Genomic DNA, 253,868 nt, shown 5'->3' with positions numbered 1-253,868 from the left:
GGGTCAGTTCAGCCGCTCTACAACATCATCACAGACAGATGCGCATCCAGCAGAGAGCAAGGGAATTTCTTTCCATGTGTTTATTTTTAAATAGTGAGGCAAACTTTTCTAGAATGAGTCCCTTCTCCCTTGTAGGTATCCCTTTAGGTCCCAAAGACCAAATCAGTCCCTGGTGAGTGAATTAAAAATCGCCTAATTAAATGTCATAATGCACCCCCAGAGTTTTAGAATGGCCCAGCCTGCCTTAAGCCGGTAGTCTCAGGATCCCAGAACCAAATTAGGGTTCTGTGAGCAAGGAGGAAGGAAGAATGGCAATTGGGAAACAATCAACTGGGTCTCTCACAGAACTAGATTCTTGGGATTAAAAAAAAATTGCGGGCCAGGCATGGTGGCTCATGCCTGTAATCCCAGCACTTTGGGAGGCTGAGGTGGGTGGTCAGGTCAGGAGTTTGAGACCAGCCTGGTCAACGTGGTGAAACCCCGTCTCTACTAAAAATACAAAAATTAGCTAGGCGTGATGGCACGTGCCTGTAATTCCAGCTATCTGGGAGGCTGAGGCAGGAGAATTACTTGAACCTAGGAGGCAGAAGTTGCTGTAAGCCCAGCTCACGCCACTGCACTCCAGCCTGGGTGACAGAGCGAGACTCTGTAACAACAACAACAAAAAATTCTGAAGAAGGCTGTGTGCTGAGCTTCTTGAATTTCCATTTGTTTATTTCCTATAAAGAACACTAGAGAATTGGTCAGTACCATTTCCCTAAAAGAAAACCTATTGATTTTCACCTAAATAGATTATATTTTGCTTTAGTCTTCAAAACCACAACTATTATTTCTATGAGGTTACATTTTTTAAAGTATTCTATTTTTGCCTACTCTGTTGTTTTAAACTTTACCACATTGCATATCTAGTATAAAAATGTTCATGCTAAAATGACTTTTTTTTGAGACAGGGTCTAGTTCTGTCACCCACACTGGAGTGCAATGACACGATCACAGCCCACTGCAGCTTCAACATCCTGGGCCCAAGCAATCCTCCCACCTCAGCCTCTCAACTAGGTGAGACCACAGGTATGCACCACCACACCTGGCGAATTTTTTTTTTCTTTTTGGAGAAATGGTGTCTCACTGCATTGTCCAGGCAGAAGATCCTCCCACCTCAGCCTCCCTAAATGCCAGAATTACAGGTGTGAGCCACCATGCCTGGCCCCAAAATGATTTTTTTAAGCCACCATTTTTTGTTCATTTTGAACCATCAAACAATGTCTAGTTTTGAATTTTGCATTGTGAAAATAATAAAAATTGTTTTCAAAAATATTCTAGCATTGAATAAGAGTTTAAGACTATACATGTCACTTCCTGCTTTCCCTTGTCACCTCCATGGGTATTTTGATGTACCTCCCAAGTGGTAATACCCACCTATGTCTCCTTATTTGAAAAATCACTGAGGAGGCCAGGCGTGGTGGCTCGCAGCTGTAATTCTAGCACTTTGGGAGGCTGAGACGGGAGGACTGCTTGAGCCTAAGAGTTTAAGACTAGCCTGGGCAAGAAGGCAAGATCCTGTCTCTATAAAATAAAAATAAAAATTAGCTGGGCATGGTGGTGCATACCTATGGTCCCAGCCTCTCAGGGGGCTGAAGTGGGAGGATCACTTGAGCCCAGGAGGTCAAGGCAGCAGTTAGCCGTATTTGTGCCACTGCACTCCAGCCTGGGTGACAGAGCAAGACCCTGTCTCAAGAAAGAAAAAGAAAAATCACAGAGGGAGATCTTGTAACAATATCAATTCCACTCTCAACTGTGCTAATCCTTCTGAGAGCCCTGATCCTCCAGGAGCCCGGGCTGAAATTTGACCTTTGCAATTTTCTGGGGAGAACATCTGGCACAGTGGAAGATGCTTCTGCCCAGGACAGAGAGGCCAGGCTTCTGTTCTTGGCTCTGCCTCTTACGAGGTATGTTACGTTGGGCAAGTCACTTAACCTCTCTAAGCTCTAGCTTTGATATCTATAAAGCAAGAATTTGAACTATGTGGCTATAAGGTCCCTATTGGAACTAATGGTTTTTTCTTTACCGTGTAATCCAAAATATTGACCTTTCCTTTCCGATATTAACCTGATTTCTGCTGTCATTGTTGCTTGGTGAAGCCTACAAATTCAGTCACAGTGCTATACATGACTTATTACATGGTAGTGTTATATAATAAAAGTGATGTCTAATAAGATAATGTGTTATAGCAGAAGCTCTCTCTTTTGCCACAGCACTGTCAGATGACCCATAATATCCTAGTGTGAGACAATCCCATGTCACTAAGCCACATCCCTCCCCCATTCAAGGAAGCAAATCAGAAGACAAATAAGCAAGGTGACACTACAAAGAAGATAACTTTGGACAGCTTTATTATTATTTTTTAACTAAAATGTTTGCGAATATCTACACTTTCATTGCTAATATTGTAATATATTTCACCGTTATTTACAACACAACTATCCCCTGCAGTTCTAGAGATGTCTTTTACTCCTTCTAGAACTCTCTGTATCTTGGAGCATTCATACAGAAGTGAAACAAACCATGAAACCCTGAAAAACTGGTGTGGGAAGAAAAGTTCTATTTGGTGGCAAAAGTAGTTACCTTTGGCTGGTCCAGAGTTTTTTTTCTTGCCCTTCAGAGCCTGTTCCTGTGCTCATTAGTAATTGTTTGTTTTTTTTTTCAACTCACATAGAACTTTCCTTTTTTTCTCAGGAGTGTTATACATTTTAGGAGAGTGCAGTCATCTTTAGAAGAACCTGGGAAACTTTCCCCTAAGGAATGTGAAGATAGGTTAACCAGATTGGCATTTGCCAAGCTTTGCCCTCAGCCTGAAGTGCCCCATTGTCAGAGGTTGGCCAATGAATAGCAGCTTCTTGGATCTAGGGGCCCTTCTCCCTCTTCTCATGGGTGCTGTATTAAAGGTGGAGAGCTGTGTTTTGTATGATTCCCAAGAGCAGTTTATTTTTGCTCTTCCAGTCCAGGTGAGCCCTTTTCATACTGAAGGACTGCATCCCTGGGCCTCCTCCCCAGGAGGATTTCTGGTGGCCTCTTCGTAGGAGGGCGGTAAACACTGGGAGGGGAAAGTGGCCTCCGGGGGCAGTGGGGAGTAGGGGAAGTCCTCACTGCTCCAGGCCAGGCCGGGCAGGAGGTCTGTCACCTCTCCTGCAGGTGGGTGATCTGGTAGGTCAATGCTGAACACCTGCCCCTGGGGCGGCGGGGACTTGCAGCGGCGGTACAGGAACAACAGCAGAAATGCCAGGAAGAGCAGGATGGTGGCCGGCAGAAGGATGCACAGGAAGGGCTCCACATCCTCCTGGGTGGAGCTCACCCCCTGGGTGTCCTGGAATTAGGGAAGGAAGCCTAGTTAGCAAATGTGGAAAGAAGGCGCATTTCTTTTCTTTCTTTCTTTCTTTCTTTCTTTCTTTCTTTTTTTTTTTTTTTTTTTTTTTTGAGACACAGTCTTGCTCTGTCACCCAGGCTGGAGGCAATGGCACAATCTGGGCTCACTGCAACCTCCGTCCCCAGAGTTCAAGCAATTCTCCTGCCTCAGCCTCCCGAGTAGCTGGCATTACAGGCATGCGCCACCATGCCCGGCTAATTTTTGTATTTTTAGTAGAGACAGGGTTTCATCATGTTGGCCAGACTGGTCTCAAACTCCTGACCTCAAGTGATCCGCCTCCCTTGGCCTCCCAAAGTGCTGGGATTACAGGCGTGAGCCACAGCACCCGGCCAAGGCCTCGCATTTCTAAGGCCCTGAAGTTCCCTCTCATCTTTCATTCTTTTTTCCATTATTACTCATTCTAAAAAATCACTATCATTTACTTATGCCAGTGAGCTTAAGCCTATATGAAATAATATTAATTTACACAATAAAGTGTGAATTCAGAATGTCAAAAAGTATATGTTGATGAGATCTTACAAAATTTCCACGAAGTAAAAATATTGAAATAAATTTTAGTTAGTAGGTCCGCTGTTCATTTTCTTGAAAGAAAATTCTTACTATTTATGTACTTATTTTATTTAGAATGAGACCAATTATGATTTATTGCCACTAACGGATCATGTGGGACTCACTTAAGTTCTTTAATTCTGGAACAAAATCTCATTATGTGTTCATAGCACATGTAAATATTACATGCATGTCAAATGTAAATAACTGAATTTGGATTTGATGGTGCTTATGATGAATGAGATTTTAAAAATTCTTTAAATTTGTTTTTGTAAAACTTGTAGGATAAATATGAAAACATTTTACCTTTTTACAGACAAAGAATTACAGATAAATTCTTGGGCAACCTAAAAGGTATCGATTTTATAATATTAGCTCACAGAAATGATAATGGCTCCTGATGGCATAAATAATGCAATAGGCATGAAATGATGCTTAAACAGCAAAGTAGAAAAGCAACGTTAAAAAAAAATACTGTTCCTAATTGCACAGAGACTGCCTTTAATAAGGCTACTAAGAAATAATGAAGTATTAAAAAGTTTCTCTCTTTTATAAAGCATATAGTAACAAGTGTAAATGTTAGTATCTACTATAGAGGAAAATAAAATATTTTAAAGCCTTGTAATTATGTTTAAAATAAGCAAACAGAATATTAAGCTCCTTGCTTATTTAAAAGAAAACCTAGGCCAGGCTCAGTGGCTCATGCCTGTAATCCCAGGACTTCGGGAGGCTGAGGTGGGAGGATCACTTGAGGTCAGGAGTTTGAAACCAGCCTGGCCAACATGGTAAAACCCCGTCTCTACTAAAAGTACAAAAAAAATTAGCAGGGCGTGGTGGTGGGCACCTGTAATCCTAGCTACTGGGGAGGCTGAGGCAAGAGAATCATTTGAACCCAGGAGGCAGAGCTTGCAGTGAGCCGAGATTGTGCCACTTCACTCCAGCCTGGACAAAAAAGTGAGACTCCGTCTCAAAAAAAAACATACACACACAAAAAAAACCCTCATAAACTATGAGAGATGAGGTTCACTCCTTGATTTTGGTGGAAAGGACACATGTTTTGCAGGTCATGACCTCTTAGGAGACTGGTTTATCTAGCCTGCATTTTATTTATTTATTTATTTATTTATTTAGAGACGGGGTCTCGCTCTGTCGCCCAGACTGGAGTGCAATGGTGCGATCTCGGCTCACTGCAAGCTCTGCTTCCCAGGTTCACGCCATTCTCCTGCCTCAGCCTCCCAAGTAGCTGGGACTACAGGCACCCGCCACCACGCCCGGCTAATTTTTTGTATTTTTAGTACAGACGGGGTTTCACCGTGTTAGCCAGGATGGTCTCGATCTCCTGACCTCATGATCCGCCCACCTCGGCCTCCCAAAGTGCTGGGATTACAGGCATGAGCCACTGCGCCCGGCCCTAGCCAGTGTTTTATAATGCTAGATGTTTGTATAATCTTTTGTTATTCCCTAAAGACTTTATAACTATGTGTGTGGTTTTGACTTGAAATTAGATGGTTTATTTAATATTTATATTTCCAGATATTTTGTCCTTGGTAGGATATGAATTAAGATATTTTAGCTTAAAGAACATAAAAATAGTGTTCTTGAGAAGCAGAGCATCATCTTTGGGGGTTGACAGCTCTGTGTTTGAATTCCTATAATGTTCTAACACCTGTGTGACTATGGACTGTTCACTTGCCTTCTCTGGGCCTAGGCTTTCTCTTCTATAAAATGGAATTAATAACATCTGTTTTCAAGGGTTAGCATGAGAAGTAAATGAATTAAAGTGCATAAAGCACTTGGTGATAGTACTTATATATTTATATTTCAGTGACTCGAGCAGTCAAGTTTACTAAACCTAAAATACTAAAGATAGTCAGAGAAATCTAGAAATTTATTGGTGAGGCTAGAAAATAAAATCTGGCATAACTAAATTTATATTTTAATAAATACATATTTTCAGAAAAAGTCTCTTACGTTTTATGTATGTGATTGTTAAATTTCTAAACTATAAATTCCTTCTGTTTTCTTACATAAAATCTAATTTGATATCAGAATTATTAACTTAAAATCTGTTGTGACATAATAAGGACTTTGATTACAAAAACTGTAAGAGTAGATGAACCCATAAATTTGCTATAATTATTAAGAAATCAAGTTGGAGTAAGAACATTTTAACTATAATTTGCTTTTTCTTTCTAGATGAATCACCAAAAAATGTTTTAACATTTTTAATGATTAAATAATAGCTTAATAGCTTATACTAGCTTAATAATTCAATAATAGCTTTGGCTATTATCTCTTTTAATACTTAAACCCTGATAAGCATGGACCATTTCTCATAATCTATTTTTATTTCATTCTCTATCAATAATATGGATGATAACAGTTTCTGATCAGTTGTGGCCATAAATTTTAAATTCTCTATTATATCATAGAAAGTCAGTATGCATAGAATATACAGATACTTAATGTTCTATTTAAAAGGTTTTATGTAATAGACCCTTTGTTTATATTTATGCTACTTAAGGTATTCTCAATACTAGTTGCAAAAATTTGGGAAAGGAGAAATACCACAGTCCCTGCTGTAATCAGTTATTCCATTGGCTGAGTTAAATTTGTCCACATAGCAAGTGGCATTAGAAGACTTTTATACAGCAAACTAGTACAATTTCTTGAGACAAAGGACTTTTCCAGTTAAGAGAGGCCCAGTGCTATCAGACAAATTCATTACAGTATCCTTAATTTGCTTATTTAATTATTTATATTACTTAGAATTGTTGGATTTTTTTTTTAATGTGGAAAGGATGTCTTTTTTAGTCAAATATCCTAATTTGCTTACCCGCCTCAAAGTTATTTTTTAACTTTTAATGTTTTTCTGATGTTTATATTGGCTAAAGGCATTTGTTGTTCAGGGGATGTTTTAAAGAAATGTCCAATTAAAGGTGTAACTGCTAAAGGATATCTCAATATCCACATCAATATATATTTATGTATTTTTTTCTGTAAAATGTGGTTTTGGAGAACTTAAATACTAATCTCACCAGTTGGTTTTCCAGAAAGCAAGAAAATAGTTTGATTTCCTTCTTTCTTGTGTTGTCGGCGGTGTCACTCATTTCTCCTCTGATTATAAAATTAATTCTTAGGTTTTAGGTTTGTACAAATATTTGTCCTTAGTGCTGCTTCCTACAGAGACTGCACTGGTGATTCGCCAGACAAAGCAAAAGCGGCTGCTGCATTTCTTAGTGAGAGACAAAATCTCTTTAACCCCCTGCTGTCTTACCTGAAGTAAGATGCATGGTTTCTGCTAACACTTAAAAACAGTGGTTAATACACAGCCAGGACCAAAGAGAGGCTCTAATTTTTGTATATGTAGACATTGCTTATTGAGCAAAGAGCAAAGTTATAACACTGAGGCATTTCTGTTGTAACACCTCTGTTGACTGCTGCTTTCAGGTGTTCTTCAACATATTTCAGATATCAAGTGTTCCTAGGATATAGTTGTGCCAAGTGTTACTTGAATGTATCCTTGTCCAAAAAATGCAACTTTCAATTTATCCCCTTTAGACCATGCCAATCAGTGAATTCCTATTTTTGTTATAGCTGTAAGACAAAATGCTGCCACTACATTTTATGATCCTAAAACCATAGATATTATGGATTTTAAAACTGATGAAGATGCTTTGGGGAAGAAAAGACTTAAGTCATAAGTACAGACCTGCAGCTGGGTCTCCAGGAGAGGCAGGCTGGGCTCGCTGGTTAACCACTCATATGTCCCCCGGCCAGCATGTCCAAACTTCTTCCAGCTGCTGCCCAGCAGTCCCCGCATGTTTTCATCCAGCTGATGCCCTGGCCACCCTTCCACCTTGCTGTCCAGATTTCAACAATGCTGCTTGCTCTTGGCCTGGATCCAGTTTGGATGTGCTTGGCTGATGGCTGTTGGTAAACTCGTCCTCTGATGAATGGCAACAGGGGAAAGAAACCAACCAGAGAGACCTCTCAGGAGACTGTTTAGATTTGGTGCCTCTGGATTTGTGTCTGTGGCCTTTATCACTATAGGGGTTGGCATCAGATATCAGATATGGAATAGATTTCAGACAAGAGAGTTTTCTGCACCAGCATTACTACAGTGCAAAGAATGGCCTCAGTGAATAAAGAGCTGTTTATATTTAGGATGTAAATAAGACCCTTTCCCTTTGCTTACCACACCTCTCTCTAGAGACCTATCTGACCAAGGAAAACTACTCAAGCTGAATTTCCCACTAATTATTTCTGGATTCTGTTTTACAGAGAGAAGGAATATTTGGTAGAAAAGCAAAGACTCATTATTAATATTTTACTGAATTATTCAGATGAAAGATGCCTAGTGATAAAGTTGTACAGAAGACAGACCATAGCTTAGATTGTTTGGATGGAATGTTTGCCAATTTCAATTTTTTAAAAAATCGAATTACCAGTACCTAAATAGTCTTCCTTCTGATTATCTTGTGAACTTCATAATGTTATTGATATCAAGCTTAAAACAAGGAGTTTTCAATCTGAATGTTCACTGAGTTGATTTTGGGATACTTGATTCTACATATTATTTAAGATATGGTGGTTGAATTCTCTTTTAGTGGAATAAACTTCAGCTTCAAAGATTGCACAATTGTTATAGAGAATAGTCTGAGCAATTTAAAAAGAAAAAAAAACAAAGATCTATGCAAAATGTTATAACTCAATGTTACAATCACCCATATCCTTATCTAAGCATCATTTCTGTACAAGTGATTATCATGCTGAAATAATATTTCTTAACCAGGATTCTTTTTTTAATCTTGATTGAGATTCTTAATGACTGGCCTGTGGTGGTTCATGCATAGGTTTCAGGAGGTTGTAGACTCTCCAAACTTTGTAGATATGTGCAATTTTCTTGGGAGAAGCCGTAGTTTTCATTACTTTCTCAGATGAGATCCAGCACGTTCAGGGTGGTATGGCCATAGACTTCTTAACTTTTCAAAGACAGCTGCCCTCCCAAACAGAATTTAGTACTTTGTCAACTTTTTTATGGTGAAAGTTTTCATTAAGTGTCCCAGTACCTCAGTCAGTATCCTCGTGTGGAACTCTTTTCATTTCATTTCATCTTCTTCTTTCTTATTGTGGAGTAAGCTGATTTTGTGCTTTCCATTAAAATATTGCCTTGTTCCATTTATGTGTTCCTATTTTAAATAGATCCTGTATCCCACCCTTGACACATCAGAAACACCTGGCATCCAGCGCACCATTTTGCTTTCTTGCATTTCAGTGGCTTTGTCAATACTGTGGCCTCAACATGAGCCATCCTTCTCCACCTTGTCTACTTATTTAAACACTGTACCTTCATTTCTTTAGAAGCAAATTGAGGTCTGCATTAAAAGCATTAAATATGTATCTGTAACATTGACTCTCTTCCAGTATTGAACAAATTAGAGAAAAATTCCTGCACTTATGAATACATTTTGGGGTCAAAAAAATAACAAATGCACAAATAAAAAAAAGTATCAGAAGAAGAGATATATTATGGGAAAAAAGCAGAAAATGGACAGTAAGCATAGAAGGGAGGAGGCCCTTTGAAAAGAGCACATCACTTAGAACCTCAGAGGTAAAGTGGTATTTGAGCAAAGACCTGAAGGCAGCAAGGGACCGAGCTATGGAGATATTGGATGAAAAAACATTGCAGACCCAGGGAACAGCCAGTGCAAAGGCCCTGAAGCAGGCACATGCATGGTTCCTTCACCAAATGGCTAGTAGGTCTGGGTGGGCTGGAGCAGTGAACTAGGAGAAAAAAAGTAGAGGATGAAATCAGAGAGGATCTGTTGGGGGTCAGAAGGTGACATTGAGTTCAGGGTTTATAGAGCATTGGGAGAATTTTGGCTTTTACTCTAGGCGAAATGGAGGAGCTATACAGAGTTTTGAGCAGAGGAGTGGTAAGATCTGACTTCTTTTTTTTTTTTTTTTTTTTTTGAGACAGAGTCTTGCTCTGTCATCCAGGCTGGAGTGCAGTGGCACAATCTCGGCTCACTGCAAGCTCCGCCTCCCAGGTTCACGCCATTCTCTTGCCTCAGCCTCTTGAGTAGCAGGGACTACAGGCACCTGCCACTATGCCTGGCTAATTTTTTTGTATTTTTAGTAGAGATGGGGTTTCACCGTGTTAGCCAGGATGGTCTCGATCTCCTGACTTCGTGATCTGTCCACCTCAGCCTCCCAAAGTGCTGGGATTACAGGCATGAGCCACCACATCCGGCCCTGACTTCCATTTTAAAAGGATCACTCAGGCCTCTGTGTTGTAACTAGATAAAGGGATTAAGGGCAAATGCAGGGAGACTAGTTAGGGGCTCTTAATAATTCAGGAAAGGAATACTAGACCAGAGTAGGAGCAGTAAAAGTGATGGAGACAGGAGGCAGAGAAACTAGGCAGACAGGGGTAGGTCCCTCGTAAAGCCCCAGCTTCAAGCCCAAAAACCTGAAACCCGTGGCTCAAAGTGAGAACTTCTCTCCCTGTTTGCCTGCTCTCTCCTGATTGGTTCTTTCTGAAGAATGTCTTTTTACCAATCGAATGTTGCCTTTTCCAAAACTACCTGTGGTCTGCTCCCCCTGATCCTGTGCCTATAAAGACCCGAGACTCAACTGGTAGAGAGGAGAAACAGCTGGACATTGAGAGGTCACTTGACTTCAGAGACAATGGCTGGATGTTAAGAGAGGCAACTTGACTTCAGGGGAGAGTGACCTGCCCTTCCCATTGCCTTTCCAGCTCCCCTCTTTACTAAGAACCACTTTCACTGCTCAATAAAATTCTTCACTTTCCCCATCCTTCATTTGGTCTGCATGACCTCATTCTTCTTGGGCACCGGACAAGAATTCGGGACCCACCAAGTGAAGGTACCCAAAAAGACTGTCACACTGGCCCTTTGCCCTTGCTGGTGAAAGGCAGCCACCCCATGTGACAAGGCAAAGGGGCCCACTGAGCTGATAACACACTGCTGTCTGCAGATGGTGGAGCTAAGAGAGCATTGTAACACGCCCTCTGGGGCCTTGAGGTTTGGTACTGCTGGCACTAAAACGGCTGGCCAGTTCCTGCACTTGCTTGCCTACATGCTCCCTCCCACGAGGGACCAAATGGGATGGTCTGAGTAAATGGGCACCCCTGTCATGAGTCCCGCAAAGGGGTCAAAAATCCTGCATCAAAAGTGGTGAGAGTCTAGATTCTAAATATGTTTTAGGGATAGAGACAATAAGATTTCTTGAAAAACTGAAGGTGGTGTAAGATAAAGAATGATTTAGAATAATTCTAAGGTCTTAGGCTTGAGCAGCTGCAGGGATGGCCATTGTTATTTACAGAGAAGGGAAAGATTGGGGTGGGGTTTTGTTTTTTAAAGCAGGAGGAATAAAGATCAGGAGTTGTTAAAAGATACAGTAAGTTTTCGTGTGTACGAGTTTGGATATTTGTGTTTTAGTTTAAGGGTGAGGACTAGACAAGAGACACTAGTTGGAACTTATAGGCAAGGAGATGGTTTTTAAAGCTAGGAGACTTAATGAGATCACCCAGATAATGTGGGTCAATAGGATGAGGAGGCAGAGTGAGTGTCCAGTGAGCTGAAAGGGAAACCAAGAGTGTGTGGTGTCCTGGAATCCAAGTGAGAAAATGTATCTGGAAGAGGAAAATGATCATCTATCTCAAAAGTTACTGTCTGATCAAGTAAGATGATGAATGAGATTTCATATTGGATTTGACACAATGTGAGTATGTGTATATATGTGGGGGGGGGGCATGATGGTTGGTTATTTGGACAAGAGGAGTTTTGATGGAGTGGCTGGGGGGAAAGCCTGATTAGAATGGTTTTAAGAGAGAAAGGAGAAGAATTGGAGATTCTTTAAACACCTAGGGTTATTCTGCTTGAAAATGGAACAGAGAAATGGTGCAGTAGCTGGACAGTGACATGTCATGAAGAAGGTGATATAGTCGGAACAAGTTAATAGATTTTAGAGAAAAGAGAACATTGGTAACTCTGGTGTCAGCCCTCAGCAAATCCACTTCTAGGGATTCCTCCTAAAAGATAATCTGATAGGCCGGGTGCGGTGGCTCACGTCTGTAATCCCAGCACTTTGGGAGGCTGAGGTGGGCGGACCATGAGGTCAGGAGTTCGAGACCAGCCTGGCCAACATGATGAAACCCCATCTCTACTAAAAATACAAAAATTAGCCAGGCACGCCTGTAGTCCCAGCTACTTGGGAGGCTGAGACAGGAGAATAGCTTGAACTTGGGAGGCAGAGGTTGCAGTGAGCCAAGATCACGCCACTGCACTCCAGCCTGGGCTACAGAGCAAGACTGTGTCTCAAATAAAATTAAAATAAAATAATAATAATCTGAATATTCAAAGATGTAATCTAAGTATTCAAAGATATATATTGTTGAAAGACATTTTAACACATCTTACATGTCTATACCAACAAACAACTGGAAAGAAAATGTCTACAAAATGAGATCTGGCTAATTTAAGATATAAACATATAAGGATATATTATCACCTGAAGGAAAGATGCAAACATGTTCACAACATATTATAAGAAATGTGTCAGGAAACTGCATATTTAGGCCAGGTGTGTTGCCTGGGCAATATAGTGAGATCCCATCTCTCTCTCTCTACATGCACACACACACACACAGAGAAAACTGCATGTTTATTATAAATTTGCATATCTGCATATAGAAGCACTTTTTTTCTAAGTAGTGAAATTAGGGTTTTCCATAGGACTATGGATTTTATTTCTGAGGATCCACATTTTGTAATTTTTCTATGCATATGTGTTGCATAAGCAAGACAATAGTTGTCAGATTTGCCTATCTTTGAAGAACTGCATAAAAGCCACCCTGTGGTAATATTCTGTAATTTCCTGCCCTCCACCTGAATTAGAATGAATCACTATTTCCTCTGAATTCCCACAGCACATTGGTTAATCCAATATTACAGAGTTATTTGAATCAGCTTTGTGTTATTTCAAAAGTAAATTAGGAGATTGTTAGCTGACTTACAAAAGGACTCACTGAGGAGTGGCATGAAATAGTGGTCTCTGCTGTGACTTACAGCTGATGAAGACATGCTTAGCCTATACAGCCAATAGTCTTTACCTGCTATAATGGCTTACAGAAATGCTGTCATATTTCAACTCTAGAAAGCTGTTGTATTTCAATTCTAAAATCTGTAGATTTTTAAGGATCACAGTCTTTTTTAAGATCTCCACAGCGTATGCTCATTTGTTTTTCACGAATTATTTATTTTTCACACTAAAAGACAGAACACTTCCTTTTATTTCCATGAGTTTTTAACCATCTCATATTCTCCTGTTCAGAACTTTTATAGACTGATGTTAATTACAAACACTGACTACAATTTCTGAAGATCAGATTAGTTATCTATAAAACTTCTTTAGGTATTTCAGAGCTGAGAATAGAATAGTATTTATATTTTCTACTTTATTCTTTTACTTCTTTCTTTTTTGAAAATGAATTGAGGTTTTCATCCATTTGGCTGCTCTGTTTTGTTATTTTTTTCTTCCTTAATTTCCTTGAACTTGACACAGTTGATTTGCTATTATGTTTTCAAGAACTACTGACACTTCTACATTTTTTGGTCTTATTGGTTGTGGGTTTGTTGGCTGTAGGGAAGTTTGTTGTTGTGTTATACGTTTCACCCTCTGGGCCAATAATAGAGAAAAATCCCCAGAAAACTAATGGTCAGAGATGATTCAAGTAAACCAGATGACTACAAAAAAGGTAGCTTTTCCCCCCTACATTCAATTTCCAGATTAGCAAATGCATTTGAATTTTAGTAAACTGGTCATTATACTATCTCAAGATGCTGTTATAAGAATTAAATAAGCTTATATTTGATTAGGGTAACAGAAAAACTAATCAGTAGACTGCAAGCAGTACTGTGACTAATCACCCTGCCTGGATCAGACTTCCACGGAGACCCAGGGTTCATCTAAGGGTCACAGATCTGGTCTTTGTTTTTCTTAAACTTTGGCCATGATAATCTAGAAGGAAAGCAACAAAGAGTTTGAGTAAATCCATTGGCAATATGGACGGAAAGAGGAAGATAAACGAGTGATTTTTTAAAAACCAACCAAGAATGATGATGAAAAAAGAAAAATGATTGATATAAAATTTACTTTGGAAAAGTATAGGCATCTATGAAATTGGAAGTTTGAACAGAAAATTTAAAAATATTTTTGTCTGTGGAGGAATAAATAATTAACCTAAAATACAAGGCAAAGATCTTCTGCCTTAATTTTTTTTTTTTTTTTTTAATGAGACAGCGTCTCCCTCTGTCACCCAGGCTGGAGTGCAGTGACAAAATCACAGCTCACTGCAGCCTTGACCTCCTGGGCTTAACCCATCCTCCCACTTCAGCGTCCCGAGTAGCTGGGACTGCAGGCATGTGCCACCGCATCTGGCTAATTTTCGTATTTTTTGAAGAGACAGAGTTTTGTCATGCTGCCCAGGCTGCTCTCAAATTTCTGGACTCACCAGTCCTCTCACCTTGGCCCCAAAAGTTCTGAGATTACAGGCATGAGCCATGGTGCCTGGCCAGAAGTTTTATATATGCAAAAAATAAAGGGGAATCACTTTGTCTCTATTTCCGCATCAGTGTTTCTAAAAATGTTATCAGGACTATACTATATAGACAGATTCAAGCAACCTGAGGATTTTCTTTTGGCACTAAGTTACTCACATGTCAAGCTAACCAGAGAGGAGAAGTTTCTACATATGTAGACAAGTGATAACCAAGTTCTACGGAGCACAGCACAATTGTGGGTAGAATAAGGTGATACAAGAGATTGGAGGAAAAAAACAATAAAGAAAAGATAGTCCCTAACCTCAAGGCATTTACCTCTTTTTTGTTTTATTGTATTCTATCACAATTAGTTTCCATCCATCGTTTATAATCAAAACAGAAGCACAAACAATGCACTGAGAACTCCCTTCTCAATCAAAACCTAAACATGGGGAAACATTCAAAATAGTGCTGTGTCACTGGACTCTCTTTACTACTGGAATTGGGTATAAATGACACCTCGCCTGTCATCTGTGCATGGCCATTCCCCCAGAGGCCTCACAAGGCTACAACGTACCAGGAGAGCCTATGCATGGCCCACGTTACATTTCTCTTCCTGATCCTGCCCTCATTTTTGAGGTTTTAACCAGGAGGCAAAATAAAAGCTTAAAGAAACAACAATGAAAAAATTATTCAAAATCTGCTTTGAATCAGTTTTTGTGTAGCAAATGAAAACTAGTTTTCTTTCTGGATATTTATGAGAAATTGTATGGGGGAAGTTTAAAAAAGATCTGTAATACCACATTATTATTTTTCACAGCGTTGGCTGTACGTGCAAACTATCGGCAATAACCCGAATGCACATGTATAGGAGGGTGGTCGAATAAGCCGTGATGCATCCACATAGATGGCCGTGCTATGCAGCTGGAGAAAAGAATAAAGAATGTCTCTGTGAACCGGTATGGAATAATTTCCAGGATATATGAAATTTAAAAAGCAAAGGATAAAAGAGCATCTAGAATACTGGTTAGCTAACTTTTTTCTGGAAAGGGCCAGGTGGCAAATATTTTAGATTTTGTAGATCACATGTTCTTGGTGGAGACTACCCAACTGCAGTTGTAGTGTGAAAGCCATCACAGCCCATACTACTGGGAAGGGTACTGAGACTGGGTTACAATCATACTTGGTTTACAAAACAGGCAGCAGGTTAGATACAGCCCTCAGGCTTTCATTTGCTGATCCCTAATTTGTTGATTCATGTAAGAAAGGGCTATAAGAAAACACAGGAAGGAAAAAAACAATGAGATTGATTAGCTACAGGGAGTAGAAGGGAATGAGGTAGAAAGAGTGGAGGAGTGGGGATATAGTCATAGGAATGAACGGGGAGCAATACTTTTTTGAGTAACTTTTTATGGAGCTCTGACTTTTGGAACCATGGTAATGTTCCCATATATCCAAAAAATTATACTTTTCTGGAAACTGGTCAGTTTTATATTTTCAAATTTATTGGTATCATTGGTATGGTCTTTTACTCTCATATGAATCTATGGCTATGCCCCTTTTTTCTTTCCCAATTTTATTTGTGCTTTTTAATCTTTTTCTTCTTTGAGCAATAGTATATAGGCTTATCAATTTTATATATATATCGTATAGATACATTTGTACATTGTGTATATATGTATATATGTATGTGCGTATATATGTATATGTATACACACACACATTCTAAGAACCATATTTGGCTTTTTAATTTTGTCTTTGCTTTCTATTTTATTACTTTTTATTCTTATTTTTATCTTTTCTACTTTCTTTGACTTTATTATTCTGATCTAAATTTCTTGAGGTGAATGTTTACCTCAGGAAACTTTAGTCTTTTCTTTTTTACTAATATGAATATATAGTGCTATAAGCTGCATCTCCAAATTTTTGTATGTAAAACTTTCATTATTCTGAATATCTTAACATTTTAATTTTATTTTGACTCAAGGCTCATTTCCACCTGTAAGAGGATTTTTTCATTTACATTTGTTTTTGATTTATTAATAAGTTCCATTGTTTTCAGATAACATATTGTTATGACATCAGCTCTTTAAATATTTTTTTCAAATTATACTTTAAGTTCTAGGGTACATGTGTACAATGTGCAGGTTAGTTACATAGGTATACATGTGCCATGTTGGTTTGCTGCACCCATTAACTCGTCATTTACACTAGGTATATCTCCTAATGCTATCCCTCCCCCGCCCCCACCCCAAGACAGGCCCCCATGCGTGATGTTCCCCGCCCTGTGTCCAAGTGTTCTCATTGATCAATTCCCACCTATGAGTGAGAACACGCCGTGTTTGGTTTTCTGTCCTTGTGATAGTTTGCTCAGAATGATGGTTTCCAGCTTCATCCACGTCCCTAGAAAAGACATGAACTCATCATTTTTTATGGCTGCATAGTATTCCGTGGTGTATATGTGCCACATTTTCTTAATCCAGTCTATCATTGACGGACAGTTGGGTTGGTTCCAAGTTTTTGCTATTGTGAATAGTGCCACAATAAACATACACGTGCATGTGTCTTTATAGTAGCATAATTTATAATCCTGTGTGTATACCCAGTAATGGGATCACTGGGTCAAATGGTATTTCTAGTTCTAAATCCTTGAGGAATCGCCACACTGTCTTCCACAATGGTTGAACTAATTTACACTCCCACCAACAGTGTAAAAGTGTTCCTATTTCTCCACCTCCTCTCTAGCATCTGTTGTTTCCTGACTTTTTAAAGATCGCCATTCTAACTGTTGTGAGATGGTATCTCATTGTGGTTTTGATTTGCATTTCTCTGATGGCCAGTGATGATGAGCATTTTTTCGTGTGTCTGTTGGCTGCATAAATGTCTTCTTTTGAGAAGTGTCTGTTCATATCCTTTGCCCACTTTTTGATAGGGTTGTTTGATTTTTTCTTGTAAATTTAAGTTTTTTGTAGATTCTGGATATTAGCCCTTTGTCAGATGGGTAGCTTGCAAAAATTTTCTCCCATTCTGTAGGTTGCCTGTTCACTCTGATGGTAGTTTCTTTTGCTGTGCAGAAGCTCTTTAGTTTAATTAGATCCCCTTTGTCAATTTTGGCTTTTGTTGCCATTGCTTTTGGTGTTTTAGTCATAAAGTCCTTGCCCATGCCTATTTCCTGAATTTATTGCCTAGGTTTTCTTCTAGGGTTTTTATGGTTTTAGGTCTAACATGTAAGTCTTTAATCCATCTTGAATTAATTTTTATATAAGGTGTAAGGAAAGGATCCAGTTTCAGCTTTCTACATATGGCTAGCCAGTTTTCCCAGCACCATTTATTAAATAGGGAATCATTTCCCCATTTCTTGTTTTTGTCAGATTTGTCAAAGATCAGATGGTTGTAGATGTGTGGTGTTATTTCTGAGGCCTCTGTTCTGTTCCATTGCTCTATCTCTCTGTTTTGTTGCCGGTACCATGCTGTTTTGGTTACTGTAGCCTTGTAGTATAGTTTGAAGTCAGGTAGTATGATGCCTCCAGCTTTGTTCTTTTTGCTTAAGATTGTCTTGGCTGTGTGGGCTCTTTTTTGGTTCCATATGAACTTTAAAGTAGTTTTTTCCAATTCTGTGAAGAAAGTCATTGGTAGCTCGATGGGAATGGCATTGAGTCTATAAATTACCTTGGGCAGTATGGCCATTTTCATGATATTGATTCTTCCTACCCATGAGCATGGAATGTTCTTCCATTTGTTTGTATCCTCTTTTATGTCATTGAGCAGTGGTTTGTAGTTCTCCTTGAAGCGTCCTTCACATCCCTTGTAAGTTGGATTCCTAGGTATTTTATTTTCTTTGTAGCAATAGTGAATGGGAGTTCACTCATGATTTGGCTGTTTGTCTGTTATTGGTGTATAGGAATGCTTGTGATTTTTGCACATTGATTTTGTATCCTGAGACTTTGCTGAAGTTGTTTATCAGCTTAAGGAGATTTTGGGCTGAGATGATGGGGTTTTCTAAATATACAATCATGTCATCTGCAAATAGGGACAATTTGACTTCCTCTTTTTCTAATTGAATACCCTTTATTTCTTTCTCTTGCCTGATTGTCCTGCACAGAACTTCCAACACCATGTTGAATAAGAGTGGTGAGAGAGGTGTTGGACCTCTGAGCCCAAGCTAAGCCATCATGTCCCCTGTGACCTGCATGTATACATCCAGATGGCCTGAAGTAACTGAAGAATCACAAAAGAAGTGAAAATGGCCTTTTCCTGCCTTAACTGATGACATTACCTTGTGAAATTCCTTCTCCTGGCTCATCCTGGCTCAAAAACTCCCACTGAACACCTTGTGACCCCCCAACCCCTGCCAGCCAGAGAACAACCCCCTTTGTAATTTTCCACTACCTACCCACATCCTATAAAACAGCCCCACCCCATTTCCCTTCCCTGACTCTCTTTTCGGACTCAGCCCACCTGCACCCAGGTGATTAAAAAGCTTTTTGCTCACACAAAGCCTGTTTGGTGGTCTCTTCACACAGACGTGCATGAAAAGAGGGCATCCCTGTCTTGTGCCAGTTTTCAAAGGGAATGCTTCCAGTTTTTGCCCATTCAGTATGATATTGGCTGTGGGTTTGTCTTAAATAGCTCTTATTATTTTGAGATACATTCCATCAATACCTAGTTTGAGAGTTTTTAGCATGAAGGGCTGTTGAATTTTGTCAAAGGCCTTTTCTGCATCTATTGACATAATCATGTGGTTTTTGTTGTTGGTTCTGTTTATGTGATGGATTACGTTTATTAATTTGCGTATGTTGAACCAGCTTTGCGTCCCAGAGATGAAGCTGACTTGATTGTGCTGGATAAGCTTTTGGATGTGCTGCTGGATTCGTTTTGCCAGTATTTTATTGAGGATTTTCGCATCAATGTTTATCAGGGATATTGGTCTAAAATTCTCTTTTTTTGTTGTGTCTTTGCCAGGCTTTGGTATCAGGATGATGCTGGTCCATAAAATGAGTTAGGGAGGATTCCCTCTTTTTCTATTGATTGGAATAGTTTCAGAAGGAATGGTACCAGCTCCTCTTTGTACCTCTGGTAGAATTTGGCTGTGAATCCATCTGGTCCTGGACTTTTTTTGGTTGGTAGGCTATTAATTATTGTCTCAATTTCAGAGCCTGTTATTGGTCTATTCAGGGATTCAACTTCTTCCTGGTTTAGTCTTGGGAGGGTATATGTGTCGAGGAATTTATCCATTTCTTCTAGATTTTCTAGTTTGTTTGCATAGAGGTGTTTATAGTATTCTCTCATGGTAATTTGTTCTTTTGTGGGATTGGTGGTGATATCCCCTTTATCATTTTTTGTTGCGTCTCTTTGATTCTTCTCTTTTCTTCTTTATTAGTCTTGCTAGCGGTCTATCAGTTTTGTTGATCTTTTCAAAAAACCAGCTCTTGGATTCATTGATTTTTTTGAAGGGGTTTTTGTGTCTCTATCTCCTTCAGTTCTGCTCTGATCTTAGTTATTTCTTGCCTTCTGCTAGCTTTTGAATTTGTTTGCTCTTGCTTCTCTAGTTCTTTTAATTGTGATGTTAGGGTGTTGATTTTAGATCTTTCCTGCTTTCTTTTGTGGGCATTTAGTGCTATAAATTTCCCTCTACACACTGCTTTAAATGTGTCCCAGAGATTCGGGTACAGTGTGTCTTTGTTCTCATTGGTTTCAAAGAACATCTTTGTTTCTGCCTTCATTTCTTTATTTACCCAGTAGTCATTCTGGAGCAGGTTGTTCAGTTTCCATGTAGTTGTGCGGTTTTGAGTGAGTTTCTTAATCCTGAGTTCTAATTTGATTGCCCTGAGGTCTGAGAGACAGTTTGTTGTGATTTCTGTTCTTTTACATTTGCTGAGGAGTGCTTTACTACCAACTATGTGGTCAATTTTGGAATAAGTGCGATGTGGTGCTGATAAGAATGTATATTCTGTTGATTTGGGGTGGAGAGTTCTCTAGATGTCTATCAGGTCTTCTTGGGCCAGAGCTGAGTTCAAATCTTGGATATCCTTGTTAACCTTCTGTCTCGTTGATCTGTCTAATATTGACATTGGGTGTTAAAGTCTCCCATTATTCTTGTGTGGGAGTCTCAGTCTCTTTGTAGGTCTCTAAGGACTTGCTTTATGAATCTGGGTGCTCCTGTATTGGGTGCATATATATTTAGGATAGTTAGCTCTTCTTGTTGAATTGATCACTTCACCATTATGTAATGGCCTTCTTTGTCTCTTTTGATCTTTGTTGGTTTAAAGTCTGTTTTATCAGAGACTAGGATTGCAACCCCTGCTTTTTTTGCTTTCCATTTGCTTGGTAGATCTTCCTCCATCCCTTTATTTTGAGCCTATGTGTGTGTCTGCATGTGAGATGGAACTTCTGAATACAGCACACTGATAATTTTGATTCTTTATCCAATTTGCCAGTCTGTGTCTTTTAACTGGGGCATTTAGCCCAATATTAACATTTAAGGTTAATATTGTGTGTGTGAATTTTGATTCTGTCATTATGATGTTAGCTGGTTATTTTGCCTGCCAGTTGATGAAGTTTCTTCTTAGCATTGATGGTCTTTACAATTTGGCATGCTTTTGCAGTGGCTGGTACCGATTGTTCCTTTCCATGTTTAGTGCTTCCTTCAGGAGCTCTTGTAAGGGAGGCCTTCATGACTAGAACACCAAAAACAACGACAACGAAAGCCAAAATTGACAAATGGGATCTAATTAAACTAAAGAGTTTCTGCACAGTGAAAGAAACTACCATCAGAATGAACAGGCAACCTACAGAATGGGAGAAAATTTTTGCAATCTCCTCATCTGACAGAGGGCTAATATCCAGAATCTACAAAGAACTCAAACAAATTTACAAGAAAAAAACAACCCCATCAAAAAGTGGGCAAAGGATATGAACAGACACTTCTCAAAAGAAAACATTTATGCAGCCAACAGACACATGAAAAAATGCTCATCATCACTGGTCATCAGAGAAATGCAAATCAAAACCACAATGAGATACCATCTCACACCAGTTAGAATGGTGATCATTAAAAAGTCAGGAAACAACAGGTGCTGGAGAGGATGTAGAGAAATAGGAACATTTTTACACTGTTGGTGGGAGTGTAAACTAGTTCAACCATTGTGGAAGACAGTGTGGCAATTCCTCAAGGATCTAGAACTAGAAATATCTTTTGACCCAGCCATCCCATTACTGGGTATATACCCAAAGGATTATAAATCATGCTGCTATAAACACATGCACACGTATGTTTATTGCGGCACTATTCACAATAGCAAAGACTTGGAACCAACCTAAATGTTCATCAGTGATAGACTGGATTAAAAAAATGTGGCACATATACACCATGGAATACTATGCAGCCATATAAAATGATGAGTTCATGTCTTTTCTAGGGACGTGGATGAAGCTGGAAACCATCATTCTGAGCAAACTATCACAAGGACAAAAAACCAAACACCACATGTTCTCACTCATAGGTGGGAATTGAACAATGAGAACACTTGGACACAGGAAGGGGAACATCACACACCAGAGCCTGTCATGGGGTAGGGGGAGCGGGGAGCGATAGCATTAGGAGATACAGCTAATGTAAATGATGAGTTAATGGGTGCAGCACACCAACATGGCGCATGTATACATATGTAACAAAACTGCACGTTGTGCACATGTACTCTAGAACTTAAAGTATAATAATAAAAAAAAATGGATGTTGCAGATTCAACATGTCAGACACCTTCAAGCTCCGTCTTCCAATTCCATGGTGGCGGGGGCAACTCTACATTACTGCTCTCTGTTTGGTTTCAGTTTTGCCTCACCCTGTCTGGAGAGCCCTCTACTCTCTCGTGTGCTCAACAGAGTATTAAAAATATTGTTGCAATATATCCAGGATCTAGCTATGTTCTAATGGAAGGACCATTCGCTTTCTAGTTCACCATATTGTCATATGATTAATTTTCTCCCATTAATGTCTCTTTCATTTACTTGGATATTTTAGTTTCCTATTGACTCACTTATCAAAGATTACAAACAGCTTAAAATACTAGTGCTTATTTAGGTCATGGTTTCTCCAAAGGTATCTCACATGTTGCTAGTACTTTAAGATTTTAATAAAGGTAAGGGGAGACAAAGATTATGTAGTCAAATAACTAAGGGAAATCCCAGGTAATAGCCAGAAGATTTTCTTCATTGAAGGACCTGTCAGATTCTCAGGTATGAATGGTCTCTGACTTACGAGGGTTTGGCCTATAATGTTCCAACCTTGTGAAGATGCTGAAGTGATACACATATGGCAATATAAAATAATTTATTCAATACGTTACGTGAGATAGCCAATACTTTATTGTCAAATAGGCTTTGTGTTAAATGATTTTGCCCAACTGTAGGCTAATGTAAGTGTTCTGAGCATGATTAAGGTAGGCGAGGGCTAAGCTATGATGTTCACTAGGTTAGGTGGGCTGGGCGTGGTGGCTCACGCTTGTAATCCTAGCACTGTAGGAGGCTGAGGTGGGAGGATTGCTTGAGGCCAGGAGTTCAAGACCAGCCTGGTTAATACAACAAGACCTTGTCTTTACTAAAAATTAAAAAAAAAAAAAATTAGCTGGGTGTGGTGGCACATGCCTGCAGTCCCAGCTACTTGATAAGGGGAGGCAGAAGAATAGCCTGAGACTGGGAATTTGAGGCTACAGTGAGCCATGACTGTGTCACTGCACGCCAGCCTGGGTGACAGAGTAAGACTCCATCTAAAAAAAAGTAGGTGTATTAAATGCATTTTTGGCTTATGATCTGTTCAACTTATGACGGGTTTATTGGGACATAGCCCCATTGTGAGTAGAGGAGCAGCTGGATCCTGCTGTGCATTGCTATAGTGAGAGCATTGCTTCATCTTATTTCACCATGGAGACTTTTTATTTTTCCTTTTTAGGACTGATTTTTAGATCTACTTTTTCAATGAACATTCCTTGAGGAATCCTGTTCTAGTTCAACACCTTCATTTTAAAGGTGAGGAGACTGAAGCTCTGTGACCGTCACAATGAGCAGGTGTTAGAGTTACAGCAAAATCCTTTGCATTATAATTCCAGTGTGCTTTCTACCACTGAACATTTCCGTAAGTGGAGGATCCATTTCTTCCCTGGCGAAAGTGTTCCTACGTGTGATGTGTCCTGCCATTAGTCATGTGTGTTTCTAAGAATACCGACCATCTTAGGGCAGATTTATAGATTGTTGTTAAAATATGTATTGGATTTTAGAGTGAGAGCAGTGAGAGTGATATTATCAAAAGTAAAATGTATAGTTATTTTTCTTAGAGGTACAGTATATACTGTATGGGTTTCCAGTATTTAGTCGAGGTGATTTAGAAATGTATCTGTAGGCTGGGCGTGGTGGCTCATGCCTGTAATCTCAGCACTTTGGGAGGCCAAGACAGGCCGATTGCCTGAGCTCAGGAGTTCGAAACCAGCCTCAGCAACATGGTGACACCCTGTCTCTACTATAAATACAAAACATTAGCTGGGTGTGGTGGCAGGCGCCCGTAATCCCATGTACTGGGGAAGCCGAGGCAGGAGAATCACTTGGACCCAGAGGCAGAGGTTGCAGTGAGCCAAGATTGTGCCACTGCACTCCAGCCTGGGTGACAGAGAGAGACTCTGTCTCAAAAAAAAAAAAAAGAAAGAAAGAAAGAAAGAAAAGGTATTTGTATACTCTAGGGCATTGCTGTTGAAATACAGATGAGCGAGGCATTAATACTAAGTTCATGGCCCAATTTATCTGGATGAAAGCCTTTGAATTGAAATGTGCATTATTTAACAGTCCTGTTCTTTGACATGCAATTGACATACTAGTAATTTAATTTAGGGACATTGGTTTTAAAATGCCAACTTTAATCTACACTCCCATTTTAAGCCCCATTCTCTAAAACAAACAAACAAACAAAAAACCCAGTATTTATAACTCAAAATGTTGCTGAATTTATATTTCCCTTTCTTGCCTTTATTTACTTTGTTTATACTTTACAGGTGTCTTTAAGACTCCTGCTGGTAGTTCTCTGCAAGTAGATATTTGTTATTATTGTTAAGTCATGAGCAGTCAGTGGTGAATTAAAATTTGAGGACCTTTTATCCCTCATTCACTGAATTATAAAATACTGGAGTTTGGAAGTTTCTTAGATTGTGGAATAATCTAAGTTAGGGCCTCAAATTCTGAATTAACCACCAAGCAAGTGGTATAGAGCCTCTACTACTTGACAGTATTTTTCTATTGTTTATTAGGCAAACATATTTATTGGTACCAGTATATTAAGTTCTAGGCATTATGATGTGCACCTACAAAACAGTCCCTGACCAAAGAAGCTTGTAATCATGTAGGGGACAGACAAGTAAATTGATGATTAGATGTCAACATGAAGCCCATTCACAATAGCAAAGACCAGGGAATCAACATAAGTGCTCATCAATGATGGACTGGATAAAGAAAATGTGGTATATATGCACCACGGAATACTATGCAGTCATAAAAAAGAATGAGGTCATGTCCTTTGCAGCAGCATAGAGGGAGCTGGAGGCCATGATCCTAAGCAGGATTAGAAATTAGAATTAACAAAGGAACAGAAAACCAAACACTGCATGTTCTCACTTATAAGTGGTAGCTAAACATTGAGTACATATGGACACAAAGAAGGGAACAACAGACACTTGGGCCTACTTGAGGGTGGAGGGTAGGGGGAGAGTGAGGATTGAAAAATCTACCTATTGGTTCCCATGTTTATTACCTGGGTGGTGAAACAATCTGTACACCAAATCCCAGTGACATGTAATTTACCTGTGTAACAAACCAGCTCATGTACCGCTGAACCTAAAATAAAAGTTAGAAAGAAAAAAAAAGTCAACATGAGTGTTTGGGCAGTTGTATGCTCAAAGAGCCCCTGGAACCTTAAAGAGGGCATCTGAATCAAATAGGGCTGTGAGGAATGGTCTTTTGGAAGGACTTTATAATCAGTTCTCCTTTCAAACATTCACCACTCTCTTTAAATCCCCTCCCAATCTCTCTTTTCTCTTAGAATTAATTTTTCCCTATGAAACAGCTCTTAAGAGCTGTGTTCTCTGCTCACTTTTGTCAACTTTCCTCATCTTTTCTCATCCATTATTGTGGGAGTTGTACTGAGGAAGAGCTGTCCTTTTTGTCCAACGCAAATTCTGCTCATCCAGGTCCCCCCAACCTATGACCCAACCTAGTCCCCTTCCTCCTGGGATCCTGTTCCCTTTCCCCAACATGCACGTGTGTGCGTACACACACCTCCAATACTCCCACCCCAAGATCCCCATCCTTTCCCCTTCTCAAACACCACAGGATGCCACATCCATCTCCTACTCTCCTGCCCTAGGGGATAGCAACACTCTTTTTCCAATATTTTCCCCTCAGCCCATAAACTTTAGAGATTATCTCCCATCTTGAAATAAACAAAGCAGGAATTTTGACCCTTTTCCTTGGCCCTCATTCCTTCTGTGTGTTACTTTCTTGCCACCTATACCCCCACAATTTAAAAATTGTCATTATTCCTGCCTTCCCTTCTCCCAATTGCTCTTCTCTCCATGGTTTGACTTCGGCCCTCACCCTTGCCCTGAAATTGGTCTGATGAAAGTCATCACGACCTTCACATGGACTATGGACTAGTTCCAATCTTCATCTTACTCGATGTTCCTATATCATTGGTCCCTGCTGAATGTTCTCTTCTAGAAGTACTCACTTGACTTTGGTAACACCCTGATTCTATTCTCCTGCAGTCTAATTGGTAGCTGTTTCTCAGTCTCCTCTGAGAGCAACTCCTCCCCAGCCTTCTGTCTTTGCCCAGTTAATTGGACCCAATGGTAAACCATCTCCAAAAACTCAACTTTAAATATCAATATAAAAATCCAAATAGTTTAAATGAAAAAGAATGGAAAAAGTATACCATGCAATCATTAAGCAAATGATTAATATCATTAATATTAGTATCAGATAGCTGGGCGTGGTGGCTCACGCCTGTAATCCCAGAACTTTGGGAGGCCCAGGTGGGCAGATCATGAGGTCAGGAAATCGAGACCATCCTGACCAACATGGTGAAACCCTGTCTTTACTAAAAATACAAAAATTAGCTGGGTGTGGTGGCAGGTGCCTGTAATCCCAGCTACTCAGGAGGCTGAGGCAGAAGAATCGCTTGAACCAGCGAGTTGGAGGTTGCAGTGAGCTGAGATCGTGCCATAGCACTCCAGCCTGGTGATAGAGTGAGACTCTGTCTCAAAAAACAATAAAAAATATATAAGAAATCTATAAGTATCAGACAAAAAGATATCAGCCCACAAATATTAGCTGGTATTTAAAAATACATAGTAATAAAGCAGTTTGTTGAGATGACATAACAGTACTAAATATATACATAATAACAGAGCTTCAATATGTGAAGCAGAAGAAACTAAAAGAAGAAATAGACTAACTCACAATTATAGTTGGAGATTGCAAGACTTCCTCCCAGAATAATTGACCTAGTCAATATTTATAGGACACTCTGTCCAATAACAGTAGAATATTCATTCTTTCTTTTCACATATGCATGCAACATTCAACAAGATGAACTATGTTATGGGCTATAAAAAGCCTTAATAAATTTAAAAGGTTTGAAATCATGTTCTCTGGGATTTAAATGGGAATCAACAGAAAGGTATCTGGAAAATCTCCAAATACTTGGAAAATGACAACACACTCTTCAGTAACATAAAGAATTAAAGAAGAAATCACAGGAAAAATTAAAAAATATTTTGACCTGAGCGTCATTTAAGAAACTTGAAAAAGGAGTGAATTAAACAGAGTAAGCAGTATGAGGGAAATGATAAAGATAGTAGCAGAAGATAAATAAAAGACGCACAAGAAAATAAAATTGATGAAATTAAAAACTGGTTACTTGAAAGCAATCTATACAATTAACATTCAAACACACTGATCAAGAAACAGAAGACAAAAATTGCCAACTTCAGGAATGACAGAGGAGCATTACTACAGATATTTAAAGGCTAGCTATAGGCCGCTAAGTTTGACAACTTAAATGAAATAGCTAAATAACTACTAAAGCTCAGTCAAGAAGAAATATACACCACATGACTCAGCAATTCCATTCCTGGTATCTATACAAGAGAAATGAAAGCATGTATACAAATGTTTATAGCAGCAGCATTCATAATAATGAATATGAATTTGGATATGAATATGGATTTTAAAAGTTTAGAAGCTGGACTCTTCTTTGGTTCCACATGAACTTTAAAGTAGTTTTTTCCAATTCTGTGAAGCAAGTCATTGGTAGCTTGATGGGGATGGCATTGAATCTATAAATTACCTTGGGCAGTATGGCCATTTTCACGATATTGATTCTTCCTACCCATGAGCATGGAATGTTCTTCCATTTGTTTGTATCCTCTTTTATTTCATTGAGCAGTGATTTGTAGTTCTCCTTGAAGAGGTCCTTCACATCCCTTGTAAGTTGGATTCCTGGATATTTTATTCCTTTGAAGCAATTGTGGATGGGAGTTCACTCATGATTTGGCTCTCTGTTTGTCTGTTATTGGTGTATAAGAATGCTTGTGATTTTTGCACATTGTTTTTGTATCCTGAGACTTTGCTGAAGTTGCTTATCAGCTTAAGGAGATTTTGGGCTGAGACGATGGGGTTTTCTAAATATACAATCATGTCATCTGCAAACATGGACAATTTGACTTCCTCTTTTCCTAATTGAATGCCCTTTATTTCCTTCTCCTGCCTGATTGCCCTGGCCAGAACTTCCAACATTATGTTGAATAGGAGTGGTGAGAGAGGGCATCCCTGTCTTGTGCCAGTTTTCAAAGGGAATGCTTCCAGTTTTTGTCCATTCAGTATGATATTGGCTGTGGGTTTGTCATAGATAGCTCTTATTATTTTGAGATACATCCCATCAATACCTAATTTATTGAGAGTTTTTAGCATGAAAGGCTGTTGAATTTTGTCAAAGGCCTTTTCTGCATCTATTGAGATAATCATGTGGTTTTTGTCTTTGGTTCTGTTTATATGCTGGATTACATTTATTGATTTTCGTATGTTGAACCAGTCTTGCATCCCAGGGATGAAGCCCACTCGATCATGGCGGATAAGCAAAAAAAAGCCTGCATTGCCAAGTCAATCCTAAGCCAAAAGAACAAAGCTGGAGGCATCACGCTACCTGACTTCAAACTATACTACAAGACTACAGTAACCAAAACAGCATGGTACTGGTACCAAAACAGAGAGATAGACCAATGGAACAGAACAGAGCCCTCAGAAATAATGCCGCATATCTACAACTATCTGATCTTTGACAAACCTGACAAAAACAAGCAATGGGGAAAAGATTCCGTATTTAATAAGTGGTGCTGGGAAAACTGGCTAGCCATATGTAGAAAGCTGAAACTGGATCCCTTCCTTACAACTTATACAAAAATTAATTCAAGATGGATTAAAGACTTAAATGTTAGACCTAAAACCATAAAAACCCTAGAAGAAAACCTAGGCAATACCATTCAGGACATAGGCATGGGCAAGGACTTTATGACTAAAACACCAAAAGCAATGGCAACAAAAGCCAAAATTGACAAATGGGATCTAATTAAACTAAAGAGCTTCTGCACAGCAAAAGAAACTACCATCAGAGTGAACAGGCAACCTACAGAATGGGAGAAAATTTTTGCAACCTACTCATTGGACAAAGGGCTAATATCCAGAATCTACAATGAACTCAAACAAATTTACAAGAAAAAAAAAAAACCCCATCAAAAAGTGGGCAAAGGATATGAACAGACACTTCTCAAAAGAAGACATTTATGCAGCCAAAAAACACATGAAAAAATGCTCATCATCACTGGCCATCAGAGAAATGCAAATCAAAACCACAATGAGATACCATCTCACACCAGTTAGAATGGTGATCATTAAAAAGTCAGGAAACAGCAGATGCTGGAGAGGATGTGGAGAAATAGGAACACTTTTACACTGTTGGTGGGACCGTAAACTAGTTCAACCTCTGTGGAAGTCAGTGTGGCGATTCCTCACAGATCTAGAACTAGAAATACCATTTGACCCAGCCATCCCATTACTGGGTATATACCCAAAGGATTATAAATCATGCTGCTATAAAGACACATGCATGTGTATGTTTATTGCGGCACTATTCACAATAGCAAAGACTTGGAACCAACCCAAATGTCCAACAATGATAGACTGGATTAAGAAAATGTGGCACATATACACCATGGAATACTATGCAGCCATAAAAAATGAGGAGTTCATGTCCTTTGTAGGGGCATGGATGAAGCTGGAAACCATCATTCTGAGCAAACCATCGCAAGGACAAAAGACCAAACACTGCATGTTCTGACTCATAGGTGGGAATTGAACAAAGAGAACACATGGATACAGGAAGGGGAACATCACACACTGGGGCCTGTTGTGGGGAGGGGGGAGGGATAACATTAGGAGATATACCTAATGCTAAATGACGAGTTAATGGGTGCAGCACACCAACATGGCACATGTATACATATGTAACAAACCTGCACGTTGTGCACATGTACCCTAAAACTTAAAGTATAATAATAATAATATTTAAAAAAAAGTTTAGAAGTTGGAAAGCTGCAGTTTTAGGGGTGGTAAGTCGTTTCTGCTTTTTAGGATAGCGCCTCCCTTTGTTTTAGAAGATATCCTTAATTCTGGTGAAAATCCTGAAGTGCAGGAATGAACCCAAGTATGGAGATTTCAGACTGAGATGTGTGTTCTGTTTAGTAAAAATTTGATAATTGGTGGTAATGTAATTTTCCCCTTTAGACTTTAAGATATTTTTTACATACAATTAAAAAAAAAATTTAAGACAAGGTCTTGCTTTGTTGCCCAGCCTGGAGTGCAGTGGAATGATCTTGGCTCACTATAACCTCTGTCTCCCAGGCTAAAGCAATCCTCCCACCTCAGCCTCCTGAGTAGCTGGGACCACAGGTGTGAGGCACCTTGTCCAGCTGAATTTTTGTAGAGATGAAATTTCACCATGTTGCTCAGGCTGGTCTTGAATTCCTGGGCTCAAGCGATCCACCTGCCTCAGCTTCCCAAAGTGCTGGGATTACAGGTGTGAGCCACTACGCTCAGCCACACATTAAAATGTAAGCTCGTTATGCCTAACACAGCTTGGGGGCCATATTTGGGCATAGGCTTGGGCATTTGTCCATGGATTGCATTCAGGTGGAAAGATTGCCCAGCTGTGTTGTCTATCAGTCAGTGTGACTTGTACTGAACCACAATCTTGGAAGATGTTTTCTGGATTCTTCTAACTGTCTTGGACTGAATCCTGAGGATTAGAACGCAACCTAATTGCTGCTTACTTGGGGCAGAAAGTGGGATAAACATTAAATGAGGGAAGAGAAAGATGACCTCAACCTGGAGATCAAAGTGGGACAAGTTTCTAAGGAGAAGGTTGATCATGTAAAAGAGTCAGAGCAATGGTCTGGGAACATGGTGGGAGCCTGGAGACTTTCTGTATTTCTTCTGACCTGACTCCCAGAAAGTTTTAAGAAAGGTGGCATCATCAAGGAAAAACTGGTTTTCAAGCTGAGGGAGTGGAAGGAGTTATCTAGAAAATTGCCGGAGTCAGGAATTTATGGATAATAGAACACTTATAGATCACCACTTTAGAGGATAACTCAAGTCCCGTTTATTAGGTTTTGAATCTATGCATAAAATAGACTATTTAATAGAAAACTCAAATTTGCTGCTATTCTGATAAATATTTATTTATTTATTTTGAGACTGAGTCTCACCCTGTCACCCAGGCTGGAGTGCAATGGTGTGATCTCAGCTCACTGCAACCTCCACCTCCCGGGTTCAAATGATTCTCCTGCCTCAGCCTCCCAAGTAGCTAGGATTACAGGCACCCACCACCACACTCAGCTAATTTTTTTTTTTTTTTTGTATTTTTAGTAGAGATGGGGTTTCACCATGTTGGCCAGGCTGGTCTCAAACTCCTGACCTCGTGATCCGCCCACCTCAGCCTCCCAAAGTGCTGGGATAACAGGCGTGAGCCACCATGCCCGGCCTCTGATAAATATTTAGACCGTCTAGTGCCATTATGAGAATTAAATTTTTGATTAGTATGTTCTACTGAATTTTACCTATTCCCGATTAATATAAATTAAAAAAATAAACATAGAAGCTACTTGGGTACAGTTGTTTAACAAGCTTTATAGTTTTTAAGGTGATTTCATCCTGATGGGTTTATAGACAGACCTATAGGCTATTAGACAAAGGTACAGGCTCTAGAGCCAGATGGTTTGGTTTGGATTCTACTTCTGCCATCTAAATGTGAATGATTTGGGGTAAATTAGGTGATTTCTTTCAACCTGAGGTTCTCCCTCTGTAAAATAGGGATAATGCCTAGTTCAAAAGTGTTCTGAGGGTTATATGAAATAATTATTGTAAAATGTTTTATACTTACAAAGTGCTTGATGTTAACTATTAACTAGTGTGATGGTAGGAAATGCTATTGTTATTAAAGGAGAATTGGTACACTTAACGGAAATTAACTCTGGGAACTCTTGAGTCACAAGCCTCTTCTTGGTCTCAACTCTTTAGATAAGGATGTATTCTAAAGAGAGACTGGCCACCCCATATCCTTTCCTCTTCCCATGGGTGCTGAGGGACTCATATGGGATTGAGGGACACCTGCTTCAGACGCTCTGGGTCATGCCACCAATTTTTGCCTCTGAACCGTTTGGGTAGAATGGACCTGAAACCCTGGGGTATCTGGTGCGGCGCTTGTATTGTGAAGAGTATTTGTGGGCAACGTATGCTACTTACATTTCGGAGTTTGCTAAACCACATTTCTCTCGAGGGACTATTTTAATTACACGTGATTTATATGTTACTTACAAAAAGGCTTTAAGGTCATTTATAAATAAAAACAATGCAAATCTAATAACCAAATGGGTGCTACTAGGGAGTTAGGATGAAATAAATTTTTCAACATGTTTGGAAAAGTTGAATTTTGATTCAGACCTGGGCTTGAGTTCAGACCATTTCCTAGCTGGGCAGCCTTGGGAGCTATCTCAGGATGTTTTCCTTGTCATGAGAGAAAATGACTTGAAACCACCTTGTCTAATTCTTAGGAAGAGGAATATGGTGAGGTGCAGTAAGTTGCAAGGGGCATGTGTTTTATTTTTCCCTTGTTCCTAAACACTCTGCTTTACTTGAAACTAAATTTGGCTCTGAGTTTACTGGCAGCGAAGGCAAAATACAAATACAAAGGCAACAGGTTACTTCCCCCTCTCTCCCTTTTAAAGTTAGTATCTATTTACAAGATCAAATAGTTGTTATCAAAGCCCTTGGCTTTGAATTCTTGAAAAATGGTCTCATGTTTCCTTATATAAGAAATCAAGTGATGTAATGGGTATCTACTACTAATATAGATTTATGGAAGACAAATTCAGTGATTTTTTATATTGACCCTTTTTGAAAGCTGAGACATAACATTAAATTTTAATTTAGCGCAGGCATTTCTAAAGGAAGCTGAGATAATTTGGCCTGAAACCATTGCTTCTCAACAGCATAGCGTAATGCAGGAATAAAATGAGAAATTCTAAAAATTGTGACTACTCAAAATGACCTTTAAGTTTGCCTCGAATATTAATGCTCTCAAGTTATCATATGGCAAATGCTAAATTGTCAGGTTGAATATGATCATCAGTTGTCTTGTGTGTTGCTTATTCCTATAGAATATGAATTTATTTTGTGTTACCTATGGTTATGAGACCAGACTCAGTTTCTCACTGTGAGGACTAGTATAACACAATTATTTTGTGAGGACTGATTAAGAAAAAAAGGTTTGAATTTAAGTTTGTGGGTGATGTTCGATCGATTAAGGTTAGAGATGGTGCACTGGGAAAGACTCCAGCCTGGCTGTTAATTTCACTTACATCGTTACCTCAAGCTATCATGTCCTAGTGCTTAAGGTATGGCTTTGCAGTCAAGCTGAACTGGGTTTGAATTCTGGCTCTGCCAATTTCCAGCCATGTGACCATCAGTAAGTTATTTCTGTTCACTTCTCCGAGCCATTACTCTCTCCATCTGTAAAATGTGGTCTGGAAAACTTACCTTGCAGACTGTTGGTGAGAATAAAAGGACATATTTAAAATAAATTGTCCAACATAGTTCTGAGTATTGAGATAGTGAGAATGTGGAGTTGGGGGCTTGTTGTGATTTATAAACTGATGCTCCATTCAGAGAGGAAATATGAGCACAAAGTCGGTCTTTCTTTCTTTTTTTTTTTTTTGAGACGGAGTCTCACTCTGTTGCCCAGGCTGGAGTGCAGTGGTGCCATCTCGGCTCACTGCAACCTCCACCTCCTGGGTTCAGATGATTCTCCTGCCTCAGCCTCCAGAGTAGCTGGGACTACATGCACGCGCCACCACGCCCAGCTAATTTTTGTATTTTTTGTAGAGCCTGTTGGCCAGGCTGATCCAGAACTCCTGACCTCAAATGATCTGTCCGCCTTGGCCTCCCAAAGTGGTGGGATTACAGGTGTGAGCCACCACGCCCGGCCATCTTTCTATGACAGAGTAAACACTGAGTAGCAGAGACCCCTATTCCTTTTGAAAGTGGTCCTCTCAGTCTCACTTTTCTTAAGAAAATGATTGCTTCGGTGGTTAAAAAATTTATTGTTAAAATGAAGATAATGAATGAAGAAATAATTATTAGTTAATATCAGTTTACCTTTTGGTGTTATATGTAAAATTTTTCTAGATTTATTTCATAATCTGATGGCTAATAATATAAGATCATGATGATAAATGAGTTTGGCCATTTGCATATTAGAGTTATTTGGTAAAATCATTGCCAATATTAGTTATTGAATATTTTAGAATAAACATTAGCCTAGTAATTAGCAGTCAGACTGGTTCCAGACATCTAAAGGGTTGGTATATTCATTAACAGGGGCCTAAATCTGGATAGAAACTTAATGTATTTGACTTATAATTTATCCATCTCATCTTTAAATATTGTTAGGTGTATTTTTATTTTTGAGATATTCCTAATTTGAAGCAATTTTTAAAATTTACATGAAACAAATCATTTTTTAAACAAATTTTAAGAGATCAATCCTGACATTAACACACTGATTTTTTTTTTCATTTTTAAAAAATGGAGGTGAGGGGAAATTTTAGGCCATTCTATTTTTTTTTTTTTTTTTTGACAATGCTTTAAAAACCCAACCAAACTGGAATTTTAAGTGAGTGAATTGCATGAATACATACAGAACTGCCTTTTTAGTAAGCTTTACTCTATAACCGGGAGACATTTCTTCTGAGTAGGAGAAAATCTGTGCATGGTAAGCTTTACAGCCGGGAGACATTTCTTCTGAGTGGGAGAAAATCTGTGCATAGTAACTTTACTCTACAGCCAGGAGACATTTCTTTTGAGTAGGAGAAAATCTGTGTATTGCCCCTCTTTTGAATGCCTCTAAAGCAGGAGCCTTCGTGAGAGCTTAGTGGAGCCGCTTTGCCATCAGAATACTGGTCAGGGAAAGGGAAACGGTAAGTTTTAAGGGATCTTGGCAATCACTTCACCAGCCCTGTCACATGGCAGATAAGGGAATGAGACTTGAGAAGTAATTTGCTCACAAACACACTGTGTTAATCTAGGATAGGGAGTTACGGCTCCTAATTCCCAGGTGATCCTAACAGACCGTAAGGTGACATGAGAGAAAAATGTACTTGTTCCAAATATAATTTGATGAGTTTGTCCCAGATTAACAGCCATCCCTTTCCTTATGATAACTCTAGGACAGAGTTCCTTTAACTGACAATTCAGTTTCTTTAACTGAAAAGTGGACTTCTTTGCAGTCTGGGGAGGTCTATGGAATTTCTTTTCTAAATAATGTTTCTAAATGCTTAAGATAAAATACAATTTTTTATAAAGGAAGCCAATGTACTTATCAAAATCCTTAACTTGTGATAGAATAATATATATTCTTTCCCATGAATACATTAAATAACAAGATCGAGTAGTGGTTTCTAGTAACAACCACCATGTGTTCCAAGTCTGGGAATTTTTAGAGATCTGCAATAGGGAGGGACTTTTCTGGGTAACAAGCTGCAGGTCTTGCCAACATCGCTGTGGTTAGTTGCATGCATTCCAAATTAAAGGGCATGTTAAATTTCAGTTACGAGTCAGTGAAAATAGAGCTATAATTTTTCCCTTTCTTGTTTGTGGATCCCTTAATTATTCTTTCTCTTTTTTTTTTTTTTTTTTGAGATAGCGTCTCGTTCTGTCACCCAGGCTGGAGTGGCACGATTTCGGCTCACTGCAACCTCCGCCTCCTGGGTTCAATCAATCCTCCTGCCTCAGCCTCCCGAGTAGCTGGGATTACAGGCATGTGCCACCATGCTGGCCAATGTTTTTATTTTTAGTAGAGACGGGGTTTCACTATATTGGTCAGGCTGGTCTCGAACACCTGACCTCTGGTGATCCACCTGCCTTGGCCTCCCAAAGTGCTGGGATTACAGAGATCCCTTAATTCTTTGCCTACCCCAAGTTACAAACTTCGTTCTAAAGTGAAACTATCTGGGGAATAGAGTGCTTGAACAATTTCCACCTATTTCTGCATTTTGAAACCTTGCCATCATGCAGATTCCTGAGCCCTGCACCATACTAACAGATTTCCTCTCTGAATGGAGCATCAGAGTATAAGGAATCAAAACAAGCCCCCAAGTCCACATTCTCACTATCTCAATGGATCAGAAGTTCTGCAAGAACACTTGCAGGTATTCAAGGCCCGGACACCAGCAAGTTCAACATTCAACAATTTTTAATTCTTAGGGACATTAGAATTTGAGATTGTCTAAGGTGGCTGAGCTAGTTCAGGTACCTAAGTGAGCTGGGGGAGGAGGCTGTTGTCAGTGGAGGGGAAGGATGGTTTTGATACGGGTTGAGTCACTCAGTAAACTGGTTACATTGTCCTGCCATTTTCCTTAAGATTATATAGAGAAATTATTTGAATTTCTAAGGCCGAATTTGGCTGTAATTCACAGGGGGTGGGAAGTTTCTTTTGCTGATTACCTAACCATGAAATTGGGCTATTGTAGCCCCAGCAGAAGTGGACATGGGGTGTCTACTTTACCCAGAAGTAAGCAGAATGAAGGCTACAAAATTGGGTGGGGGAACACATTTGGTTTATCCGCCCCAAATGGGTCCCTGCCCAGTGGATGAAATCAAATTCTATTCTGTTAAAATGGCTCACATATTCAAGGGGAGAGAGTTTGGGACCTCAGTAGAAGATGACTGGATAAGGCAGCCTTGTTCCCAAAGAGAGCAGACAGCTAGATTTCTGAGTCCCAGAGCCACTGGCTTTGAACTTAGGAGGTCTTGTTGATTGCCAACCCTGTTGGTACTTCCTTAGGGAATAACTTTGCATTTGTAACGACAGCTGGGTGGGTTTGTTTGTTTGCCATCCTAATTGCCTCACAAAACCAGACAAGGTTTTACAGGGATTTTTAGATTATTCACTACAAAAGCAGGTATAAATCTTAGTCCACAACTTTACATATTAGGTTTTCATTTTCTTTATTTTTCTCTAACTCAACTAAAAAGTGTTCTGTACCTCTGTTCTGCCAGGATAGCACAAACTTAACATATTTGTAAAGGGCTTAGGCTTTTAGAATACTAGAGCTGGAGACTCACAGGCAATTTTTGGCATTCAGTCACATCATGTCCCTCCCCTGAAATAATGAACTCCTGAGCCAACTATTTACTTGACTAGCGAGAAAGAAATGGGGAAAAATATTGAGAGACAAAAAGTAGATTAATATCTCAAGAATACTTTTCAGCCAAGCGTACTTAATGCTTTTGAGGAAAAACTTGTATTGAAGAAAGGTGGTCTGGTAGCATTCAGCTACAATTTTTGGATCAGGGATCTGGTCCTTTAAATCCATATCTGTGCCCATTTTTGAATTTTGGCTAGTTTACAATTTTATGAAAGACACACCCAGGTTCTGATAATTGCTGAATCCTGTGCATCCTTTCAAGAGCAGCCTTTGAAACAACTCTGTTATGTCAATCTATTTCCGGTTGACGCCTAGGAGCAGCATGGGCAGGTCGCAGACAATGTATGGTGTGCTCAGCTGAGTGTTCAGGGACAGGGAGGCTACTGCTCCTGGCCAGGCAGAGCAGAGGGCTGAGAGAGAGACCTGGAGAGGAGGAGTTGTTCCTATCCCATGCCAGGCCATGCTCTAATCCCCCCCAAAATCACCAAAGGCTTACAAGGTTGGTTGGTTGTTTCCATAGCAATAAAAGCTATTAGGTTGGTGCAAAAGTAATTGTGGTTTTTGCATTAAAAGTAATGGCAAAGACTGGCCGGGTGTGGAGGTTCACGCCTGTAATCCCAGCATTTTGGGAGGCCGAGGTGGGTGGATCACCTGAGGTCAGTTTCAAGACCAGCCTGACCAACATGGTGAAACCCGGTGTCTACTAAAAGTACAAAGATTAGCCGGGTGTCATGGTAGGTGCCTGTAATCTCAGCTACTCAGGAGGCTGAGGCAGGAGAATTGCTTGAACCCGGGAGGCGGATGTTGCAGTGAGCCAAGATTGTGCCATCGTACTCCAGCCTGGGCAACAGAGAAAGACTCTGTCTCAAAAAGAAAAAAAAAAAAGTAATGGCAAAACCTCAGTTACTTTTGTACAAACCTAATAAATTTGCCAATTTAATAATCTAAAATTTAACTGTCTAAATGTATACTAATGTGTAACTGCCTGTGTCTTTAGTTTGTTGTCCTTAGAATAAAACATCAACTATGCTCAGTTAATTTTCCAAAATGTCCATTTATAAATGGTTTGACCTGAGAGGTCTATTATAATATATTCTCCTTCTGCTTGAAAAAGAAATCTATTCTAGACTTTAGAAGAATATTATTTTTGTAACCCATTGTTATATTTTAAAAGAGCTGTCAAATATTTACAGTCCACGGCCATTATTGGAGCAGATTAAAATGAACCTTGGAATATCAAACTTTTATCTGTAATACAGGCAGCATATTTTTCCTTTATAATGGGTAAATTAGCTTCAATACTCAATTTTTCAAGTTGCTATAAATGGAGCCTTCTACTTCACAACATTTAACATCTGATTCATTTTCTTGAAGGCAAATCATTCTTGGCTAGAGGCACCACTAGAGAATGTTGTTTTGAATTCTTTCTCTACTAGAGACAGTGCTAGAGAATGTTGTTTTACTTCCTTACATCATTTGTACTGGTTAGAACAATAGCTCAATGTAGTTTCCTTATATGTGGATATAAGAAGACTAGGTAACAATATCAAAGAGAATACAAGTTCAATATTTGAGTTCTCAGCTCTAAACTGTTGTGCATTTCATCTCTTCATGTTCAAATAGAAATAACCTAGCTTTTTTTTTTTTTAAAAAAAATCATTTACAATCTGCTTATAAATGTCTGTGGGATTTAACTATGCCTTTATAATCTTTGAGTTTGAATGAGATTAAACTGGATAGTTTGTTTCTCTGACAACACAACATTTTGTGCAAGCAGATTAAGTTAGCAAGGCAGACTCGGCACTAATGGCTTCATGTTGTAACTAGGAATCTATAAATAAAAACAAACAAGGAGAAGACCAAAGAGATGCTTACCATGCTCTTTCAAAGGCTTGAGATAAGAGGAATGCTGGTCAATATGTGAAAACCACAATTTTGCATTATGCTTTGATTCCATTTTCACTTGTATATTGAATCTAGCTTTAAGCTGTATGGGAAGGTGAATTTTTTCTAATGAGTGATATGAAATATACATCAAAGCTACATTATAATACACGTTTTGATCATAAGCCAAATAGTTGAAGTGTATCCTCTCTCTGTTTTAAGGAAATACATATAGATTTGTGCACATAGTATATTCATTGTTAGATATTAATAACTAAAGAATTGGCCATTGACCTAGAATTCATTTCCAAAATGTGTGATTAAAGAGCTCTGCTCCTGAGCTGCTAACTTCATACTGGATTGGTATAAAGTGTTAAGCTTTCTGTGTTGGAGAACATTCATGAATATGAATATCAAGGATATGTACATATCCTCAAATGTAAATTAACTTGCAAAACAGCATGGTATTTATAAATAGTTACTCTCCTACACATAGTACTTACTGTTGATTAGGCACTAATGTTTGCAAAACACTGCAAGATTGAGCTTTCATATTACCTTAAGACAGCCCTTTGAGGTAAGAGTGTATTTTCATTTTTCAGAGCAGGACACTTGAGCTCTAAGTAGTCAAGTGTTGTCCAGGTTTCCCACTCCCAGGAAGGGACAAAGCATGGGATGTGAACTCTGCTTTTTTAGCTGAGGCTTCACTCTCAGCTGTCTCCATCCATAAACATGGTTGGCCCCTGTATTTGTGATGTTCTTATGCAAAGTATGTTGATGCCTATCTTAGTTTTATTTCATCCTTATGATGGAAGTGATGGAGTCTTGGTGGTGTAACTGAGACTACTAGTGTGTATGCATGATAGGATCATGACTTAAGCTTATAAGCAAAAATTCAATTTCCATAGCATTTTGAATGTCTTTTACCCCAAGCTTGGCTAAACGGCAGTTTTCTATGATTTGGGCAGGGTGATACCTAGGCTGATATATTATAGACTTACAATCTTTTTTTTAAAACGTTTTCTTTTAAAATATATATATACATATATATATATATATATATATATATATATATATATATATTTTTTTTTTTTTTTTTTTTTTTTTGATGGAGTCTTGCTCTGTCGCCCAGGCTGGAGTGCAGTGGTGCAATCTTGGCTCACTGCAAGCTCCGCCTCCCGGGTTCACACCATTCTCCTGCCTCAGCCTCCCGAGTAGCTGGGACTACAGGTGCCTGCCACCACGCCCGGCTAATTTTTTGTATTTTTTTTTAGTAGAGATGAGGTTTCACTGTGTTAGCCAGGTTGGTCTCGATCTCCTGACCTTGTGATCCGCCCACCTCAGCCTCCTAAAGTGCTTGGATTACAGGTATGAGCCACCATGCAAAAAATTTTGTTTTTAATTGACATCACTAATTACATTAATTGTACATATTTATGGAGTATAGTGTGATATTTTGATATATGTGTATTTAAAACAATAATCTAGTAAGATCAGGAAGTTAAAAGTGGCTGTATTTTTTAATATTACTTTTAAATACTAATATTCTTATTAATTGAGGGATTTTTGGTTGTTTATGAACAAAAGGTAATACTTTAATTTTTTAAATGAATGGTCTACATCAATATCTACTGACAGTAGGAATTTGATATAAGTTCTTATGAGTAAAAGATAATATCATAGAATAAGCCCTTTTTTTAAACAAGGAAATGATATATTATTTCTACAAATTTGTTTTTTAGGCATATACCAAATTGTCAATAATGACTATCTCCATGTTATAGGATTTAAAATGGGCCTTTACATTTAGACTTATGAAATGCCATGAAAAGGGGCCTAATTCTTTTGACAGAATTCTGTAAACACAGGATATTTATATATATTTATTCAGTAAACACAATTGTTTCATGTACCAGATTTTTAATGCATTTGAATCTTTATTCTACAACACAAGCAACATAAATACAATATCTTTTAAAATATTTTCTCTTTAGAATTTTCATTTCCACCTCAGATAAAATGTACACAAAATACACTTGCAAGCTTGCTTACAGAGACCTGTTAAACAAAGAACAGACAGATTCTATAAAATCAGTTATATCAACATATAAAGGAGTGTGATTTTCAGTTTGTTTTTTTTAAGTAAATATGACCAAACCGACTAAATAAGAAGGCAAAACAAAAAATTATGCTTCCTTGACAAGGCCTTTGGAGTAAACAAAATGCTTCAAGGCTCCTGGTGAATGGGGTTGCAAGGATGAATTTTGCATTTTATAGGTAAAATGGTACACTGACTCAAATCATTATGGCTATAACAAGCTTCATTTATTTATAATCTTCAATGAAAATAAGTTGATTCTTTGGCATAATACTATAAGGAATAAAAGGACCCATACCACCCACTGGCTTTATCTAGAGTGGGAGAGAGTAGTAGGGGAACTGTTTATAATGTAATTTGTCTAAGTTTATTCCTCTTAGAAAAGCGGGAAAAGCATATTGAATAATAGTCTCTTAGCATGATTAGGGCAATAAACATCTTATTCTTATCTGTCCCATCCCCACAACACAAACTAAGAAACAAAAATAACTTTTCCCTCTAGGCACCTCCTCCTGCCCCATCATGCCACACCTGGATATTCTATCACATTGTTTCAACTGAAGTGAAACCCAACTTATCAAAAGCATTCATCTTTATTCAGCTTTGCCTATTTTGTGGGAAATCAATTTTTATTAGAGAGAAGCACTCCCAATAAGAACCAGATGAAAGAAATGTAGGACAAAGCAGCTTGCACATAATCCCGAGGTAGCCAGGGATGCTCACTGGGGCTGGCAGTGTCAGGGCCCGAGCCTCCCTAACTTTAAGAAAAAACATAATCTTTTACACATTGGTTCAAAAGAGTGGCTTTTGGATTCCCTCCTCTCCTTTTTGGCACTGGTTGGTAAAACAAAAATAAATTACTCTTAGAGATTGACTTTTGAAATTTAATTTTAAAATCAGTGTTACTAAAAGAACTAAATGCACACATAATTTCCAAAAATTATGGGAAACTAAAGTAAAAAAAAACAAAAAACCCTTATTTCCATCCACAGAGGCAAAAACTCTGTAGATTGTCTCCTTGATATCATCAACATTCTGATATGCTTTCTGATCTCACTAATTCTAGTAAATATAATCATTTCCTTCCATTCCTACAATAGTCTAAACTAATTTAAATGAAGTCAGCATATTTATTAAGCAGAAGTCTTTAGAGAAACCTCATTGAATCAATAAGCATTATGTGTAATTAATACAGTTTATAAATAGGTGATGATTTTTAAGTGACTTGTTTTTTTCTTAAATCATTCTCTGTATGGTCCTTAATTTTTTTTAATGGTAAAAGAATTTCCAAAACTAATTAATTCAGTAAAGAAGAGATAAACTAAGGCCCCCTCTATATGAGTTAACATGATTTCACTGAATTCCCAAAGCACACTGATTCACTTTTATATTTTTCCCATTATTTGGAAGATGAAATAATGAATATGGTCTCCACCATGTAGATATGTGCACAAACAACATATTTACTGAAAAGTCAAAACAGGCACACCTGCTGCTTAAAAGGGAATTAGTTCATTTTGCAAATTTCCGTGAAGCCTTTGGGTAGACTCTTTACAGATATATATGAAATTAAAATGTTAATTTACGCCAGACAGTTAAATGAAAGATGAAGGTACAACAAGTAGTCTCATCTCATCTCAAATGGCTAATATTTTGGTGGCCAATGAAAGATGTAAAACAACTGGCAAGCAAACAACTATTCAAAAATCTGTAAGCCAGGAGCCAAGGCCGTAAAGGAGCTGACATGGAAACGTCTCATTAAAACGATATGGATGGAAGAAATTCAAACACTACATACTTAAATTTAAAATCACCTTCAGTACAAGTCAAAGGGTCAACATGATACAAATGATCATCCATAGAATCAATGTTTCTAAATACAAAGACAAGAAGCTTAGATTTATCTCACTGTTCCATAGAACTTATACATTCATTGTCTTCTAGCTTGTAAAAACCAATTGTTGGTATAATAAAACTGGAAACTGGGAAGATTGAGCAAGACTGCTGTATAGAATCCAATCCCAAGTCATCTGCCCAAGGGTAGATTCAGTTTTTCTCTAGCGTTTGATAAGTCAGGCTGATCTTAAAGGTAGAAGTTGGAAATTTTTTCAAGGCAGTGGTTCTCAAAGCATAGTTCCCAAAACAGCAGTGTTGGCCTCACCTATAAACTTGTTAGAAATGCAAATTTCCTGATTTACTTAACTGGGAACTCTGACCATGAGCCCAGCAATCTGTGTCTTATTTTTAAAAAAGGCCCTCCAGGTGATGCTGATGTGTACTAAAGTTTGAGAACCACTGTTCTAAAGACAAAAGATACTAGACAACCACTGGTTAAACCTTCAGGATAGGAATCAACAGTACGAACAGTTCTTGGTGGTTGAAAAGGATGGAAGGACCATAATTAGATGGGATTCACCAGCAGTGGAGTGCTGTTTTGTCACTAAAGTGGTCAGCCACTCTCTCCTCCCTGGTACCCCTTTGTAGTATTGTACAAAGATACAGAGAAAAGGTTCTGTATGGTGCTAGTGGTGTGGTAGTGGCTTCTCTTCAATGATGGAGTGGTACCACAATTTATAAAGAAACCGATGATCTCAGGAGATATTTTTGGTCTGTCTTCCCTGAAATAAGAATTGTGTTTTGGAAATCTAAAGGGTGTTCTGTTCCAAAATCTTAAGTTATTAGTTATTTCCACATCAAATAGCAAACACTACAATACAGCCAGGGAAAGAGGATCTTCCAAACAAAAAAGGTATGTTTTCTAGATTGTTCCACTACTAAATGAGAACTTTTTTTTTTGAGGCATAATTATAAATCAAGTTCTTAATCAATTTTACAAATCTTTCCCAGTGACAAGCTCATATTTCCAATAAAAAGTGCTCTTTTGCTTTCCTAAGGCCACACTAAATCTCCCTGGGGTCACCTAAGTGGTGCCCAAGCATATTGAAGTTTTGTCATCTGCTTACTGCAAGACTCTGGATTTTCCTTCTGCCTGTTTCCTTGTCTGTAAAACAAGTGGAAATGTGTAGATGTTATGGTACATGGTTACTATGGATGTCGACCTGATGCCCTTAGCACCTGGCTCTTCAAGAAATCCTGTCCAACCAGCTGCTTCCTCTTCAGAGAATGTACATTTTGAAAAATGGTTATCCATTATTTTGCATATTCCCAAACTTTGTGCTACTAATTTAGTACCATGTATTTCCCAGAGAAGCAAGTAAAGAGGCACTGTTGGCTACAGGGCACTTTATTCTGAGTTGATTAAATGATATTTGAAAAAGGTTTACAAATTGTGCATGCCGTTCCAGACACACACTGCCATGTTCTTCTGTGTTAATAGCTGGCCATGAATAGTATTATTCCATCATTTCCACCTAATTCAGTGAGTTTTCTAAAGTAACACTGAATGTCTGCTTGAAGACTAAAGTTTAGATTTTGGTTTTATTTTCAAACACTTGAAATGTGTTACATGTGATTTTTTTATGTATAAACATGATTCATTTTCTTTTTTCAACTTTATTTTTAAAAACCTCCATAACATCCCAGACAGATCTGAGATGTCAAATAGTCTTATTTTCATGGCCTCATTCCTTGAAACTTTTTTTCATACTAGAGTGCTTACTCTATGGACTTAGAGCATGTTGTCAGAGAGAGAGTATGGCCCTTGAATTCAGAAACACCTCTTTTGCAACCAACTTTGCCTTTTACTTGTTATCTTGGGTAAATTTCTTAACCTCTCTGGGTCTGTGTTCTCCTCTGAAAAAATGAGGAACACAACACTTGTCTCACAAGGTTGTTGTGAGGCCTACGTGTGATAATACAGGTAAGGGTTTGCAATCACAGTGACATTCACCACTCGCCTCCTCCCTGCTATTTGTAACCTCTTGCTATTACTATCAAAGGTCTTCATTCTGTTTAGCTTGATGGGACTGATACTAATGGATTTTCCTTTCTGAGAAAACTTTCCTGTATAAGCAGTACTGTGATGAATCTGGCAAAGTCAAGGGTATCTATTATATAACTGCATTACCGTCTCACAGCGAAGGCTACTTGACTCTCAACTCACTCTGTATAAGCCTCATTTTAAAACAACAAGGACAAAAAGCCTAATGATCATTGTACAAATATGTTTCAATTTCAAGGTACTTCTGAATTATATTCACATTTTTGTCATGTTTGATTTAAAAATTTTATTTTTATTTACTTGAGACAAAGTCTCACTTTGTCACCCATGCTGGAGTACAATCTTGGCTGACTGCAATCCCCACCTCCCAGGTTCAAGCAATTCTCCTGCCTCAGCTTCCCGAGTAGCTGGGATTACAGGCAGCTGCCACCATGCCCGGCTAATTTTGTATTTTTAGTAGAGACGGGGTTTCACCACGTTGGTCAGGTTGGTCTCGAACTCCTGACCTCAAGAGATCCACCCGCCTTAGCCTCCCAAAGTGCTTGAGATTACAGGAATGAGCCACCACGCCTGATTTAAAGTATTTTAATGTGAGCTGTTAAGTATGTTAGCATCTGCCTGGGTTCTTATTGGTCAGTCATTACATAGACCCCAAATCATAAAGGTGTTCTAGTTTTATATCTATGAGGAAGGCTGGAAAATTACCACAAGGGGAGAGAGAGAATGTGGTGTAAAAAGGCAGCCTAACTAACTATTTTTAAAAGCAGATCAGGAGATACAGGAGCTAGGTGAGATGCTATGGACAGTGCATGAGGTTCAATTGTGAAAACCGATGTCCTCATTAATGACAGAGAGAACTCTGTCCCTCCATATACTTGGCTGGGCCATCATCAGTCCAGGGTCTCTTATACTTGGAGTTTTCCAGATGTTTGTTTCATGAAGCACACTTTACCAAAATTTAGGAAAAGAAGAGAAAGATCTCAACTTTAAGGTAATATACTTTTGGCTATAAATACAGGCAACTAAAAACAATGTATAAACTCTGATTCTGCTTAGGTCTGTAAATACATGCTAATAACTGTTCTTAACTTTAAAAGGCTGCCTTGAATTTTGTCTTACTGTTGCTGCAAAAGAGACTGTGAGGAGAGAAACACCTGACACTTTCAGAGACTGGGAGGGAGTGAAACAAAGTTGGTGGGGGGGTGGGCAGCTGAGTCACAGGAACAGGGCAAGAGACTGAGCTGGGCAGCCTGGGAAGGTGCCACTCCCCTCTCAGTGTTCTTCATCTCCTCCCTTTCTTTTCCACCTGCTGGGAAGAATCACCTGAAGGCCTACTCATTAGAGACTACTTTGCATCAAGCTGCAAATACCTCTGAGAAGTACTGCTGTCACTCAGTGATGGTTCTGGTTGAAATCTGATGTCAGTGTGGATGTCCGGTAACTCGAGTGCAGAGTATGTTAGGACTGAGTTACAGAGAAGACAATGGGAAGGTACCAAAACACTCTTAAAAAATTGTAGGTCAAGAGCTCTGTACACCTACTCATCCTTTTATTCTTGGGACCCATAATCAGGCTAGAACTAGAACAGTGTTTGGACACAGTACAGGGTAAACTTATGTTCAAGAATTTTGGATCCCATAATAGAGCATCGGGGAGATGCTGATTTCCAAACAACTAACATACTTTGGGATACAGTATTCACTTTTTTTTTTTTTTTAGATGGAGTTTCACTCTTGTCACCCAGTCTGGCGTGCAATGGTGCAATCTTGGCTCACTGCAACGTCCACCTCCTGGGTTCGAGCGATTCTCCTGTCTCGGCCTCCTAAGTAGCTGGGATTACAGGTGCATCCTACCACACCTGGCTAATTTTTTTATTTTTAGTAGAGACGAGGTTTCACCATGTTGTCCAGCCTGGTCTCAAACTCCTGACTGCAGGTTATCCGCCCACCTTGGCCTCCCAAAGTAAGTGCTGGGATTACAGGCGTGAGCCACCGTGCCCAGCTGGTATTCTCAAATTGAGACAGTTTCCTTTGAGTTTTTCTACTTTATAAAAAGTTGCTATGTATAAATACTGTAATTCTAGCCTCTGCTTTACTGAAGCCTTTTCCCCCAGTAAACTGTGGAGTACTCACAGGTTCACAAAGAAGAACTGAACCTCAGGTAAGCTATAAAAAGAAACAAAGCAACTGTGGTGTTACTTCTGTTGGAAAATTAAAAAAAAAGCAGTTATCCAACTTTCAATTCCATTTATAAAATGTAAAAATTCAAAAGTATACAACATAGTTCACTGATATCCCAACAATTCATTGCCTTTTAAAATCAAATAGCTGATTACCTGTTTCTAAACTTGAATTATTGTCTAGTGAGTAAAAACTGAAGGCAAACAGAGTGTTTTGTGGAACTGGGAAAAAAATGGATTCTGTGGTGATCTCTAGATGGTACACTGAATGATAAGGGTGTTTTTTTCAGATCACCTAAAGAAGTCAGAACACTGCCTTCCTCTTAACCTCTAAGGTAGTTCCATATTTCTCAAGGAGGGCAAAGTTTACAAATACCCCTTTAAATCCTTATATTTCAATACTGTAGAATTTGTGTCTTATATTTAAAGGGTGACTTATTCATTATGAATGGGGCTGGGAGATTATAATGTATGCCTTAAATAACTCTGCTCTGTAGAATGTGTGTAAGTAAGCTTGATTGAGGAGTTTTCAATCATTAGGATAATGTAAGAAATATAAAAATACTGTAAATAATAAGATAAAGCTTTCAAACGTATTTTCTAGTAATACTTAGAAATATCCACCTGAAATATTGGTCTGAATGCAAAGACATCAAACATAGGGTAACTTTACTTGGTAGATAGGAGAAATATTTTAAATCGACAAAATTTTCTAAATTTCAGTGTCTTTCTCCATTACTTTTCATTTTGAGACTAGAGCTTGTGTAACTGACACGATAATTTTGCAAGATTGTTGTATTATATTTTAAGATTGAAAATGATTTCATCATAATCCATCCCCACCCCACACTCCCTGCTCCCTTCCCTGAGTCCCTTTCCTCCAAGCGTGTTGATATACAATGAGTTGCGTTTTAATGTTTTGTTTTCTTAAAAAAACCAAATGCTATACCTTATGTTCAGACAATTGTGGGGCATAGAAATGGAAGTGCAACAAAGGACTAAGGCACCTTTTTTTCTTTCCTTTCCTTGTTTGCCTTGGGGATGGAAACAAACACCACAAGAACAGCCAAACACCACAAGAACAGCCAGGGTGGCTGGTCGGTCTTACGTCTCTTGACAATCTACGTATCAGCCACTTTCACTGGGTACTCTGTGTCACAGGCTGATAAGCCACAGACTTCAAACCCTGCTAGGAAAGAACTTTCTTCTTTTAGAAATACAGAAATAAAGGTACAACAGTACCTTACATGGGGAAATTGGTAAATACCTGAAAATCTTAATGATTTAGGAATAATTTTGAAGTGTTCTGGATTATTTTACAACAGAAGTCACCTCTTTCTTGATTATGACACCCAAGAATATGTTTTTATAGTTGTCTTCTTCCCAGCCAGACCCATAACCATAAATCTTCCTCCAATTAATAATCCCTGGTACTAGATGTCTGAGTGTTTATCAGCTTGACTTACCAGCAGATATTGCCTTAGGAATTGTATTTATTTTTTAAATGATGGATCAAATGGATCAATATAGTGTTTTCAAATGAGTAATCCTTGAAAATGACCCATTTGGGGACAACACTGTAAGCAAAAGCACTGGGAAATATACTTCAAGAGTTAGAAACATATCAAGGATATAGATTCTTCTATAATAATGTGCAAAATCAGAATATCGTTTGTGTCATCTAGATACAAACCTTAGTATGGCCCCAATGCTGATCAGTGGTTGGAAAGGCTTTTTACATTAGGAAACACTGTTCTCTGAGACAGTAGTTTAAGTGGGGCTAGTGGTGGGGAAAATGCAACAGCTGGATTGGCAGGACTCTAACCCTCACTACTGTTATTTGGTGGGAGAGTAGAACAGAAGTCGGCTACACAATGATGTCATAGACACGGCCCACCCTGCCCAGCCACTCCCTCACAGCCTGGCGAACTCTGATGTCGGTCACGTGACAGGTCAGCTGACTGATGCACGGGAACACTGCGGGCTGGAGGGCCGTGAAGGTCTGGTCTGGGAGAATCTGAATCTGATTGAGAACTGTTAGCACCATGTTGGTCCATGCCTGAGAGAAAAGATTTAAGAAAATCAGTGGCTTTCCCCCCTGGTTTTATTTGAACACTTGAGAGTGGCCCTGCCAATGTGGAAATGGTTTTTTTCCAGGCTTTAGTTGCAATAAATTAGTTTTCACTCATTTAATATGCCTATAATAAATTGTAGGCATATTAATTTATTATGCCTACGTCATAACTTCACATACATAAAGATGGGCAGAGACTCGCCTTATTTGCAGCTTTCACAAACTACTAAACTCTTACTTATTCCTTAGATTTAAAAACAACAACAACAACAAAAAACCTCCCTTGCCTTCTCACAGTGAGATCTCCTCAGGCCGTTAATCTCAAACTCATTTTTTGATGCACCATAGAATTACACTCAAAGCCTCCCTGAAGAATGAGAATTTTTATGTGCACAGGATGGGCTAGAAAAACTTGAGATGAAAACAGTTTAAAAAAAAATTCATTGGCATAACCACACAATATTTACTTTGCTTTTTTCTTTTGTATAATGCTTCATAACTACAGAATTTCTTCAGGGCCATTTTCGAATGACACACTAAGAACTCAATGCTAGTCAAAGCTTACTTGTTTTTAAAGACAGGGTCTCTCTACGTCATCCAAGCTGGAGTGCAGTGGCACCATCTCAGCTCACTGCTACTGCCTCCTGGGATCACACAATCCTCCTTGCTCAGCCTCCCAAGTAGCTGGGATTACAGGCATGTGCCACCTCTCCCAGCTAATTTTTTTTTTTTTGTAGAGATGATGGGTTTTGCCGTGTTGTCCAGACTGAAAAAGCTTACATTTTATAAGCTTTAGCCTCACCTTATTTATACAGGTAAGTTCCTAATTCTCAATAATATACATTACTATGGAGAAAAACAGTTCCTGAAATTACCTGAGAGTAAAATTCCAGCTTCATAATGACATACTGATCCTGGGAGATCCTGCACTTAGGTTCAGGCAGTCCCCTAACTTTGGAGGGAAATCGGTTCATACCCCCTACCTGTTTCTATAAATCTTAGCCTGTGTATGCCTGCTCTGCAAGGGGGGGCCCATCCAGTACTGGAAACCCAGCCTCCCGCCCACCTGCTGTGGCCACAGGGATGTACCTGGATCTGTGCTTCTGCGTCTCTCACCGAGACACTGAGGGAGCTCCCGGTGGAGCCTGAGCGGGGCCTCTTGTCCTGTCGCAGCAGCTCGGGGCCTGCGCTGAAGGAATGCCGCATTTGCCCTTGGTCCATCAAGTGCTGGGGACGCTGAAGCAGCGGGGAGTCCTGGCCCCTGGGACCCAGTGGCTCTCCTTTCTTCTCCACTTTGACCTCTTTGGGGAACGCGGACAGGTTGTGCTGCTGTTTCCTCTTTTTGTATTCGGTCATCAACTTTGAAATGGTCTTGTCGGCTGCCATGGTGTAGATTTTGTTCCCCGCATTCTCCCACCACTCCTTCTTCCGGCTGGGATCCTTCTTCTCCACTTTGGGGCTGGGGGGCAGCAGCAGGTCCCCACCACCGGCCTTCAGGCTCAGGGACTCGCCCATGTGCTCCCGGGACTGGCTTCTGTCATCCTCGGAAGGGGTTTCTTTCCCAGAGAAGCCCCCGGTGGATGGGGTGGATGATTCGGACTGGAAGGAGGGCAGGATGAAGAACGGGTCGCCCTTGAAGATGGGAGGCTCCTCCATACAGTTCTCCAGGTCCAAGTGCATCTGGATGTAGTTGTTGCACAGTTCCATGCACAGCTTGTGCAGCCTCTTGACCAGCCACACCCAATCTGCGTTGCTGACAGGCTGGACGCTGAGCAAGGGCATCCGTGCCCGCCACTGTCTCTTCTCCTTGCCTCTCGGGGGGCTGACCTGGGCGGTTTCCTCAAAGATGTCTTCATCCTCAGATGAACACTGCTGGGAAGAATCCGTGCTTCTCTCGTCGTCCTCAAAAAGGACCTTCTTCACTTGCTCGGCCGTGATGGTTTCTTGATTGGTGAGAACAGCACACACCAGGGCGTGGAAATAAATGTTAAAGCTCATCGCAGACTGGCGGTAGAGGTTGGCGGCGCCCCCGATGCCAGACACTTTCTTCAGCAGGCACTTCAGCCCGGGGCTGGTGTCAAACTCCCTGGCAGTCCTATAAGAGTCCAGCAGCAGGTCGAATATGACTGCCAAGTTCTGCATAGAGATGTATCTGAGGAAGCCAGCCAGCTTGGCTTCTGGCACTTGTATCGTCTTTTCCTCTCCAGGAGAGGGGCCTTTGACAAACTCTTCTAACAAGATGTCATATAAGTTCTGGAGTAACACCTGATGAGACAGCAGGCTCACCACAATTTCCCTGAAAGACACGCTTCAAGTGAAAAGAGAGGGCTCGATTAATGGTTTTCTGCCCTATATCAGGTGTCTCAAAGCAATATAGACGTTACCCATTTCAGAACGATCTATGCAAATTTACAAACTAAACTACCTCTACTCAAATGTCTTCCATGAAAGAAGGCATACTTTTTGGGCATTGTGTGATAACCATTTTAATCACAACTACTGGAGTTCTTGACACTTTAAAAAATTCCTGAAGCTGGGCCGAGCGCGGTGGCTCAAGCCTGTAATCCCAGCACTTTGGAAGGCCGAGGTGGGCGGATCACGAGGTCAGGAGATCGAGACCATCCTGGCTAACATGGTGAAACCCCGTCTCTACTAAAAATACAAAAAATTAGCTGGGCGTGGTGGCGGGCACCTGTAGTCCCAGCTACTAGGGAGGCTGAAGCAGGAGAATGGCATGAACCCGGGAGGTGGAGCTTGCAGTGAGCTGAAATCGCGCCACTGCACTCCAGCCTGGGCAACAGAGCAAGACTCTGTCTCAAAAAGAAAAAAAATTCCCAAAGCTATAGAATATAAGTTATTATGCCAAATTAATAGTTATCAAGATATCACAGATATCAGAGAGTTAACTGTGACATCAAAAGATATCACAGTTGAAGGGGGCTGGGAAGTCTTTTTGCCCTTGGGGACACAGAATATATTTTGGGTTTTCCTATGACCCATCACATGAGGTCAGATGTGGAATTTTCCATTTGTAGTGTCCTGTTGGCACTCAAAAAGTTGGGGTTAGGGATGCTCAACCTGTACTATGTTTGCCAAACTTTTTAATTTGCCAATGTGGTTTTGGTTTACAGTTTCATTTCTTTTCACTGCTCTTATAATTTTATGAAAATAGTTGAGGCCATTATATGGCCAATTAATGCCCCAAACTGGATAATTATAAAATTATGACAACCGTTATTAATTTCAAAGTTCTAGCCATGATGTTAATAACATTTTGCTTTATGTCTATGACTTTGAATGTAAAAATTTGTGTAAGTAGGAAAAGTGCTTTTCTAACAGAAAATGACAAATCCTGCATAAATCTCAATGTTAACTTTGCCCTTTGTGTAGTCCTCACTGAGGGAAAACACATTACTCTCAAGATGAAATGAGTAACAAAGGACCGTCATTCGAAAACAGTAACCTTTTAAAATAAATCGCTTTAACTTTTTTTGTGGTAAAATATACATAAAAGTTACTACTTTAACTTTTTGATATACACAATTCAGTGATATTAAGTATATTCATAATGTTGTGTAACCATCACTGCTATCTATTGCTAAAACTTTCTCATAATTTTTAACAGAAACTTGGTACCCATTAAACAACAACTCTCCATTTTCCCAGCCCCAGCTCCTACTTAAACTACCAGTACACCTGAATACACACTCTTCTGAAAAAGAGGACTCCAAAAGCTTATAACAACTTGGTCCAAAAGCTACCACAGGATGCATACTAAAAAGGGAAATTTTTTACTGATCAAACAAGTCTGTCCCCCTGATAGCTAGAACATCCTCAAGGGACAGGACACTACCTTATTCATCTTCTTGTCCCCAGTAACCAGGAAAATGGTGAGAGTAGCATTCAGTAAGTCTCCAAGTGGAAGAAAGAAAGCAGGCTGGCTCTGAGTGCAGGCTGCCTGAAGGAAATGCTCCCCCTGAGAAATGGTTCTGACATTTGAACCCCACTCCCCTAGGATTCTGGATCCTTGGCAGGAAGCACCACCAGAGGGGTGAGTTTAATCAGTCTGGTGAAGGCATGAAACCCTTCGCTCACAACACTGTTTTTTATTACCTTCCCTGAGAAATGGAAAGCCATTTTCCAGCCAACACCTAAAGTCAGGCCAATGCAAAGCCATGTCTGAATTGTGGAATATCTTCATCCACCGAGATCATTTTTTGGATGCTTTGAGAGCTACAGCTGTTAACTATGCATGTAAAAAAGGACAGCAAATTCCCTTTACCTTAGGTTTGGGTTAAAGGACGCAGTGACAAGAAAACAGAATGGGAGGGAAATAATACTGAAGAGATCAAAGTTTCAGAAAGATAAGTGAAACAATTTTATAGATATGCAATTCTTAATCATCTACGCTGACAGGAGACACAGATCTCAAACAAAGTCAACAAATAACTTTCTAATTCAGCATACCCAAGGGTTTCAAGCTTTTTCTGAGCACACCTTTAAGAAGTCTGCCATCCTCCTGCTGCTTAAGGGCAAAGGAAAGCCAGCCTCCAGACTGGATAATTGAGAGTTAATTGCATAACAAGTGGTTGACTTAAAACATGCTAATATATATCTTAAAATGCTAATTAAGATTATGTGGATTGAGTAAAGCTTGAGGCTATCAATGTCAAGGCTATTAAAACAAACCCAAACAAACCAACCCAGGTTTCTCTATTTAAATGCTGTAATCTGGTTTTAGGATTACATCTAAAGGATGGACCTGGCTAGCATATAATTTTCCACAGGTCTAACTCATCTTCCACTACATCCTATGCTAAACTAAGAATTGCCCCTGCAAATAAGAGTCAAATCTAAGAATGCAAAGCATACAGATTTTGGCTAAGAGCTCTTAAAGAATGTTAAGGAATGTCTTTGGCTCCGTGGGCAGTGGGATTGGTGAAAGAATTTAACATGCTTATTTTGTTTTGCTTAACTGCAGTGAGTGGGTAATTGCCTATTAAAAGTGCTAAGTAAATTTATGAGCCATGCTGGTATATTTTTAAACTGTAACCTTTTAAAACCAATAACATAAGGACATTAGGCTGTTATATGTTTTATTTATAATTTGAATGCAGCCTATTATTCCTTTTTCCTACTTTTACATCAAAAATATTTCAGCAAGAATAATTGGCTGAATGTGAATTAGAAATAGGAAAAAAGGAAGAAAAGAACTGAAATTCTGAAGTAAATCAATGCTTAAAGATGTCAAAGGATTGCACAATCTTTGGTATATAAAATAGATTAAAAATGACCAACCCTTAAAAATTAGTGACTGGTGGTTGAGGGAAACGGGCTAGAATTGGTAGAGTTCTATTCCTGAAGTTGGGTGACAGGTTCACATTTACTTTTTATTCATGCTTCATAACTTCTGAACATTCCACATTTTTTTGGTATGTACCAATAATTGACCCCAAAAATTATTACCTAGAAATTTCACCAAAATGATTGATTGTTATATTAATCAAACTGACCTGCTAACCTGGCAAACTTTTTGTTGGTTGGTTTTTTGAGATGAAATCTTGCTCTGCCATCCAGGCTGGAGTGCAGTGGCGTGATCTCGGCTCACTGCAACCTCTGCCTCCTGGGTTCAAGCGATTCTCCTGCCTCAGCCTTCTGAGTAGCTGGGATTACAGGCATGAGCCAGCACGCCTGGCCCAGCTAACTTTGGACAAATCACCCAGAGGTTGTGAAACGATACCAATTATCTTTGTTTGGGCTGCCGTTAACAAATACCATAGACTGGGTGGCTTACAAACAACAGAAATTGGATTCCTATAGTTCTAGAGGTTGGATGTCTGAGATCAGACCTGGTGAAGGCCCTCTTCCAGAATACAGATGACCATCTTCTCCATGAATCCTCACACGGCAGAAAGAGGGCAAGGGAGCTGTCTCTTAAGGGCAAGATTCCCATTCATGAGGGCTCCACCCTCATGACCAAATTTCCTCCTGAAGGTGCCACTGTCAGGCCTCTGAGCCGAAGCTAAGCCATCATGTCCCCTGTGACCTGCATGTACACATCCAGATGGCTGGTTCCTGCCTTAACTGATGACATTCCACCACAAAAGAAGTGAAAATGGCCTGTTCCTGCCTTAACTATGACATTATCTTGTGAAATTCCTTCTCCTGGCTCATCCTGGCTCAAAAGCTCCCCTACTGAGCACCTTGTGACCCCCACTCCTGCCTGCCAGAGAACAACCCCCCTTTTTCCTTTACCTACCCAAATCCTACAAAACGGCCCCACCCCTATCTCCCTTCACTGACTCTCTTTTCTGACTCAGCCCGCCTGCACCCAGGTGAAATAAACAGCCTTGTTGCTCACACAAAGCCTGTTTGGTGGTCTCTTCACACAGACGTGCATGAAAGCCACCTAACATCACATTGGGGGATAGGCGTAACCACATCAATGTGGGGGGACACATTCTGTCCACTGCAACAACTCTGTCCTTGAAATGGGAAAGGGCAGAGGCCTTATGTTCAACCAAACCCAGTTTGTTTTTTTGTTTGTTTTTTGAGACAGAGTCTCGCTCTATCACCCAGGCTGGAGTGCAGTGGCGTGATCTCAGCTCACTGCAGCCTCCGCCTTCTGGGTTCAAGCGATTCTCCTGCCTCAGTCTCCTGAGTAGCTGGGACTACAGGTGCATGCCATCATGCCTGGCTAATTTTTGTATTTTTAGCAGAGACGGGGTTTCACCATGTTGGCCAGGCTAGTCTGAAACTCCTGACCTCAGGTGATCTGTCTGCCTTGGGTCCTAAAGTGCTTGGATTATAGGCATGAGCCATTGCGCCCAGCCCAGAGCCAGTTTTGATTCTGACTCCACCTCTTTGCAGTTGTGTGTCCCTGGGCAAAGGACCCAAGCCTCTCTGTATGTGCCCTCAGGGGTGAAATGGGAGTAGGAATACCTATCCACTGTGTTTCATATACAGTGCTCAAATACTTAGTATTACTATTAACGTGTCAGAAGTTTAAAAGTGGGAAATGTTGGTCATTGCCTTCATCTTCAAGTCTAGGAACCATATTTTTAAGGGAGGATGATAGTGTTTAAAAAGGGCAAGTTTCTTGGGGCAGAGCATAGACCTTTTTGTCTCCCAATAGCCATCATTGTTCCTGGGGAGGTTTATGTGCTTCCCACTGAAACAATCAGAACCATGCCTCAATTTACTTTTTATTTTTTTAAATTAGGCAAGGTTTTGTTCTGTTGCCCAGGCTGGAGTGCAGTGGCATAATCGTGGCCCCCTACAGCCTTGGCCTCCTGGGCTCTAGTGATCCTCCCACCTCAGCTTCCTGAGTAGCTGGGACTACAGGCATACGCCATCATGCTTGGCTAAATTTTTATTTTTTTACTTTTTTGTAGAGATGGCTCTTACTATGTTACTCAGACTAGTCTCAAACTTCTGAGCTTAAGTGATCCTCCTGCGGTTCTGGGATTACAGTTGTGAACAACCATGCCTGGCCTATTTTTTTTAAGATTATAAGCGTATGACATTATGAGTTGGGCTGTGTTCCCCCAAATTCCTATGTTGAAGTCCTAACCCCTGGTACCTCAGAATGTGACCATATTTGGAGAAGAGGTCTTTTAAGAGGTAATTAAGTGAAAATGAGGTCATGAGGGTTAGTTTTAATTAAATATGACTGGTGTCTCTATAAGAGGAGGAAATTCAGACATAGACCTGTACAGAGGAAGTCCATGTTAAGACACAGGAAGAAAATGGTCATCTACAGGTCAAGGAGATAGACCTCGGAGGAAACCTTCATATCTGACTTCTAGGCACCAGAAATGTGGGATATATGGTTCTGCTGTTTGAGTCACCCAGTCTGTGGTACTTTCTGTGGCAGCCCGGATACCCTAATATGTATGAAATGTAGGTAATTTGGTTACAAGGCTAACAGTTTTATGAAAACCTTTGCTAAATGACTCCACAAATGTTTTCAGTATTTCTGGCCAAAGCTCAGATTACAATGTGTGAGAACTGGAAGTGAATGAACATTCTTATTTATAAGCACCCTATGAGTTGAGATTTAGGTACTTACCTTTTCTTGGTGTGTCCATTTGGTTTTTCATCAGGAGGCAGCTCAATAATGAGCTGGCAGGACTGAGCGTGGTCAAAGTTGTTTGGTGTCTTTGGTGAGCACTGGGTGTCCAGCATAAACACCTGTATGGGGGTGCAAAGGTACATTTCAGAACTCCAGTGTCCTCTGCTTGACCTGTCAGGGATCAGCTGGATGACCCTGGGCAAGTTGAGCCTCATCTATAAAATGAGGATAATGGTTTCCTATTTGATATGTTTGTTGAGAGAGTTAATTGATATGTGTGTATTACATATGCAAAGCATTAGAACAGAGGAGTAAATAATCAGGGTTAGCCGTTGACACTAATACCAGCAATGCTACTAGTTCTACCATGTGACAATTCATTATACCCCAAATAGCAGGTATTGACACTTAATATTAACTACAAGTAAATAAAGAGGGGCTTTGTAAAAGATTATCTCTGATTTTTGAGTCTTTGATATCATATTCAACACAGGGATGAAAAAGGAGTTGGGACTTCTGTCAGGATTACTGATGGTTACTGATAGGGCCACAGTGTTCTACTAGGCATGGCAGATGTGACTAAGAAAATAGTGAGCACTTACTGGATCTCTGACCCAAATGATTTTCTTTTACATGACTTAAAATACTTTCACTACTTTCCTCTGGAAATATTAGAATATATATATTTTTTGAGACAGGGTCTCACTCTGTTGTCCAGGCTGGAGTGCAGTGGTATGATCATGGCTCACTGCAGCCTCAACGTCCCAGGCTCGAGTGATCCTCCCACCTTAAACCCTCGAGTAGCTGGGACCACAGGTGTGCACCACTATGCCCAGCTATTTTTAAAAATTTTTTCCTTTCTTTTTCAAGTTTTAAGTTTGGGGTCCATGTGCAGGATGTACAGGTTTCTTACATAGGTAAACATGTGACATGGTGGCTTACTGCACAAGTCATCCCATCACCCAGGTATTAAGCCTAGCATCCATTAGCTATTCTTGCTGATGCTCTCATGCTCTCCCTCCCCTATTCCCCACAGGTGCCCAGTGTGTGTTGTTCTTTGCCATGTGTCCATGCATTCTCATCAATCAGCTCCCACTTATAAGTGAGAACATGCAGTGTTTGGTTTTCTGTCCCTGCGTTAGTTTGCTGAGGATAATGGCCTCCAACTCCATCCATGTTCCTGCAGAGGACATGATCTCATTCCTTTTTATGACTGCATAGTATTCCGTGCACCACATTTTCTTTATCCAGTTTATCATTTATGGGCATTTGGGTTGATTCCATGTATTTGTTATTGTAAATAGTTCTGCAGTGAACATACATGTGCATGTATCTTTATAAGAGAATGATTTATATTCATTTGGGTATATTATGCCCAGTAATGGGATTGCTGGGTCAAATGATATTTCTGCCTCTGGGTCTTTGAGGAATCACCACACTGTCTTCCACAATGGTTAAACTAATTTATACTCCCGCCAACAGTATAAAAGCGTTACTTTTTCTCTACAACCTCACCAGCACCTATTGTTTTTTGACTTTTTACTAATAGCCATTCTGAGTGAGATGGTATCTCATGGTGGTTTTGATTTGCATTTGTCTAATGCAGTGATGGTGAGCTTTTTTCATATGTTGGCCGCATGTATGTCTTCTTTTGAGAAGTGTCTGTTCAAGTCCTTTACCCACTTTTTAATGGAGTTGTTTTCTCCTTGTAAATTTAAGAGATGGAGTCTTATGGTATTGCCTAGGCTGGTCTTGCACTCCTGGGCTCAAGCAATCCTCCTGCCTTGGCTGCCCAAAGTGCTGGGATTACAGGCATGAGCCACCATGCCCGGCAAGACTAGAATACTTTAAAAATATTTTCTTTCAAAATCTTGTAAGAATTATCAGATTTTTGAATAATGAGTTATTTTAAGAGTGAATACATAAGGAAAATTTGGGATTGAGGAAGAAATAGAGAAGTATTAAGAAGTGAAAGATGGGCCAGGTGCAGTGGCTCATGCCTGTAATCCCAGCACTTTGGGAGGCTGAGGTGGGTGGATGACTTGAGGTCTGGAGTTTGAGACCAGCCTGGCCAACATGGCGAAACTCCGTCTCTGCTAAAAATGCAAAAATTAGCTGGGTGTGGTGGTGCACACCTGTAATCCCAGCTACTCAGGAGGCTGAGGCAGGAGAATCACTTGAACCTGGAGGTAGAAGTTGCTGTGAGCCGAGATCACACCCTGCACTCCAGCCTGGGTGATTGATAGAGCAAGTCTCAAAAAAGAAAAAACAAACAAACAACAACAACAACAAAAACAACAGAAAAACAGAAAAAGAAAGATTCACTAAACAGCTCTTGCTGTTCTTCTCCATTAATGATCTATTTCAGAAGATCCCATTGACTTTTTCATATTTTTGTTGTATGATTGGACAGGGTTGCAGAGACCACTGTGTGCACACATGCAAATGCTTTAGCCAGACGTAAAAACTGCATATTTACAGAAGCTATCCCTTTGGAGGGCCACTTTCTTGGTTTCTCTGTTCTCACTTCTAGCTACACCATTGCTGCAGCAGCTCCAACTGCCATGCTGCTAGAAGTGGCTCTTCATTGCAGCCTTATAACCTTTCTTCTGTCCCAACTTCTTCAGACTGGCCACGGAGGCTTCAGTGGGATGTGCTCCCTTCCTTCAGAACCAGCAGAATCATGAAGTCCCAGATGTCAGGCATGTGCTCAGCAGAGATGTGAGAAACTGAAGGTAGAAGGTTCTTGTCCCACTACCTCAGGACAGCTGGGAAAAGCCCCAAAGAAGCCAGACCTGGCTAAGAAACTTCTCAACTGACTGAGTTCTTTACATGGGTAATCAGGGGATCCTAGATTATCAGTGTGCTAATAGAAAATTTTATTAAGAATTTAAACAGATCTGGTAGAGAAAAGGGGCCTTCCCTTTTGAGTATAACCTCCAACTCATTTCTTCAAATTTAACTCAAATGTGACAGTTCAATTACATTCATAAAACTTGTTTAATATTTTAAATACATACCATGCATACACATACATAGGCATATGCAAAATAGTTTCTTCATATGAAGACCCAATTCAGGCATGTCTGTTGCTATTACATGATGGAATATTTAGCCAGTCAATGGTTATTGGAAATTTATTCCATTTCCCTTTTTCACTACTATGAACAGCATGGTTATGAATATATGTGAATTCGGGGATGGCATTTAGCAGGACTGCTGCTGAGAGTCACATCCAGGGTTTCCTAGTGGCAGACTGCCATGTCACTTAAGAGCTTAGGGTATATCTGTAGCTCATGATACTACTATATTCTTCTGATATTTCTGTGATTCAGTAACCTATTGATTCAACAAAGACATACTAAGCATCTTCTCTAGGCTTTGCTCTAAAAAATACCAAGGTAAATATACAGAATGTGTTCTCTGCTCCTTAGGAGCTGACAACCAAATTTTGTGACTTCTTACACGTGTCTCAAGAAGGAAAAGCCATTGGTATATGATGATTCCTGCATGAGTGAATACACTTGAATTTTAATGTTACATTCAACTCAAATTTATGAGGCAACTTTTAAATGTTAAGTTCTGTGTTGTGAATGAAAGATATAAGAAAAAAGCCCAAATAAGTTTGCCATTGTTAGGCACTCATAGTCTAGCAGTAACAATAATAGTTAAGCAAATACTTATAGGTAGCTCAAGCAAGTTACGTATAAAGGACAGTGGCGAGGCTGCTGAAAGGGTTCTATTTGATCTGGGCACTGGAGGATGCAACAAACGAGATGATGGACAGGAGGTAATGCTGTTGATTGGGTTCATGTCATTTCTGGCAAAGAATGGTAGTGGCAAGAGTTGGGAGCTACAAGGTGTTATGTCCCTCAGGGAATGAAAGGCAATTTGGTGATGCGAGACCTTCAAGGAAGGTCTCCCGACATGCATTTTGAGTTTCTAGAGCCCCTGAGATCAAAAGCCCCCGCCCTTACCTGCTGGGCCATGGCTCGGATGCGCCAGTACTCGGCCTCGGCACTTGGGGAGGAGGACGGGGCCGCCACTCGCACCTGGCAGCCTTCCCCGCTGAAGCTCTCCGTGCCGCTGTGGAAGCAGCCCAGCAGGTCCTGGGGAGAAACAGCAGATGCTCACTGAATGCATCCTGGTTCATGGGCCGGGCTCAGTCTTGGATCTGAGATCGTCACTGTGTCTGAGACAAAAGTACTGACCCAGCAACTTCTTTCTCACTCTCTGCAAGATCTAAAGTGAGACTGCCTGCTCAGAGGAGGCAGAACCCATGTGCCCAACATGGTAAGGGATCAGGAGCTAAAGATGGTTAGAACTGTGCCAGCGAGGGCTTCCTCCCAGTGATGTACCTTCACTGGCTTGAGTGTGGCAGAGAACGCATCTTGCAGGGCACAGCAGGCAAGCCTCCACATCTCCTCAGTGAACACAGGGCCCGCTGTCACAAGGACGTATCTGCCAAAAGAAACAAGTAAAGGAGTTTTTGTTGTTGTTGTTGTTGTTTTCAGACGGAGTTTTGCTCTTGTTGCCCAGGCTGGAGTGCACTGGCATGATCTTGGCTCACTGCAACCTCCATCTCCCGGGTTCAAGCAATTCTCCTGCCTCAGCCTCCCGAGTAGCTGGGATTACAGGCATGCGCCTCCATGCCTGGCTAATTTTGTATTTTTAGTAGAGATGGGGTTTCTCCTGTTGGTCAGGCTGGCCTCGAACTCCCAACCTCAGGTGATCTACCCACCTCGGCCTCCCAAAGTGCTGATATTATAGGTGTGGGACACTGCGCCCGGCCACAAAGGACAAAGGAGTCTTGAATTCCATTTTGTTGCCACAAAATTTAGGCCATATGGGCTTATGCATAGGTTTATTCTGCAGCTCCCTGCCAAGTCTCCTTGTCTCTCAACCATCCAGTATTCCACTGTCAAAATACTACTTCCTAAACCATTTTAATATAGAAATATCAACGGATCCCCTCTACAAATAGGCCAATCATTAAACGTAGACTTGTATGCAAGACTGCATATATTCTGCAGTGATTTTTGGATTCTAGTTCCATTTTCCATCACTCCTCTACAAGCAAAACCAAACCCCAAACTCTTATCTCAATGCTATTTTGTTCTTCTGCTTGGAAAGTCCCCACCTCCCCCATGCCTGTCCACCTTGGAGGATGTGACCAGTGTCACTGCTACAACGAGGTCCTTGCTTCACTGTCACCATTTTTCATGTGACCTGCTCTCCCATGTGCCTGGCTTATTTCACTTAGCATAATAACCTCCAGTTCCCTCTATGTTGTTGTAAATGACAGAATCCCTTTTTTTTTTTTTTTTTTTTTTCTTGTTTTGAGACTGAATCTCGCTCTGTTGCCCAGGCTGGAGTGCAGTGGTGCCATCTCGTCTTACTGCAACCTCTGCCTCCCGGGTTCAAGCAATTCTCCTGCCTCAGCCTCCTGAGTAGCTGGGACTACAGGCGCCCGCCACCACACCTGGCTAATTTTTGTATTTTTAGTAGAGACAGGGTTTCATCATATTGGCCAGGCTAGTCTCGAACTCCTGACCTTGTGATCTGCCTGCCTCGGCCTCCCAAAGTGCTGAGAATCCCATTATTTTTTATGGCTGAATAGTACTCCATTTTGTGTATGTACCACATTTCCTTTATGCATTCATCTGTTGATGGACACTGATACAGTTTGGCTGTGTCCCTACCCAAATCTCATCTTGAATTCCCATGTGTTGTGGGAGGGACCCAGTGAGAGGTAACTGAATCATCGGGCCGGGTCTTTCCCATGCTGTTATAGTGAATAAGTCTCATGAGATCTGATGGTTATAATGAGTTCTCCTTGAGCCAGTCGTATAGTTGCAGTCCAAGTCTGAAAGCCTGAGAACGGGGAGATGTAAGTACAGTTCAGGGGCAGGAGAAGATTGATGTTCCAGCTCAAACAGTCAGGCAGGCAAAGTACCCTCTTACTTGGCCTTTTTGTTCTATTCAGGTCTTCAACTGATTGGATGAGGCCCACCCACATTAGGGAGGGCCATCTGCTGTGCTATCTCCACCAATTCAAATGTTCTTCTCATCCAGAAACACCCCCAGAGACACACCCACAATAATGTTTGGCCAAATGTCTGGGTACCCTGTGGCCCTGAGCAAGCTCTCTCTTTGCCTGCCACCATCCATTAAGATGTGACTTGCTCCTCCTTGCCTTCCGCCATGATTGTGAGGCCTCCCCAGCCACGTGGAACTGTAAGTCCATTAAAGCTCTTTTTCTTCCCAGTCTTGGGTGTGTCTTTATCAGCAGCATGAAAATGGACTAATATTGATACTTACTAGGTTGCTTCCAAATTTTGACTATTGTGAACATGGGAGTACAGCTATCTCTTTGATATAATTATTTTCCTTCTTTGGAGTATATACCCAGCAATGGGATTGCTGATTGTATGATACCTCTATTTTTAGTTTGAAGAGCCTCCAAACTGTTCTCCATAGTGGTTGTACTAATTTACATTCCCACCAACAGTGTACGAGGGTTCCCTTTTCTCCACATCCTCTCCAGCATTTGTTATTACCTGTCTTTTGGATAAGCTATTTTAGCTGGGATGAGATGACATCTCATTGTACATTCAATTTGCGTTTCTCTTATGATCACTGATGCTGAGCACCTTTTCATATACCTGTTTGCCTTCTGTATGTCTTTGAGAAACTGAACCAGAATACTTTGTATAATGTCTTATACAATACACATCTGCTGACTGAACACTGAAATGAAGAATTATTAGCACATAGTCATTTTTAATTACAAAAGTCTACTTACAGAAAGCAATCCAAAAAGTCGATTCCTACCACAAAGACAATTTAATTTCTTTAGATTTTTAAATAAAAACTCCAGCTTTGTGGAGAGTCAGGAAAGCGTTTCCTCACCTAATACAGGAGCAGCCCACTCTGGAGATGGTTTCAGTGGGCTTGGCCACACAGGCGACCAGCAACTCAAAGAGATCCTTCAGCATGGTATTGATCATGCTCTCGTACCTGATATCTATGGGAAACAGCAAAATCACAGTTTCAGGCAGCTCTAGTTTAAAGGGATAGATTGAAATGGCCATCTACAGCAACAGAGGAAATTCTGAATGATAAGCAAATATCTGGGAAAAAGAAATAGAACAATGAGAAAAATGGCCATATCCTCCTCCTGCCCCCCCCAAAACCCAGTAAAACAATAATTTTCTTGGATTTTTACCCAATTTCAGCATGTTTCATCCACTTCTACAGAAATAAAAATGAAATATGCAGTTCACTTTTATGTGTTGCAGTATCACAGTCTCACACTGTGCAAAGCAATGACCCAGCCAGGAACATGTGGCTACCCTTAGGGATATGGTTACCAGTTACCACCTACATGTGGAAAAACTCACTTGTTTTCTTTCACAATTGGTGTTCTTTTTTGGCAGGGTAAATTGTCCTTGCTAAACTTAATAGAGACACAGTTTCTTTTATTAGCTTTGTTAGTCTCCCCTGGGGTCAACATCCTCCTTAGTTTCTCTGTCCTCTCCAGCAAGGGAACCTCTTCCCTTACACCATGATATGCCAGTCCTTCGAGTTATAAGCTCTGTGGGTAGCAGCAATGTTTCTTCTGCTCCCGGACACCCACATCTTCACACATGTGGCTCCACTGGGACCACAGTGAACACATCCCCTGCCTCTAGGTCCCTCTCCATCTGCTGACTTCAGCATACTGTCCCTCCCACACTTTCACAGCCTTTACAAAGTGCCATCAATATTAAGAAATTTCTCTTCATCCCTAGCCTGTTAAGCTACTTCTTGCCCACAATGGAAGCCTTTTCTAAAACCCTGCCTCCTCCATTTAGCCTCCCCAGATGAAGCAGGGTGACAGGATATACCCGCTACCCCCCCCACAGGCTATGGGGATATTGCTTCTTTTTTTTTTTTTATTATATACTTGAATTTGCCTCCCTTCTCCTAATGCACAGGTACCCCAGACCTCTTATTAGGTATTTTATTTTCTACCACACATATATTTTGAGCATTCGGTTTGAAAATTTTGTAGAAGACACATGGGTATGAATTTTCTCTTTGAAAATCTATTAGAAGGCTGGCACTGACCATGTTGTTCTATTTTAATAATTCCCAGGACAAAAACCCTGCATTCGTATTTGCATTAGGTATTTACTACACCGTTTTAGCTGACGGTGCTGTCTACCAAAGAAATACCCAGAATGAACTGCTCTGGCACTTCAGATACCTGAATGTAGAAAGCTTTGAATGTGCTCCACCACCAGCTCACAGGACAGACCAATAGCGTGCTTGAAATTGGCAGAGGCCATATCCCAGTAGGAATGGTCTTTATGGCTCCGGCGGAGCCAAACGGACATCACAGGAAGGAGGAGGTGAACCACTGCATAGATACCAAACCCTGGTCCTGAAAAAGAAAAGTCAGCGTAGCAACAACCTGTAATAAAAGGGAAGCTCTTTGCCTCCACCTGGCATTGTTGATCTCTTTGGAAGGATCCCTACATTTGCTGAGAAAGTGCAGGGAAAAATAATTTACTGCTGATGGGGGAATATATGGTCTTCAGTGGCATTTTTCCTTTTTTTTTCTGCGGGGTTTTAGTTATGTGAGCAATATGTGAATATACTCCTAAAACATTCAAATATTGCTGGTAAAGCTAAAATATCACCTGCTCAACTCCTAGGACCTAAATGTAAACACACAAATACACATGTGTGTATAAGAAAATACCCTTTGAAATCATACATTTATGAAATCTAACTACATGGGGAAATATTTTATATAAAGGAGATAATGTAAACTTCGGTCTGCATACTCTTTTTTTTTTTTAACTTAACAATAGTGCTAGAGCTGGTCACAGTAGTGTACACCTGTAATCTCACCTACTCTGCAGGCTGAGGCGTGAGGATTGCTTAATTAAGCCCAGTAGTTTAAGACTAGCTTGGGCGACATTGTGAAATCCCTTCTCAAAAAAAAAAAAAAAAAAAAAAATTAGCTGGGCATTGTGGAGTGCTGGTAGCCTCGGCAACTTGGGAGACTGAGGTGGAAGGATCGCTTGAGCCCAGGAATTTCAGACTGCAGTGAGCTATGATCACATCACTTGCTCCAGCCTGGCAAGACCTCCATTTCACAGAAAACCCCAAAAGTGTTAGAGATTATTCTTTGTCAGCAAATTTGGATATTCCTCATTTTTATTGCCACATACTAATTCTATTGTATTTACCTACAGCAGTTTACTTATCCATTTCCTTACTGATGAATATTTAAGGTGTTTCTAATTTTTTTGTTTTATAGACTATGCTATAATGAAAATCATTGTGCTTCTTTGTTCAACATTGTGGAAATGTTGATGAGTTTTTGAAGTTATGATTACAAAAGCAAAGCATCCATTTTATAATAAACATGGAAATTACATGAGAATACAAAAGAAAAAACTCATCTAGAGATAATCACATTTTGATGTATTTCCTTTTAGGACTTTTTGAATGCATGTGTGTTTGTATTTATAATTGCATAAAATTTCATATAGTTGAGATTGCACTCCATAGTATGTGCATTTTAACATAATGCTTTGTAAGTAATTATTCACGTCATTAAATATTATTCACAAATATTAATTTTAGCACCTGCAGAATATTTACATGCTTTTACCACAGTTAACTGCTTCCCATTTAGGGTGTTCATAATTTTTGGTATTCAAGATGTTTCAGCAAACATCTTATATATACAATTTTGTCTTTATTGTTGATAATTTCCTTAGATGACAGGCTCCTAGGAACAAAAGTGGATTAAATGCTCTTCACACACATTTAGTGGCAATCAATGTGAAAGCAGAAAATGGTACTGATGAGTAAAACAGATTTAGAAATAGTGGTTTGCAATTCTATAAAATACCTATTTATTCTTTGATGGAAGGCTTTTAACTTTTTAACATGTGGCAGTATCTATGGTGTTTTTAAAAAAATAATATAAACTTTGCTATAGATTTTGAAACGGTATCAATTATCAAGTCTTCATTATAATGAGTACAGACCTCCTCTTAGTAAGAAAGTGGCTTCATTTAGGGTCTGATTGTTAGTAAAATACTTAAATTTCTATTTAAAAAGTTCTTTGATCTTGAGAAATTGGGATGTATAAATGTATATACTAAAATTGATTAATTCACAACAAGAAATAAATTCCTAAAAGTCATTCTTTTCTCATACTCTCAGGGTCCTTGTACTAGGCAAGGACTAAATGTCTTTTTCCAAATCTAATCACCTATGACCCTTACACAAACGGGGTGTTGCTGCCTTAATACCGCATATAGCTGAAAGTGGTTTATATTACTGGAAGACCCAGTAAGCCCAACCAACAGCCCAAGGGCCAAGAGCATGTGACTGTGAGATCCTGCCACAAAGGCAGGCTGTGACCATGGAAACAGCAAAGCCAAATGGCTCTTGGAGACGCTGATACCATAGCCTTGGTCTCATTAATGTGGAGCTCCTACACATCCAACTAACTGGCCACCACACGATACTTATAACCAGACTTCTAGGAAGACATGTAAACAATACACAGGCCATATCTTAAGCATCACTACCATTCAACAAACATTTATTGAGCACCTCTTACGTGTGAGCTTTGTACTAAGTCTAGGAAACAGTGAAAACAGGCAGACACCTGCAGAAATACCTTCTTGAAAAGAGTTACATGTATGACCACTCCCCCAAAAGACGGACACAGAAATATTTACCTGGTGTTTTCGTCACATCTCTCAACAGCTCAAAGAGTAAATCCAAAGTTGGTGGTTGGTGCTGCCGTGGACAATTGGACACAGCCGCTGTCAGCTGCTCCAGCAGGATTATCCAGACTTCTATCAGACCTGGAAACCAAAAAGCAGACCTGAATGAAATCCAGTTAGACACAATGAATAATCATCCCAAGATCCAATTAAACATTGTATGTAAACTGCCAAGTGCTATACAGACGTGAGCCATCACCCAGCGTTGTTAGCCTTCGGTGGCCATAGACATGAACAGATGATGATTTATGTGGTCTGACAAAGTCAAGGGGAAAAATACTGCTCACATTTCCTCCTCCTTCCCCTTTAATGAAAAGGTGATAGGTTAAGGAAATTCTACCATGTTGAAATGGCTGTCAGGTTTCCTGGGAGCTGATGATACCAAATAAGCTATCCATCCAGTTCTATCACCTTCATCTATCTTTTTTTTAAAAAATGATTTTATTGTGGTAAATATATAGAACAGAAAAAGCCATTTTAGCCATTTCTACGAGTACAATTCAGAGGTATTCATGACAACAATGTTGTGTGACTATCACTACTGTTTCCAAGACGTTTTCATCTCAAACAGAAACCCTGGAGCTATTAAACAGTTACTCTCCTTACTTCCTCACTCCAGTCCCTGGTACCTCTAATGTACTATAAATTATGATTGATTTTGAGGTGTGATAGTGGTGTCATGTTTATGTTTGTTATCTTTAAAGAACACACACTGAAACATCTACAGATGAAATGCTATGTTGAGGATTTGCCTTAACCTATGGAGAAAGAGGAAGAGAGAGCAAAGATATACATGATCCAAGATTAGCCATAAATTGATAGTAGTTGAAGCTAGGTGATAAGTCTGTTATATTATTCTGTTTAGTTCTGTATATTCTACATATGTATATCTGTATATGTATATATTTTGTATATTCAAAATATACAAGTTTTGTATATGTTTGAAATTTCTATAAGAGGAAAAATGTAATTATTTTCCTTTGAAAACCAGCGGAATAATATCTGATAATGCATCAATGTTGAGGATTAATTTTTTAAAACTAAAGCTATTACTGATTTTTGTTCTGATTTACTATGTCTACATAATGATAACTTTAAAGTCCTAGTTACATTGATTATGTAGAAAACTTAGATAGGTGCTGGATGGAACTGTATCCCTTAGAAGATGGGGTTCCTAGAAAAAAAAAATCAAAGATTTGCACAAATGGGAAAGAGAATGCTCGACGTTACATACCCAACCGTTTACAACTGTTTAAAAGAATGTATTATAGATAAACAACATTAGCTTCTGCTTATAATTATCTGGGTTTGAGGTTTAAAATGCTAAGTAAAAATTGTTCTTATCTAATCATTAAACTGAAACCTCTATTAGATAATATCTAGCCAACTTTCAATACTTTAATTGTTCTCTATATTAGATATTCTTTCCTGTAATTATTCCTCACAACTAATCTGAACTTGTAAGAATTTTTTTTTTTTTTTTTTTTTTGAGATGCAATCTCGCTTTGTCACCCAGTCTAGAGTGCAGTGGCGCAATCTCTGCTCACTGCAACCTCCACCTCCCGGGTTCAAGCGATTCTCTGCTTCAGCCTCCCAAGTAGCTGGGATTACAGGCGCCCCCCCCACCACGCTTGACTAATTTTTGTATTTTTAGTAGATACTGGGTTTCACCATGTTGGCCAGGCTGGTCTTGAACTCCTGACCTCGTGATCCACCCGCCTCGGCCTCCCAAAGTGTTGGGATTACAGGCGTGAGCCACCGCGCCTGGCCTGAACTTGTGAGACTTTGTTGTTTATCATCTCCATCGAAAATTTTAAATCTCCTAGCCACCCCCACAAAATTTGTAACAGCAAAATAAAACAAAAAACCTTCCCCTCAAAAGTCCTTTTATAAAAGAGTTTGAAATAACCTATACCCAGAAGTTAGACCTATTTGAGGGTATGATATCCAATTCTAGATGTAGAACAGGACAGGGTCTTCTGAGACAGAAGACAGAAGGCGTGAGCATGAGTTAATCTATCTGAAAATGATCCACAGTTACTAGTTTGAACTCTGATTCCACAGGAGATCACATGGGACCTAATTTGAAACAAATTCTTTAAAATCATTGCTTTGATGAGCCTTCAGCTTCAACAGTCACAAATAGAGTCTCTCTTTAGTAATGGCTTAATTTCCCCAGTCTCTAACCAAATAGTCCTGTAAGAAGTAATTATATAATGATTTGTTTTCTAAAAGATACTAAAAGACAATTATCAGCCAATTTAAGTACTTAGGCACCAATGGAACTTCATTCCAATTTGCTAAAGTCAAGAGAATTGAGAGTTAGAAACTACTTAAGTGGAATCTGCAAATTTGCAGTAGTTTTAGACAGAGGAATCCATTTTAAAAGGATGGGTATAGAGGCATCCATTGTAAAGTGATGTTTTTGGAAAGTCCATGGAAACTTTAAGCAGACTTATTGTGATAGAATTATAAAAAATAACTACAAAAATAGATGCTCATTCTTATGATCTATGCTATGGTTTGAATATTTCCCCCGAAGTTCACATGTTCATGGCAAGTGCAGTAAAAGATGATTCTGGAGTCTTACAATTTAATGTCTGCTCTGTTGTGTTTTTGGGCTCACCTGGGGCATGTTGCTCCTGTCTTGCCTATTTCTCCCCCTTTAGAACGTGAATGTCTATCCTATGCCTTCCTACCATTGTATTTTGGAAGCATGCAATTTGTTAATTTCACAGGCCCACAGCTGGAGAGGAATTTGCTTTGGAATGAATCATGCCTTTGGTCTCAACTGTACCTGATTTAGATGAGACTCTTGAGTTGGTGCTGAAACAAGTTAAGGCTTTGGGACTATTGGGATGGCATTAATGTATTCCGCATGTGAGAAGAACCTCAATTTTGGGGGCCAGAGTGGAATGCTATGGTTTGAATGTGTCCCCCAACATTCATGTGTTGGAAACTTTATCCATAATGCAACAGTGTTAACAGGTGGGACCTTTAAGAGGTGATTAGGTCATGAGGGCTCTGTCCTCATGAATGGATTAATATTGTTATCATGAACGTGAGTTAGTATCTTGGGAGTGGGTTCCTGATCAAAGCATGAGTTTGGTCCCCCTGCCTCTCCCCACCACCCTGAACTCCTTGAGTGCTCTCTTGCCCTTCCTCTTGGGATGATACAGCAAGAGGGCCCTCATCAGAGGCAAGCCCCTCAACTTTTGGCTTCTCAGCCTCCAGAACTGTAAGAAATAAATCTGCTATTTATCACTCTCAAGTATTCTCTTATAGCAGCACAAAATGGACTAAGACAATTCCCAGAAGCTTAAGGTACTTCATTTATAACTTAAGCTTCTGGGAATATGAACACAGCAAATAACCTAGTTTAGTCCAATCAATTAACTTACCAGTGTCATCATCAAAATCAGACAGGACTGATTCAATTCCATCCTCACTGCTGGCTGACTGTTCCTGAAGTCTTCGAGGCAAGCTGGCAAGTCTCCCACTAAGGAATATTGGCTTCAAGGGCATTTTGTAGATTTTGGCCAATAACTAAATTAAAATAAAAAGACAAACTGCAATTATATGTTGGAAAAAGCTGCATTGTGGGTTTTAAAGAATAATGAAATTATACACTAGTACTAAAAGGAGATGGGAAACTAGACATTGAAAATTTGATTATTCGTGATTTGGATTTATAAAGGTAGCTTACAAGAGGCATCTATCCCATGAAGCAGATGAAATAGCATTCAATGGCAACAAAAAAGTAGAGGGAAAAAGGATCCTATGGATAATTGTTCAGTATCTTAATTACATATGAGTTTTATAGACTTTTATAAACCTACCGAAGGAACCATGAAACATGTCCAGAATTTTTGCCTAAGCGAATAAGTGTTCTGTGGGGATCACTGAGAAGACAGTCCACAGGCAAATGAGATACCAGACTCTGATTTCTCCTTCCCTTGACTCAACCTCTGAAGAAACACAGGGGCAAGAGCAGTTGGAGAAATGAAGGAGGCTGGGACCAGGACGGAGAGAGGAAGGTCTCAGAAGCAGAGCCAGCAGAGTGGCCTGGGTTCTTTAGTCCCCTCTTGGGACTAGCGCCCAGGCACCCGTGAGCTCTCTGTTACTGGGACAGACTTCCAAAGATCCTTATGTCTTAATGAATTAATTAGAATCCTGCCATGCCCACATTGTTCAAGGAACCAGGGCTGTGAGCAAACAGACTAAATTCCTGTCCTGGTGGGTCTCACCAACTACAATCCTTTCTAAAATAATCAAATTCCAGACATAAATGCTACAGGAAAAACGAAACAGGTGGTACTAGAAATAGTGAAGGCTGGGCCTGGTGGGTTATGCCTGTCATCCTAGCACTTTGGGAGGCCGAGGCTGGCGGATCACTTGAGATCTGGAGTTCAAGACCAGCCTGGACAACATGGCGAAACCCCGTCTCTACTAAAGATACAAAAATTAGCTGGGTGTGGTGGCGCATGCCTGTAATCCCAGCTACTCGGGAGGCTGAAGCAGGAGAATCGCTTGAACCTGGGAGGCAGAGGTTGTAGTGAGCTGAGATCATGCCACTGCACACCAGCCTGGGCAACAGAGCAACTCTGCAAACAAACAAACAAACAAACAAAAAAGTGGGGGATCTTGGCAGGAATTGGCAGATCCTTTAGCCCTGTGCTCTGAGGAGGTAACGTTTCAGATTAGATCTGGGAGATAAAGAGTGGCACCTAGAATCTGGGGAGAGAGTCCCAGCAGAGGAAGCAGAGATGGCCCTGCACAGCAGTGAGCAGGTGTATTTCCGGGAGGGCAGAAGCTCAGCGTAGCTATAGCACTGTGAGTAAGAGGGAAGGATGTGAGGGTGGAAAGGGAGCCGGGCAGGGGTCGCGTCATATGGGGCCTGGGGGAGGCAGCTGGATGGAGAAGCCAGGGCCGCATGTCCCTTTTAAAGCCATGGGCTCAATGCTATCACCCAGGAAGAGGTTGTACATAGATCCCCAAAGAGGCCCAGGGACACCACCTGAGAAGACAGGTGAGAAAGTATTGAGAGAGGGGTGTCACTGAAGCTTAGAGACAAACGGCCTCAGGGAGGGGGCATGGTGTCAGGCAGAGGATGGACACAACGATGGTCACTGCTCACTTTGACAAGTGCTGTTTTATTCTCTTTACTAGATTAAAAAAAATTTTTTTTTGAGACAGAGTCTTGCTCTGTCACCCAGGCCGGAGTGCAATGGCATGATCTCAGTTCACTGCAACCTACACCTCCTGGGTTGAAGCAATTCTCCTGCCTCAGCCTCCCCAGTAGCTGAGATTACAGGCGCATGCCACCACGCCTAGCTAGTTTTTGTATTATTAGTAGAGACGGGATTTTACCATGTTGTCCAGGCTGGTCTTGAACTCCTGACCTCAGGTAATCCACCCATCTCTGCTAGATGATCTTGACTGAGCATGTCTTTCTTTTATTAATGTCCCTCTTCACTGCTTGCACCCCTGTCCTCCACTTTTTGGTGCCCTCAGGAAGACTTCCCATGACCTAGTGACCCCTTCCCCTAAAACCTCATGCAAATATAGAGATTCCAGTAGTTCAGGCATCTGAGCGTGAGGGAAAAGTTTCAGAGACCTCAGCATCCAATTGTGGGTTCTAGTATGTTTTCATTATTTTCTTTCCTTCATGGAAAAAGGAGGGACAAAAATGTATACTCCACATCTGCGCCCCAATCTCCTCAGACGGCAAAGTGTCTCTCTCGGGCTTCAGCAAAAGACCCCCCACGCATGTTTTGGGAGCATCTTCCGAGGCAGGTTTCCAGGCCGGGAGCCCAGCTGGACCATTCCCCTACCTGAGAGCAGCGCCTGAGGTAATCCAGGGCCGGGAGGCACAGGTCTGTGGACGGGGCTCCGGGTGCTGGGGCACAGTCTCCAATCTCTTTACAGTCCACCTCCCCTAGGGGCGGCACGGGAGACAGAGACCAACAATGTTACCCTTGCGTGCCCCCCTGTAACAGGAGACCTGTTTACTCACATAGCACTAGTACACCAAATATCTATTAAAAGAGAGTGGGAGAAAAGGAGAAAAATGACTCCAAATTGCACAACCCTGAGGAAAATCCTTTCAGCCATTCTCCCAGCTGCATGTGCACATGTTAAATACAGTTGGGACCATACCTTTCCTATCATTTTGTTGAGATTATATGGTTGGTAACTCACCCTTCCACTAAACAATCAACATTTCCTCTCTCTTCTACCACAGTACTTTCAGTGGCTGGATGGTGTTCCTTTGTACATGGGCACATGGTAAATGACATTTCTGGGACCTGCTGTTGGATGGAGTGACTTTTGATGACAAAGGACAATCCCAGAGACAAGTCCTGGATTGGGCTGGAATGAAGCGCTTCTCTCTCTCCATTTGGAAAAGGATTTCTTTCCCTGCCAGTGCGTGGCACTAAATGCTGATGATAAATGAGGTCTCTGGGAAGAGTCTAAACATCTGGGGTTTAGGGACAGAGACTACCTAATTGCATTTAAATGATTTTTCTATTTTTTGTACATACCTAGAGATTTAACATGTCTGTAGAGCGGTATCTAGGTTTTTCTGTAAGAGTGTAACTGAATTATTATAATTTTTCTTCTCGAATCTATTTCTATACATTTAATCAAATCATTTCATGTACTGTAATTGTTTCTAATTGTCTACAATTGTAAGAGCTAGAACCCTCCCATGTGAGTAAACAGACGTAATTACTAGGCATTAGTTAAAATTCAGAAGCAAAGAGGCATGTTTCTCCTTAAAAAAAACAAAAAACATTTCTTATGTTTTTGAGCAAGGGTTAGCAAATGTTTTTGGCAAAGGGCCAGAGAGTAAATACTTCAGGCTTTGCAGGTCATACTGTCTTTATTGCAACTGCTCAACTCTGCCTGGTAGTATGGAAGCAGCCATCGACAAATGAACATGGCTATGTTTTAATAAAACTGTATTTATAAAAACTGTGGGCCATAGCTTGCCAAATCCTGGTTTAGATGAACACATTTTATAATATAAAAACACAGACCAGGTCAAATTCATGTTGAAATAAGCAGGTGGGAATTAACAATAAATTCATTTCCTATCCACGATTACAGCAGGCGTCCCAAAATTTAGACTGTGGCCGCTGTGTATTTGAACGCATCCAAGTCTATGTGAATGGCACTCCCTGGAGCCAGGCAGGACACAGGCGCCATGACTATACAAGGGGCTCTGCCTTTTCCACTGATCCCAGGCCCCAAACAAATAATTCCACTTTATAATTCACAGAAGAAAACAGAGGCTGTTTTCAGTGTCCTCTATGTGATGGTTTATTTTAGATATCAACCTGGCTGGATTAGGGGAGACCCAGATCACTGATAGAGCATGATTTCTGGGTGTGTCTGTGAGGTTGGTTCTGGAAGAGGCTGGCATTTGAATCAGACTGAGTAAGGGAGCTCCACCCTCACCCAATGCAGGCAGACACCATCTAATCAGCCAAGGCCCAGGAGAACAAAAGGCAGAGAAAAGGAGAATTCTCTGTGTCTCTGTCTCTGGAGCTGGGATATCCTTCTCTTGTCTTAGAACTACAGGTTCTCGAGCCTCTTGCTTTGGATTAAGAGTTACACCATCAGTGCCCCTCATTCTGAGGCCTTTGAACTTGAACTGAGCCATGTTATTGGCTTCCTTGGTTTTCCAGCTTGCAGATGGTCTATCGTGGGACTTCTCAGCCTCCATAATTGTAGGAATGTTCTAAGATTTCCAACCTTAGATTAGTCAATATTATATTAAATAATTGCCCTTATGCAGAAACCTGTTCTCAGTGTCATATGATTAGCAGCTTGAGTTTGATTTCCCAACTTTTTAGCAAAAGTTAAGAATTCCTCCTACCCCAGGCTTAATTAATTATAAAATATATTTTCTAAGTATAGAAGTCCCCCTTCTTGAAAGCCTCGTGTATTTCAGAAACTACCCAGATGATTTTATACTTAATTGAGAAACACCTTAACAAAATATATTCTCACTATACAACATGACCTGCGATAGGAGATTTTTATATAGCACAGGTTTATGTAGGGTGAAATGAAAGGGAAGGACACTTAGTTAAACCAAAAGGTTTAGAAGAAACTTAAAATTTTGAGAGTTTCCATAGAGTGTGATTAGACCTGGAGCCCGAGAACCTTTTACAAAGGGAAAATACAAGGTTGATATTATTCTTTGACAATAAAATTAGTATAAAATAATAAATAAATAGATTAAAATATGCTATAAGATATTCCATGAATACAATGAAAAGTATCAACCTTAGACAAAATTCAAGCTTCTTTCACAGTAAGTTTTTGCTTTTGAGTACACAACACCACCATCTGCTTGTACCCCGGGATGCGTGCTTGTTCCAGACAGTCAGTAGGCCCTGTCTTCAGCCACAGAGCCACCCTGGAAAGGGTCCTCAGCAGTTACAAGGCATGAGGGAACGGTTCTGCTTACCCAGTCCTTTGACAAACTTCATAAGGCACATGATGTAGCTAGTGGCTGCATTAGCAAAGACCTGGATGTTGTCGGTATTGAGAAAAGCTTCAAATACATCAAACACTGGAGCTTGGCCTTTTCCTAAGGGAGGAAGATTATAGAATTGTAAGAAAGTAAGTTTCTGCCCTCGGGTTTGCCAGGGTTGCCCATATTCCCAGCACGTTCCACTGAGACAGATCTTGAGAAAGATCTACTGGGGAGATGCCTGGGTTTTTTATTGGACCATTGGCTTGGCTCCAGCGTGGTGCTCAGCTCTGCCGGCAGGGGAGCAGCTCGGCAGAGAGATGAGGGCTGAGCTGGCCGAGTGCAGAGCTGAGGCAATGTGCTGGTCTAGAGAGCAGGGAACCATGTGGCCTCTGGAATGCTCCTGCACAGGTATTTGTAGATTATCTACAGGGCACAGCAGGGCAGGTTTAGATAGACCTTTGGTGGCATATATGAGTTTCTTTATATCTATGCAGAAAAAGAGCACAGAAGGCCTGAGACCACTTTTCTTTTAGAAAGCTTGCTTGCAAAATTGGCCTTTGGCGGGTGTCTGGGAACTCAGCTCTCAGAGTACTCCCAGGCCACAGTTAACTGATAAGAGTAGTTCACCGTGCCTAGACTGTTCATACAAACCATATGGTTTATGGTGAACACCTGCTTTCCTCTTGGGAGTCTGGGATTTTGGTAATGTGCTAGGCAAAGGGTATGTAAGTGGCCAGTCCCCAGCTAGATCTCTAATGGGCTTCAACGGGCAGAAACATTGCAAACATGTTGCTGTGTTTTCACTGCTGGGCGAAGAATGTCTTCTGTGTGATCCCTCCTGGGAGGGCGAGAGCACAGGGAAGCTGGTGCATAGATTCTTCCAGACTCTGTCTGTGTCATAACCTGTTGTGTCCTTCCTACATTGCTAAAACTTAGTCGCGAGCTGTGTAATAAATCTCAACATAACTATATGCTGCGTCCCATGAGTCTTTCTGGTGGGTTTCTGAGTTTAGGGGTGGTCTTGGGAACCTCTGAGACAACACCCCTGGGCCCTGGGCATGCTTTATGGGTACCCATCCATTTCCAGCAGACCGAATCTCCCTAATTCTGGTTACTCTGTGTTATGATACTTTTCTGCTTCTTACTAGCAAATGGATAACATTTTTCTTTTTGGCTTTAGACATGAACTCAACACAGCAATGTGTAAGTGAAACAACAGAAGTCTCTCAGCCTTATTGTCCAATTGTCAGCAAGAACAGGGCCTGACAATGCTCAGGGCTCTCAGCCTGCTGGCAGAACTCAGGACTCATGTTCCTGCTACACCACATTCTTTCCTGCTGATAAAACATGGCTGACAATCTGTCTTCCCTATTGTTCAATTTTTTTTTTTAATAGCATGAAACTTGGCACAGAGAATTAATGCTGAATAGCAAGAATCATCCAAACATTCTTACCCATGGAGTAGTCACCAACCAGGTACTCCTTCATCTCTGACTTGTTCCCGCCATGCACTGTTTCCAGGGCACTGAACAAGGGTCTCCATCCCGACTGGATCTGCGTGGAACACACTTCAACCAGCTCACCAATGGATGTGACAACCTGGTAGAGGCAAAGCAAGTGGCACTTAAAGCCCTCTCCTTAAAAGGAGCAGAATTTCTGGGAAGGGTGATGTATTTCTCTGTCCCCTATTTTGAAGTTAATTTTAGTGAAAAGGAAAAACCAGAATAGACAAACTCACTCAAAAATCTTCTGAATAATCAGCTGTATTGTATTAATTTGCATTTCACTAATGACTAATGCTGCAAAGCAACTTTTCACATCTTATTAGCCAAATATTTTGTTGTTTTTAAAAATTGGGTTCATGTCTTCTTGTTATTTTCTTTCTTTTCTTTTCTTTTTTTTTGAGTTCCTTATATATTCCCAAGATATAATTTGCAAATATTTTCCCACAGCTTTGGACTTTTTAAAAGTTTTACTTTTTAATGGTGTCTTTTCAAGATTAAAAGTTCTTAATTTTGGTGAAGTCCATTTCATCCATTTTTCTTTTAATGGATCACATCATGACCCATTTTGAATTTTTTTTTAGCATGGTGAGAGGTAAAGGTGTAAGTTTATTTTTATCATATACATTCAAGCACAATTTGCTGAAAACATCCCTTCCCATTATTGAATTGCAATGGTATCTTCATCAAAAATCAATTGATTATAAACAGGATAATTTATTTCTATATTCTTCAGTTCCACTGAACTATAGGTCTGCCTTCAAACCAATACCACACTGTGTTTATTACTGGAATTTTGAAATCAGGTAGTGTAAATTTTCCAAATTTGTTCTTCTTTTTCAAGTTTGTTTTCTCTATTCTGTTCTTTGCAGTTTCATATAAATTTGAGAATCACTTTGAAGATCTCTTCAAAAAGGTCTGCTTGGATTTTAATTGGAATTGTGCTGAATCTATACATCAATTTGGGGAGATTTGCTATTTTAAAAATATTGAGTCTTTCAATCCATGAATATGGTTTATCTCATATTTATCTGAATCTTCTTTAATTTCTCTCAGCAATGTTTTGTAGCTTTTGTGTACAGGTCTTGAGCTTCTTTTGCTAAATTTATTCATAAATATTTTATCATATTTGATGTTATGAATGGAATTGTTCTTATTTATCTTTGGATAATTTATTTCTCACATATATAAATTCAGTTGATTTTAGTATGTTGATCTTGTATGCAGTGACCTTGCTCGACTAGAATTTTTTTGCAAATCCCATATAATGTTCTATATACAACCCTATGTTGTCTGTGAACTAAAACAGCTTTACTTTTCGTTTCAAACCTTGATGTCTTTAATTTCTTTATAAAATGAGCAAAAGTTAATGTTGAGCAGAAATAGAGAAGACAGAAATCCTCATCTTATTACTGATTACAAGAGAAAAACACTGTCTTTCATCATTAAGTGTGATGTTAGATGTACGATTCTCAAAGATGCCCCTTATCTCATGGAGGAAATCCCTCTAATTCCTCTTTTCTTAAAAGGTTTTGTCAAAAATGGGTGATGAATTTTGTTAAATGTTTTGTCTATATCTATTAAGATGATTGTGTGGTTTTAATCTTTTATTCTACTAATTGTTAATTGATTTTGAGCTGTTAAACCACTCTTACATTGCTGGGATAAATTCCATATGCCACAATGTTTAATCTTCTTTATATGTTACTGGATTTATTTGGCTTTTTTTTTTTTTTTTTTTTTTTTTTGAGACAGGGTCTCACTCTATTGTCCAGGCTGGAATGTAGTGGCATGTGATCATGGCTCACTGCAGTCTCAACTTACTGGGTTCAAGGAATCTTCCCACCTCAGCCTCCTAAGCAGCTGGGACTACAGGCATGCATCACCACACCCAGCTATATGTATATATATATATTTTTTTGTAGAGATGGGGGTCTCACTGTGTTGCCTGGCATGGTCTCGAACTCCTAGACTCAAGCAAACCTTCTGCTGTGGCCTCCCAAAATTCTGGGATTACAGGTGTAAGCCACTGTGCCTGGCCAATAATTTTTAAAGGATTTTTTTTTTGGTCTAATTTCATAAAGAATATTGGTCTATAGTTTTCCTTCTTGAGACTTTGGTATCACAGAAACGCAGGCCCCATAAAATGGGTTTGGAGGTGTTCCTTCCTGCTTTATTTTCTGGTAGAGCTTGAGTAGGGGTGATATTATTTCATCCTTAGTTTATAGATCCACCAGTGAAACCAACAGGGCTTGGGTTATTGTGGGAAGGTTTTTTTGTTTTTTAATTTATGAAACTTTGCTTTATTCAATTTGTTAAACAAGAACTGATTTAATTATTGCCCCCATCATAACAGTCATGGAAAACATGTCACCTGTTTGAAAGAACAATACTATTAGTTGCAAAATTTAATTGTAAGGATCAAGCAGAGATTATTGGTCTAACCAATCCACATTGACAGCTTTGAAGTGTTCAGATGCTAGTTTTAAAATAAAAGTGACAAATACTAATCACATTCTCATATTACTGTTCAGGATCTACATGAGCTTGGTTCTGGAAATAGTTCAATACACAAAGGTATGAGAATAACACTGTAATCACTGGTGATCAAACCAAAGGTGTAATTTTACAAATCACTTATAGTAAGAATCAATTCTAACATTTTAAAAGTCTAAATCTACATAAAACTCAAAGCAATATATTTTTCTACTTGAGACCAAAATAAGTTTCCTTTTTCCTATCTAAGCATAATTCTTTAAGATGAATCTGAATTCACGTGATTATACCTTGTCAAACTTTTCCAAAGAATTTTAAGCGCTGCTTTAGAGACAAATTCTTACATTATGTATACATACATTTTTCTTTTACATATTTTTTCTTCAAAGACTAATGACAAGTTTATGAGGTTAATAGGCCTTTAATGTGCAAACATCACCACAATCTAATTTAAAAATAATTTTACTTACCCCCTCAAAAAACGCAGTACCCATTTGTAGTCATTGCCTACTCCACCACCCCACCCTCAGCCTGAGGCAACCACTAATGTACTTTTTGTCACTATAGATTTTCCTATTCTGACATTTCATATAAATGTAGTCATATAACATATGGTCTTTGGTGACTGGCTTTTCTCATTTAATGTAATGTTTTCAAGATTCATCCATGTCGTACATATATCAGTACTTCATTTTTATTGCAGAATAATATTTCATTCTGTGGACATAACCTAATTTAATGTATATATTCATTAGCTGTTGGAATTTGAGTTGTTTCTAACTTTTTGGCTATTATGAATAATGTTATTATGAACATTTGTGTACAGGATTTGTACAGATGTTTTCATTTCTCTTGGGTATATACCCCTTGAGGAACTGTCAGACTGCAAAGCAGCCACACATTTTACCCTCTCACCAGTAGGGCATGAAGGTTCCAATGTCTCCACCTCCTCCCTCACCAACACTTGCTATTATCTTTTTTTTTTTTTTTTGAGACGGAGTCTCACTCTGTCTCCAGGCTGGGGTGCAGTGGCGCGATCTTGGCTCACTGCAACCTCCGCCTCCCAGATTCAAGTGATTCTCCTACCTCAGCTTCCCGAGTAGCTGGGACTACAGGTCTAGTCCTGGGTTCAAGTGATTCTCCTACCTCAGCTTCCTGAGTAGCTGGGACTACAGCATGCGCCACCACACCCAGCTAATTTTTGTAATTTTAGTAGAGACAGGGTTTCACCATGTTAGCCAGGATGGTCTCCATCTCTTGACCTCGTGATCCGCCCGCCTCGGCCTCCCAAAGTGCTGGGATTACAGGAGTGAGCCACTGTGCCTGGCCACTATTATCTATCTTTTCTTTCCTAGTAGATGTGAAATAGTATCTCACGTGGTTTTGATTTACATATTCCTAATGACTAATGATGCTAACCATCCTTTCGTTAGTGCATATTTAATGCCATTATTGACATGGTTCTATTTACATCTGGCATTTGCTATTTGTTTTCTGCATATTTACATATCACATCCTTTTTATTCCTCTGTTCCTCTTTTACTACCTTCTTTTATGTTAAACACATTTTTTTTTGTGATCACTTTCATTCATGTTTATTTTTTAATCTTTTTGTGTTATTCTCTTGGTTGCTGCCCTAGGGATTATAACATGAATCTTCAATTGATCACATTTGTACCTCAATTTAATACTGAGCTAATTCTGGCAAAATACAGCAACTTTGCTTCTATATAGCTCCATTTCCCATCCCTCCTTTCTGCTAATGTTATTTATATTACCTCTTCATGTTTAATAAATCCAGCAATACAGTGTTAGATTTATTGCTTTAAACGTTAGGTTTCTGAAATAAATTAGGAGAAAGAGAAAAATGTACACACTGTTTTATATTTTCCCACTTATGTACCATTTCTTCTTATGCAATAGATTTACCAGTTTGTGTTATTTCTTTCAGCTTAAAGGAATTTAGTATTTCTTGTAGAACAGGTCTACTGGCAAGATATTCTCCAAATTTGTGTTTATCTGAGAATGCTTTTATGTCATCTTCATTTTTGAAGAGTAATCTCTCTAGGATTATTCATTGACAGTTTTTCTTCCAGCACTTTAAATATGTCATTACATTGTCTTCTAGCCTTCATTCTTTCTGAAGAAGTCAGCATTAGTTAATCCTAGCATTAATCCTAGCATTAGTTCCTCTGTAGTAATGTAGTCTTTCTCTTGCAGCTTTTAAGGTTTTGTCATTGTCGTCGAGCATTTTGACTATAATGTGTCTATTGTAGATATCTTTGTGTTGATCTTAATTGGGGTTCCACTATTTCTTTAAATATATTTTCCCATCTGTTTGTCTTTCTCTTTTCTACCTGGGACTCCCATTACAGGTATGTTGGTATGCTTGACATTGTTCTACAAATCTCTGAGGCTTTGTTTATTTTTGGTCAAACTTAGTTTTGTCTGATCTTCAGAATAGATAATCTCTATTAATCTATTTCCATGTTCACTGATCTTTCTTCTGCCATCTCTTTCTGGTAAGCCCGTATAGCTAATTTTCCATTTCAGTTATTGCCCTTTTCAACTCTAAAATTTACATTTTTATAGTTCCCATTTCCATATTTAGAGTCCCTATTTTTGAGTCATTGTCATATTTTCCCTTAATTTTTTAAAAAATATTTAATAGCTACTTTGAAGGCTCTGGCTCCCAAATACATCTGGGCTTACTCTAAGTCAGTTTCTAGTCACTATTTTTTCCTCTGTGTTTCACTGTTTCCTGTTTCTTTGCATCACTCATATTTTTGAGAATTAGACATTTTAGATAATATATTGTAGCAGTGCTGGATTCTAATTTATTCTTGAGGGTTTTTTCCCCCCAGACTAAGGTGCTTGGAATTCCACAGACTAAGTCTGTGGAATCTGTCTCTTCCCATGGCGCTCATGTGTCTGCTCAGTTTTTGTTCTTCATTTTTATTTTTTAGCCTGACTCCCTAGTGTTCATCCCCATGTCTGCATAGCTTAGTAGTCAGCTGATCATGTGGGTGGAAACTGTGCTCAAACATCTTGAGTCTTTAAGGTTCCTACCCTCTGGCAATCAATCTGTGTGAGAAGGTTGGCCAGAATATTCAAAGTTCAGCCAGTTTTTATCTCCCTTTTATTTTCTGATGAGATCTTTACAATCTCCCCTGTACATGCCCACGTTTCAGTCATCCAGGGATGTGTGAACAGACTATCTGGTCCCTCTATGAATCTCTGATATCCAGGATCTTATGTTAGATTTCTTGCTAGTACACTACTCACTGCAAACTTTAGGCAAGCGAGACTGCAGGATTCCCCTGTTCATTTCTCCATGAATTCATCACTTGTAATTGACAAGCCAATGGTCTTCTCCCCACTCTTCTCCATACCAAGTCTGTCCCTGATGGTAGAAAAGCTGATGATTGTCTCAGTCAGCCTCATGCTGGTCAAACTACTATTCTTGCCAATAGAGCTTGGGAGTAAAGGTGATGGCTTCAGTCTTTGGCAAGGAAGTCAGTCTCCCACTATTCTTAACCAAAGTTCTAGCAAACACTGTTTTTAAGAATAAATGCTACTCAATTTGTTGTCTGCTTTTGGTCAATTTCCAGACCTCTCAGATGGTTGCTTTGGACAATTCTGTCCTGTCCTGTTTTATGCTTGATTTTTGCGGGGAAGGTTAACCTAACTTCTTCATGTCACCATAGCCAAAGCTGCCCCTGTCCTTAAGCTTCCTAAACACATTTAAGCATTGTTATTTTAAAATCTGTCTCTGATAACTCTGATATCTGGGTTCCTGTGTGTGTTTATTGTTTGTTTTTTAAACTTTGTTTTCAATTACATGTTATTTCCTAATGAGCCTGGTTATTTTTTATTGAATGCAAACATTGCACCTGCAAATCAAGAAATAATTTTAAGATTATTAATAGAATGATGTAATCTTCTGTCAGAAAGGCACTAGAAATCTCAGATTACCTTAATCTCAAGTCAGGGATTGGGATTATTTGAAGTTGGGTTTATTTTCTCTTATGACTAATCTATTTAAGGTTCACCTTTCTTTCTAAGATGTCCCTTTTGCTTCAAGATCCTGACTCAAGATGCCAGGAAGTTACCAGACTTGGGAGATCCCAGACTGCAATTTTGCTGAGCTTCTCCATCTTTTATTATGTTGGTGCAAAAGTAATTGCGGTTTTTGCTATGATGGCAAAAATCACAATTACTTTTACACCAACCCAATATCTTCCTTTTTTTAAATTAGTAGATTCTATTTTTAGGAAAAACAGCCTCAAATACCAGGAAGACTACTCTGGGTATTCTTTTTCTCCCAGATCTTGGCCTTGTAGTTCTTCACTGCGCTATAGTATGTCAGTGTCTTCGAGTGATTAAAATTTTTTTTATCCAACTTTTTTTTAGTTGTTCCCTGTGAGAAAGTTGATCTGAATTACCTAGTTCACTCTTATTGGTATAAAGTCTTAGGTGTTAACCTATCTAGGTTAACTTATCTTAGATGTTAATGATCTAACGTTTAGGTGTTAACTTCTAGGTGTTAACTATCTAGGAGATAACTATAGGTGTTAACTAGGTGTTAACTTATCTTAAGTGTTAACAATGTAGTCTTTAGGTGTTAACTTATAATTTCAATCCTTTATTTCCTTAAACTTACTAGGCTTTGTGATTTAATATTTTGCATGGAAGATACCAATATTTCAATCCAATTCTTTATAGTTCTAGTTGTACTATCTGTTGTTTTATCAGTTCTCTCCATTGCCTTGTTTTCTTGTGTGTTTTGTGAATTTTTTAAAAACACCGAGAGCTCACGTACTTTGAAACTTTATTTGTGGGATTCTTTTGTAGCCCGAATTGACATGAGTTTCTCTCAGGGGAGTTGTGTTGCTTCCGTATGGTGCCTGTGTATTTTCTCAGATCCTGAGGTGGTGTAATTTCATATACAGATCACATAAAAGGGCTAGGTTGTAATAATAAATCCTGGAGCGCTCTTTTTAAAAAACTTTCCATTAAGAGCCAATGTTAGAAACAAGCTGATAGTATCCTCAGGAAGTTTGTTTTAATTCAACCTTGGCCTGAGTGAACACCAGCTTCGTAAAGTTTGCGTTGAGATTTGTTTTCTGTTTCTGTGCACTCACATCTGGGATGACCAGAACTTCTGCTCCACTTGATAGCAAATTCCCTCGCGGGAAAACCAGCCTAAGGGCTCCGCTTACTTCTCTGGCTTCCCATTGGCACTCAGTTTTGGGGTTTCCTTACTTTCTTGCCAGTGTGTCAAGGTATTTAAAAGAAATGTTTAAACCTCTATTCAACATTTTTGGTGGACTTCAGAGAGAGAGATCCTGTATTTCTAGCCCACCATCGTGTGAAATACGAAGTCTCCAGTTAGTTTCTTTACCTTGCCTTCAGTAGACAGTATGGCAGCAGTTAGGAATATAGGCCAGGTATAAAGAGATACGCCAGCAGATTGCCTAGGTTCAAAGCCCAGCTCCACCAATCACTGATTATGTATCCTTAGTCAAATTGCTTAACTTTTCTGTTTTTTTTTTTAATTGCCTAGGTTCAAATCCCAGCTCCACCAATCACTGATTATGTATCTAGTCAAACAGCTTAACTTTTCTGTTTTTTTTTTTTTTTTTTTTAACGGAGTCTCGCTCTGTCACTCAGGCTGGAGTGCAGTGGCGTGATTGATCTGGGCTCACTGCAACCTCTGCCTCCCTGGTTCAAGCGATTCTCCTGCCTTAGCCTCCTGAGTAGCTGGGGTTACAGGCGTGCAACACCACACCTGGCTAACTTTTGTATTTTTAGTAGAGACGGGGTTTCACCATGTTGGTCAGACTGGCCTTGAACTCCTGACCTCGTGATCTGCCCACCTTGGCCTCCCAAAGTGCTGGGATTACAGGTGTGAGCCCCCACGCCCAGCCCTCCTTAACTTCTCTGTTACAGATTCCACATAGGATTATTGGAAAGAGTAAGTGTGCGAAGCTCATAGAACCGTGCCTGCCACTGCACTCAGTAAGATCCAGCTATGACGCTGATGACCATGTCACACTGACCTGGTCTTGGACGTCCTCATCACACAATTCCAGCTGCATAATGCGCTCGAAAGGTCGGAAGAGTGCTTCATTGAAGTGAAAATGAGGTGGCTCATTCCAGTCAGTGAGGACTTCTGTCAGTATGTCATGGATGAAGGAAACAGCCTTCTGAGACACATGTCTTTCCTTATGGCAAGCAGCCTGCAAAATTCACGAGAGAGTGGCTCACCATCAGGACAGCAGACAGTGAGAATGGTTTCTGAAGGCTTTCCTACCCCACCTCATTACAAGGAGGTGGAAGCAGCAATTCTGTTAAAATCAAAACATTCTAAGGGATAAGTCTAAACAAACTGCATACTAAATTGCATTTTTAACAATTCAACCAGCTTATCAGGCACAACCTCAATTTCATGTTAATGTTTCTAGAAAAAGAAAAGTTTCTGGTAATTTCTTTTTCTGTAACATGACAGTTTTCTTGAATGGTACAGAACATGCTCACTATAAAGACACCAGAACCCAGTCTAGGAATGGCTCACAGTTTCATCTTAGCTGTGCCCCACATGTAGGAAGATCAGATGAGTCATTTGTCCCTCAGTGAGGTGAGGGACAAATTGCCACAGTAGCTCTAATTGGTTTACAGACCTCCTGGTATCCATGCTCTTGAGTAATCCTTTCCTGTACTGGCCCTGGGCTTGGATGTGTGAGTTGCTTTGGCCAGTGGAACACAAGCAAACATCATGTAAGAACAGAATTTAAAAGTACTTGTGATTTGGGGTTTGCCCTGTTGTTGCTCTTTGGAACCCTAAGAATGCCATGTGAACAAGCTGGGGCTGGTCTGCTGGAGACTAGTCTACATGAGAGACCATGAAAAGAGAGACCTATTTGTCTAGCCTTCCCAGTTAAGGTCATCATGAACCATCTGGCCCCAGACTTTGCACCAGCTGACCATAGATACACAATTAAAGCCAGTGAGATCTGCCACGCCTGGCCAACACCAGAACTACCCAGAGAAGCCTACCTCAAATTTCTGACTCATGGAATCATGAGCTAAATAAATGGTTGTTGTTTTAAGCCACTAGATGTTGGGGAGGGCTTATTGTAGAGTAAAAGATAACTGATAGACTTTTTCCCCATGACTACATTGCTATTTTCTACCCATTTTGCTTACTAGAATGTTCTCAGGTTAGTAATTTAAGTTCCAAGAAATATTTTATGATTTATCTCTACCAGATAAAAGCAAAAGGGCTATTAAGAATAGTTATCACTGCAAAGCAGGGCAACAGTTTTCCCTGTCAACTTGGAAGTGGCCAGTCCTCATGTATTGAGATGCTTAGATATAGAGCTGCCATAAAACTGATCACACGAACTGCTTTCCTTTGGAGAGTGAAAGGGTCTTAGTATTAATTTTGTTGGGAAAACCAAGACATAGGGTTCCCTGACTGAAAGGACACTGTCCTGAGTATATTTAGCTATTAGAAAACAGGGACTGGTAGGAACCAAAGACATTGTTATATTTATGTATAAAAATAAAGCTATTAGGAACCATCCACAGTCTTTCTGTTCCAGGCTCAGGTTGATACCAGATCATAAAAAATGAAAAACTAGCTGAGTTGTACAATTGCAAAGAAAGAGGGTCAGAGTGAGACTAGGGTAGTACTGCCCGTTGGGGTGATTCTTTAGATGCCATGAGGTATAACCAGAAAACAGTGATGTTTGTGACCAGGTGATAGGCAAGTTCCCACTGCCCAATGGCCACAGTGCTTTGCCCCCATACATGACTGCAGGCCCCCATGCTGGCTCTGCTGGTCACTGACTTAGCAGTTCCAGCCTCTTCCCAACTTCCCAGTGCTCACCTCCACCAGGTGTGGGGCCACAAGGCTCCAGCAGCGCATCACGTGGAGCAGGGGCCGTGCTTTGCTCCGCACGATCCTCAGCATGGCATTCCCCAGGCGGAACAGGTGGAGGGCGCTTTTTCGGTCTTGAGTGGATTTAACTTCTCCTACAGGAAGGCAAGAACATAAATGCCAGAAAGCCAAAACTCAGACATAGTCTGACCTGTTCAAGCAAAGAGAGAGGTTGAAAATCTAGGTAGGACCAGTAGGGTAATTCGATATTGGCTAACCAAGGGAGGAGGGAGCCCTGGATTCAAGAAGGATGTGGTGGTTCACTCTGCAAGGCCTGCATCGTCCTCTCATTCACCACTGTAGCCCCGGTACCTGGGATGTGACAGGTATGATCGAGACTTGATGATAAGAGGGAATGAGGTAGCGGTTCAGTAGGAGGGCCGAGAAGTCCGACTGTCTGGATTCGAATCCTGGCACCATGTAGTAGTTGTGTTATATTGGGCCAAAGATTTTCCTCTTTAATGATCTCATCTGTAAACCTGGGGATAATACTGCCCACTCCTAAAATTGCTTTAAAGATTAAACGTGATAATACACATAAAGTGCTCAGCATGGACCCAGCACATAGTAACTGACCAACATTTTTAGCTATTATTATTACTCTTGTTACTGTCACCTTTCACTGTCATCATCTACTTTGCCAATCCTTAATAAACCTCTGCAGCCTTTGCCAAGCAGGCCTGGTCCCTCTGCTGCTCAGTAACATGCTGTCTGGCCTTCTCTGTCTTGTTTTAGTACCATCCTTGCCTACCCTGATCTTGGGCTAGTTCTTTGCCAAGAGGGCGGGGCTCTCTTGGTACCCTAATCTTGAACTAGGGCGAGAAACTATGGGGGGCGGGGTTTGCCACCTTCTTGGCAAAGAAGGTGACAACCTTCATCTTCCCCGCTCTCTCCCTGCTCATGTCCTATTGCCTCTCCTCTGCTTCCTACTGGGGATGGGACCCAAGTCTAAACACAAAATTCATTTCTGTTTCATATATACCTTTACACACAGCCTGAAGGCAATTTTTGTACCCCTTGGGGACCCTCAATAAACTGTGTTGCATGCCTGTATTTCGAGTGTGACCTATCACATGAGGTCAGGTGTGGAACTTTCCACTTGTGGCATCATGCCAGTGCTTAAAAAGTTTTGGATTTTGGATTTTTGGATTAGGGATACTCAACCTGTAGTAATCATGGATGTTTACCCTGCATCAGACACTGTGTTGGTTCTGTAAGTCTTTAATAACTTTAATTTTTAAAGCAATTATATTTTCTTTCTTTCTTTTTTTTTTTTTTGAGGGAGTCTCACTCTGTCGCCCAGGCTGGAGTGCAGTGGTGCAATCTCGGCTCACTGCAACCTCCACCTCCCGGGTTCAAGCAATTCTTCTGTCTCAGCCTCCTGAGTAGCTGGGGCTACAGGCACATGCCATGACGCCCGGCTAATTTTTTTTTTTTTATTTTTAGTAGAGACAGGGTTTCACCATATTGGTCAGGCTTGTCTCGAACTCCTGACCTCAGGTGATCTGCCCGCCTCGGCCTCCTAAAGTGCTGGGATTATAGGCATGAGCCGCCACACCTGGCCTATATTTTCTTTTAAGAAGAAAATATAATTATTGCTGTTTTACAGAGTAGAAAATTGAATGTCTGAAAGGTGATGTGACTTGCCTCAGATGCTGTGGCTGGTGAGTGTTGGAGGCTGCATTTTATATTCCCACCTGATTGATTCCGAAGCCAGTCTCCCTCTTTCTAGATTTGCCGACCCTTCCTGGCCCCTGCTCATTGTGTTCTTTGTAAGCTCAGAATCTACTGTTTTCTCCAATGCAAAAGACTTTGAAGGTTACCCCCAGGCTCAGAGATTCTCTGAAAGTCTTATGGGCCTGGGAGGTTGGCTTTATATAGCTCAGGTTTTAAAGTCTATTAAAAACTAGTGGGGAAACAACTGTGGTTCTCAAATCTAAATCTGCAGCAAGGGTGAAAAAATCAAATATACTGCACTTAGAACTTTAGATTCCTAAGGATAGAAGGGACCTCAGAGGTTGTGCAGTCCAACATGTCACTAAGGTGCGTCCCCAGCACATGGCTCCTGGTCTCTGCCTGAACTCATCTGGGACAAGGTGCTCACTGTTTCAGGACAACCGCTTGTGCTGTTGATGAACAATTCCATCTATGAGCAACCTGCCAACGCTTTGGGACCCTTGGACAATTCAGAACAACTCTACTCTGTCTTCCACAAGACTGGCCTTCAAGAGGGCCTTATTTCTTCACCTGGCCTCATTGGAGACAACAGGGATACTGACCCATCATTAATGGGATATGCCTCTGAGATCAGTTTTGCAAGAGGGGTAGGCAGTTTCCTCTTTCACCACCCCTTTTGGAATTAGTGGTTGCTTCTGCATATCACAAACCACCTCTGTCCCACTGGCTGGACAGAGGTGTGTGGTGTGGTTTGTGATACGTAGAAAAGCTCCACCCTCATGTGAAGGAAGCTATCTGCACCCTAAGGAGCCACACAATTTCTACCACAAGCACAAAACTTAGCAGAACAACCTAGTCCAGCTCCAGTGGGAATTCTTATAGATGTGGTAGCAGCAACGTTTCCATTCACAGAGAGTTACACCACCCCTCACACAGGATGCCTCAAAATCTGGAGACAAATCTATACTTGGGCTTAGCTTGTGTGAGTGTAAGCAATGGGAATGTGGAGTCAAATCTTCAGGCACGCTGCTGGTGATAGAGGCCTGGGCTGTTTCCTGCTAACTTCCTGGCATATGGTTTATTCAGGGAAAGAATTACCTGGCATTGCCAGAGAGTAATCAACTGTATCTGTAACAGAATGGAAAAGCTGAGACTGCGATGCTTTCTTCAGCTGGTAAAGAAAACCTCCCAAGGCCATGAGGTTCAACTTATCCGTAGCATCTTCAAAGAGCCTGGATGCAAACAGAAAGAGATGTGTTCTTTGGAAACAATTCAGCAAGGTCTTTGTGGCAGAATGATTATGGTAATTTTGTTGATGTGATTAATGGAAATGCTGTGTAAACACTGTAGACAAACGTATGGTATTATTGTATCTATTCTAACTGTGTACAAGTTTGCTCTAACTGTGAGATTTTAATTCAAAGGCACAAAGAATATATTTAAAAATATCTTTGTGCCCTCATGGTCTAGCTCCGTTATGGTAGGCACTCATAAAATGCTTGGCAAGAAGCTGAAAGATGGCAAGGCGTTGTTCCCAGAAACTGAGTAACTGGGAATGGAATCTTCAGAATTAGCTTCAATTTCATAAATGATGTCAAAAAACCCCAGTAAATTAATGAATAAGGTTTTGTTTGTCTATAATTTATGAGTATAATGCTGGAAAGGATACAAAAACAGCTAAGAGTAGATCCTGTAAGCCCCCCTCCAGGGCGGGGACTGGCCTCATACACACCCAAAGGCCTGGATGTGATGGGAACTCAAGTATCTATTTGGAAGAAAGAATGTTCCCCAATATGATGGGTCTTACAGGTTCTTTTTCTTTTCCACTCAGCTGGGCACAGACCTTGCCAGCAGAAGGATTTAGGAAGGCGGGGAGCACAGTAGCAGAATTTAGGGGAGGATTTGAAGGTCACGGGAATGAAGAATGGTAAAGATCAAATATCTGTTTTATGAGGCCACAACGAGCAATGTGCCAGGTGAGCCTTCCATGGCTCTTGGGTCACCCTGCTATCTGCCCTCCAAGCCTAGTGACACCGCAGGGCAAACAGTGCTGTGGGGGCACCATGAGCTGCTTCAGGGAGAGGGTCTCTAATAGAAATGGAATCATGAGTCCTTCTTGAAAGAGGAAAATGAGACACGCAAGTTTTAAGATGGGAATTAGCGGATTAAACGTTTATAAATCATTGAAACAAATGTATTTTTCTTGCTATTTTGTAACTTCCAATTTTGATACCATTTGGTTTCTGGGTCCTATTGACCATTTCTCCTCCCTCCTTCCTAGTAAGAAAATAGTGACGAATATTATATTCCACCAGACACCTGTATATTACTTTCCAGATTCTAAAACATTTTCACAGCCAACTTGGATAAGCAGCAAAAAGCAATTATGATAGTGGGTTAGTAGCTGGAGAAATTGAGCCTCAGTGCAGCTATGTCTACAGACATGACCTGGCAGCTGGGGAGTGCAAAGCCAGGACAGGAACTCAGGTCAATCTGAGTCCTGGCCCAGGGAGTGCTCCTCCCACTCCTGTCCCCTTCCTGACGGTCCTCCCTGTGCCCGTGCCGGGGGTCTGGGACACAGTGACCAAACGCTGAAGAGGTAAGTGAGGTGGAACTGTGTGTGATTGGTGACCAAAATCACTTTCAACCTCAGGAAGTACCACCAAACAGTTGAGGCGATTGGTGATTTTCCCTCTTCACCCTCACATGGTTGTTGGGCATCAATAAGTAACACATGCATGTGGGATTTTTAAAAACAGCCATAATCATAATAGAGGATTTTTACCATTTTCCAAGCTCCGCTCCAGGTGCATCAAGTTACTAATTAATTTACCCTCACAACTACACGGTGACAGAATTACTTTTAAAAAATGACCCTATTTTACCAATGGAGAAGCCAGGCAGGGCCCAGGGAGGTAAGGTTGCCTGAGATCCCAGAGTAAGCGCAGCGCTTTGACCCCAGGTGGCCTACCTCAGACCCTCCAGTGTTAGTAGAAAACATTTCATTCCAAGTATGGATGTAATGGTAGAGAGAACTAAGTTTGAAAAAGATGGAAGAGACTTAAGTGATTGGCTAACAAATGGGTCGTCCCTGGCATGACTGAAACCAGATGGATGTGGGTGTCGCCTGGTAAGCAGGCTCCCGGGGCGTGGGAGGCCGGCGCCGCGCACCTGTCGGCTTGCGTGGAGAGGGTGAGCACCACCTTGGCCGCGCTACTCCCACTCATGAGGCTCCCGCCGCGGAAGTCGGAGGCCCGACCCCGGCTGCCTTCCCGGACGAGGTCCTGGATGGACAGGGGCTGGACGGCAGGGGCCGTGCTCAGGGAGCGCCCCTGCTCCGGGCTGTGCTCAGGGGGCGAGCCCTCACACTCGGGGTCCCCAAGGAGGCCAGCGCTTCCAGTGGCCTTCTGGGGCTGGCTGATGGTCAGAGGGGGCTGCGAGGCACCATCGCTGAAGTGGTTGTGCTCCAGGGTGCCCACGTATTCACACACCCTAGAAAGAGCACAGACAAGCAGCTGTTAGGCGCTGCAGCTCACCCAGGCAGCTCCATAAACCACACAGTGCCAGACAAAGGAAATGCAGCCAGCTCTGCAAGCTCCCCAGCTTTCCTCTTTCCTGTGATGACAGTCAGTCTTTCCCTCCTGTGTTCTCATGTCACACAGCATTATTATTAGTAGTATTTGAGTTGGACCAGACAGCCTTGAAACGGGTAAAGGATTATTTGGGTTCTCCCACCCCAGGCTGGGAGAAAGACGGGCAATGAAGCCCAGTTCATCCAGTCCCCCTGCCTCATTCGGCTTACTGGCTTATCTGCCTTCCTGCTGTTTGAGCCATTTTTCCCCAAGCACCCTCTTTCCCTCCATACAGTGCTCTGATTAGGAGTTGGGAAGCGTTTCCTTACGATGGGATCCCAGAATGGCCATACCTATGACGGAGAGGCCAACTAGCCACAGTGGGTTCTGCCCAGCCACGTCCTGCCCGGTCCCGACGGCGCCACATAACTCAAGTCTGGGTGGGGTGGGTGGCGGCCGGGTGGGAGGGCAGTCACCGAATTATGGCAGACACAGAGAAGGGTCACCACATGTGCTACAACTGCCAACTTCTAAATGGTTTGTTCCCAACAGAACCTGGGACGAAGATGGTTCGCAAGGTCCCTCATCTCGGAGTAAGTCCGTTTACTGGTAAACAGCATCATGGATAATCCACTCTGATGTTCTAGAATCAAGGAATTTTTCAATCCCTTACCCGCTGCTTGTGTACCAGGAGAGCCTTTTTATTTTCTTTTTTCTTTTTTTTTCTTGATAGAGCAATAAAGAGCAACAGGTCAGCAGCCTTCATAATAGAACCATTTTGCTCAACAAACACTCATGGCTATATTTGCTTTGAAGACGTGAAACTGAACCCAGCTCTGGCTGGTGCCCTGGGCCATTGGTCATTGCCCTGGCCACTCTTGCCCCATGTCTGCTCTGCCTAGACCTGGGTTTGGAGTGAGTGTGAGGCGTGTACTGCAGAGAAGGAGAAGGAACAGTGTGGCCAGCCCCCTGCTCCATGGGCAGTGCTCCTTCCACGGTACTGGGTCTGTCCTGATGCAATGCTTGGGGAGACGTGCTTTCAGTCTTAGTTGTAAGAGGACTTGGACTCCGGGGCTATTGCTGGTTTTCATCTTACAGGCACTGTGCACTATATAACTCACTGGGAGTTTCTTTTCACTTTGATGCTACAATGCTTAGAGCCAAATTTTTGGCCTGTCTTTGGCAGAGGTGTACTATTTTTTGTTTTGTTTTGTTTCAGTCTAGCTAAATTAAAAGTAGGTATCTTGTATTTTATGTATCCAAATAAGCTATCTGAAATCCTTCTTTAAGTAAAGAGGACATTGATAAACATATAGCAATGTAATATTGAGGAGACATGACCAGTTTTAGATGTGCACAGTATTCACTTAACTTAGTCATCTCAATCAATTATTTAATTGGTTTTTCTTCCTTCCTTCTCTCATAAAAATGTCAATAGAAAAGTCACAATTCCTCAGACCCAGTTCTGCCCCCTGTTCTTCAAAACATACATTTAGTTGGGCCCTTATTCCCTCTTCTCTTTTCACGTCTCATTTGAAGTTTAATCAAACTCTGTGAATTGTTATAATTGATTTACATGCTGGCAGGCTCTTAAGGCCACCCCTCTCCACCTGCCACAGCCCACTCCAGGTTTCCCGAGGCAGGGTTAGTGCCATCTGGGGGTGGGAGCCCGTCATGCACCTGAACACGTGTGGCCAGCAGTCCGGGTTGTGGCTTCCCATCTCCAGGCCTACGCTGAGGATGGCCTCCATGCACAAGACGTGGGCAGTGTGCAGCCACACCCCCTGCACCTTCCCAATCTGCTCCAGTTTCTGCTCCACTTTTAGTTTCACTGTGCCAGAAAGACATTTATTAAAATAACAGGTTGAGTAAGGGAGACAGAAAGGGAGACAGAAAGAATGAAAATGAAAGAATGTGTGTCATGCAAGGGCAAAAGGGAAAGGACAGACTTCAGTGGCAGCAAGCACCTCCACAGTAGGTCCTTGCGGACCATCATGCAAACCACCCAGCCGGCAGGTCCCACGTGCTGGTGGCCCCAGCTCTCCAGCTCCAGAAGTGGGATGGATCCTGAGCTGGCAGGTGCCATTCCTTCCAGGCCCTTTCATGGGCTCTGGGTCAGGCACAGCAGTGTGGATGGGTTTCATGAGCCAATTCCAGCTAAAACCATCTGGGCCCAGACCTTTCACCCTTCCCAAAAATTGGTCAAATGGAAGAATTCCTGGCTTTCTGCAAGTTTTCTCTGAGATTATTGTAATGTTAGGCTCTCATTATGATCATCATCTCTAAAACAACTTATTTACGTATATTTTGAGCACCAGAATGACTGCTCTATCACTGAAAATGACCAATTTCATTTCATCCCTTGAGTTTGTATTTGTGAGCTCCAAATAATACTTAAAAAAATTGTAGCCTGGGTGTGGTGGCTCACATCTGTAATCCTAGCACATTGGGAGGCCAAAGCAGGTGGATCACCAGAGGGTGGGAGTTCGAAACCAGCCTGAACAACATGGAGAAACCCTGTCTCTACTGAAAATACAAAATTAGCCGGGCATGGTGGCACATGCCTGTAATCCCAGCTACTCAGGAGGCTGAGGCAGGAGAATAGCTTGAACCTGGGAGGCGGAGATTGCAGTAAGCCGAGATGGTGCCATTGCTCTCCAGCCTGGGCAACAAGAGTGAAACTTGGTCTCAAAAGAAAAAAAAAAAATTGTAGATGACTAATGAGAAAGAATGCAGAAGGTGACTTCAGATGTCAGTAATGCAAAATGCTAAGGCAAGGCCAAACCACAGTGTCCTCCTTGAACAAAGGTTTCAAGTCATTGCATGTGGTAGGATAACTAAGTGATGGCCCAGAACCCAGAAATATAGCAAGCCAACCTCAAAGGAATCCAAACCATCTCCTAATGTAAGGAGCAAAGTGATTTTTAGCAAAACATCATTTGTCTCATAAATGTGATACTAATTTTATTTATTTATTTGAGATGGTGTCTCACTCTGTTACCCAGGCTGGAGTGCAGTGGCATCATCTTGGTTCACTGCAACCTCTCCCAGGTTCAAGCAATTGTCCTGCCTCAGCCTCTGAAGTAGCTGGGATTACAGGCACCCACCACCATGCCCAGCTAATTTTTGTATTTTTTAGTAGAGACAGGGTTTCTTTCACCATGTTGGCCAGGCTGGTCTCAAACTCCTGACCTCAAATGATCCGCCCACCTTAGCCTCCCAAAGTGCTGGGATTACAAGTGTAAGCCACTGTGCCTGGCTGTTTTATCTATTTTTTTGAGATAGGGTCTCACTCTGTCACCCAGGCTAGAGTGCAATGGAATGATTATTGCTCACTGCAGCCTGAACCTCCCCAGGCTCAGGTGATCCTCCCACCCCAGCCTCCCGAGTAGCTGGGACTACAGGCACATGCCACCATGCCTGGCTAATTTCTGTATTTTTAGTAGAGACAGGGTTTTGCTATGTTGCCCAGGCTGGTCTTGAACTCCTGGGCTCAAGTGATCCGCTTTCCTCGACCTCTCAAAGTACTGGGATTACAGGCGTAAGCCACTGTGCCCGGCCTTAATCTTATTTTTTATTTGTTTTTAATCTGAATATCGTGGTCTTGGTTTTGTGGTTTTTTTTTTTAAAGAACTGTGAATGTAAGGATTTTTATGTAGTTCATGGTTGTAAAATACTTAAGTAAAATTGTGAGACTCCTTTTTCAGTTAACATTGGGGATCTGTGAGAGCGATTTTGTTTTCAAATGGGTCTCTAAATTTTATTCAAGTCTGAGAAACACGGACCTAAATTGTGTTTCTCAGCTAAAAATGTACAGCTGACTCAGTGACTTGTTACTGTACATATCTGATAGTAGTTACACAATTTGGACCAAGCTGGCATTTTTCCTTTTGTTTGCTGCCTGCCTTGTATCTTCTGTTGCTACCAGGATGGTCATTCTTTTCCCTTAGATCCAGATAATCATCAGCTTCACTGACTCACTGATTTCATCAAGTTAAAAATCAGCCATTTCTCGAGTTCACAAAGCTCAGATTTTTCTCTGATAAGAGCCTCTTCTTCCTGAGCCTCCCCTCATGAATTTTCTTCATCTGTTTAATTTCCCCTTTAGAAAACTGGCCAATCTGCCTTCCCCACTATAACCCAAAGGGTCTTCAAGTGTGCACTTGTGTGAAGTGCACTTGTGTCAAGGAAAAAGCCAGTGACTAGATGACAGGTGTGAACAGTTCAGCCAGGTGGGTCCTCCTGGGCCTGCTGCACTTTCCTTGCCACCAGGGGTCAGTATGTCTCTCATTCTCCAGAGAGATCTTCTGTAGGTCACCCACATAGAAGAGACCCAAGCCTGTGGCTCAATGGGATCTCGTGATCAGTGGTGTATACATACTGGGCATCACACACAGAACAGGCATGAGTGTTGGCTGGTGTGTGTAGGCCTGTGCAGGTATGTGCATACTGCACCCAAGGCACCAGGTGGGTTCTGGCCCTCCAGTTGTTACCTTGTGTGATGGCATCACTGGGTTCTTGGGCCTCCCTCTCTTCTTTTTCTTCTTGGACACAGGAGGCAGCTGCCATCTGGGCAAGGGCTGAGGCACAGTTAGCAGCAACCCCTTCAGAGGAGACACACAATGACTTCTTGACTGAGTATATCCTCTAACCATTCACCTAGCAGAACCCCTTCTAAAGGGACCCCCTGCCCCACCCTGCTGGGTCATTCCCAGTGAGTTCTGCAGGACCACAGCCAGGGAACACTACTCCCGCTGGTACCTAGAGCGCAGCTCAGCCGTGCGGCTTTCCGCAGCCCGTCGAGGCTCATGCAGATGGCGTCCCGCTCCTTCTGGTTCTGCTCTTTGATGCCTTCAGCTCCCAGAATGAAGGCCAGCCCTTTGGAGCTCCCCGCCATTCGACCAGTCAGTGGGGTTGATAAAGTATCGATCAAGTTCTTCCAGCAGCCCACCAGAATATAGCGAGCAAATGCCACGCCTGGAACATGGAGGGGTGTGTGTCATTTTCTAGAGACAAAAACAACCTGGCAATGAATGACATCACATTCTCTTGCTATCAAATGAGCAGTACTCAGTTGCATGCAATTCTACAACAGGAAATATAACAATGGATTATATGGGATCATGTTTCACTTTGTTCTTATAAATAATAAATGTTGCATTATCAGCTGAATGATGCTAAGTAACTTCCATCAATTACTTTTTTTTTTTTTTTTTTTTTTTTTGAGACGGAGTCTTGTTCTGTCGCCCAGGCTGGAGTGCAGTGGCGCAATCTCAGCTCACTGAAAGCTCCGCCTCCTGGGTTCACGCCATTCTCCTGCCTCAGCCTCCCGAGTAGCTGGGACTACAGGTGCCCACCACCACGCCCGGCTAATTTTTTGTATTTTTAGTAGAGACGTGGTTTCACCGTGTTAGCCAGGATGGTCTGGATCTCCTGACCTCGTGATCTGCCCGCCTCAGCCTCCCAAAGTGCTGGGATTACAGGCGTGAGCCACTGCGCCCGGCCCAATTACTTTTTCTAACCAAGACAAAATCCTGATTCAAGTCACCACATAACAATGTAATTGCTGGTAACACATGCAGTGTTTGGATGTTCATAAACTCAAGACCCAAGTCATTACCTGCCACTGTGGAGTCATCAATTCTCCTGCTCTGGGCGAAAGGAGACTCTGTAGCAGCCGAGGCCATCAGCTGGCCACCAATGGCACTGCTCTCTAAGCCGTCAATATCTGTCAAGGAAAAAGAAAGAAGTTTTCCCTAAATAAAACACTCCAGTCAAAAACAAGCAAATGGCCACCACAATATTCATTTTTAACAAATATCCCTTGTATCTTTTATGTTTCAAGCATGTAGCAACCTTTAATGAGACTATCATAAATTTTACTTTATTCCCTCAGTCTAGTTTTATTTCACTTTGGAGTATTTATTCTTCTGTTACATTGTTGCCTATCTTTATTTAAAAATAGATGTACATTATAAATTATTATTTCTCTGTTAGAAAATCTACTGATTTAGAATATTTTCATCTTAAATACTCTTTTTATTCAGAACCACGGATTATTCCCAAATTTTATATGTACAGGTTACCCAGCTGTGAACTTTAGTTTCAGAGCTTCCTTACATGAATTAAGAGGAGAATAAGCCTCTTTGGTCAGATCATCACATAGTCAGATTGCAAAGTACAATAAATAATATCTTATAATTTTTTTTTTTTTTTTTTTTGAGACGGGAGTCTCACTCTGTCGCCCAGGCTGGAGTGCAGTGGCGTGATCTCGGCTCACTGCTGCAAGTTCCGCCTCCTGGGTTCACGCCATTCTCCTGCCTCAGCCTCCCGAGTAGCTGGGACTACAGGTGCCCACCACCACGCCCGGCTAATTTTTTGTATGGGGGTTTCACTGTGTTAGCCAGGATGGTCTCGATCTCCTGACCTTGTGATCTGCCTGCCTTGGCCTCCCAAAGTGCTGGGATTACAGGCATCAGCCACCGTGCCCTGCCAATAATACCTTATAATTTTCAAAGTGTTTTCACAAAACATTTTTTCACTTGATCATCGAAACAGCTCAAATTAGGTAAGTAGGTCAGTATTATTTTTATTTCACAGAGGAAGAGACAGAGTCCTGAACCACAAAATGACGTTTTGGTCAACCATGAACTGCATATAAGACAGTGGTCCCATAAGATTATAATAGCATACTTTTATTGCACCTTTTCTATGTTTAGATACACAAATACTACTCTGTTATGACAGCTGCTTACAGTATTCAATACACATGGTGCAGGTATGTAGCCTTGGAGCAATAGGCTATACCATCTAGCCTAGGTGTGTAAGTACACTCTAGTCTAGATGGTCACATAATGACAAAATTGCCTAACAATGCATTTCTCAGAACATGTTCCTGTCCTTGCTAAAGGATGCATGACCATGTTTAAAGTAGGTAAATGGTTCAAGGCCATGAGGCTGATGACAGAAATAATTAGTATTCATGTCTTCTGACTCCCATCCAGGCCTCTCTATACCATTCCAGCTCTATACTGGATCCTCAGTTATCCTGTTTAAGTTTTTGTTGAAACAAATTCTTTTCTACAGAATTAGCTCAACAAACCACTCTTTAACGTTATGGCGAGGAAAGGACTGGAGTTGGGTTGAGAAGGCTGAGCTTTAGTCTTGGCTCTGAATTAAGCAGCCTTGTAGCCCTGAGTCAGGCTTGCCAAGGCCCCAAGTTCCTCAGTATAAAGGAAGTAATCACTGGAAAAGTGACTATGGAGTTGAAATATACATACTTGGATGCAACTAACATAGCTGAATGCAACACAGGGAGGGGATGAGAAAGGAGGGTAGTTGTGGGTTTTTCATTTTTGTTTGTTTGTTTTTGAGATGGGGTCTCACTCTGTCACCCAGGCTGGGGTACAGTGGCGCAATCTCAGCTCACTGCAACTTCCACCTCCCAGGTTCAAGCGATTCTCATACCTCAGCCTCCTGGATAGCTGGGATTACAGGTGTGTGCCACCACACCCAGCTAATTTTTGTATTTTTAATAGAGACGGGGTTTCACCACGAAGGCCAAGCTGGCCTCTAACTCCTGACCTTAAGTGATCCTCCCGCCTCTGCCTTCCAAAGTGCTGGGATTACAGGTGTGAGCCACTGCCTGTAATTATTAGTATTAATTCTGAGTTTAGGACTTCACCCCCACCCCAAGAGGATGAGACTTATTTGCATGGTGTTCCACTGTATCTTTGATTCTTACAGAAATTACAAAAAGCCTGGAGACTCCTCAGCAACTATCAGAACCAAAACAGGGACAAAATCTATATGGCTGCTAAGGTGGAAACAGACTGGTTTCTCTGAAATTAATTTGACGTCTGGTCAAATGGCCTAATGATATTTGCCAGAAATTTTCATTTATCAAAGTATAATGAATGTTTTCTATGTGCTAGGTAAAGGTCTGATGAATTCAAGTAATGCAAAGCTTATTTCTGTGCTAAAATTCCACAGTTCTATACAATACTCTGACATGACATCAGGAATGGCCACAGTTAGTACAGCGCTGATCATCAGATTGCTGGCACTGCTTCTCCTCATACATAATGAAAAGATCAAATAGAAGTCTCCAAACTCTAGGTTAACTGCTGCTCTGATTCACTTGTCACTTCATACCTGGAATTTAGAATCACAAAGAATCATAGATCCTTATTTTGTTGAATTCTTATGAAAAGCCCTTTTCTATCATTAAAGTTAAATAACTTTCCTATGGACATAGCAATTGAGCTTACTGTTCCATTAATAACAGCGATGGCTAATTAACAGTGATGACTGATGAATATGGGAACTGCGAATAGTCTGTTACTTATTCATTTTACATGTACTGAATGACTCCTTTTATTAAGGTCCGGGCAAGAGAGTCACAGAGATTACTTTTGGCAGAAACTATGGTCTTCTCAAATGAAAGCTGGAATATTTAGGGTCCTCAACCAAATTCTCAGACTTATAAGCTCTGGGCAGTACCTGCCATCCCTACTGAAAGGAGTTTGTGAAAACAAATGGAAATCAAGCAATGCTTATAGGTAAACTAAATAAATGGCTCTCATACATTTGAATGATTACTTTTCTTTTTTTTTTTTTTTAAAAAGACAGAGTCTCGCTCTGTCGCTCAGGCTGAAGTGCAGTGACGCGATCTCAGCTCACTGCAACCTCTGCCTCCCAGGTTCAAGGGATTCTCCCACCTTAGCCTCCCAAGTAGCTGGGACTACAAGTGCTGGCCAACATGCTCAGCTAATTTTTGTATTTTTTTGTAGAGATGGGGTTTCACCCTGTTGGCCAGGCTGGTCTTGAACTCCTGATCTCAAATGATCCACCCGCCTCGGCCTCCCAAAGTCCTAGGATTATTGGTGTGAGCCACTGTGCTCGGCCTGAATGCTTATTTTTCAAATGGATGTAAATGCTATAATGATTAACAAAATACAAATTGATCACCTCTCCAGTGATCCTGATCCCCAAGTTTGAGACCCAATCTTACTTTCCCCAGTTCCATCCTAGTTCTTGAAGCAAGACTCCAAATGCCAATCAATGATGAGGACTCTGCCACCCATGGACAGACCTCACTGTATGTTCTGACCTTCTGCCTGATTCCTAAATAGTGCCTCACCCCAAATTCTACATGGCTGGGTTCCACCTGCCAGTTTATTCTGACACCTTGTAAGAGCCCCCAGTGCCAACCATAGGCAACATAACATGCCCTTTGGACAACAGATTCTGTGCCCCAGTTGGACTGTCTTGCCCAGCCCTGTGCTGTTCCTGCTGGGCACAGAGCAATGCCGAGCTGTGTGAGGATACAGACACTCCAGAGAGGGCAGGGCCTTGCTCTGCACCTCCTTCTGCTGGAGCCAGGAGAGGATAACTGTAATCAGAAACCAGTCTGGGGAGGGTGGGTGCGGCGGCTCACGCCTGTAATCTCAGCACTTTGGGAGGCTGAGGCAGGCAGATCACCTGAGGTCAGGAGTTCAAGGCCAGCCTGGCCAACATGGTGAAACCCCATCTCTACTCAAAATACAAAAATTAGCCGGGCATGGTGGTGGGCACCTGTAATTCCAGCTGCTCTGGAGGCTGAGGCAGAAGAATCGCTCGAACCTGGGAGGTGGAGGTTGCAGTGAGCTGAGATCACGCCACTGTACTCCAGCCTGGGGGACAGAGCTAGACTCTTAAGAAAACAAACAAACAAAAAAACCAACCAACCAACCAAACAAAAAACCCAGTCTGGGGACTCAGAGCCAATCCAGGGCAAGGCTGGAGCTCTAACTTACTAAGGCAAGCGATGACCAGACTAAACTTTTGCAGACTCCCCAATCTTTGGCATTATGGCCAAGCCACAATAAGCCATGAAAAGTGGCTTTTGCCAAAAAATACTGCGCCACAACAATATGGCATACTGCTCTCTACACTCTCATGTGAAATTTCTAATAGTTAAATAGGATTTTAAAAGTTCTTGTGGTCCATATACACCATGGAACACTACACAACCATAAAAAAGAACAAAATCATGTTCTTTGTTGCAACATGGACCTAGCTGAAGGCTATTATCCCAAACGAGTTAATGCAGGAACAGAAAACCAAATGCCATATGTTCTCACTTCTAAGCGGGAGCTAAACACTGGGTACTCATGGACGTCCAGATGGTAACAACAGACACTGGGGACTGCAAGGCAGGAGAGGGAGGGAAGGGAAAGGGTTGAAAACTGTTGGCTACTATACTCAGTACCCGGGTGATGGGATCAGTTGGCCCCAAACCTCAGTATCATGCAATATGCCCAGGTAACAAACCTGCACATGTACCCCTTTAGTCTAAAGTAATAGTTGAAATTATATATAGAGAGAGAACTATCACATGAGACTCTGCAAAAAGCACCAACTTGTTCACAAGCCATTGCAACTCACAAGCCATTGCAACCCTACACAAAATAGTACTCCTGTGAGGACATCTGCCCAGCCCCTGCTTGCCTGTCTAACTTAAACTGGCACCGCCCTTGTTACTGATCCTTTACTCAAGAATCATTGTCTCAAAACAATGATGAAATCCTCCTCGTTTTTCCTTTAAACACCTTTGTCATCCTTTACCTCCCTGTATACGCACATAGTTTACTATGGCGGGCATATTCCCATTGCAATGTCTATTCCTCAATAAATATTTTCTTAAAAAAGATAAAAGCTCTGGACACTGAAGACAAGGATGCTGGTAAGTATTTGGCATTATTATTAATTCTGGTACAGCTGGGAAGGGAAAGGAGGGCCTCTGATATGGATAAACAGAAGGAAACCAACTTTTTTTGTTTTGAGACAGGGTCTTGCTCCTGTTGCCCAGGCTGGAGTACAGTGGTGTGATCTCGGTTCACTGCAACCTCTGCCTCCCGGGTTCAAATGATTCTTCTGCCTTAGCCTCCCAAGTAGCTGGGATTACAGGCACCTGCCACCATGCCCAGCTAATTTTTGTATTTTTAGTAGAGACGGAGTTTTGCCATGTTGGCCAGGCTGGTCTCGAACTCCTGACCTCAGGTGATCCACCCACCTCGGCCTCCCAAAGTGCTAGGATTATAGGCATGAGCCACGGCACTTGGCCAGGAAGCCAACTTTAAAATCAGTCATTTTACATTTATTGGTAAACCCCAAGAACACTGAAGGATATGGGCAACTATTAGCATGTGAGAACTTCCAGGAATAATCCTAGGCCTACACATCCTGTAGATATGGCCTACGGTTTTACACCAACAGACAAAGGTGCTAAGTTAGTCCTCATCTAATGGGGCACAGTGAACCCTACAGACTCCCACATGGAAAAGGGACAGAAAACTCCCGTGAAGTGAACTCATGATACTTCCCTGGAACTGTCACCATTGCCAGGGAAGCTTTGTGGGTGCTGTTTCAAAGTCTGCTCCAAGCACCAACACTTCTCTGAAAGAGGCTTTAAAGCGTGAGCCGTCCCACCCTACCACGTGCCCCAAGGCCTTGCAACGAACCACTGACCGGTCAGCATTGTGATGAGGGGAAGGCTGTTATCTTCCGGGCTGCCCCAATAGCCAGCCTCTCCAAGCATGTTCCTGTCGAGCACCTGATGGTAGAGCTCCTCAATCCAGGCCTGGGAGAAGACCATCAGCACGCCGCTGGTCTGCACCTGCTTCATGAAGTCCTTCTACAGAGAGATCGCATGAGAAGGTGACCACATAACACCCTGCTCACTAACAGGCTCCTAAGTGCCTCTGCTGCCTCTTCACGTCACAGAGCCCTGAACTAAACCAAGGCTTGTGTATTGGGTAAGGGGGCGGCAAGTGGGGAGAAGTAGAGATGGAGGATTCCCAAATGTGCTGAGGTTTCCTTCACTGATGACACCTTTTGACAGATACCTTGCAGAAGGATTAGAGAGACTGCACTTTACATTCTTACTCTTGGATGTGTGGAAAGGTTTGCAGTTGCACAGATGTCTTTAATAGTGTACGAGCTTCCTTTTCTAGGAGCCCCAACAGCAGCAGAGGTGGAACGTGCTCCTGCAGCAATGTGCACATTTCCAGAGACACTTCACTTATGCTTATGAAGCAATCACTTACCTTTGGGAATTTACAATTTATCAAGCAAGCAAATGATTATTGATTTCCTTCACGTAGATCCATGGATTTAGGCTCATGAACTGATAATAGGGTACACCATGGAGTGGCTTGCTCCATCACAGGAGCTAACCACAGGACAACCAACACTCTCATTGTACCTACCCCTTACAGGAAGTGCTTATGAGCAACAGCCAGTGAGCTTAGTTCTGGGTCAACAGTAGGTCTGGGAACATGTTGGAATATGGTGAAGAGTTTTTATAAGTGCACACCTTCAGCCAGGCCTGGTGGCTCATGCCTGTAATCCCAACGCTTTGGGAGGGCAAGGTGGGAGGATTGCTTGAGCCCAGGAGTTCAAGGCTGGCATGGGCAACATAACGAGACCCTGTCTTTACAAAAAATAATTAAAAAATTAGCCAGGCATGGTGGTGCACACCTGTAGTCCCAGCTACTTGGGAGTTGAGGTGGGAGGACTGCTTGAGCCCAGGAGTTTGAGGTTGCAGTGAGCCATGCCATGATCACACCACTGTACTCTAGCCTGGACAACAAAGCGGGGCTCTGTCTCAAAAAAAAGAAAAACACAACTCATTTTCAGCAAATTTCTTGCACATCTTCTGATCTCCCTTAACACGTCAATGATGTAGTTTTGAACAGGTTTTATACACGTTTAATAATGACGCAAGATGAAACTACTGGGTTATCCCTGGGCAGCCATTTCCAGGGCCTCACGTCCATACACTCTTCACTGGAGCCCGGTGGGCAGCTCTGTGCTCATGGTGCTGGACAACTGTATATCTGTGCCCTTATATATATGTCATCTCCTTCCATCCCCCAAAGTCCCACTGGCATTACCAACCTAGAGCAGTCCGGAACGAAACACGCTGTGCCATCCCACTCAGGGCACTGAGGCTAGGCTGTACACCAGGAGGTTACAGCCTGCCCTCTGCCAGTCCAACGAGGGACGGCACACTCACCATCACGCCTGGCGCCAGGGTCGGCCGCTTCCTGTAGTAGTCACCGTGGGAGAGCTTCAGGTTGAGGAGCAGGGCGCAGTGTGCCGCTGTGTAGAGGCTGTCTGCGTTCATCAGCATCTGGAAGCTGAGGCTGCTATTCCCGTCAAAGCCAGGAGAGTGCATCATGCCTAAGGGAGAAAATGAAGGGACTTTTGGGGGTGTGAACAGTGTGCTTGGCAAGGCTGGCTTCCAGAGAGCTGCGAACCCATCTTGAGAGATACTGCATCATATAGGACAATTCTGTATAGCACTGACAGCTAGCCAGGAATATCCTTAGGGCCAGATACACACCCCAGCCTGGTGGCAAAGAGCATGCGCTCAGGAGTGGATCTGCCTGGGCCTGGATCCTGATCTCTTACTTAGCAGCTAGAACTTTGATAAACTCATGTAAACCCTGTAAGTCTCACCTTCTTTTCCTATAATAAGGAGAAGAATTGACTGCATTCTATCCCTAGCTTGAGCCCTCCGGTGGCTCCCCATCACAATGTAATAAAACTCCAACCTCACTCTCCTCTCTCCCTCTCATTCCCTGCAGTCACCCTGACTGCCTGCTGTCCCTCAGCCACACCAGGCCTGGACCTGCCGCAGGGCCTTTGCATTTGTTTTTGTCACTCCTAGAATGATCTCAGGATCTCTGGATGCTGCGCTCCCTCAATTCTGTCAAGTCTCTGCTCAAGTGACAGAGAGACCTTCCCTTTTAATTCCATTATTAAATAGCAAATCCACTCCTGCCCCCCACCAATATGCCGCTTACCCGGCTTTTAAAAAATGGCCTCGATGGCATTTATTCTACCCAGTTTTATATTAACATATACTTGTTTATCGTCTGCCATCACCACTATAAAATCAATGAGAAGGTGATATTTCATTCATTTTGTTCACTACAGAATCCCCAATGCCTAGAACAGCGTTTGGTACATAGTAGACCCTTAAAAACATTTGCTGAATGAGTAAGAATTAATGGATATGACTGCATAAGAATTAGATGCAATAATGCATGTAAGATGTTTAGAAAAGTTATTAATACAACTTTTCAAAAGGAATAATGTTTCTCGAAAAGCTAAACATAGAATCACTATATGACCCAGCAATTCTACTCCTATATAACCAAAAGGACTGAAAGCAGGTATTTGAACAGACGTTTGTACATCAGTGTTCACTGCAGCATTACTCACAACAGCCAAAAGGTGGAAACGACTGAAGTGCCCATCAACAGATGAATGGATAAGCAAATTGTGGTATATATATAAAATGGGTATTACTCAGCCATGAAAAGGAATGGCGTTCTGATATATGCCACAACATAGAGGCGCCTTGAAAACATTATGCTAAGTGTCAGGCACAAAATAACAAATATACATGATGCACTCTATGAAGCACCTAGAATAAATTAAAAGAAATAGAAAATAGATTGGAGGTTACCAGGGACCAGGGACCGGGGGCAGAGTACCTTCTATTTGGAATGTTAAAAAAGTTCTGGAAATGCTTGCACAACACTGTGAATACAATTAGTACCACTGAATTGTATACTTAAAATTTATTAAAATAGCAAATTCTGTTACATCTATTTTTACCATGATGAAAACAAATAATAATGTAATACATCAAAACACGTTAGGCCACGTGCAGTGACTCACACCTGTAATCCCAGCACTTTTGGAGGCCAAGGCAGGCAGATCACTTGAGTCCAAGAGTTCCAGACCATCCTGCCCAAGAGGGTGAAACCCAATCTCTACTAAAAATACAAAAATTAGCCCAGCATGGTGGCGCATGCCTGTAGTCCCAGCCATTTGGTAGGCTGAGGAATGAGAATTGCTGGAACCCAGGAGGTGGAGGCTGTAGTTAGCTGAGATCACACCACTACCTTCCAGCCTGGGCAACAGAAAGAGACTCTGCCTCAAAAAACAACAACAAAAAAAACACAAAACACAAAAAACACGTTAAATTGTGCACTTTAAGCAGGTAAACTGTGTGGTATGTGAGTTATCTCACAATCAAACTGTTAAAAAAATAAATGAGGAAATAAAGAGGTTCAAAAAAAAACCCATTAAATAATAGCTATTGACTTTCTCCCCACTATCTTTTCTTTTAAAAGACATTTTATACTTACTAAAGTTTTCATTTTGAAGATCCCTTTGAGCTTTATATAAATTAACTGAAAAAACAAACAACTATATCTCATGCTCTGAAGATGGGTTCATTCAGTCAGAGTTGTTGGTATCATGGCTCAAACTTTCACAGGGAGCTTGGGGTGAAAAAATTACTGAAGTCAGCTTCTCTGCATCTATTAGCATGCTGGTCCTAAGGCCATCTGCAGACAGGCATTTCCAGGCCTTCAGGGTTCCTGACTATCTGGAGCCTGGTGGTCAGCTCGCAGCTTTGCAGCCCACAGACAACTGCACATCTGTGTCCTTACACTGTCATCTCCTCTTACCCTCCAAAGCCCCACAGGCAATACCAGCCCAGACAAGTGTGGAACAAAACACACCGAGCCACTCCTCTCAGAGCACCTTAAGAGATTTTCAATGAATGCGCCATTTGTTCCTGCAAATACTTGGAGGCTGAAATCTAGGGATGTGCGGGAAACAGTTCATCTCTACATTTGTGCATGCAAATTACACATGTCCATATACTCTGCAAATCATGTCTAAAATTATTCTTTAATAAAAAACATGGCTCATATGAAATGTAAGCATTTTCTAGAATTAACAAAGAAATGAGAGATACAAATTTACAGCTAGAATGTTTATTCAGTGATGTCCCTATGAAAATGAGATACAAATTTACAGCTAGAATGTTTATCCAGTGATGTTGTCCCTATGAATTTTTTTTTTTCCTGAGTCAGAGTCTTGTTCTGTCACCCAGGCTGGAGTGCAGTGGTGCGATCTTGGCTCACGGCAACCTCTGCCTCCCGGGTTCAAGCAATTCTCCTGCCTCAGCCTCCCAAGTAGCTGGGATCACAGGCATGCACCACCACACCCAGCTAATTTTTGTATTTTTAGTAAAGACAGGGTTTCACCATGTTGGCCAGGCTGATCTCGAAGACTTTGTGACCCACCTGCCTCAGCCTCCCAAAGTGCTGGGATTACAGGTGTGAGCCACCATGCCCGGCCATCCCTATGAATTTTAATAAATAGGTAAGTAAGAAGATGTGGACCAGAGAAAGCTTTCAAAGTTGAAAATAATTCAAGATCTCTGCCATATTTGAGGGCAGTATAAACATTTTTTGGTGGGAGTAAGCATATATATTATTCCCACAAAACCACCTCAGACAATCAAAGAGTGGGCATTACCTCTGCCTTATGAAACAAGGCAGGGGAAATAAAAAACTGTAGAAATTTTGATGTTGCCTCAAGACGTTTTCTACCAAGAGCACTTTGTGATCATGGGCTGAGGTGCATTTTATTATTTTTTTTTAAAATTTATTTTATTTATTTATTTATTATATTTTTTGAGATGGAGTCTTGCTCTTGTTGTCCAGGCTGGAGTGCAATGGCACAATCTCAGCTCACTGCAACCTCCGCCTCCCAGGTTCAAGCAATTCTCCTGCCTCAGCCTCCCGAGTAGCTGGGATTACAGGCATGTGCTACCGCGCCCAGCTAATTTTGTATTTTTAGTAGAGACGGGGTTTCTCTGTGTTGGTCAGGTTGGTCTAGAATTCCCGACCTCAGGTGATTTGCCCGCCTCAGCCTCCCAAAGTGCTGGGATCACAGGTGTGAGCCACCATGCCTGGCAAGGCTGAGGTGCATTTTTTTTTTTTTTTTTTGAGATGGAGTTTCGCTTTTGTTGCCCAGGCTGGAGTGCAATGGCGCGATCTTGGCTCACCGCAACCTCTGCCTCCCAGGTTCAAGCAATTCTCCTGCCTCAGCCTCCCGAGTAGCTGGGATTACAGGCACGCACCACCATGCCTGGCTAATATTGTAATTTTAGTAGAGATGGGGTTTCTCCATGTTGAGTCTGGTCTCGAACTCCTGACCTCAGGTGATCCACCCGCCTTGGCCTCCCAAAGTGCTGGGATTACAGGTGTGAGCCACCACACCTGGCAAGGCTGAGGTACATTTTAAAAGGAAGATCAGACTGCAAGTGAGATCTGAAAACTACATCCTTGGTTAGAACATGAGCAGTGTATCTCAGCCCTGATGGTCCATGGGAACCCCTGGCACTCTCAAGGTGCTAGTGGGGCTGATTCCAGTTATCTGGAGGAGACATAGGGCACAAGACCAGTCTCCTTCCATGGTAAAACAGAAAGTAGCATTCAGGATTGGGTGTTTTAACTATCCTGAATCATAGATGAAAGGTACAATTGAGTCTATCAACAAGAAAAAAAAATGAATCTGTAAATGGCTTTCATTTTAGACATCAGTAATAATTCCTTTCAAAATGTTGAAACCAACTACTAATTACCTTGGGATGTTTTGGAAAACTGAGCACTTGCTCAGATGCTGAAAGTGAAAAAGGCCACTAATGTGAGTGTTGACATGGAGACCAAAATCAGCAGAGAAGTGACGAAGCCCTGGCAGGCACTGCTGGTGGAGACACCCAATAGGAAAGACTTTGTCAGGTTACCTTTGTTGCAGGTAATCTGTTGGTACCAGCCTACATCTGCAGGCAGATTAATTTCTTAAATTACAAAGAGCTGGCAAATTTGTAAATAAAACAAAATAAGGTCTATTTTGTCAACTTAAAGAAAACAGCCATTTTCTTGCTATGTCAGATATAGTTTACTGGTGATATTGATAATAATGGAAACATGATAAGAATAATTTATTAAATGCTTTCTATTGCCTAGAACCAGTCTCTCCTCATATATCATTTTCTAATCCTGCCCTATTGTTTACCAGTAAGGAAAGTGCCCCAGAGACAGTAATTTGCCCAAAGTTACATGGCTCAAAATCGGCAAAGGTCTTTTGGGCCCACACTTCAGGTTTTTGCACTAGCCATGCTCTACTTGCTTCGAATGTCATGAAAAGATTCTGCCATATCCTGTACCTCTCTAGATACTCTATTTTCCATTCTTCCCTCTGATTGGCCTCACTGACGTGCTATCCAATTTAGAGTAAGAAACTATAAGAACTATGACCTTTAACATATTCTGACTCTTTGCATTGCCCAGTGTTCAGTAACTAAAGTTCATTCTCTCCCTCTATAATTAAGATGTGCTTTACTGTGGAAACAGGAGGATGGATCACCTACTTGACTGCTTACCAGGGAAAGATTAGATACAAGAGTAGCACAAGAGATCTCTTAAAATCTCTTCTGTGTCTAAGAGAATTCGGTACTCCTTTTTTGGATAAACTTTAATTTAGAACATTTAATAGTACTGAAGAGTATAAAAAATAAGAACAGTAGTCCCTGCTTCTCTCAAGGCCCAATGATACCTCTAACAGCAAGACTCACTTCCTTGTGTGTATGAAAATACCACAAAGCGAGATCACACTACATATGTCAAACTGTAACTTGATGTTTTCTAAAAATATGTGTTAGATGTGTCTTGATATTGACACTTCTGGGTCTGTTTCATTCTTTTTTAATGACTGTGCATATACCACTGCATAGTTACATTGTGGTTTGATTTATTTGATCTTAATGCTCTATTGGTGAACATTCATGTTGTTTCAATTATGAAAAATACTGAAATGATGAAATGAATGTTAGTACTTCTGCAAGCATACTAAAAGCAGAATAAGTATATTAAGTTTAACAGATACATACAAACTATTTTCCAAATAGATTTATACCAACTTTCCCACCTACCAACTGTGCACAAGAGCACTCCTACACCCACTCTCAGCAACGCTGGGCATTATCAGCTTTCTAAACCTTCGTGATAAGATTACACAACTTTGCTTAGTCACAGATTTATTTAAGTCTACGGCTCTAATTTTTACATAACATTACTGCTTTATCTTCTGATAGAGGTTGCAAGAAATTCTTTTAGAGATTTGGAAAAGGCACAAAGAAGAAAATAATCTGTGATAACACCAGGCTGAGATAAGTAGTATTAACATTTTAATGTGAATTTTAAATCCTTCTTTTTAAAATTACATTATATTTTTTCATATCATTAAATATTACTGGAAAACATCATTGTAAATGGCTATATAGGCCAGGTGCAGTGGCCCATGCCTGTAATCCCAGCACTTTGGGAGGCCAAGGTGAATGGATTACCTGATGTCAGGAGTTCAAGACCAGCCTGACCAACATGGTGAAACCCTGTCTCTACTAAAAATACAAAAAATTAGCCAGGCGTGGTGGCGGACGCCTGTAATCCCAGCTTCTCAGGAGGCTGAGGCAGGAGAATCGCTTGAACCCAGGAGGCGGAGGTTGCAGTGAGCCGAGATCGTGCCACTGCACTCCAGCCTGGGTGACAGAGCGAGACTCTTGTCTCATAAATAAATAAATAAATAAATGGCATCTGCTAGTATGCTGTAAATCTCTGCCTGAGTTTCTGTTCCTTTAGTGTAGGTTCCCAGGAGCCAATGAGATGCCAGGTATCCACTGGTATTTTCAAGTCTATCAGGACTTAAAAAACTCATACATTTGCTGGGCTACAGTTTTTCAGCCACCATGGTTTCCCCCACCCCCCCGCAACCAGAGCTAATCAGCTCCAGAGGTTTCTGTGTTCTTGAACAGCATCTCCTAAATAATTAAAAATCCTCTAAGAGAAGCATGTGAAGAACAGCTTAAAGATCCACCAAAAGGAGAAATTGAGTACATTGTGGTCAGTTAGCAGGAATGGGTATCATAGAGGCATCCTAAGTCATATTTGCAAAGAATACTTAAAGACACAAGGAACATGGCAACAAAATATTAACTAGAAAGTAAGTTACAAAATTACACATATGACATATTCATTCCCCTCATCCTGGTACTGTGCAGTGTAATGAGCATGCTGTCTGGAGCCAGGTTCATATCCTGGTATCACCGCTTCCTAGCTATGTACATACCTTGGATGACTTATTACTTAACCTGTGTCTCAGTTTTCTCATCTGTAAAATGAGGATAATAGTGCTATCTACTTTATGGGGTTGTTATGAGTATTAAATGAGTTAATATCAGTAAAACCTTTAGATAATGCAGGGCATATAGGAAGTGCCATGTTAGATTAGCTATTATTATCATCATTATTATTGTAGATACATGTAAATAAGCACATTCATATGATGAAAAATGACTGCAAAGAAAGATGCCAAGATATTTCAGAGTCAGCTTCTAGGTGGTGTGATTATTTATTTTGTGTTTTCTTTTTTTGTAGAGATGAGGTCTTACTATGTTGCCCACTATGTCCTCCCACCCTGGCCACCCAAAGTGCTGAGACTATAGGAGCGATATTTTGTGTGGTTTTTATATTATTGTATTCCCTAAGTTTTATATTCCACAATGCCAGGTGTTGGTAGAGGATTTTGTTAGACTACGTATTCTCCATTGCTGCTTCTAGAATACTTCTCTTCCTCCATTTATTAAAGCAAGCAAGCAAACTCTCAGCCTTTGAGGCTCCTATCATCTGGCCAAATCTTCCACCCATCCTTGAAACTCTCCTTCATGATATGCCAGACACGGCCACATTCACTGACCACCCTGGCTTGGAGTCTGTGGTTTCCTCTTCACTCCAGTGCCTCCTGCCCTTCCTGCCATTATCCTGCACGACTTCAGCCTCTAGATGGCCAACTCATCCAATGCCAGGTCCTTTTAGAGTCTTGACATCCATGCCATCCATCATTCCCTCTATTCCGCCTCTTCCCACCCATAGGCTCCTACAGTAACACTCAGAATCAATTCACCCCACTCCAGTGTTCTTCCTGCAACATCACTGATTTAGGTGGCCCACTCTGACCAGAATCTTTCTGCTGGCTTGCTCAGGCACTCACACTACAGCAGATTTTGGATGAATCCTCACCTTTCCCCTACTGTACTACTGCATTTAATCTGCAGAATAGATAAAGTAAGTACTACTGTTTATCACACTTACATTACAGGTAGGCAATGTGATGCAGGGAGAGGGTCAGTAACTTGCCCATGGTCACAGCTGTTCAGTGCTAGAGCTGGGATCTGAAGTTAGATCCCAGAAATGGCTAGAGCCCAGATATATATATATATGTGTGTGCCTATGTAAAATTCCTGAAGTTAGAGCTTAGACATATTTATGTCTATATAAACTCCTGAAAATTGGTTTCATTCTCCCCTTTCTGTCTGAGACAACATTCAAGAATGGAATTCACCAATGACATTACAATAAGGATAACTCTGAATCCATAGTTGGTTTTTAAAACAGAATATGGTGCTGTATTAGAAACTGCTTGTTACTATATAAAACCATTTTCTTCTTACTTGGTAATAGAATCATGACTTTACTCGGGCTTGCAATGTGCCCTGTCTCCTAGGAGGGGTCAGTGAACTTGAGGTTGTTGTGTGGCGCTTCCAGAGAGCTCCTGAAAGCAGCCGTATTTAGCTCTCAGGTGGCTCCTTTGCTAGCCTTGCCCCCTTCCTTCTTGCTCAGACTATGGATGAGAAGCCAGCAGCTCCGCCAGCACCAGCTGTCTCGGTTCATGAGGAAACCTGAGGATGACAGTCACCTATTAACAAGAGTAGAGCAGAAAGACAGGAGCACCTGGGTCCCTGATCATCGTGGAGCTCTGGAGATCAGACCTCAGACTCAATTTAGAGGAAAGGAAATGAACTCTTTCCTTTTGTAGTAATATTGTCTTTTTTTTTCCTTCTTTTTTTGAGACAGAGTTTGGCTCTTATTGCCCAGGCTGGAGTGCAGTGGCATGATCTCAGCTCATCGCCACCTCCGCCTCCTGGGTTCAAGCGATTCTACTGCCTCAGCCTCCCGAGTAGCTGGGCTACAGGCATGCACCACCATGCCCGGCTAATTTTGTATTTTTAGTACAGACGGGGTTTCTCCATGTTGGTCAGGCTGGTCTTGAACTCCTGACCTCAGGTGATCTGCCACCCCCACCTCCCAAAGTGCTGGGATTACAGGCATGAGCCACAGTGCCAGGCCATCATCTGCATTTTCTATATATGCAAACAAACCTAATCCTAACTGACAGAGGCAGCATAACATACTCATTTATTTATTTGAGGTTTTCTTCCTGTAACTTCACCTTCTGTATTATATAAAGATAGCAAGGTAAACTTGTATTTGCCATCTTTTGAGGTGTTTAAACCACAGAGCCAAAAACTGAGGCTGGTAACGGCATAAATGCCTTCCTGGTTGTGTAGTCACAAAGCTAGAGCTCCTTCCAGAGACTTCAGCCCATTCCTTAGAGGGTGAAGAGACAGGGGAAGAAGCAGTGAGGCAGAGAAGGGAGAGCCCAGGCTGGGCAGAGGTTGCAGGTCTGTGGCTGCCCACCGCCTGGCAGTACCTGCAGGGTTGGCGGGACACCCGAGGAGGGTGGACAATGGTAGCAAAATCACAGCACCCTTAGGGAGCCTATGACTGGAGATAATGGGGGCTCCCTGGTGATATAAGAAGTGAGGGGGCCTCCCCTTACAGATACCACACAAGCTCCAGCTTCTGGTTTGACCCTGGGATGAGAAATAAAGGGAGGGCAGAGACCAAATGTTCTCCCTGCTAGGCAGGCTGAGGGGCTACAGTCAGCTTTGTTTTAATGTAAAGAAATGGATATATCTTGTACAACTGAGATTTATACTTGCTACACTATCTTTTAGGAAATCTGGTACTTTATAAAATATTGCTTGCAGCGAACCTTACATTTGGTCAAAGTAAGTCACAAGACTGCAACTGAAAACCGCTAATCTGAGGAACAGCAATCCAAAGTCAGTGCCGATGACCCTTGATCAATTGCCGTGCAAGGCTGGGACCTTCCTTTAGTGCTGAGGAACCACCTTACACAGACGTCACTTTGTTCTATCCAGGATCAAAGAGGCATTTCTGCAGCAATCACAGCTCATGTCAAGCACTGTCTTTATAAAAAACGTACTTTATTTGCCCGAACATTTTCAAACTCCCCTACCATATGAAACTTTAATTGCTTTGAAAAGAAAGGCTCTCCTGAATCCTGTAGAATTAAGGAGGCTCATTTCAATGGCATATTAGCTGTCTGAAGATAGGAGTCACTGAGAAACACTGAGTGACTGTGATTCAGCCGAGAAAGCAGCCCCCTGATAACAGGGTAGGGATGAAGACTTGATGGACGTTTATGACAAAGTGAGGTTTGAAGCTTTTGACATCAAAATAAATAATGAGTCAAAGAAAGGGTTTATAACTCAGGGAGTTTTTCCCTTCTCCCTCTCTTCTGTTTTTACTTTCATAACTTTCTCTTGGAGGAACAAAGGAAATCTGCCATCTCCCTGTCTCAGTGGAGCATAATGTTTTCTCTTTTGTTAATTTTTAATCATGGAAGTGGCACTTGCAAGGGGGCAAGAGGACATGCCTCAGTCCAGAGATGGACACAGGCCAGCACCCAGTGGCTGGAGGGGGGGGTAGCCAAAGCAACGATCAGTGCCACCAGTTGAACCACAGCAGTGATGGAAGAGAGTTAGCTGTTGGTAACAGGACCACAGAGTGATGGGTCTGTAATTTGGAAAGAGAGTCCAACTCCTGAATAGAAAAATACTGTGATGTCACTAGAATTAAATAGACCTACAACTAAATTACAGTCAATAAAAATGATATTTGAAAACAACCAAACATTTGTGAAGTCTCTTTTCAATGTATTGATTTTTACGTTTAAAAAATAATTTCATAAAACATGTTTGGTCTGATGGGAAATTTACGGAACTCTAAAATTTGGGCAGTCTGCAACATTTATCAGGCCATATTCTGGCCACATAAAAAATTCACACAAGCCCTGTTTTGCATGTACTATAAATAAGTATTGATTTGAAAGGCACAAAGACACAAAACTGAAGACCTGCTTTAGCCTCAAATTTTAAAAAGACTTTGCTAGGATTATATTTCTTAATTCTCATAAGAAATGAGGGTGGTCCCTTGGAAGTCAGTCCTCACCACTGTGACAATTCATTCATCTGGAATTACTGGGGATGTGTTGATAAAGAAGAAGTTATCTGAGAGCTAAATTTTATATATTGTGCTGAAACTTCGGCAGTGGAGTTATTTTGTATGGATAATTTTAATTTTTTTTTTTTTGAGGCGGAGTAGCTCTGTTGCCTAGGCTGGAGTGCAGTGGTGCAATCTCGGCTCACTGCAACCTCCGCCTCCTGGGTTCAAGAGATTCTCCTGCCTCAGCCTCCTGAGTAACTGGGATTACAGGCATGCACTACCATGCCTGGCTAATTTTTTGTATTTTTAGTAGAGGCGGGGTTTTGCCATGTTGGCCAGGCTGGTCTCAAACTCCTGGCCTCAAGTGATCCACCTGCCTCCTGAATAATTTTAATTTTAAATAGAAGACCCTGACTATAATTTTACTGTTTCTTGATGGCTCAAGGCCATCATTATTACTGCAACCAGTGGCCATGCTGCACTCTAATACACAGCTATTCTGGGGACTAACAATGTTTGCTGGGCTCTCTGCCTTGGCACAAGGGACACCAAGCTGGTCAGAGTAGCCAAGGCTGCCAAACCTCTCCATATGAATATTCCCAGCTGGGAAGAGGCAGAGACTCAAAGGATCCACCAATCGCTTCCAAAGAACAACTTGAGAGGCTTTATGTACAACTCCCTTAGCTCATGAACTATTGCACATCTTTTTTTTTTTTTTTTTTTTTTTGAGATGGAGTCTTGCTCTGTCACCAAGGCTGGAGTGCAGTGGTGCGATCTTGGCTCACTACAAGCTCCGCCTCCCAGGTTCACACCATTCTCCTGCCTCAGCCTCCCAAGTAGCTGGGACTACAGGCACCTGCCACCACGCCCAGCTAATTTTTTGTATTTTTAGTAGAGACGGGGTTTCACCATATTAGCCAGGATGGTCTCGATCTCCTAACCTCGTGATCCGCCTGCCTCAGCCTCCCAAAGTGCTGGGATTACAGGTGTGAGCCACCGCACCCAGCCGAACTATGGCACATCTTAAGAGACCAAAAGGCTTGGTGTAGTGGCTCATGCCTGTAATCCTAGCACTTTGGGAGACAAAGGCGGGAGGATTGTTTGAGCCCAGGAGTTTGAGACCAGCCAGAACAACATAGTGAGGCCTCATCTCTTCTTTATTTCCTTCTTTCCAACACAGTGAGACCCTTTCCCTTCTCCTTTCCCTTTTCCCTTCCGTTTTCCCTTCCCTTCTGCCTTCCCTTCTTTCTCTCTGCCTTGCCTTGCCCTGCCCTGCCCTGCCCTCCCTTGCCTTCCCTTCCCTTCCTTTCCTTTCTTCTCTTTCTCTTTCTTTTGTTTCTTCTCTTTCTCTCTTTCTCTTTCTTTGACAGGGTCTTGCTCGGTTGCCCAGGCTGAAGGGCAGTGGTGGAAACATGGCTAACTGGAGCCTCAACCTCCCAGGCCCAAGTGATCCCCCCACCTCAGCCTCCCAAGTGGCTGGGACAAAGGTGCACTACCATGCTTGGCTAATTTTTGTATTTTTTGTAGAGAAAGGTTCTCCCTATGTTGCCTAGGCTGGTCTCAAACTCCTGAGCTCAAGCAATCCACCCGTCTCAGCCTCCTAAAGTGCTGGGATGGCAGGTGTGAGCCATCATGCCTGGCCAATATCCTGTATCTATAAAATTAAAAAAAAAATTGCTGGGTGTGGTGGTGCGTATAGTCTCAGCTATTTGGGAGGCTGAGCCACTGCACTTCAGCCTGGGCAACAGAGTCAGACCCTGTTACAAAATAAGAGAGAGACCGAAGAACAACTTCATCAATTTACAATCAATAAATATTGATTGAGAATAAGCTGTACATATCTTGGGACCTTAGCATATAGCGCAATTCGGCTTCTCTATAAATGTTGGTTGAAGGAGGATTTGAGTGGGTGTGTCTGAGAGAGAGAGAGACAAAAAGACAGACAGACAGACACAAACATGCACAAAACACACCCCTAGAATGTTCAATAAGAGAATGTCAAATTTAATGACAGTGATATAAAAGATCTTAGGGAGAAAAATAATTTTTTAGGAAGAGTATACATTTTCCTAGTCTTCCAATAAAACGTGAATTTTGTTTCACACACAAATAAAAAAATCCAAAATTTGTTATATTTAACTCCAAAAGAAAAAATATTGAGGAAAAAAATATGTTAGGTAGCCTTAAAAACTGATGTGAAATTAGGAAATAAGGTATGAAATTCTTAGGAAATAAGAATTAGGAAAGTTGAGAAATCATGTCTCTTTACATCCTTTTCTAGGTCATGTGAAAATTTCTGGAGTAAAAATTCTGTGTCTCCTTTGGTGCTTGCTACAACTTTGGATAATTCTCGTATTAAAAAATGTTCCAGCCAGGCGCAGTGGCTCATGCCTGTAATCCCAGCACTTTGGGAGGCCAAGGCGGGCGGATCACAAGGTCAGGAGATCGAGACCATCCTGGCTAACACAGCGAAACCCTGTCTCTACTAAAAATACAAAAAATTAGCCCGGTGTGGTGGTGGGTGCCTGTAGTCCCAGCTACTTGGGAGGCCGAGGCAGGAGAATGGCATGAACCCGGGAGGCGGAGCTTGCAGTGAGCCGAGATTGCACCACTGGACTCCAGCCTGGGTGACAGAGTGAGACTTTGTCTCAGAAAAAAAAAAAAAAGGAAAAAAATTTGTTCCCTCTTATATATACAGAGATTTAAGTGTCTTTTTCTTGTCCTCTTGAAAAAGGACAATTTGGTCAGCTTCTTAAAGATACTTGTTAAGTTACACATCAGTCAGCTTCTAACCAAGTTCCAGTAACTGGGCTACAATTTTTTCATGTATGTGTGTGAAGTTTTGTTAGAAAATAAAAAGGAAGTGAGACAAGGTCTCAGCCCTCAAAGAGCAGGGAGTCTAGAGAGGGGAGGGTGGAAGGGATGGTGGATGCATTAACAAATGACTGTGATAAATGCACCAAGCACAATGACAAACACAAGTTCAAGGTTAAGTGGTAGAAGAGCAAGTGGTGATCATGGCTTTTTAGCAGTTCTGTGTCAGTTTCCAGGGTCAGCCCTTTGGATCTGAGCACAGGCTTAGGGAGATTCATTTGCCTCAGTATTCTGTGGTCAAGAGACCCTTGTACTTGAGGGAAAGGCACAGATGACCTCCCTGGTATCACACCAATATTTATTCCTACCATAAATTTTATGTACCCATTAATTTATTTCTTTCTGTATTATCTTTCAAGAACACTATCTTAAAAATAATTATTTACTATGTGAAATGCTACTACTTCCCTGTATTCTTTATCTGCTTCCTCCACCAAAACTCTAGGTGATTCTCTTCTGCCCTTCAATAATACCAGCATTATTTTCTGATGTGATTTGCCCACTATTCCCCCCAGCACCACTGTTTACGGTCTGAGTCACAATTCAACAGATGGAAGGATCTGAGATGGGAGAATGCAATGTTACCAAGCTATACTAGACTATCACACATTGTTCGAATGTTCAGTAGAATTCAGAATATATTGGGAGGACTTGGCGTGCAACTGATCCAAGACAGCATTCAAAATTGTTTACATTTTGATACACCAAAAGTACATTACTCTATGAATTTTAGACACCAAGACATAGAAGCATACTGGGAATTCAATGTTTTAAGAATTACAGATTGTCATCTTGTTTCAATCAGTAGCACCTTTCTAGAATGCAGCTACTTCTCATTCTTTACTTTACATCCTATACATTTATCAGCCTCATAGTATATTCCAGCCATCGACTGCTGTAGAATTCAAATAAACCACCACTAATAGGTCTTAGATTTCTTCGCCCTCTTTAAACTGGGGAAACCCAAAGATACATTAATATGCTTTGAGCACGTCAAACTATAAGCATGATAGTAATTGCCCATTAAGGCAAACTGCTCTGAATAATCTTGTTGACTATACAGCAGAGAATTGTTTACAAACCTGAGCAGAAAGTAGAGGCAAAGTTCTGCAGAGCGGTGTCCACCTCCTCTACATTGGAGAGAGCCAGGAGCCGAGGGAGGAGGCCTTCCAGGGACTGTATGAACAGCCTGGCGCTGTGCTGATCCGCCTCCTGGTTCTTCAGCAGTTTTAGAGACAGGGCGGCAGTTCGCAGGGACCGGTGGCCTAGGCAGTCCCGGGGTGTCTGCTCTTCATCGGCTAGTGAACAGTTGTCCGACCCAATGTCCGACACGTCGGACCTGCCCGAGTCCTTTTCTGCTGCCATAGAGTACTGATCACAGGAATCAAACTCTGTCCTAGAAAGGTCTTGGTCATCAACGCTAAAATTGCTCTCACTATACCTAGATCCATAGGACCTTGTCCTGCAGTCTACTGACAGGAAGTTAGTTATGTCAGGGTAAGGGACTGTGTGGCTTCTCTGCACGACATCTGGCTGGTCTACCGCCTCTGTTTCCAATACTTTGCTCAGCGTCTCCTTACCCTCTGGGATGGCTGGCGACTTGAGACTGTTCTTGTGGTTTCCCGAATGGTCCTCGGGTGTAGTCTGACCCAACTCTCCCTCGAGAGTAGTCTGGCCTGTGTCTGTGGTGACACTGATGCTGATGTCAAGGCTCCTCTCGTTCCCTGACTCCCACGGTGTGTGTTCTGAGGACAGCACTCGCCGCTGCCAGCGGAAGTCAGCCTCATTGATCTCCATGGAATCTCGGCTCCACTCAGCCCCATCCTTCAGCTCCTCAAGGCGCAGAAGCAGCAGTTGCACCTGACCTTCGCTCAAGCCCTTCCCCTGGCTGAGCTCATCCAGGGCACCCAGCAAGGTGCAGACACAGGACACGGCTGCATAGCAAGCTTCGATGCCACCCTTGATGCATGCTTCGGTCATGCCATCCATGATGCTAAACAGTGTTCAAAAGAGAAAATGGAATAAATGCATAAAATGTAGAAAATATCTCCGAAAGGAACAAGAGTGTTAGCCTGGCAAACAGCAAAGTATTCAAAACAGATAGTCTGATTTGAATAAAACAAAATGGTCTGGGCAATGAATAAAAGAAACAAACATGCCTAGGTGGGCAGAGGAAGATCTTCAGATAAAGTGGCCTGCATTGGCCAGGCACAGTGGCTCACGCCTGTAATCCCAGCACTTTGGGACGCTGAGGCGGGCGGATCACTTGGAGGTCAGGAGTTTGAGACCAGCCTGGCCAACATGCTGAAACCACGTCTCTACTAAAAATACAAAAAATTAGCCAGGTGTGGTTGGTATGTGCCTGTAATCCCAGCTACTCAGGAGGCTGAGACAGGAGAATCATTTGAACCCGGAAGGCAGAGGTTGCAGTGAGCCGAGATCGTGCCACTGCACTCCAGCCTGGGTGACAGAGCAAGACTCTGTCAAAAAAAAAAAAAAAAAACAGTGGTCTGCATTGAATCACACTCCTTCTTGGCTCACTGGTTTTTTGGGTACAAATAGAAGCTCCTGATGAGTATTTATGACCTTCCTGAACAATCTCACTTTTGTATTATGCTCAGTGTTTCAAATAGAAAATAGTTATAATGGTTATATAATGTGGACCTTCCTCTATAAACATATTCCTGAACAGATGTATGTGAATACAACTATTACAAGCCCTATAATATTCAGTTTTCTAGGGGGGCTACATATGAAGAAATCCTATAGTTACAGTATTGCAAATCAAAAGTTCTCTAAAATAATCCCAATGAATAATTATTGTATATTTCACTTGGTACATCTGGTTTTAAGTCAATATGAAAATATAAAAAGTTCCATGATTATAATAAATTGAGATATGTCTTCTCATGTAGCTTGTGGGTGAATTATTAAATAGACACATTTCATATAATGTAGAATTTTTAAAAATTTCAGGGATTTGTAAGCAAGGTTAAAAGTCTTCAGAAAAGCAGCCTCAATAAAGACCTAAAAGGATAAACATCATACAGTTTGAGGAGATCCAGATGAGACTTTCTTTTTGAAATTGATCTTTTTCTGGACTCTGATTCAGTGGAGCTGGGTCCTGCCAAGTCACAGAGACGCTGTGGGCTCCCGAGTATCTTAAAGAAAAAGGTAAAAGAGTAACAGAAAAGTGAATATCACAAAAAAGCACAAGGTTTTTAAATTGTGAGATCAAATAAACATGTACTTTCCCTACTGAGTGATATTGTATAAGGAGAAACAGAATTATTTGGAACTTCCAATCTTAGTAAAGCTGATTTAGGTTTTCTTCTTGACATATGGTGTGTATCAGGCTCCTGGCTCTTCAGCTCAGGGCTGGCTTAGACAAAGAAAATTATCAGAGGCATTGTTGAAAAATCTTTTCTAGCACAGAACTAGAAAACACTTGGATCTCTGTTCTTTAGTAATATTGGCCTATAATATAACCTTCCTGGACTCTTTTTGTCTTATTTTGGTATCAAGTTGGCTAGCTTCATAAACTGGGTGGAGAAGTATGCCCTCTTTCTTATCGCTGAAAAAGTTCATGGAAGATTGGAATTCCCTGTTCCTTGAATGCTTGTATAGCTTGTTTCTAAAGCTACATGGAGCCAGAATTTTAATGGGAATCCTCTAACTAGTTCCTCCATTTCTCTAAAGATTATAGGACTATTCAGGTCCTTAATTTCTTCTTGAACCAACTTTTTAAAAGTTGCATTATTTCCTAGGGACTTATCCATTTTACCTGGTTTTCAAATAGAGTGTTCTAAAGATGCCTTAATACCCTCTTTTATTTCTTTAATGTGTGTAATATCTATAGTTGGGTATTTTTTTCATTTTTATTTCTGTTTATTTGTACCTGTTTTGAAATTTTTATTGCTCTTGAGAACAGTTTTTCAATGTTCTTAATCTGTTCAGTCCTAACATTTTCTACTTTTTCAAATCCCTTATATTTCCTTGTCACAATTACTTTCTTCTTTTATCCTTATTTTTCCTCCTTTCTACTTTTTTTGAATTTATTCTATTCTTTTTTTCTAACTAAGCTGGAGAATTAGGACATTAAGGCTTTCTGCTTTTTAATACAAGGAGTTAAAGCTATACATATCCTCCCATTTATTTCTTCTCACAAGTTTTCATATGTAGACTGTTCATAATTGTTCATTTCTAACACATTTTTATATACATACGGTAGAAGTCTATAGAAAATGTCAACTTGAGGCTAAATTGATTCAAGGAAAGAAGGTTAATGCAGTGCGTCTGCAGTAGACGTCCTAGCGTATGTCCATTCATCTTCAAAGTGATTGACACTCCAAGCAAAGCAGGAAAAGGTCCATTACATAGAAGAAGTTGTATTTTAAGTAGCTCTCCTCTTTTCCTCTTTCCATATTTCTTTCATACCACAGAAATTGAACACTTCTGCTCTCTGGAAGGAACATAAACGAAGCTTCCACTTTTTGTTGACATCAAAAAAAGAGTGACAAGGCTGGGGCTAAAGTCAGGCAGGCTCTCTCTTTCCCTCTCTCTCTCTCTCGCCCCCTCTCTACAGGCCTGCAGCCCCGTGGCTGGACCCTCTGAGCCTCAGGATGCTCTATCTCTTGCTGGAAGGATAAGTGTATTCCCAAAAGATGGAGTGGAAAACCTCACTGTCTCCTGGGATCCCACCACAATTTAAAATTCAGCTTCACTGGTAATAAATTAAGATATTCACTGGTAATAAATTCGATAATTTTTTTTTAAAGATGGAATCTCGCTCTGTCACCCAGACTGGAGTACAGCAGCACAATCTTGGCTCACTGCAACCTCCGCCTCCTGGGTTCAAGCGATTCTCCTGCCTCAGCCTCCCAAGTAGCTGGGACCACAGGTGTGCGCCACCATGCCAAGCTAATTTTTTTGTATTTTTAGTAGAGATGGGGTTTCACCATGTTGGCCAGCCTGATCTTGAACTCCTGACCTCAGGTGATCCGCCCATCTTGGCCTCCCAAGATAATCTATTTTAATTCCCACATTAATCTTGTACTTATTTCTCAATTGCTTCAGAATCTGGAGGGAAAGGGATGGATTGGTAAGGTTTCTGGAGAACCCTCAACAAAAACTAAAACGAAAGATGCTTTAATCTCAGCTTCTTCAGGTGGGAATGAGAGTTGTGGGATCAGTGGCTGGGGGGCCAGAGGTCTGATAAAGACTAGGGGGCTTCTAAAGCCGAGCCATAGGAGAGAAAAGGAAGCAAAGTGTACTTTTTCATTACTGTTCATTTTAAGGGGAAATCAGAAGCAGAAAAGGGGCTGTGCTTTGAAAAACAAAAATGTCCTGTACGTCCTTGATCAACAGGCACACAGTGCATATGGCAGAGTGACAAACTAAAACGAGAACAGGGAAATAACATACCAAGCCTTCAAACTCCAAAAGGCTAAACAAACATCCTGGGTACCCAGCGGTTTTCTTTGTGTGCACAAGCCCTGCACATTTTGGTATCTAGGTTACCAACTTTCCCAAACGATTGGTTTTGTCGTATAAAGTGGAGGCACCGCTTTTCAGAACATCCTGGCCCCAATCAGTCTGCTGAGCTCCTTGGGGCAGCACCGCCTGGACGTGCTACTTGGGTGCTACCATCAAATTCTAGCCTCATCTCTGCAAAATGACCTTGGGAAGCTAGAACATCTACGATGAACAGAAAAACATAACTAACTTCCTTTTGCAGTACAAAGGAAATTATTTAAAACACATTTAGAGACCTACAGATGCCATATGCAAAGTATCTACTTAGCATCCAGGTACCAAGTGGCTCTACTGTGGGCAGTGACTGCTCTAGTGCCTGTCATTTCTGAGGGGAAAAGAAAGGTTGCTGCTGCTTATAAAATAGCCTCTTTGTAGACATTTTGTCTTCAGGTCCACATGTCGGTCAGTCAAAAGTTACTAAACACTTATTCTGATTCAAGCATTATAGTGTTAAATACTAGGGGAAAACATACAGAAGCAATCTATATACAAAAGTATAGTTGAGGAGACAAGAAGCTTGTTCCCCACTCTATTGTGAAACAATCAGTGTTATGGGACGTATAATCAATTGCTAAATGGCGGGATGGAATTTCAGGAAGAACCCCATCAGTGGTCTGAGGAAGCCCAGCCATGAAGGACAAGGATTTTGATAGCAAAGAAGCAGCCATACTTAGAACACCAGGCTTCACCGTTTTAGCCTTACGACTCACAACATGAAGGACTTTGGGCAAGTCACTTCTCCCCCCAGAGCCTCAGCTTTCCCATCTGGAAAATGGGCATAACATTATCTTCCTAAGGGAGTTTGTAAATAAGCTAATGTGAAGTGGCAGCGGTATTTAGCCTGTTGCAATTAACCACTCAGTTCTGTGAGGGGGGAGTGACCCACAGGAATAAGGGACAGAAAACTTTGAAGAGGCGGGGAGGTAGGAATTGAACAAAGCAGATCAGTCACATGGGATGAAGGTGCATCCAGGGAAGTGATGGAAAATGCAAATGATGGAAGAAGGCTCTGGAAGCTGGGCACAGTAACTCGGCCTTGATGGGAGAGTCAATGAAGAGCCATTAGAGAGCCCTGGGAAATGGGAAAATTGTTAACAGTGGTGATTTATGGACATAAATCCAGTAAGACAAAAGGAATAAAACAGGCAGGAGAGGGAGGCCAGCTAGAATTGAACCAGCTATTTTCAGCCTCCATGTGTTTTCTCTTCCTTAGAATAGCAATAAGTACACCACATATTTGTTTAGCACTTGATATTTACAAAGTACTTACGCAAACTTTAGTGCATTTTGAACTTGCAACCTTTGGAATATTATAACAATGTACAGATGAGAAAACTCTTAAGTTCAGAGTTAAATGATTTACCTATATCACAAAGCCAGTGTGTGGCAGAGAGAGGATTTGAACCCTGACTCTTAAACTCAGGCTCCTGAAATGGGCAGCTGTTCCAACACCAAGAAAAAGGGGCTGCTGGGGGTCATTTGCGCTGCAATGTGGGAGTCAAGTCCAGTGATAAGGATGATACAGGAAAAGACCGTGGGATTAGGGTCAGCTGGACCAGGGTTTGCACCTTTTCTTTTTCTTTGGGACTTTGGGCAAACCATTTGACCTCCTAAAGCCCAAGTTTCTTTGTGGGAGGAAATTTCCTTTTCCTTTGGCATCACACTTCTATGAGGAGGAACATCCATCCAGTGCAGTAAAATTCTAGGCCTCTCTTCTCCCTTCCTCTCATTTCTTCCAGGTACAGGAAGAGCCCCTGATCGGACTGGTGAATTTAGGATAAGGAGCTGAGCATGCCTCACTAGCACCTTTCTCTCCCATCTTCCTGGGGATCTGCCAATCAGAGGAAGCCCACGCATGCCCCTCCAGGATGCAAGTTGAACAGGAGTAGGGGAGGACCCTGGGGAAGGGCCACTGCTGTCTGAGTGGTGAAGCGTGGTCTAGTCTCACTGGCCTCCAAAGCTGTATTTTATCTGCCCATCTAGTGAAGATCAATTCTTAAAGCTGGCCTTTTGATCTCCATTGCCTGAAGCTCTGGTGGGGAAAAGAAGTAACATTCTTAATTGATAAAAATAAAGTTGATGGTCGGGCATGGTGGCTCACACCTGTAATGCTAGCACTTTGGAAGGCTGAGGCGGGCGGATTGCTTGAGCTCAGGAGTTTGAGACCAGCCTGGGCAACACGTCTCTACAAAAAATACAAAAATTAGCCAGGTGTGGTGTCATGCAGCTGTGGTCCCAGCTACTCAGGAGACTGAGGTAGGAGGAACACTTGAACATAGGAGGTCCATGCTGCATTGAGCCATGATTGTGCCACTGCACTCCAGCCTGGGCAACAGAGGGAGACTCTGTCTCAAAATAAATAAATAAACAAATAAAAGTTGATATACAACCTCACAAATTTATTATGAATTTAAAAAAAAATGTGAAGTGCCTGGCATATAGTAGGCAAGAAAAAGAATGGTAGTTATTATCGTGGGCTCACAGATTTTCTTAACAGCCATTAAATCTGGGCTACTCCTTAATTTCTAGAAATAGTGGGTCAGAACTTTCCAATACTCATTACAATAAAATCTCATTAAAACACCAAGAAAGAATTCAAATTTAACTTCTCAGATATTGGTTGGCAGCAATGATTGCTTAAAATAAATTAATCATCAACAAGGGAATTTTGCTACTCTGGTTTTTTGTGGGGGGGTTGAGATAACAAAAGGAAATGCAATTTGACCTTTATGAACAGATTCACAAATACAAAAACACTGATGACTTTTCATTTTGGTTCTTTGAGAGAAGGCAGAGGAATCTTTGTTTGAAGCACCTTCAGAATAACCCTAGTTCTGCCTCAAAACCATGAAGTAGCACACTGGGATGGCTACTGCAATCTGGACAACCTTTATGTTCTTGCTGGGGTCATGACATTTGGGAGAAATGAGGCAAAAGAATGGGACAAAGGGATTCCTCTTAGCAATCAGAGACTGGCAGAGCTCTTTTTTTGGATAATGTGCAACCTGAGTATAAAATCATTTTGAAATCTAATGTTGGCAAAGGCGAATAAACACATATATCTGCACAAACAGCACGTAAGGTAGAAGAATGAAATCTTAGCATGGGCCTGGTCTGGTGAACATCTAACAGAGTCTTAACAAGCACTAGCTCGATTCTCAAACGGTTTTGCATCAGTGGGCATCACTGACCCCTCCTACCCCGGCTCGCAATACATGTACACACGCACTGACTCTAGAGACAGCATTCGTTACTGGACACCATGAGGCAGTAATGAAGTTCCGGCAAGTGATTGGCAAGACTTTTCTGAGCGCTTCTTGTATGCGAAACGCTGGTCAGGCCCCCTTGTAAACCTGGTGGCGATCTCCAGTGCCTCCTCACCTCTTTCATTATTTTGATGGCTTCCACCCGGTGCTGGGGTGGGGGGTAGAGCAGCACTCGGTGGTAGAGGGACTGGAGCACGGGCTTCATGGAGTCCACGGACCCCACCAGCCGGACCAGCTCGGCTGCGATGTAATAGATAGTCCGAGCCACAGGTCCGCTCAGGGCCGGCGCAGTGCAGGAGCAGCCTGATCCCCGGCCATGGTCAGACACTCCCGGAGACGCAGAGTCCGACTCCAGGCTGGTACTGGTGCTGCTGGTGTGAGCAGAGGTGATGGTTTTGTCATGAATTGGATTCCCCAAGATCACGATGAGAGCAGGGCAGAGGTTTTTCCTGGGAAGAGATGGTGAGAAAAGTAACTTTCCCCACGAGCCAAATGATAAAATTTACTCTGCGAGTAAACAGATGCCATAGAAATGACAAGAGTGCGGCTCTTTACTTCTTCTTCTTTTGGCTACATTTTGCCTGTTTTCTAAGTCTCTTTAACATTTCTAGGTATTTCAACAATACTTTTCCTCATAAATTGAGCTAGCATGAATGAAATAAAATATAAGAGAAGCATTAAGAAACCATCATAAGTGAAGAAATGGACTCAAAATGCTAAATGGCTGTTATAAAGTTTCATATTACTACAAATAACAAAATGATTTCTCATTTGAGAAGTTAATTGCAAATTCCATACTGACACCTGTCATTTGGCTTCCTTCCTGTCGATAAGCCCAGGGACCCAGAACAACCAGCTGGCTGCCTGTGGGGCCTGTCACTTCTGGGAATCTCTGACTATGATTAAGAGACTGGTATTCGGGTTGAGATGGAGCTAGGGCTAGGAGTAAAGCTCAGTATCTCTTGCCCCTTGCATAAGTTATATGCTTTTTGAACGAGCTGAAAACACAGAAAAATTTTCTGGTTCTGGTCTCTCATGATCCTATGATATAAACCAAAGACGGCCCTGGAAGCATATTCTGCCATAATCATCATCAGTTTTTCTGCGGAGTTTGGTCTGATGGATGTCAACAAAGCAATTTATCTGCTTTATTATTATTATTATTATTATTATTGTTATTATATATTTTTGAGACAGAGTCTAGCTCTGTTGCCCAGGCACGATCTCGGCTCACTGCAACCTCCGCCTCCTGGGTTCAAGTGATTCTCCTGCCTCAGCCTCCCGAGTAGCTGGGATTACAGGCACCCGCCACCATGCCCAGCTAATTTTTGTATTTTTAGCAGAGACAGGGTTTCACTGTGTTGGCCAGGCTAGTCTCGAACTCCTGACCTTGTGATCCGCCCACCTAGGTCTCCCAAAGTGCAGGGAGCGTGAGCCATTGGGCCCGGCCTATTATTATTATTATTATTTAATTTTTGTTTTTTTTGAGACAGAGTCTTGCTCTGTCACCCAGGCTGGAGTGCAGTGGCTTGATCTCCGCTCACTGCAACCTTCACCTCTCAGGTTGAAGCAATTCTCATGCCTCTGCCTTCCAAGAAGCTGGGATTACAGGTGCCCACAACTGCCATGCCCAGCTATTTTTGTATTTTTAGGAGAGACGAGGTTTCATCATGTTGCCCAGGCTGGTCTCGAGCTCCTGGCTTCAAGCAATATGCCCGCCTCGGCCTCCCAAAGTGCGGAGATTACAGGTGTGAACAACTGCACCTGGCCACAATTTCCCTGCTTTCTCTCTAAGACATTTACGCACAGATGAAACTACTGCTGGTGGGTCATGGACTTCATGGAGAGGGACCCAGAGACACAGCCAGCAGCAGCCCTTGGGTTGGCATCAGCGTGGGGGCGTTAGGAGTGGGTGCTCACCAGATCAGGTCCGTGAAGCGCCTGTGCAGGTGCATGGAGGAGGAGGAGCTGCTGAGCACAGACAGGATGCACTCCAGGTAGAGAAGCTGCAGCTGCTGGCTGTCACTGCAGAAGAGCAGAACCAACACAAATGCAGACAAAAGACAAGGCAAAATTAAAGAGGTGATGCGTGGAAACACGCTCAGAAAAATGGTAGGCGTTACTAAAGTGCTAGTTTTAGGGGGACGGTTAGTGTTATGGGTTGAACTGTGTCTCTCTCCCCAAATTCATAGGTTGGAGTCCTAATCTCCAGCACCTCCGAATGTGACTTTATTTGGAGATAGGTCCTTACAGAGGTGATCAAGTCAGACTCAGTTCACTAGGGGGGATGCTAATCCAACATGACTCTGTCCTTAAAGAAATGGAAATTTGGACACAGAGACATTCATTGAGGGAAGACAGTGTGAAGAGACACGGGGAGAAGACAGCCATCTACAAGGCGCGGAGAGAAGCCTGAGGAGATCCTTCTCTCTCACCTCTCAGGAGGAACCAACCCCACTGATGCCTTGATCTTGAACATACAGGCTCCAGAACTGTAATACAATAAACTCTTGTTTAAGGTACTCAGTTTATGGCACTTTGTTATAGCAGCCTCAGCAAGATAATACAGTTGGGGTGATTTTTTTTTTTTAACTAATAAACTTTACTTTTTAGAGCACTTGGAGATTTATAGAAAAACTGACCATGAAACAGTTATCATATTGGACCTATTATTAAATCTTACATTGGTATAGTACACTTGCCACAATCAATAAAAAATTGATATATTAACTAAAGTCCATAGTTTATGGCAGAAATGCTAATTTTTATATTATCTAAACCTTTCAAGAGACCATTTACCACATTATCTTTTCATTGGTGAACACTTTGTGAACTTGCATTAGACTTTTCTTCTTTACTGAGGAAACATGATTTTTCAGTGGAGAAATTATTTTGTGTCCAAGTTATCATTATGGGGTTCCTCATAGAGGAACAGAGCCAGATGAAGAGAACAGACAGCTTTATGGGGAACACATTCCTAATATCCAGATTAACTTCTCTGCCCAGCCTACCAGAAAGTATTAAAATCCAGGCAGGTGACAAGAGTGACAGATAGGGCTAAGGAAGAATTTAATTTTCAGGGACATGTTTATTGCAAATATATAATAAATCCTTTTTTAGAGAGTTCACTCAGTAATGTGGGATGGGAATACTCAGAAAAAGGAAAAACTTGCTTATAAAAATAATTTTTGGTTGTGTCTCTTTCTCCTAATTTAAAATGAATGTCCAAAGGAAGTCAGGAAGTCTAGTGTCTTTAACAGTTCAAATTACCCCCAGGAGAAGGGGGTGGAAGGAACGGAAAGGCTCATGCAGGCCAACTAGAAACTTGAAGAGATAGGAAGGAAGTAAAGAAAAGTTAACAGTAGACGGTGCTAAGGCCAGAGGTTACATCCACACAACTGCCAAATTGAGAAAGACCGCACAATTGTAAGACAGAGGATAGTGAGAGGGGTGGAGTCCTTTATGTGCCATTTAATACACTGACATTGATATTATGCTCTAAAGCCCTTTGTCAAAATTCTTCCATGGTCTGTCCACTAAAAATACTGTTTTTATTTTCTTTTAAGGTGTATAGAACTAAACAGAAACAAAGAGACAGTTTGTAGCCCTTTATAGAAAAAGGTTCCTGACCCATATTCTAAAATCTCCCTTGTCCAAAGAAAGCTGTATAGTGATTAAATAATATTATTCTGTAGAAGGGAATGCCACTTATATTTGGATATACTCTGTCTACCACGCCCTTTGAGGATGGAAGAAGAAATGGGGAAAGGCTGAGTCTCCACAAAAGTTATTACTATTTGCCAAGAGGAAGGTGATGGATGGAGGAAGAGTAAGAAATGATGAGCCATTCTTGAGCCAGGTAAGGACTTCACATTTCTAGGCTTCTAGTCCTACAAGCTTCCCTATGCTTTTGACCAAGACGTAGCTCCTGACATGAAACAGCATGTTTCTTCACTCTTACGGGACTGGACAGACATATAAGCGAGTAGATAAAGCACTGGTAGGAAGGGCTGTGAATGAATACCTTAACACAAGGTTCTATGAGACCATATGGCAGGAGCAACTTCTTAGAAAGAATGTCCACAGGGCATGCTGTCTTAGTAGATCCTAAAGTTCAAGTAGGAGACTGTGGCATGGTGAAGCAGAGGAAAAGGTGTGACAAAATATCAGGGTGGAGGAGGAAGGGATTTGGGCTGAGAGGTTTGTGGCTAAAGCACAGGGTGTGAGGGTGTTATCAGCCCAAGAGGTGGACAGAGGCCCCATCAGGAAGGGTCCTGTAGGCCACACTAAGATGTCTGGACTTTATCTGGAGGTAAAAGAGTGATATGACCAGATCTGTATTTCAGAATGTTCAATTTGTTTGCTTTACGAGGACGAGAGTGGACAGGACAAATCAGAGGGCCATGGTGTCAATTGTAAGCCATATTTAAAAAATCACTTCTGGAAGGATTGCCTTCACTGTAGTCTCAGTTAATCATTCTGACCAATCACTTGACCTGTTATTAAGAAGAAAAATTATGAAATGCTCCAATTCAAAAATTTCTCTTTTTCTTTCAAACTGTCAGTCTAGCATCACAAAACGAAAACAACTATAGACAGGAAAGACTCTCAATTTCTGAAATCATTGGAAATAAGTCCATAGAAAAGCTATGAGTCATCAAGCTATTGGCAAAGTGTGCCATGGTGAATACTTCAACCCCCAGGTTATCAGACTCGCTGACAGGGAACACATTGCCAAGGTAACTGGCCTGAGAGTCTCCTTGGAGACTGAACGCAGCAGCTTTTCCGTGGGTTGCAGCAGTCTGGAAAACAGATGATCGTGCCCATGCATGAGTCACACCATTAAAGGAGCTGTTTAAAACGTAAGCACCTTCCACTAGATACACACACGCACGTACGCAGCATGTATGCGTGTAAAAGCTGTCCTTGTACAAACAAGTAAGTAGAATGCACAAGGCAAAAAGTAACCTAGAAACCAGCCAACTCTTTCAAAACACATGAGGGAAAAATCTGTCTACTTAGGAGGGCTGTAAGTCATTTTCTTGGTCTTTTCTGTGAGCATTTCATGGTTGGCAGGCTTAGTATCTGCTGGTCTCATTCTCTGCTCATCACTGAACTTCTTCCCAGGTGCACGATCTGTGGAGAACAACGCTCAGGCGTGGACCCGCAGACCGTGAAGGCAAAGCAACCACCCCTCCTGGCAAGGCTACTGGGAGGGCAGCCTAGCACGTTTTGTATCTCTGGAGTTCTTAGAGTTTTATTTTGAACCATTTTGACTTTGCTTTCCTTAGAAATAGATTTGAGTTAAAGAAAGGAGAGAAGAAATTAAGTGTGTAAGGAGTGAAATGGAATTAAGACAGACAGTGGGAATGCTTTGGCAGGCCCCATCTATTCCAAGCCTGCGTTGGTATAGGTTTCGCTCTAACATTCTCTGTTCTAGGAGGAGAGAGAAGCAGGGAAAGAGTGGTGGGAAACAGGCAGAGAATAAGTAAGTATCTTTCTAAGCCCAATTATCCTTCCAGAAATTCTTGGATTTAAAAAGCATCATGTAACTCAACTTGCCTAACATAGGATTCTATTAATACCACATCTCCAAGGCATGCGAGGGAGTGTTCTGCGTACCTGAATACATTTTCTGAATCCTCCCAAGAGTCCAAGCATATCATGAACACACACCCCTACAGAGCTAAAGCCCTAAGAGGCACTGATTTTGGAAATGGCTGTTGAGGTTAGTAAATACTGATTCTGGTGTGATTTCAGAGGAATCGCCTATTCAGACAGTAGAAGAGGCATCCAGTTTAGCTAATAGAAATAAAGGAATTAAGTTAGTAAAATCAGAAGCAATGGTACACAAGTAAAAACTTAGCAAGGAGAATGAACAGAAGCACCAGACTGAGAGCAGCTGGCGCACGGGACTATCTTACCAGGTGGACATAAAGGTCTTCCCTTACAGCTATGCTAAGCATCCTGTGCCCCCAGCATCTTTAGCAAAAGGCCCCCATTTTAGGGTAATGGAGTCGTGATGGCAAATACCAAAATCATACAAAGCAATCAATTTCTAGAGGCAGAACTATGACCAGGGGAATTGTACTGGAAAATCAAACAAGACTGAGAATCCTACAAAATCATTAAGCTCTAAAATAACATGCCTAAAGCCATCTTTGATCCAATGTACAATGAGAAATCCTAGAAACATATGCACATGAATTATTTTCTCCATTTAAAACCTATTCTCAAACTCCTGACCTCAAGTGATCCACCCACCTGGGCCTCCCAAAGTGCTGGGACTACAGAAGTTAGCCACCAAGAGACCAGCCTAGCCAACATGGTGAAACCTCGCCTCTACCAAAAATATAAAAAATTAGCTGGGTGTGGTGGCGCATGCCTGTAGTCCCAGCTACTCAGGAGGCTGAAGCAGGAGAATTGTTTGAACCCAGGAGGTGGAAGTTGCAGTGAGCCCAGATCACGCCTCTGCACTCCAGCCTGGGCGACAGAGTGAGACTGTCTCAAAAAATAAAAATAATAATAACAAAACAAAAACAAAATACCTATTCTTAAGTCATGTGGTTAAGAAATGCTTTGTTTTTCAGTGACTGATTGAAATCTACAATCTTTAGTTTCTAATATGTATGTGTGTGCATTTGCAATGTTTGTTTGTACAATGCATTTTCCTAACAATCTACAGTCAAATTTCTGATGTACACAGCCCAGTGTTCTTAACTATGTGATGACTAGAATTAGCAGCAACTATTCTAAAAGCAAACAAACCAGTTTAAAGCAAATGTATGTCAAATATTTACTACATGAGAGGGATTCCTGGAGCTGATGGGGGTTCCTGGGTGGCTGGAACCATCCAGGTTTAAAGAACCGTGAACTTGAACCCCAGAATGCCAGGCATTCACTGGACCTACTCTAAGACTCTTTTCTGACTAAGGAACAATGGTATGTTTTAAGCCTATCCATGTTGGGCCTACAGACTCATTCTGCCTTATCCTGCTGGCTAGGGGACTTATTTTATTTATTTATTTATTTATTCATTTATTTCGGAGTTTTGCTCTTGTTGCCGAGGCTGGAGTGCAATGGCGCAGTCTCAGCTCATGCAACCTCTGCCTCCCTGGTTCAAGCGATTCTCCTGCCTCAGCCCCCCTAGTAGCTGGGATTACAGGCACCTGCCACCACGCCTGGTTAATTTTTTGTATTTTTAGTAGAGATGGGGTTTCACCATGTTGGCCAGGCTGGTCTCGAACTCCTGACCTCTAGCTAGGTTTTAATTACTAACTGGCATAACTACCATGAGCCTCTCCCACGTTTCTAGCACTTAAAAACTCCAGATTTTTCCCTTAGAAAACTACTCAGAAAAAAAGTTTAGCTAATTAGTTTCCCTTGCTTGTGAAGTAACAAATACAGTCCTTATATTTTTTGTAGTTCTGGTGGTCTTCGTTCTATTCCCTGCCAATGCTAGGACCTGGGGGTGGAGCAGGGGTAAGGGAGAAGCACCCCCGACAGCTGGAAGTACCTGGCTGCCACCGGCGAGGCTGTGGCGTCCCCTGGTGAACACAAACAAGTTCACAGGGTTAATATCAGATGAGGACTCACCAGGACTGCGCTGGAACAGGATGAAAGCCAATCAGCGGCCATGCCTGAACAGAGGTCTTCTTTTTTAAAAGGGCTCTATATGACCACAAAAATGAACAAATGTCCCTCTCCCCTATGACTGACTCCCACTTCTTCTTCTATGACAACTCTAGCTCCCATCTGTTCATCCTGTCTGCTAGAAAAACTTAAGATGCCCAGTGCTAGAACTGCGCCTACTTTCTGACAGCACCCAATCTTTGAACAGAACGCTCAATTTTTAACCCATTCTAAGTCACCTAACTCACGTTAAAATCCTATAACAACCCCTCCTAACACCCTTTTACTGTCCTGTGGTTTCCCATGGTGGACAGGCTCTCTCATATAAGAAGTTACTAAAATGAATCCTGTTAACTTCAGGTGTTCCTGGAGCTCTTTGGCTGATGGGCATTCCCAGTCTTTTAAGTGAATTTTCTCACTCAATCTTACAAAAACATGAATGCGTTTTATATGACTGATATTATATTCTATACAATATTATAGTAATTATCATAAGAAATAGTCTATTAATTATTTTATAGGATACACAGACTTAGGGTGGTTCAGATCTTTGTCCAAAGTCACATGCCAGTAAGGGGCAAAGCGTGGGTTTTAACCCAGGTAATCCAACAAAGATAATGTAGTTGAGCCAATAGTGATTAAATACCACTCTTGATTGGGTCTTAGGAGAAAATATGCCAATAGAAACATATTCCAACTCTGCTATACCAGCTGTCTGTGTTATGATGGAGGGGAACTGGACGGGGATGAGGACTTAGCACTAGAAGAGATCAGACCTCTGGTCATTGATGGGTAGAGTGAACACATGACCTATCCAAACCAGAACACCTTTGAGAGTGAAGGAGGGTAATTATAATTATTACACAACAGGTAAAATCTGGGACTGTCCCAAGCAAAGCAGGCGGCATAGGGGCCTTACAGATGGGGTCGCTGCAGTTGGTGCTAGAGCCCTCAGTTAGGATGGTAATCTGAGTGCCAGCTCCACTGTTCCAACACGCCATGGTCAGGAAAGATGGGCACCTAAGCAGGGTACAGCAGGAACTATTTACATCCATCTGCTGTAGGACTCAGCCCTCCTGAGCAAGGGGAAGCCCAGACCTGCTGTCTGCCTAGCCTGCCAGGGTCCAGGGTTGGGAGAAATTTGAGGGTGGGGGTAGGGAAAAAGTTAAGTGCTATTTCTTTTTGGTTTGTACTATCCATGTATTATATAGGCTTTTTCATTTTTAAAAATAAACTTTATTGTGCATATTTAAGGTTTACAACATGATGTTATAGGATTTATATATATAGTAAAATGGTTACTATAGTGAAACAAATTAACATATCCATCATCTCACACAGTTACTCATTTCCTCCCACTACCCATCCACATCCCAGTGGCAAGAGCAGCTGTAAGCTACTCATTTAGCAAAAATCCTGAATACAATACACTATTAATAACTATAATCCCCAAGTTGTACATTTGATCTTTAGACTTATTCAACCTACACATTTGCTACTTTGAATCCTTTGCCTTATATCTCCCCGTTTCCTCTCCCCTACCCCAACCCTGGTACCACTATTTTATTTTCTATTTGACCTTGAAGTGCCTCAATAAAGAGAGCTTACTTTGGTCAAAATATAGAGGTGACTTACAGGAACAACAGAAGAATTGACGAAGAAACCATTTGGCAACAACTTTTAAGAGTAATTCCATGCTTAGCTTTAAAAAATCCTAAATTTCTGAGAAACCAAAAGCAAAACAAATAACAAAATGAGTTTCTGCAATGTTTCCAGCAAAGTGAGAGTCCTCATTCTTGCCTACAACTAGACTATTTCTCCCAACTCATTACCGCACTTAAAATTCAACAAGTGAGTTTTCTGCATTATCAGATGTCCTAGTTACCAATGAATGATAGTTTAATGTCTTTCATAATTCAAAGGACACTTCAGAATTGTAATGTGTTGTAGAATTTTGCAATTCATGACATATGTAGCTGGTGGAGACTTTTCGCCCCATGTTGAAAGTCTGGTGTTTTATGATTTGGCTTTACTACAGGTGCATAGGTTGTCTTGTTAATGACTGCACGGAAAGATGGAGCAGCAGGCATCACCTAAGTGAACTCAGATATTGATTAAGCTGATACGCAAAACAAAACAAAACAAAAGTAAAAGAGTACCATGCTCTTTTTAAAGACAGTTGTGTGAGCTCATAGGCTCTGGAATGTTAGAAGAAATAGAGCACAGTCCAACGCTGTCATTTGGTAGAGGAAGAAAGGGCAGCATGGTTTGATGAGAAGAGTCAGGCACCTGGACACAGCTGAGATCTGGCTGAGACAGGACTGGCTCTCATACCAACCAGCACTCAGCCCAGGATTCTTCCCACTCAGCTTCATGCTCCATGAAGCAATTGTTCTCTGTAAGGTATCATCTTCCCATTGTCACATCAGAAAGTTATATACTCTAGTAATGGTATTTGGTTATTTGAACTGCACCAAATTTCAGAATATATTCCTTAGTAAATACCAGTGTTTAGGGTGTGGAGGGGGGAAACTATTGTCCCTATAATCTTACAATCCATAATTTGAAGTGATGCTGCAGACAAAGGTTATTTCAGAAGTAGACCACTGGTAAAGAAAAGCGGCAGTGGTTAGGGCACTTACTTTATGGCGGCTTGCAGCTTCTCACACAGGACGGTGAGTACAGAGACAACATCATCACAGAGGGACTCTACTGTTGACCCTTCAAAACAGAGGAGGTTACAGGCATGAGACATCGACAGGGGGCACGACGAGCTCCCTGAACCATCCTTCCCATCCTCTACTTTAGATGGTTTTTGAGACTGAAAAGATGATTTTCAGATGTGGAGAAGCCCTTAGGCCACCAAAGTGATGATCACAGAAATGATAAGAATTAAGTGTGATTATTCTTTTGTTTGTTTGTTTATTTTTTGGAGACAGAGCCTCACTCTGTCACCCAGGCTGGAGTGCAGTGGCACAATCTTGGCTCACTGCAACCTCCACCTCCCAAGTTCAAGTGATTCTCCTGCCTCAGCCTCCTAAGTAGCTGGGATTACAGGCGCCTGCCACCACACCCAGCTAATTTTTTGTATTTTTAGTCGAGACAGGTTTCACTATGTTGGCCAGGCTAGTCTTGAACTCCTGACCTCAGGTGATCCACCCACCTCGGCCTCCCAAAGTGTTGGGATTACAGACATGAACCACCGCGCCTGGCTTATAATTATTCTTTCTAAAGCAAAACACTAAAAAGATAGTCCAGAAAGAAAATAGATTGTTTCTTATTAATAAAAATCACTCACACTTAACAAAGGGAAATTTAGTAATTTCAAAAACATCTTGATGGACAAGAATTTTCTTAATATTTAGGCCAGTGGTCTACGTGTGTATTCCTTATTCTGACCCTTGAATTTCTGGGTCTTCTGAGCTGTTTAGAATGGTATCACAGAGAGATAAAATAAGGTAGCATGGGAAAAGATGGGCTTTAGAACTAAGAAATCAGAGAAAAATGGGGCGAAATAATTTAGCCAAATCTTTACCTACTTTATTTGTTGAGTATCTGCAGGGCACATGGTCTTTGTTGATACTGAAGCAACAGTCAATGTCAGAAAAATAAAATTTCCCTCTAAATGTGATCTAGTTTCCAGAAATTAGAACCAAAACTCCCACAGAAGCATAGTGGGAAAAAGGCTGAAATCTGGAATCTGTTCAACTACATATCAAAAACTGCTGATTGTGTGAGCTTGGGCAAACTTCAGTTTTTCTTCTGGCAAAAATGGGATAAATAATACCAATTTCACAGAATTGTCAGGCTACATGAAATAGTAAGTGGAAGCATTTGTTTTCTAAAATAAAAACCTGTAAACGTCTTTACAAATGTGGCTCTAAGTATCTGATGAATGTATAAATGAATGATGACGGTACGTCAAGGAAGATGGAGAGAAAATGGCAAATGTGTAAGAGAGAAAGTAAAGTTGGAGGAAGGCAGGGAAAGAGAAATAAATGGCTGGTCCTCAGAATTAAGATCTTAAGTGCAGCAATAAAAAAGAAGAAATAAGCTACAATGATAAAACATAGTTTAATAAAACCCACACAAGTAGTCCTTAAGCTCAATTTTAGACAAACGCCAAATGAGTCCCTCTGTCAATTTTTTACTACTATATTTTTTAGAGATGTATCCTTGACCAAGAAGTCGCAGACCCCCTTTTTTTAGTTTATAAAATCATCCTACATTAAAGTGAAGCCTTTATGAGAACACCATAGCCAAAAAGAGGAAAGGAAGATGGAACATCTTAGCGCACGTCACTGAGAGCATCCAACTGAAAAGGGCACCTTCCAGTCCGTGGCCCAACAATGTGGCATCATGGGACTGAAACAATACTCTAGTGAAGCTTCAGAATGTGACTTAAGGGATGTCTCTTTTTCATTTCTTTCAAATACTCTTCCTCTCCTAATTGCAGCTGTTAAGCTGTTTCTCTCCTTTTCATTCTCTCCCTTTTTTTTTCCCTCCTCCTCACCTCCATCTCCTTCTCACTATTATTAACTGGCACATATAATAGAAAAGCAGATTTTTGCAGTATTTAAAAAATTACTGAACAAAGTCTAAATTTCAATTTTTTAATCAGATATTTTTGCATACTTTCAGAAAACAATATTATCAAACCTGTTTTTAAAAATTAAATTGCTGGTTAGTTATATATGTGGACTTCTATATTTTTTCTTTTCCTGTGGGTCAGAATGAAAGTTCCTTAACTTGATTTCAGCTGACCTTTAAATTGGGCTGTCTGCAAGAGGCCCTGTGAGATGACTCATCATTCATGTCAAAAAATTGGTATTTGACAAACACAATTCTGGTGCAATAACACTGTATGCCAATCAGGTTTCTATAATCTTCTATCTAGTTATTCTCATGTTAGCAATTAAACCGGACTTCATGGAGAATGAAGTAACTAACAAAGCCCGCCTCCAAATGAGAGGTATGTGAAGCGTTAATTTCCCTCAGGTAGTTGGATCAGGAACAGGTGTGGTTGGCATAAGTGAATGTAGGAACAGAAGGAAGACAACAGCTGATTAAATAATGCCACCTAAGGCAAAGCCAAGCACAACCTCCAAGAGAACGGTAAAACAACCGAGAGCTCCTAGACATCTTTGTACCCCTCACTCTAAGCACACAGTAGGCATTCTCACACCTGCTTTAAAAACTGAACTAGTACAAATCAAATGCAATACCTTGATTCCCGAAATCCTGTGGGACATCTGGGTTTTCAATTATCTAGTAAGGGAGATACACACACACAATTAGGAGATTCAGGCAAGAAAAATCTTGACTCTTTGACAATGGGAAAATTCTAGGAAACAAAATGGCTTCTGGGGTGCCCTAGGCTCAGCTACCTTGCCTGAGCCCACCCCCTACCCACCAGCTCTTGAGAGCGTTTCATTATTCATGGTGTTTATGAGACAGATTATGATCTCTGGAATTGAGCTTATCAGTTCCCCAAATAATTCATTCACATTTGTGTGGACACTCTTGCGTGGACACTTCCTGGAAGTTTAAACCCTGTGGTGCACTTAAACTCGCAGGATTCCAAGATGCTGGGCTGTGACCTGGGGCAATGCCTGCCTGAAGAGGTGAGTTAATTTCGCACAGAGAACAACCTATTCCAAGGCTACAGCTGATACTGTGCGTGGCCCCTAATAAACACAGACTCTTGGCCATAAGAAGGATTAGGTTCCTGGACTTCAAAATACAGGTCCAAAGATAACCACTGGTCAGAATCTCCATCTTTGTATTTGATGGGGAGCATTTTAACTGTACCTAGCCAGCTGCTCTTGGCTAGGTACATCCAGAACTATGACGGCAGAGACAGAACTGTGAGGGAAGGGAAAATAGGAAGGAAAAGACATTTACAAATAATCAGACTTACTTCCCATTGCAGGGATAACTCAGTGACTACTGAGAAGAGACTAGGAAGGTGGCACTTTATTCTCCTTACCTCTTTGCACCAAGAGATAATCCGGAAGTATTTTCATGCCAACTAATTACCGGACACGTAACTCATCCCATGGTGCTGATTTAATTTTTAAACTTGCTACAGGCACGCATTTCTACCATTCTCTGCTCATTAATTTGCAAGCTCAGTTGCTTCCACAACAACTTTTGCGAAATGTTATGTCAGTATCTACAGCTCAGAATGGCTAAAGTCAAGTTGAGAACAACACTCCGGAGGAAGCACATTTAAGTCATATTTAAGGGTAGGAGAATCCTTCCACCTTTCAGCCCCAAATATTTAAATGTAGCAACTTTACTTTTTGAAATTAGTAACTTACAACTTAACAATAGCTTAGGTTACCTAAAATAATTCAATAATAAAGCTGGATAATATGTAGGATTTGTGACGATACAAAATCAAAATTATCGTCTGTCCTGGCATGCAGCTGGGGATAAACATTTATTAGGTTGAAGATACACATCCTGCTGGTGATTTTGGCATTCTACATTATTTATTTTCTTTCCACTGCATTTAACCTTCCTAATTTTGAGGTGGCCTATGATGTCTTTCCAGTTAATAACTGAAATGAGTGACTGAGGCAAGTATCTCAATCAATTGAGTTTTATTAAGCCAGCTTTAGGGCACGCCCGGGAAAAGTGTGAGCTGCTGACACACCTGTGGCTGTCTGCACCTGTGGCTGTTTTTCTGAAGAGGCTTTCAGGAGGTTTTACATTTCAGGAGGTTTCTACATTTCCTTAAAGGAAGGGGGAAGGCATGTAGGAAGAAGGGCAGGTAGGCAGTAACGCGAATGGTTACATGCTTGTGAGATTTTACTTAGTGCCCAGTAAATCTAAATTTTACATAAGGTGAATGTTTGAAGAAAAAAATGGGAGTAACGGAAGAATCAATTATGCAGATATCTCTGGGTAGATAGAGGAGTGATGGATCTTGCCTTTATTCTGCACCTGGGAAGATGGGCTTGTAATCAACTTTATCAGTGTGGAATCAAACAGATTTTAGTTTTAGGCGCTAGACCTAGATTGCGGATCTAAAGTTACAATAGGCATGTCCTTGTTTACGGGAGGCCAGCAAAGATTTGACTTAAGAGTGATCTGTGGGGGCAGTCATTTGGATATGCTTGAGGCCTTTTACCCTTCTGAGGTGGTCTGGCTAATGCATAACGCTAGTAGCAGCATCTCATTCGGAAGAGGGTGTTACGTGACTCAGCCTCCAGGCTTAACCTTCCCTTTGGCATAAAAAATTTGGGGGTCCTAAGATTTTAAAAATTTTCTTTTGCACAGTGATAGGCCGTGCTAGAAAATATACACATCTTCCCCAGGTAATGCTCAGTGTTTCCCAGGGGAATACATGGCCTCTTTAGAGCAAACCACTCCATTCCTATAGATGATTCCACTTTAAGAGCTTTAAAAAAAATACCTAAATTCTTATGCGGCAAAACTTACGTCTCCCTCCATTGGACATCACAAATGCTTCAAATACCAGCACCCTGAGACCTATGTTTTCTGGGACATGGAATCACATCTCCAGGGACCGCATGAGTAATAGAAAGGAAATAACAGGAAACACCAATTTTCCACCTAATTTGAGATCTTGCCTCCGGTTGGGGTGAGTCCAGATGGTCCGTGATGAGCAGGACCAGAAGGCTGTTTAGCCACATAATACCCAGGATGGAGACAGACAGCCTCTACAGTATCACCTGCACCTCCACAGCCATACCTTTGCCATTCTTATGGAAGAGCAGTATGAGCTAAAAGGCTGGGATATTTGACTGGAAACCTAATACTCTCCTACTTAAAAATTTTAAAATAAGATTAAATGAACTCATATAATTGAAAGCACTTTGAAATTACAAAGTTTGATTTAAATGATGTAAAATATTAGGATATTATTAATATAGTGTTTGATCATATTGCCATTTAGCATGGATGAAATGAGTGTATATTATAAGATTTCTCAACATCTTAGATTTATCTCAATTAAAAATTTTTTCTCTTATTTTCTATTTATGTATTTTAATTTCTTTTAAACTACATATTCCCATACTAGCTATATCCAAAATCCTACTATAAATAAAATTGTTTTTAGCAAGCAGTAAGCTAAAGTAATAAAAATATCTCAAGTTAAAACAATTTTTAATAGAAACTGGGGCTTTGGATACAGCAAACAGAAAAGAAAAAAAATCAATATTTGTTTTTTCAGATTAGTGTTGTTTTCAACACTGGCTGCCAGAGCACATATTAACTGAGAACTTGCACTGGCAGTCAGCTAGAGACCAGGGGTTTACTTCTGGCTCCTTCATTGATAAGCTCATTCATTTTAGATTTCAATTTCATCTTTCTGAGTTTCACCTTCTCATCTATAAATGAGGAAAAAAGAATTTGACTAGATCATCTCTAAGGTTCCCCTCAATTCCATGATTTTCTAAAAATTAGAAAATAATTGAAATTAAAAATAATTAAAAATAGTTGAAGTTAAATAAGAAATCCTAATTTTTATAAAATTAATTTCAGAGATATCTGGGACTGTAACTGAGATTTTCTTTCTTTCTTTTTTTTTTTTTTTTCCTGAGATAGAGTTTCACTCAGTCACCCAGGCTAGAGTGCAGTGGGCATGATCGCAGCTCACTGCAACCTCCACCCCCTGAGTTCAAGCGATTCTCCTGCCTCAGCCTCCCAAGTAGCTGGGATTACAGGTGTGCACCACCACACCCGGCTAATTTTTTGGATTTTTAATAGAGACGGGGTTTCGCTATGTTGGCCAGGCTGGTCTCAAACTCCTAACCTCCGGTGATCTGCCTGCCTCGGCCTCCCAAAGTGCTGAGATTACAGGTGTGAGCCACCACGCCCAGCTGTAACTGAGATTTTCCATTTGAACAAACAACTAATGTCATTTCAGAACACTCCTTGCAGATTTCAAAAGGATTTTAATCTAAATTATGACAGAGGCAGATTTTAAAACAACACAAAACACCAATTTTGAAGAGGAATCACTCTCTCATTAACATTCCCAGAAGATAATATATACAAGGAGCCAATTACGTTTACATTTTCCCCTGGAATGCTCACTTTAGACAATCTGTTCAAGTTTAGAGCAAAAAGCTCTAGTGGGCTTTGATGATAGAGAGAAGACAAGTTTAGTTTCACCCTGAAGGCCCCAGCAGGTGAGGGAGGCCTCCTGCCACCATCTTTTAGTTAACAAAGGGAAACATACCCAATCTCAAAGCATGTAATAAATTCTATTCATTTTTCTAAATTTCAAATTTACTTCCAATATTTGTTAGTGTATCACAATGTTTCTAATAAAAATTTTCAGTATGAGAAGTTTTAAAACAATGATTAAAAAATAAGTTTTAAAATAACTCAAAAAATCACGGAAACCGTAAGGAAAAGCAATTCTCAAAGCTTTAGGGTGAGATAGGCAAACATCTAAAGAGCTTAATGTGTACAAATAAATGTTCTGTTAAAACAAGCAAGCCCTTCCTACTGTTTTCAGGAGGCAGGCAGCCCTGGCAGTGGGGGCCCCGGGGCATGGGATACACAGACACCACCAGGAAGGTGATGAACGTGGGGGTGTCACAGACTCACCGTATTCTCCTGCCTCTGTCGTAACTGTAAAGTCAAGTCACTCAGCATTTGACTGAGAGTTGCCCGCACAGCAGTGTTTATGCTACGCTGGTGACAGCTGCTTATGTACGTCTCAATGCACACCTGTTAAAGAAATAAGACAGCAACACACATGTCTGCAGGTATCAGCTTATTACCAACATTCTTTGGGATTGACCAGAGAGGATAGCAAATCCCTCTTAAACAGAAAGTCAGCCTGATTTAGGACTGGTTATTACTAAATATAACTAAATATATTTTAAATCCCTGGAAATTTGTTTTTAAGCATATAGGAAAAGTAATATTTCCCTAAGGAACCATTCTTACAACCTGTTCCTCTGAGCATCATAGGGGAATGCAAATTAGTGATTTTTAGATGTGCCAAATAATTCTATCTAGAATCAACTCAGGTGGCTGGAAATTAATCAGAAAAAGCTCCCTTCATAGTGAAATAGAACAGAATTTATTAACTCCCAGGTTGTGCAGTGTGGGAAAAGGGTTAGCAAAACCCTTTCTCCTGCTCTATGAATGAGTTTGACCTTGGGTCAACCCTCTAGCTGTGTTCTTCTGGAAATTTCATAAAGGCAGGACATCAGCTGTGTTACTACGTAGCATGGCTTATGGCAAAAATGTTTCCAAATTCCTACGCTACATCTGAATTGGGAGAACTGTGAATCAACTATAAATACCTGGTGGGTAGCCACAGGTTTGGGCTTCCCTAGGTTTACTGACTCTTCGAATTGACACGTCCTCTGCAGGAACTCTGCAAACTCTGCTAATGGAGTTGTTTCAGAAACATTGGTCCTATTTGGGACATGGGGCTTCTAGACCAAGGTGACTGCACTCACTGAGATGGCTCTCATCTCCTTGCACCTATGCTGTCATCTGAGAGCCAGAGGTTCTTCTCTAGGCTGCTGTGAGGACCCCCAGGAATAACAATGCCTAACACTGTCCTGCTTCTGTTTCCTGTCCTGTGTCCTGCAAAGTGAATACAACACCAAGGGTGGCCTATTTGGATCTTGCAAGTCTCCATGTCTAGTTGAGCCTAAAAAGACCCGGTGGTGGCTACTACATGGAGAAATCTCAATTAGAAAAAAAAAAAATCCCTCATTTGATAATATGCTGCTGAAAGTCATGACTTTTCAGATTTTACTGCCTCTAATTCTTCTGAAAGCCACAGGATGGGCACGAAAATGCATGCTTTAAATTTGCCTCCTTTTTTTCTCTCCATAAGGCATTCAATTTTACAAAGCATATTTAGAGACACGAAAACAAAAAGAGGTGTTTAATTTCCTAAATTATTTTTCTAGGAATAGCTCCAAGATTATCTACAATGAAAATCCAGGGTTCTCACCTACATGGCAAATTTAATTTGATGACTGACAACTGAGATGGGCAAGAGACTACATTTTAATCTTTGTTGCTGCTTCTGCTTAAGCTGGGGAATTTTCTGCCAGGCCTCATGTTATCTTTTTCTTTCTGCTGTGCCTCACTATGTTTACCTAGCAGAATTAACTAGGTGAACATAATTTTTTTTTAAGTTTAATTTATCTCCTATTGAATGTTAATATTTCAAAGGAGCATTTGAAACTGAAAACTGTATTTGAAAAAAAAAAAGGCAGTCTTCTCAACCTCGACAAAACCCAACAACTCCCAAACCTACATTTGAAAGTTGGCCTAGATTAATTAATTTCATAGTTAAAAAGCAAAAGCAAGTTATAAAGTATTTATTTTTCATAAAAGTATTTAGGGCACATGACTTTTAATTCATTTTCTCAAATAACCATGGATATAGTGGATTTGAAGATACAATAATTCATGCACGCTTAGAAAAGAAAAGGTGTTTTAGGCCAGATGTGGTGGCTCACACCTGTAATCCTAGCACTTTGGGAGGCTGAGGTGGCTGGATCGCTTGAGCCCAAGAGTTTGAGATCTGCCTGGGCGCAATGGGGCAAAACCCTGTTTCTACAAAAAATACACAAATTAGCGGGGCATGGTGGTGCACGCCTATAGTCCCAGCTCCAGGCATGGGAGGATCACCTGAGCCTGGGAAGGTAGAGGTTACAAGGAGCCGTGATATTGTGCCACTCCAGTCTGGGTGACAGAGACCCTACCTACCCCCTGAAAGGTGTTTTAACCCTGAAATGCTTCTACTTTTGCATGTGATGAAATGGTTTTAAAACTTTGAAGATACATCTAAATGAGTGCAGTGATTCACTTTGATGAAGCCAAACTCTCCATCGTGTATCATTTGTACTTCATAATTTAACAGTTTTCTTTAAATCTTACATTTTCCCCAGAAATCTTTATAACTGTTGATCTTCAAGATCTATAAGCTCTGCCATTTTAAATTTATGGGGGAATTTTAAGCCTTAAAAGCATTACAGATGAAAGAGGAGCTATTTTGAGAGCTGAACTACACACTTAATATAAACTCTCTTGAATACTGAGAAATATACCACTATGCAATCTCTGTTAAAAAATTACATCATTCACTTTAGACTCATGAAAGAAAGTGCATGCATGAGGAACTGGATTTTATATAACGCGGTGCTGTAAACAGACAAGAACTTTCCAAATATCTAATGTATTTTTGTTTTAGTTTTAATGCCAGCACTGTTTTTAGTGTTTAGTTGCTAATACTATACATATACTACTGGATATGACTTATTGCAGTAAGCATTTTATTCAGGGAAAAGGTAAGCATGTTTACTCAGCTAAAAAAAGTATTAATTTAAGAAGCCCATTTGGCTGAAGTTGGGAGTATAAAGACTGAATATGACAAAAAGGTATCCCATTAAATATAAAAATTACCAGGTATTTGATGACATGGTTATCTTTAGGTACCCAGAAAGAAATGCTTTCTCAGCTATCTTGACATCTTCTAAAGGAAAGTTTCTTACACTTCCTGTAATAATATATTGGTAAACTAGTAAGATTCATAGAACTAGAGCTTCCATTTTTAAACCTGTTCATTGTATTCAAGACCAACTATTTTTAATGTTTTTCTTCCTCTACCTTAGGGCAGTACTAAATGAGCACACTGAATCACAGCAGCTAAGAGAATACCATGTCCAAAAGCAGGCTGAATTTCTGGGACAGAGCTCATGAGTTTCTTCTTTTATTCTGCCCATTATTGGTTCTACCTGCCCATGCTCTTTGCTTTCATTATGCAGAATTAACACTGGGAAAGCCTAAGTCCTGCACCTCTGCCAGAGGCTCAAAGGGCCAAGTCAAATACCCTGTGAAAAGCCCTATAGGCACCTGATCACAGGGAACACACAAAGATGCAGGGCAGTGAGGAGATTATAAGGGACACTTTGTGATCATTTCACTGATTTGTAAGCATCCAGCTTTATAACATGCTAAACAGAACTGAGAGCAAACACAAACGGTTAATGATACAAAATAAACCCCAAAAGTAGAAGGAAAAAGAACAAGAAAACACAAGTCTGCAGGCCATACATAAGAAATGAAAGCTTTACATCACTGAGTAAGTAGACTGATAGATAACAATACTAGGTTAAACCCAGGGAGAAATCACTAAAGTATTTACTATGAAGCAGCACAGTGGAACGTAGCTATATATATACATATATTTTTCAATATATGTTGGCCAAAGGGATCACAAATATTAAAGAAGATGCCACAATAAAAATGTGCTTAGTTTTGTAAAATACATATGACTTTCACTTTGTTGAACTGTGCAATTACCTTCTCTTTCCCATCTGAATGGGGTTATTGGCACTGCTTTGTTAAAATCATGTATAATACTAGTAAGTTCCATAAAGAGGTGAGCTAGTATATTTTCAACTGGAAAACTTTTATAAGGATGAAAAATAATTTACAGTGATTAAAAATAGAAAGGATCAGAGATTAAGCTATAAAAAAGCAGAAGGAATGTCTTCTATGTAGGGAAGACTATAAATGCTTCTTGAACACATTAGAACCAGAGAAAATCTTGGCTCTCACTGTAAGTCTAAGTTTCACGATTAATCATGCTGACAACTCAGTTGCCAGGCTATTCCTTATTCTCTCCTTCCTAAGACAGGTCAACAGGTAGGTATGTGGCAAGAGGCATCTCATCAAATGGGTCCTGCTGATGCAAACACACCCCCCACCCCCACACACACGGGGTGAACTGAAGTTGTTTTATTCTTTCTAGGAAACAGCTGTCTAAGTCTGATCACCACGTTAGGTAGGGAAGTTTGCTAGTTTTCCTTTTGGATGTCAACTCAAAAATAAATTCTAAAAGTGCCAGGCATACCTGGAGAAATCTGATTGTGACTTGCCTCCTCCTCCTCCATGGTCTTCTTGGCTTAAGTTGGCAGATTAAAATGGCTTAAGACACCTTAACCCATCGATTCGTGCACCTTCCCAGGTGCCACCTACTTGGTCTAGAGAAGGTTGGCTGAGAACCAGTCCAAACTGAAGCAGAGACACTGGTCTGTGTGTCTTCTAACTCCAAACAACTTCTTCACAAGCCATGCAAGTAAGAGGTTTAAGGGAGGTATGGAAATTCCTTGCCAAAGAAGCACGTGCTCAAAGCCCATCTAGCAGTAACTAGCTAAAGAACAGACTCCTCAGAGGAGTCAAACCAGAATCAATAGAGACTGGCACACAGAAAAGAAAGGGTTTCAGGAAGGAAAAGTGAAGCTCCTTGAACTGCAATTTCCTCACTCTAGTGGTCTCAACTGGTTTGAGGCCGTGGTCCTGCTTCCATGGCTAGTTTTCTTGCCAGGAGGTGGGGTTACTCCTCCCAGTCTTGCAGAGAATATAACATAACAAGGTGCTTCCGAGATAAATAGATCAAGGCATCTGTGTACTTTTCTGCGGGATTATATCTGAGACTATCTGTTCCTTAATTGTAGAACATTTTATTTCAGGTATGTCTCAGAAATAATGCTATCATATCAGAGTAAAAGACGTATTGGCCGGGTACGGTGGCTCATACCTGTAATCCCAGCACTTTGGGAGGCCGAGGCGGGTGGATCACGAGGTCAGGAGTTAGAGACCAGCCTGGCCAATATGGCGAAATCCCAACTCTACTAAAAATACAAAAAAACTAGCCAGGCGTGGTGGCATGTGCCTGTAATCCCAGCTACTCGGGAGGCTGAGGCAGGAGAATCGCTTGAACCCAGGAGGAGTAGGTTGCAGTGAGCTGAGATTGTGCCACTGCAGTCCAGCCTGGGCAACAGAGTGAGACTCCATCTCCCCCCACCCCCCAAAAAAGTATCACTGAACATTTCAAGAGCTATAAACCAGCCCAATCTAAAAAATACTTTAGTGACAACTAGAACTGTTAAATTAGAACTGTTGGTGGCAGGTGTTGAGCGTCAAAGTTTTTTTCAAGCTCCCCAGGGCAACAAGTGAAACTATTACAAACCTCCCATCCTCTGATGTGTTATATATAATGCTCAGAAAAGATACACTATCCATATGGAAATATACTGGAAAAAGTGACATATTCCCTATGGCCACTTGAATCTATGGTCACAAAAAAATGAAATGAATCAACACTTGAGCTTTATATATATAAAACGCCATAGAACAATTATCTAACTAAATGCCTCGGTAAAGGTCCAAGGGTGTAAGACTCCTAAGCACTTCAGTTGGTTGCCAATATTATTATGGCAAGATTCTGCTAACATTCTCTAAGACTGAGGGGGAGCCAGGGAGCAATATAGCAGAGTGATTAACAGAACATGTTTGCAATATTAGAAGTCTGGATTTGAATATCTAGCTGTAGAAACTTGAGCAAGCAAACTTCACTTTGCTTGTATTCTTTATCTAGTTGTGGCAGAAATTAAAGGAGAATACATGTGAAATGCCACTTATTGCCATGCCTTAGGCACTCAGTGACTAGTAGCTATTATTGTTAACCAGTATATTAGAATGGAGGGCTGGCTGGATGGAAGGAATAACAATAAAAAAGGTGTTTTTCATACCCTGAAATTATGAACCTTAGAGGAAAAAACAATGGCCTTTGAGACAGATTTTGCTTGACCCTGATAGCAAGCTACAGAATCAAAGACTGGAAGTTTCCATAAGTCAATAAGATCAAACCAGCAAACACTCATTTATGAAACAGGCTTTCTGCTTTTGAGAAATCCCACAGAGAAGCCTTCGGCAGGTATAAAAAATCTTTCCAATGGAGCAGGCTCACCGCAGCCTCTGCCTCCCAGGTTTAACCAATTCTGCCTCAGCCTGCCGGGCAGCTGGGATTACAGGGATGCGCCACCATGCCTGGCTAATTTGTATTTTTAGTAGAGACAGGGGTTTCCCCATGTTGGTTAGGCTGGTCTCGATCTCCCAACCTCAGGTGATCCACCTGTCTCGGCCTCCCAAATTGCTGGGATTACAGGTGTGAGCCACCGTGCCCAGCCCCACCTTTTTCTTTTACTCCAAGACCTTGGCAATTTCTGCTCCCACAGCTTTTTCCTATATGAAGGTAACTTTCCTTGGAAAACTCAACATATCTGCTACTCTGGGCATAATATTAACAGAAATCTTGGGCTCAGCTTTCAATCAATGAAGAGAAGGGCTATGCATCCATATGGAGTTTTAGTAATGATTTCATGAAATTGAACAGAAAGCATTTGTTGGATATTTCATAATTGTCCATTTTTATATTTGGTAATATTTCTTATGCTTCCTGTCACAGAGGATGCTGTTCTAAGAACTTTTCATTATTGCAGTTTAATTAAGCAAGTTAAATTTAGATACACAAATGAAGGGTGCCCTCTTATTTACATTTTGAGAGCTTAATGATCCTTTTATAGTTTCAGAACCTTGGGGAAATAGCCTCATTTTTCATGCTTAAGTACACATCCCACTTCCTGATCAGCAGGTTTCAGGATAAACACTATTCATGAGTAATAGTCAATGCATACAAAAGTAAGCAGGAAGAGAACATCTAGATTCCTTCTTTACATTTCCACAGGAGTTTTAAATGGTTTATTTTAAGGTGCTTTTACAAATTGCTTCCCGATTTCAAACGTGGCAATGGCAAATATTTCACATTTACCATGTGGCTGGACTTGCACTAAAAGCTTTTTATATGGATTGTATTTTTCTTGTCTAATTAGCACAACCACACTATGAGCTCAGTATCACTTATCATTTCATCTACAGAGAGCAAACATGAGGCTGGGACATGTATCCGAGGCAACACCACTAGGCAGTGTAGAGCCGGCTTCATATCTAAGCAGTATGACTCCAGAGCCCATTTTTCTCTCCCACCAAGTTCAAATGCCTTTATCATTATATTGTTCTTTGGCTATGATCTGTTGCTGTTGTTTTTCCTTTCCTCGTTTTGGAAGAGGCCACAGTGTTTCAATGTTGCATCCTATCTGGACGGGCCTGCTGAGTCTTTTTATTTTGGCTTCCAGATACTCTCAGTGAACACCCTTCACTCGTGCCGAACTTGGTGGTGTGTGCCTATTATTCAGGAATTATATTTTCAATCATTCTGACTCTCATTCAAAAACTGGTTCTCGTGAGGTTGTTAGTATCAACAACCTCAATCCCTGGCAGCCCTCTCCTCCTGAAGACCCTCTGCTCCTTGTCTCCCCTTCCCCCCAGTTCCATCAGCAGGGGCAGTGGCTTGACACCTCCCCTCTCTTCCTTCACATGGCAAAGGGCTAACAAGCCTCTTACACACCAATCCTGCTTCTTGCTATTTTCAGAAACAACACTGTCTTTTGAAAAGTGAACCTGCAAATAATGAAAGAGCTCACAGGGCTCTCTTAAAATTCAATTAAAAACAAATGCAAATAAAACAAATACAGAGTATACATACAAATGTGTTAAAGGAAAGTGTTCTTTCCATCTGTATCAATCCATATTTTAAAAGTGACTTGTATTGTAATGAGAGGTCAGCTGATTGGCTGCTGCTTTCTCTTTTGACAGTCACATAAAAATTTTCTACATGCTCAAAAATAATTTTCTCTTAATTTTCACTCTTTAATACCACCTGATACCATAAAAAGCACATGTATCTGCTAATATAAGTTATCTCCATGAGTGCTGATAATTAGCCTTTTTCTCCATCATTTCAGAACTCAGAAAATCATTCCTCTTTGTGGTTTGAATGTATACTCTTATCAGAACATACAAATCCTATAGATATTCTTTTCAAGAAATGGAAGGGAAATTATTCCAAGCATATTAAAGTTCAGCTTTGAAATGATAGTGTTTCCAAAAGCCAAAGACATATGCCAGGCATTCAAGAAGCCAAGTTTTCTGTTGGACATATTCTTGGGTGTGCTGGAAGGCACACATTACTCTGGGCTGCAATACAGATTGAAATGAGAAGGCTTTTCAATGATCATTTCAAAAGGCATTCTTCAGGGTTTTGAAGATGGGGAGGGGATTTAATCTATAAACATCTCTCTAAATCTCTTACTTGGTTTCTTAAAAACTATTTTTTTAAATCAAATGCTTTTCAATGAACTGTAGGCAAATTAGACCGAGAAAGCAATACGCCTGGGTGGAGCAGGGTAAGGGGAACCAGTACTGTTATTTACGTGGTGAAGGCCTCAAGTGAAGCAAACGTAAGCATGCAGGGCTCTGAGACACACGGCATTACAACTAAGGATGGCGCACCACACAGCATGCTTCCCACAGATCAATTCCTTAGCGGAAATTCCCCACGGTAGTAATCAGAGAAAGATTCACTCCAGTGCTGGCGCTTAGTTCCACCCCAATATTTATCCCAGTCAGAGATAAAGCAGCTGTGAACAGGAGGCACAGACACAAGCAGTACTCACCTCCGCGATCTTCAGCACGGCACTCCCATTCAGATCAAATGTTGGCGTGTAGGTGATGCATAGTAAAACCTTTAACAAGGTGAGAGATGAAAGAGACAAGGGGTTAACAGTATGGAAATTCACTGTTGTTTCATATGCCATTTGTGCAGTCCCGTTTTTATGATTCCTTTGCTATTTGCTTTACCTAATGTTTCTTTATATCCCACCCACTGCTTTCTCATTAGTGGCCACATGTTGCCTAATAAAGTAGAGACCATCCTGTAAAAAATAAAGGCTGCTAATCTCTCCCCATGGAAAGGGCTTGCAAGACTGGCCAGAAACAGCATCTCTCAACAGCTCCAGGAGGTGTGTCCAGTAACAGCAAAAACCTCAAAAGAGTTGTTTAGTAGCAGTCATTTTAAAAATGCCAGGCTTAATGCTAGGCACTTCACATGAATTATCTAGGTTGACCTTCTAAATAAGTGTTATTATTATTGCCCCCGTTTTACTGGTGAGAACACCAAAACTCCATGAGTAAATATGTTACCTAAGGTCATACCTAAGGTAGCAAGTTGTTGAACTCAAGTAATCTGACTCCATGTGCTCACTCACTAGGCAAAGCCATCTCCACCTCTTCTGAAACTCAAATGTCAGTGTCATTTTCTATTCCTATCCCTTTCCCAAATCCACACGGAATTAGAAATTCTTTTATTGCATTTTCCTCTTCCCTCTTGCAATTTCCTCCAGAATGTTACATGGGGTTTACTTACTCCCCTTATTTTCCAAGATACATAGACAATAGGTCAATGACAGTTGCAAGATCTTTAAGGACCACTAAAAACTTCACTTTCTACTTGTAGAGCCTTTAGGGAACAGATCAATAAAAGCCTGTGGCATTTTAAGAATTGCTTCTCAATTTGTAGGTAAGAGGCTACTCTCTCCCTCTTCACTTAGCTCTGACTTTTCTTGCTGCAGAAAACAGACACAAAGGTGCTGGTGTCTGCTCCTTGATCTCAAACCCCACAGCCATGCCCTGCCTACAGCTTAGCCTGCCAGGGGCAGTCTTCTGAGCATTTTTCTCATCTGTTCAATTCATGAAGGAGCATGGAAGCCTAGCAAATTTACTTAATACAGGAAACTGCAATTGTCAGATGTGACAAGAAATCTCTCCCCATCTCTCAGTCTTAGCTGTCAGCTAGGCCAGTCCTAGGAACGGTCGCTCCTTCAGAGAAAGCAAGTATGTATGCAATTAAAGGGTGGGGGAAAAAAGATATTTTTTTTGCCATATTTAGTCACAAGGGTGGGTATTAATTGCAGGTGTGCTCCTCAGTCTTTTGATTCTTAAAGGGACTTAATCCAAGAATCAACACCAGATAAAAATCAGCTCAGTTGGCTGGGCACAGTGGCTTACACCTCTAATCCCAGCACTTTGCAAAGCTGAGGTGGGCAGATCACTTGAGATTAGGAGTTCGAGACCAGCCTGGGCAACATGGCAAAACCCCATCTCTGCTAAAAAAAAAAAAAAAAAAAAAAAAAAAAAAATTAGCCAGGTGTGGTGGTGGTTGCCTGTAATCCCAGCTATCCGGGAGGCTGAGGCAGAAGAATCGCTTGAACCCGGGAGGCGGAGGTTGCAGTGAACCGAGATCACACTGTTGCACTCCAGCCTGGGTGACAGAGTGAGACTCCATCTCAAAAAAAAAAAAAAAAAAAATTGTCTCAGTGCCATGGCAATTGAGAAAAAGGGATTGGGGAGCAACTGCCTCTTGGCCTCATGGGAAATAGCTTTGTTTCATGACAATCTTTGGGAGCTGGGATTTGGTAGGCAGGGAGGGATGAAAGGTGAGGACAGAGGGGTCACCAGGACCTACCCTGGGCTTGGAGGGAGGCTATGTCTTCCAGGCCCCTGTAAGTACATAGTGGTGGTCCCATGGCTGAAAAGCCCTGTCCTTGGCTCCTCCTCTATTTGTTTTGCCACGTGGCTTGATTGGCTTCTTTCCAGTCTTAGATGTCGCCCCCTCAGACAGACGTTCCCAGATCCCCCTCTCTAAAGTACTCAGTATCACATCTCCTTGTTTCATTTACTTCAGAGTAGACATCAGTCTCATAAATGACTTGTTTGCTTATTTGCAATCTTCTCATTAGACTATACCATCCGTGGAGCCTGTGAAAGGCCCTCAGGACATTGTCACATGATGCTTTCTTACTATGAGGTTTTTTATTTTAAGTGTCATGTTTCATGGTGGGGGGCGGGGAGTCTGAGGTGGTGGTGGCCAGCAGAGGCCACTTGGTCCATCTGGGCTGTTGATTTTTTAAGTATTGACAATAAAGACTGGCACCACTTTACGATATGAAAATAATGATGGCAAACATTTGTCTGCACTGGTTAATTATTAACATTGCTTATAGGACTGACGATCAATTTTCTGCCTTCCATGGCTCTGTGAGTTCATATAAGGTACACAAAGGTAGGTTTAGGAAGAAGTGTTTGAAACTTGACCCAGTTTTCTGTGAGCAAGAACTGCTTTTCGGAGCAGCAGCTGGAAGCAGGAGCAGTTCCCATGGTGAGGTCTTCGTAAGGGTGTTGAGTTAGCAGTATTGGTAATCAAGATTCTCAGGGGAATGCAGGAAGCTTGACCCCCTGTGTTTCAGGGAAGCCCAGCATATGTAGAGGGAGACCTCCCTGCAACAGTCCACAGAAGCTGAGGATACCTGCACCCAGGCCCCCAGCCAATGCTGACCATGTTCGCAAGATGTTGGAAGGAAGGCTTTCCACACCTAATGTCTGGCCACCAATAGTCAAAGACTCACTGAGCTATATGGAAAAAAAAAAAAAAAACCAACCCTGAAAACAACAGGAAATAATGAAAGGAAAGTAAAGCACATTAACGGAGCCAGTTCCTTAAGCTCATGCAATTTGTTGCATGAAAAGCACAGCAGATTTTAATTACAGGGCTGATGGTGTCCATGCCCTCCTGGGACTCACAAGATGTATTAAGGGCAGAGCATCTAGCCAGGATGATGCAGCAGATAAAAATGACTTATTGAAACTGTTGATGCTCCCAATGCTTAGCATGTATTAATTCGCTGGATTAAAACACAGACTAGGGGTAGAAAATTTAGGGCAATAACAAATTGAAATCCTCTGACTTCCATTGCATAATGAGAGGGCAACAAGTTTAGATTAACATTCTGAGCACGCTGGCCCCATGGAAAACAGAAGCAGCTAAATATTGAGGGCAATTTTATTAAAAATATATCCTTCACAGGGTCATTAAAGCATATTGACTAAATTACCATGGAACAGCAGGAACTTGAGTGATGGGCAGCGTCCTGCAATCTACACCAGCTTGCTGAAACTGCCTCCATAAATGAGCCACAAGGAAAATAGGGAAAACAGGGGCAAAGCTTTCCATGAAAAGGGAAAAATCATTACAATGGCTAATAAAAGTCCCAGATAATTGAATAGCTACTATATGCAAGAAGCAATCCCTCAATTTAAAATGTGTACAGAAACCCTGGGTTTAGGGAAAAAAAAATAGAATTAGACTTGAAAGGAGAAAGCAAAGCTGATTTATTGCAAGATTTGGGCACAAGTGACAAGAATCCAGAAAATGTGGTCACGTTAATATGAGAGAGGGATGGATGTGGACAGATAATGATGATGAGCACAGAATCGCAGATGTGCTCTTTTAAGAACATCCTGAATTAATCCTCTCCCAAGGACATGTCCTGGTCATGATCGGGGGTTTCTCTGTCAGGCACACCCTGTCCAGCGACCATGATCAGGGCAGAGCAGAGGCTGTGATGTCAGGGCCACAAATGAGACATGATCATGCATGTGATTCGGTGTTTAATTGCTGTGTGACTTTGTCTATGTCCTCTAGCCCTTTACCTTTAAAATTCCCATCCCACCTCCCAAGGATAGTTACAGGAACAAATAAATTAAATGAATGTTTAAAGAAATAGTGCAGATGAGACAGACCTTTAAGCCTGTCTTCTCACAGAAGCTACACAAGTCTCATTTGATGTAGTTCACGGTAGCTATTCCAACATAGATGATTAGGCTTATTTCAAGTAAAAAAAAATTAGAAATATCAGATAATCCACATTGAAAAGCATAGAACCTTTGGTTTTTCACTCCATGTCTTATCAATGCCACAAGTTCTCATTTTTCTGATCCAGCTCCACTTTCTTCCTTCTGTCCTCCCTTTTAGGCTACGATTCAATTCCAGTCATTATTCACTAAGGTTCTAATTGTGGGATTACAAATATAAAGGAAGCACAGTCTTTGACATCAAAAAAACTCGCACCGTCTATTGGAGAAATGAATGCCTGCATCTGTTCTTCAAGGCTGACTGTGATAAGTGCTTTTGCAATTGTGAGGTATATAATAATTAAGAAGGCTGGAAGACACAATAACTTTGGAGAAGACAGACTTTGCAGATGAGAGGACATGTGAACAAAGCGCCAACACTGGAGAGAAAAGGGAGGGAAAGATGCACCAACCTAAGGAAGTGTCATGAGCAAGGCATGGAAGTGTGAAAGCAGAGGCCAGGGATGATGCTGGAAAGATCAGTTGGAACTTTACTGGATGTCAATTTAAATGCCTTATGTTAAGTGTTTCACACATATTAGGGCTGGTCAGGCCAATAAATTATAACTAAAAGGAGATAAACTAGGGCAAATTGGAAGTCAGAGAGAGAAACCAGGCACTTAATAAGATCTAGATGATGTCAAAGACAGATCCTAGTTGTTCCCGTGGCAATGAATTGACTGTTGCGCATTTGGAAAAAAGATGCAGGGAGAGTGGAAGGCAATGGTCACCTGTGTTTGAAACCTGGGTACCATCCTACCACTGCCCTCCCACCAACCCCTACTGTCCTAGTCAACCTGGCTGAAATCTCTCATACCCCACCATTCCCACATATTTTACAAAGCTTTATATTATATATTAATGAAGTAACATGCTTTGGAGAACAGAAATATAATTTGCTCAAATTGCGTAATATAAAATATTTAATGCTACAGAATGGGCAGACAACTCAAAACACTTATTCCTATAGCACTTATTTGGAACAGTTTAGATACACTACTTAAATCTGTACACTTACACACATACACGCACACACCATTGGATTTCTCAGCTTCTTAGCAGTAAGGTTTACCTTTTGTGATGCCTGCCATGTTTACAGCACCTTGCTGGGCCCTGGGAGGTGCTAGGAGCAGCTGGGCCTTGGCCCATGCTCAGTATCTTCTATAAGATGTCCAGATGAATGGTCAGCCTCACAGTTTCAGTGGAACTGTGCATCTATGTGCCTACTCATTATTGTAAAATGTGTAGACAATGTAGTAAAACAGCCCTGGTGGTATGGAAGAAAACTGTTCTGGGCACCTGAATGTCAGATCCAGGTGGCCTGACTGGTGAAAGGCAGTTTTTGTGACCAAGTAAGGTAACACTGGAGTTTCAGGTGATCTAGTTAGGGAAATTATAATTTGGTAATCCTGAATGAGGGATTACCAAATTACACTAATCTGGCAGGACCTCGCTCTGGATGGGGAGAAAATCATCTCTAGTTTAACCAGAAAGCATCTCCCATGAGACATTTCTGATATTTCCCATTATGCTCTGCTGAGAACCTATCTATCTTCTGCACTCTCCATCATAAATGGTAACTTGTATAGGATTTATGAGTTGAAGAGCTCATTTCTATCAAGGTTCCAACAGAGCCCTCTGCAGGACCATTTCCAGGGGATTCAGGAGTAAAGAAGTGATTCCTAAAGTGATGAGAGAGCAGCTCCATGGCCACACTACACCTACCTGTGTGCTGGATTATTCAGGCTCCTATTCATTCACTCAACAAATATCTGCTGAGGTGTTGCTAGAGGCCACATCCAGCGTAGTTGTTGGACACACAGCAATGAACAAATAAGATAATCTCTTATCTTGCAGAGCTAACATCTGGTATGACGATGGTCATAAAATAAAAAATTACAATAAGCTGTAATGAACATTCTGAATGGGAAAGTGCAGTGTCCTCTGGGAAGTCATGCCATGGTCCAACACATAATACACAAGGTGTAATGCTGTATTCATCCTTTCATGGAACTCTAAATTTCACGTTATAACACATATAATAAATTAAACCTAGGGGAAAAGAAAAGGGTACCATCAAAATGTGAGCTGATTTTGGGGAGTCAACCTACCCCTATGCCATATGGTGGGCATGAGGGCATATTGAATGAACAAGAAATTATTTTTCCTTTTTCTTAAACTGTTAAAAATTATCTTAATTAACACACAACTCATTCTTGGGGGGAACTGTGGTTTCATTTTCCAAATATCAGATGTTATTTATAAATCAAACCAAACAAAATAAGCTAGTTAGGGCTCCAAAAAGTACAGCCCACAGAAGGCCTGCATTTTTCTCTCTTGGTGTATGGTGAAAACCTTAATGCCAGGCGCATTTCAAAGCCAGACTCTGGCTCTGGCTGAGAATTTAGCTTTGTTGCTTAACACACATTTCCTTCTGGCCTCTCATGTAGATTGGCTTTAAACTTCATAAAGTTAAAAATTATTGCATAATTCCTTCTCTTTAGAAACACTCCAGTTCTTTTTTTACTCTGTCAAATTCGGCAGCAAGAACAGAAAATTCAGTGACAAGCACAGGAATACTGAGACACCAAACGCCCTTCTATGGGGTGAAGGGTGTGCTGCCTTCCGCATGCCCAGCCAAATGGAGTGTTCATTGCTGAAAGTGTACCTCGACCATGAAATGTCAACAGAGATTTTTTTCCCTCATGGTTCAGGCACAAACAACAAAGCAGACTTAGTCTTCTGAAGTTCGCAAAATGGCAGAATGTTTGTCTTTGGAGTGAGGGAGGGATGGAGTCACAGAGTAAACAAGGAATTTTCAGAGGACATTTCCTTACTTCAATTTAAATTATGGATGTCACAGAGTGGTATAATAGACACTGGAGACTCAGAATGGGGGAGGGAGGAGGATGAGGGATAAAAAACTATATATGAGGTACAAGGTACACTCCCCAAGTGACATGTTCACTAAATCTCATACTTTACCACTACACAATTTGTCCATGCAACCAAAAGCCACTTGTACCCCTAAAGCTATTGAAGTTTTTTTAAAAAATAAAATGTTGATGACAAAGACAAACCTTTTTTCTTACTTTGATCAAGGTTTTTCAATCTCAGCACTATTCGCATGTTAGACAAAATAATTCCTTTTGTGGGCAGGACTGTCCTGCTCATTGTAGGATATTTAGCAGCATCCTTGGCTTCTACCCAATAGATGGCAGTGGCAATACCCCCATCCCCCCAGCTCCTCCTTCCCACTGCCAGTTGTGACAAGTGAAGATGCCTCCAGGAATTGCTAAATGTCCCCTGAGGACAAAATTGCTCCCACCTGAGAACTACTGTTTCATTCATTTCTGTCCCACATGCCTTGTAGACATAACTCAGAACTTCTACCAACAAGCTTGTCTAACCCTGCGGCCCATGGGGCACATGTAGGCCAGGACAGCTTTGAATGTGGCCCAACACAAATTCGTAAACTTTCTTAAAACATTATAAGTTTGTTTTGCAATTTTTTTTAAGCTCATCAGCTATCGGTAGTGTTAGTGTATTTTATGTGTGGCCTGAGACAATTCTTCTTCCGATGTGGCTCAGGGAAGCTAAAAGATTGGAAGCCCCTGCTCTACAACACTGTTCCAACTCCAAAAGGCTGACAGCTAGAATCTAGGACTTCCAGAGAAGAACTAGGATGAGCCACTGATCCTTCCCTTTGCTGCAGAGACTGTGGATTAGAGGGCACAACAAGTAGCTGGGCTACAACCTCAATCTTTATTTTTGACCCTAAGAAAATGCATTGTTATTTTATTTCATAAAACATCTACCACTATTAGCAGGTTATCAACCAAATCACTTTCTGGCTCAACTTGCCAAATTTCTGGCAAACAGCTATTCTGAGAGATTTTTTAGTCAACAGATTTTGCTAGAGCTCCTAAATACTCAAGGTGGAAAATCTTTCAAATTCCTCGTTGGTTTATCGTCATGCCACGGGTTCTTTTCTGGCCTTTATTGATTGCCACTAGAAATAAGTTATTGATATTCATTAGATATGCCCTTAGCACTGAATTCTAGGAAATACTGTAACAGTGATAGTCACAGAAAAAATATGTAAATATTAGTTATAATTAATTTAGCTAATTCACTTGAACAAATAATCTGTTCATTATTTACATTTTCTTCTCCCTTCTAAACATTCTCCCCTGGCCAAGTCTTATAACTGTCATCTCTAACTAGAGGACTCACAAATCTATTTCTAGAGTCAACATTTTCCCCAGGTTGTAATCCTTAGTTTCAGTTTCTAAACATCACAAATAAATATTGCCATATTAGACCAAATAATTCCTTTTGTGCAATTCCATGAAAATCACATCAACCTCACTAAGGCTCTAATATGGTAAACAGCTAAACATTTCTTGTTCTAAAATTCTTAATTACCCCTGTAGATATCCCCATCAAGAAACAGAATCTATTTCCCCACCTTTTAAATATGAGGTGTGGAGTGACCATTAGCTTGAAATGACCAATGGGACATCAGCAAGCAAACAAACCAAACCCCCAAAACACTTGGGGCCTCTGAGTTCCTCAATTTTCCCTGCCACTGCCACCATGTAGATAACCTGCCATGCTAGAAAATGAAAGACCTTATAGAAAGAGGTATGAGTCTTCCCACCTGGACCTGATGCAGCAATTGTAAGTCAGCCAGCCCCAGCCAAGCCACCAACTGACCAAAGATGTATGAACAAGCACAGCTGGGATCAGCAAAAGAACAGGACAGCTGAGCCCAGCCTGAACTGCCTACTGCATTTTGGGGTGGTTTCCGATACATGAGGCATAGTCTCAACCATATTTATTTTAGAATATGAACTTGCTTTACTATTTCAAGTGAATTCTAGGAGATTCAGCTGTGTTTATATGGCAAGGGAATTTCGTTGGTCAAGATGAGATCTACTAATTCCAACCCTTATGAAGAACAACTGGATTGGTCAGTTATGTATTGATTACTGCTGGATGATAATATGTGATTAAGATGGGAAAAAGAAATTACTGTGGAAGGGCTGAGTTGATGTCCTTCTAGCAAGTGTATTAGACATGAAGACCAGCAAGTGTATTAGAACTTGCACCCAAAGGTTGAGTGGAAAAGACTTATTTTTTTGTTCCATTGTACAAGTAGTTCATGTTTTAGAAATAGACTCTAGCCTAAAATTTCAGTAGAATGCAGGATGCATTTTCTCATAGAAATAAAGATATAAATTACAGATAGTTGCTTAGGGCAGCCTACAGATTTCTCTTTCATCCAGAACATACAGGAAGTATTCTGTATTGGCAATAAATACAATGGAAATAATAGAAAAATAAAAATAAAAAATTCTTAATTATGGTAACATTAAAACTGTACTTAAAGGACTACATAGATATAGATATATAGAGAGAACCATGTGGAAAATGCTTATGATTTAAAGTATAAAGCAAGAAACAGGTTGGCTTCAGTGGCTCACACCTATAATCCTAGCAGTTCGGGAGGCCAAGGCAGATAGATTGTTTGAACACAGGAGTTCGAGACCAGCCTGGGAAACATGGCAAAACCTTGTCTCTACAAAAGAAATACAAAAATTGGTTGAGCATAGTGGCGCACCCAGTAGGCTGAGGTTGGAGGATCACCTGAGACCTGGAGGTCAAGGCTGCAGTGAGCTGTGATTGCGTGATTGCATCACTGAGCTCTAGCCTGGGTGACAGTGAAACCCTGCAGAAAAAAAGAAAAGGAAAAGAAAAGAAAAGAGAAGATAAAAGAAAAAAAATCCTATACATACAATGAATGTAACTATAAACACATAAGTAGATACGGTGAGAAATCAGTATATAAGAATCAGTCAACATGATGGGATTTACAATTAACTTTTTCTCTTTTGGAATGCCCATAATGTTAAACTACTAGCACTTCTTTAAATTCATCTTTTAAAATATTATACACACACACACACACACACGCACATATATGTCAAAATTTAAATATAAATATTGAGACCTGATAATATGAACTCAGTCTCTATCTCTTAAATTAGCCCCTTAAGACCATCACTCAACCAGAAACTCTGGCTGTGAGTCCTGCAGGCAACTTGGGCTTTCCCTTTCCCACCTACTCACTGCCCATGTCACTGCCAGTCACCAGCTGCTCCTTATTCTGCAAACCAGGTCAGTGCACTCAGCCACACCTTTCTGCATTCAGCCCAGGTGGCCCCTTCCTACTGCCACCTACCTGGATTAAGTCCTGGTACCTCTGGCTCAGCCTCTTCCAATAAGATATTTCACGATGCCAAAGACTTGGTTCTGCTGATTCCTGAATCATCCTGCAAACCCATCCTCCCTCTCCTCACCTTCCATGTTTAACACCCAGCTCTGGCTGGATCACTTGCCTGCTTACAGAGAGCAGGCCCTCTAGAGCCTCTTCAACCTCCCTTTCAGGCTCATCATCCACTATCCCTCACTAATCTCAGTTTCCATCCCCAGGACTTTTTTTCTCTACCAAGAATGCCCTCTCTCCCAACATAATTATCTGAATCCCACCTACCTTTCAAAGTCCAACTCAAATAGTATCCCCTCCTTAAAAGGATGTTCTGCCCTGCTAAACATGCTTCTTCCTCCTGAATGTGCCTCCTGAACTTTTCTCCTGATTAAACATACACAGCTACCTTGAATTGTGGTAATTGGCTGCCTCTTTATTGCTTTCCTACTGAATTATAAACCCTTGCCTTTGAATATTTTGTTTTTAATCCTATATAGTTTTATGCACTGTTGGCAACAAAAATATATTTCCTTAATAAACCAATTAAAAAAAGGTCTAAAAAAGCAACAAATTTAAAAGTTCCACGACTTATTTTTTCAAGTTTAATCTGTAACTAGCAGATTTTGACTTAATCTCACAGCTGGGTTTTTAAGAAGTCAAATTTCATTGGTATGCTCCAGATAACACCCTCACTCCTTCCTTTTCTCTTTCCCTCTCAGACTCTCTGCAGAATGAGAGCCTCATCTCAAATTGTCTCTGCCCATACAAACACAGAACTTTTGATAGTTTTATTGTTGATACTTATAGACCCGACCAAGCAAGCTCCTCAAGATAGGGTTGTTAAAGGGCTACAGCAAACCTGATTCTCTACATCTGAAACAATAATTACAGAGCTCTTCTGGAATAATCAAATCATAAAACTCTACCTCGTAGGATGGAACAGAAACATTGGCTCAGCTAAAGAGTGGGTGTTTTCCTTAGATTGTGGAATCATGGCTGATGGTTAGGACCTTAAATATATTGAGGTGGCTAATTGATGTATAATAATTTACAAAATTATTCTTCTATGCTACAGAGCTACAATTCAATTTACAGTAGTAAATATGAGGGCCTTCTTAAGGAATCAGAAATATGAGGATATGCACAATATTATTCACATTTTACAGATCAGAAAATTGAGGCACAGATTAAGTAACTTCCCAAGGCTACCAGGCATTCTAGCTCCAGAAACTGTGCTCTTACCATTCTGCTACAAGGTATTTCGAAAAAAAGAAAAAGTAAAAAGAAGTCAAAAGGCAACAGAGTTCATTGATTATTCCATAGAACAGTCACACCATGCAATTCTCACACCCTTGCAGACACACTTGACCATGAAAGGTTCCTCAATGAAATGTTCCTCATTATCTTCAGAAGCCATATTATTCACATTGACTTTGCAGTTAACTCAGACCCCTAGGTCTGGAATGCTGTCTTCTCTACTTATCCAAAACTATACATCCACAGATCATATAAACTCTCAGCCCTGCTGCAAAGCCTTTCCAGAAAAATAAAAATGGTTGAAAAGGCAATTCTGCTACCAATGACTGTTTAAGCCCAGCCAAGTAACTGAACCATTCCAACTTCAATTTACTTATGAAAAGAATTTGATGATTTAGGAGGTTATTTCAATTCTAAAATACAAACCCATGTTGATCTTTCTCAATCTTGAACTCATAGATTATTATCTATTATCTCAATTTAGTTTGTTATTTATCCTAGTGGGCCATTAAAAACTACCACATGTGTTTCTGTCTCTCCATTAGTCAATAACTAAACTAACGAGCAATTAGTAAGCCATGTGCCAGATGCTCTGCTAGGCACCAGAGGGATAAAAACAATACTTATAGTATATCACTAATTTTCGCTTAGTAACTAGTGAAATTTTCAAGTCATGCCTGAGTCAAGAGTTTAGGAGACATTACAATGTGTAATGGAAACCAAGGGAAGTGAAACTTTGGATAAGTGGGGACTAGTGTATTTATATATTTAATTGATTTCTGACTCTATCATTGGCCTCCAAACACAGATTGTGTTTTTCTTTGGTTTTGTTTTCTTCACTATGGGATCTTCTGTGCCCAGCACAGTGCCTGACACATAGAAAATAATCAAATATTTGCTGAATAAATGATTAAAAAATCAGAGAACCTTCCCATTCTATTTGGAACTATAGAACATCCAGAGTAAGTGATGAGGGCCTCTGCATTTATATGCACTTAAATTAAGATTATGTGAGAAAAGTTTAAAGACACTTAGTAGAGTGATTTTGAAATATAGTTAACACTTGGAAATGGTGGTGCTTTAAAAAGATATTAATAGATAATATGAAAATCTCCATCTCAAAAATAATGCATAAACTATTTAAAGGAAAATCACATCTCCAGGCTTTCAATGTTTGTTCATTAGTTTTTCATATATTTTTACCATCTGCTGAAGGCAGTCATATCAAAGGGTAAAGAAAGATGGGAGGAAAACTCAGTAAGAATTATATTAGTCTGTTTGCAAAGTAGAAAAAGATTCTCATCACTCAACCTTATGAGCAGGAAGAGGGAAGGCTGTTTGAGAACCATTTACTTAGCAGAACCACATATTTTAGACACTTCCCTGCATTAACTGCACAAACAATATGTTTGCAAACTTGTTAGATCAACCTCCAACAACGACACATTCAGGAGTTAAATATTTTTCATCAAACATTGGATTTTTCCTTAACGCTAGAGATTGCTACAAATCTTCTGAAGTGTCTCAATGGCTTCAGGCTAAGAAGAGATTTCTCCCTGTTATAAGCAGCAAGACAAATTAGCCATTTCACTCTCAAACTTCACTAATGATCACATTCTTTCCAAAAGGAACTCTAGAAGACCAAATGCCCTGAGTTAAGAACATCAAAACTAACCATCTGAAGAAACTTCCCAAGTGTAAGACTCTGCCATTAAAACATTACCGAGAGGGGACTCAAACATAGTCTTTCTTCCTTTGTCGTGTTTCTTGCTCCCAGACCAAGGCACTGACGACAGTACTGATACATAATTTAAAAGCACACTCCCTTCCACTTTGTAATACCAGAACTCTAATTGGACACCCTGAAGCTTAGGACTACCAGCCATACAAATAGTAAACTCTGTCCATGATTCACTCATCTGTGTATTTTCTATAGATGTTTACTAGGCTTTTGTTATATAAAAATACCCCGGCCAGGCACGGTGGCTCACGCCTGTAATCCCAGCACTTTGGGAGGTGTGTGGATCACCTGAGGTCAGGAGTTCGAGACCAGCCTGACCAGCATGGTGGAACCCCCATCTCTACTAAAAACACAAAAAATTAGCCGGGTGTGGTGGCACATGCCTGTAATCCCAGCTACTCGGGAGGCTGAGGCGGAGAATTGCTTGAACCCGGAAGGTGGAGGTTGCGGTGAGCTGAGATTGCACCATTGCACTCCAGCCTGGGCAACAGGAGTAAAACTCCGCCCCCCCGCCAAAAAAAAACAACAACAAAAAACCAATGGTAAATTACACTCTCTTTCCCTTTCCCCAACACACTCTCTCTCTCTCTCTTTCACACACACACACACACACACACACACACACACACACACACGACCGATTAGCTAACTTAGTGGAAAAGACACTTAGATTCCTTCTTCGTATGTGAATTTAGCTCACAGGACTAGCGAGGGAATATCATTATCACGGGAAGACACAGAAACCACACAGGACTCTGAGCCACTCCTAGTTTTACCCCTCCTTAGCCTGTGACTTGGCTTTTCTGCTCCATCATCTACACAAGAAGAATAGCAGTGACTAGCACCCACAAGCCTCTCAGGATAGATTTGGCAGGCAAGGTAACCCACCACTTAAGAGCACAGGTTTAACCCCAGGCTGAATACTGCCCTGGTCATTTCACTAGCTGTGTGACCTTAGTATCAATGTGTCTGGTGCATAAAAAATGTTAAATGATCAGCCCCTGTCATTTCTCCTTTAAAAATTGTAAAGCACTCTACGAATATTCACTTCTATTATCTAAAAATGCACATAAAAAAGACACCCAGTAATAGAATATTCATCAAATGCTCTCTCAGTGTCCAGCATCATTTCCTTCCTTATCGCCAAAGCCAGCCTGCCCTCCCCAGATAGGATGCCCACATCTCCCACATGCTTACAGAGGCGAACGGCCAGCCATAATTCCATTCGGCAGCCTTTGAAGACTCAGCCAGCTGTATCAGTTAATAACCTCACTAAAGGTTATCCATCAGAAAGAAGGGAAACAAGTCCTAACTACTCTCGTCAGAGAAGTCATTAGATCCGTACATGGCTCCTATACAGTCTGCCTGGCATTTATGGAAATAGCACACACCATAGGAAAATGTTGCCAAAGCAGACAAGTATTTAACCTAAATATTCAATAGTCTACTAATCCATTTCCAAGGTAATCTATCTTCAGAGCCTCTTTCTGATTCTGTACAGTTCTGACCATTTATTGTTTGCTCAAGCTGTAAAATTTTTCTTTGGGTTCCATAGCCATTTCAATAAATCAAACTTGCCTTTTCTCCCCTTCCTGTTAAATAGTAAAACCATGTAGAATAGTTCCTAGACTAAGTGATTTAACCTCATTCGTATTTGTCAGAAGCAGGCTTCACTGATTTTTTTTAACCCTCTGATTGAAAGTCTTCTTTCTAAATGAGAATACTATCCTTGGAATATTGGATTTCATTATTGGCCTGTTTCTGTTTAATCTTGGAGAAATCTCTACAAAAAGGAAACTATATTATTTTCTTTCCAGAAATTTAATACAATTGTTCCATACTCTTTAGAGTGTGACATGGTTCAATTTTCCATGTTTATAAGCACTAACAGATACCAATATGTGAATAAAACGCATGATCTAACTTCTAAAAAATAACACCTAGGATCCGTTATAACAACGTGCTATGCTGTGGTCGGACAGACAAAAACTGCATGGTGTGGCCTTATCCCTCCTGAATAGCATATCCAGACCAACATTTGAAGATGTCCACCATATTTTGTTTTAAAAGGTTTGCTGTGCCTACAGAATACTTATATAAAATGACTGGAAGATTTTTATAGGAAATTTCTTAAATAATTTATCATCAGAATGAGTCATGTAGAAGTGCCAAGACTAAATTAACATACCCTTCAGATGTAATGGAAATCCAGTCTTTTCTCTGGGGACTCATCTAATTCTCTCTTCTATAATTTTTGGGAGAATACAGTAAAAGCATTTAATACAGTAATGGTATTAGCAAAACAAGGACTTATTTAAGAGGCTTTACCTGGATCATTACAAGTATTACCGAATTATAAGATAAAGGGTGTGGGCTTCTGGAGATTATTAAAAAGTTGATATAGAAATTCCTCATTCAGAGAGAAGAGGGATAAAACTTATTATTCTAAGCCAGAAAGTCTACACTGTGAACCAATCTCTATACCAAAACAAGTATTTTCAATCTCAGAAACAGCAAATGATTATGGAGCCCTCACTTGTGACCTATCAAAGTCAGGTTACCATCAAGTTTTATTTGATGTTAATAACAACATTACCCAAAGTATAGTTATCTTGTCATTAATTTTCTAGCAGCTTGGCCAAAATGTTTATCAAAAAGTATACTTCAAAAAATTAACTTCAAGCTAGGTTTGTTGTGAACTGAAATATTTTTCCCCAATCCTAATATTTAAATAGTTAAAAATAATGGTATGTTTCCTATCATCTCCCCATCACCCCTCCCTTCTAAGCACCCCAGTCTCCAGCAATCATTATCTTACTCTCTACTTCCGTGAGATCAACTTTTTTCGATTCCACATGTGAGTGAAATCATGGTATTTGTCTTTCTGTGCCTGGTTTATTTTATTTAACATAGTATCTTTTGGGTTCATCCACAGTTATAGTTAAGTTGGAGGAGTAAATTTTAGGAGCTCTACTGTATAGCAAGATGACTATATTTAGTGACAATATTTTTTTTTTGAGACAGGGTCTTACTCTGCTGGCTACAGAGCAGTGGTACGATCTCGGCTCACTGCAACATCTGCCTCCTAGGTTCAAGCAATTCTCCAGCCTCAGCAACCCAAGCAGCTGGCACTACAGGCACACACCACCATGCCCTGCTAAATTGTTTTTTTTTTTTTTTTGAGATGGAGTCTCGCTCTGTCGCCCAGGCTGGAGTGCAGTGGCACGATCTCAGCTCACTGTAAGCTCTGCCTCCCGGATTCATGCCATTCTCCTGCCTCAGCCTCCTGAGTAGCTGGGACCACAGGCACCCGCCACCATGCCCGGCTAATTTTTTGTATTTTTAGTAGAGAAGGGGTTTCACTGTGTTAGCCAGGATGGTCTCGATCTCCTGACCTTGTGAGCCCCCCAGCTCGGCCTCCCAAAGTGCTGGGATTACAGGCGTGAGGTATTTTTTTTTATTATACTTTAAGTTCTAGGGTACACGTACACAATTGAAGGTTTCTTACATAGGTATACATGTGCCATGTTGGTTTGCTGTACCCATCAACTCATCATTTACATTAGTTATTTCTCCTAATGCTATCCCTCCCCACAACAAGCCCTGGTATGTGATGTTCCCCGCCTTGTGTCCAAGTGTTCTCATTGTTCAATTCCCACCTATAAGTGAGAACTGCGGTGTTTGGTTTTCTGTCCTTGTGATAGTTTGCTGAGAATGATGGTTTTCAGCTTCATCCATGTCCCTGCAAAGGACATGAACTCATCCTTTTTTATGGCTGCATAGTATTCCATAGTGTATATGTGCCATATTTTCTTAATCCAGTCTATCATTGATGGACATATGGGTTGGTTCCAAGTCTTTGCTATTGTGAATAGTGCTGCTATAAACATACGTGTGCATGTGTCTTTATAGCAGCATGATTTGTAGTCCTTTGGGTATATACCCAGTAATGGGATGGCTGAGTCAAATGGTATTTCTAGTTCTAGATCCCTGAGGAATTGCCAAACTGACTTCCACAAGGGTTGAACTAATTTACACTCCCACCAACAGTGTAAAAGCGTTCCTATTTCTCTACATTAACTTTTTAAAATTTTTTTGTAGAGATGTGGTTTCGCCATGTTGCCCAGGCTGATCTCAAACTTCTGGGCTCAAGCCATCCCCCTGCCTTGGCCTCCCAAATTGCGGGGATTACAGGCATGAGTCAAATGCCCAGCTGACAATATATTCTTGAAAAATGTAAACAGTGGCTATTATGTGCTGTCACCACAAAACTGATAACTATGTGACATAATGCATTTGTTAATTAGCTAGATTTAAGCATTCCACAATGTATACAGACTTCAAAATCATGTTGTACATGATAAAGCATACTATGTTATCTGTCAATTAAAAAAATAATAGCATGTAACAAAGGCCCTTATCTTTTTAAGCATTTTGGAAATCTCATTGTAAAGACTGACAGATTTATTGTTTTTCTTTTTTCTGACAGTGTCTGACTTTCCTCCCAGACATTAACTAAAAGTATCAAGGTTTATAATGGTGTCACTGGAGAGTCCATTAAGAGGTTTTCCACGATTTCTGGTGGAGTTAACCTGTGTCAACTCCTATATTCGGCAAGGCTAGCAGAAGGCACTGCTGGGCTGGATGGAATCAGAAAGCAAGTACAAGTTTTCAAAACAGGTGCGACTGTTGACATAACCATTAAACATTCTGCTTCTGCATAGCTCCTAGAAGAATGGGTACTTCCTCATTTTAATTTTTAATACAAATTTCTGTATTCCACAAAAACTATTCCTGGAAGAATTTCCAGAATAATATGTAATCTGACTTGCATCTCTTAGTATGACAGCAAAGCTCACTCTCCAGTATTTGGAGCCCTAATAGCAGAAGAAAGATTCACAGGTTGCACTTTGAAGTTACAAAAGTGATTAGCGTGGCAGTTGGTCTTGCCTCTTTTTCAGGAGTGGCACAGATACAGTGGAGAAGTCAAACAAAGCTAGAAGGGGTCACTCTGTGGTTCCTAAGAATGCACAGCTGCCAAACTGAAAGGATAAGGCAAAACTGTACATCCCAGAATCAAAGAGAGTTAAAGATGAATGAGATCGTAAAGATCAGCTAGCTCAGGCATCATCATGTTCATTATATTTAAGAATCAGTTGGGATGCTATGAAAGCTGCACATTCCTACTCCCATCCACTGAGATTCTGATTCAGCAGCAGGAGGCAGTAGTGGTACAAGTAGTGATATATAACATTTCTAAAGCATTAGCTTTGTGCCAGATACTGTGCTATGTTCTTTACAAATGTCACCTTATTTAATTCTCAAAACAATCCTATTGGGTGGGTACTACTATTGCCCCCATTTTACACACAAGGAAATCAAGGTAGAGTGACTGAGGCATCTGCCCAAGGACATTCTGCTAGGAAGTGGAAGAGTAAGAATTGAAACCCAGACAGGCTGGCTTCAGAGTTTGAGCTCTTAATCATCACCTGAACTACCCACCAACAGGGTTAGGGTGAGGCCCAGGACATCAAGAGAATGTCATGACTGCAGTCAATCTTTTCTGAATGGAGAAACTGAAACCAGGAGAAGTGTAGTCTCTTATCCAAGACAAAAATCCTTCAGTGCATTTCCAGGAAGAAATCCACCACGGGATGACACCAACTATTCCTGAATATTCCTCAACATATGTTCCCCGAGAGAGGAAAAGGACAGAATACATTATTAAAAGCTTTCTTGTTGGTTCCTGCTGTGTTACCATGACCAAGGTGCTGTTACGGGGCAGAGTTTCTGTCTTTTCTGCCCAACTCACCATTCACTCAGAGAATATGACACACTCTGGTCAGCATAACGGACCCCCAATCATGGTGATTCTTAAAAGAAAGGGAAAGCAGGAGGGAGAGATGCTATCCCTAAAAGGAAGGCAGTACTTGGAATGAGAGAGGTAAGTTTCATATAATTTGAAGGAGAAAAAAAAAAAGATGTGTATTCTGACATGCCTCCCAACTGTGGTCTTTCTCCCCCTAAACTGACCATTCTGAAATCTCAGTATATATCAAAACATTATTATTATTATTGCTTTGTTTTAACATATGCAAGCAGGCAGAATACCCAGAATAATCAGATCTACCCCACGCTGGAACTACTCACATACATTCTCTTAAAAGATTACAAATACACTTTCTAATGGCCTTTAATGCAGAACGAGGCCAAATATCTCAAGGATTGATTGAAATTGTCCCTTTTGATGTTAAACCATCAGGGTAATTTAGGGGGACCATGAGCAAGAATAACAAGCATCCGTTCCAAATGAAGATGAGCTAGCATGACCACAACGCAGAGGCATTTTCAGATAACAAGTGCAGGGGATCAGGATGTGTTCCTGTTCCAATGACGCACACTCGTGGCCACGTCAAACCAACCTTCATCACTTCCACCTGCAGGTCCTCGTTGAGCGAAGGCGTCACTTTCACGGCATTCAGGATCTGATTGAGCAGCTGCTTCTCATCAGAATCTGTTTCCATGGATACAAACCTCTCTTCCGACAGAAGCTTCTGTAAAGAGGCACAAGGCAGTGATCACAGATAGGCTCTCCCCTGCTGCCTTATTTGGTTGTATCTTATTATGGATTGATGATCAGTTTTCTTACTGGGGAGGCGTGTAGCTGGAGGCCATTAGGAAAGAACTTACGCTATGTAACGTTAAAAAGAAAAATGCGGGCAGGGCAGTGGCTCATGCCTGTAATCCCAGCACTTTGGGAGGCTGAGGTGGGCGGGTCATGAGGTCAGGGGTTTGAGATCAGCCTGGCCAACATGGTGAAACTCCGTTTCTACTAAAAACACAAAAATTAGCCAGGCGTGGTGGCGGGTGCCTGTAATCCCAGCTACTCGGGAGGCTGAGGCAGGAGAATTGCTTGAACCCGGGAGGCGGAGGTTGCAGTGAGCCAAGATCGCACCACTGCACTCCAGCCTGGGAGACAGAGCAAGACTCTGTCTCTAAAGAAAAGAAAACTGCATGCAACCTTGAATAAACCGTTTTTGGCAAAGACCTTTTCCTGCTATTGGATTATTCATTCTAAATTCCATCAAGTGAAACCCTAATGTGCCGGCCATATAAAGTATTTAGGTGGTGGGAATGGAGAATGATCGTGCTAAGAGGAAGCTAGCCCTACCCACTAGTCACGCACACACATACGCTTTCTAAATGTGGCTTCGTCACAGGAAAGAAGGTCTTGTAGACAAGATCATTTTTCAGGTTTTTATCTTTTTACTTCCTAATGTGAGCTGTCATTTATCCAGGAATTATTTAGGAATCCAGAAATCTTCATGTATTTCCCCATCAGAAAATGCATCCCCCCCACAAAACCTCAACAAGAAGACATTCATTGTTATGAGGTAGACTCCCTCACAGGATAGGCTTTTTCTATCTCTTTCTCATTTTTCATAAAATTCTTTTTCAGATTGTACCAAAATCCACCTGCCCACAACTTCTACTCCTTCATCTTCCCCCAGAGACAAACAGATTAAGCTTCTAAAATATCTGAAACCAGCTATCAGGTCCACCTAAGTCTTGTCTTCTCCACACTAAACCTCCTCAGGCTCCTCCAAATGTTCTCTCCAAATGAAACCAGATAAGGTTTCACTTGTGCTTAGACTGTGGCCTCAAGAGTGGTCTGATATTAACTAGTGATACATAATTTGGATCACAGTCTCTGGTCAAATGAGCTTAGTTGGTTGTCACAGCACATTCTATGCCTGTGAATGAGGCATACAATTTCACCCTGAAACCCCTAATTCTCATTCACAAGGACTGCAATTAAGCTATTTTCCTCCATGCTGTCTTGGTGCAATTGATTTTTGAGACCCCAGTATAGACCTTTATATTTATCCCTATTCAATTTGTTCTTTTCCAAAGGGGCTTCGAGTTGCAGCCTGTGAAGAACTTTGAGAATTCTGATCCATCCAGTGTAATAACTCCCTCTTTTACCTTCACACCACTGAAGACCTTGAAAATAATATTTCAAACCTTTTTACTTAAGACTCCCTGAAATTTTGCCTATATTCTTTCAAAAGGATTTTTTTTTCAGAATCATGTGGTATACTCAGGAAAGCTCAGAATTAGAGTTTACATACAATTTATTTTTACTTAAAGTGATAAAAACTGAGACGCTCTAAAAATATGCCTAAAGTTAAGAGGAGGTAGCAGGGGATGGTAAAGGGAAGACTCACAGCCCACCAAGTTGCTTCAGTTAACACGATTCAGTAAGCCCTTGAAAATATGGCACTGCAATTTAGAATATTCCAGGGTTAAAGAAAAAAGAGAGAGAAGCTAAATGCAAAATCTACACAACATTAGAGAAAAAGGAACAAAAGTGACAGATCAAAACAAATTCTCAACCATTCTTATGGTTGGCCCAATTACCTTGGAGAGAAGCAAAAGGTTTTTAATAACATTATTGCTAATGTTTAAAATATTCAAATGCTGCTGTGTATAAAAATATACATTATCTAATTCCAATCTGCTGGGGGAAAAAGAACTGTTTTCTCACTATTTCATAAGTTTTATCTCTTAAAAGGTATTGGGAACCTCTCTGAACTCAAAAAGCTAACTATGAAGCAGTTGATACTGACATAAAAAAAATCTGACAAATGCCACCATGGTTTATCCATCGCCACACTGAACAAACTCCTGCAGGCTTCAACTTCACAGTGCTTTTCTCTTAGAGGCCAACCACTTTAAAAAGTATGTATATTTACATAGTCCTCACCTTTTTACCATCAGAATTAGATCCATTATGTTTGGTGTAAAACACAAACCAAAAAAATGTATTCAAGCAAATCTGGCTTTTCTTGTTAAACCAAATTTCTTTTTTCTTCCTAGTCTTGCTCTGGACATAAAAGATAATAATCCATTCATCAATCTAACCGTGGAATAAAAAACAAAACAAAATATTTCCAGTTTACCATCAATTTTTATTATATAGAACCATAGATGTTGAATGTATACAAGATTTGAATTGGTATGAACTTGTCGTCTCTTTTTTGGGATCCCTTACTCTCCTGAAAGATGTCACACACACAAAAAATCCCTATCTGTGTGGGCTTAGCTAGGTCCACATGAATCAGTGTCTGATCACAAAGGTTCAATGAAATAATGCTGTGTACAGAGAAATTCTGGTGAATATAAGAAATTCCTGTTATTCTCTATAGTTATTTCCTAGTTCAATCAAATTTCTGCCTGAGTCTTTAAACAGCCAGTATTTAAAATGTTAACTATTTGCCCTTTCAATGCCAAAGTGGCCTGTCAATTTCTATCATCCCATTGCATTCAGTCAAAGCCATACCTGCATCCCTGCCAAAGCATGTTGGGCCAGCTTCACATTCTTGGATTCCAAAGCCAACTGGAGAGGCAGCAGGCATTTCTCCCTGGCAAACACAAAAATAAGGACAACATGTGAGCTCAGTAAAGCTGGCAGTCAAGTGATGTAAGCCTTATGTACACCCACCCCCAAATGCCACTACACACATACACAAAAACTATAACCAATAATAAAAATGCACATGGGCTTAAGAGAAAACACAGCAAAGAAGCTGTGCAGAAATGATAGCCCATCAACCCCTTGCCTTCTTGGTATGGCTACAGGAAGAGCAAACACAAAGACTTTCACTAATTATTACCTGGTACACTCATTAGTACACATTGGGACCTCAGCCAGTCTGTGAACATGCTTTGTTCTTTCCCAAATTAACAGCACTGCTCACACCCAGCACACCTGGGGGTGAACAACTCTAGGAAGCATCATTAAGTAGATTTCTATGCCTTGCTTCTACCTCTTCCTTACCTGGAAATTATATGCATCACCATCAGCACTCTGTTTCATCAATATACATCAAAATTCTATTAGTTTGTCAATTCCTCCCCAACTCAAAGAATTCAACAATTTATAAATTTAACATTTGCTTTATAGTCTCCATCAAGAAGTAGATCTGAGTCTTGTGACAGGTTCTTAACGAACATGTTTCCAAGACAGAAATACAAATGAACCATCAATAGCATTGGCCGATAAGAGGTGCCTAGATGCAACATTATCTAGTGTCAGGGGAGAGACAAAAAAAAAAAAAAAAAAAAAAAAAAGGGAGAGATATTTGGATATTTTAAAGCTTAGGGGAAAAAAGGGCATTAAAATATTTTAGGAATAAACCTAAAGAGTTACAAAGACAAAAATGTCTGTTAGAAGCATCTACTCTAAATAATTAAACAACAGACCAAGAATTTTAATCAACCCATTATTTCCCTATGGAGTTACACTGGCACAAAAATGTGACTTCATTTTACCAGGTTTCTCCACCCCCACTTAAACCAGAGTAGGCCCACTCTTATCTGTTTTATATTTTCAGCATAAACTGAAAGATACATTGATTTTTAGAGTGTGAAAGCTACCACATTAGACTATAGGATTTCATCATTGGAGAAATAAGGGTTACTGCTGTAGAACACAATGAAATACAAAGTTAATTATAGCTCTGATTTCTCCCTGTCCACTCTGCAGCTCTGCTGCTTTTCCATGGAATCCTTCCATCAGCAGCTTCATAACCGATGAAGCGAGAGTCACACACTCCTTAATATAATGCCAGCCACACAGACTACAAAAACAGACCATCAGGAAAAACGTTTGCCTTCCTAACCCTCACCTTGCCCCTCAACAACCCAATGTTACAGTATCCATTTTTATATGACAATTAACACTACAGCCATTTTTCATTAGATTCATCCTTTGACAGATGGATAAATTACCCAACTCTGTTACATCCAGTTGGGGGCTGTAACTTTGTCACTGTTGTCTTACTGTCGGCTTGTCACAATTACAAGGCAAACACTGTGGTGCACTCAATTAGTGCAGGAATAGCTGATTTTTTTCCAATTTTGTTTCCTTTATGCAATGATAACCAGTTTAAGAGCTTAGAAAAATTAAACGGAGGTATGAAGATAGAGTGAGAAGTAGGAACCAAGGGCAGATGGTAGGCTAACAGAAGCAGCACAGAACTTCATCTGTAAACCCCTGAAACAATCAAATTTCCACCAGGATTAATCCACTGTGAAAGAACTTTCCACTTGAATTTGGAGTCAGATTGGCCAATGAAAGGGCATAATAGCAGGGAACAAGCATGGGGGTCCAAAAGTCTTACAGCCTAATAGCCCAGGGAAGAGGAAATATATCCCGTAGCTATGAGCTAAAAATGTACAAATATTTACACATTACTCACCAAGGGCACCCAACAAGATTGGATGCCATGTCCAGCAGCAACAAAGACCCTTTTGGAAATCCTCAACGTGTTGACCCTTGGAAAGCAGCAATGTGTTCGCCTATCTATATTACTCTGCCATCTGTGGATTACTGCCATCTGCAGTATTAGCCCTTGAAATCCTTATTCCACTCTCTCACCTGCTTATACATTCACACGAGTGATACTGTTGACCTGAGCCAGGTTGTTGACAAATGCTAGGATCTCCAGGTTGCACCACCACCAGGAGACATCACTGAACTGTTCCCCATGCAAGCCATGGTCACAAGGCAGGACTGGTAGATGAAGGTGGTTCAACTAGGTTTTGGCTGAGTTGAAAGATATGAGTGTTTAGTAGAAAGAACATGGGCTGTGGAATCACACAGACGTGAATCCAAATGCTAGGCATTGATAAGTTTTGCAGTCTCAATTGAAATACTAAACTCTGTGGGTCTTAGCTCCCTTATCCATAAAAAGGGCATTTGAAGACCAATCCTGCAGAGTTGGAGTATAATATGTAGATAATATATGTATCAGAGGTTGTCAGACTTCTTTGGTAAAGAGCCCCATAATAAATATTTTAGACCATGCATTCCAAATGGTCTCTGTCCTAACTATTCAACTCTGCTAAAGCACAAAAGCAATCACAGACAATTAGTAAATCAATGAATGTGACTATGTTCTAATAAAACTTTATTTACAAAAACAGGCAAAAAGCCAGATTTGACCTACAGGCTGTAGTTTGTCCAGCATTGATATAGACAAAGTGCCCAATGCAGATCATGATCTTCAGCATGGGATAGGCAAATCGAATCTTTTTTTTTTTTTGGAGATGGAGTTTCATTCCTGTTGCCCAGGCTGGAGTGCAATGGCGTGATCTCGGCTCACTGCAATCTTTGCCTCCCAGGTTCAAGCAACTCTCCTGCCTCAGCCTCCCAAGTAGCTGGGTTACAGGTGCCCACCACCATGCCCAACTAATTTTTTGTATTTTTAGTAGAGATGGGGTTTCACCATGTTGGCCAGGCTGGTCTTGAACTCCTTACCTCAGGTGATCCGCCCACCTTGGCCTCCCAAAGTGCTGGGATTATAGGCGTGAGCCACCGCGCCTGGCCTCGAATCTTTTTATGTACCCAGAAAGATTTTGCACAGAACAGGGGCTAACTGTCCTGGGAAGGTCATAGCAGAGGCAAGCATGGCATCAAGATCTCCTTTAGAAAATAAATGCATTGGCCGGGTATGGTGGCTCACACCTGTAATCCCAGCATTTTGGGAGTCCAAGGAGGGCGGATCACGAAGTCAAGCAATAGAGACCATCCTAGCCAACATGGTGAAACCCCGTCTCTACTAAAAATGCAAAAAAAATTAGCTGGGCATGGTGGCATGGGCCTGTAGTCCCAGCTACTCAAGAGGCTGAGGCAGGAGAATCATTGAACCTGGGAGGCAGGCGTTGCAGTGAGCCAAGATCATGCCACTGCACTCCAGCCTGGCAACAGAGTGAGACTTGGTCTTAAAAAAAAAAGAAGATAAATGATTTGGGGAAATATCACTATAGACAAAGATTTCATCTGGATATTAAACCAAGGCACTCCATCATTCAACCATCCATCCGATCATCCATTCAATATTTGAGTGCCTCCTGTGTGCCAGGCAGCATGCTGAGAGCTAGGGAAGGGCCAGCAAGAACAGGTCACAACAGGTACCTGCTTTCATTAGTATTCATGGGACAAAGAAAGAAAAAAGAAAATTAGCACTTATTATTTATCTCATCTTAACTTTCACTACAACCTTCTTGCCCTTATTCTAAATTTGAGAAAATTGAGGTTCAGAAAGGTTTTGTAGCCTGCCCAAGGCCACACAGTTAAAATGTGTTGGAGACAACTCAAACCCAAATTCATCTGACTCCCAAGACCAAGTTCCTTCCAACCTCCTTTGGTCTCATAAGATCAGAGCAAAACTAGAATAGATGTGCTTCTTAACCCATTTTAGTTCTTAAACACACACACACACACACACACACACACACACAATCTGGCAAAGGACCCTCTTCCTAGAGGAGGGTGCCTATCATTTCAGGGAATCCACAGGTCCCCAAACCTCAACTCTACGTGGATCCCAAGTTAGGAGTTCCTGTCCTTAGGGTAAAGAACTCTGCTCAACATTCAAGGTCTGTATCAGAGAAGAGGGCAGTGTAACCTGGCTGGGGTTCTGCTAGGACTGCCTTTGAAGAGATGCTACACTGAGCCCTGGGTAGCTATGTGTGTGTGGGTGTGGGTGTGTGTGCATGTGTGTGTGTGTGTAGGTGTATGTGTAGGCTACTATAATTTTATAGTAAATAAAATTCTATTGTTGAAATTGAGGACCAATATTTTAAGAAAATGTCTACGTCAATAGTGCTATTTATTGCAAAGTAGTTGCTTTTGACCATATCTGCAACAACAAAATAGACATTTACTTAAAATGAAATGCTTAAAAACAGGGTTTTTTTTTTTTTTTTTTTGCTAGTAAATACTAGTAAGAACAAAAGTGTACCCACCAGTCTAATGCTCTTAAACAGCTAACAAAAATCAACGTGAATGAAAACAGTTTACTGTAGTAGCAACATGGTTGGCAGCAGGGCCATAATAATCTGTATCCAAGGCCTCTCATCCCCTCAGACCCAGCAGCCCCTAGAGTAGTATCACAAGCCTCAGATCCTGACTTCAATTGGAAATGAACCCATATGCAAAAGAAGGAAATTCATGGGGCATAACTAATTTTGCTGCTTGCTCTGTGATATCATAAAAACCCTCCTACCTTCATTTTTTTTCTAAAAGTGATTTTAATGAAAGAGAAAACAGGCCTGTTAATTGGGTCTCAGGATGAAATTTATAATGAAAATGCAACATGGCACACACTCAATCCCCTTTGCACACACTGTACTGGAATAAATAATCTTTTGATCTTTCTAGATGCTGCCTCATTGGGAAAAGGGCATAGCAAAAACCAACATTCGATTACATTAGGCGATTATTTTTTATGCACAGGCACGTGCAAATTTATTCTTGCCTAACTAAATAAAGGCAGTGGCCCCCAGGTTTCATGTCCTGACATGCCATTATTTCTTAAAGAAGAATAATTAGCAGTGCTGCATATGCATGAGGAAGGCATCATCCGCACTGTGATGCTGCATCTGGTCATGTCAAGGAGACTGAACCTATTTCCTTAACTGCATAGTCATGGTTAACAGACCAGCTTTATTAGGCTAACAGGTAACAATGGACAAAGGGAAATTAAAATAGGGAACAAAGGAAGAGTTAGGATTTACCAATAATTATCTTTCAATACAAGCACCAATGTGAACTTTTTAAAAAAAAATTTGTTCGTAAGTTATTGGGGTACAGGTGGTATTGGGTTACAAGAGCAAGTTCTTTAGCGGTGATTTGTGAGATCCTGGTGCACCCATCACCCCAGCAGTATACACTGCACCATATTTGTTGTCTTTTATCCCTCGACCCCCTTCCACCCTTCCCCTCAAGTCCCCAAAGCCCACTGTATCATTCTTATGCCTTTGCGTCTTCATAGCTTAGCTCCCACATATCAGTGGGAACATACGATGTGTGGTTTTCCATTCCTGAGTTACTTCACTTAGAATAATAGTCTCCAATCTCATCCAGGTCATTGCAAATGCTGTTAATTCATTCCTTTTCATGTCTGAGTAGTATTCCATTGTATGTATGTACCACAGTTTCTTTATCCACTCATTGATTGATGGGCATTTGAGTTGGTTCCACGATTTTGCAATTGTGAATTGTGGTGCTATAAACATGTGTGTGCAAGTATCTTTTTTGAATAATGACTTCTTTTCCTCTGAGTAGATATCCAGTAGTGGGATTACTGGATCAAATGATAGATCTACTTTTAGTTCCTCAAGGAATCTCCACACTGTTTTCCATAGTGGCTGTACGAGTTTACATTCCCACCAGCAGTGTAGAAGTGTTCCCTGATAACCACATCCACAAAAAACATCTACTTTTTAAAATTTTTTGATTATGGCCATTCTTGCAGGAGTAAGGTGGTATTGCAATGTGGTTTTGATTTGCATTTCCTTGATTAATGATGGTGAGCATTTTTTTGTATGTTTGTCGGCCACCTGTATGTCTTCTTTTGAGAACTGTCTATTCATGTCCTTAGCCCACTTTTTCATGGGATTGTTTTTTTCTTACTGATTTGTTTGAGTTCATTGTAGATTCTGGATATTAGTCCTTTGTCAGATGTATAGATTGTGAAGATTTTCTCCCACTCTGTGGGTTGTCTGTTTACTCTGCTGACTATTCCTTTTGCCATGCAAAAGCTCTTTAGTTTAATTAGGTCCCAGCTATTTTTCTTTGTTTTTATTGCATTTGCTTTTGGGTTTTTGGTCATGAAATCCTTGCCTAAGCCTATGTCTAGAAGGGTTTTTCCAATGTTATTTTCTAGAATTTTTATAGTTTCAGGTCTTAGGTTTAAGTCCTTAATCTATCTTGAGTTGATTTTTGTATAAGGTGAGAGATGAGGATCCAGTTTCATTCTCCTACATGTGGCTAGCCAATTATCCCAGCACCATTTGTTGAAAAGGGTGTCCTTTCCCCACTTTATGTTTTTGTTTGCTTTGTTGAAGATCAGTTGGCTGTAAGTACTTGGGTTTATTTCTGGGTTCTCTATTCTGTTCCATTGGTCTATGTGCCTATTTTTATACCAGTACCACACTGTTTTAGTGACTATGGCCTTATAGTATAGTTTGAAATCAGGTAGTGTGATGCCTCCAGATTTGTTCTTTTTGCTTAGTGTTGCTTTGGCTATGCAGGCTCTTTTTTGGTTCCATATGAATTTTAGAATTGTTTCTTGTAACTCTGTGAAGAATGATGGTGGTGTTTTTATGGGGATTGTGTTGAATTTATAGATTGTTTTTGGCAGCATGGTCATGATCAAGTGGGTTTCATACCAGGGATGCAGGGATGATTTAACACATGCAAATCAATAAATGTGATATACCATATAAACAGAATTAAAAACAAAAATCACATGATCATCTCAATAGATGCAGAAAAAGCATTTGACAAAATCCAGCATCCCTTTATGATTAAAACCCTCAGCAAAATTGGCATACAGGGGACATACCTTAATGTAATAAAAGCCATCTATGACAAACTCACAGCCAACATAATGCTGAATGGCTAAAAGTTGAAAGCATTCCCTCTGAGAGCTGGAACAAGATAAGGATGCCCACTCTCACCACTCCTCTTCAACATAGTACTGGAAATCCTAGCCAGAGCTATCAGACAAGAGGAAGAAATAAAGGGCGTCCAAATCAGTAAAGAGGAAGTCAGACTGTCCCTGTTTGCTGATGGTATGATCGTTTACCTCGAAAACCCTAAGGACTCCTCCAGAAAGCTCCTAGAACTGATAGAAGAATTCAGCAAAGTTTCTGGATAAAAGATTAATGTACACAAATCAGTAGCTCTTCTATACACCAACAGTGACCAAGTGGAGAATCAAATCAAGAACTCAATCCTTTTTAAAATAGCTGCAAAAAATAAAATATTTAGGAATATACCTAACAAAGGAGTTGAAAGATCTCTACAAGGAAAACTACAAAACACTGCTGAAAGAAATCATAGATGACACAAACAAATGGAAACACATCCCATGCTCATGGATGGGTAGAATCAATATTGGGAAAATGTGAACTTTAAGTAACCCCAAATACATTCCTGAATGTTAGGCTGATTCCTCTTTGATGCTCTGGGTGAGAAGAGGCACGAAGATATCTTACATTTCTGAGGTCTGCTTATACTCTAAAATTCTAGGATTCTGTGATCTAAGCCATTTATCAAATAACTGTCTGAATTTCTTCACATCATAATCATAGGTCTGGTTGAAATGGCTTAGATGTGGCTTACAAAGTAACATGCTACACATGTCCCTATTTACTATTTAATTATAACTTTTGAAGGTAGACATTTAATTTTCAACCAAACTGAAACTAAGAGAGATTAGGTTACTTGTACAAGGTCATACGTTTGCAAATGACAGAGTGTGATTCAGACTTAGACCATCTCTTTTCTTTTAAAAAAATATTAAATAGACACAGGGTTTCACTATGTTGCCCAGGCTGGTCTCAAACTCCTGGCCTCAAATGATCTTCCCACCTCAGCCTTCCAAAGTGCTGGGATTACAGGCATGTGCTGCCATGCCTAGGCTAGGCCAATTTGTTTTGAAAATCTATGTCCTCAAGCCTACGCCATAACCATAACGTCTACACGGAGAGTCAGCTCCCACCAACTATGCGAAGGGCACACTGCTTTAAAGTGGTAATTCAAAGTCCACTATGTTAAGAATGGGGACAGGCATCAAACAAATAATGTGAACTCTCTTATTTCAAGTGATAATTCATGAAGCAATGCATTATGTTGACAGTTGGCGTGTAGTTATGAGAAGGTGTAGGCAGTGTGGATATGTGGAAAAAATCTGGCTTTGGAACTAGCTGCTGAGTTCAAGCCACAGCCAGCACCTTTCCTGGTAGTCATGCCGTTTCCTAATTTGCATATGAAAGGTTTCTACCCTCACTGTGGTGACACTCAGGATGTTATTATTCATGTTAATGAATATGGGTCCTTTACATTTAAACAGTTTACACCAACATTGATGAATTTTCATTGATTAAGCTTTTGCCAGGGCCAATTCCATTGAGCCAACTGGAACTAAATTGGTTCCTTAATTGATTTTCTCTACAGTGCAGTTAAAATGTTTCCATTTCATTTCTATTTTAATGAAATTATTTTTATCAGTATCAATCCTTTTCTATTTCAAAACAAAGATTGGATTCACCCATCAGGCACTGTTTCAGGCCCTAGGGATATAGCTGTGAACACAAAATCCCTTTTCTCCTGCAGGCTTTCAAGATTTTTTAGCAAGCCTATTGCAATTATTAAGTTGAGCATATGAAACTGGCATTTGTGTAGGTCAGAAGAGGTTGAATATTGGCAATTTCATGATTCAATCTAGTAGAAATAATTCTAAATAATATAAAATGGTTATGCCTATACTTTACCTCAAGACATCAACTTTTATTGTCCATGATTTTCTCATAAAAAGCACACATGTATATAAGAAAAATCCAAACAAGCAGAAAAACAAACATAAATATACACCAATGCAAATCGATTAGGGCATTAGTTAAGAAAGAGCTCAGCTCAATGTTGGCAGTGGGTATTTCCAGATAGTGGCATGGGAGAATTTTTTCTTTTTTTATACTTCCCATTTGTACCGATTTTAATACAATAACTCTAGAGTATACTTGCATAATCTGAAGAAAATACTTTTTAAGCTTGACTGATGTAAGGAGAGTGGCAGTTGAGTCACGGAAGTGCCATCATTAAAACCTCCAGCATGCCAGTCACCGTGCTGAGAGCTCAGGCACTTGATCCCAATAACTCTCACAACCACTCAATAAGGATGGACAAATACAGTAATGTGCCGCACGATGGTGTTTCCGTCAATGACGGACCACGATGGTCCCATAAGATGATCATGGAGTTAAAAATTTCCTATCACCTGGGAAATTTCCTATCATAGCTGTCCTAACATCATGCAACACTATACTCACATGTTTGTGGTGATGCCAGTGTAAACAAATCAACTGTGCCGCCAGTTGTATAAAAGCATAGCACATACAATTAGGTACAGTACATCACATTTGATAATAATAAACAACCATGTTACTCATTTATGTATTTTCTATATTCTTATCATTATTTTAGAGCATACTCCTTCTACTTATAAAGAAAAAAGTTAACTGTAAAACAGCCTCAGGCAGGTCCTTCAGGAGGCATTCCAGAAGAAGCCATTGGTATCATAGGAGATGACAGCTCCATGCATTTTACTGACCCTGAAGACCTTCCAGCGGGACAAGATGTGGAGGTGGAAGACAGTGACATTGATGATCCTGACCCTGTGTAGGTCTAGGCTAATGTGTGTTTGTGTCTTAGTTCTTAACAAAAAGTTTAAAAATTAAAAAATAAATTAAAGCTTAAAGGCCGGGCATGGTGGCTCATGCCTGTAATCCCAGCACTTTGGGAGGCTGAGGCAGGTGGATCACCTGAGGTCAGGAGTTTGAGACCAGCCTGACCAACATGGAGAAACCCCATCTCTACTAAAAATACAAAATTAGCCGGGCGTGGTGGTGCCTGCCAGTAATCCCAGCTACTTGGGAGGCTGAGGCAGGACAATCATTTGAACCCGGGAGGCGGAGGTTGCGGTGAGCCGAGATCACACCACTGCACTCCAGCCTGGGCCACAAGAGCGAAACTCCGTCTCAAAATAAATAAATAAATAAAAAGAAAAAGAAAATAAAGCTTATAGAATAAGGATATAAATTATTTTTGTACAACTGACAATCTGTGTCTTAAGCAAAGTGTTACTTCAAAGAATCAAAAAGTTAAAAAATTAAAAAGTTTAAAGGATCAAAAAAGTCACAGTAAGCCACAGTTAACTTACTATTGAAGAAACAACATTTTAAAAATAAATTTAGTGTAGCCTAAGTGTACAGTGTTTATAAAGGCTAGAGCAGTGTACAATAATGTCCTCAGCATTCCCATTCACTCACTGCTCTCTCATGGACTCACCCAGAGCAACGTCCAGTCCTGCAAACTCCATTCATTAAGTGCCCTATACAGGTGTACCATTTTTTATCTTCCGTATTTCATTTTTACTGTACCTTTTCTATGTTTAGTTACACAAACACTTTCCATTGTGTTACAACTGCCTACAGTATTCATGCAGTAACATGCTGTACAGGTTGCCTGGGAGCAATAGGCCTACAGCCTAGGTGTATAGTAGACTGTATCATCTAGGTTTGTGTAAGCACACTCTATGATGTTTGCATAATAATGAACTTGCCTAATGACATATTTCTTAGGACCTATCCCCATCATTAAGCCATCCATGACTGTATTATTGGCATTTACTGATGAGGGACGGAGGGAAAGAGAAAAAAATCACTACTGGACAAGAGGTAGGACAGGCACCGGACCCCTGAGCTCATGCCTTAGCACATGAGACCTTAATGGTTACCATTTGTCAATCTCAAACTACATTCCAAGAATGAGGTTAAACATTTTACATACAGCAAGCCAGTGAAGATCTTTTTTTTCTTTTTTTTTACCAAGATACTCCTTTCTTTCTGTCCATTGTCAATCCATTTCAACATTTCCTCACATTATCTCCCACATGTCAATTTTACAACTTCCTGCCGTGAAATGCTGTAAGCTACTCCTCAGCCCCACAGACACACTTAATTCCTCACACAGCCACTTCTCATGGCACCGTGGAAAGCGTCTGCTCTTTAAGGTTTTCATAAGAAGCTCTTTGTCAATATATATAAAGAAATTAAAATATTGGTATACCTTGAACTAGGGTTTCCTCTTCTAGGAGCCTTTTCTAAGAAAATAGTCATAGATAATAGCAAAGTTTTCTATGTAAAGATGTTTACTGTATCTTTATGTATAATGTAACTGAGGTTAAACAAATCACAGTACATCTATAGAACAGAATAATACATAATCACTAAAAGTATTCTAAAGTTTCTTTGACACAGGAAAATACTTTGAAAATGTTATACAAAAATATGAGACTATCATGCAGATTATATACCATACATGGTTGTCCTCTTGAATAAAACCTTGCACACACATACAGCATAGGCAGAGGAGAGGGGGAGAGATTGGAAAGAACTTTCCCCCAACACTTTGCCTTTTGGGAATGTGGATGATTTTGGTTTTATTATTTACATGTTTCTACATTTTAAATATCTTCAAGAATAAAACATGTTACCTTCAGAATTAGGAAAAAGGTTGCCAGGTGCGGTGGCTCACACCTGTAATCCTGGCACTTTGGGAGGCCGAGGAGGGCAGATCATCTGAGGTCAGGAGTTCAAGACCAGCCTGGTCAACATGGTGAGACCCCATCTCTACTAAAAAATACAAAAATTGGCTGGGTGTGGTGGTGTGCACCTGTAGTCCCAGCTACTCGGGAGGCTGAGGCAGAAACATCGCTTGAACCTGGGAGGCAGAGGTTGCAGTAAGCCGAGATCACACCACTGCACTCCAGCCTGGGAGACAGAGTGAGACTCCATCTCAAAAAAAAAAAAAATTAGGGAAAAGGTGAAGTTAGCCTGAGCCTACAAGTACATACACATGCTCTCCCTTTCCTTCAAAGCTTTATGGCCTGAACACTGAATGCCTGTTTCCCTTAATGGCCTCAATGTCATCCTTCCTGAATTCCTCCATGCTAACTTCATCTCCTCTATCCAGTCACCACCCTTTCCAATTTATCAATAACTGAGCAATATTCCTAGAATAGCTTCTCTTTTTCTTCTCCCTAGAGAAATGTCCTTACCATCTTTCAAACATTTCCTGAATTGTTTCCTCTCCCTAAAGCCTTCTTGACTGAAGTGAGGCTTGTGATCCTAAAATACAGTTACCTTAGCCAAATATGTCATTTAAAATCAGTCTACTTAACCTTGCTTCTTTCCTTTCTGTGACATGTTTTCCTACAATCAAGCTTTCGGCCTTAGAGTGTGGATATACTGACAGTATGAAATATGCCTATGGAAATTGCTCTGCCCTGCCCTGGATCACAGAACACATGCATTTTGTTACTTAATGATTTTTTTCATGATGAAAATGCTCCAGCTGGCAATCTGGAGTTAGCACCCTGCCCGGAATCTCCAGCAGGAGCAGCGCCCTTCCGCCAAGGAGTGGCAAATGCAAACAACAGCAGCAGCAGGTTCCTAACACAAACACTTTAATTTTATGGAACAAGAGAAAAGTAGTGGGAAAATACCATCACTATCTTTTTTTTTTTTTTTTTTTTTTTTTGGAGACGGAGTCTTGCTCTGTCACCAAGGCTGGAGTGCAGTAGCATGATCTTGGCTCACTGCAACCTCTGCCTCCTGGGTTCAAGTGATTCTCCTGCCTCAGCCTCCTGAGTAGCTGGGATTACAGGCGCCTGCCACCACGCCAGGCTAATTTCTGTATTTTTAGTAGAGACGGGGTTTCATCATGCTGTTCAGGCTGGTCTCGAACTCCTGACCTCAGGTGATCCACCCACTTCCCAAAATACTGGGATTACAGGCGTGAGCCACCGCGTCCGGCTCCATCGTCTTTTTTATATGCTGATAACCTTATGCAACTGTAGAGCTACCTCTTAAAAAAATGACAACTCTATGGCATAAATATCTTTCAGAAACGTCTATGCTACAAAAGACAGGTAACTTAAAAGCAAAACAAAACTAATAATTTTGAGAAAAAAAGACTGACTTCATATTCTCTTCAAGACTCACTGGCCTATTAAAGCTCACAAATAATGCATAAATAGATGTATTATAATTTCTTATAAATTAAGTACCATGACTGCAAAATGGTCAACTAAAGTAACAGTTTTCTAGGAAATAAAAATGTCCAGGTATGGTGTCAAACTGCCTTATGAAACCAATCCATTACCAGTTAACACAACAGTCAGAACTAAAATTGGCATTCCTAAATGACTAATAATCCATTTGTGAGAAGTACATAAGAGTTTTAGTAATAAATAGAGCATTTCTTTAATAAATATTTATTTAGCCTACTACATGTCCAGGCGCTGTGTGAAATGTTAGACACATAACGATGAATGAGACACACGGTTCCTGCCTACATGGAACCCATAGTCTAGAGGAAGTAACAGACATGTGATAATATGGAAACATAGGTACAAGGTAATGACACTTGTATGAAGGTATACACAACCAACTATAGAAGTATAATGAGAGTGGGAGAGATTTTGTCTAGAAAAATGCAAGTGTCTTCATAAAAAGGTGATACTCATTAGGCCTTGAACTGCAGGAGACAATGGAACTTGGTCAGCTCAGTGAAGAAGAAAAGGACATTCCCAGCTGAGATTGTAAATGCAAAGGTACAGAGGGGGTTCGTGGAGCAGCCAAAGTCCCATTGTGACCTGATAGGGAAGTCACAGTGGGAAGACTGGTGTGAAATGATTTCACAAAGGAGCTTTGAGCCAGCTTTTGAAGGGTCTTGCATACCATTCAGAGAAACTAACCTTTAGCCAGTTGAAAATGAGGAGCTAATGAAAGATTTTTAATCAAAGGAATAATGTAATCTTAGACATTTTCTACCAAATGGAACTCTGGCTACAATGTAGCAAATGGATAGAAAACAGACTATCATAAAAAAAAAAATGTTTGGAGTCAAACTACTCTTGGTCAAATTCAGGCCCTGACAATGGCAACCTGTGTGCTAAGCATTTCACCTCTTCAACCCTTACTTTCTTCATCTAAAAATATGGAACTAATATTACCTATCTCAAGCAGTGTTAGAATGATCTGATAAGAAGCTATGTTAGTCAAAGTCCTGACTGCCCAGGGCCAGCCTAACATTTATAGTGCTCCGGAGGGCCCCAGCTCTGTCTTGTCCTGCAAGGGGTCTCAGCAACATGGACACCTCAGCCTGCAGACCAATCCCAACCCACAATCACTGCAGTTAACTGCTTCATGGCCAGCCCTTAGGCCTAGGGATGCACACACTTGTGGCACCATTTGCCTTCTGAAAGATAGAGCCAGGGAAGAGACCTCATAGCTGAGTTTGTTGTTTGGTTGGTTTTTTTTTTGAGACAGAGTTTTTGCTCTGTTGCCCAGGCTGGAGTGCAATGGTGCGATCTTGGCTCACTGCAACCTCCACCTCCCGGGTTCAAGCTATTCTCTTGCCTCAGCCTCCCAAGTAGCTGGGATTACAGGTGCCTGCCATCATACTTGGCAAATTTTTGTATTTTTAGTAGACGATGTTTCGTCATGTTAGCCAGGCTGGTCTTGAACTCCTGACCTCAGGTGATCCACCTGCCTTGGCCTCCCAAAGTGCTAGGATTACAGGCGTGAACCACCTTGCCTGGCCCCGACAGCTGATTTCTGTAAAGAGGCTCAACACAGACAGAGCAGGGAATTCTGAAGTCTTCAGTACCCAGAGAGAAAAGGGCAGGCCTTGGGTGGGAACATTTCCATTGCCCTGAGGAGACTGAAAATAAAGCCTCTACAACACGGGTCCAAGGCAGGGTCCTGCCTCACCTAGGACTCAGTGTAGCACCGACAGTATCTAGCACATTGTACACGCTCAACAAATGCTTGTGATTATGGTGCTCTTTCTGATTATCACAGTTGCCTTATGATAACTTCATTGTTGTCATCATTATTAACCAGAGGCATGAGAGCCTGGAGGAAGGGCTCCACTCTAATAGAAGGACCCAGTGCTGAAAGTGCATTTAGGTGTCTGCATTCAGGAATGGAAAAAAGGAAAAAGAACCTACAGACAGCATGCAAACGAAGTAGAGAAGACTACCTGAAAGAACAGTTTTGAGGAAGTAAGTGGGAAAGACAGCAGCTATATTTTCGTATATTTTGAGTTCAAAGTGCCTTTGGGCATCTAAGTGCTAATACATAACAAATTGGACGTACTAACCTGGAGCTAACGAAAAATTTAGAAGTTATCAATCTATAACTAGTAGCTGAAAACTTGGAAGTGGATGAAACTTCCAAGGAAATGTACAAGGTGCAGAACAGAAGGATAGGGCTCTGAGAAACCCCCACAGCCAGTGAGTAGAGAGAATTAATGATGCCGACAAAGAAGTAGTAGCCAGAAGAGGCTGTGATGCTCAGGAAGATGCCAGAAGGAAGGCTGTCCTTCTAAGATATGTCCATTTCGTGCCAGTACCCTTCAGTCACTGACTGCCCACTCTGTGCCAGGCATTCTGACTTGGTATACATTATCTCATTTAATTTGATCATTAACACGCTATGTGATATGTAATTATTTCCATGTTATCAATGGGCAGACAGGCTCAGAGATGGTAAGTAACTTGTCCCACGTCACCTAACTACTATGAATTATCAGTTCCCACTAGAAACCTAACTCTACTGTGAAAGTTAGAAAAAACTTGCTCAAGAGGAAGCGGCATGGAAAGGATGAGAAGTGATGTGAGCTAGGAACTTTCTCAGTGAGTTAGCTCATTTAATCCTCACAGGAATTGGGGCAGTGGCTATTATCCTGTCCATTTCACAGTCCAAGACATGAAGCTCCTGGAGTCATGGATCCGTGAATACAGTTGGTAAATGGATGAGTCCAGACTCAAATATAAGGAGTATAGGACACAAAAGCCTACACCCTTTAAATAGCGACATGTTCTCTCTCCACCACAGGGAACAAAGACTAAAGGGGAAAAAGAAAGAACCCCACAACATGGAAACAAGCACCAGCATCCCTGCAGATTAGCCAAAGTATTGAAAAGGTTTAATCTTCCAGTTTTCCTATGTTCTTCACACAAACCACCCAGCACATGGCACCACTGCAATAATCCCCACTTTTCCCAGGAAACACAGCACTGAGAACTGTTTCTGTTTGAATCGCACACTCAGCTATAAAATGGGCAGGAACGTGGGCTCCAGAAGATAGAAAAATCTGTACCCTTCACTCTTTTATTGACTTTTTATCTACAGTGATAAAACTTTCAGCATTACACCATTAAATTTAGCCTCAGATATAGTAAAAGCTAAGTATCAGACTAGTTTAAATACATGGCAAGGCCAACGACACTACCTCAAAGCTTCATCTCTGGTTCCGAGATCAACTGTACCATTTAAGGCTCAGAATCACACGCTGCTCATCAAACACATGCTCGGCTCATATCCACTTGACACATCCATCCATCCTTCCAAATGCCACCCTGCTCCACACTTCTGCTTGCCCTGTTAGCATTCCCAGAGCCCCTCCTGGCAAGGTTAGTGCTTCCTCCACCCCCATGACACAGGATATGGTAGCTGGTTACATATGGGTGGTTTTAGTAATAGCATTAAATAACTGTGGGGGAACATGTTTATCCTGCTTGGTTCACAATCAACTAGCAACGAACATCCTTGCGAAATCCTCTACCAAGCAAGTGAACTGCCTTTCTAGTATCATGATGGCATGCTACTCTTTTTATTTTTATTTTATTTTATTTTTTTTGAGACAGGATCTTGTCCTGTTGCCCAGGCTAGAGTGCAGTGGCTTAATCATGGTTCACTGCAGCCTCAACCTCCCAGGCTCAAGTGATCCTCCCACCTCAGTCTCCCAGGTACCTGAGACTACAGGGATGTGCCACCATGGCTGGCTAATTTTTTTAAAAGTTGTTTGTAGAGACGGGATTTTTGCAATGTTGCCCAGGTGGTCTCGAACCCCTGGGCTCAAGCGATCCTCCCTCCTCGGCCTACTAAAGTGCTGAGATTACAGGCATGAGTCACCATTCCTGACCATATACATTTTAAAAACTGAGACCAAAGCTTCAAAGAGGAGAAGCTATCTAGCATTTCATGTTAATTTTTGACCAATTGTTAAAATCATTCCTATAATAAAGGAGACAGTAAAATGACCTTCCTTCCTGCCATGGCGCATCAATTTGATGGAATTTTAATGGCCTTAAAATGTTTTTAAAGAACACTTAATGACATTGGAAAAACGTGTTTGATATACTAAGTGAAAATCGCAAGCTTCAAAATATTACATACTATATATCCTTATTTCATTATATACTCTCAGAAGAAAATAAACCAAATATTAAGATTCATCTTTAGGTCATATGACTTTTGCACCCAGCAGTCACAGGTTAGAGTTTAGATTTTAACAGTTGTTACTGGGTAATCCTGGGCAAGTTATCCTCACAAAGCCTCAGTCTCCTCTCTATAAAGTAGGGATGTCGTAAAACCTTCCGCATGGTTCAAGTGACATGATGTGTCAATACTTATGTTTCCTAGGCTTTTGAATTTTCTACACTGAGAACATACTCAGTTCACGCCCTGACATTACCTTTTTTCACAAGTGTGTCAGTTGTGTATTCTCTTACTTTCTAAATCATTTAAAACAGGTGTTTCCCTAGGTCAGACTGAAACCTTTTTACCTTCTGAAGTTACAGCTCCTGTCCTCTGCTAAAAGCTTTGCAGTACCTTCTCCATAGGCATCAAACATCACTTTCATGCATCCATGTATGAAATAACTCCCCTTAAGTAATTCATTTTGGCAACAAGCATCAGGCAGAGAACAATGAGGTAAAATTTTATTTTCCCATAAACAGCAACTTCTCCCAGCAGTAATATGTTTGTGGTATTTCAACTACTGAACATCCCCATCGATCCTGTACGGCAAGCACTCTTTAAAAATAGGCCTTGGGCAGGAGCCAAAAAGGTTGGGCTGGTTCCTTACTAGCTGCCTGCTTTAAACATATCACAGACCCTTCCAGCCTGCAGGTCAGCTGACTAAGATCTGCATTAACCTGCCCAACAAGTAGCCTCAGGTCTGGCACTATGTGATGTGAAGACAAGACTGTTTCTCAGGATAAATGTCGTGTTAAAGGTTGGGTTTGTGTGTGGGCACAACAGGTGCCCTTCAGCCTGTCTGTAACTGCCTTATAGCCTAGTCACCCCGAAGGCAGCTGTATGTATAGCAATACATTGGCAATTGGCTGCTTTACTGCAGTCAGGGTAATAGCAAGTCTACCATATAAATGCATGACCTTTCCAAACGAGACATGTGCTGGAAGAAAAACAAATATGCCCAGTATTTTTTTTTTTTAACACACTGAAGACAGAAAACAGTAGCAGATTGTTCTCTTAGTGCAATGATTCAAGAGCAAAAGACAGTCAAACTAAGACAGTAAAAGCTGCCTGACAACTATCCCAGCCGAGGGCATGACAAAGTGACTGTGGAGGACAGGACAGATCCTCCTTACCGGAGGGGGGGGGAACCTAAGTCTGCCTGACATGATTATTCTCGCCATTCATATCTACCAGAGACCACAAAGAGCATATGCAGCACTGTCATTTGCAGCAGGAGTGGTTGTAAATGCCCTGCATCCAAATAGAGACTTAGTAAGCTTGCAAAAGTACACATATGGGTGCCCACAAAAATCTGCGAAAACCAGCTAGGATCCTGGAGGCTGATAAAGATGTTCACATGGAGAAAAAGGGAATTTCTCAATAAACAAATACTCAAGTATTATAAACACTATATCCTACTCTATTATTTTATAGCAAAAGCTTATCATGTAGTCACCTTTAGCTCAGGACAGGTGTTTTTCCTTTCCCTAGATTAAACCCCCCCACACACACTCATTTCCCATCCTAGTATAATTGGGAGAGGTTCCTAAGTTGAGGAAAATTAAGAGTGCTTGACTCCCCCACCTACACATACTGCTGGCTCCACCCGATGCCTTTTTAGTAGGGTGACTTGACACACTGTTCACATCAGGTGGATGCTGAGGTGGGCTACAGTGTTTCTCCCAATATGTGGGAAAGCACCAAGGCACTCTCTGTCCCAGCCTGGGAAGGCAGAAACATGCCACAGAGGACTGAACCAGGAACTGCACTGAAAGACAGGGTCAAACCAACCTGGGAGAGAAACATTTGGACTCAAGTTTATGGGGCATCACCACTCTTCATGGCCATACCAGGTGGCATTCTCCCCTCCCCAGGCACACACATGGACCCAATATTCTTATGCAGGCTGGGCGCTACCCAATTGTCCCTTGAGAGCCGGAGCCCTCCTTGCTGGGGTGTCAAGGCAGCTATGCCTACCCACCTGAAAGCCCAGGGTGTCTGAGCAAGGAGCCTCACTGCTCCAGGCTAAGGAGAAAGACCATAAAGGGAGGTCACAGTATCATGAAGGACAATGGGGTCTGTGAAAAGGACTCTGGTCCAACTCCCTCCCACTGTTTAGCTCTGAACAAACAGAGGGGATAATCCTGGGCATGCTACTTGGCTTTCTCCAAAGCTTTGTTTCTATCCACAAGGCTCTAGGAAGTTTGACTTTCCCAGCCTCCTTCAAAAGGATGAGAGGGCCGGGAGCTGTGGCTCATGCCTGTAATCCCAGCATTTTGGGAGGCCAAGGCAGGTGGATCACCTGAGGTCAGGAATTCGAGATCAACCTGATCAACATGGAGAAACCCTATCTCTACGAAAAATACAACATTAGCTGGGTGTGGTGGCGCATGCCTGTAATCCCAGCTACTCAGGAGGCTGAGGCAGGAGAATCTCTTGAACCCAGGAGGTGGAGGTTGCAGTGAGCCAAGATCGCACCATTGCACTCCAGCCTGGGCAACAAGAGTGAAACTCTGTCTCAAAAAAAAAGAAAAAGAAAAAGGATGAGAGGAATAACTCATGGAGGAGATATGTAAAACTTTGAAAGGGACAGTGCAGTGAGAAGAGCAGCAGAGTCTAAGGAAACAGGCCCTTTTCTTTTATCCTGGCTCAGACACTTGTGTTCCCTACAAGTCTCAGTTGTTTTGCTTGCGGGACGGGGATATCTCCAGCACCCCTTCAAATTCTAACAGCCTCCACTTTCAGATGTGTGGCTGACAGTGTGAGCAGCCTTCTCCTCAGTGACAAGAGTCTAACTTTATTTTGCCCAACAGCATGGTCAGCTCCAAGTAGTAGATCAGGATTGGTGTGAGCCTTTCCCAACAATCCTGTTTTCCACTTTTCCTGCCTCCCTTGTAACCCTGGAAAACTTTTGCTTTACCGACAAAAAGGACCAGACCTGCTTAGTTGGCTCTGCCCTTCTGCCTTTTGTCTTTGACTTCTTTCTGGATGGGGATGTGAGATCTGAAGCTGCAACAGCCATTTTGTGCATGAAGAGTCAGATATAATGGAAGGCCAAGAGAATCCTGGAGATATCAGTGCTGAAAGCCGACCTCCAGACAGCCTGTTACATGAGGAAAATAGCCCCATCTCATTTAAACCACTGCTAGTTAGGCTTTCCCTTACTGACCACTGAATGTATTTGTAAGCCACATACTCCACTAAGGCCTATTTCCAGAGAAGAGCCAATATTCAGGTAGTGGCATATGTGTCTTCTGTCCCAGTACATTTCCCAAGGGTGAAAGCTGCAATCAATAGGAACAACAATTCCCATTCTAACACATCTAAACGACAGATATTCAACAAATATGCATTGAAGAAACAGAATAATTAAAAACAATTTTCGAGTCAGACCTATATTTGAACCTCTATCATCTATTAGCTGTGGGACCTCAAGCAAGTGATTTTATCACTCAAGCCTCAGTGCCCTTATCATTAGAATGCAGATTATGTTAGTACCTATTGTACTTGTTGTAAACAATAAGACAATGCATGCCAAGCCATTAGTATAACTCCTGGCATAGAACAATACTCCATAATTGGTAACTCTCATTACTGCGGGTCACTCATGTAGCACCAGCAGCCATGGGTATAAGGATGATGGAGTTCAAGGTCTGGATGGGAGATTCTACAAGTAAATCAGTAATTTATGGAGAAAGGTCGAGGCTCTAATATGCATCTGCATGCTGAAGGGGTGGAAAGAAACCCAAAGCCCCACCTCTAAGGTCCCATACCTTGTAAACACCACAGATGTCTCAGCTCTCCTCCATATTTTGTCAAAGTTACCAACCATTTAATTTAAAACTTCAACTCTTTATCTTACAAAATAACAGGACAACAAAATGGTCAAAAGACAGCCAGACATGAAGAAAAGAATCCTACCAGCAGCTCTTCAGATTGGTTACGGCAGCTGCACATGCCGGGGCTATCCTCCCTTCTCTGGATCCCTACGGGTCATGATCATTCCTTTAGGGAGGGTGCTTCAGTTAGGGTGCGTTCAGCTGCAAGTAACAAAGTCCAATTCCCTCCGTGTCCTAAACAAGGAGGCAGATTAGCTCCAGGTTCAGGTGATTCAGTGCCCCCTTAACACAGCCAGGAGGCCCTTTCTATCTTTCTTCAGATCCACCATGTGTCAGCTTCATTCCCTGGCTGGCTCCTTTCACAGCTGCAAACAGCTATAGCTGCTCCAAGCATCATTTGAAGGTGAAACGTTCTGGAGGAAGAAAGAACTTCACTTTCACAAGACTGAGAGGGTACCCCTCTCATATTCTGATGCAGGGCAAGCCCGTGGCCAGCCTCCTTGGAAGCACAGGGCTCATAATAAGAGCAGATCCTATACCTAGTCAGGTTCATTGAGGATAAGGAGCAGTTGGATGTTGGGTAGGCAAGCAATGGTTTCTCCACTGGAAAATAATGGAAGGCCTAGAGAATTTACAGATGCAAATAATTACCCCCTAAACTAAGAATACCCTTGTGTATTTTCTGGTTAAAAACAAAACCAAAGCATCATCTTCAGGTAGGTATGTGTTGCAGTACTACTGGAAATGTGATGTCCTCCGTCCCACCCATAGCTCCATCAACAGCCACCCTCATCCATGGACTGCCACGAGAGAGGCCAGCTCAAAGAAATTTCTTTAAGTCTGTAAGTAAAAATGGAAACAGAACACACTGATAGAGCAACATTAGATTCCAATTCTCTTATTTCAGACACCAGAATTTATTTTAAAGAACATTTAAGACTGCCATAGTCAAGTTTTCCAAATCTTGCCTGCTCAGGCAGATTTGTTTATAATTCCCAAGGACCAGTTGGGCCCTTTTATATTCACAGGACAAGGAAATAATGCTACTTAAATCCATAGTCTCATCTGCCCTTTCTTCCCGGTACCCTTGTTTTCCTATCTAAAATCACACTTTGAAACCCAGCACAGGAGCGGGGAAACCTTAATCACACTGCAAACTGCCAGAAAACTGCAAGCCTGTTTACTAGTGACATTTCATTCACTTGTTGTGAATGTTCATTCATTTGTTGTACATTCTGCAAACTGCTGTCTTATGAAGATTACGTCTTATGTAATCTTCGTAAGAACCCAGTAAGAACTACATTGTTTGGGGGAATATTAATTCCACAGCTATGAGGATGGTAGAAGTATAATAAAAGTAGTTATTTTTCATTAAAAGTATATCATTTATATTAACATCGAATGGGTTTGCTATTATTTTTAATGAATAATTTTAAAAATTGTGTTTTAGTTTCTAATATGGTAAATAGACACAATCCAAATTTTAAATAGAAGCTATGCGGGATAATTTTTAAAAATGTACAGGGTCTTGAGACCAAAGAGTTTGAGAAGTGCTGCCTCAGTCCACATCAGTAACGCACAGAGGGTTCTGAGAGCGAGCCCTGTGGGTGGAAGCTGCCCTTCTGCCCCAATATGGGGGAGGTACAAAGGGGCAATGCCCTCCTCTTGACAGACCCAGCGTGGACACATGCTGAGCACTCACAGGGGAGGTTGAGGCCACTTCTGTGGCCTGCAATGGGATCTCTTCAGACCTGTCACACTGGGGAAACAGAGGCACCTCCCTACCTTCCCGTTTCCATCTCCATTTATGGAAACTGACAGGCAAAATGACCAGCTCGAGGTCCCAAAAGGCATATGTGGGAGAACCAGGACTTGCATCTGTATGATGATGATCTATTTGCTTTCCCTTCAGCAAGTGACAAGCTCTTTGAGAGAAGAGAGCTTGTGTCCTGTTCCTCATTGCATTTCCGGCATGCACCATGCTGTGTGTTTGGCTCTGACTCCAAACCCAGGCCACCTGCTCCCCCTTCCCAACTGCCTGATCCACATGAGCCCAGTCCCCACCCTGTCTTCCCACTCTGCATCACTCTCTCCAGACCCCTCCGATAGAGACGTTAACATATAGAACTGAGCGCAGCGAGGCAATCATCTCAAGCAAACATTCATAAAAACATCCTCTGTACTGAATGCCTGGGCATGCACACCTTTAACAATTGTTTTCTTTCTTAATCAAATCCTCCTGTTGACTTTAAATTACATCTTTATTTTTACTACCTCTGAAATGCATGAATGCTACCCTCCCCATTTTCAGCAAAGGTCATGTTGCTGGCCTTGTCTTCCACATACAGCTTTATTTCAGAGTTGGGGGTAAATCCAGCAGCCCTCCCACCTGCTCAGTCCTGGGTGTCCTCTGTGTTCAGCCCTCTCCCTCTGCCCTTCCCAGTCACGGGATCTCTCCTTCTCCCAACCCCCAAGCACAGCTGGACCCAGTTTCCTGGCTTCTGTCCTACCAACAGCCTCTGAAATAAGCTTACAAAACCCCTTTTGTTTTTGAAGGTTTTTCTCCCAGCTGGTAAATACAGAAAAACAAAATAGGATTTATAAAATAAAGCACACCATGGGGCAGTTATAGTTTCAGGAAAAAAAAAACCCATTATTTTACATAGAACAATTCTCTCTGGAGTTCATTAAACTGAAAATTAGCATAGGTCTGCTCTCACTTAAAATATTCTAGAAGGATTCCTTTAGGCCTAAAAATGAGCCCTATCCTAAATCTTCTCTCAGTAATTCTTCAGTTTTGCTCACCTTAACCCTCATTAAAAAACCATATCAATTGTTACCTAGCCTCTTCCCTTGGTCAAGTTAGCAGAAGGTGGAGAGGTAAGAGTTAGTTATTTAATTACATAATTACTCAGGTTTCCCCAGTGGGTATTCACATCAATTCCAGACTAGAGTCTCTTTTATCTTAAAGTTTCCTTCCTCCTTACAGAGAGGTAAAGTCAATTTAAGTCATTTCCTGGCAAAGCTGGGTATACGTGCTAATCTTAATAGCTCTAATAATTCATGACACTCCCCTCAGTCTGAATATAGGACAATCGTCTTTTAAAAGCACTGGCTCCTTGGAAATTGCATTTGAAGCTGTTTTGATACAAGGTGGTCTAATCCATAATCCTTTATTGGTAAGTTGCACTTGTGAGTGGGCAATGGTGAAATATAGCAGGTTTTCTAGGAGGTTTTTTCAACAATGGTGCTTCATCAAGTGATTTACTGCACAAAATTTAATTGTATATATCTCAGCTCTTCCCATAAATTGCAAATAATAATAAAAAATCTTCTGTATTAAGTCAAATAATTGGAGAGCTAATACCCCATAGTGAGTTAGGAAGGTGATTTTTGGAGTCCAGCAGCCCTGGCTCTGCCCTGGACTGGCTCAAGGAGCTTGGCCAGCTACATAGCCCCTCCAACCTCAGTGTGTCCACTGTCTCACACAGGAGTGCTGTCAAGATTAAGTGGGACCAGCACTTGGAAACAAAGGTTTCCAAGAAAACAACACATGATTCTAGTCTGCACCCACCCTTCTCCCAGAAGAAAAGTCCTACAGAGTGAAAAAGAAAGATGTAAATAACTCTATGGAGCTACTGACATCACTAAATTGATGAGCTCGGGTCCCTATCCATCGCTTGGGATCCATTTTTAAAATCCATCAATATAAACAATTTCTCAGAGGCACAGTTTGAAACAAAAGCAGGACATTTGTGACTAAATTGCCTTAAAGGCACAGTTTAATGATGAAAACAATTCAGAGAATAATGCACACAGCAAAAATCCTACCTTCATTCCATTCAAAAGGGAGGAAGAGGCTGGATGCAGTGGCTCACACATAATCCCAGCACTTTGGGAGGCCGAGATGGGAGGATCACTTGAGGCCAGGAGTTCGAAACCAGCCTGGCCAACATGGTAAAACCCTGTCTCTACTAAAAACACAAAAACTAGCTGGGCATGGTGGTGGATGCCTGTAATTCCAGCTACTCTGGAGGCCGAGGCAGGAGAATTGCTTGAACCCGGGAGACAGAGGTTGCAGTGAGCCCAAATCACACCACTGTACTCCAGCCTGAGTGACAGAGTGAGTGAGACTCTGTCTCAAAAACAAAACAAAACAAAAAGGAATGAAGAAGCCTAAGCAACAAAAATTCATAATTGGATTGTTATTTTTTTCAGTGGATTTATGTTTAAAGCCCAGAGTTATAAAGTCATCAACTATTGGTCATAAAGAGAGGATGAGTGGCCATGGCTTGTTTCTGAAGATTAATAATTCGTGCACATCCTAAAATATCACTCAAGTCAACATCCCCTACACACTAACTTCGGTGACTTATGCACTCATTTTTTAAGTGGTGACTTCTTTAAGTGATGACTGCATCACTTAAAAAGTGCTTTTAGGTCAGAGCTATTAACAAGGACAGGCCTTGTAATGGAGAGCTAATTGTAGGTCTTCCTTATTAATGGGAATAGAACATGGAAACCATTAGGACTGGCTTACAACTGGCAGATAGCCCACAGACGCAGCTGGTTGTAAGTTAGGAAATAGAATGGTATTATCACTTATACTACGTTAAAAGGAGACAAGAATATTCTTTGTCTTCTATGGCAGCAGGGAAAGGAAAAAGAGAAACTAGATCTTCAGAGCACCTTGATTTCTAACACAGATTTCAGCAACCTCCACTGCTAAACGCTAGTCCATGTGCCACTCTCTCCTTGCAAATAGATTTTTCTGGTCACCTGTTTATGGCAAGCCTGATCTCAGGAAGCTAGAAAAGTTCAGTTCTCCTCTAGAACAAGCCCTTGCTCACTTACAAGGTTCCCACTGAGCCCAGAAAGGCTGACAATGTTTTCCCCACATTGCCTTTCACAGCTTGCTGAGATAAATAATTCGCTAAATCTGAAAATGAGCCAGGCTTGGACTAACCAAAGTGTCTTAAAGCTCCCCCAACCTGCCCGCCTTTTTTTTTATGGTAACCAGCAAAACTCAACAGAGTTTGACTCAACAGGGCCAAAACTCAGTTACATTTGTATGACTCTGCAAAGAGAAGTCAGCTATAGTAGGGAGAAAAGGAAGAAGGCAAGAAAAGGAGACTCGAGATGAGTTTACATCCAAGAGAAGCACAGATGTTTGTAATCTACCTAGAATAATGTGAAGTACCTGTCCAGCATGTATGCTCAGATCCTCCATTCATTAGCACAAGCTGAAAACATGAACTGCAAATTCTACACCAGCATCCTTTGCTTCCTCCATGGCAGTGGGAGGTAGCAAGGGGAGTCCAACACTTCTCCATGACATAAGAAAGGCAGGAACAATACTGATGAGAATCAAACTGTGTGCCAAAAACAGCTATTGGGGTATTTGCTGTCCTCATCATGTTAAATCATATAAAGTTCTTCCCAGTTGATGCAGATATGTTTCTTTCTTCAAATTAAAGCTAAAAAACTGATAGGTATTGGTGGTTCACACCTGTAACTCCAACACTTTGGGAGGCTAAGGTGGGAGGATCGCTTGAAGCCAGGAATTTGAGATCAGCATGGGCAACATAGCAAAACTCCATCTCTACAAAAAATTTTTAAAAAATTAACTGGGCATGGTGCCATACACCTGTAGTCCTAGCTACTTGGGAGGCTGAGGCAGGAGGGTTGCTTGAATCCAGGAGTTCGAGTGTGCAATGAGCTATGATTGTGCTCCTGCACTCCAGCCTGAACAACAGAGTGAGACTGTCTCTAAAAAACAAAACAAACAAAACAACCAAAAAAACTTGCATATCTTGCAGAAGTCGCTCCAGGCTTCTTAGCACAGAATTAAAGCACTAAAATAGATCAATGCAGCATAAAGGCAATTAAAGTAAAACCATATGAGAAATGGGAAGCTGTTATGGATGGTTCTCTCCAAGTATAAACACTGATGAATGTGCTCACACCCTGCATGAAAAATCAGTAGGTCCCCACGTGAAGACGAGGAGGAATATGTCATTATCTAGACTGAATGAAGTGTCTGGACAAGGCAGGCAAAATGAAGCAAAGGGCCAGGCAGAGGGTCAGCTAGGGAGGAGAGGTGGTGGGACACATACAAAGACAAATGGGAAAAAAAAAGCTGTTAGAATCTTTCTGGAAAGTACAACTGGCAAGAGAAAGCAATTAGGCTGAGGTTGGCTCTGAAAAATCATGGAGCAGGTAAGCAAAATGGCTGGGTTATGGCTAGGGTAATCACTGGGATTGTTCCCAAAGGGGCACTGAGTAATGCCAACAAAAGGTTTGCTGCCAATGGCTGCCTTTTGACAAAATAGCTCCAGGATTCCCTTGACAGTTTTATTTCATCTGGACCAGTACTGTTGCAAGTGACCTGGAAGGAAGAAAGAGACAATCTTGAATTGGGACAGGATAGGAGTGGAGGTTCTTCAGTCCTTTAGAACAGAAATACTCCAAGTCAAATTCATGTTGGAGATGGAGGTAGGACAGGCAGTATGCCTCTTCCAGGGTGGCCAAGGACTTTTCATGGAAATCTTCTGAGAACTGAAACCTTTGTATCTTTAGCATCCTTTGGCATAGAATATTGGTCAGAGTCCTGATTACTACCACCACCATCCCCCACCCCTTATCTAATATACATTAGGTGGGGCAGGGCTTTAGTTGAGTAGAGGGCACAGGATTTAAGTCTACACTAGCTGAGGTCAATGAATTGAGTGTTGGGCTTCTGGGTATACTCTTTAAGACTGACCTTCTCAGTTAGTAAGATATTAGAAGTCCTATTGCCAAAGCTGAGATTCCATTTTGGCACAGATTCTTTCGAATACTGCATTTTCTAAGAATCTAGGAGATGAAGGCAGTGGCTTTCTGGGACATGTGATGTAAAGCTGGAGAAGCAGTTTCATCCCACAAACATTTATAAGGCACTGACATAAGAGATACAAAGATGAGTAATTTGTCTAGGTGAGCTCCTTGAGGCTAGGGTCTGAGAATAGAACCTGCAAACAACTGCCAACGTGGTTGATGAGCTTCACGACAGGATTATGTAAGAAGAACGGTGAGGACACAAGGGAGAGAAATATAATTTCTACCTAGGAAATTAAGGAAGGACTTCAGGACTTCTCAGCATGGTCTTCAAGGATAAGTAGGATAAGGAAGTGAGAAAGGCTGCATAAGACACACACTGGGCAATTTTGATGAAGAGAGCAGCCCAGAACATGTTCCCCTAACATTTTAGTGCTCAACATGCAGGGGAGCTTTTGGGCTACTTATTCAAACACCTCTAGATCTGTGGTTTTGGTCTTGGCTTTGGCATGTGGAAGGAAGAGGAGCCATGACAAGTATGCTATATTTCATTATATGAGATGGCCTAGGACATAAGAATGGTGAGGATTAGGGAATGCCTTCAGTAAAACCCTAGCCGACCAACATCATAGTCACATCTTCAAGAGAAAAAGTCCCCCTGCCCAACAAAAACAAATTCAAAAATAGGAAGCTACCCTTGCTCCAAATGCATTTAAATCAACACAAAGATAAAGGAAGCATACAAAAGTAAGGTAATGTGACACCCTCAAAAGAACACAGTAATTCTCCGCCAATAAATCCTAACCAAAAAGAAATCCTTGAAATGTCAGATAAAAAATTCAAAATATTTATTTTAAATACGCTCAATGAGATGCAAGAAAAATCTGAAAATGAATATACGGAAATCAGAAAATCAATTCATGATATGAATGAAAAATTTACTAAGGAGATAGACATCTTAAAAAAATTCTGGAACTGAAAAATTCATTGAAGGAATTACAAAATATATTCAAAAGCTTCAGTAATAGACTAGACCAAGCAGAAGAAGAAATCTCAGAACTTGAAGGCAGGTCTTTTGAAATAATACAGTCAGGCAAAATATAAGGAAAAAAGAATGAACAAAGCCTTTGAGATATCTGGGACTATATAAAGCAATCAAACTTACAAATTATCAGTATTCCTGAGCGAAAAGAAAGACCAAAGATCTCTTTAAGGAAATAATTGATGAAAATTTCCCAAGTCTGGCAAGAAATTTGGACAGATCCTCCAGATACAGGAGGCCCAGCAATTCCCAGAAAAATACATTGCAAAAAGGACTTCACTGCAGCATATTATAATTAGACTGTCTAAAGTAAAAGTGAGCCAGGTGCAGTAGCTCATGCCTGTAATCCCAGCATTTTGGGAAGCTGAGGCAGGTGAATCACTTGAGTCAAGGAGTCTGAGACCAGCCTGGGCAACATGATGAAACCCAATCTCTACCAAAACAAACAAACAAACAAACAAAAAATACAGAAAATTAGCTGGGTGTGGTGACATATGCCTGTAGTCCTAGCTACAGGGAGGCTGAGGTGGGAGGATTGCTTGAATCTGGGAGGCAGAGGTTGCAGTGAGCTGAGATTGCTCCACTGCACTCCAACCTGGGTGACAGAGCATGACCTTGTCTCAAAAAAATATAAATAAATAAATAAATAAATAAAGTAAAAGTGAAAGAATTTTAAAATTAGCAAGAGAAAAGCATCCAGTCACCTATAAAGAAAACCCCATTAGACTAACAGTGGATTTCTCAGCAGAAACCTCTTAGATAGAAGAAAATTGAATGACATTTTCAAAATGCTGAAACACAAAGAAAAGAAAATGTCGACCGAGAATTTTATATCCAGAAAGAATAAGCTTCATAAATGAAGGAGAAATAAATTATTTCCCAGACAAGCAAATGCTAAGAGAATTTATCATCCCTAGACTGGCCTACCAGTAATGCTCAAAGGAGTCTTAAACATGGAAATAAAAGGCTGATATTCACCATTATGAAAACACAAAAGCTCACAGGTCTTATAAAGCAATCAAAGGATTAAGAGAAGAGAAAGGAATGAATGGCAACAAGAGAGAATTCCACCAAACCACAGAGACAGAGAAAAAGAAAAAAACAAAGAATCTAAATGACAACGTGACAGGAACAAAACCTCACATACTAATATTAACCTTGAATGTAAATGCATTAAATGCTCCACTTAAAATATATAGATTGTCATAAAGGATTTAAAAAAGATCCAACTAGGCTGGGTGCAGTGGCTCACGCCTGTAATCCCAGCACTTTGGGAGGCCGAGGCGGGTGGATCACAAGGTCAGGCGTTCGAGACTAGCCTGGCCAATATGGTGAAACTCTGTCTCTACTAAAAATACAAAAGTTGGCCGGGTGTGGTGGCACTGTGCCTGTAGTCCCAGCTACTCGGGAGGCTGAGGCAGGAGAATCACTTGAACCCAGGAGGTGGAGGTTGTAGTGAGCTGAGATTGCACCACTGCACTTCAGCCTGGGTGACACAGCAAGACTCTGTCTAAAAAAAAAAAAAAAAAAAAAAAAATCCAACTACCAACTATACGCTGCTTATAAGAAACTCACTTTACTTGTAGAGACATGTGTAGACTGAAAGTACAGAGGTGGGAAAAGATATTCCATGCAAACGGAAATCAAAAGTAAGCAGGAATCACTATACTTATGTCAGATAAAACAGACTTTAAATGAAAAACAGTAAAGACAAAGAAGGTCATTATATAATGATAAAGGGATCAATTCAACAAGAGACTATAACAATTTTAATATATATGTACCCAACACTGGAGCACCCAGATTCATAAAACAAATATTACTAGACCTAAAGAAAGAGATAGACACCAATACAATAATAGTAGGGGACTTCAACATCCCACTCACAGCATTAGACACGTTGTCAGGACAGAAAATCAACAAAGAGACATTGGACTTAAGTTGGACTTTAAGCCAAATGGACCTAACAGACATTTACAGAATATTCTAATTGTTCTTGATCGGTAGCCTCCAAGTCTTATGATATTACTTGGTTGAAAAACTAGTGGATAGCCATGATGGAATCAGCGACTATCAGTGGCAACTGTACTTGGTCATATTTTTCACCAAATCTGTCACTATTAGGGAACATCCTGAGTTGGCTTTTGCTTACGAAGCAAAAAGGACATGGGGAGGATGATTCTAAGACATAACCTGAGCTATCGATGGCTTCTTCAGTGTAGGGATACCTGAGTAGCCCACTAATTCATAGATTTATTCAACCCTGCAAAGATGCATGTAAGGAGACCTTGAAGTTTAAGAAAAGGGAAAAGAGAAGCAAAGATAGCAAGGGTGCAGTCTCCTCATGGAGGAAGATAAGGACCCTTAAAACTCACCCCCAAATCAAAAGCAAGACTAAGGGCAGGAAGGTGGAAAGATTTTCACATGACTAGCCACTAATAAAGTCATGAAATATTCCATAGTACATATTCCCTGGACCTGCCTCCCTCCCTGGCATTGAATATCAATAGGCTCTGCATTAATTCCTACCCTTGTTGCTCACCACATCAACAATAAGAGTGAGCATTTCATCAGTGACAGAGCCTTGAGCACAAATAAGCAATGTCTCTTGACCTCCTTAATTCCATCTAATATGTTTTATCATCAATATCTCTCTTAGAATGCTCTATGCATAACTGAATCCAGTCACCAGTCACTTAAATCATTCAAAAGTCCTTAGAGCAATCAATGGCAAAAGGAAAAATAATACAACATAGGTCTCTCAAGGATTCAATTTCAACACAGGCTCTTCAAGGGTTCTTCTGATTTAAGCTACCACTACTAACGTACACAATTGACCAAAACAGTATTAGTAATTATGAGAATGGGACTATATTTAACATGAAATTAACAAATCAGTGGCAAAAGAAAAAAATAGGAAAAAGCAGAGCAAAGGTATTCAAGATTATGAATGATCCCTGTAGCCCTTTCCAAAACAAACAATTTTAAAAATCTGCAAATAATCACCTGGAGGTGATTATGTAACAGAAATGAAAACTAAATCTGAATTCAAAATCAGAAGAATGCAAGAGATAGTTTATAAATTTGGTTTCTTTCCCATATATTAAATGTAAGCATAATGGAAGAAAAAATAACATATCCAAATTCTCCTCAATGAGCAGACAAATATTTACAGTGCCTGGATTTTTTTTTTTTTTTTTTTTTTTTTTTTTTTTTTTTTAGCAGATGCTCAAATAGAAAGATGCCATGTTAAACATAATGATTTAACAGAGTAAATGCTCTCCTGGTTTAAAGCGCCTGGAAGAGGAATCAAAGGATTAAAGAAGGACTGATTTACAACACAGGGGGAAAAGCCCATTACTGTATGTCTCCTCTTTATATCATTTCCCTAATGATAACATGGAATAGTAAATCAGACTAGTGTTGATTCAATCTCTTTTCTGCTCTAATTATGGCTTCTACTTGTATCTTAGACGAGGCTTTGAGAAGTTCCCCACTATTGTGAATCACAAACTGAAACCTCCTTAAATGTATAAAAGTCTATAATAAATTTACATTTGCTACCACATCACAATGTTTTCTGTTTTGTATATCTTCATTCTCTTCCTTCAAAATTGTTTTTAAAAAAACACCTTTGAATGCAAGGCTCACATCTGCTGTGTCTCATTCATATGGTTCAATTCTCTGTACAAGAATGCTTGATAGATCTCATTGTGCATCTGAAACATAATAATGTCCATTCTTTTGAATAGTAAGATGATGTATCTTTGTACATGAGGATAATCTTTGTCATTAGAGGAAATACTCCGAGTTGAATTTCTAATAATGGTGAAAATATGTAAAGACATGTACATATGCATATATTCATCCATAGTCTCTCATCTGGCACCCCTCCCACCAATGTTGTGAACAGCTCCTGTAGGTGCACAAGATAGGTAGCTGGCTCTGGGGTAAAGCAAAAGATTGTTGAATAAAATAAAGCCAAATGAGTAAAAGGAGAACCAAAAATATGTCCTTGGACACATTGAAACCATATTCTCTCCAGCTCTTCTAGCCACACACATACACATGAACACTAGACAAAGAAGGTCATTATATAATGATAAAGGGATCAATTAAGCAAGAGACTATAACAATTCTAAATATATGTATGCGCCCAACAATTTTAAACATTCCCAGCCAGTGGAGCAGAAACGTCTTCTGTTGCTCCTCACACTGAAGACAGACCTTTTATCACAAACTCAGAACCACAGAAAACCTCACTGCTAAGTTAAACAACACTTTGGATGAGGAAACAACCTTTAGAGCAGAGTTTATCAAACTCTTTTACTTATGTAGTCACTAAGAAAATGTTAAGATTCTGTTTTTCACGTACTTTAAGTTAGCATTCAAATTTTTTCATCATAATTTTAATTGTGAAGGCTGTAATTCTGGAATACTTGAATTATTAAAATTTTTAATTAAAACATATCACTTTTGAAATGTATCTTGTGAATACGACAGCAATTTGAAAAACACCTTCATCCATCAAAAAAAGGTGAACAAACTCTTCTTTAACAGTAAAATAATGCTGTATTGTTATTTTTCTCCTTGAACTTATTGTATTTCCATTCCATTTTCCCCAAACATTTTTCTCCAATATATTTTAATGCTAGAAAGGCTTTTATTAACCTCCCTACTATACTTCTCTGTTAAGATAAAGTATGTTTAAAGTAATTTTTAAAATATTTCCTGTAACCATAAGGCTTTAAAATGTTCAATTGTAAGCAGTCATTACTAATGCACAAAATTGGTCCAAAGAACATTAATAATTATTTATCAAAATGTCAATATGGTTAGCATGGAAAATACACTTTTATTAAAAATACATGTCTACGGAAATGGAGTTTGTTTATATTTCTCCCAGTTAGTTCATATGCCTATGAAGAAGTATTTTCCATTGCTATATAATAAGGTAGAATTTAGCACCAATTCCATATCAATTCTTTTTTACCTTTATAGTTGTAAGCAGTAAGACACCTTGTTTACATAAATAATAAGGGAATGAAGGGGACATCATCAAAAAAATATTTTCATCTATCATCTTATAGCTCCTTCAATATTGCTGAAAGCCAAGAAGTTAAAACACATAACTTGAAAAATGATATGTTTCCCGGTCCTTATAATCACTCCCTTTACCAGTATGGACACTAGTATGTTCATAGTTCTTTGTGGGTGGAACAAGATCTCTGTACCCCAGGACAACACACTACTGTAAGACACAGGTGGGTAACAGGTGTGGTTTTCTCTGACAAGCAGGAGCAGAGTGACAGTAAAAGGTGAGGTGGAAAAGGAGACGTGGCAATGTCAGTTTTGAAGCAAATCAGTTTTAAGAAAGGGGACTTATAGAAGTTGGGGGCCAGGAAATTGACTTCTTTAAACTATCCATGCCTTCACAGCTCATAGAAAGTCCTCACATCCTCCTATGTGCTGGACACCCCAGCTGCACCACCTCTCTGCTAGACAAACATGTTGTTGCCAGACATTCTGTTCATGTATAAGCTTTGCACACACAAAAATGCACTTAGTTTAAAACATGGATTCCCTTACAATATGTAAATCTGTAGAAGTTACTACAGGAAAAGTAATGAATTTTTTAAAAAGATAGAAACATAAATTTTGTTCAATCTACTTAAAAAGAGAGAAAATATCTAATCACAGTATCCTGAGAACATAGAAACCTTACTCAACAAAGGGTTATAGTCCAAAATACTTTATAATCTCAAAGAAAACCCTGGAAACAGCCCAAGTGTTATTAAACAATAGGAAAACTGCTAAATGAATTATGCTACAGCCATATAATGGAAGTATACGTAACATTTTAATTTGAAGAACATATACTGGCATTAGAAAATATTCTTCATATGGTTTTGAGTAAAAAAAAATCAAGCAGGCAACAAAGTCGTGAATAAAATTTTATATTAATTTATAAAATATATGTGTATAGAAAAAGACATTTAAGAAAATCTATTAAACTGTTTTCAGTGGTTATCCTTAGGTGATGTAGTTATGGACAACTTTCTTTTTTGTTGTATTGTTCTTTCCAATTTTTCTACAGAGGGCAGGCATTTCTCTCCCAGTGAGGGTTGGGGGAAGTTATAGTGGGAGGGGAAGAAGGTGGGGAAATAGGCTTCCTATCTCTGGGCTGCTGCGTGTGGCTGTGGACTTCACAACCAGCCAGATGATGTCCAGCCAGGGTTGCCAATCAGAGCTTAAATCCACACTACCTAGTGTAGGGGTGCATGCCCATCAGAGGGAGTGCAATTTTCTTTCTACTCCTTCACGTAAGTTTTGATCATGTCTCTCCTTGACCAATTTGATCCTTTTACCATGGACTTCCATGGCTGGTTCCTTTAGGTCACTGGTTTCATCCCTCTACAGACAGGTGGAGCGAATGCGATCGGGTTCACATCATGTAACCTCATGAAATATCCCAGCTCATGGGTGCAAGAAAGCCTTTAGTCAGCAAGTAAAATGCTATGCTATCGTACGAATGTGTCACCACCAAAAGTAAGTGTTGGAAACGTAATCCACAATGCAACAGTATTGGGAGGTCAGGCCTAATGAGAGGTGATCTGGCTATGAGGGCTCTGCTCCATGAATGGATGAATGCTGTTATCACAGGAGTGGGGCTTTGTTAGAAAAGGGTGCATTCAGTCCCCTTCTCTCTTCTCTGTTCCACCCTCTTTTTGTCCTTCTACCTTTGGGATGACGCAGCAAGAAGACCCTCGCTAGATATGGCCCCTTGATCTTGGACTTCTCAGCCTCCAGAACCATGAACTAATACATTTCTGTTCATTATAAATCACCCAGTCTGTAGTATTCTGTTATAGCAGCACAAAACAAACTAAGACGCACTGTAAACCAATGTGGTTATCTGGGCCTTCAGCAGGTAATATTGACTTCTGTGATATTATACAATGTCCATCTCCTACCTCAGTACATGTGGAGGGATCTTGACAATGGTATCCAGACCACCTAGAGTTTCTGCAAAAGAAAAATTACAAAGTTAAAATAAATATTTAAACACTGAGAATATACATTGTACATGAATTTCTCTGTTAGTTTCTCTTTTCAGGAATTCTTCTAATTATAAACTAGTCAATTCTCAATTATCTGCATGCAAGTCCTTCATATTTTAAAATCCTTTTCCCTTGAGAGCCCCAGAGATTTCCCTGGACCTTGCAAACTAGGAGGGGAAAGTTAAAAGTTAGGGCACATTTCCCTAAACAGATAAAGAACGAATAGTTAAATTCCTAGTCTGAACCACTGAATCTAGTTACAACTAAGATACTATATTCTTGTAATAAAAATAAAGAAAGAAAAGCTGTTTCCTTGAAAATACTGTTTCAATATCCTTACACAATAATTCATACTTGTGAAAGACTTTCAAGTTCACAAAGCACTTACACAACATCTTATTATTCTCATACACATTTGTGACACAGTAGATTAAACTTTTTTAAAAATATTACAGTATAGTTAGGATATTGATTGGAAGGCTCACATCCAAATCTTGTTACTCCAACCTGGATGTTCAATACTTTGCCATTGTTTGTGGATTTTTCACACTATTGCTGCCTCCAATTTTAGAGATAATGAAAAGCTCACCAGTCTCTTCCCCAAAAAACTGTACTATTTCAATCCTTCCAACTTGTCTCCAGTCTTGCAGCTCAAATTGTGTTGACCCCTTTCTTCACTCCTTGGAGTCAACAAGCCCTGTGTATCTGAATTATTTTCACCAGGGAAGGAGAAACGTCTCTTCTCACCTTGCTCAGAGATCAGAGAGAATAACAAATGTGAAATATATACATATATCAGAGACTCAAGGCTAAGAACAGGCCTGATAGGATCTGGGCTTGATGTGGCCAGTGGGGCAAAAGAGTGGATTTCAGAAAGACAATTAATCAGCAAAACAGAAAGATGAGTTCAGCAGGGTTCTTGGTACTGTGAAGACAAGGCCAATGGAGGAAGATGAAGGACTGAAGTCAATGCTTAAGATGAGACAGGATGACAAGAAAGGGAAGCCCTGAGATGCAGGTACAGGAAGCAGCTCAAAGGCCACACAGGCCAGCGCAGTCCACCAGTTAGCACAGCAGGGACTGGCACCCAGGATGAGCCGATGCTGCTCCCCAAGGAAAGGCAGTGACAGTGAACAACCAGATCAGCATGGTTTTCCCACAGGACAGAGGGATATATAGTCAACCAAGGCTGGGTAACAGTGCCCAGCTCTATAAGGCTAAGAGCAAGCTAGAAGAAAAGGAAAAGAGAAAAGGCTGTCACACAGCAGCCACCATGAAACTACACCTCTAAGTGCAGTGAGACTCCCAGGCACATGGGATCAGTGTGGAACCCAAGGCGAAGAGCATCCAAAGGTCAAGGAGAAAATGGCCTGCAGCTTTGCTGTAAGCACCCAGGACAGAATGGTAGCTGGGGAGAGGGCACCATGGAAGCATCAAGAAGGAAAGCAAAGAGAACCAGGTTCCAGTCCCAGCTCCGCTCCAGCTTGTGACACTTGGGATGGGGGCAGGTCACTTATCCTCTGTTAAGTTTCAGTTCCCTCATCTTTAGAAAGAAGACAATGACACCTTCCTCCCGGGATGCTTGTGAGGAGCTGATAGGATCATGATCATAAAGGGCCTGACACAGTCCTTAGATGCCAGTGCCAATTCCTGTCTCCCTTCTTTGATTCTCTCACTAAACACTGAACCAGGTCCTGGGCTAGGGACCCAGTGGTGATAACAGACACGATCCGTGAATTCATGGAGTGCACATTCTCATTTCAAAGCATGATAAACGCCAGGAAGGAAAATACAGGAAATTAGGCAAAAGTGGAACAGGAGGTCCTACTGTGGACTGTGAGGTCAGGGCTTCCTGCTGGGGGTAATGAGACCACAAATGATTTATTTAAAGTAGATAAGGAGAGGTCACTCCGAGTGGAGGGAATAATAAGTTTGAAATGCTTGGAGAATCCCAACATCTTCCCTGACTCTGTCCTGCCACTTCGGTCCAAGCTGTCACCTTCTCTCACTTGGATGACTGTACCAGCCTCTGTTCTAGGCTTTTAGCTTTTGGGCTTGCCCCTGAAGCTGCAGTCTCTGCTTAACACAGTAGCCTGAGAGACCCTGTCAAGACCCAGATGAGAGCATTTCCTCCACCCCAAATGACTCCCCATCTCATCCTTAGAGAGCCCAACAAGGACTTTCATGATCTGGTCCTCACTTCCTACTTCTCTCCTGTCGCTCCAGCCCCCTGGCTCCTTGCTCTTTCCCAAAGCCATCAGATGTTTTCCCAACTAGGAGCCTCCCTTTTAGTAAGGTTTTCCGTGAATACCCTATTTAAATGGCAACTCCCTCTTTACTCCAAGTACCTCCTATCTTTTCACTATTTCATGTTTTCCCTTTCTTAGCTCTTATCACTCTCTTTGCTGTCATGTATATTTTATTTATTTATCTTGATTACTGGCTGTCATCTCTCCAAGAATCTGTAAACTCTTGGATCTTTTTGCCTGTTTTGCTCACCATGTTATCCCTAACACTTGGAACAGTACCTGGCACATAGTAGGTACTCACTAAATATTTGCTGAATTAATGAAGTAAGAGGGAGCACAGTGTAGCTGAGTAACTGAAAGAAGATCAGTGTGGCTGAAATTCAGAGAGCAAGGACCCCTCTCTCTCATGAGGGTCTCAGAGGGGGATGACCCTCTCTCTCATGAGGGTGGCATAGCACAAGGCTGTGGGGCAGGTAGGAGCCAGGCCACGTAGGGCTGGACAGAACACACCAAGGACTTTTGTTTTTATCCTAATGGGATGCTATTCAATGTTTTAACATGGCATGTCATGAAAAGATTGGGGTTTCCAAGGTGACACTACTTGGGAAAAAGAACTAGAGCAGACAAGGAAGGAGCAGTTAAGAGGGTGTTGCAGAAGTTCAGATAAAAAGAGAAGGCAGCTTATTCTGGAGAGCTGGCAACAGAGGTAGAAAGAAGTGAACAGGCTTGACATATATTTAGGAGGTAAAAATGAGCAGAGCTTGGGTGATGGACTAGGTAAGATGGCAAATTACAGAAATGTATCAAGGATGACTCTAGATTTCAGGTCAATGCAACTGGACAGGTGATGACATCAACTGATCATTTAGAAACACCAGAGGTGAGTGAGGTTGGGCAGTGAGGTAGAGGTGGGAAAGAACACACAGTCACTTTGAGCCTTGTTGAGCTGAGTGCCTGCAAGCCATTCAGGTGGAGATGTTCAGTAGGTAGCTAAGTTGTGGGGTGTGCGTTTCAGAGCACTGCTGTCGACTAGTGATATAAACACGGGCATCACATTCTCAGAAATGGAGCTGAAGCTGTGGGTATGTGTGTGTTCAACTCCAGAAGAGCTGGGAGTAAGAGATGAGGGCTCAAAGCTAACCTTTGAGAAACTCAAATATTTACAGCTGGGGAGAGAATCTGGCACTAGCAAAGGAGACAGAGTGGCTCAAGAACCAAGGTAGGGTGTGATCATAGAAGTCAAGGTAAAGCAGGTGCCCAGTTGTGTCCAGTGTCACCAGGAGGACCTCTGAGATGGGAATGAGAATGGTCTGCCAGCTGAATGGCTGTATGTTACTGTTCTTCAGTAACTGTGAGTTGGTGGGATGATGGAGGTGAAAGGCAGATGACAAAAAGATGAAGACAGAGTAGAAGGTGAGAACACAGATACAATTTCTACACTTTTTAAGAAGTTTGGCTGTGAAGTAATCACCTGTGGCTGGAAGAAAAAGCAGATGGGTAGATAGAGAGAAGGGTGCTGGTTGGATAGATGTTCCCTCTTCCCCTACTTGGCCTTCGTACCTCTAGTTTCTTTCCCCGCTCCTCCATTTTCCACATTCATTCTGTATAAGGCCCCTGATAGATATAAAATACTAAAAGTAGGACTTGGTTGCTTCCAGCTCTCCTGTTCTGCAATTCTATTTCATCCCACCACAGCCTAGCTCGCAAGCCCCCAGGACTGCCAGTTTCTGAAGTTCTTTCTGCCTTTCCCCAAGCCAACCCTTCATCCAATTCATTCCTTTCTACTCCCTGGCCAGGCCATTCCTCACTAACAAAAACAACCAACCAGATAACACTAAATAAAGAGAAGACACATACATATGCCTTATTAGTTATTCTGCAGCCATTAACACTGATTTTCAGAGAAGTGTCATGACAAAGTAGACAGAGTAGAAGATGCTAAAGTTAAAAAACACATGACAAAATGCCATATGTGGTATGACCTTTTGCAAAGGGAAAGACTCCAAAATGTCAACAGTGTTATCTCTGGATAGGGAGACTGCAGATTATTTTAATTTTTTCTTTATGTTGTTCCATTATTTGCAACATTCTAAAGTGAACATATATAACTCTTATAAACAGAAAAAGATGAATATTATTTAAAACTCAAACAAGTAGTTAAAGTATTGATTTACTTATTGAACATCTGCCTTCCACTACAGGTGCAGAAGCAACCAAAGAAGCATAAACGGCAGTCTCTGTGCTAAAGAGCTCACTACTCTGTTTACATGTATTGTTTTGATTGACCAGTATCCATTCCCCTGGCTTCTGAAGAAGCATCTTAATTTTACTTCCAGGAAGCCATTTTTCCCTAGCTCTGGATTTCAGTGGAACTTGTAGCCTAGGCCTAAACCAGTTATTCTATTTCATTCTTTGACTAGAGGACTGGTTCAAGGATACACTCATGAATCATCAGGACAAAGAGAACAAGGGAAACCAAGGATCAAGCAGGAGTGACTGCAGAAGTCCAGCTGTCTTGATATGGTCTAAATATGGTGATGATCACCTATCTCAAAATGATCTGAGTGAGGAATGATGCCTCTCTCCTTTGAGGGTCTCAGAGTCGGATGACCCTCTCTCCTATGGGGGTCTCAGTCTCAGTCTCTCATGAGTGTCTCAGTGGGGAGTGACCCTGTCTCTTCTGAGGGTCTAAGTAAGGGATGAGCCCTCTCCCAGGAGGGTCTCAGAGGGAAATGACCCCTCTCTCCCATTAGGGTCTCAGTGGGGAATGACTCCTCCCTCCCATAAGGGTCTCAGTCTCAGTGAGGGATGACCCCTCTCTCTCATGAGGGTCTCAGAGGGAGATGCCCCTCTCCCCCATGTGGGTCTCAGAGGGGGATGACCCCCTGTCTCCCATGAGGGTCTCAGTGGGGAATGACCCTCTGTCCCATGAGCATCTAAGTGAGGATGACCCCTCTCTCCCATGATGGTCTAAGTAGGGGATGACCCCTTGCTCCTATGAGAGTCTCAGAGGGGGATAATCCCTGTCTCTCACAAGGGTCTCAGTGTCAGATGCCCCTCTCTCTTATGAGGGTCTAAATCAAGGATGATCTCTCTCCCATGAGGGTCTCAGAGGGGGATATCCCCTCTCTCCCATGAGGGTCTAAGTGGGGGATGACCCCTGTCTCCCACAATGGTCTCAGAGGGGGATGCCCCCTCTCTCTCATGAGGGTCTCAGAGGGGGATGCCCTCTCTCTCTCATGAGGGTCTCAGAGGGGGATGCCCCCTCTCTCTCATGAGGGTCTCAGAGGGGGATGCCCTCTCTCTCTCATGAGGGTCTCAGAGGGGGATGCCCTCTCTCTCTCATGAGGGTCTCAGAGGGGGATGCCCTCTCTCTCTCATGAGGGTCTCAGAGGGGGATGCCCTCTCTCTCTCATGAGGGTCTCAGAGGGGGATGCCCCCTCTCTCTCATGAGGGTCTCAGAGGGGGATGCCCTCTCTCTCTCATGAGGGTCTCAGAGGGGGATGCCCCCTCTCTCTCATGAGGGTCTCAGAGGGGGATGCCCTCTCTCTCCTAGGAGGGTCTCAGTGGGGGATGCCCCCTCTCTCTCATGAGGGTCTCAGAGGGGGATGCCCTCTCTCTCTCATGAGGGTCTCAGAGGGGGATGCCCTCTCTCTCCTAGGAGGGTCTCAGTGGGGGATGCCCCCTCTCTCTCATGAGGGTCTCAGAGGGGGATGCTCTCTCTCTCTCATGAGGGTCTCAGAGGGGGATGCCCTCTCTCTCCTAGGAGGGTCTCAGTGGGGGATGCCCCCTCTCTCTCATGAGGGTCTCAGAGGGGGATGACCTCTCTCTCCTATGAGGGTCTCAGAGGGGGATGCCCTCTCTCTCCTATGAGGGTCTCAGAGGGGGATGTCCTCTCTCTCCCATGAGGGTCTAAGTGGGGGATGACCCCTGTCTCCCACAATGGTCTCAGAGGGGGATGCCCTCTCTCTCTCATGAGGGTCTCAGAGGGGGATGACCTCTCTCTCCTATGAGGGTCTCAGAGGGGGATGACCTTTCTCTCCTAGGAGGGTCTCAGTGGGGGATGCTTCCTCTCTCCCATGAGGGTCTAAGTGAGGATGACCCCTCTCTCCCATGATGGTCTAAGTAGGGGATGGCCCCTTGCTCCTATGAGGGTCTAAGTGGGGGATGACCCCTCTCTCATGAGGGTCTATGTGAGAGGTAACCCCCCTTTCCCATGACGACCTAAGTAGCGGTTGACCTCCCCCTCACATGATGGTCTAAGTGGGGGATGAGACCTGTTTTCCTGAGATGGTCTAAGTTTATTGTTGCCTCTTTTCATGAGATGGTCTAAATGTGTTGATTCATGAGCCCAAAACTGTGGAGACCCACGCAGAGCATGTCAGTCAACCCACAAAGAGCAGGACAAGATCCCTGAAACAGTGTCTAATTCCTAAATCACAGCTATTCTTGTAAGGGGTATTTTAGTTAAAGGAGTAAATAAATCCCGTTTTGTATAGCTCAGCTTAAACTAGCTTTTTTGTCTCTTGCACCCAACATATTTGTCAATTACACTGCCCGTAAGAGCCTACCTGTGCACACAATCAACTATTATCCAAAATAGTAGGTACTCTAAGAGAGTCATCAAGGCAAGGATCTGAACCCAGACAAACAAGATGGACCTTGCCGAGTCTGAAAAGGGAATTCCCTACAGAAGGACTAGCAAGAGCAAAGGCAAAGAGAGAAGTGTGCCACACAGCATGTTCAACAAAGTGCTGCAGCTGACTGCCACTAGATTGTTGAATCTTGGTTGGGGAGTGACAAGAACAGAGGCTGGGGCTAGATTCTGAAGAGCATTCTGAGGAATTTACACATTAATCTAGAAATAAATTAGGGGGGTTGAAGAGTGACAGGTGTTTTGTAATCTAAACAGTGACGGGCAGTGGAAATGGACTGGAGTGGGAAAGGCAACAGGAAAACCTATCCCTATAGGCCTTTGTTCATGTCTCCAGCATGCCCTTCTAACAAATTCCTTACAGGGGACATTTTATTCATCCATATATCCCATTGCTCATTACCAGGGAGGTCTTAATAAATGTTTCCTAAATAAAGAAGCGAAGGAAAGAAGGAACCCATAGCTTCCCCATTCTTCAAGTGAAATCTACTTCAAAAGCCCCACCAGCTCACACCAATTCTCCCCCAATCCATGGACAACACATTTATCCTGCCTTCTTTGACTTGTTTTCCTGGTTTGCCCAATCCAACTGCACAATGAATGCCCTGCACTATTATTTAACTATTTCATGCACTTCTGTCTTGTCTTGCTAATTACAGAACAATCACTGGGAAAGGAAGTACATCCACTCGGGCTGGTTTCTTTCAGATTTGACTCGAATAATTTACCTGCCTCAATGCTCAGCCTCCCCAATGGCTTTAAAGGACCTAAACTCAGCAACGTTGTGGTTTCACTTAATAAGATGTTGATGTCAGTATTCAAACTTATTAAAATACTAGATTAATCTCCTCCTCCCTGTTTATCTAAATCTGCTTAATTTGGAGCAAAATAATAACGAATACTAGGAATGGCATGTTTAAAGCACAATTGGGCCCTGCTTTATCATGTTACCCAGCCATCTGTGACCCTTCATTAGAGGCATTTTGGAATCTAGCTTCGAATCACTCTGCTGAATGACAATGGCAACGCAAAAATAGTACTGTGGCTTTAAGAGCCCTTGCTGTTCTCTCAGATTTCTGGTCCATTTTTCTTTAACAGTAAGCTAGAATGGTCAAGTGCTTGTTCTACCTACAAGACAAACTTCCTAGACAATATTCTAGACAATTTTGTGATGATAGGCACAAGTTAAAAAAAAAGATGCTGCTATAATTACCTGTACACACACCCAAACATATGTGAATTAAGACCATCTATATATTAAGAGTCACCTAAACCACTCTCAAAATTTTACATTTAGTGGAAAACCTGCTAAAGGCTCTTCTCTATCTCAGGCTGCATCAAAGCACACACAGTGTCATGACAGACAGTGATGGTTCTTGGTTGCAAGGCAAAGGGAGTCAATTTCATTTTTCAATTGAGTGGCAACTGAGGCATCACATCAGGCTCCAGCAAGGCAGAGCGAGGAGCCCACAGAGCTAGCTGCGCTGGCTTCTCCTTGGCCTTTCCTTTCTAAAAAGCATCACCATCACCCAAAGTATGCTTCTGATCTATTTGCATTACCATCCTGACCATTTTGATTGCCCAAACCCCGCCTAACTGAAATGTCTTTCCGTTTTTTTCCACTGCTGAGTTCTGCAACCTGAGTCTGATGAGAAACACAAATTTGCTCCCTGGAACTTACTTCAACGCTAGCACAGCTCACAGCCTTAAAATCCCACCTGTCTGAAGGGCAGACCACAACAGAATTGCAGAGGTAACATGATCCCCGCCCGTATGTTATTTTTCATGTGCAATAACCACGAAAGCTAACACTTAGCAAGCTGACCTCTATCAGGAAAATCAAATTAAACAAGCCTTTCCTTCCTGGTTCCACTCGCCAAGGATTCGACATCGGGGTTGTTGGTTTAACTTCCCTTTTCCCCAGAGGCGCTTCGCTGTCAGGCCCCAGGATTCGCACCGGCTCCGGGTCCTGCCTAACTCGGCGATGGGGAAGCATCGTCCCCAGCGCCGGGACCGGGAGAAGGGGGCCGCCAGGCAGGGAGGACAGCGGTTCCCGAGGAAGGTTTCGGAGAGTGAAAGAGACCGGAGGGGAGGCGGCTGGTGTCCACGCCCGAGCCAAGACTCTCAAATCCCACATCAATTTCCCGAGGCGACTCTCGCAATCGCGCGAACGGCACCCATGACCGACGCTCCGCGAAAGCCCCACGCGCGGAGGCGCGGGTTCAGCCCCGGCCGCGCGGCCCTCCCGCCGCGGCGAGCAGGTGCCGGGCGCTTACCCAGGGCCCAGGTGCAGCTCTCCTTGATGGCTTTGTACTTGCTCCCGGACGCCTCCTTCTGCAGCTTCCTCAGGATTTCTTCCATCTTGACCTTCCAGGCGCCGGGCCGCCGCCCACAGGGAGAGAAGCGCGGGCGAGCCGGGCCGGGGAAGCCGCCGCTGCCTGGCCCTGGGCGCCTAGGCGGCCGCCGCGCGCGCCCCCATGCCGCCCCGGCGCGGATGCTGATGAATCACGCCCGCTCCATGCCGCGGGCCACGTCAGCCCCGCGCCCCGCCCGCCGCCCCGCCCGCCTGGGTCAGGTGCGCTCCGCTCGGCGGCGGCTGCGGGCTGGGGCCGGAGAGTGAGGCTGGAGGCCGCTGACCTGACCGCCGAGGCAGGCCCCGCGGGCACCGCGCTTAGCGGAAAGGTGGGGACGGATGTCCGGAGCTGGCTCGCCAGCCGCCGGGAGGGAGCGCCTGGTCCGCGGCGGGCGGCGGGAGGCAGGCGGGGAGGGGCCTCGCCGCGGTCTTCGCACCCCCTGAGCCGACGGTGGCCGCGGGCGGAGTCGGAGCGGCCCAGCCCGGATACCGGGACCCCCAGCGTGGTGCAGGCGCCGCGCCCGCTGCATCCCGTCGTCTGCTAACCAGAAAATTCTTGTGTTCAGTCACTAACAGCTTTTTTGGGCCACTCCCTGTGCCAGGCTCGGGCGATGCAGCGTTGCACACACTGTGCCCCTGCCTGCAGGGAACCTCCAGTCAAGCTTTCAACACGCGGCGGGCGGTGGGCTGCGGTGGGGCTGGGGTAGAGCTTGATACGCCCAAGGAAACCAGACCCAGAGAGGCTGAGTTACTTCCTAGACCAACAAGAGTTAGACTCCAAACACGTCCTGAATCCAGAGCCCCTTCTAAAAACCTCTCTCTCCTCCCCTTCCCATCCTCTCTTGCGCTGAATTGCTGCCCTGTGAAAAATGTGGTGCACAAGGGCCGCCGCAGCAGAGGGCTTCTCATTGGGGTGAAAAGGGGGAGCCCCAGGAGACTCACGCGGGCGGTGGGGAAGGCAGTGTGACAGGGCACCCCGTGTTTCCTTTTTCTTTGAAAATGTTCCTGTGGTGGAAGTGAGGATGATGGACTGCAGAGGGGCAGACTGGCAGCTGGGAGAACAAAGGTTCTGCAGGAATCTAGAAACCAATTAGGCCAAGGGTGGGTAGGAGGGGAATAAAGGAAAGTATGTCAAGAGATATTGAAGGGTAGAAACAACAGGATTTAATGACACAATAGGGGAGAGACGGTGTATATGGGATGGCTTCCAGGTTTCTTGTTTAGGGAATTGGGAGGATGGTGGCCCCATTTTAAAGAAGAGAAGATAGAAAGGGTTTGGATTAGGGGGGATATATGAGTTCAGTTTTGAACATGTTCAGATTGAAATGATAATGACATACTTGTAGATTTTTTTTAAGGACAGGAACTCAGGATAGGGCTCTGGGAGGGATGCCAGTATTTGAAGGGTGGTAAATATAGGGAGTTGTTGATGCCTCGAGTCTGACAAAGGTTGCACAAAAGAGGGAGTGACGGCGCCCCTAATTCTCAAATCATGGGTACAGGAGCAAGGGCCCAGGGAGGAGGCTGAGAGGAGCAGTCCGAAATCCGAGGTGTAGGGGGTCAGCCAGGGGAGGGAGTGCCATTGGAGGGTGTCCAACACATGGGGATGTTAGACTACTCCTTCGGCGCTCTTGGTACTGAGGAGGCAAAACCTACAAAGTCCCAGCCCCCAAGGATCCTTCTACCACTACCCTCATGCCCAGTGAAGCCATCATTTAAAGAAAGGTTTAAAAAAAAAAAAAAAAAAGTAAAAACGCCGCAGCAGATAATGTACTTGGGTTAAAGAAAATTGTTAACTATTTGGAAAAATATATAGATCACAACTTTATATCGTGTAGCAAAATAAATTACAAATGTATTAAAGAATTAAATTTAAGAATTAAATGATGAAAAGTTTAGAAGAAAGCATAAGTGAATAAACTTATCTTAATGCATTAAGATTATTTCTAACAAACTAAGGCAGAAACTGAAGGAAAAAAGGTCAATAGATTTGACTATTTGAATATTTAAGACCTTTATGCCAAAAGTTTCATACAAAATTAAAAAGCAAATGATACTCTGAGGGATGGATTGAAGGAAGAAAAGATGATAACTCTAAATCTTAATTATATGTGGATTTATATTTTTGAATCTATTTTAAAGTGTTTACTATTTTTACAATTAAAAACAATTTCGTTTAAGCTGCAAACTAGGAAAATGTTTATATTAATGTCAGACATATAAAGTTTGAATAGCTTTGTTTAAAAAAAAAGCTTTAACAAAGAATTAAAAAACAAATGCTCCTTCTTTTTTAAAAAAGCCAATATATATAAAGTCAGTTTACAGAGGAGAGAATACATATGACCCCATAAACTTATAAAAAATGTTCAAGTGCCTAATAAAGAGAACAAACTTTTAAATAAGATGCTATTTTCTATTAATCAAATTGACTGAGAGATTTTTAAAATGTTATTGAAGGAGCTGAACAACAAGGTCCTCTCATGTCTTGGGTGCTGGTCAGAGTGTAACTTGGTACTACATTCCTGGAGGGAGGGAGCCTGGATGTGTATGTGGCATAGGTATAGCTCTGACCTAACAATTCCACTTCTGGGAATTCATCCTAAGAAAGTGATTATGGAAATGGATAAGGATCTTTCTACAAGCAGTTCAGTGTGTCTTTCAATTCTAAAAAAAGAGAAAACTAAATATGCAACAAGGATATGGATAGATAACCCATGATATATTCATAAAGCATCATATTATATAGCCTTTGAGAATAATGTGGGGGACTAGACATGTTGGCTCATGCCTGTAATCCCAGCACTTTCGGAGGCTGAGGCAGGCAGATTGGTTGAGCTGAGGAGTTTGAGGGCAGCCTGGGCAACATGGCAAGACCTCATCTCTACTAAAAAAAAAATTGTTTTTAACTTAAAAAGAATAATGTAGGAGAGAAATATTGAATAATGTGAAAAGTGGTGTCGGGGGCAGTGGCTCACACCTGTAATCCCAGCACTTTGAGATGCCAAGGCAGGTGGATCGCCTGAGGTCAGGAGTTGGAGACCAGCCTGGCCAACATGGTGAGACCCCCCCTGCCTCTACTAAAAATACAAAAATTAGCCGGGTGTGGTGGCACACGCCTGTAATCCCAGCTACTCGAGAGGCTGAGGCACAAGAAGTGCTTGAACCCTGAGGCAGAGGTTGCAGTGAGCTGAGATCTCGCCACTGCACTCCAGCCTGGGCGACAGAGCAAGACACTGTCTCAAAAAAAAAAAAAAAAAAAAAAAAAAAAAGAGAAAGAAAAAAAAAAAAAGAAAAGTGGCTTATACTATATACTTAAGTAAGCAAATTGTAAAATGCTATGTACTTTTGTATACTACATGATTCCAATTTTATTTAAATATTTGATGTAGATGTATATATAAGTTCAAAAATACATACATATATGTACATACATATCTATCAAAAGTACATACAAAATATTAAGTGATTATCTTTGATGGGCTTATAGGTGAGTTTATTTTTCATTAAATATTTTTACTTTTATAATCAGAAGTGTTATTTAAAAAAAAAAAAAGTGGCACAAAAATGAAATAAAAGTAGTATCCAGGCAACAAGGTCAACATCCAGAGAAAGGACAAAGATAAACACAGAAAATGGTGTAATGAATGTGAGAGAGTTAGGATCCCATGGAAGCCAGACCCGGGAGAAATGATGACTGCAGCCTGGTTGCAGTGGATTAAGAGCTGGTGAAATCACACGGATAAACAACCCAGTGGATGGCTATGAAGGAAAGTAAACACCTTTCTACTTTTTTTCTATAACTCACAGTAGAAAATATGCTTTGCATTATCATCCAGTGTATACATACATGTATAGATATGTTAAAAAACTGAAACAACAGTTTTAGGTATAAAACAGTACATACTGTTAACTAGAATAGTTACTACTAAGCATGATTTCATTCACTGCAGCAGGCATACTTGCCTCTTCCTAAATTCATTCTAGGTTGCGGGCATGAGGACAATCACAGTGGTTTGCTCTGTGATGCCTATTTCTTTCCAGTGTTTTTTAGTTTTGTTGCTTAAAAATTCTGGCTCACACAAATAAGTTGCTGTGAATGCTATTAATAACAACAGTGAACTCTGTTTAGCAATGGAAAGTCTTCTTTAATCTTAATCTAAAATGGCTATAAACTTATAATCATTCTTCAATGTATTAAAATAAAGTATTGGAGATTAGCTTTCTTCTTTGAGTATCAACTTTAATATGGATTCAGGATTTTGGAAAACAGATCTTTTATCAATTTTTTCCTCAATATTTCAAATTTCTCTTTTTGAAATTATTAAAGTTTATAACAGAGACGTAATATAACTAATATCATTTTTCTATTCAAAATGTCTTCATTAATTTTCTCTTTATGTGTTACAAAATTGTGCACACATAGTAACCACAGTGATTACTTAAAATGTATTTGTTAGTGTTGGATATATTAAACATCTTGAAATATATTGTTACTTTTTCCCTGTAGATCCAAATTCAGTTAGTTTAAAATGTCAAAAAAATTAGTCCTATATGCAGATTCTTCTGGTGAAATATCATCTTCAAAATGCCAAATGAGATTGCTTTTCAAATAGAAAAATACGAATCCTGTTCCTGAGTTCATATAATTTAATCAGTACTTTGCTCGTAACAATCAATAACTTCAGTACGATGCAACATGTACATGTTATTTGATGGAAAGGCTAAGTTGTTTTAACAAAGACCCAACAGTACAGTGGTTTACAAAGCATAGACACTTACTTCTCTCTTCAATTAAACCCTGAGTCAGTGGTTGAGGTTGGTGCAGCAGGTCCCAGGAGATTAAGTGACCATGTACCTTAAATGTTACTGTTTCCTCATCCCGTAGGGGGTTGTTCTCATTTGTGTGTCTCAAAGATATGTACCAGGCACATTGTGTTCTAGCCCATAGGAAGAGGAAATAGAGTAGAGGAGTCCATGCCTCAGAGGCAGAAGTTACACAAATCTCATATATTGCATTGGTGAAGACAGAGTTGCAGAGATATACCTGAGTAATCATAGCTCTCTTCCTATGGCATAGGGAGGGGAATCATTAGTCTCAGCCACAGATCCAATTTCTGAACAAAACATATCAAAAATTGAAGGTTCCCTTAATAAAATTAAACAACTATCACTACTTTTGTTTTCAAGTCCAAAAGATTCAGTGCAATTGTTAGGATGCAAAATCTTTGTAATGTATAAAACACAGATTTTAAATAATGTACAGAGTAGCTTCTAACAATATTTTAAATTATCTTTCTATGTCTCCTGGTCGTATTTACTTCTGAATCACTCACAATTCCGTTACAATTTTCCAGTTGAATTTATGTTTCTCAAGTAGTTTTGTGTTAGGTTAAATGGAAACAACACAATAAATCCTTTATAAAAATCATATTTTCATACATATTTGGCATAAACTAAAGTCTAAGTAATGTGAAATATTAGTGTTCTCATTAAGTGGAATTATACAACCTGTGTCTGCCTGTATGTGCCTAATAAGTATAAATTCTATTCTGTATATTCTTTAGAACTATAATATGACTTAGAAGTACAATTTTAAATTTCTCTGCTGATTTATCAAGAATCATATTCACTATAACCATGTATGCTGAGAACAACTTTTTTAGCAGCTGTTTAATTTTTTCCTTTTGCAGCATATATGTGACTAATTATGATAGTAATGCTTTTTCATTAAAACCAATGTGAAATAATGTTGACAAATTTACATCCTTTTTTCTTTGAAAATATTTGAAGGCCTTATGAACAAATTTGGCTTGCTATAGTTCAAATGATTTTTTTGGAAGATCTTAAGCTTTTATTTACAAGAATGTCATTACAAATAATACATTTTCAGTGAGTTTTGAGTAATCAACAAGCTATACTTCAGCATTATTAAAATGATTTGCACTTCTTTGGCTTATAGTTCAAATAATAGAATTTATTAATTTAAAAAGACATTTTTCTTAATGTTGTCACTATATACATGTCCAAATCTGGCAGTTCTGCCAGAACATGCCTCTGTGTTTTTCACACGACTGTTTTTATTTCTTCTAATAATAAAATAAACTGTGTTAAGGATAGTTGGTATAACTTTGATTAAAATGTACAATTATCACAAAGTTGAAAAATGCCTGACAGTTATGCCTAATTCAAAAAGCACATTGAAAGCTTCTAACTCATAGCCAAACCTTGGTGGAAAGTCTTCCTGCCTTTGCCAAGACTAGATAAAGTTCTTCTAAACCTCACTTTATAATTAGCTATAAATTACATTGACATAAAATGAAACTATAAAACATGAACTCTCCTGATACAATTATGATCAATTCCAAAAAATCAGCTGAGACACCAGTGAGCAGAAGAGTGACTGGCTGGCAGTTCCCAGCCAATGCATATATTCATTACCTCTCATTCTCCAGCTGTCACTCAACTCAGTTGTCTGCAGGATTTGTGGCAATGTGGACAGCTCCTGCTAGGAATATACGTGTTGCATTCTGATATCGTAGGTTCCATACTAATTCATTTCTTAATATATTTTTATGAGACAGACTCATTAATTTCACAACCCACTCATGGGGAGAAGCATGAAATTTGGAAAACACCAGACCAGAGGAAAATTTGTGATTAAACAGCCTAGTGGTGGAGAGTATATTTATACAGTGAAAGAAAAAAAGACATAAAAGCAGGGTTGAAAAAAGGCAGGAGGATGCCAGCCTAATGGGGGAAACAAGTATGCTAAGAAGATGGAAAAGAGGGTACCTAGAGTATAGACAGAGTCATTGCCCAGTTAGGGGATGAAGGCCAATTTACGGATATGAGTGGGGCATGAAGATAGAAAGCTGACTTTTATATTGTTTAGTTGTTGATGTAGAGACAGGAATTTGTGGGAGCTACACCTGGTGACTTCTGTTTTGCTTATGAAACAAGAAGACATATGCTGAATGTAAGAGGAGAGATGAACAGACAGAGGACCCAAAATTCGAAAATAAGAAAGAGAGCTGACTAAGGATGTGTAGAAGGCTTCTGTGAAGTGTGGAGGACCCAGGTAGTTCCCCATTTGTGAATGCTTGGGAAGCAGTCCCAATCCCACAAAATTTTCATATCTGACAATATCTACTGAATTTGCCATTGCTTCAGATCTTGACCACCTAGGTTCATGATGCTAAATCTGTACTTCCAGCTCAAATCTCTGTTATGCTTGTTTTACCTGATATTCAAATCATCAATCTTTTCACTTACTCTAATTCTCGATTCACAGAATGCAGTAGTAAAGAAACTTGTTTGCAATATAAAATTATACCCAAATATGCAGCAGTATAATCAGAAAATAAAATAAGCATATTTTTGGATTACATTCAATTTTGAATTAAATTTAGATGAGTGAAAAAGTATTTAATTTGAATATGGTTTATAAAATTATTTATGATCTTCAGCATTTTAAAAACATTATACTTAATACTTTTAAGTAACTTCTATAAAATATTGTATACCTTTCTTCAAGGAAAAATTTTAAATACCCACAAAACAGGTAATACTAAAAATTATTCACATTAAAAATGATCTCTTTACTTACAAAATAATTTCCTATTTTAGCAATAATTAATATGCCCTTAAATATGAGACAATTGGACTTTTGCTTCTGGCTATGATACAGCAGCTTGTATCAGAACCACTTACTGTTGAAAGCAGTTATAAATCTGGATTAAAAAATTAAGAGGAGCTGTTTGAAGGCATCTAAACAACCAGGGCAGCCAGGACTTGAAGGAACAAGATCTTAGAGAGACAGAGAATGTACAGAAGTGAGCCTGATGTTATTTGCTACTTTCTTTCTTTGAAGCATTTGCTAGTTCACTTCATAGTGCACAGAAGTCAAGCTAAATATGGTGACCTAGAGATATTTGGGAAGACAAAAATTGGAGTAAGACAATTAGAATTGAGGAACCAAGGTGATGGGGAAAAGGAAATCACAACAGTAGTAAGGCTATATAAAATTATACATAACATTATAAACAATAACCTCACAATGCCTGCCACCTGCTTGTTAATAAAATTTAAATGTTTTGATAGCCATATCTGTATATGTAGACGTATATGTATTTGTACATATGGTAACTTTTATATAAATGATGTAAATGCTCTTATACATTCTGCTTCCTTTCACTCTATGGTTTGTCACAGACAATTTTTCCTATTAAATGGCTGCTTATTATTCTGTTGTATAACTCTAGAAAACTATTTAATCCATCTATATTGTTGGATTCCAGCTTTTACTATTATAAACAAGACTTCAGTAAACATTGCTGTGGTTATTGTATTACCTACCTATTAGAATATATTCCTAGAGTAAACTCCTAGAAGCGGGAAGTGCTGAGTCAAAAAGGATGCACGCTATGAGGCCACATTACCAAAACCAGACAAGGACACAACAAAAAAGAAAACTACAGGCCAATATCCTTGATGAACACATGTGCAAAAACCCTCCATGTAATACTAGCAAACCAAATCCGACAGCACATCAAAAAGATTATATATCATGATCAAGTGGGATTTATCCCAGTGATGCAAGGATGGTTCAACATATGCAAATGATTGTGTGATACATCACATTAACAGAATGAAGAACAAAATCCATATGATCACTTCAATAGATGCAGAAAAAATATTTGATAAAATTCAACATTCCTTCATGATAAAAACTCTTAACAAATTAGGTATAGAAGAAACATACCTCAATACAACAAGGGCCATAAATTACAAACCCACAGCTAACATCACATTGAATGGGGGAAAACTTGAAAGCTTTTCCTCTAAGAACTGGAACAAGACAAAGATGCCCATTTTCACCACTTTTATTCAACATAGTACTAGAAATCCTAGCTAGAGCAATTAGGCCAGAGAAAGAAATAAACAGCATCCAAATTGAAAAAGAAGTCAGATTATCACTATTTGAAAATAACATGATTTTATATATAAAAATACCTAAATACTTTACAAAAAAACTTTCAGAACTGATAAATGAATTCAACAAATTTGCAGAATACAAAACAAACATACAATAATCAATAGCACTCTTGTACACTAATAATAAACTAGCTGAAAAAGAAATCAAGAAAGCAACCCCCTTTACAATAGCTGCCAAAAATATTTAAATACCTAGGAATAAATTTAACCAAGGAGGCATAAGATCTTTACAATAAAATCTGTAAAACACTGATTAAAGAAATTGATGAAGACACAAACAAATGGAAAGACATCCCATGTTCATAGATTGGAAGAATGAATATTGTCAAAGTGACCATATTACCCAGAACAATCTACAGATTTAATGCAATCTCTATCAAGATACAAATGATATTCTTTGAAGAAATAGAAAAAAATTCTGAAATTTGTATAGAACCACGAAAGACTCACAATAGCCAAAACAATGCTGACCAAAAAGAACAAAACTGGAGGCATCATGCTACCTGATTCAAAACATATTACAAAGCTGTAGTAACCAAAACAGCATAGCACTGGTATAAAAACACACACATAGACCAATGGAACAAAATAGAGAACCCAGAAATAAATCCAGATATTCACAGCCAACTGATTTTTGACAAAGGTGCCAAGAACACACACTGGGGAAAGCACATCCTCTTTAATGAATGGTGCTGGGAAAACAGAATATCCATATGAAGAAGAATGAAACTAGATCCCTGTTTCTCCACTTGATCTTAGCCAAAAGGCTGAGAAGCAATTAGATCCCTATTTCTCACCATATACGTAAATCAACTCAAAATGGATTAAAGACTTAAATGTAAAACTCAAAACTGTAAAACTACTAGAAGATAACATAGAGGAAACGATTTGGGCAAAGATTTTATGGGTAAGACTTCAAAAGCATAGTCAACAAATGCAAAAATATACAAATGGGATTATATCAAACTAAAAAGCTTCCGCATAGCAAAGGAAACAACTAACAGAGTGAAGAGACAACCTGTGGAATGGGAGAAGATATTTGCAAACTATTCATCTGACAAGAGATTCAGAATATATGAGAAACTCAACAGCAGAAAAAGATCTGATTTAAAAAAATGGGCAAACAACCTGAATAGACATTTTTCAAAAGAAGACACACAAATGGCCACCAAGTCTGTAAAAAAAAACACCCAATATTAGTAATCATTAGGGAAATGCAAATCAAACCACAGTATGGTATCATATCACCCTCGTTAGAATAGCTATTATCAAAAAGACAAAAAGTGAGGATGCAGAGAAATGGAAACTCATCTACTGTTGGTGGTATTGTAAATTAGTACAGCCATTATGGAAAACAACATAGAGGTTCCTCAGAAAACTAAAATTAGAACTACCATATGATCCAGTATTCCCAGTACTGGGTATTTATCAAAATGAAAGGATTATTGCAGCACTATTGTGGCTAAGATATGGAATCAATGTAAGTGTTCATCAATGGATGAATGGATAAAGAAAATGTGATATATGTAGAAAACAAAATACGATTCACCCATAAACAAGAATGAAATCCTATCATTCTTGGCAACAAATGAGACTAGAGGATATTATGTTAAGTGAAATAAGTTAGGCACAGAAAGATAAACACGGCATGTTCTCACACATATGTGGGAGCTAAAAAAGTTGAGCTCATAGGAATATAGAGTAGAATTGTGATTACTAGAGGGTGAGGGGATAGGGAACATGTGGTTAAGGGTTACAAAATTACAGCTAGATAGAAGGAATAAGTTCCAGTGTTCTATAGCACTGTGGGGTGACTGACTATAGTTAGCAGTAATTTATTTTATATTTTCACATAGCTAGAAGAGAGGATTTTAAATGTTCCCAACACAAAGACATGATAAATGTTTGAGGTGACGAATATGCAAGTTACCATGATTTGATCATTACACACTGCATACGTGTATCAAAATATCACTCTGTACCCCATAAATATGTATAATTATTACATGTCAGTTAGAACATTTTAAGAGAATTCTAAGTGATAAAAAGGATTGTGCTATAGTTTGACATTTTTTTCTTCCAGAGTAGTACATAGAATAATGATACATCTTATGATCAATGCTATGTTAGGTTTGTTGAAGTATCGATTATTAATAATTGAATATAGAAAGACTGCTTACATTCTTAAAGCTTATTTTGTTTTGTTTTTAATAGAATAAACTCATGAAATAAGAAAAAAAGTTTACATGGTTAAAGGGTTTGGCAACATACTGTCAGACTCGGCTCAAGGAACATCAATGTTTGCATCTACCAACAGTGCACAGAGAGCCTGTATTCTCTCTTCAGCATCACCATGTACTGAAGATCTTTTTCCCCTTGGCCAGTTTATTGGTCGAAAAAAATATATTTAATTTTTGTTTTAGTTCATAGCTAAACCTAAAAGATGAAGTTGAACATCTTATTTTTATTGTTTATTCTCTGACTGTTTATGTCCTTGGCCCATTAAAAAATCAGATAACTCTTTTATCAGTTTATAAGAACTATATGTATATTATGGATAGTAACTTTTATCATATAAATGTTGCAATTTTTTGTCATTTTTAAAAAACTTTGTCATGACTGTCTACATAGAAGTGTTAAATTCTGTGTGTGTGTGTGTGTGTGCGTGTGTCTCAATTATGTGGCAGAATGCTCTTTATTAAATTGCTTTTTATTATTGCTAGCAGCAATCCTCTAGAAAACCATAAAAGAACATGAACTTCTTCACAGACGTGAAAGTAAAGGAGCTGGGAGATTGTGATCTACTTAGCAGTAACTTAGGCAGAAGAAAACATGGATACAGCTATAGATAATGACATTGGAAACATAAGAATATAAACCTGTGAAAGAAGAGGGAGGGAATAACTGAGGATATGACTCAGAAAAGTCACCTCAGAGGTTTTATGCTGACAAGAAATTCTCATTCTTTAGAATGCTCCGTACTTCATCCCCATTCATTCCCCAGGTTTTCCCTTCTTAAAGACTCCACAATAGGCCACAGGAACTTCCATAAATAATTTGGAACAGGGAGAATCTCCATTTCTGATATTATGTACACAGTAAAGGGAGATATATTCTTAGAGTTCCAATTTGAAGTGAAGAATAAATTCTCCCATAGGCACGTTATTCGTGGAGATTAGGTTGATTACATAGACTCTTACTGTGCATAAAGGCAAGTATACAGGTAATTACAAGTTGCTCTCCATTCTCAGGCATTTGAATGCCCTTCTCATTTTGGAGAAATTCCTAGAAAAGTTCGAGAAAGAGCCCTATATCATACTATGGCATATGTTTTCCTTCTTCTTCTTCTTTTTTTTTCCTTTGGCAGTTAGAAAGTCCTGTGACTTAAGCTTGGCCAAGCAAATGTGCCCATTTGGGACTCTGATTCTGTACCAAATGCCTAAAGAAAAAAAAAAGGGAGAAAGAGACATAAGTCCTGGATAAGAATGCTCCCAGAATAGAAGAATCACCACTTCTATTCAATACTGTATTGGCTAAAATTCTTAGCCAGCACAATGAAACAAGAAAAAGGTACAAGAATTAGGAAAGGAATAAATGAAACAGTCATTTACAGATGATATAATTTCAACATGGAAAAATCAAAATAATCTACAGATAAATGGAATCTACAGGTAAAATATCAGATTCCATGAGTTCAACAAGATTTCTAGATGTAATATCAACATAAAAAGAAAAATGCATTTCTATTCAACAGTAGAAAGTGTTTTAATAGTATAAAATAATATAAAGCACCCAGGAATAAATGTAAGAAAAATGTGCAGGTCCCTAGTGCAGAATTACTAAAGTTTTTATTGAGGAACTTTAAGGAGGTCCAAGTATATGGAGAGACATATACAGCTCAATAGAGAAATGGGTAAAAGACATGAACAGTTATCTCATAGAAGTGCAAATGTGTTTGGCTTATAAACATAGGAAAACACCCAAACTTGGTAGTAATCAGGGAAACCTAACTTAAGACCACACTGAGCTACTCTGTTGCACCCACTAGCTTGACAAAGATAATAAAGTTGGATACTACCCGATGTTGATGGAGATGTGGGAAAGTGAAAAAAGTCATCAGTGCTGGTGGGAATATAATTATTACAGCCATTTTGGAAAATAATTTGCTGTCACCTAGTAAAGTTAAATATTCACATTCCTTATTACTTAGAAATTCTACTTTCGGCTGGATGCAGTGGCTCATGCCTGTAATCCCACCACTTTGGGAGGCCAAGGTGGGTGGATCACGAGGTCAAGAGATCCAGACCATTCTGGCCAACATGGTAAAACCCCATCTCTACTAAAAATACAAAAATTAGCTGAGCATGGTGGCACACGCCTGTAGTCCCAGCTACTTGAGAGGCTGAGGCAGGAGAATCCCCTGAACCCAGGAGGCGGAGGTTGCAGTGAGCCAAGATCGCACCATTGCCCTCCAGCCTGGCAACAGAGTGAGACTCTGTCTCAAAAAAAAAAAAAAAAGAAAAGAAATTCTACTTTCACTTTCACTATAGACCTCAATGAATTATTTAATATGTACACCAGGAGGTGTGTGTATATGATTAGCAGCATTGTTGACTGGGGGAAAAAAAAACTCCTTACTTCATTAATAGTAGACAGGATAAAGTAGTTCTGGTATATTAATACAATAAAGCAGCAGATGTGAACAAACAGTAGCTATTTCACACCAACATTGAAAATACATAGTGAGCAGAAAGCATGTTACAGAGGAATGCATACAGTGTGATTTTATTTATATAAAGTACAAAAACAGGCAAAAGTAACAATGCTAGGGACACAAATCTGTGATAAAACTATAAAGAAAAGCAAATCCAGGGATTGGCCACAGTGGCTCATGACTGTGATCTCAGCACTTTGGGAGGTTGAGGTGGGAGGATCACTTGAGCCCAGGAGTTCAAGACCAAGCTGGGCAACATAGGGAGACCCCATCGCTGCTGGGGAAAAAAAAAAAAAAAACATTAGCCACGCATGGTGGCAGGTGCCTGTGGTCCCAGCTACTTGGAAGGCTGAGGTGGGAGGATCGCTTGAGCCCAAGAGGAGGTCGAGGCTGCTGTGAGCCATGATCACACCATTGCCCTCCAGCCTGGGCGACAAGAATGAGACTTTGTCACACACACACACACACACACACACACACACACACACACACAAAATAGGGCAAATCCAGAAAACTTAGTTACCCACGCGATGAGGGCAATGAGGGGAAAATAATGAGAAGAATGCTAAAGGGCTTCAAAAGAATAGCTTAGCAGTAGTTACAGAAGTGCTCACTATGCTTTAAACTGTACCTAAATGTTAAATCCCCTCATTATTTATTTTTATTTTATTTTTTTGAGACAGGGTCTCACCCTGTTACCCAGGCTGGAGTGCAATGGCTCGATCTCAGCTCACTGCAACCTCCACCTCCCATGTTCAAGCGATTCTCCTGCCTCATCCCCGTGAATAGCTGGGATTACAGACGTGTGCCCCCACGCCCAGCTAATTTTTTTTTTTTTTTTTTTTTGAAACAGAGTCTCGCTCTGTCGCCCAGGCTGGAGTGCAATGGCACGATCTCAGCTCACTGCAACCTCCTCTTCCTGGGTTCAAGCAAATCTCCTGTCTCAGCCTCCCGAGTAGCTGGGACTACAGGGGCCCACCATCGCGCGGGTAATTTTTGTCTTTTTAGTAGAGACGGGGTTTCACCATGTTGCCCAGGCTGGTCTCAAACTCCTAAGCTCAAGCAATCAGTTTGCCTCGGCCTCCCAAAGTGTTGGGATTACAGGTGTGAGCCACTGCGCCTGGCCAAATCCCCTCTTTGATATGTACTTTTTTTTTTTTCTTGCCACAACTGAATAAACCAAAGAAGGGGACAGTTTGGAACTCATTCTCTTGGTGGTATGATGGCAGCGGCACCCAGCATCTGGGAATAGTGGTGATGAGGCCAGTTGTGAGCTGGGTGAGGTCGCCTGGTTAACTCATCAGCACACCTGGAGATGTAACCTGGTCTGTATCTCCATTGCTTGATCTTCTTTGGATTTGGCCTGTTTTCTAAGCCTGGTTCTTACATTAAAATTCTGCAAAGTCCCAAACGGCCTTCCAAAAAATTGTCTTTTCTGCTTCAGTTTATCAGAGATGGTTGCTGCTGTTTACAATCGAGAAAAAATATAATTGCAATGAAGGGAAGTAAACAGCGCTTACAGAAGCATACAGGGGGACACCTAGCCAAGACTTGTGGCTTGGGAGTCTCCCCACAAGTAGCAATATCTAAGCCCTGACCTGAATGAAGAGTGGAAGAGAGCTCGGTGGCGGGAGAAGAGCACGAGGGTTCCAGGCTCCCCAGCGCCTCCCCTGCCACGTGGTTCCAGTTACACCAGGTCCCAGCTCTTCCTCTCCATTAAAGCTCTTTTCTTTAAATAACTAAGACAAACCCTCCATTTTATTTTCTCTCTTAGCAGCATTTGCTATCACGGACCACTCTTTCCTTGAAACCATGCTCCTTTATTGGATTCTGCAAAGCCACATTTGCTTTGTTTTCTTTTGACTTGTCTTGTACTTTATTAGGCTTCATTTCTGGCTCTCTATTTGCTCAAACTCAAAAGATTAGAGTAGTCTCATGCGTCAGTCCTAGCCCTCTTTTTCGCCTTTCTCATGGTCTCTTTCTCCTTCCCTCTCTCTGTCCTCTTCCTCTCTGTCTCCCCATCACCACCCCAACACCCCATATATGATCAAATCCACTCTCAGAGCCTTTGAGGCTATCACTATGCTGATCATGCTCCAGGTCTGGTATCTCTTCCCGGTGCAAGTAGTATCAAAGCCAAGAAGGAAGGAACCATGTCTGTTTTGCTACATACGCAATACCTAACATTGTGCCTGGTATATAGTGGTCACTCAATTAAAATGTTCATGAATGACTAAGTGAACAATTATGCTTACATTACTCCAGGTGTCTGGAAACATCTATTTATATTCTTTTTATATCTTCTGTCTTATATTTAAGCCTTAATTTTCCATTTACTATGAAAATAAATAAGCTGTTTCTAACTTTTGGAGGTGGGTATACTTTTAGATAAAGAATTGTGTTTTGTTGGCAAATTCCAGTAGACCCATGGACTCAATAATTTATTCCTATTAGATATTCTGTCTTATATTTTAACCTTTACTTTCCATTTACTGTGGAAAAAGATAAGCTATTTCTAATCTTTTTGAAGTAGGTATACTTTTAGATGAATTGCAGTTTGACGGTAAATTCTGATAGACCCACAGAGTCAATAATTTAGTGGTTGGGAGAAATGCGATTTTGTCTTGGAACTAAATAGTAGATTCGAGAACCAAACAGAACGAACTTCACCTCTCTCAATCTTAAATGGCTCTGACCTGTGGCTGGGTATAGAAGTCAGAGGGAAATGAAAGAGAACTAGAATCAACACACAAACCTGACCTGTAGGAACTTGGGTGAAACTGAAACAAGTAATGTCTACTCCTCTGATTACAACTCTGATGTGTGGGGCTTAGACTCTAGGGTCCCTGCACATGGTGTAATAATGCATGCACTCTAAATGGCTGGCTGAGCTCCTCTGGCTACAGGGTAAGATGGGTGATGAAAGTCAAGAACTCTAATCCTGGGCCTGCTTTTTGGAGAAGGAACTTTTGGTTGTAAGAACAGAAGGAAATGAAAATTTCCTCTTGGCCAGTAAAGCTATCTGGGCTTCTTCTCTAGAGCACTGACTGCTCTGATCCACTTTTCTCACACATGGAAATTTATTCTGCAAAAATGTTCTGTCTTAACCAACACTAAAGACATTTTTAAGGAATTTCAGAATGAGGAAGACTGAGTTTCTCCTCCTGTGATCAGTTATTTTTTTTAATTTGAGGAGGACAAAAAAAGTATTGTTTTATAAGTACAGACCATGCCCCACAGTAGCTTAAGATTTTAATGCACAAACAAAATGGAAGTGATTGGGCAAACCATGTGTATTTGTATTTGTCCATCTTCACGCTGCTGATAAAGACACACTTGAGACTGGGGAATTTATAAAGAAAAAGAGGTTTAATGGACTCAGTTCCACGTGGCTGGGGAGGCCTCACAATCATGGTGGAAGGTGAAAAGCACGTCTTACATGGTGGCAGGCAAGAGAGAATGAGAGCCTAGAAAAAGGGGAAAACCCTTATAAAACCATCAGGTCTCATGAGGCTTATCCACCACCACGAGAACAGTATGGGGGAAACCGCCCCCATGATTCAATTATCTTCCACTGGGTCCCTCCCACAACATGTGGGAATATGGGAGCTACAATTTAAAATGAGATGTGGGTGTGGACACAGCCAAATCATATCATCATGTGTTTGAAGGAGAAAGAAATGCTGCTTGCCTTCATTGCTGGTAGATCCCTTGAGTTAGCTGCAGGGATTCCCAGAAAGGAACAGTTCCCTTTTCATCCTTACAATTGGACCGGGCTTTAATATTAAAGGGAAAAATGTGCATCTGATTTAATATTTTGTCAAGTAAAAAGAAAAATTAATTTACCATAAATATTAATGTTCTCTCTACAAGTAATCACCAATTTCAGAAGGTATTAAGTCTATGTTTAGGAGCGTTATAAATGGTGGCTACATTCTCAAGCAAACTCACAAAATCTTATTTAATTTATCATGGGGCTGAAATATTCCTGAGTGTAGTTTGTAGTATTTCCAGAAAGAAAGACCTGAGCATCACCACCTTACATGCTGAGTCCCAAGCCCTAAGACTCTTGCATCCTGAGGCTCGTAGATTTCTGATGCTTTTGGCAATAGGGCGGAATGGGGTACAGGTGCCACTGGCCTGAGAGGTCCGAAAGCAAGGCAAGGAAGGAGGTGGAGAGTGCCCAGACAGAGGATCCTGGTGCTTTCCACAGCAATGGTAGGGAAGGGCTCCATGGATCCAGGTGTCAATGACAGAGGAAGGTTCCTGGAGAATAGGACATCAGTGATAGCTATGGGAGGACTTTGTGGGCAAGTGGTAGTGGTCATTCATTTGTAAGTATTGTTAAGCCAAGAGTTTATAAGTCAGGGGATGTTTGTACATATAACCATTTCTAAACATTTTATTCTAAGTATTTTATTATTTTATTTTATTTTGAGACAGGGTCTCACTTTGTCACCTAGGATGGAGTGCAGTAGCCTGATCTTGACTCACTGCAGCCTCAGCCTCCTGGGGCTCAAGTGATCCTCCCAACTCAGCCTCCCAAGCAGTTGGAGCTACAGGCACGTGCCATCATTCCTGGCTAATTTTATGTATTTTTTGTAGAGACGAGATCTCACTATGTTGCCCAAGCTAGTCTTGAACTCTGGGGCTCAAGCAATCCTCCTGCCTCCCAAAGTGCTGGGATTACAGATGTGAGCCAGTGTACCTAGACTTCTAAGTATTTTAATTGAAAATGTTTTGTTAATTCATTCAACAGATACCATGTTAAGCCTTAGAGTTGCAAAGATGAAAAGGCATATATGACCTTCAGAATCACCTATGGAAAATACACCACTTCTCTCAAATATGAGTATTTGACAGGGGCTGTAGAGCAGATACTAAGACTCTAAAGAATTTAGTAAGTGCCTGATTTGGAAGACTAGAAGAGTTCTAAATTTTTTATTCTGAAGTGATCCATATATATCAAATACCACATGAAGAAATGACAATGTTGACATTTGTCATAAAAATTCAATTTCTAGAACATCTTATACAAAGTTATTCGTATCTTCATTTAGGTGAGCTCTTTTTTTCTATCTATACAAAGAGGATGATTAAAATATGAATCTTGGGGTGAAAACTCTGATTGATTGGTAATTAAAATTAAATTTTCCGTGATGTTCATAGCTTAATTTCAAAAATTAAAAGGCAAAACACAAATTTATAATATTTAGATTTCATAAAATATCAACTCTTCTACAGAAAATAATAAAATTAACAGCAAATAACCAAAAAAGGAAATGACAAATTGAGAAAAACATTTGCAACATATATGAAAAAGGTTTATTATCCCTAGTAATGGGGTATTTTATGAGAGGAAAAGAGCAATGCCAAAGGAAATTGCACAATAGGCGGTACATATAAGAAAAACAAATGACCAATAACGAAAAGTGTTTAAGTTTCATGATCAAAGCTGAACATGTCATTCTCCTAAAAGTGGTCCTCTTCGGGAATACCCTAGGATTGTACCAATACCAGCCCTACAGCCAGGAACCTCGAAGTCTTCCTTGCCCCTAGTACCCAACGTTTCTCCAAGTCTTATCTCCATAGGGCTCGCAAATCCATTCTCTTTTTTAGCTTCGTGGACACCACCTTGATCTAAGCCAGCACCATCTTTCTCCTAGATGCTGTGATAGCCTTGGAAGGAGGCTATCCACGTCCACCCTGCCCCCAACTTCAACATTTTCCAACCTGAAACCAGGTGATTTTTTTCAAAATGTAAATTTTATTATGTGACTCTCTTGCTTAAAATATTTTAATGACTTCCATTGTCCTGCAGATGAAGATCAGAATCCTTCAACAGATATGGCCAGTGGAATATATGAATATGAACTTAACATGAACGACAAGATCCTGAGTGATGTGGTGACCCCTCCCTCTCCAGCTCCATCGCAGCACTGTGCTGGCCCTGGATTGTCACATACCATCCATGTTGGCTTTCTTTCTGTTCCTAGAACATACACAGTGCCTTTGCACCTGCTATTTCCTCTTTCTGAAATTCTCTGTATGCCTGCTCTAGCTCTCATCTGTGCTCCCTTGATTAGCTGATGACTACATCACTCAGTCATCATTCTTTCAGGGAAGCTTTCCCTGACTTCTTAAGATCCCAACTAAGTTATCATGTCAATCTCTGCTTATATACTCATTGCATTGACTCACTGTCATAACACTTATTACAGTTGTAAATTTATATTTATATTTATCTGTGACCTTTGATTAATGTCTGTCTCCCTCACTAGAGTGTAAGCTCCTAGTAATCAAAAAAATACAGATTATAACAAATTTTCCTCCTTTCAGATAGTAAAAGATTAACAAAATTAATAACAATCTTTCTTTCTGGAAGGCAATTTGTATGTTCTCTCTTTCTCTCTCTCTCAGGAATATAGCCAAACCAAATAATTTTGGAAGCATCCAAAAATGTTCAATGTTCATTAACAGAAAACTGACTAAACAAATCATAGTACCTCCACACAACATGTTATTCAATTTAAGTAATGTCAATCTGTCTCTGTTGATATAGAAAGATCCCCATAATACATTTTAAGAGAGAGAAAGCCATGTAAAAAGAGACTGTACAATACAATGACATTTTGGGAAAAATATGTGCATGTTCCACTCTCTATGGTGTATAGATACATAGGAAAAATCAGGAAGGAGAGTAACAAAATGTTAATGATGCTCATCTCTGGGTGGTGAGATTATGAATTTTTTTTACTTCCTTCTATGCAACTTAACCATCTGAAATATAATGCATGTGCTTTATATTCATAATCAGAAAAGCACATATTTTTAATACAAAAATAAAACTAAAAATGTCAAATCTTTCCTTTTTATCAAATCTATCTATCTATCTTTTTTTTTTTTTTTTTTTTTGAGGCAGAGTCTCTCTCTGTTGCCCAGGCTGGAGTGCAGTGGTACAGTCTTGGCTCACTGCAACCTCTGCCTCCCAGGTTCAAGTGATTGTCGTGCCTCAGCCTCCTGAGTAGCTGGGACTACAGGCATGTGCCACCACGCCCAGCTAATTTTTGTATTTTTAGTAGAGATGGGGTTTCACCATGTTGGCCAGGTTGGTCTCAAACTCCTGACCTCAAGTGATCCACCCACCTCGGCCTCCCAAAGTGCTGGGATTAGAGACGTGAACCACTGTGCCTGGCCTCAAATCTATATTAAATATTTTTTGTTTCACACAACTCCATCTGAACCTAATTTGGAAAGGATATTCAGAGGTAACCTGCCTTCCAACACAGAAGAAACCACTCTTATCCCTGGTGACTGGGAATGCAGTCTTTAGTCACACAGATGGAGATGCCCTACTTCTTTTGCAAAAACTCATTTTTTTTTTGCAACTATAATTGTTAGAATGTTCTTCTTTTTATTGAACCAAAATCTGTCTCCATGTAACAGCAAAAATTTCTTCTGTTTATTCATCATAAGATTAATGCCTAGGATAATGCCTGCAGGATGGCAGGGACTTAAATACTTAATGAATTATGAGTTCTTTAAGATAATTAAAATTTTCCCCTGCAGATTTATTTCATGATTCAACAAATCCCCTGAGCTCCCTAAATTGTCTTAATTCAGTGGGGGTTCAAGATCGAAACACATCCAGTTTCTCCTACTCTGATGTTCTTTAGTCATGAAAGTCCCTCTTTATAAAAGACCCACAGCACTCCAGATACGGGTTGATTAGTAAGAGAAAAGACAGGCTATTATACTGTTTGTAAAATTAATATTGCCTAAAGTTTTATCACCTTTTAAAATAAGCATGTCATATTGTAAGCCCATATTAAGTATGGTAAATTAACACTCATTCAGAAATCTTCTTCCACAGAAACTATTCCCAAATAAAGCCTCCTCCACTGTGACCTGATATAATTATTTTTTTTAAATTTTAAATTGACTTTATTGAGGTAAAATTTGCATATAATAAAATTCACTGATTTAATTGTACATTGAGTTCTGGCAAGTATATATAGTCAGTAGTCATGACCACGATCAAAATATGGAATAGATCAATTGCTGAAAAAGTTCTCTCATGCCCCTAGGCAGTCAATCCTTTTTCCTTTCCTTTATTCCTGCATCATTGTTAAAAAGACTGTCTTTTTCTCCACTGAATGGCCTTGATACCTTTGCCAGATATCAATGAACTATATTTGTGTTGGTCTATGTCAACTTGACTGGGTTAAGGAATGCCCAGATAGCTGGTAAAACATTATTTTTGGGTGTCTGTGCAGATGTTTCCAGAAGAGATTAGTGTTTGAATCAGTAGATGGGGTAGAGAAGGTCTGCCCTCATCAATGTGGACAAATGATGATGCCTGTCCACATTTCTCCTAAAGGAATCATACAATATATAGTCTTTTGTGACAGATTTCTTTTATCTAGCAGAATGTTTTAAAGGTCCATTCATGTTGTAGCATGTCTCAGTACTCCATTCCTTTTTATGACAAAATAATATGCCATTGTCAGGATATACTAAATTTTATTTATCTATTATCAGTTGATAGATATTTGAGTTATTTCCACTTTTTGGCTACTTTGGATAATGTTGCTATAAATGTAAGCATACAAGTTTTTGTTTTTATATGTCTTAGGTGTATAACTAGATATGGAATTGCTGGGTCATATGGTAACTATGTTTAGCCTTTTAAGGAACTACCAGACTGTTTTCCTAAGTGGTGCATCATTTCACATTCCTAAGCAGTATATGAGGGATCCAATTTCTCTACATCCTCATCAGCATTTCTTATCTGTCTCTTTATTATAGTAATCCTAGTGGTATAGAATGGTATCATATTGTGGTTTTGACTTGATTTCCCTAATAATTAAAGATGTTGAACATTTCGTCATGTGCTTATTGGCCATTTGTATGTCTTCTTTGGAGAAATGTCTATTCAGAGCCTTTGCCATTTTTAATATTGGGCATTTGCCTGCTTATTATTGAGTTGTAAGAGTTCTTTTTATATTTTAGATAAAAGTATGCTATCAAATATGAGTTGCAAATATTTTCTTCCATTCTATGGGTCGTCTGTCACTTCCGTGGGTGTTGTAACTCATTTGGATAATAAATAGATGGATTTTAATTTCTCTCTGGCATTATATCCAGTAGATTTTAACTGAGAGTTTCTTTATTTTGACATAATTTTGAATAAATTTTGTCATTTGATACACTTGTTCTTTCTAAGCTTTATGTCAACCATAGATTTTAATGAATAAAATATTAACAAGGCAAAGCCTGTGGCATGTCATAAACATGTTCCTCCAGATTGACGTCAAACAATGGTCAAGCAACTAATGAAAACTAGGCCCTATAATAATGAGTCCGGCTTCATGATTTTTCCCACTTCTTGGTATCCTCTAAGTTCAATCTGTGGACTCAGCTCCATTTATATGACAAAATCAGAACAGAGATGAAGGCTGATGGAGAGGAACAGAGCTAGTTTGGATGCTACATTGTAGGATCTTCTCATTAGCACAGAGTCTATCACTTATCCCTTGCTATCTTGCTTAACACCCTTCTGTTGCTTTCCATTATACTTAGGGTGAAGTCCCAACTCCTGAACATAACCTACAAGTCCTGTTGATTTGGCTCCTGCCTAATTCTTTTCATCTTGGGTCGCTCATCACCCCTGTCTCTCTGCTTAGGCTGCACAATCCCCTTCTAGTTTTTCCTAGCCTCAAAGATGTTCATACACATACACTCCCAACACTCTTCCCATTTGAGGTTAACTATCACTTTCTAAAGAAGTTTACCTGACACACCCATATAATCATGTTCTCGTGTTATTCTCTCTCAGACCACCTTGAGCTTTTCCTTCCTAGTATGGATTACAGTTTGCAATTAAGTATTTCTTTTCATAATTACATTTCTTCTTCAGCAGATTGCAAGCTCCTTGCAAGAACAGCTTGTATTTGTTTTGCCTTCCTATATCTCTACTGTCTATCCCAGCACCTGGCACAAAGGAGGTGTCTTATAAATATTTGTTGAAAGAATACATTGCAGGAGACAAAAAACATGTATTCTCACCTCCTTGTGTTACCAGAAAGGAGAGGAAATTTTTACCCCACTTTCTAGAAGGGAGAAACTTGGGTGGAACCCGCCCATCTTCTCTACTTCCTCCCTCCTCCCTGTGGCAAGAGGAGGACCTAAGTGGTGGTTAGTATATGTAGAAAAAGGGACTAGTTGTTTTGGCTCAGCCCTTTATGGGCTTCTGTTCCTTTTGGAGTCAGTCCCTCTGCAGGACACATCCATTCTCTGTCCCTTCATATGTTAAGAACTTGTGGGAAGGCCCAAGGTATCCAGCTGGGTCAGTGACCCAGGTGATAGATACCAAGGGGGCCCATTGCTGCAGCTCACGTGAGCTACCTTCACCAACTCACCTTCCATCATCATCAGTAATCAAGCTCATATTTCACTCTCCATCTGTCAGACTCCAGCATCCATTGCTCAATTATTTCCCAACTCAGAAAGGGATTCCAGGGAGAATGAGTGAGAAAAGTCCAAAGGGAGGTTCAGCTGGAATTTGGGGGCAAGGAGGCACACTTTGAAAATGATGAACTGGCTGGGTGCGGTGGCTCACGCCTGTAATTCCAGCACTTTGGGAGGCCGAGGCGGGTGGATCACGAGGTCAAGAGATCAAGACCATCCTGGCCAACATGGTGAAACCCCTTCTCTACTAAGAATATGAAAATTAGCTGAATGTGGTGGCGCATGCCTGTAGTCCCAGCTACTCAGGAGGCTGAGGCAGGAGAATTGCTTGAACCTGGGAGGCGGAGATTGCAGTGAGCCGAGATCGCACCACTGCACTCCAGCCTGGCAACAGAGCGGGACTCCATCTCAAAAAAAAAAAAAAAAAGATGAACTGTGTTGAATATATTTATTTTACAGAAAAGACTCACAAGGCACAAACATTTGAAAAGTTTTCATGTTTACATGATTAGTTACATGAGAGTTGGGGTGAGAACCCAGGTATCCTCACTTTCTGAATCGGTGTTTTTACCCAGGCAAGCTTCATTATTGTCATCTCTCCGAAGCTGAATACACACGGGCCCAAAGTTTATACGAACTCTCCTTTGTGCAGTTGTCCTTTCTTCAAAAAATATTCGGGGAAGGAATGTTATTGCCACATAAAAGACAGAAAAGCCTTTATGAAGTTACATGTATATTTCTCATGTATGTTTTGAAATTATTTTAACAAAAGTCTTTACAAATTCAATTCTGAAAACCATGGCTTAGTTCATATCTACAAAAAATGTTTAGAAAGTCCTCAGACTTGATCTGTTTATCCCGTGAGTCACATAAAAATATGTCAAAATGAGCTATTATAATGTCTTTATATAAAGTTAAATCAACTGTGATTTAGTGAACATTTTCATTGCACACATAAAGAAAGTAACTTTTACAATCTTGAATAAAGTGCCGATGTACTGATTGATAGGTTGAAAGAAACTGTATCCTAGTCATTCAGTAAACTATAAAGCGCAACGTTATGCAAAGACCCAAGGCTATTGAGACGAGCGTCGCCTCTCTCTAAGCTTGCAGAGGTGCCTTCCTGCACTTCCCTCTCACTCCTTTCTCCACTGACCTTTCTCCTTTTCTGGCCCTTACACCTCATCTTCTCACATCTCTGGTCACAGACTCTGTGCCTCCGACTTCTGTCTCTGAATCCCCATAGATGGCCTGGGGATGCCCCCAACAAATTCCTGGATCTTGTCCTCCAGGGACTCCCTGTTAAGGGCTATTTGTTCCTGTCTCCCAAAATATAGGACTCCCATGTTTATGAGGTTCCCTGAACCTTGGGCTCCCTTCCTCCACTACTCTGTATTAGGTAGTGAGGGCTTTGGCATCAAGCTGTGTAGGGGAGGCCTTAACCAACAGTTTATGCTCCAGTCAGTTGGGAGCTGGGGAAAGGAGAGCAGGTGTCCACTGTGGGATGGGTGGGCGGGTTTGAGTGGTGGGGTGGGGGGCTTGTTTAAAGACTCTTGGTGACCCAGGTTGGGAGGAGAATGGACAGCCTCACTAAGGCCTGTGCTGAGAATATGGTGGTTTGAACAAAGAAAGGCTGACCACTATGTTACCTGCCAGGGAAATAAGACCAACAAATACCTCCATTCCTATGCTTTTACTAACCTTTGCCCTCCTGAGATAAAGCACTTGAGCTAATAGTAACCAATCTCTGCTCTCTGAGAGAGTCTTGGCAGTAAATGCATTCATGAGAACTGAGACCCTTCTTCTGTGAAAACAATCTGGAGAAAAGAAATCAATAAGAAACTGGGCCTAATAATGCCTATTTCACAGAGTTATTGTGATGATTAAATGAAGTAGTACATGGGAAGTACTTAGTAGAGTTAAATCCGTAATAAATATTACTTCCATTCTGTATTGGTCCATTTTGTGTTCCCACAAAGGAATACCTGAGGCGGTAATTCATAAAGAAAAGAGGTTTACTTGGCCCACGGTTTTGCAGGCTGTGCAAGCATGGCACCAGCACCTGCTCCTGGTGAGGCCTTAGGAAGCTTCCAATCATGACGGAAGGCAAAGGGGGAGCATGCATGTCACATGGCGAGATGGGGAACAAAAGAGAGAGGAGGAAGTGCCAGGCTCTTTTAAACAACCAACTCTTGCACAAACTAATAGAGTGAGAACTGACTCACTCCTGTGAGGTGCACACCAAGCCATTCATGAGGGATCCACCCCAACGACTGAAACATCTCCTACCAGGCCCCACCTCCAACATTGGGGACCACATTTCTCTATATTTTTAAAATTTTTGTGGGTACATAATAGGTGTATATATTTATGAGGTACACAAGCTATTATGATATAGGCATAAAATGCATAATAATCAGATTAGGGTAAATGAGTGTGTCCATCACTTCAGGCATTTATCCTTTCTTTATGTTAGAAACAATCCAATTATACTCTTGGAGTCTTTTTATTTTATTCTGTTTATTCATTTATTTTGAGACGGAGTCTCACTCTGTTGCCCAGGCTGGAGTGCAGTGGCACGATCTCGGCTCACTGCAAGCTCCACCTCCCAGGTTCACACCACTCTCCTGCCTCCGCCTCCCGAGTAGCTGGAACTACAGGCGACCGCCACCATGCCCAGCTAATTTTTTGTATTTTTAGTAAAGATGGGGTTTCACCGTGTTAGCCAGGATGGTCTCGATCACCTGACCTCGTGATCCGTCCGCCTCAGCCTCCCAAAGTGCTGGGATTACAGGCATGAGCCACCACACTTAAATATTCAATAAATTATTGTTGACTGTACTCACGTGCCGTGCTATCAAATGCTAGATCTTATTCATTCTATCTAACTATATTTTTGTACTTATTAACCATCTCTACATCCTCCTACCCCCAGTACCCATTCCAGCCTTCTATTCTTTGCTGGGAAAACTCTATATCCATATGCAGAAGATCATCCGTGAGTTTGAGTGTGTTAATTTTTAGTTCCCACAAGTAAGTGAGAACATGTGAGGTTTGTCTTTCTGCATATGGTTTATTTCACTTAACATAATGACCTCCAGTTCCATCTATGTTGTTGCAAATGACAAGATCTTATTCTGTTTTATGGCTGAATAATACTTTATTGTGTTTATGTACCATATTTTCTTTATCCATACAACTGTTGATGGATACTTAGATTGCTTCCAAATCTTGGCTGTTGTGAAGATTGCTATAATAAACATAAGAGTGCAGACACCTCTTTGATATTATTGATTTATTTTTTTCTGGGTATATACCTAGCCATGGAATTGCTGGACCATAAGGTAGCTCTATTTTAGTTTTTTGAGGAACCTCCAAGTTGTTCTCCATAGTGATTGTTCTAATTCACATTTCCACCAATAGTGTACAAGGAATCCTTTTTCTCCACATTTTTGCCAACATTTGTTATTGCCTGTGTTTTGGATAAAAGCTATTTTAACTAGGGTGAGATAATATCTCATTGTAATTTTGATTTTCATTTCTCTGATGATCAATGATGTTGACCACCTGTTTGCCATCTGTATGTCTTCTTTTAGGAAATGTCTATTCAGATCTTTTGCCCATTTTAAACTGGATTTTTAGTTTTTTTCTATACAGTTATTTGAGCTCTTTATATATTCTAGTTACTAATCCCTTGTCAGATGGGTAGTTTGCAAACATTTTCTCCCATTCTATGGGTTGTCTCTTCACTTTGTTGATATTTTCATTTACTGTACAGAAGCTTTTAAACTTGATGTGATTCCATTTGTCTATTTTTGCTTTCGTTGCTTCCTGTGCTTATGGGGCATTGCTCAAGAAATCTTTGCCCAGACCAATATCCTGGAGAGTTTCCTCAATGTTTTCTTGTAGTAGTTTCATAGTTTGATGTCTTAGATTTGTCTTTAATCCATTCTGATTTAATTTCTGTATATGGTCTATTTTCATTCTTCTGCATATGGATATAGAGTTTTCCCAGCACCATTTATTGAAGAGACTCTCCTTTTCCCAACATATGTTCCTGGCACCTTTGTTGAAAATGAGTTCACTGTAGATGTGTGGGTTTGTTTCTGTGTTCTCTACTTGGTTCCATTGGTCTATGTTTCTGTTTTAATGCCAGTACCATGCTGTTTTGGTATAGCTTTGTAGTATAATTTAAAGTCAGTTACTATCTAATGGTGTAAAACTCACTGGTAATAGTAAGTACACAGAAAAACACAGAATATTATAATACTGTGATTGTGGTATGCAAACTATTCATATATTGAGTAGAAAGATTAAAGATGAACCAATCAAAAATAATAACTACAACAACATTTCAAGACATAGACAGCACAATAAGATATAAATAGATACACTATAAAGCTAAAAAGCATAGGACAAAGTTAAAGTATAGAGCTTTTATTAGATTTCTCTGTGCTTGTTTGTGCTATCAGTGGTAAGTTGTCATCAGTTTAAAATAATGTGTTATAAGTTATTATTTGGCAGCCTCATGGAAACATCAAATAAAAAATTACAACAGATACACACACACACACAAAAAGCACGAAATTAAAAAAATCACCAGAGAAAATAACCTTCAGTAAAAGGAAGACAGGAAGGAAGGAAAGAAGGAAGAGAAGACCACAAAACAACCAAAAACAAATAACAAAATGGCAAGAAAAAGTTCTTATTTATCAATAATAACATTGAATGTTTGGGTACCAAACTCCCCAATCAAAAGACATAGAGTGGTTGAATGGATTTAAAAAACCAAGACTCAACAATCTATTACCTACAAGAAACACATTTTGCCTATAAAGACACACATAGACTAAAAATAAAGGGATGGAAAAAGATACCCCACGCCAGTGGAAGCCAAAAGAGAGGAGGAGTAGCTATACTTATATCAGACAAAATAGATTTCAAGACAAAAACTATTTAAAAAGACAACAGAAGGTCATTATATAATGATAAAGGGGTTGATTCAGCAAGAGGATATAACAATTCTAAATATATGTGCACCCAACACTGGAGCACCCACATATATAAAGCAACTATTAAAGGGAGAGATAGACCCCCCAGTACAAAAATAACTATAGACTTCAACACCCTACTTTCATCATTGGACAGATCACCCCAACAGAAAATCAACAAAGAAACATCAGACTTAATTTGCACTGTAGACAAAATGGACCTAATAGATATTTACAGAACATTTCATTCAATGGCTGCAGAATATGCATTCTTCTCCTCAGCATATGGATCATTCTGAAGAATAGACCATATGTTAGGCCATACAACAATTCACAAAAATTGAAATTATGTCAACTATCTTCTCTGATCATAATGGAATAAAACCAGAAATCAATAACGAGGAATTATGGAAATTAAACAAACACATGGAAATTAAACAATATGCTCCGGAATGACCAGGGGGCCAATGAAGAAATTAAGAAGGAAATTTAAAATTCTTGAAACAAAAGACAGTGGAAACGCAATATAC

At 40.8% G+C, this 253,868-nt stretch overlaps 3 protein-coding genes across 5 annotated transcripts; 1 reads left to right on the top strand and 2 right to left on the bottom strand.

Moving 5' to 3' along the window:
* Positions 1-2,373: 2,373 nt before the first annotated feature.
* Positions 2,374-8,255, bottom strand: SMIM28 (small integral membrane protein 28). Its single transcript, XM_054686356.1, has 2 exons — positions 7,683-8,255; positions 2,374-3,361 (listed from the first exon to the last, which is right to left on the bottom strand). Exons 1-2 carry the CDS (start codon positions 7,791-7,793, stop codon positions 3,014-3,016), a joined length of 459 nt encoding a protein of 152 aa, XP_054542331.1. The 5' UTR covers positions 7,794-8,255; the 3' UTR covers positions 2,374-3,013.
* A 40,129-nt stretch (positions 8,256-48,384) lies between these two features.
* On the bottom strand, positions 48,385-224,325 carry ARFGEF3 (ARFGEF family member 3). 3 transcript variants are annotated; one of them, XM_518767.7, is made up of 34 exons: positions 224,093-224,325; positions 214,827-214,878; positions 178,529-178,610; positions 175,608-175,739; positions 155,842-155,910; positions 147,053-147,175; positions 142,687-142,729; positions 140,104-140,182; positions 131,750-131,854; positions 129,945-130,278; positions 124,077-124,189; positions 122,111-123,021; positions 107,147-107,313; positions 105,598-105,763; positions 99,707-99,814; positions 98,848-99,063; positions 98,580-98,690; positions 95,767-95,917; positions 93,686-94,006; positions 91,613-91,746; positions 88,787-88,932; positions 86,955-87,134; positions 78,349-78,493; positions 76,886-77,008; positions 74,238-74,341; positions 71,805-71,949; positions 68,356-68,484; positions 65,853-66,029; positions 64,514-64,628; positions 61,960-62,062; positions 61,579-61,710; positions 57,599-57,720; positions 50,617-51,835; positions 48,385-49,512 (listed from the first exon to the last, which is right to left on the bottom strand). In XM_518767.7, the coding sequence occupies exons 1-34, from the start codon at positions 224,175-224,177 to the stop codon at positions 49,321-49,323; spliced, it is 6,534 nt and encodes a 2,177-aa protein (XP_518767.2). In that variant the 5' UTR covers positions 224,178-224,325; the 3' UTR covers positions 48,385-49,320. The 3 variants fall into 3 exon arrangements, with proteins under 3 accessions (XP_518767.2, XP_016811872.1, XP_016811873.1); XM_016956383.4 differs by lacking the exon at positions 224,093-224,325 and adding an exon at positions 223,642-223,732; XM_016956384.4 differs by lacking the exons at positions 140,104-140,182; positions 142,687-142,729; positions 155,842-155,910; ... (2 more) ...; positions 214,827-214,878; positions 224,093-224,325 and having other exon boundaries at positions 147,053-147,143.
* PBOV1 (prostate and breast cancer overexpressed 1) lies at positions 167,291-167,699 on the top strand. The gene is given in 2 exon segments (XM_003954463.4): positions 167,291-167,638; positions 167,640-167,699. Coding segments are annotated over 2 exon segments (408 nt in total).
* Positions 224,326-253,868: the final 29,543 nt, after the last annotated feature.

The sequence above is a fragment of the Pan troglodytes genome, chromosome 5, assembly GCF_028858775.2.
Source record: "Pan troglodytes isolate AG18354 chromosome 5, NHGRI_mPanTro3-v2.0_pri, whole genome shotgun sequence".
NCBI lineage: Eukaryota > Metazoa > Chordata > Mammalia > Primates > Hominidae > Pan > Pan troglodytes.
The sequence above is the reverse complement of the archived record's forward strand: the minus strand, read 5'-3'. Positions and strand labels throughout refer to the sequence as shown.

What these genes read in the sequence shown, in the direction of transcription:
- SMIM28 (XM_054686356.1), bottom strand. Translation starts at nt 7,793, where the DNA reads ATGCGGGGACTGCTGGGCAGCAGCTGGAAGAAGTTTGGACATGCTGGC. An exon ending in TCCTGGAGACCCAGCTGCAG is followed by an intron (nt 3,362 to 7,682) that starts GTCTGTACTTAT and finishes CCCTAATTCCAG; the next exon opens with GACACCCAGGGGGTGAGCTC.
- ARFGEF3 (XM_518767.7), bottom strand. Translation starts at nt 224,177, where the DNA reads ATGGAAGAAATCCTGAGGAAGCTGCAGAAGGAGGCGTCCGGGAGCAAG. An exon ending in ATGAGGACGTCCAAGACCAG is followed by an intron (nt 78,494 to 86,954) that starts GTCAGTGTGACA and finishes TGCCTCTACCAG; the next exon opens with GTTGTCACATCCATTGGTGA. An exon ending in TGATTTTGATGATGACACTG is followed by an intron (nt 68,485 to 71,804) that starts GTAAGTTAATTG and finishes TTTGGTTTCCAG; the next exon opens with GTCTGATAGAAGTCTGGATA.